The sequence below is a fragment of the Eumetopias jubatus genome, unplaced genomic scaffold, assembly GCF_037043125.1.
Source record: "Eumetopias jubatus isolate StellerSeaLion01/CBP00866 unplaced genomic scaffold, mEumJub1_p1.0 scaffold_9, whole genome shotgun sequence".
Taxonomy (NCBI): domain Eukaryota; kingdom Metazoa; phylum Chordata; class Mammalia; order Carnivora; family Otariidae; genus Eumetopias; species Eumetopias jubatus.
Genome location: NW_028274815.1, coordinates 65726920 through 65942948, shown reverse-complemented (window position 1 = coordinate 65942948; position 216029 = coordinate 65726920). Strand labels below are relative to the sequence as shown.

General features: G+C 36.8%; 5 protein-coding genes, 1 long non-coding RNA gene and 3 pseudogenes across 20 annotated transcripts; 4 read left to right on the top strand and 5 right to left on the bottom strand.

Moving 5' to 3' along the window:
• Nucleotides 1-19589: 19589 nt before the first annotated feature.
• CLHC1 (clathrin heavy chain linker domain containing 1) lies at nucleotides 19590-56727 on the bottom strand. Of its 3 annotated transcripts, none has more exons than XM_028104059.2 (12): nucleotides 56645-56727; nucleotides 50036-50295; nucleotides 45748-45935; nucleotides 43551-43684; nucleotides 41416-41617; nucleotides 41192-41304; nucleotides 40718-40811; nucleotides 39236-39342; nucleotides 32124-32298; nucleotides 25607-25809; nucleotides 21293-21472; nucleotides 19590-19893 (listed from the first exon to the last, which is right to left on the bottom strand). In XM_028104059.2, exons 2-12 carry the CDS (start codon nucleotides 50210-50212, stop codon nucleotides 19742-19744), a joined length of 1725 nt encoding a protein of 574 aa, XP_027959860.1. In that variant the 5' UTR covers nucleotides 50213-50295; nucleotides 56645-56727; the 3' UTR covers nucleotides 19590-19741. The 3 variants fall into 3 exon arrangements, with proteins under 3 accessions (XP_027959860.1, XP_027959859.1, XP_027959861.1); XM_028104058.2 differs by having other exon boundaries at nucleotides 19591-19938; XM_028104060.2 differs by lacking the exons at nucleotides 45748-45935; nucleotides 50036-50295; nucleotides 56645-56727 and adding an exon at nucleotides 45195-45275 and having other exon boundaries at nucleotides 19592-19938.
• Nucleotides 56728-57065: 338 nt separating this feature from the next.
• On the top strand, nucleotides 57066-60309 carry RPS27A (ribosomal protein S27a). Its single transcript, XM_028103960.2, has 6 exons — nucleotides 57066-57120; nucleotides 57219-57283; nucleotides 57801-57855; nucleotides 58058-58143; nucleotides 58512-58643; nucleotides 59223-60309. The coding sequence occupies exons 2-6, from the start codon at nucleotides 57236-57238 to the stop codon at nucleotides 59370-59372; spliced, it is 471 nt and encodes a 156-aa protein (XP_027959761.1). The 5' UTR covers nucleotides 57066-57120; nucleotides 57219-57235; the 3' UTR covers nucleotides 59373-60309.
• Nucleotides 60310-60312: 3 nt separating this feature from the next.
• Nucleotides 60313-82244, bottom strand: MTIF2 (mitochondrial translational initiation factor 2). 7 transcript variants are annotated; one of them, XM_028103955.2, is made up of 14 exons: nucleotides 82179-82244; nucleotides 80125-80350; nucleotides 79638-79749; nucleotides 74418-74589; nucleotides 73810-73970; nucleotides 72733-72909; nucleotides 70357-70496; nucleotides 68196-68320; nucleotides 66778-66982; nucleotides 66153-66405; nucleotides 65151-65291; nucleotides 62692-62856; nucleotides 61222-61362; nucleotides 60313-60608 (listed from the first exon to the last, which is right to left on the bottom strand). In XM_028103955.2, the coding sequence occupies exons 2-14, from the start codon at nucleotides 80341-80343 to the stop codon at nucleotides 60436-60438; spliced, it is 2184 nt and encodes a 727-aa protein (XP_027959756.1). In that variant the 5' UTR covers nucleotides 80344-80350; nucleotides 82179-82244; the 3' UTR covers nucleotides 60313-60435. The 7 variants fall into 7 exon arrangements, with proteins under 7 accessions (XP_027959756.1, XP_027959755.1, XP_027959758.1 ...); XM_028103954.2 differs by having other exon boundaries at nucleotides 82125-82217; XM_028103957.2 differs by lacking the exon at nucleotides 82179-82244 and adding an exon at nucleotides 81687-82063.
• On the bottom strand, nucleotides 82204-88189 carry LOC114209705 (high mobility group protein B1 pseudogene; annotated as a pseudogene).
• Nucleotides 88190-95624: 7435 nt separating this feature from the next.
• On the top strand, nucleotides 95625-97309 carry LOC114209773 (prolyl-tRNA synthetase associated domain-containing protein 1). 3 transcript variants are annotated; one of them, XM_028103949.2, is made up of 2 exons: nucleotides 95625-95737; nucleotides 96785-97309. In XM_028103949.2, exons 1-2 carry the CDS (start codon nucleotides 95654-95656, stop codon nucleotides 97217-97219), a joined length of 519 nt encoding a protein of 172 aa, XP_027959750.1. In that variant the 5' UTR covers nucleotides 95625-95653; the 3' UTR covers nucleotides 97220-97309. The 3 variants fall into 3 exon arrangements, 2 of the variants coding, with proteins under 2 accessions (XP_027959750.1, XP_087882655.1); XM_088026529.1 differs by having other exon boundaries at nucleotides 95625-95773; XR_003609399.2 differs by having other exon boundaries at nucleotides 95650-95829; nucleotides 96785-96862.
• A 1458-nt stretch (nucleotides 97310-98767) lies between these two features.
• CCDC88A (coiled-coil and HOOK domain protein 88A) lies at nucleotides 98768-215784 on the bottom strand. 5 transcript variants are annotated; one of them, XM_028103946.2, is made up of 33 exons: nucleotides 214869-215784; nucleotides 214647-214747; nucleotides 184434-184542; nucleotides 177907-177976; nucleotides 175939-175997; nucleotides 169615-169698; nucleotides 167460-167600; nucleotides 158654-158826; nucleotides 154207-154288; nucleotides 151638-151796; nucleotides 150080-150226; nucleotides 148858-149002; nucleotides 145764-145948; nucleotides 142531-142668; nucleotides 140277-141347; nucleotides 138751-138878; nucleotides 135872-136013; nucleotides 132601-132765; nucleotides 127747-127908; nucleotides 126205-126482; nucleotides 125845-125988; nucleotides 123041-123227; nucleotides 118709-118854; nucleotides 116255-116347; nucleotides 115917-116131; nucleotides 112447-112530; nucleotides 111260-111463; nucleotides 110597-110668; nucleotides 109344-109424; nucleotides 107079-107347; nucleotides 106435-106897; nucleotides 102678-102777; nucleotides 98768-102355 (listed from the first exon to the last, which is right to left on the bottom strand). In XM_028103946.2, exons 1-32 carry the CDS (start codon nucleotides 214929-214931, stop codon nucleotides 102713-102715), a joined length of 5625 nt encoding a protein of 1874 aa, XP_027959747.1. In that variant the 5' UTR covers nucleotides 214932-215784; the 3' UTR covers nucleotides 98768-102355; nucleotides 102678-102712. The 5 variants fall into 5 exon arrangements, with proteins under 5 accessions (XP_027959747.1, XP_027959746.1, XP_027959748.1 ...); XM_028103945.2 differs by having other exon boundaries at nucleotides 98768-102116; XM_028103947.2 differs by lacking the exon at nucleotides 112447-112530 and having other exon boundaries at nucleotides 98768-102116.
• Nucleotides 115893-149482, top strand: LOC148163551 (uncharacterized). The gene is made up of 3 exons (XR_015768956.1): nucleotides 115893-116035; nucleotides 145803-145975; nucleotides 149236-149482. It is a non-coding gene; the product is annotated as an uncharacterized LOC148163551 (long non-coding RNA).
• On the top strand, nucleotides 162951-165259 carry LOC114209816 (sushi repeat-containing protein SRPX pseudogene; annotated as a pseudogene).
• LOC114209772 (T-complex protein 1 subunit eta pseudogene) lies at nucleotides 203205-204824 on the bottom strand (annotated as a pseudogene).
• Nucleotides 215785-216029: the final 245 nt, after the last annotated feature.

Here is a 216029-nt window from a genome sequence, read left to right as displayed (position 1 = left end):
CAGTGAGTGGTATACAAAGAACAGGTTTTCCATTGGAAGGAAGGGAAGTAATGAGGGAAGAAGAGAGCCAAGTGGAGTGTTGATCCACTCCTCTCTGCCAGTTCAGAAGGCCAAACTGAGCCCAGGTAAACTGCAATCCCCACACCCACCCACACACCCAGTTGTTTTGTAATAATCACATCTTTCATGATTTGAGGATTGCTTTTTTTTTTAACGTATTGTTTAACATCTCTGTGCCCAATGTGGGGCTCGAACTCACAACCCCAAGATCAAGAGGCTCATGCTCTACTGACTGAGCCAGCCAGGTGCCCCGATTTGGAGATTGCTTTAATCACTGTGGTAGGTCTTGAGTTCCTCAAGCACAAGGACTTTATCTGCTCTTTTTTGTATCTACCACTGAGGAACAGGCGCTGGTTCCAGGCTCCGAGGTGGGCATGGAGGGTCTCAACGCACAGCTCACAAGAGGCTCTGGGCAAGACTCTGCCTCCAGTTAAGCAAGGGTGGTTGGGACACCTCTGTGGGTTCTACCGTTCTGTCATTGTGTAGTTTCCCGCAGTTATCTCTTGCCCCACTCCCATCCCCAACACCCGAAGCCAACCTTGCCAAGAGAGAAGCAGAATTCCCCACTCCAATAAGCCCTCCCTCCACCTCTGTCTATTCAGAGGTAGTGGGTAGGTGTGCAACCGTGCCCCGAGGATCCTTCCCATTACCCCAGTTCCGTGTTTATGGCCCCACCTGGGTCCTGGCCAAGGGCACCAAGAATGCACTCAGCAAGAGCATCACCTGGACTTGACATGGATCTGCCCTGTTTCCCTCTTTACTATTTTTCCAGGCAGAATCACACCCAGGGGAAGGGAAAGTTACTCTCCTACTGTTATTCATACAGTGGCCTCTCCCTCTAATCACATGCAAAATTGGAAAACTAAGTGTATCAGGGGAATTCCGAGCAGTAAAAACAAAACAAGGTTTAAAAAAAAAACAAAACCCACACTCCTCATCAACAAAAGAATGAGAAATTCTGCTCCATTAGGTGAAATCTGATTTCAGATCAATGAGTGTAGATAGAGAAAAAAGCCCATGTGACCCAAGAGAGAATTAAAGCTGCCAAGCAAAATCCAAAGAGCAAAATGGAGGAGGCGTGTGCTTATTTTTATGATCAATGTGAAAGAGAGGCTAGGGGAGAGAGAGGGGCTGACCCAGTCAGAGCCACAAGGAAGCAAGCTCTCTGCCCAGGCAGACAGACAGGCCTCGGCTCACCTCTCCTGTTCCAGGCCTCTGGTTGTTATCTCTGAGCAATCAAAAGCCTGTCTCTTATCAGGTGTAGCACACCGACAGTGTTGACCCAGAACTTGACCCACACAGAGTCTCCCCCTCTGGACCTGAACTACAACCCCATGGGTAGGCAGCACAGGGACTGCTCCATCCATTATACAGATGAGAAAACCAAGTCCCAGAAAGATTTGCTCCAGGTCTTCTAATTAGAAAACGAATATAACCAGAACTTGAATCTGGCGGTTCTAATGCCAAGCTCAGAGCTCCCTGCACTGGCCCCGGGGACACTGGGCCTCTACAGGAAGGGAAGGAACTCAGCTGGGTAGTCAGTGAGGTCCCTTGGGCTTCTTTCATCCCTTTTAAACAGGAAGTGAGAGCACAGACTCCTGTCCAACCCCCAACCTGCCCTATTATTTCCGTTAACCCCCAGGGCTCAACAGACTTTTAATGGCTACAACCTGGCCCGTGAACCAAAGGCACTCTTTCATGCCAAAGCTTTCTCTGGTAAAACAAATCTATAAAGAGAGATTTTGACCAAGGAGGCCCCACCCAGCCCAGCCAAAGAGAGATAATGGGTGGGTGACAAGGCTTCCTATTTTAGGAAATCTGTCAGTTCTTTATCAGCAGAGCCTGGGCCTTTGGCCAACGAGGCCCTGGGGAGAGGAAGAGTGCGGAGTCAGGGCAGCTGTCCTGAACTAGGCTCCCTACCAAGGAGGCTGGCCAGCTGGGTGCGTGGAGGGGGGGGGGTGTTCAGCCCCTCTGAGCTTCTGCTAGAACACAGCCACTGTGGCCTGGTTCCCTGTCCACCTCCGCGGGGCAGAGATGCCCTTCTCACAGCCTGGCCCCAGCCTCCCGCGGTGAGGGTGGGGGGCGGGGGCGGTGTTAAGAGTCTACCCCGCCCCCTACCAAGTAGCCACAGAACAGGCCGAAACTGGTCCTCTACTCCTATTTTCTCCTCAGAGAGGAAGAGGTGGCCCCCTACAACAGCCATGTGCCCCTGGGCAATTTCCTCTTCTGTAAAAAAGTGACAGCGACACCTTCTTCATGGAATTCTGTGGTGACTAAATGAGAAAATGTGTGTGAAGCACCCAACATATGGTGGGACTCAAGTAAAGGTCATTTGCCCCTTCCTCCCAGAAGCAGGTCTGATTGTGGGCCCCTCAGAGGTCAGTCTATATCACCAACTACAACTTTCCCTAATCCCCAAAGACATGACTCTCCACCCCAGCTGTGTACTCCCATCCCCTTCGCGCCCATTGTGGCCCGCAGTTCTGGTGTGTATCTTACTCATCAAGCACAGATAGCATTCGCTCTCTACCCAGCACTCTTCTATGGCCCTTACAGATCCCTGGGGGAGGAGGACAAAGGGGAGAGTCCCACAGCATTTCAGGGCGGGAGGGACACCACCCCGGGGTTCAGGCCCTCTCCTTTGCTGTCCAATGCTCTCAACAGCATGCACGAGGTATGAATTTTGCAGGGTACTAACCCTTATTTCAATTTCCAAGTATAGTATCTTTCTTTTTATAGGAGATTTTCGGTATTATTCTGCAGATTTCTGATGTTAATGCATTGTCTTTCTTTGAGAACTTTCCTTGAGTTGGCCCTTCCCACCCAACGTTCCAAGACTCAAGCAACCTCAAGAGCTGAAGCCAAACTACTGTGCCTAGCCAGTTAGGAGTGTGGACACCCTCATTTCTCAGACCTTTTCAAACTCAACGTAAGAAGGATGTCAGTGGTAGGCTGAGGGCCCCAGCAGAGCTACGGCGGCAGCCAAAGGAGAAAGTGTCAATAGCTTCCAGAGAATGAACCAAGACATTTCAGGTTCAAATCTCTGCACAGGCCCTGGGCCAGTGCAGCATAGTGCAGTGTGATGACAGGAAGCAATGTAACAGTCAATACTGAACAGGCAGCCAGCACAGCACCTATGAAAACAGATGAGCCCTGGGTCCTCTCCTCTGAGGACCTGGTGGCCACAACCAGGTGCAGCTCGAAAAAGTAAACTTTCTAAATCAAACTAGTATCCTGGGTCTGAGAAATAAGACAAACCACCAGAGCTCAGGGAGGGATTTTAACAAAGTCCTAAAGCACCTGAGCAAAGAAAAGCTAAAAATAAGACATATCCCCTGAAGGGTTGTCAACCGTCATCATCATAATGGCTCCTGTTACCTAATGACAGGAGCCAGGAGGTGGCAGCAAGGAGGTGGCGGCTGCCATGCCTCATCATCACCCTCATCACCGAACAATGGCTCCCCTTTTCCACGGGGCACGGCTCCTGCTCTGGGCCTGCCTACTGGTCGATGAGGTAAATAAGGAGGCTAGAGTTGTCTGGAGATGAGAGCAAGATGGAAGCGATGCAGAAGCACAAGGTCCCAGCAGACAAGGCCTCCTACCAGGTATTGGAGACTCCACTGATGGCACCGGGAAACAGGAGGTGGTGGGGTGGCCCGAGGCAACGTGTTCGCTGCTGTCTGCTCCCCTACGGGCACCCCCCTCCCTGGGATCCTGGAGTTGGAGCACATTTTTTAAAGTACCCGGGGACACCCAAGTTCCCCAGACCCTGTCATACATCTTTTCCTTTCCTAATTCAGCAAGGGAACCTTTGTTGCTTATTTAATGATACTTCACAGATAATTTTCTTCTGGACCAGGGCTGGTTTTATCAGATAATCCAGGCATCTCCCGGGTGTCCACCAACATGTCCTATTAAAAAATGAATGCTGGGGACACTTGGGAGGCACAGTCGGTTAAGCATCCAACTCTTGGTACTGGCTCAGGTCATGCGTGATCTCAGGGTGGTGAGATGGAGCCCCGCATCAGGCTCCACACTCAGCGCGGAATCTGCTTAAGACTCTCTCTCCCTCTACCTCTACCCCTCCCCCTCCCCTACCCCTGCATGCTCTCTCTCTAAAATAAATAAATAAATCTTTAAAAAATATATGAATGCTCTAGGAGGGTTGATTTACTAACTAAAGAAAGGAACAACAACAACAACAAAAATTACACACCCAAAGACAACAGGTCTGGGACATAGGGGCAATATGTGGTTTATCTCGGACCAACTCAAGAGGGTTCCCCTTCAGGACAAGCAAGGAACCCTAAACTGCCCAACCATGTGGGAGCCCCTCTACTCCTATGCTTCTTGCTCTGAGACTACTTTCCCAAGAGGAACTGCTCCCAGCCGTCAGAGGTCCTGCTGCAAGTGAAAAGCCCAGCCTGATGAATGGGGCCTTGTGGACAGTGCCCGGCCGGCTGAGCTACACTGGGCACACCTGCCTCTCTTCCCCTTTCCTCCACCTCACAAAACGGGAAAGCGTTTCTTTTCTGTTGAGCCCACAGCTGATGAGCTGCCAGGTGCCACCTGAAGTGAACTCCCTGGTCACGGTCCTGTGTGGTTGCCATGGCGCCCCACAGGGCCACTCAGCTCCCCGCACAGCCCCGGCCTGCAGCTCCATAGGCAAAAAGGCAGACCGTCAATAAGACAAGGTAATGAGCAGGGGTACTGAAATCTCATTTCAGCCAATATATTCCTCATCAATCCCAACAAGCATTTGACTTGCTTTTATACTCGCTGTCAACCCTAGAGAGCAGAAGTTAAAATAAAACCTTAAAGAACAGGACTGGTGAATGAAGGATATACAGAGAACCCTGCCAATCCATAAGGCAGAAAATAAGGCCCTGGCACAGGGCAGGGGCTCAATAAAGAGCTGTTAAATTGTTAAATGAAGACTTGAATAAAAGCAACTCAACTGTGATTTAGGCCTCTTGAGAAATATTTTCTGAAAAGGCACAGTCGGCATTAATAACTGGTACATTTGGTGTATCATTTTCTGCCTTCGTGCGCTATCGCTTTTGATCTTTGCAACAAGAAAGGGCACTAGAGCTAGGCCGGGCCATCATTTCCATCTTGCAGCTGAGAAAACTAAGATGGGGAGGTGGCCTGACCAAGGGACTCAGCACATTGGTGGAGGCTGCAGGAGGGGCACCCAGGGCCCTGGCCTCTGACCCACCCCTCTCCCACCTCCTGTAACAGCTCGGCCACAGGCTCTCCCCCTCCTCCCCCCTTTCCTGGGCATCGGACATCTGAGAAGGGGCAGGGGACTCAAACGAGCACTGAAGTCCTGTCCATGCCTCAGCTCACCGGGGGCAAATGATGAAATATTTATTTGATGATAAGACCTTGCCCTTCAGATCAAATGGCCACTCCTGCCTGGTTACCTTACAATAAAGTAGACCCAATGTCAGCGTCTGCTGCCTGCTGGCCCAAGCCGCTGAAGGGTCACTCACTCCAGCTTGCATGTGACCCGTGGCGAACAGCTCCCCCCCTCCGACCCCCGCCAGCAGGGAAGCAGAAGGACCAGGAGGAAAGTCTGAGTGCCCCTCAGCCCCAACCACAACCCCTCCCTGGGACTGTCTGTCTTCTGGCCTTTCTACTTCCCTTTCCTCCCCCAGTGATGTCACCAGGGAGCCAGCCTCCTCTTTCCTCAGAGCACTGCCACTGCCCACAGCAACCCACAGGGTTCTCTCCCCTCAGGACTGCCTATGGAGTGGAAGACAACCTTCCTACTTTTGGGAACCATTCAGGATAAAATGCACAAATGTGGGGAAACTACAAAGGCTGAAGAAAGCAGAGACAGACTTTCTACAGTCACTGTCCCAGTGACTTCCTTTCTACTTGGTGTTTTAGAGTCCCTGCGGCCTTGAGCTCCATATGATGGAGCATACTTGCAGACTTGCCCTCTCCTCAGCTCAGCCAGAACATGCCCACAGGCATGAGTATGCACTGTGCCCACTAGCCTCTGGTATTCTCAAGAGCCCCTGGCTCAGACTTGCTTGAATGTGGAGGATTAAATGAGGTAACACATGAGAAGCTATATTGTTTTAAAATATATGTGCTATATGATAATAAGGTTAGTTTTCTGTGTTTTCTCCATTTCACTCACCCCCATGTGTTCTCAGCCCCAAGAGGCTGACCCCTGAGAAAGGCATCCTCCTGGGCACCCTTGCTGGTGACTTCCAGTTTGGCCAATGGGAGGCATCCAGCAGGAGAGGGGGTTCAGGCACCAAAATTCCCTTCTTCTCTTTGCCCTTTAGCCTCAGGAGGTAATGGCTCCCAGCTGATGGAACTCTCTGGGAGCCTCCCTATTTGTTCCCTTAACCCTGCCTGCATCTCTGTTCACCTCTTAATCAGTCTTTCATTTGAGCCACCTGGGATAAATTCTGTTCTCCTGTTGGCCCCTGACTGATAAACTCAGAAACATCCACATTTGTGTCCAATCAGCCAAAAGGGCCACCCCTGTGTTCCTTCATCGTTGGGAACAGAGAAACCACAGTGTCCACTGATGGTTAACTCGTCTTCAACACAGAGCCTCCAAATTCCAGGCAAAGCGACCTTGCCCTTCCTTCCTCCTCCCATCTTTCTAGCTGCACATTCTTATAAAGCAGCTCGGCGTGGGCTGCCAGCAGTCTGACATCAGGATGGAAGAATACAGAGGCCTCAGAGGTTCTGCATTTTCTGGAATCTAATGATTCTGCTGATCCTCTGGTGTTTGGCAATAGCTATTTCAATGTTGAGATGCTTAAATCACTTCTTTGTTCTTTCTGCTGTGTAACTAGGGCACCACTAGGAGTCTGGAGGAATTGCTGCTTGAGGTAGGTGTTTTGGGGTGGAGAGGGTTGTTTTTTCCCTTGTTCTGGAGGAGTTAAGCCATACACTTGGAAGAAGGTCAAATTTGTTTGGGCTTTTCTCTTGCAGTAGGTCCACAGCTGACCCCTCCTCCAAATGGTGCTCCTTCTGTCCCTCCGTCTCTAACATTACTTCCTCCTCTCCCTTCAGGGTGGCTGTCTACTTTGGGAAATACAAGTCCTGCCTTCTTTTGTATTTATCTCCAACTTCCAAGGAGCTGCGAGCTTCACTGCTAAGTGCCATTCACTACACATTTATTGAAGGCCTGCCATGTGCCCGGTGAGACTCGGGACACGGGTAACATTAGTGACCAAACGCAGGAGGTCCTGCCCTCCAGGACCTCACAGTCTAGCAAGCAGGGAAGGCAAGAAAAAACTCAGGGAATTAACAGAACCCCCCCGGGAAGAGAGAGAACTTGGGGATGGGGGCTCTGGCTGGGCTCCACCTCCTGACCATGAGCGTTCTAGGGCAGGGATCAGGTTCCCAGCTAGCCTATTTTCCACACCTCAGAGAGCATGTGCTTCATAAATAAGTAACCACACCTGAGTTACTATGCAAATAAGCTCAGCTCTGCTCTCTGAACAGCCAGGTTCACTTTTCCACCAGCCTTTTCTCTCCAGCTTCCACCCTCTGTGCTATCTGGACTCTATGCCACTCATTTATCATGGTCTGTCATTACTAAATGAGACAACAAGCCTGAAAAAGAAAGGACAATTTGAAGGGTCTTTATCTGGTCTCCCTCAGCCTGAGTTCCTTTCGAGGGCCAGTGTTTACCCTGACCCAATCTCCTGCAAAACAAAACAAAACAAAACACCGTGAGGCAACTGCGAGGGAAAGGAGCGGTAGCAAGAGCTAAATCCTTTTAGATTAGGAATAAGGGAGGGAGGCGGGAGGAAAGAGCCAGCGGGAAGCTGCTCGTGCCGCAGTCAACTCCCCCGCGCGTCCCACACGCGGCTCCGCGCTAGGCTCTAGTCCCGCTTCACCGTCGCTTCCCTCACAGCCCCCGGCAAAGTACGGCTGCTGGGAACTTCGGGATTTCGGGTCCGATTTCCAAAATGTTCTGGGCGTTCTAAACCTTCACCCCCCCCCCCCCCCCCGCAAACCCTTCGGTCTAGGCTGTGAGCAATCCTGCGTCTTCCATTTATCTGGGAGAGGAGGTTCCAGGGGGTCTATGCAGGTGAGACCGGAAGCGAAAACTAAATAGGAACTCTGCCCCCCCCTTTTTGTTCCCATTTCCTTCTGTGAAAACACTTCAAATCCCAAAGTCACTGAATGTCAGAGTGAAGAGAGATGATGGGGGTCGCTCGGGCCCGCGGCCCCTCCTCAGTTGAGAGAGCTCCTGGAGAACACAGGCCGTGATCGAAGTCCCACGAGCCAGCGGCTGAACTGACCCCGGGCCCCAGGCCCGCGTTCTGGCGGCCGCGCGGCTGCCCGGGGAATTCCTGCACCACGCACGGGCAGAGTGGGGATATGGCCACCCAGGGAATAATGGAGAAACTCGGAAGAGTAGGAAATCAGCTGGTATTTAGTTGGCCATCCAGGCTGGCTGTCACGAGGCTCAAATTGGAAGCAGGTGAATCTGCCTGATGTGAGCTGAAGGAGGGCTGTGAGGAAGAGGGAGGGAGGGAGGGAAGAGAATACATTTCAGAACAAACAGAATCTGTGACTGCACTTACTCCATGCTCTAGCAAGGGTTGGCTCGGAATGAGGTAAGGGAAACGCGTCCCTGCAAAAGGGAAAATGCTTCTAGAATAAGTAAAGCTCAAGGCAAGTACCAGATGTGAGTAGAAGACAGGGAAAGCTGCTTGCAGGAAATGCAGTGATCCCCCCCCCCCAGATTCCCTTTTCCTGAATGAAGGATGTATTCCCCCCTCCCCACATGTTGAGTGCTGCTGGAAGACTCTTGGCTGTCAGCCCTCTTTGGGAGTGCAGGGCTAAAGGAAGCTGCCCCGCTTAAGGTCGTGTCTTCGTCCAGGGGCAGCCCCCATCCAGTGACCCATCCACGGAAGTACAGAGGCCTGGCCCTCTAGCCCCAACTGGGGACAGTTGCCCAGCTTCAGAGCTTTCCTGGTCAGCTGACTTCTTTGTTGGGGTTGCTTCAGGCCTTAACTCCTCCTCCTGCCCATCCTACTTTCTTCCCTCCCTTCCGCAGCGTCTTAGCGAGAGCACACTCCCTACTGAACAGCCTGCACAGAGATCCTCATCTTAGTCAGCTTCTGGGGGAACCCAAATGGCAACACTGCTGATTAAGTAAACATATGGAGCCCCACTGAAGACAGATAGAAAACCTCCATCCATTGAATCTGGTCAAGTAACGCGTCCCTGTGAAAGAATGTTGCCCACGTCCTGATTTAGAGAACTAAAGTCGAGGCTCTGTCTAGGTTACAGGTTGCCACCTCACTGCCAACTACAACATGTATTGAGCTGTTCAGGGGCCAGAGCAGTGAGACTGAAATGGCCATTCCTTCCCTTGTAGGACCACACCCTCTCTGAGCCAGTCAGCCAGAAACAAGTCCAGGCAATTCTTAAAGCCCTTTAAAGAAGATTCCCAAACCACCCCTGGTGCTGGCACCCCTTGTAAAGTTGATAACCCTTCACTATCAGAAGTGTTCTCCTGAAAGAAATTTAAATTCCTCACACCCTGTATTAATTTTTTTGTTATCTTAAGCAGAGGTAGAAAACATATATAAGCTGCTCTGTTTATGATTCCTCTCCAATCTTTTCATCAAGGTGAATGATTCCATTTCCACTAGTTTTTCCACAAAAGGTACTGCTTTCAATCCTATCGTTACCTCTGTGGCTTTCTGTGGAGGCTACAAAACACCCTCTTTCAAATCTTGGTTTGAATGTTGGTCAATTTCAGGGCCATGCCAGTTTCTCACCTACTAGAGTCCATTTGGTCAGCCTGTGTGAAATACGGCACTCCAGTACACAAGTCACCATTCACAAGCCAGCAAGGGCACTCTTCCCCAGTTACCACTCTTCAAAGCAGTTATTCCCACAGCCTGGAGATCCTAACAGGGCTTCTCACCAAAGAAGTAGGAAGGCATCAAGAGGTAGGAAGAAGAAGGTTAAACCTGAGGCCACATGGTTCCCAGCAACAGAGAAGCCACTGTGCCCCAGACAAGAGGAGGGAAGAGGGACTCAGCAGAACTTAGCCAGAGGCAGGCAGCTCATGTTTGGGAGTAATGAGCTTCAGCCTATGTGAGGAATCGAAGCGCATTAGTTACATTTTTCTTGCCAAGAATCCTTGAGATATTTAGATTTCTGAGTTATGAATTGAAAGTGAGATCAGCCCTTTTTTATTTGTTTGTTTCCCTGTGCTTACTTCAGGATGTTTTCCAGATCTGCATGGTAAATAACAATTTACAAAGGACTACATGCACTTATCTTGCTTGCTATATCTTTGATCCTCTTTGCAGGAAAACCACCCAGTAATTATTATGTTTTAACTGTGGATTGGTAGAATTTCTGTACTCATTAGGAAAACTCACACGAGTGATTTTCAACCATTGTTGAGGCCTGTAGACATTTCTGCTAATCATCGCTGGTTGCGGGGGAGCGGGGAACGCTACCGACATCTAGTGGATAGAGGTCAGAATGCCACTAACCATCCTAGGGCGCACAGGACAGCCTCACACAACAAAGAATTATTTGGTCCAAAATGTTGATAGAACTGAGATTGAGAAACCCTGACTTACAAATAACTCCAAGTCCTCCTAAATGTACTCACCTCTTCAGAAAGCTTCAGGCATTGTTCTTTCTCCTCCTCTGGCCTGGAGAAATTACAAGTTGCTTGACCAACAAGCTCAAAGGCTTTCCTTTTTTTTTCTTTCTTTTTTCTTGTTTTTCTTGATGGAGTCAGAGCTAAGGAATAAAGACAAGTAAAACCCCAACTGCAAAGTGAAAACAAGCTTGATTTTAGCCCAGGGACTCCCTTCAAAAGCTATGTGTTATGTGGGCATCTGTGAACAGGCAGGCCAAGTCAGAAAATAACAAGAAATTCTCACCAAAAACCATCAGATACCTAGGAATAAAAACAAAGAGGTAAAAGATCTGTACTCTGAAAACTATAAAACACCGATGAAAGAAATTGAAGATGACACAAAGAAATTGAAGATGACACAAAGAAATGGAAAAACATTCCATGCTCATGGATCGGAAGAACAAATGTTAAAATGTCTATATTACCCAAACCAATCTACACATTTAATGCAATCCCTATCAAAATACCAACAGCAGTTTTCATACAAGAACAAACAATCCTAAAATTTATATGGAACCACAAAGGACCCCAAATAGCCAAAGCAACATTGAAAAAGAAGAGCAAAGCTGGAGGCATCACAATTCCAGACTTCAGAATTATGATCAAAACAGTATGGTACTGGAACAAAAACAGACACATAGATCAATAGAACAGGATAGAAAACCCGGAAGTGAACCCCCAACTATATGGTCAACTAATCTTCGAAAAAGCAGGAAGGAATGTCCAATGGAAAAAAGACAGTCTCTTCAACAAATGGTGTTGGGAAAACTGGACAGCAACATGCAGAAGAATGAAACTGGACCACTGTCTTACACCACACAAATAAATTCAAAATGGATGAAAAGACATAAATGTGAGAAAGGAAACCATCAAGATCCTGAAGAACACAGGCAGCAACTTCTTTGACATCAGCCATAGCAACTTCTTACTAGATATGTCTCCTGAGGCAACGGAAACAAAAGCAAAAATCAACTATTGGGACATCATCAAAATAAAAAGCTTTTGCACAGGGAAGGAAACAATCAACAAAACTAAAAGGCAACCTACAGAATGGGAGAAGATTTTTGCAAATGACATATCTGATAAAGGGTTAATATCCAAAATCTATAAAGAACTTATCAAACTCAATACCCAAAAAACAAATAATCCAATTAAAAAATGGGCAGAAGACATGAATAAGCATTTTTCCAAAGAAGACATCTAGATGGCCAACAGATACATGAAAAGATACTCAAAATCACTCATCATCAGGGAAATACAAATCAAAACTACAATGAGATATCACCTCACACCTGTCAGAATAGCTAAAATCAAAAGCACAAGAAACAACAGGTGTTAGCAAGGATGTGGAGAAAGGGGAACCCTCTTGCACTGCTGGTGAGAATGGAAACTGGTGTGGCCACTCAGGAAAACAGCGTGGAGGTTCCTCAAAAAGTCAAAAATAGAACTACCCTACAACTCAGCAATTGCACTCCTAGGTATTTATCCAAGGGATACAAACACAGTGATTCAAAGGGGCACATGCACCCCCACCCCAATGTTTATAGCAACATTATTGACAAGAGCCAAAATATGGAAAAAGCCCAAATATCCATTGATTGATGAATGGATAAAGATGTGTATATGTACAATGGAATATTACTCAGCCATAAAAAGAATGAAATCTTGCCATTTGTAGTGACATGAATGAAGTTAGAGAGTATAATGCTAAGCAAAATAAGTCAGAGAAAGACAAACACCATATGACTTCACTCATATGTGGAATTTGAGAAACAAACAATGAACATGGTGGGGGGAAGAGAGAGGAAAACCAAGAAACAGATTCTTAAGAATAAACTGATGGTTACCAGAAGGCAGGTGTGTGGGGGATGGGTTAAATAGGTGATGGGTTTTAAGGAGAGCACTTGTGATGAGTACTGGGTGCCTAATATAAGTGATGAATCACTATATTGTACACCTGAAAATGATATTACACTGTATGTTAACTAACTAGAATTTAAATAAAAACAATAAAAAACAACAAGGAATTCTCAGAATTACTTCCCAGGTCAGGTCTTATTCTGAGGCACAAAGAGATGCCTCTTGCTCTCAACTGTGTAATAATTTCATCTCCTACACTTTGAGTCAAGGATTGAACACAATGTATGCAAAATAACCAGGTACACTCTTCAGCTGGTTTTGAAACCATCCCAGTGATTTTAAGAAAATAGACTTCCCGCAATCTGGCTGTAAATTGATCAGCCTGGGCTATTTTCGTGTAGACATTTCTTAACTTTTCTGAAGAATAGACTGAATGAGTGTCAAAATTTTTTGAAGCTAAAATTATGATATAAACAACAGCTTTGCAGCCAGCCTATGCTTTAACCTAGAGTAGCATAAACAGAAAAGTCAGCTAGGTCATGAGGGCCCACTCAAGCATATAACAGTGTGGGATCACTGCATAACAGGCAGGATCCTACTACAATATGGCCTTTGAAATGTCTTGAAAAGAAATCCTATGTCTAGAAAACAAAGCCCTCATTTCCAGGCCCCAACTCACCCCACTCATCCCACCCTTATCCCTGCTTCAACTGAATGAAAAGCTCAAAAAAAGAAAGTGCTAGAATTTTAAAACATTTTAATATAGAGTAACTATTTTTTCCCTAAAGGACCATCTTCCTAAGAATGCAAATTCCCCCAAGAATGGTTCTCAAGGATTCTGGGAAGGGTGAGGAGCACCAGGAATCTGTTTTTCCATCTCAACCACAATTGCTTTGGCAGAATCTGTCTGATAGTCTAAGTATTTGGGGACTCTAGAGTCTACTGAAGTTTTGTAACTTCCAGGGGAAGGCTTGGGCAGTAAACTGTGGTTAATTCAGGTCAATTTCAGCCATCATTACAGGAGCAGCTCCCCCTCCCACATCCCCAGTCCTATAGCAGGCAGCTGTGCACCTGTTCCTGGATCAGCGTGCAGAGATTGCAGGAGCCTGGGTGGGGAAAAAAGGACCCTGTCTTCCAAATATAGGGTATGTGAGCTCTGATCACTGATTGCTGTTTCTGATCTCAGAGATACCAGCAAAGAGGAAGTTGGCTGTTGTTGTTGTACCTCTCTCCATTCTTGCAAGTTTCTCCCCCTTCCAGCTGAAGTGACTTCCAGGGGATTTAAAAGGCCAGTGTTTTCTTTTTCCCTCCTTCCATTTTTCTGGTTTTCCCTTTTTGGGAACTGAACATGAAAGAGTAGAACATTCAAAAGCAACTCCATATACAGGGAAAATTAGAAAGTCATCATGCACACCCAGGGAAAGGTGCAGGCTCAGAAAAGATTTAGGAAGACCTTAAGTTTACACCTCAGGCAGATCCTTGGCACAGAGACAGCCTATGACAGTCCAAAATCCAAAAACTAGAAAACCCTAAGGAAGGGAGAGAATCTGATTTCCAGAGTTACCACATCAATAGATTCAAATATCCAGTTTTCATCAAAAATGTCACAAAGCACATAAAGAAATAGCAATGTGTGGCCCATTCAAAGGAAGAAACAAATCAACAGAAATGCCCCTGCAAAATAACTGATAACAGATCTACTAGACAAGGACTTTAAAATCACTGTCTTAAAGACACTCAATGAACTAAAGAAAGACATGAAAAAGGTCAATGAGGTCTGAACAAAATAGAAATAAATAAAGAGATAGAAAAACTAAAAAGAAACCAAAAAGAAATTCTGGAACTGATAAGTGAATAATTGGAATGAAAAATTCACTAGAGGGATTCAGCTTTCAGCAGAAGAAAGAACTGGCAAACTTGAAAATAGGACAATAGAAATTATCAAGTCTGAGGAACAGAAAGGGGTAAAAAATGAAGAAAAATGAACAGAACCTAAGGGACCTATGGAACACCACCAAGTGGACCAACGTATGCATCAGGGAAGTCCCAGAAGAAGAAGAGATAGAGAAAGAAGCCGAGAGAATATTTGAAGAAATAATGGCTGAAAACTTCCCAAATGTGATGAAAGACATGCAATAAACATCTAAGAAGATCAAGGAACTCCAAGTAAGATGAACTCAAAGAGACCCACACGGAAAAATATAATCAGACTTTCAAAAAACAAAAACAAAGAAAGAGTCTTGAAAGCCACAAGAGAAAACAGACATCATACACCAGGGGTCTTCAATAAGATTATCAGCAAATTTTTCATCAGAAATTTTGGAGGCCAGAAGGCAGTGCTATTTAAAGTGCTAAAAGAAAACTGTCAACCAAGAATCCTACATCTAGCAAAACTGTCCTTCAAGAATGAGGGAGAAATTAAGATTTTCCCAGATAAACAAAAGCTGAGGGAGTTCATCACCACTAAACCTACCTCGAAAGAAATGCTCGAGACTACTGCAGGGTAAAATGAAAGAACACTAGACAGTAACTTGAAGCCATATGACAAAATCAAGATCTCAATAAAGGTAAATACTTAGGCAATTAGAAGGACTATTATTACTGTAAGAAAGGTTTGTAACTCTACCTTTTGTTACCTGCGTGACTTGAGAGAATAATACATTTTTAAAAAATTACTAGTCTAAAAGCTAATATTATTATAACTTTGGTTATAACTAATTTTGTTTTCTACCTACTTTAAGAGACTAATGCATTTACAAGAATTAGTTGATGGTTTCAGGTACACAGAGTTCAAAAATGTAATTTTGTGACATCAACTACATGGGGTTGGGGACAGAGCTGTTATAGGAGCAGAGTTTTTTTTTTTTTTAATTTAGTAAAATACACGTAACAAAATTTACCATCTTAACCATCTTTAAGTGTCCAGTTCAGTGGTATTAAATACATTCATAATGTGCTACCATTACCACCATCCATCCCTATAACTCTCTCCTCCTGTAAAACTGAAACTCTGTACCCGTTAAACAATAACTCCTCCCCTTAGTCCCTGGAAACTACCATTACACTTTGTTTTTATGACTTTTTTTCTTTTAAGTAATCTCTACACCCAACATGGGGCTCAAACTCAACCCTGAGATCAAGAATCATATACTCCACTGACTGAGCCAGCCAGGCACCCCGTTTTTATGATTTTTTACTAAGTACCTCATATAAATGGAATCATATAATACTTATCTTTTTGTGACTGTGATGTTGTGTTCAGGAACTGATCAATCTAAGTCCTCACGCCAGAGAAGTTGGGCAAAAATAAAATAGCATGCAGATTTTACAAGCAGACTGTTTGCTCTCTGGACTGGTGGAGGCTTGCAATTCAAAACTCATGACTGCTAACCCATAAATGCCTAGATCTTTAAGCAACTTGGGAGAGATCTTTGATAATTCAGTCCCATTGGTGGGAGCTGCTTCCAAAATATACCTTCTCACATTGATTCTGTGCTTTCAAACTGTGAGCATATGTGTATGGTAAGGAATTGGATGAGACATGTTGATCTGTGTATAACCAGGGAGTTCAAGGCTGACATGCACATCATGTTAAGCACAAATCCAGCTAAAGCCAGCCCTGCATGATCTAATGCAAGAAAACAAAATAACGATATAACCCATGCAACTGTTTGTTCCTTAGATGAAAAAGGTAGATCCTCCTCAGTGGCTTTAACACATCAATCCACTTGGGAACTTGACGGGAAAGTACAAACTCAATGAAGGACTGAAGACATATAGTGGTAATTATTCCTGTAGGCAGTTTGAAAATACATGGTAATGGCAGCTCTCCACAGCCATAATGGAATTTCTACTAAATAGAAACAAGGATCAATTTAGGAAAATCTTCAAAACGTATTTTAATAACCTCTTTTTAAAAACTATAATACTGCTTTTTTACTATCCTATGGCAATACAATTGAGGAAGGATACTGACAAACTAATTAGCATGAGAGAAAGGGGCATTAAAATTACTTAAAGAGAATTTATCTTTCCCTCCTTTTACATGCAAATTGCATCTGTGCTACTTTCCAAGTTCCACGGCATTAGACATCGAAATGGCCTCCATTCTAGACCAGCAATACACATAATAGCTCTAACTTTTAAAGAACCCTGCCTTCTATTACCAGGGCATCAGTAAATTGGGCATTCTGCAGCAGCTTTTCCTAAGAAAACATGGTGGCTCTTTACTTCCTTTATCCACTCAAAAAGCTTCATTTAAAATTAATGGAAACAATTGGGTGCCTGGATGTTTCAGTTGGTTAAGCATCCAACTCTTGATTTAGGCTCAGGTCATGTTCTCAGGACTGTGAGATCTACCCCTGCATGGGGCTCCGCGCTCAGTGGGGAGTCTGCTTGAGATTCTCTCTCTCCCTCTCCCTCTGCCTCATTCTCTCAAATAAATTAATAAGTCTTTAACAAATGTTTTAATAAAATTTTTTTAATAATAAAATTAATGGAAACAAGAAATTCAATTTGGCCTCCTGAGTTTAGGAAAGATTTCAAATTGGAGGCCTACAGGTCAAGTTTAATCTGTAGATGTGTTTTGTTCAGCGTACATAGTACTCTGACAATCAGGACTGCTCACATCAAATCAACATTTCCAGCTTCTGATAGGGTAATTATGAGTCCATAATCCTGCATGACAAAAATTGACTGGAACTTACTATAGTTGTCCCTTTTGAAAAGTCCCCAGATCCCCCCATCCCTGATTCTCAGACACCTCACTAATTTTTTTTTAAGATTTTATTTATTTATTTGAGAGAGAGCATGAGCAGAGGGAGCAGCAGAGAGAGAGGGACAAGCAGGTTCCCCACTGAGCAGGGAGCCCAGTGCAGGATTTGATCCCAGGACCCTGAAATCATGACCCGAGCAAAAGGCAGACGCCTAAACAACTGAGCCACCCAGCTGCCCCTAAACACCTCACTAATTTACAGTAGTACCAGCTTCTATAGATAACTTGAGTGACCTTCAGTTTGGAGTTTAAGAAAAGAACGTCAAGGAGAGATTGACACAGATTCCAAGACATGTAGGCTACCTGTAGATAACTAACAATAAAAAAAGAAACAAAAGGAGATTGCTACATAAATAATAGTACCTTTATTCAGTACCTTTCAAAATACAAATTATAACTACTAGCAAATTGACAACTTCATATGTTCAGTAGTGCTACGCTGGTTCAACTTTGTTAAAATGCTGTTTTTTTCCACCCGGAACTAAGATTACACTGTATGTTAACTAACTGGAATTTAAATAAAAACTTGAAGAAAAAAAATTGTTTTTTTTCGGAGAAGGAATGGAAGAAATTTCCATGAAATGGAGAAAGTTAAAAAAAAATAACCAATGAGGCCTGACTTTGATTTTTAACTTAACTTATGCTTTAGCAGTCTAACAGAATTGAAGGCAATTAAAAAGTAACATTTTCATCTGTTAAGTTTAAAAAAGTGATTGAATATAATGGTTATTTCTTAACTAATCCAGGATTTAGAAAAAGTCCTAAATGTTAAAACTTTTCATTAGATTAAATTTTTGTTTCAGAAAACCTCTAAGCCTTTCCAAATAGATGAAATTAATGGAAATTCATTTTGATAAATGATAAACGTGTAAGTACAAGTAAATCTTTCTGACGTCAGTCTGGAAGAAACGTTTTTCCTCTCTTTCGCTGGCATAGTAGAAAGAACACCTAATCAGAAATTTAGTTTATCATGACCTCTGCTATGTGATCTTCGGCCATGGGGAATGAATAGGTAGAGCACAGAGGGTTTTTAGGACAGTGAAACTATTCTGATGCTGTAATAGTGGATACTTGTCATTATAAATTTGTCCAAACCCATAGAATGTACAAGACCAGGATTTGTAAAATAAGCCAAGCAATCCTAATATAAGCGTGGACAGATAGCTCAATAAAGCTATGTCAACATATCAAATACTCCAAAGAAGGATAATTACATAAATACAAATGGATAGATATGTGGGATTTAGTAAGTATAAGCCAAGAACAGGAATATGTATTTCTGGGACTTACATACAAATAAGTTATCTTCTACGAAATTCATCCATTATGTTATATACTTTTATTACACACATATATCACTAATCCTCATGACAAAGCTTTAGAGGAAGTATTACTGCCCACATTTTGCAAAGAGGAAGAGGTAAGACCAAAATTTGAATACAAGGCTGTCTGATTCCAAGTTCATATTCTGTCCGCTATAAAGTAAAAAACAGACACTCTAGTAGGGGAAAAGGTGACTTTTTACTCTGACTCCATCTAATAGCAGCTCCATTGTTACCATGTTCCGTGATCAAGGCTGACATTCAGCTGGTATGGCATAAGGGCTGAAAGTTGTTATGATTATCTGTTCTGTTTGACTGGGGGTGCCCGTGACAAACTGATCACTCAATATTTTGAATATCCTACCTGACCATGACACAGAACTCTTAGTATTCCATCACATACTTATTCAGACATTTGAAATCATCCAAAACCACTTCTCATGACATATTTTCCATACCTACAGGCATCTCAGTTCTACTTCATGCAAAATTTGGCTGGTCTTCTCTCTAGGTAAGAACATGCTAAGATTCCTAACTTTTAGAAGTCTAGCATTTGCCATTTACATATACCAAAGCAAGGGACACATCTTTAAATCAGTAGTATAAAATTACTATACTGTAGGTTTTCACCAGCGAGTCCAACCTTGAAATTACATCCTGCCTTTCTTGTTAAAAATCAGTCTCAAAGCATTTGTTATTTGGGAAATTAGTCTGACAGGATACTGTTCACACCTTCCTCAGTTCTTACTATAAAACTAGATCCCCAGAAAGGAATATATCTAGACATTAGCTTATGCCCTTAGATAGAACTGCCTAAACTGAGTTTTATACAAAATTATATTCTTGGATTTTATCAAGATTCAATATCAGAAATGATCATATGGAAAAAAGAAAGCAACGGTATAAATGTTTCAAGGACAAATCATCATAACAAAAACAGCATGATTTATTTCTGAGAGCTTCATACTTTAGATTTATTTATAAGTTAGTTATGCCAAAACCAGCTTGCCCAACCAATACACATAAAATGTTATATAAGCTCCCTCAACTGGTTGAGACATGGAACTACCAAAAAACATGTTCCATTAAGTTGACTGTATCATCCTCTTCAGAAATTTCTGTTACGCCAGCCTGAGATCGAAGGATGGACATGATGTCGTGAGATAACTTGTCAAAGCCATTCTGTAAACATATATTTGCCACTTCTTGCCAGTTTTCTAATGAGAAAAATGGATCATTTATCATAAGATGTTCAACTATACCTGAGGAAAAAAATTATAATATTATAGTATGGCACTTATTCTTATTTGAAAACTCATACTTAGCAATTCTTCCAAAATAGAAAGGGATATCATTTCAACTATTAAAGTTACTATTAAACTTGATCCATATAAGTTTAATCTGGAGTGTTTCAGCCAGTTCATGGTAAGTAATCAAGTGTTAGTTTCTTCCTCCCTTTCATTAACCTTTTCATGTCTCACTTCAACCCTCTACTATCTCTCACATTCCCACACTTCTACTCATCTCCCATCTCCTTCTTGGTTGAAGGCTACACGGAAGGGGTCTCAAAAAATGAAGAATGAGGGCTCAGCCTTATTCAGAGTCTCTAAGGTACCACTAGACACTATCACATAACTGGGGGCCTACAAGTCTAGTTTTCATGATCCTTCAAATTCTTTTATAAATTCCCTAGTTGTACTGACCCAAGGGCTTGAAAACCTCTTTGGCAAACCCTTCCTATCTCTGGATAGAGAGAGACCTCTTAATGATGGGACTTCTATAATAAATATTTTTCTAAAGGAAATAAAAGAATGATTTTGTTTATTAAAGAAAACTAATGATATTACTTATTTTTGAAAATCAATTATGGTGACCCTCTTTGGAATATATTTATTTAGGGAACTCATTTCTTAGCTATTACCTGCATTACTGATGATACTTAATGAAAGAGGATCTCTTTTTAAAATATTGTCAGCACTATTATTTTATTTCTACCATGATTATTTTTCTGTCAAATATTTTATTTGATATCTGTAATAATTTCAAAATTATCTTCCCAAATATGTTTTCATGTAATTTGCTTATTCATTCTTTAACCCCATATAACAATTTAAAATCAAGCTATCTACTCAAGTTCCTATATTAAATTAGAGAAAGGAAAGAAAAAAGTGAGATGTAATTAGTTATTCTTAATCCCACTCCAGAGTTACATTCAGAGTAAACATCATATGGAAGTGTCATTTACCTATGTGTTTGGTTTAAGAATAAAAATATAGAGAGATTATGTCTAAATAACATTTTAAATACATATAAAATTACTAAATATACACATCTGTTAATATATGTACAGTTTTTAGAGTAGTGTTTGCCAGTATAATTATTAAGATGTTCCCCTAAAGCTACATAAAGATTCTTTTTTGTAATTCCCTCAAGAAATACATACTATTGTCGACAGACTACCACTGACATGGTAAGCTTTACATTTATAAACTCCTAAAGTCAATTCCTGCCAAGAAGGAACTCTTAGGAAAAATTAGTTAACTCAGACATAATAATCTTGAACCTTTCCCTAAATAACCCACTACTTTCTCTTCTATAACATTTTACTATACTTACCTTTCCCACCTTTACTTATTTCTTGAAGTAGCTTAATGCCAACTTTTTCCATGTCTACAGAAAACAGATGAAGTATAACAAGACCGAAAGATAAAGATGGTGGTTTCCCGTTCCATTCTCTAGTGAGACACTGAATTAATTCAGTGTGAGGACATAACTTTATTAACTGCATCAGGTCATCTGAAAGCAAAAAATGAAAAAACTATGTCTCAACATCCTAATATGATACAGCAACTACAAACTGGGACCAGCTAATGTCTACACCTGCCAATCAACACTTCTTTTTCCAATCCTTCCAAAGTCCTCAATGAACTCAACAGTAATCTCTCCAATCAGGAAAAAAAAAAAAATCAATGCTCAGCATAGCAAAAAAATGAAAGAAAACTACTTAAAACACACACTACCTGAAAAACAAATTATCAAAGAACTGTGGTAGAATAGAAAGGACTAGACTGGCAATCAGGAAACCTGAGCTCTGATCACAGTTCCATCAATCACTTATTCTTTTGGATTTCAGTTTATGCACCTTAAAAGTGCTAGAATTGGTAGCTCCAATTTCTAAAGTTCCATCTAATAACTACATTATGTTTGTCTACATCCTGTTGCTCATATTTGGACCAGTTCCTAGTAAGTATAATTTCTTTCTTTCTGTGTCTTGCACAGAAAAAGGGTCTCAGCAATTTTTTCCCCTAAAAATATCAAGTATTTAGAAACTCAAACATGAAGACTTGAAGAAGCTATCAGCCAGTTCAAGTAGCTAGAGGTTGAGCCATATGAAGTTGCCTGTATTTGACCATTTTTGACTCCAAAAAAAGCAAATTCATATGGTTTAATATACTAGCTAACTATTGAGTTCATCTAGTACTGCAATCATGATTTACATTCTTAAATTTATTAACTTTGTGTTAACTTACTAAAGTTTTTCAAGTAAAAATATTCTTCTTGGGTCACAACAGAGGTAGTTTTCAGAATAATTTCTGAGAGCCTTTCAAGAACTACCATAAATGTAATTTGCACTTTGACAGGCACAAATTTCTGTACTGGGAACTTAAATCTATTAAATCATTGCATTTAATATTCAATATAAGTGAGATATTATTATTCTCATATTGATAGTGAGGAAACAGGCTTAGAGAAGTTAATTTTCCCAAAATTATACACATGATATAAAGTAGAACAGTTCATCTGAGCCCCCCACAGAGTCTATGACCTTCCAACCTATAGTAATGCTCCTCCAAAATAATAAATAAATGTGTGTGCACTGTATGTATGTATGTATGTATGTATACACACAGGCATGCACACACACACATAAATATATAGAGAGAAATGGTAAAAGAAGAAACAAGGAATAACAGAATATAATTCTATTATCAATAAAGTCAAACAATTTTTTAAAAATTTCCCTAGAGAACAGGTAGAAGTTTATGATTTGGGTCACTTAAATTGGCCTCCACTAAGGTGAAGCTATTTTTATAGCACCCCCAGCCTCCAACATTTCATAACTCACACATCTTACTCTGCTTCATTCAATCAGGTATTCAAATCGCCTTCTCCCTGAATTGATTAATTAACCAATATTTACTCAACTATATGCAAGATATGGTCTCTGCCTGATTAGAAAGAACACAAATTCAAATCTCATGACCTTTCCCCTCTGCTTACCACATTTTGGAATCCATTTCGTTATTCCTTGGTTTGACATATTATTAATCATTTTTTTATCTCATGGATGTTCTGTTTTAATAAGATTATAAAGGCCTATATACCAAGTATGATATCTGTTTAACACAAATATCTAGAGCACTGGTTCTCAAAATATGGTCTAGGGTCTACAAAGTCAAAACTATTTTCATAAAAATACTAAGTTGTTATTGTTATTTTAAATGAATAAATATTTTTAAATTTTCTGCTTTAATGTCTAATAGGATAAATATCAATAGACATAACCCATGTAAGTAAAAGCCCTTTGGGATGTTCAGTGCTTTTTAAAAATGTAAAAGAGACCTGAGACCACAAAGTTTGAAAGCCTCACATCCAGAATAACCCAATTTCCAGATAGGTATATTCACTTGTTTAATGATAATGGGAAGGTGAACAAACAAATTATTTCAGGCTTTATTCTAAAAATTATTAGGGGGAAGAAATAATTTTTACTTTTATTTATTTTTATTTTTTTTAAAAGATTTTATTTATTTATTTATTTATTTGAGAGAGAGACACAACGAGAGAGGAAACACAAGCAGGGGGAGTGGGAGAGGGAGAAGCAGACTTCCCACCGAGCAGGGAGCCTGATGTGGAGCTCAATCCCAGGACCCCGGGATCATGACCTGAGCTGAAGGCTGACACTTAACAACTGAGCCACCCACCCCAGGTGCCCCTAATTTTTGCTTTTAAAACATGCTCTTTTAGTCACACTTATGCTTTTGGAACAAATTTCTTAGAACTTTTCTGTTTTTGTTTGGTTTTGGTTTGGGTTTTTTAATTTGTAAGTGTGTAACTGATAGTCTAAATCTAAGAGAGAACATTTTTTTCTGAAACCAGAAAGTCTTAACAAAATGAATCTGTCCCCCAAGGCCAATATGATACCATGGAAAGCTGTGGTTGTTTCTCATTAAAAAGTAAAATAAGGAAAGTAATTTTTCAAACAATGTTTCCATTTTGTAAGCTTAATTTTTCTTGTTATTATTTTCATCTTATGATGTGCTAAATAAATTCTGAGGATAAACATCAAGGCTCTAATTACATAAGAGTGTTATTACTTTGTAAATTATTACAATATATATCTAATTATTTTAGATTGTAATGTACTACTAGAAGAACAGAACAATATAATAGTGAGTCAATCATATTTCTATGCACTTATGCAAGGCAAATTTTGCAAGCAAAACAGAAACTTAACATTTCAGTCAATAAAAATTCTAAGTGTAATTAAACCTATATTCCTTCCATGTCTAAACTGACTAAAATAATCTCTTATCTATGGAAAAATAATACTTAAAACAGAAACTGAATCTGTATACTTAGATAGTAAAAATGAAATACGTAATTCATTCAACAAATATTAATTGAGTAGTACCTACTATACCAGATTCTGTTTTGTTGCTATGTGTGTGTAGGTAAATTACTTATCTCTTTGAGCCTTAGCTTCTCTGTGGAAACACAGTTTTTTTTAATCTATAAAATAGGGATAATAACAAAACCTGCTTTATAGTTAACATAAGGATTAAGTAAGATCATGCATGTAAAAAGCCAAACTATAGTATCAAGTGTGCTGTTACATAACAAATAAAAAAATTCAAGTTATTGTCTGAAAATGATCAGATTCAATAGCCATCAATGATCCTCTTTCCTGGAAAAATATGCCCTAAAAGTGCTATGTTTTATTTCATTTGCAACTTCTTAGAATTGGGGGTACAAAGCCTGCAAATCAGAATTGAGACATAGGCCTAGAATGTGGGAGATGTCAGGATGCCTATATATTTAGGTTACTCATGAACTAGGCTCAAAATAAGGGATCAGCTCATTCAATAAGGTTACCCTAAGGTTGACAGTGCTCTCAGATCATTGCCCAAATGCAACCTAGGTGTTTCAAAATTTTGAAATGAACATTATTTTACTAATTCTTCATTTCTAATGCTTATTATCATAGTCTAGAACATTTATGTAACAAATAAGTTCAGCTATTTAAAAAATAAATCCTTTAAATAGCATGGTCTAAAATATCTGCAAAATAAACTGTGTCCTTCAGAGGGAGACAAGCAGTGACACCCAAACATCCACCTTCTCCAAGGCTGTGAGACCCTCTGTCCCAGGACAGCCCCAAGCTCAGTCCCCAGTGCCTTTGCCAGACATGCGAGACAAACAAGATCTCCTCAGGAACAACTGGCCTTAAGGCAAAGACCACCCTGATAGGGCTGGCCACGGCTACCCAGGACCCTCAATCAGCACCACAGACTGGATGAACTTCACTCTCTTGTTTCACTGTTCCCTCTGTGCAAGCCTTGGCTCATTTCCCTCTCTGGGCCTCAGTATCTCAACTTGTATGATGGGCCTAACAGTGCCTACCTGATGGAACTGTTGTGCGGATTGGCCGGAAGGATGTGAGGATACTCCACCCAGAGTCTGGCACAAAGTAGGTACCCAATAAAAATTAGATAGGTTTTACTAAAAACAAACAGACAAACCTACTTACCAGTGTATGCAGAAGAGACTTTATAATGTAAATCCAAAATATTGCCTACTATCATGGGTGATCTTACAATTAAAGTCTAGAAGTCAAATGTATACAATTAAGTAGACTGTTTCACTCACCGTAAGTAAAGTCCTTGAATTGTTGTATGTATTCCATGGCCCCATGAATCTGACCCTGTTGACATAGGCAAAGAAGAGCTTTCTTGGGCAGGCCACAGTCACTGTAGATCATCTGAGCTAAAGCCAGGCACTTGGCCTTGTTGTAAGTATCCTGTTCCCCAAAATCACAAATCACATCCCCCAACTCTTCAGAAAATGTGAGCCTAGAGCAAGCAGATCAATAGGTATACTTTAGAGAGTTCTTGATGAGTGGATGAGATTCAAATATTTAAAAATTCAGCACAGTGGAACTGGATTTTCTATGGTCTATAAGAATTCCAAGTTAATAGGCAATTGATATAGAAGAAATTAAACATATCTAAGATTTAACACCAACAAGAACAAAAACAATCAGCATGTATTCTTTTGGGGGAAGACATTTTAGCAAAACTGAGCTCAAGTTTTTAAAAAATCTACAAACACGGTTAAAACTCTCCTAAAAAGATTGGCGGGATTTAAAATGACAAGGTAAACAAAACTTCTCTTATAATTGGGAATCTCAATGTTCTCAGCAGTTATCTAGATTCTAAACCCTACTGAATGTAAGAATTCATTAAATGTTGGTTAACGACAGTGACAACAAATTTTAGCTCAAAATTAGTAAGAGATCTTGCAAGTGTTTGCAAGAAACGTGTGACACCAGTGTTATTTTTTTAAATTGATATAGATATATATACAAAACAACAGGGGGAAAAAAGGATATAAGATGTCCCTACTAGGAGAGACTGAAGAAGTAGTTCTTTTGAGATGGCTCACTTGAATAGGTTTCACTTGTCATCACATTTTATTTTTTTATTTTTTTACTTGTCATCACATTTTAATGCGCCATCTTCAAACAAAATTGAAGCGAACCATCTGCACTAGCCCATTACCTCCACCTAGAAACGATCAGCATAAGCCAAAATACATTTGGGTGTGATTAAAGATATTACTTCTAATCACTGGTGGTATGGAAATTTTATTTTAGTTATATTTTTAATAGCTACAGAATGTTGGTGCCTGGAAATCCAGAAACCCCTACAAAATGTCTGTTTACTGAAAATTCAGGAAATAAAGCCTACTGTGTTTATTGGAGTGGCCAGAGAGAGGTGGGTCTAAAATCAAAAGGCAGCTTCTGATTATAAATCAATTATTTACTAAGGAATTACCTGACTTCTACATTTTAGTACCAAAATACAGGTTTTGGTAGCTACAGTCACAGTGTTTTCTAAGGCTGAACAAGGAATTATTTCAGTCTTTATAGTGACTGTATTCCCAGAGCAAGATGATACCAGTATTTTCTTTTAAAGATTTTTTATTTATTTATTCATGAGAGACAGAGAGAGAGGCAGAGAGAGAGAAAGGCAGAGGCAGAAGCAGGCTCCCAAGGAGCAGGGAGCCCGATGCGGGACTCGATCCCAGGACTCCAGGATCATGACCTGAGCCGAAGGCAGACGCCCAACCATCTGAGCCACCCAGGCGCCCGATAATACCAGTATTTTAGTTATTACTTCTCTTATTAATACCATAGTTTTATTTTTTTAAGAAGTCACCACCATTATGTGTTCCACCTGAAAGAAGGCCAGAGCTGAGGACTGAGGTTGCTGTGTCTCTGTTTGTCACTTTCCAAAAGGACGATGAGGAAAGAAGAGTATGATTAAAAAGAAAAAATTTTAAAAATAAATAAAAAGAAAAAGAAAAATTATTGAAAGGGGGGAAATGGGCCAAGCCCCAAAAGAATGGAATTGACCCTGAAGGAAAAAAGGGGAAAGATAAACAGGGATTCTAACCCTGGGGGAAAGAGACATAATCAAGCACCCTACACCTGGCTGGAAATGAGCCTGGGCACCTCTGCCCACATTTCCCCCGCCCCCAATCACCTCATCCTACCTTCTTTCTGTTTCCCAAAAGTCCCCTTCTTGGTTTGACCACCCCTACTTCCAATTCTAAGAAGACTTTCAGGGACTTCTGAAAGTTGATCTCCAGCCTGACTCTGGAGAATACAAATGACTAATAAAAGAAAATATGCTTAACTCCACTAGTAAACTAAGGCATATTTGATTATAAACCAGATTGTAGACATTTAAGTCAAAATAAAGGTAATATATAATCACTAAATCTATGCATATTTACTTACTGTTATTTTGTAGGGTTCAGTTTGTAAAGTTAATATGTCAGAGGATATTTTTCCTCTTCTAGGAGCAGTGTCTGCAATTTAGAGACCTAATGCTAGTAAAGCATCATTTCTTAAGTTTAGGCTTTATGTGTCAAGTGATCAGACTTTCCTCAGGTAAGAATGACTAAGAGAGTCAAGATTAGTCTATAACCCAGGCTGTTTTAGGGCTGGCTCTGTACAGGGCTTCAGGGAAAGAACTGTAGAACTTTTTAAGGTAGCCATGTAGTAGAGGCCAGGTCATCGGAGTCAGAGACCAGAGGACAGAGGCTAAGAATAAAGAATGTGAATTACCTTCAGTATTCTGTTAGACCATCTCAGGATCCTTCAAAGTGGTGGTATTGTCCAAATTTATGCAGTCAAGGAATTGCATAAGAACTTAAATTCTGACAACTAAGAGGTAGAATCAGCCAAGAATCATCAGTATATGTAGGGAAATTAATCTTGTCTGAAGTGTCTCTGCATTGATAACAGGTGTTAATGAACATGCACTTTCTAATGGTGTTCTCACATCTGAACCATTTCCAGGGCTCCCTGACAAGTACATTTTGTGGAGGGTGTAGGTGTGACCAGGCAGAAAAAGAAAGAGGCAAAGCAGGGAGAGCAAGGTATATGTATGAAGAAGTTTCCTAAAACATAATTAACTATTATGTGAACAATAAGTGAAGCTGTAACAAGAGGGGTGGGAAAGAGATACTCTGCACTGGTAAACAATAGTGCCATCAATCCAGGACAGACTGGGACTACCCAGTGTCGTGCAGGGGAAATGGTGAATTTGGAACGGGCAGCAGTAGGCAGTAGTACACAAACTGACTACTCTATAATATGTATCCTATGTCAATATACATCCAGAGCCAAGAAAGCACAGCCCTTAGGCTGCAAAATAAGCAGGCCATGGCAACAAGACAGATGACGGGAAGGCCTTTCCTCACTCTGCCTTCCAATACTCAGAGCCCAACATATGTCCGCATAGACCCAGCAAGAACAGCTTGATCTTCGTAAGCAGGCACACACTGTTTTAGTCCTCTTTACTGGACCAGTGACTCTTCCCCAGCTGACTGCTAACGGCTCCCAATCTCTCCTTCCCCAAAGAATTGCCCTCAGCTGACTGGAGCTGCCTCATCCAGAAAATCATGCCTATCTTTCAACCCCCAGTAGTCTAGAGCAGATGACTGACTAATAAAGAATACAAAAGGCCAGTCTTATAATTCAAAAAGAAACAACTCTGGTACAGTTTATGCTCCGTAGTCCTCTCCCTGTAATGCTAGCTAACACTAGACTTTACCTGAGTTCACATTCCTGCTCGGCTGTTTGCCCTTCTCCATCCCATCTCACTTCTTCCCTTACAATATTACTCGAGGAGGAGTCTATCAGTAAATGACATGCACTCAGGTGCAACTACCATGCTCTCTTTATGGGAAGAGGGAAATGGAGTGCCAAACATATTCCTCTCTTCCGTGTTAGGTAACAATAACCTTACCTTCTCATGATAATCAAAGTCGACCAGGATTCACAGAACCTCAAGTTGCAGGAGTGGAAAGCACAGACTCCCTGTGATGGTTAATTGTATGTGTCATCCTGACTGGCTCATAGAGCACCCAGATATTTAGTCAAATATTATTCTGGGAGTCCATGAGGATGTACTTGAAAGAGAGTGGATTGGTAGACTGAATAAAGCAGATTTTTGTGAATGTGGATGGCTCTCATCTAATCAGTTGAAGGCCTGAATGGTACAAAAAGGCTGACCCTCTTCCAAATAAGGGGGAACTCCTCCTGCTTGACTGCTTAGCTGGGACATCAGTCTTTTCCTACTTTTGGACTCAAACAGAAAACATTGGCTTTTCTCAAGTCTTGAGCAGCCTGAAACTCACACCACTGAGAGCTCTCTTGCTTGCTGGTCTCTAGCTTGCTGAGTGCAGATCTTGGGACTTACCAGCCTCCATAATCACATGAGCCAATTTCTTTCTTTATATATATATATATTATATACACATACATATATACATATACACACATAATTTGATATATGGAAATATATGTATATTTGTATTATATATATTAAAATAATATATTAAATATATTATTGATTCTATTTCTCTAGAGAAGCCTAATTAATATACTCCCCATGTAGGCTACTAGGAATGATACCTGAGCAGAGACACTCTTTTATCTCCCAGACCCAAGTATTCTACCTACTGGGGATACACCATGTAATTGTCACTGGTTTAAAGAGTGCATTTCATCCTGAAGGATGTTACTCCATCTTCAAAGGATGGAGTGACAAGCTGGCATCACCTGGACACAACCTGAACCATCCATGAGCCAAGTTTGGGTTTTTTCTTCCTTGTCTGCTGGTCTTAGGTCACCCCACCCGTGCATGAGGCCATAGGTGTGACATTACTGTGGAAGTAGTGTCAGTCAGTTGGTGGTAGTTGACATGGGTTCTGGGCCACCTATTTCTGAAGCTAACCTGTATTCTCTGGATCTGCTTGAGCATGATCTTGATTTTATCTGATTTTAGATGGACTCTCTGAGCCCACTTGACCTCATGACTTGGTAAGCCTGTCAGAATCCAGTTCATGATAAGCAGCTCTCTAGTTTAACAGTCATTGGTGTTCCCTGGATAGACACTCCAACTTTAATAAGACCCAGTAGGTGTTTTTTAATAGTATATAGTTGCTTGTTACAGGTGGCAGATAATCTACTGGGATAGCTCTTGGTAGTCCCAAGCCAAATGAAAACTGTTAATGGGTATCAATAATCATGGTTTGATAAAGGCATGGCAACCACAGTCATCCTACCAGACAAGCCATCAAGACCAACAGAAGTGTAAGAGTGAGAATATAAAATGGATACAGAAGAAAGATGAGTAATAATTAATATGGAAGAATCTCAAAATAACTATAAGTGAAAGAGCCAGACCAAGAAGAAAAAATAATATATAATATATAATTCCATTTTTATAAAATTCTAGAAAACAAAACCTCATCTATTATGACAGGAAGTAGATGAGTGGTTACTGGAGATGGAATGGGGGTTGAATGAGGTTGATTATCTCAGCTGTGGTGATGATTTCATGGGTGTATACATATGTCAAAACTTGTCAAACTGTACACTACAAATACGTGTGGTTTATTATATGTCAATTATATCTCCACAATGCTGTTTTCCAAAAACTCATCAAATTGTACATTTGAAATATGTATCGCTTATTGTATATAAATTATATCTCAATAAAGTTTTAAAAAACAAGTAACAGCCATAGGATCCATTGTCGTGACAAGGGCTGTCCCACTAACCCTCCTCTTGTAAGATCCCCCCAGAATTATACCCACAAAATCCTGGACTAGACGGAGTGAAATTAAGGTGAAAAGCAAATACATAGGTGTTGTGCAAATGGTTGACTATAATAGATGCTGTTTTAATGTCCTGCCCAGATCCTCCTTCCCCAGCTGCTCTGGGTATTGGCTGCCAATGGCTTACAGGTCCCCTTCTTCTACATCCAATTGCCCTTCGCTGGTGGGAGCCACCATGCCTAGGAAGTTATGCCCATCCAGGCAGCCCATAGCCCTATTAGAATCTAACAGAGAGGTACAAAAGGCTGGCCCCTTGCCTCAAGGGGGACAGCTCTGTGGTGTGGTTTATGCTCCAGAGCCTCTATAAGGTTAGAACTTGCCTGAGATTACATCCTTTCTTGGCTTCCCAAACACACACACGCTCTTTTCTATTCTGTTTCACTCACTCCCGTATATGGTTTTCTGGAGAAGCCCTCCCTCTATCAATCATGTACACTCAAATTCCTGTCTGAGGCTTTGGTTCTAGGGAATCTAACCTAAGGGGGCTCTAGTACAAATCTCCCAATCTGTATTGAAACCTAACTCCAAGAAGCCATCTCCTGTCTATCCTTAATGGTTTGTATGTTCTAAATGTTACCTTGGTCCACATCCATCCTGCTTATAAGTTTTCTCCTAGATTTATTCTTTACATGCACCCATAACTTATCTGGATCCAGGTTCCTGCCTTATCCCTCTGAGTAGCAATGATACTGGTTAATCCTTTTCTACCCTTACCAATCAACTTCTATCCACCATTAAGTGGTTATGAATCATCCATGAACTGCCATTACTCAACTCTTGATCTGGGCTCATTGTGACTAGGCCCCATTACTGCATGAATGCTTAGTAAATCTTTTTGACCAATTAATTTCAATAGAGACTGGAGATAAATGTTCAAATAATGTACTAATAAAAAACTACTGAAATCTTGAGAATAAACAACTTTATTAACCAACTATCAAAATTAAGTTAAAAGCTTTACTTTGCTTACCTTTCCTGGGTGACCCAATTGATAACTAAATCTAAACGTTTTTCAGATAATCCACATTTGATTCCTTCCAGGGTTAGTTCTGCATCAATAGGACGTCTACATGCATGACTTGTGCTAAAGATGGTCTCAAAAAATAAGAGTAATGGAAAAGGCTTGCCTCTAATCTTTCCAACAGCTATAGAGAGAAGAAAAGTTTTTGAGTTGAACACTTTAAGTAATTAATAGTTTGGTTTTTCTTACTTCATATTATTTTCATCTTTGCATCTTCAAAAATTTCAATCTAGGGGCACCTGGGTGGCTCAGTCATTTAAGCAGCTGCCTACGGCTCAGGTCATGATCCCAGGGTCTTGGGATCGAGTCCCGCATCGGGCTCCCTGTTCAGCGAAGAGCCTGCTTCTCCCTCTCCCTCTGCCTGCCGCTCTGCTTACTTGTGCTCTCTCTCTATCCCTGTTAAATAAATAAATAATAATCTTTAAAAATTAAAAAAAATTTTTTTAATTTCAATCCAAAATTACATACTTATAATTTTTAACTAATGTTTATGGATTAAACATTACATTTTGGACAATGACTAAACAATATCACATGTTATGTGAAAACAGAGGCAGACACTGGAGTGATATGTCTACAAGCCAAAGAATGCCAAAAATTGCTGACAGCCAGCCAGAAGCTAGGAGAGAAATATGGAATGTAATCTCCCTCAGAGCCTTCACGTGGAAATTTTAAAAGCTGAAAGAATATACCACCAGCAGACCTGCACTATAAAAAATGTTAAAGGTAGTCTTTCAAGCAATAGGAAAATAATACCAGATGGAAATATGAATCTACATGAATAAATGAAAACCAGAAATGGAATATGCTATGAATATAAGTATTTAGAAGTATACTGTTTTTATATAATACATCAAGCGGTATAAAATCACCTGAGGGTAGAATGTGATAAGTTAAAGATATAATCTACAAACACTAAAACAACAACGAAAATAAGACAACAATTATAGCTCATAATCAGCAAAGGAGAAAAATGGAATCATGAAAAAATTCAACTAATCCAAAAAGAAGGCAGAAAAAGAGGGGGAAAATAGTAAAAAGAAGAGGTAAGAAAAATAGAAAACGAAACTCAACCATATCAACAATCACATTAAATGTAAGTGACCTAAACACTCCAATTGAAAGGCAAAGATTGTCAGAGTGAATAAAAAAGTAGGATGTCAAATAAATAAAATCTTTAAAAAAAAGTAGAATCCAAGTATATGTTTCCTAGAAGACACTGACTTTATTTTTTATTTTTTTATTTTTTTTAATTATTTTTTATTTTTTAATTTCAAGTTTTTATTTAAATTCTAGTTAGTTAACATATACGGTAAAATTGGTTTCAGGTATAGAATTTAGTGATTAATCACATATAATAACACCCAGTGCTCATCACAATAAGTGTCCTCCTTAATACCCATCACCCATTTAGCCCATGCCCCCTGCCTACCTCCCCTCCATCAACCCCCAGTTTGTTCTCTATAGTTAAGAGTCTCTTATGGTTTGCTTCCCTCTCGTTTTTTTTTTTCCCTTTCCCCTATGTTTATCTGTTTTGTTTCTTAAATTCTACATGAGTGAAATCATATGGTATTTGTCTTTCTCTGACTGACTTATCTCACTTAGCATAATACACTCTAGCTCTATCCATGTCATTGCAAATAGCAAGATTTCATTCTTTTTGATGGCTGAGTAATATTCCATTGTGTGTGTGTGTGTGTGTGTGTGTGTGTGTGTGTGTGTGTGTGTGTAGAGATATATAGATATAGATATACATATACGTTTATATATACACACATATATAGATAGATGTAGATATTTTCTTTATCCATTCATCAGTCGATGGACACTTGGGCTCTTTCCATAGTTCGGCTATTGTTGATAATGCTGCTATAAACATTGGACGTAGGGGTGTATGTAAAAGACAGTGACTTTAAATACAAACACACAAATAGATCAAAAGTAAGAATATGTGAAAAGATATACAATGCTAATACTAATAAAAAGAAAAATGGAGTCACGCTTCTAATTTCAAAGCTTACTACAAAGCTACAGTAATCAAAATTGTATGATACTGACATAGGATATCTAGAGAAATATAATAGAATTAAGAGTTCAGAAATAAACTCTAAACATTTATAATCAATTGATTTTTGACAAAGGGGCCAAAATAATTCAATGGATAAAGAACAGTCTTTTCAACAAATGGTGCCGGGATAACTAGATATCTACATACAAAAGAATGAATCTGGATCACTATCTTACACCATACATAAAAACTAACTCAAAGTAGATCACAGACCTATGTACAAAACTCTTAGAAGAAAACACAGGATCTTAAGTTAGGCAAAGACTTCTTAGATACAATATCAAAAGCACAGCTATAAAAGAAAAGATGGGTAAATTAGTCTTCAACAAAATTAAAACTTTTGTGCTTTAAAAACCAGCATCAAGGGGCCCTTGGGTGGCTCAGTCAGTTAAGTGTCCAACTCTTGATTTTGGCTCAGGTCTTGATCTCATGGTCATGAGTTCGAGTCCTGCACTGGGCTCCATGCTGGGCATGGAGCCTCCTTAAAAAAAAAAAAAACCAAAAACCAAAAAACCCACCTTTAAGAAAGTGAAAAGAGGGGCACCTGGCTTACTAAATTGGAAGAACATGTGACTCTTGATCTTGGGATTATGAGTTTGAGCCCCACCTTGGATGTATAGATTACTAAAAAAAAAAAAAAGAAAGAAAGAAAGAAAAAAAAGAAAAGAAACTTTAAAAAAAAAGGGAAAGTGAAAAGAAAATCCACAGATTAAAAGAAAATATTTGCATATCATCTGTCTGATACGAGATTTTTATCCAGGATATAAAAAGAACTGTCACAACTCAATAATAAAAACACAAATAACATAATTTTAAAATGGGCAAACAATAGACATTTCTCCAAAGATATATAAATGGCCAATAGGCACATGAAAAGATGCTAAACACTGTTAGTCATTAGGGATACACAAATCAAAACCACAATGAGAGAACACTTAGCTTTATGAGCACTAAGTAATATATAGAATTGTTGAATCATTATATTGTACACCTGAAATCAATATATAACACTGTATGTTAACTATAGTGGAATTAAAATTTTTAAAAAATAATAAACAAATCAATTGATCCACAATGAGATTACCACCTCACATGGATTAGAAAGGCTACAACAAAAAGACAGACATTAACAAGGGCTGGTACGGATGTGAGGAAATTGGAATCCTCATATATTGCTGGTGGGAATGAAAAATAGTGCAAACAGTTTAGCAGTTCCTCAAAGTGTTAACACAGAGTTACCATATAACCCAGCAATTCCACTCCTAGGGATCTACCCAAGAGAAATAAAAACGTATGTCCACATAAAAACTTGTACACAAATGTCCACAGCTGCATTATTCATAATAGCCAAAAAGTAAAAACAACCCAAATTACTAACAACTGACAAATGGATGAACAAAATGCATTATATATCCATACGATGGAATATTCATGTTACAACATGAATGAACCTCAAAAAGATCATGCTAAGTGAAAGAAGCCAGTCACAAAAAACACTTATTATATGATCCCATTTATATGAAAAGTCCAGAATAAGCAAATCCATACAGATGGCAAGTAGATTAGTGGTTACCCAGGGTTTAGAGAGGGAGCAGGGGGTAGAGAATGAGGAATTAATGGGTACAAGGTTTACTTCTGGAATGATGAAGATGTTCTAAAATTAAGTTATGGAAATGGTTATACAACTCTGTAACTATAGTAAAATTAATATAAAAATTGTGGAATTTTCCCCAGGGAGGCAATAAATTATATTAATAGGCTAAAAGGACAAAAACCACATGGTCATCTCAATAAACGCAGAAAAAGTATTTGACAAATCTAACATTCATCCCTGATAAAATTCTCACCAACTATGGAGGGCAATTTCATCAACCTCATAAAGGGCATCCATGAAAAATCTACAGTTAATATCATTCTTAATAATGAAAAATAAGGTCAAAAACAAGGCAATGATATCTGCTCTCATCATTTCTATTCAACACTGTAATGGAAGATCTAGCCACTGCAATAAGGCAAGAAAAAGAAATAATAGGCATCCATATTGGAAAGGAAGAAGTGGAACCCTTTTTTAGCAGATGACATGATTAGCTATGTAGAAATTCTAGGAATACACAATAAAAGTATTAGAACTAATAAACAAGTTTAAAGAGGTCACAGAATACAAGATCAATATATAATAGTTAATTATATTTCTATATATTACCAACAAATAATTTTGGAAATCAAAATAAAAATGATAATAATATAAATATAAAATATTTAAAAATAAATCTGACAAAAGATGTACAAGACCTAAACACAGATTAAAAATCATTTAATTCTCTTTGCTCTGTGTCCCTTATGAAACTATAAATGCTCTCTGGTAGAAACCTCTTCTGTCATCATTCTTTAGGCTTTGGCTACTTTTATATATACCAATTTAAATCTCAGACTTATAAAAGTTAACAGTTTTAACACTCAAAATGTACAGTGTCATTACTCATGATGTATGTATACAGGGTAACATGACCTGATAGTCAGCTATCCAATTGTAAATAATTGTTGGAATGGTTTCTTGACTTTGAGTCCACCAAATAAAAGCTACAAGAATATACTCAGCATTACATCCACTAGGATAGAATGCTGAAAATTGTGCATGCAAAAATATGTAATGGGCCATTTACACACAATTCACAATCTCTATAAATATATATGTTCATATGCATTATGTATATGGCAACAAGTTTTTCATGCTCAAATAAATGTAAAAGAACATTTTTTTCAAACTGTTGAATTTAAAGGGTTTTTTGAAGAAAAATTAATGAAAAACAGGCTGTATATATTTGACATCAAAAATTTCCAATTAGAATGAAAATAATAAGAAAAATTATCTGTATCTGTAAGCTCCACTGAGTATATCCCTTCTTTATTTATACCTATTTATTTCTGAGCTTCTTATCCTTTAAAAATACAGTCAAGTTTTAAAATAAAAGAACTTTTTTTATTCTAGGAAACAAGTAAGTATCATCTGTCTAATATTGGTGAATTTCTCAGCATAAGATCCACATACCTAGAAAAGTAATAAAAGTTGGCTGTTTTCCAATTTTGCTGATAATTATACCTATTTAAGCATTCCTTAATTGTAAGCTTTGACTTTTATTAAAACTTGTAATCCATACTTTAAGCAGATCCAGTCAAGGAAAGAAGAAAAAAAAACCATAGGGATAAACTAATATCACTTTTAACTTCACCAATTTCAGAACACATCCAAAGGAAGAGTTCCTGGATATTTGTAAGATGTCTGAAAATTTTTAAGTAAAATACTAAATTTTTCAGTGTTAAAGAAAAGAACTGAAAACTGAGAACTACAAAACACTGCTGAAATAAATTTTTAAAGACCCAAATAAATGTAGAGATATACCATGTTTATGGGTTCACTGGACCAAATATCCAATATTGTTCAGTGTCTATTCTCCTGAAATTTATCTATAGATTTAATGCAATCCCCAGAATTTTTTATAGAAATTTACAATCAGATTCTAAAATTTTAAACAGAAATATGAAAGACTCAGAAGAGTCTTGATAAAGACTTTTTATCAAAATTTGATAAAGAAAAACAGAGTTTGAAGTCTTAACACTCTGATTTCAACACTTACTATAAAGCAACAATAATCAAGACAGTGTAGTATTAGCATCAAGATAAACAAATAGATCAGTGAAACAGATTAGACCTAAAAGTATAAGGACAACTGATTTTTTTTTAAAGATTTTATTTATTTATTTGAGAGAGAGAATGAGAGATAGAGAGCATGAGAGGGAAGAGGGTCAGTGGGAGAAGCAGACTCCCTGCTGAGCAGGGAGCCCGATGTGGGACTCGAACCCGGGACTCCAGGATCATGACCTGAGCCGAAGGCAGTCGCTTAACCAACTGAGCCACCCAGGTGCCCAGGACAACTGATTTTCAACAAAGGCAATTATGTGGAGAAAGTCCTTTTAGTAAATTATCATGGAACAATTGGATAGTTACTGGCAAAAAAAATGCCTTAACCCATAGCTCACACCACATAGCAAAATTAACTCAAACTGAATCACAGACCTAACTGTAAACTTAAAACTATAAAATTCTTACCAAAAAACAATAATCATAAGTTAAAAATCTGCAGATTAGACACAGATTTTTTTTATGTATAACATTAAAGTCATGATCCATAAAAGAAAAAAAAAATTCACAAATTGGACTTCAACAAAATTTAAAACTTCTCCTAGAATGATACTTCAAAGAGAATGAACAGACAGGCCACAGACCAGGAGAAAATATTTTTAAATCATATATCTGATAAAGGATTTGTGTTCATACCATGGAATACTACTCAACAATAAAAAAGAATGAACTATTGATAGATGCAACACATGGATGAACTGCAAAATAATAATACTGAATGCAAGAAGTCAGTCAAAAAAGATTACTTACTATGTAATTCCATTTATGTAAAATTCTAGGAAATGCAAACTAATCTACAGTGACTGCAAACAGACTAGCAGTTACCCCTGAGAGGAAGCTGTGGGAGAGAGGGAGATGGGAGGGGTGAGGAGGAGTCAGAGAGAAGGATCACTGAGGGCAATGACGGAACTTTTGGGTGATACAAATGTCAAAACTTACCAAATTGTGTAAATACATACACTGTGTTGCATGTGTGTCAACTTAAAACAACAAAGCTTTTTTAAAAGGAAGTGGAGCAAATTTGACAAAATGTTAACATTTACTAAATCTTGACAGTGAGTATATGGCCGTTGTACATTTCTCCACACTTTTCTGTATACTTGAAATATTTCCTCGTTTAATGTAGAAAACCTAATCAAATTCCTCAATGTGACAGCTAAAAGAAACTGAGTAAATAGCAGAGATAGGGCTGGAGCCTAGATCTTTAGTCTCCTATTTCAATACTCTTTCCACTCTATCAGGGAAAAAAGTACAATTTGCATACATACATGAGGTTCAGAGAAAAATGCTTACCCTTAAATTTGTTCACTGTCCCAATGTTTTGAAGAATTCTTCTAGGACTGTTTGCTGCAAAACAAGCTGCCTTTTCATATTCACCAAGCGACATTAAGTCATTGAACCTACAGCCATTCCATTTCATTATACATTATAATAGTACACATAAAAAAGAAAGGAAAACTGATTAGAAATGTCTAAAACAGACTAACCACAGTAATATAGAAAAACTATATCTAGATTCATTCACTCAGTAAGATGTTTTTTTACTCTTTCTGTAATGTTCTGTCATTTTTTGTATCCTCAGAATAAAACTCTCACCTGACAGAAGACTTTGAACCTTACCCTGTACTTTATTCCTATAGTACTTACTGCAAGACACAGAAAATGGAAAGAACTTGAACTGAATTCACAATGAGCTCAGATTTTTTCTCTCATATCGTCTGCAGATGAAAAGGGATATCAGGGGAAAGAAGAGCAATCTGCTTAGAGACTCAGCCTAGGGGAAATAGTAATCGAAACACCAAGAATGGGGAATTAGAGATCAAGAGGTGTCCTTGGTATTCAGAAGCCTATGTTGCTCTGCCAGGCATCAGACTCCTGATTAATTATGAGACTAACACAAGAAGAAAAAATAATAACTTAAGCCTCTACTCCTTTTCCTAGGGCAAAATGTCTTCAAACCAGCCCTTATCCCACAATTAATAAAACTATGGCAAACAGGATTTAAGGATTTACAGTGTTGCAAATGAATTTGAAACCCCAGAGGAGAAAAACACCAAAATAATACTAAAAAGCAAAATATATAAAACTTTTAATTTCAACAAGGGTTTTGCTCTCATATCTAACGCTGATAAACGTGGGAATGCCTACAGTGTAAGGAAATAGCACAGGCTTTGGCACTGCCCCAAAATGACCTTTGCCCCTCTTTGTACCATATCAGTAAGACAATCCACAATTAAAAATTGTTTAACATATGACTAGGAATATTACATATGTTCCTTACATATTGGACTCAGAGCCTATAAATTAATGTCTTAAAGAATAGTCTGAGGTCTCTGTAAGCCTCTATTATACACTACATATAGTAACTTAAACATTAGGAAGAAATGAGAAAAAAAATGCCTGAATTAGGATAATCTGACTCAAGAAGGCATTCTCAAAAACATTTCATAACATCAGGCTAATGGCTAGGAAATGCAAATATATATATAAATAAAACTTAAATCAACACTATGAGCCACCTATATCCTCTGAAAAATCTCCTAGACTACCCATCTAATATTTTTCACACAAAGAATCTATTTTCTTAAAATTCTAGTTTATTTTCCAATTTGTTAGGGTAAAATTGTAAAAATACAAAATCTAGAGACCATAGCTCATCAAGATGTTAAATAAATGCTAAACATTTATAAGTATTAAATATTTACTTAATATTTAAATAAAAAATAAATGTGGTAACATTTTAACAAGGAAAATCAAAGCTTTTAAAATATTTGCCTTTCAATGTAGCAAAGCAAAATTTCAGCTTCTTTTGCCTTGCCTGGATCGTCTTCAAGCAGTTCTTCAACAATGCCTTCGTCACCTATAATTACTGAAAGCACCACAGGATATTTAAGATTATCAATCATTTGGAAATAATAAATATATATATGTTTAATTAATCAGCAACTTAATGCTATGGTTTCTAACAGCACCAACCTCTTCCTAAACTGACTGGCCTCCCTGTTCATGTCTCCCGTATTTGCAGGTACATTTTTAGGTATTCTCTCTTAGGCTTACCACATCTACTATTTACCAATTGTCTGTTAGCTGTTGAAGGAAGAAGCTCATCGGGTAATAGAGACATAACAAAAGTAAGTACATTTTTTATTTCTTTAAGCTCAGGCTAGGAAAATTCTCACTCTTTAGATTCCTGGGGGGAAAATGATGTTTTCCATTATTTGTGCTAATTAAAAAATAAAGATAAATTACCAGGTAAACTTTTAGTTTTCTGAATTTGCTCCACAAAGTCTTCAAATGAGCTGCTCATATCAGATTTTACCCATGAAGTAAGTGCATTTGAAATAATCTGCAGTCTTTGATGACTACAAAGAAAAAAAAAATCAATATACTGAAGCTAAAATCAAATAGTGGAGTAATAGAATAAACACAAATAAAAGCTTCAAACTTAAAAAGTATATAATCAACTTTCATACCGAAACTGTAATTCTTTGTTCAGATTTTCAGCTAAATCTCTCCGTTTTAATGTTACAATCATTTCCTCATCTAACTCTGCCTTTCTCTGAACTGGTACATATTTTTTCAACATAGCCTGTTTAATTTCAGCATATTTATCTTCAAGATGTTTCAGGTATTTAGTGAGAGCAACTAAATTGACAGATTCTTGGAGAGTCATGCCTACAGGGAAAAGGGAACAGGTCAAAAGTGAAACCATGTTGGGGACTCTTGTGCTCAAATGGCAAGTCTTAGCAAAATAGATCATAGTTTGCTATGTTAAGAAATAATTAAGAATTGGTAGCATGAACTTATAACTTACTGAACATAAAAAGAATTGGCACACAATTTTAAATGTGTAGCAGTTTTAAACATATCATCAATGAAAGCTGATTGTCCAAAACTTAGTATCTTAAAAAGTTTTTTTAAGCTTTTTATTTTGTTTTTTATATTTGAGAGAGAGAGACGGAGGGGGGTGCACAAGCTGGGGAAGGGAAAGGGGAGATAGAATCTTAAGCAGGCTCCATGCTCAGCATGGAGCCCAAGAGGGGGCTTGATCTCACGACCCTGAGATCAGGACCTGAGATGAAATCAAGAGTTGAAGGCCACCTAGGTGGCTCAGTAGGTTAAGCACCTGCCTTTGGCTCAGGTCATGATTTGATCCCAGGGTCCTGGGATCGACCCCCACATTGGGCTCCCTGCTCTGCGGGGAGCCTGCTTCTCCCTCTCCCTCTGCTGCCCCCACGCCCGCTTGTGTTCTCTCTCTGTCAAATTAAGTAAGTAAGTAAGTAAAATCTTGAAAGCATCTTAAAAAGTTTTAATGACCTCACCATCACACCTTGCAAACATTTAAATATCACTGTTAATACCACTAAGAGCTTCTGCCTAACAATTCAGGATTTTTGTCCCAAGATTTCTAACCAAAGATTCCATTAATCTACTACAACAAACTCCAGGGTAATCTGTTTATTCTCTCCAGTGTGAAGTTTATAAAACATGCCAAGCCCTCAGTCCTCTCTCCCTCCTTGCCCCTGTATTCATTATTCATAACAACCCATTTACACCCACTTGAAATGATTCCCTTATTCAGGCCAATTGTTGGCTTTAATGGCATACATCAAAATTCTCTCCCAGAAACCCGCCTGGATTAATCCTACTCAACTTTTAATCATTCTCTTACCCTGAATCCTCTCAGCATTTAATCAATTTGACTTATTCTCTACTTATTCATATGTACCTTATTTGTAGTTTTATTATCGTATTTTTATATTTGAAATGAATCTAGTCCCTGCTTCCACCAAATGCAGGATGATCATCCAACCTCAGGTGAAATCCTCTGGTATGGAGCAGTTCGTTATTTTCAAGACGTAGTTTCTTCTATTGAAACCAAATCTGACTTCCTAAAATTTCCACCTATTGATTCTGCCTCTGGATAAAAACTGGTGGAAATCCTTAAAAGTTTTGAATACAGTTGGCTATTTTCAAAGTCTCCCTTTTCTCCAAGATGAATATTTGCAATTCTTCTATCCATGCATCATACAAACCTCTCAACATCCCGACGAATTCTACGATATACTCCAATTTCTTAAAATGTGGCTTAGCTGAAGATAAAGAACCAGTGAATGCTGACATCAGTGTGAATCAACAATATTCACTAGAACTTAATACATTATAGTTTTTTCATATATTATGCCAGGGATTCTCAAACTTTAGAACTACCTGAAGGCCTTGCTAAAAGACTGTTGAGCTCCACCCCACCCCCACCCCAACTCCCATCCCTGGAGTTTGACACAATAAGTGTGCAGTGGGCCAGAATTTGCATTTCTAACAGGTTTGCAGGTAACATGACACTGATGCAGGAACCAAATTTTAATAGTCACTCCCTTATACTTTATATAATCCAGCCAGTCTGGAACTCTCTCAGTCTTTCAGGGTTGTTGAAGTTGTCTCATTCCCTTGTATCGACCTGGAGCCCGAGCTAAAGTTGTTTGTGAAGTCTGCTTAAAGTCCTCGTACACTTGCACACATGCATACTGCAGCATATATATACTAATTTGTATGATTGGTAATAACTGAAAACAGTTGGATTTTCAAACATTTTAAAAAAATACAGTACCTGGAATAGGTTTTGAAGGATCTTTGGAGAAAGTATGATATCTTACTTCTTTTGCATCATATTCTGCCCTAAGTTGTTTCATTTTGTCTATTTGCAATTGAATCTTTGAGGAATTATTTTCAATAACCCTCATTCTGAAAAACAGAAAGTCTTTCTTATATTTCTTTCAACTAGTTAATTATTTAATCATAAGATTTAAAGTAAAACAGGTTAAATCATTACTTTATTTTGGAAAATTATCATTTTGAACCATTATGGACTTAGGTGTTAAGTTTACAAAACAATGCCCATAAAAAGTTAACTAACCTCAAAAGTGAGGAACAGTTTTCTTTCAGAGCATCATTAAAATCTTACACTACGATTCACAACCTTACTGAAAATTTGTACGTGTTAAACATAATAATCTGGCCACAAAGTACTATGTCTATTCCCTATAGTTGAAAATTACCTTTGCAAATAAAATTATTTTTGTAGTTCTTTCAGCTTCCTGTGGCTGCTATAACAAATTGCCAAAAACTTATTGGTAGCTTAAAACAACAGAAATTTATTCTCCTATAGTTCCAGAGATCAAAAATCCACAATCGGTATCACTGGGCCAAAATCAAAGGGCTATGCTTCCTCTTAGAAGCTCTTGGGAAGAATCTATTCCTTGCCTCCTCCAGCTTCTGGGGGCTGCAGGCCTTCTGGGGCTACATCACTTCAATCTCTGCCTCCATGACTACATTGCCTTCCCCCCGCTTCTGCCTGTCAAGTCTCCTTCTACCTCTTTAAAAGAACACTTGTGATTGTATTTAAAGCCCACCTAGATAATACAGGATAATCTCCTTATTTGGGAAGATCCTTAACATAGTAGCATCTGTAAAGATCCTTTTTCCAAATAAAGTAACAATTCCAGGTTCCCAGGATTAGGACCTGGTATCTTTGAGGCCATTATTCAGCCTCCAATAGTAATTTTGATCCTAGAGCTGGAAGAAGGATAGCACCTCTTTGAGATAAAACTGTCTTATTCCAGAAATGGGGATCTTAAAGACCAAGAGGTAGATATAAATTTCTTTTAAGCATTATTTGAAGTTCACTGCCTAGTTTATCACTGATATGTTGGCCCTGGGAGGAAAATAACAGATTAAAATAAATTAGATATATAAATGTCAGTTTCTGGTAAATTAAAAACAAGTTTGGGGCGCCTGGGTGGCTCAGTTGGTTAAGCGACTGCCTTCGGCTCAGGTCATGATCCTGGAGTCCCGGGATCGAGTCCCGCATCAGGCTCCCTGCTCGGCAGGGAGTCTGCTTCGCCCTCTGACCCTCCCCCTTCTCATGTTCTCTCTCTCTCTCTCATTCTCTCTCTCTCAAATAAATAAATAAAATCTTTAAAAAAAATAAAAATAAAAATAAAAACAAGTTTGTCAGTAGACAACGGCTACCCACATCTGATTACTATACAGAGTTCCTGGCACCTACAGATGGCTGAGTAAGAGCCTGCAGTATTTATGAAAGGGGGACTGTGGAAATAAAATACCCTTTGGCTTTCATCCAAAAAACTTATGCTTGTGGAAGAAGAGCATGTTAAAAGTAAACAGACTTTTGGTGCGCCTGCATGGCTCAGTTGGTTAAGTGCTCGATTCTTGATTTTGGCTCAGGTCATACCTCAGGGTCAATGGATGGAGCCCATATCAGGCTCTGCAGTCAGCAGAGTCTGTTTGAGATTCATTCTCTCCCTCTCCCCTTGCTCACGTTCTCTCTAAATAAATAAATAAATAAAATCTTAAAAAAAAAAAAAGTAAATGGACTTTCAAAAGAATTGAAAGCAGGGACTCAGATACTTATGCATGAATGTTCACAGTGGCATTATTCACAATAGCCAGAGGTAGAAACAACCCAAGTATCCATCAACAGATAATTAGATAAAAATGTAGTATATTCATAAAATGGAATATTATTCAACCACAAAAAGGAAAGAAATTCTGATATATGCTACAACACCGAATGAAGGGTATTGAATTGTTGCTTCTTTCTATAACTACTTTTAGGACCTCCTTATCTTTGACAATTTCACTATGATAAATCTAGTTGAGAATCTCTTAATATTTACAATGCTTGGGATTTGTGGGGCTAAGAGCCACTGTTTATAGTTACACTAACTAGGTAATATAACCAAGTAACAATTATCACCTTTTGGGCTACTTACTAATATACTTACTTTGTTTCAAGTTGGATTTTTCTTTTCCTGTGATACACCAAAGCTGTGGGCTCTGCTGCCAAAGCTTTAAGTTTTCCATGAAGACAAAATGCAGTTCTTTGTCCTTCCTTCCTTGTCTCAATAAAGGCATCATATTCTTTTTTGATTGAAGTAAGAATGGATTTGTATGCAGTGACATACTCTATTACCTGAAACATGATTTTTCTGCCTATGGTACTGAATTTTTTTTCTAGAAGACTATGGAACAAAAGCCTTGCAAACAGCATTGTAGATTATCTCTTAAATGAAACATGATGAGCAGTTAGAAGTCTTAAACTTTAATACCCAGGGTATTAAAGACAACTAATATTTACTGAATACGCACTTCGTGAATCATTACAATACTATGAGCTTCGATATTTTTGCTCTACTTAGTATGAACACGTACATCATATGATGTCAGTTAAAACCAATACCAGGTCTAATTATCTCAATCATAGATCTTTGAAATATAATTGCCTATCATCCCTTACCGTTTCCAAATTTAGTCTCTGGCTTCATTCAGACCTTAAAATCCTGGATTCCTCTCACCTCTCTATTTTTCTAACCTATCAGCTCCTACTGGCTAATCAATACTCTTAATTCCCCAATTGCATTTCCATTGCTAAGATATCAAGTGCAACTATAGAAAACCTCTACATATTCATGGTTTCCAATGGTGTGTATAAGTACAGAATATCTCTAGAAGGATAATATAAAGAAATGGAAACAGTGGGTGCCTGTAGAGAAGCAAAGAGGAAGCAGGGTCTGAGGTGAAAAAGGCCTGACTTTCCATTGTATATTCTTCTTTATTGGCTTTTTCTTTTTTTCTTTTTCTTTCTTTCCTCCCTTCCTTCCTTCTTTCCTTCCTCCCTTCCTTCCTTCTCGCCTATCTTGTGTATGCATTACCCATGCAAAAATAATTAGCAAGCATTTTAAGTAAATTAAAAAACAAAAAATTATAAATAATTTATGGTTTCCAAATTCTGCACGAGGCTTTTAGAAGGGATCAATATGTATAGGGAATAGATATGATCAATCCATAATTTTCTCCAAGAGCTATAATTATGCTGTCTATCCCAGCTACATCTCTAGTCTCTGGTATCCCCCATTGGTTTTCTGTTAGCTAAACAGTATCTAGAAAAAATTATCCGGTCTGGAAGAGATCTGGTCTATCAAGAACGAGTGCAAGCAGATTACAGATCAGTGGTAAATACCAGTAGAGGATATGTGAGTGGGAGATACTGGTTGTCTTTTTGACACGACCATATTACCCATCTACCCAAACCAGGAGGACGGCCACCCAGGAACCTTTAATGAAACAGAGGTCATTCGTCTGCAGTCTTCCAAATCAATACCCCACTGTTCCTGGCCATCCTCCACTTCACATGCCTCTGGGATACGCCACAACAATCCAATATAGTTTGGAAACGTAACGGAGAGAAAACAGACTTGTCGTGCCACCACAATCAGCCCCCATACCTGCTAGAAGACACAGATTTCAGAACACGAATGGGAACCGCTGAGAATGCACAGGAGATGCGTAGAAGTAAAGGAAGCACCCTGGCATGCTACAGGCAGAATCCAGTTTTGCTTGACTCACAAAAATATTTTAAAATGTAGGCAATGTCACCAAAAACTGTATTTCCATTTCTCTTGAAAACTGAAAAATCTACCAACACGAACCCCCATTCCTTAATGGCAGTAATCAGCTGGAGCTTTGGACCGAACGGGTCCTTTATCTGGCCACAGTCCTCGTGACCCCTGATTCTCCGACAGCCAACCCACTTAACTCTTTCACACGGGCTTCCTGGCTCTACGTCGTTCAAGTCTGAGGGTCAGGTTTGCATTAAACTCAAGAGACTTGGTAAGGACAGGGGTCTGGGGGAGAAGAGGAAGGGCAGTCATTCCACCTCAGCTCCTATATATGGGCATAGGCTCTTTGTACATGCTACCAAAAGCACAAAAACCAGCCATTTCCAGAGGACAGCTGCCTCCATAATTCACCCATCTCTGTAGAAGCTCACTCTTCCTAGCTTTGGTCTGCCTTGCTTACTAAGTCTTTGGCTCTTTCTATAACCTACCCTCAATTCTTGTTACAGGAGTCTCAGGTCCTCTTTGCTTTGATTCAGGCATGGTTCACTAGGTAAAATCCTCTATGTGTGTTTCTAAGGAGAATTTGGTATTTGTTCTCTGATTCCAAGTATTCAGAGATGCAAGTTAATACTTTCATCTTTGCCTAATTAGATCCTTCCAAGGAAAGAAGGAAGATTAGAGAAAGCAGTCATTAATAGTTTATTAACAAGCAAATATGCTAGCATAACATGAAAATGGAAAGATCAGGGATGCCTGGGCAGCTCAGTGGGTTAAGAGTCTGCCTTCGGCTCAGGTCATGATCCCAGGTTCTAGGATCAAGTCCCACATCGGGCTTCTTGCTCAGCAGGGAGCCTGCTTCTGCCTCTACCTGCCGCTCCCCCTGCTTGTTCTCTCCCCCTCTCTCTCTCCCACGCTTTCTCTCTGGCAAATAAATAAATAAAATCTTAAAAAAAAAAAAGAAAATGGAAAGACCAATCATCTTGAGAAACTAGAAAAGTTTCTCTAAGTGCCAAATAATTTCTATTTCAGATACCCTCTCAGTCCTGAAGAACAGGATTCTTTACAAGGCACAAATGTACAATGGACAGAAAGTGCACATGGAAATCTTGGGAGGTAGGGAGAAAAGGAATATAGATGTAAATATTATCTGTTATTTATTCCCATGTCTTTTCTTTAAGAATTAAATTAACCAACACCACCTCCAAAATGACTTTACTAGAACTCTACTAATTTAAAGCAGACGACTCTTCATGTAAGAAAACTTCTGTCAAGTGTCAGCATTTGGGCATGCAAAGATAAGCATGTCACTGTTATGATAACTTTCCTTTGCTAGTTTCAGGTAAGTAGAGTCTCAGCATAATTCTTGATATTGATGAAATCATTCAAAACACTGCCTTTAAACATTCATCCAATACATTCCTTAATGACTCAAAAGCAATTATCACTGATCATAATGACATATAAAATGAAGCTAACCTGCCAATGTACCAATTCTAAAAGATGGTGTTTCTAGATGACTTAAAAGAAAAGACTGTTGGGGCGCCTGGGTGGCTCAGTCGGTTAGGCAGGGGCCTTTGGCTCAGGTCATGATCCCAGGGTCCTGGGATTGAGCCCCGCATCGGGCTCCCTGCTCTGCGGGGAAGCCTGCTTCTCCCTCTCCCACTCTACCTGCTTGTGTTCCCTCTCTCACTGTGTCTCTCTCTGTCAAATAAATAAAATCTTTAAAAAAAAAATAAAAGACTGTTTCTTTATTTTATACTCTTATGAATACTCATCCATTTTCTTAATTCCACTTGTAGGTATAGATCACTACTTTGTGTTCATTTTTCCTTAGAGCGATGCACTGTGTTTTTAATTAGAGAAGAAATAAGATTCATAGTGTATACTGTTTAAAAATTAAACAAAAGACTGTGTTCCTATTTTGCCTGTGGCTGTTTTACTCAGAAACCAAGAGTGTACAGAATTCTTAAGATAATTATTTCTTCTGGGTAAGGAGGAAATGATGCTGATTTCACTTATTTAACTGCCAGGGCATCTTCCAAGGGGGTTAAAAAAAGTAAGGATTAAAAAAAATATATATATATAGAACCAAAGGGGAAACTGCAATTGTTTGTAAGGAAAACAAGTGTTTCTAAAACCTTAAAAAGCAAAATCAAATGTTATATAAAGCCATAACATTTTCTAAACTCATTTATTTCCAGTGTTCAGTCCAGTCAAACCTCTTGTTTACTGGACCTGTGGAGACCTCTAACTCACCAAAGTTTCCAACTTAATACGCTAGATCAAATCTCAGCCAACACTTTAATGATATCATAAACAAACCCAAAACAACAACTACCAGGTTCCTGCTTGGCAGCCCAACTCCTAACAAATCAGATATTTTTAGATAGAAGGCCAAAATGATGTTAGAAGGCACAACTAAGTTGTTGCTCAAAAACTGACAGCCTGCACTCAAACTAAAACAATTGAAACACTCGTTAACTATCTAGTGATAGAAATCCAGCACTCTATTTTCCCCATTCATCCCTTCCCAATACACTGGATGAACTTCTCAAAATTGACAAGTGAAGTGTGCTCAAACAAGCAGTGATGTTACTAAGGCAGGAATATTAGTTGTCAAGATAGACCATTTCTACCCCATCAAAATTCCCTCATCTTAAGAGCGTTTTGATACCTTATCAAAAACGTTTCGGTATATGATGTAATATTCATCAGCAGGTCCTTCCTCAGTACAGCCCACTCTTTCAGTTTCTGTGATTATGTATTTTTGCATACTTTCCAAAAATTCCTTGTCACTTCTACTAATGATAGGAGGGAGAACTGCATGTTTATTCATTTCTTGGATGGACATCTGTCACAATCTGCACACTTGTTCACCAGAGAAGAGTTAAGTCTTGACTTAACTTTTGCAACAAAGCCAAAACTTTGGTAAGCCTGAAAGAAAAAAAGACCATCAATTGATCTGAAGCTTAAGATAAATTAAGTCATTTCTAATAAATTTATAATAAATTAAAACCGGTCTAAAATGTGTATTTGTCATGGGAAAAAAATTTTCCATGAATCTCGGAGATAAATATTTCAACCTATGAATTAAAAGGTCTAACCTACTGTCAAGTGCTATACCTCTGGGATAGAAATACCAAACACCAGTCAATAAAGAGCACTTTTCTTAGTAACCAAGCCTATGTGTCATGTGATTGGATGGTTTCTTATGTTTAATTCAATACTTTCTAACGGAATTTACCAAGTTTGGAAGCCTCCTCATGATACAAACAAGGTCAGATACTTCTCTACCCATGAGCTTACTTGGCCCAGGCATAGTCAAGAGAGCTACAAACAACTCATGAATTTATTTTATGATAAACTTTATTATAATTCTTATCATTAAAATAAACATACTAACTAAAAATACGTCAGAACTTTTGCTAAAATCCATCCATCAGTGATATCAAAGATAACAGCCCTTTTCTAGCACCCTGTCAAGCAGCTACATTCCATTGCTCTTTAAGTAAAGAATCATTATCCAATTAGAGTTGGATACAGAAATGGATTCCTGAAAACTATTCACATTAACATCAAACAGAACCCATGGCTTGCTGAAAAATGTCTGGCAAGGCAAAACATTTGAACTCTGCCCAACTTCTCCCCCACCCATGCATATTCAGGTATAAAATTTGGAAAATATAAACCAAAGAAAATTAATGAAAAACTAAAAATCATCCACAATCCTCCATCCAAACATAATGATTATTTAATATTTTGGTATATTTCCTTCCAGTTTTATAATTATAAAAATTAGGATCACACTCTATATTCAGCTTTGTATCTTCATGTTTTCCACTTAATATTAAAAGCACTTTTCCTTATGGTGAGCGCTGTGAATTGTGTAAGACTGATGAATCACAGACCTGTACCTCTGAAACAAATAATACATTATATGTTTTAAAAAAGAAGAAGATAGCAGGAAGGGAAAAATGAAGGGGGGGGAAATCGGAGAGGGAGACGAACCATGAGAGACTATGGATGCTGAGAAACAGAGGGTTCTGGGTGGGGGGGATGGGTTAGCCTGGTGATGGGTACTGAAGAGGGCACGTACTGAATGGAGCGCTGGGTGTTATACGCAAACAATGAATCATGGAACACTACATCAAAAACTAATGATGTAATGTATGGTGACTAACACAATAAAATAAAATTAATTTATTTTAAAAAAAGCACTTTTCTATGTTGTTGAATGGTTTTCAAAATCATGACTTCTAGGGATGCCTGAGTGGCTCACTCAGTTAAGCGTCTGCCTTCCACTCAGGTCATGACCCCAGGGTCCTGGGATAAGAGTCCCTTGTCAGGCTCCCTGCTCCGAGGGGAGCCTGCTTCTCCCTCTGTCTGCTGCTCCCCCTGCTTGTGCTCTCTCTCTCTCTGACAAACAAATAAATAAAAATCTTAAAAAAAAAAAAGACTTCTAATGATTGTGTAGTATTTCATGGTATGATACACCATATTTTTTTTTTTTCTGAGAGAGGTGGGGCTCACACACAAGCAGGGGGTTGGGTGGTGGAGGAGAGAGAGGGGCAGTGGGAGGAGAAGCAGACTCCCCGCCGAGCAGGGAGCGAGCAGGGAGCCTGACGCGAGGACACTAAGATCATGACCTGCGCAGAAGGCAGGCAGCTGCTTAACCGACTGAGCCACCCAGGAGCCCATACTTTATCATTCCCCCACTGTTGGACATTTCCACTATAATAAATAATGCTGTGATGAATAAATGTCTAAATCAATTTTACCATGTTTTAGCAATATAATTAATATCTGGTTATTTAAAATTACATATATGGCCTATAAATCCTGCCCACAGGTCACAGGCAGGAGAGAGACACCAAAATAGTTATCAAAGTTTAAAAGACCTAATTTACTTTATGTTGATGAACTGGATAATGAAAAACCAATTTATAAATGAACATAAGTAGTTCCAATAAGGTAAAAACCCATAAATGGATCAACAGTTTTCCCAAGTGAGAAATCAATTTCCTTATTCATTCATTCAACTAATATTTATTGTTTACTAAATGCCAGCATTATTTTATAGCTAGAGATTCAGTAATAAATAAGATCAAGTTCTTGGTTCCTTGGAACTTATAATCTGGTAGGAGAAACAGACTATAAATAATGTAATTTCAGATAGTAAAAGATAATGGTCAAAGGAGGAAGGAATGGGTGTGACCACTGGAGACTTAGTGGTTACACCTGAATGCCAGTGGCCTCCTATTAACCTTAGGATAATATCCAAGTTCCTTTACTTAGCCTATGAATGCCCTATAGGAACCAGGTAGTCCCTTTCTCTGTCCAAATCTAGCCTTTTCATGCCCCTGCCCTTCTCATAACTCCCATCCCTACTCCCATGAATTTGCTGAGAGTCCTGCATAATTCTCTCCCGTCTCTGTATTCCCTCCCTCCATCCTCAGCACTCCCTGCCCCGACCAAGATAACACTCATATCACCACTCTCATTCACTTGGCTTCTACTCCTTTTTCAGATTTCAGTTTATACAGCTCCAGGAAAGCTGCCCTGAATTCCCTTAAACTTGGTCAACTTCTATATTCTCCCATGGTACTGTGCACTTCCTCCATCATGGTATTATCACTCAGCCACTCTATAATAGTGACTTTCTGTTTACATTCTCTATCTATCTCCATAGGCAGGAACCAATATGTTCTCACTCCCCATTATCCTTCCCTACCTATACACATTCCAGTGAATAGTACAGTTTCTAGCAGAATATGTACTTTAAAAAAATGCTTAATAATTAATAATCAATAAGCAATAATGTGGTCTGCTCATAAGACATGACTTGTGGTGCCTCAAACCGGAACACAGCTAAAGTGACCGTTTCTCAGCATCTACAAAATGCCTGAGTCACATAAACCAGCTCAGATGACCTTTCACTCACTCATTCATATTAGACACAAAGGATACAGAGAAAACAAGTCACAGAGATTCCCAGTCAAGTCTACTGGGCTAGTTAAACAAGCCATTGCTACAGAGCAGAGAGGGCAGTGTGACAGAGGTGGGCACAATGGGCTCCAAAAGCCCAGAGGGGCACCTCACTAGTTTGTGGGAGAGGGCAGGGAAACATCAGGAAAAACATCTAATGGAAAAACACCTAGGGCAATACTTATGTTGTGCTGCATTTATTTATTCAATAAATTGGGGGAGGGGGGAGGCACGCACCTACTGTGTCTGCCACTATTCTAGACACTAGAGATACAGCATCAAACAAAACAAAGTCCAGAACCTCTCAGAGGTTACATTCAAACAGCAAGACAGACAACACCCATAAATACAGATGACACAGGGGGCTAAGTTGTATAAACAAACAAAACAAGGAATGGGGGACTAGAAAGAAGGTGGGAGGGTGCTATTTTATGCAAGGCATTAAGTTGGGAAAGAGGAAAGCCCTCACAATAAGGTGACATTTTATTTACTTTTAAATCTTTAAACTTTTTTTTTTTTAAGATTTTCTTTATTTGTCAGACAGACAGAGACAGAGAGAGCCCAAGCAGAGTGAGCGGCAGGCAGAGGGAGAAGCAGAACGCCGCCGAGCAAGGAGCCTGACGTAGGACTTGATCCCAGGACTCCAGGATCATGACCTGAGCTGAAGGCAAATGCTTAACCGACTGAGCCACCCAGGCGTCCCAACAAGGTGACATTTTAAAAAGTAGTTTAAAGATTCCTGGGAGCAGTGGTGGATGCAGACAGAGCAGCAAGTGCAAAAGCCTCAAAGCAGGAGGGTACGTCTGACAAACAGCAGGAAGGCCAGTGGGGCTAGAAGAGAAAGGGACAAAGGAGATAAGGTCAGAGAGGTAGCTGCCAGATCATGTAGGATATGAGGCCTTGAAGGCAGGACCACGACCAGCTCCCCCATGGGGCATCTTTGTACAGGTTAGAAAAAGGCAGACTTGGCAAGAGGAACAATGGGTTGGAACATGGCCATGTTGTTCCAGTACTGGAGCAACAGCCTCACTTATAGGAATTTATGCTTCACTCTCAGTGACACAGGAAGTCATTGGAGGGCTATGGGCAGAAGAGTGACAGCTGACATACATCTTCAAAGAACCTTTCTTGCTGCTCTGTGAAGACAAGGGTCAAACCTGGAAGAACTGTTAGGAAGTTACTGCAATAATCTGGGCAAAAGATAATGGTGGCTTGAATCAGGGTGGTTACAGTAGAGGTCGTGAGAAGTGTTCTGCATACTGAGAATAAAGCCAAGAAGAATTCACTGTGCATAAGAAAGTACGTGGATAAGAGAGAGCAGTCAAGGATGACCATAAAGTTTTTGGCCTTAGCAATGAGAAGATGGGAATTGCCATTTACAGAGATGGGAAGAGCAATTTCGTGAGATCAGGACTTCAGGCTTGCCTATGAGAGGTGTTGAGTAGTCAGATGGATATGTGAGGGTGGAGTTCTAGTGAGTGGTCTGAGTGAGAGATAAGTTTATACGTCATGTGCATATAAATGGTATTTAAAAGTTGAGACAGATGGGGCACCTGGGTGGCTCAGTTTATTAAGTGTCCAACTCTTAATCTCGGCTCAGGTCTTGATCTCAGGGTCATGAGTTCAAGCCCCACATCAGGCTCCACACTGGGCATGGAGCCCACTTAAAATAAAATTTAAAAATAAATAAAGTAGGGGCGCCTGGGTGGCTCAGTCAGTTAAGCATCTGACTCTTGATGCTCAGGTCATGATCTCAGGGTCCTGGGATGGAGTCCTGCATCAGGCTCCCTGCTCAGTGGGAAGTCTGCTTCTCCCTTTCCCTCTGCTCCTCCCTCTCAAATAAATAAATAAAATCTTTAAAAATTAATAATTAATTAAATAGAGTTATGAGACAGAATGAAAATGACCTAGGAAATGTCAAAAAGCAGAGGTCCGAGGACTGGGCCTTGGGTGGCACTCCAAAGTTTAGAGGTCTGGTAGATCAAGAGAAAGCAGCAAAAACAGCCTGGAAAAAGTGTTCAGGAAAGTAGAAGTGAGAGAGATATCCTGGAAGTCAGGTGAAAAAAAAGTGTTTCAAAGAGGGCGGGAGTAATCCACTGTGTCAAATGCTGACAGATCAAATAAGATTAAATGACCAGTGAATTTAGCAACATGGTGGTGATTAGGGACCCACAGGAGCTATTCCACTGTAATGGTAGGGGCAAAAACCTAATAGGAGTACGTACAATCAATGGAAGGGGACAACTGGAGACAATGAGTAAAGAAAACTCTTTGAAGGAGTTTTGTTGTAAAGATAGAAACAAGTTGGCAGAATATGGGATGAACAATATTCCAGGAAGAAATGGATTTTTAGGAGTGCCAAAGTATGAGAGAGGTAAGCTAGGAACTTCAATTAGCTCAGTCATTAAAGTGTAAACTGAGTAATGGGTTTGACAGAATAGGCTGTAAGGGAGGCAGAGGCAGAATATCATACTAAAGAATTTGGCTTTTATCCCGAAGGTGAAGTAAACCAACGACATAATCATCTTCACTTTTTAGAATGTTTTGGAGGCAAAGTGAGGATGGGTTAGAAAAGGAGAAAGACTGAAGACAGGTGAGAAGTTAGACAATTAAATCTTCGAAGAGAAAATTAAGGAGGGCCTGAATTTGGGGTTGGGGATGCAGAGAGGAGAGGGCATAGAGAGATAAACAGAGAAGACATTAGGAAGGCACATTAGAAAAGATTCTGTGGTTTGTGCAGTGGAGAAAGGCCAAAAGAAGGGGCCTTTTGCTTCTAACTGGCCCACCTTGCTAGGCGAGAACCCTGCACATACTCCCAAATTCTTCCCCTTGGAAGACTTCCTTCACAACCACTCCCAAGGTCCCGACTTGGAAATTTTACAACTAACTAGTCGTTCCGCGGGTTTCTTACCCATATTTTAAAATTTGAAAACTCCTGAGATTTTCAACATATTAAACGGTTTCACACTAAGGAGTCCTACACGAGGCCCAGAACTTTCCTCAGACTAGGACAGATTTGGGGGTTGAAGACGGGGAGGAGCTACAGGATAGAAAAAGATGAACCCAAGGTTTTGAATACTACCTATCTTTGGCTGGAGCTGGCCACAGGAATTCCTTCTCTTGGAGGCCAAAGCATCCGCTGGCACATCGCTGATCCTCCGCCCCTCACCCCCTGTGTATGTGAGTGAACGACACCTTCGTTCCCCGACCCTTCTCCTGCTTAACCTTTCCTCTTAGTCATTTCCGACCCGTTTCCACCTCAAACCATTACTCCGCCTCTCCCATCCTCCCTCCTCACCTGAACCCCTTTCTCCAAACACTGACTCCAAGGCTTGGAGACAGTTACTAGGGAACCGGAGGTGTGGAACTGCATCCTGGGACGAGTAGTCCTAACTAAAAGAAAACAATGAAGAACTACAATTCCCAGAAGACAGTTCTTTTTCCTCCTTTTTCCTCAATAAGGACCCCCCTCAACCGCACCCCCTTTTAAAGACCCTCCTAGCCACGTGGCTTGTATGGGAAAAACCTTTTAAAGCCATTTTTCATTTGTTTAAATCTACTATTTCGAGAGCATTCTGAGGGTTAAAATGAGAAACAAGTTCAGGCCAGGGAGGAGGAATGAGTTTCATGCCCCAGTCCGGCATGTGGTTAGACAGCCTCTGTGACAGCAGTCCGGCATTTGACGTGGTCGGCTAAGACGTGGGGCCTCTGGCGGGGGCGCGGGGAAACCCCGTGAGCCGGCGCGTTGCTTTCTTTTCCGATCCGCCATCTGTGGTGAGTGTGTGTTCTTGGCCTCTCTCCGGCCAGTGGCCTACCGGGCGCCCCCTTATGTTCCCACTTTTGACCCCTCTCTTCCTTTTCCTCAACTTCAGGTGGAACCGCCGCCAAGATGCAGATTTTCGTGAAAACCCTTACGGGGAAGACCATCACTCTCGAGGTACGGGCTAGGTGGCGTGAGGAAGTCAAGGCCGGAATAAGGGCCTGAAGTGGAGTCAGGGACCCGTGCCGCTTTCTGCCGCAGAATATGTTTATGAGTCTGGGTTCTGAAAACTGGCTCTGAATTAGTTGTTGGCTGAGTAGGGGCCTAGGGCTGGCTTTCGATGCCTGAAGTGTGAGCTATCACCTCTTCAGTAGTTCTGTCCAGGTGGCCAAGGCAGGAGGCCTGCGCTGGCGGGGGGGGGGGGGGGGGGGCGGGGAGGAAGGAGGCGCTCTCATCGCTGGGCGCGAGCGCGTGTGGCGCAGCCGCCGCCGTCCGCCCTTGGTTGGGCTCAGGAAGTGTGCTCGGCGGCGGCAGTCCTGGGGCGGTTGCCTGCCCTCCGGGTGAGTGGTCAGCTCTGCTGGGTAGGCTCCAGCCCTTCCACCGGCTTGGTTCTGTGCTAACTTGCAAATTGAATTAGGCGTTTATTCTAGTTTCTTACTGTGTTATCGATACATTTTCATTTTTAAACTCATAGGTTGAACCCTCGGATACAATAGAAAATGTAAAGGCCAAGATTCAGGATAAGGAAGGCAAGTAATACTTTCTAGTTCAGAGAAATTGACCTGTACTGGAGCCAGCCTAACTACTGGACATACCTGCTTTTGGTGGGGTGGGAAGAGGTCGGATTGACAAAGTGAAATGCTTTTAAAATAGTAACAAATGTTTGTGAGCATGGGGCCATCCAGGGGTGCTCTTCACATGTGTGGAATAATTTTCTACGCCTGCTTTTAGGAATTCCTCCTGATCAGCAGAGACTGATCTTTGCTGGCAAGCAACTGGAAGATGGACGCACTTTGTCTGACTACAACATTCAAAAGGTCTGTTTGGAGGAAAGAGCAGTCCTTTAAATGTAAATCTTATTTTGTAAGTTTTGATCAACACACAAAAGTGGGGAAGAATAACAGATTAGCAGCAGATTCCTAGATGACTCCAGCATTAACATTTCAGAAACACTGCTATAGTTTCTCACATTCTGGATTGTGTAGATTGCATCCCATGGTGTGACTTAGTATGTTCTTAAATCTTCCTATAAACAAGTAGTTAACCCCCCCAAAACTTCCTTATCTGTGGTATTGTGTACTTAGCACATCCAGTTAGAAAGTGCATGAAGCCAGTTGCCCCTTAATGGAATATGAGCATTAAATGTAATTATTTTAAAGCCTGTTTCATCCTCTTCCTTTAACAGGAGTCCACTCTTCATCTTGTGTTGAGACTTCGTGGTGGTGCTAAGAAAAGGAAGAAGAAGTCTTACACCACTCCCAAGAAGAATAAGCATAAGAGAAAGAAGGTTAAACTGGCCGTCCTGAAATACTATAAGGTGAGCCAACTTAATAAAAATGTTTTTATCTGTTGATTAATAAATTTTGTTTGCATCTCTGGTGTCAAACGTTCTTTTTTTTTTTTTAAGATTTTATTTATTTATTTGAGAGAATGAGAGAAAGCATGAGAGGGAAGAGGGTCAGAGGGAGAAGCAGACTCCCTGCTGAGCAGGGAGCCCGATGCAGGACTCGATCTGAGCCAAAGGCAGTTGCTTAACCAACTGAGCCACCCAGGCGCTCTCAAATGTTCTTTTAAAGTTTTCTTTTCTTTTTGGTATTGGATCAAGCTTCATATGATGAGGTTCACTTTTAGCTGCTTATTCCAAACTGAGTTCTGATTTTGAAGTCAGATCTGGGTTTAGGTCTTAACTTTGTCACCACTTGCAGGGCTAGACTTTTGTGGGCTCTGAACTATTTTGTTGTACTAATTACTAGTGAGGATTTGGGAGTGCTTTGGTTTTTAAATACAAAAAACTACACTGTTTTGTGATTTTAAAGTAGTTAAATATTTTTGAGTCCCTTAACTTAGACTTGAGTATGTTGTAAAATTATCTTAACAGCAGGTTTGTACTTTATAGGTGGATGAGAATGGCAAAATCAGTCGCCTTCGTCGGGAGTGCCCTTCAGATGAGTGTGGTGCTGGAGTTTTCATGGCTAGCCACTTCGACAGACATTATTGTGGCAAATGTTGTCTGACTTACTGCTTCAACAAACCAGAAGACAAGTAATTGTATATGGGTTAATAATAAAAGACATGAACTAACATTTTGTTGCATTTTATTCCAGTGACTTAGAGTGGTTTTAAGTATCCATTGGTCACAGCATTTTGATAAACTACATATACTTTGGCAGAAAAATTAAGATTGTATTTAATATCAACTAGATATAAGCCAGTTTGTTTCTGTTAGTTTTTTATGTCCGCACTATTGAAATTTTGGACTAGATAATTCTTTGTTGTGGGGGCTATCATGTGCATCATGGTCTCTACACACCTGATGCCAGTAGCACACCACCCATTCTCACCACTAGGTATATCCAGACTTGCCAAATGATCCCTGGGATGGTATGGAAGGGGGGACCTGCCCCTTGACCCCCATTTAGAGAAACACTGATTTGTATGAACTGGTGTTACAGCTTGCCTAAACAAAGTCTGTGACCCATTTGTTTCATGCATAATAAATGTAAAAGCCAAGCTTTCAGTAGTCAATTAAATATTATTCTGAGTCCCTGGGTGGTTTGGCTGGGGATATATGCTGTCTATAGTACAAGGGAACATTCTTCAATGTTGAGCATGAAATCTTGGAATTTTAAACACTTTGTTCACTAGTGCTGTCAACATTGAGAAATAGTTTTGAGCAGTATTTGGCACCATATTTTGCCTGTGAGCTAAATTCAGGGAGGTTTGCTTATCTTGATGTCACTCAATTAAAACATGAAGTTTACCATGAACTGATTATTACATTCAGTGGCATGCCAATACCCTTTTACCATATTCTTTCGAGGATTTCTACTTGGAGGCACGCTTAAATAAGGTTTCCTATTTTTGGAGCATTTTGACAAGTTACCCATGTTAACACTTGGAATAACTACTAGGGTCTTTTTTGACCAGATGTGGTGAATTCTTACCTTCAATAAAGCAAAACTAGTTGCTCTGTAATAAAGCAAGACTTTGTTTATAGTTTTTAATTTATTTTTTAAATCTCTGCCCAGCGTGTGGTTTGAACTCTTGAGATCAAGAGTTGCATGCTCTTATCAGGCACCCCATTAATTGTTTACATTTTTAATATAATTTTAAAATCCTGGATCCCAAGAAGTCTTGGCTGGAACTTCTTTTTCTTCATAACAAACAATTTCATCTCCCACTTTAAATTCTATCTTTTCTTCACTTAAACTGAGGCCACAATCCATTCCAGTTTTGATGACTGAAACGTCATCTTTATGGTGTTTCAATGAGGTTAATGAACCTTAAGAAAATACAAAAAAAAAAGGTACATATATTGAACAAATAATAAATATTACTAAGTGCTATATAGTCTGGTAGAAAGGAAGTTTTAAACACAAATTCTTAAGTTTTACAGTCCTATCATGTTAAATGATAGAACTAAATACTAGGGAAACCAAAGGAAAATGGTTTGCTGTAAACAAGATTTGGCTTATAGCGAAAGATAACTATATCTCCCATTTCAAAGGCAGACTAACTGCAGAGGATTGGCATTATACTTGGGATTTAATGAGATAAACCTAGTAAAAGACTGCAGGTAAAAGGTCAAAAGGAGGTAAGCAAATACAATGCTGCAGAAAAGTACAGAACACAGCTGGAAAGGTAGTTTGGGGCCAATTTGTAGAAGCTTAGAAAACTAGATTACTGATTTATTGGGATTATTGCTATAGGTTATTATAGATTATCAGAATTTAGAATTTGTAAGGGAGGGAGCCAATCAATGAGACCAGGTTTGAGTTCCCAAGAAGGAATGGCCTGAACCAGGACAGGGGAGTGAAAGATTTCAGACAGTTATACAGAATCAGGTTTTGGTGACTGGATTTGAGGTCTATTAGAAACATTGTGATGTTGCTTACCCTTCCAAATAACATCTCCATTACGGATTAATTTAAATTTTTTTTGTTTTTCTAACTGTCCCTTTTGGACTCTGCAGCCAGCCACAGGAACTTTTTTCTTCCCTTCTGTTACAGAGAAGGTAGCTAGTATAGAAGCCTCACCTTAAGAAAGAAAAGAACATTAAGTGCACAGAGAACAAAAGATTCTGAGAAACACATAATTTCACATATTCTGCATGGCAAGAATTAAAAGTGACAAAAACAACTCATGCAGAGAAAGAAGTCCAGGTTTTCTTTGACTCTGCCAACTTTATTTTCCTGACCACTATTAGAAACATAAACATGAGGGGCGCCTGGGTGGCTCAGTTGGTTAAGTGTCTGCCTTCAGCTCAGGTCATGATCCCAGGGTCCTGGGACCGAGCCCGGCATCACCCCACTCCATCCCCAGTAATCAGGGAGCCTGCTTCTCCCTCTGCCCCTCCCCCTGCTCCTGCTCGCTCTCTCATGCACACTCTATCTCAAATAAATAAAATCTTTAAAAAAAATAAACATGAAATCCCTGGGTTTTCATGGAAAAGAAAACCACAAAAATACATGTTTGCCAAAAGAATGACAAGGGAAAAGTGGAATTCATTTTTTTAGCTAAATAAAATGCACTAGAAGATAATAGTTTTCTGTCTGCTCCATAAAAACCTAGTTTTCAGCTGTCCCTCAATATATTTTCTCGAAGAGATCTGTTGTTACCTGACTTTTTAATCTCCCCATTGGTAATTTATATCCACTTAAGAGCACTAATTCTGACTCAGCTTAATTTTTTTCACGGCAAATTAAATTATAATGACATACTATCACACACTATAATATACCAATTTACTGAGGTTAGTGTTACTTGGCTCCTAAAAACCCTCATATGACTCAAAAGTTTTCCAAATCGCACTTAGCATAAGAACATACAAATCTCTGTATGGTCACATTTAGCAGGTCAGAAAAAATCTAAAATCTCTGGACCATAAGAACAGATAAAATGGTTTAATCAGTCTTGGATAAATTTAGGTTTCCATCTGGCCAAGGGATATGCTAGAAAGAAAATTTTTAAATATGTGATACTTAAATGTAAACTTTCTTCTCATGGTGGATTTCCCTGCCAGTTTCCAGGACAAAAATCAATGGCTTCCTCCACAACACTGTTATATAATCTTTATCCCCTCCCATCCCAGTCTAATTTGTACTACAATTAGTTGTTGATGTCTAAACTTCAGGACCTTTGTATCCTCAGGGCAGAAGCACAACATGTTGCAGACAGCAGGTGTTTATAATACATATATGAAGTTACACTGAATAGATCTATAGTAATTTTTTTCTAGAACAAAAGCTACATATTGGAACAGTGAAGGTATTTCAACAGTGATTTACATTTTCCCCTAAACTCTGCTTTCAAAGTGTTACTTAAGCACCTAAGATATGAATGTTTAACATTCAGTGAACACTCACCTATTGGGTACTCTTGCACAGTGCAGGGCAATCTGCTGCTCAATTCCTCCTGCAAATCCTCAATCAGATGGTAAATGATTTTGTGAAGTTTAATTTTTACTCCCTTTTTTGCAGCAGACTTCTGGATAACATTGCCTGCATTCACATTGAAGCCATATATAACACCTGGCAAGCAGAAAGACAATAAAGTAGCACAAATGTTGCATTAAACACTTTCCTTTCAAGCAGAAACTCAAATCTAAATTTATTTCCTTCTATGTAAATTAAAAGCAAGTAGGGGAGATGAGAAATTCTATCATTTTTTCTCATAAAACTTAGTTTTCAAATTAATGAAAGGATTTTATAAGTTCTATTGTGGCTTGTTTAATAAGGAAAATTTCTTTATGATTTTTATTTATTTTTTTATTTTTTAAAGATTTTATTTATTTGTCAGAGAGAGCGTGCGTGCACAAACGGGAAGGGGCAGGCAGAGCAGGCAGAGGGAGAAGCAGGCTCCCCGCTGAGCAGGGAGCCCGATGCGGGACTCAATCCCAGGACCCTGGGATCATGACCTGAGCCAAAGGCAGATGCTTAACTGACTGAGCCACCCAGGCGTCCCTCTTTTTGATTTTTAAATCCATTTAAGAGACAAAAGTGCCCACAGTGTGCAAGGCAGTATGCTAAACAAAACTTTTATTTTTATACTAGAGAAATAAGAAAACAAAAATTGATTAGGGCTAAAATATTATATTATTTTAATAACTGTATTAGTAAATTATAATCTTATTGTCTACAACTTTTTGCGGTTTACTCGTAAGTATTCAGTTGGCCAAAAGATGCTCAATAATAGTTACTTAATTGGTAAAGTTCAAGAATTATTTTAGAAATGAAAGAAGTTCCATAGAGCTGACCATTTTACCAAAGAATAATACATTTAGGGGCACCTGGGTGGCTCAGTAGGTTGACTCTCTGACTCTTAATTTTGACTCTGGTCATTATCTCAGGGTGGTGGGATGGAGCTCCGCCCTCAGCAGGGATTCTGCCTCTCTCCTTCTCCCTCTGCCATCCCCCCTGCTCACATACTCTCTTTTTCTCTCTCAAATAAATACATCTTTTTTTTGTTAAAGATTTTATTTATTTATATTTAATTGAGAGAGAGAGACAGCGAGAGAGGGAACACAAGCAGAGGGAGAGGGAGAGGGAGAAGCAGGCTTCCCCACTGAGCAGGGAGCCTAATGTGGGGCTCAATCCCAGGACCCCAGGATCACGACCCAAGCCAAAGGCAGATGTTTAATGACTGAGCCACCCAGTGCCCCTAAATAAATCAATCTTCAGAAAAAAAGGCGGGGGAGAATGTATTTAACTGCAAATACTTTGGAGGGAATAAAAAAGCAAAACACTGTTGGGACTCCTGCGTGGCTCATACAGTTAAGTGCTGCCTTTGGCTCAGGTCATGATCCCAGGGTCCTGGGATCAAGTCCCACATCAGTCTCCTTGCTCGGCGGGGAGCTGCCTTCTCCCTCTGCCTGCCACTCCCCCTGCTTGTGCACTCTCTGACACATAAATAAATAAAACCTTAAAAAAAAAGCAAAACACTCTTCCCTTAAGTGAAAAAAAGTAATGCAAACAATTTAAGAGAAAAACACAACCATGTTGAAAGTCTTATCATTAAGAATTCATTCAACACACTATCAACATTTCAGAGTATAATGTAGGCCAACCAATGCCTAGAAAATACTTCGAATTAACCAGCATTACTAAAAATACCTTTTCAGGAGTAGAGGTAACATCTAATTCTAATCAAGTCCAGTCATGAAGTAGCTCCTTCCTAAGTGAGTCATTAATCACTCAATAAAATGTTGGTGCTTTGCTAGGTGTTAGACTTGAAGTGACAGTCATGAGTCACCTTTTTGTACTTTTTGTATATCATAAGTTCAACTAATAAACAGCTCCCCTGCCTTCTAGGCATTTAAAACTAAAAATAGTGCTCGCTTTGGAAGCGCACACACTAAAGCTAAAAACAGCTTTTAATCTAAGAGACATAATTTGTAAAATTACCAATAAACAAGAAATAGGTAGACAAAAGTAAAAGATGAAGTACTGAAGAGGCTGATTACAGTATTAGGAGCATTCAGAAGTCTAAATAAAAGATAACCAACCTTCGATTGGGTGGGGAACTGGGAGGGGGTAGAGGACACTAATCTTCAAAAAAACACAAAACAAAACAAAACAAAAAAATAAGAAACACTACTGGGGCTCAAAAGTTTCCCAACGTTGCAGTACAGGGACAATGAGTGGAGCTATGGCTGCAATACTGCACATCCCATTCAGCTCCATGGCTGGAGCTTGACTACAGCAGGAGGGGTATGCTCATAAGGGTAAATGGCAGACTGACTAGCCAACCAACAAAAGACAGAAGCAAATGGTTCACAGTGTCTTCTAGGGAACACAGTTAAACAAATAGGAAAGAGAATCCTTACCACAAAATGTTTCAGCAAGGTTAACATCATTTTCACTGACATCACCCACACCAAAATGTACTAATTCAAGTTTACACTCATGTGAAGCGTCATAGGTATCCATAATGTTCACAATAGCCTCGACGGAACCATCAACATCACCTAAATGCAGAAGTTTAAAATTACCGGTGTTAAGAGGCATTAACAGACACAAAAACGACAAAAATCTATTTAAAGCCATAACAGAAATGCCATTTACCACTAAATCCACTTTTATTTAGGTTTAGCATTATAAATGTCTATTTAACTTTAAATAAAGTATAATGAACCAAATGTACAGTACATTTACAACAAAATCAGCAAAAAAAATGTTTATTAAAATCTCCCCCAGTAAGGGATGGGCAAAAAGGGTGAAGGAGGGCAAGGGTACAAACTTCCAGTTACAAAATAAGTAAGTCATGGGATATAACGTACAGTATAGCGACTATATTAATAATACTGTATTACATATTGGAAAGTTGCTAAGAGAGTAGATCTTAAAAGTTCTTATCACAAGAAAAAAAATTTTGTAACTATGTATGATGACGGATGTTAGCTAGACAAACTGTGGTGGTCATTTTGCAATATTTACTAATATCAAATCATTATGTTGTACACCTGACACTAACATAATGTTATATGTCAATTATACCTCAATTAAAAAAAAAAAATCTCCCCCTGGGGCACCTGGGTGACACAGTTGGTTAAGCATCAGACTCTTGGTTTTAGCTCGGGTCATGGGATCCAGGCATATGTTGGGCTCTGAGCTCAGCGCAGAACCTGCTTTAGTTTCTCTCTGCCTCTCCCCTGCTTTCTGTTTCTCTCTCAAATAAATAATCTTAAAAAAAAAAAAAAACCTCTCCCTAAATGCCAAAATAATTTTAGCTTAAATTTAATGGCCCAAATTAATTGTGAGAATGAAGAAACACATATATTACATATATTCCAGATATGAGTTGTAAAGTACAATCTTTCCAAAGTCACCTTTAATAATTATAGGAAGTATGTGTGAATCCCCTTCTTCTTTCTCTTTTGACTTTAAGTGTTTTTGTTCTTTTTTTTCTTGGTACTTTAGAAATGATCTCTCCTTCCAGTGCATATTGCCATACTTCTCACGGGCTTTCTGATGTGCTTCTTGGTGTTCCTTTCGCTTTTCTTCTATTATTTTCAGATCCTCTTTATTTTTCTCCTGTTCTCGCTCATACTTCCTCCAGTCAACAACTGCGCGTGCCCTTGGCTTTACAGGGAAAAAACAGGCATTATTTAACTAAAGAGAAACCAGTAACTTATAGGTTAAAAGCTTTGTGTTTTTCCTCCACTTAGCTTAGCTTAACTCATACATGAAACCACTAATTTTATAAATTTCAAGAAACTTATAAAACTTTAATCTGGGGGGCTTTGTGTATAACAGATGATTTAATTTAAAAATATTAGCTCAAATTTTTAAAATTCTATAGCCAAATTCTAAAATGGCACTACTGGCCCCCTCACAAGCCCTTACAATCTACAATTATTTGTTAACACAAATATACTTATTTGGTATAACATTATAGATTAATATTAAAATCACTGTATCATATCTAATATATAGGAATTAAACTTGATGTACCTCAGATTCTACTTCAAGAATTTCATCTCCTGCAGAAGGGAGGTCTCTCCAGCCTACAATTCCCACTGGCATGCTGGGACAGGCCTCATGGATTGTTTTTCCATTCTCATCAAACATTAAGCGTACTTTTGCCCAACTCTTTCCAGCAACCAGAATTGAGCCTTTCCTCAAAGTTCCTCTTTGAATTATAGCTGTAGTAACAGGACTAAAAGGAAAACAAATGTATATATTCTTAATGCCATAATCAGGATGTAAGAACACTTTCTTAAGTAGAGCAAAGATATCTTTATGAAACTTAACTATATAGAATATGAACACACAGGGTTAATCCCACTTCTCAAGCAGGTTTACACACTATAAAAACATTTCTACTTAATTGCCAAAAGGTGGAAGCAAACCAAATGTCCATCAACTGAAGAATAAAGAAAATGCAGTATACACACACACACACACACATATACATACACACACACACACGCACACACACACACAATGGAAAATTATGCCAGCTTAAAAAGAAGGAAAGCCCTGTCATATGCTCCAACATGAGTGAACCTACCTAAAGGACATTATGCTAAGTGAAATAAGCCAGTCAAAAAGGACAAACACCTTATGATTCTATTCATATGAAGTATTTAAAGTAGTCAAAATCAGAGAAACAGAGAACTGAAAGATAGTTCTAAGGGTTGGGGAAGGAAGGAGGGATAAATTAGTGTTTCATGTATATACGATTTCAGTTTTACAGAATTAAAAAGTTCTAGAGATCTGTTGTACAACAATGTGAATATACTTAATACTACTGAACTATACACTTAAAATGGTTAAGATGGTAAATATAATGTTATGCTTTTATCACAATTTTTTTTAATGGAAAAACAAAAACCATTTCTATAAGCTTATGGTAGTGGAGGGTGCAGATAGCTGAGTATTCCGACAGAATCCTAATCCTCTTTCTGTAACTAATTTGTTAAGCAGTGAAACTTCTTGCTGATAGGAAGAAAAATTAAAGAAGAGAAGAGCAATCCAAAGACCTTCCCATATATTATATTAATGGGGAAGGACATAAAGAATTTAGGAACCCTAAAATGTAACAACTGCTATTTCATTCCAATTTTTTGGTCCATGAGGCTTTATTTACCAATTCACTTAAGTCAGTGGGGAAAAAAAAATTCAAACTGAACTACTTACATCATCTAAATGTGACTAGTAGATATATACAGAGAGTTGCTATGGTCTACTGATAAATGCATTTTTTGTTCTGTGTGCTAGTGCAATAAAATGTTTTCAAAACAAATGCTTTGAAAATACTGTTCATGTCTAACAATAATATACAATAAAAATAATACACTGTTATATAATCAAGTCATTAAAAACAATGAAACAAAATTATTAAAAAGCAAGCATTTTAACAGTCCTACCCTCTTCCTTTGTCTGTGAAAGATTCTATTACTGTTCCTTCTACTGGACCAGTGGGGTCTGCTTTCAATTCTAACATTTCTGCCAAAGCAATCGTTGCCTCTGCCAAAGCCATCAGATTATCACCCTTTAATAAAAAAAAGGTGTTAATATACAATAATAAAATATTATCTGTAAATTTATAAATCAGGGTCAGAAAGCAAAATAATCCTTTACAGTTATACTATACTTTTCTCTTTAAGCATTAAAAGCATGAATCAATCATCCAATTAGAAAGGAAACAAGGAAAGGAAGGAGGGAGGGAGGAAAGAACAAAGGAAGGAAAAGCAAGAAGACCTGATCGAGGGACAGATCTTTCAAGGAAGAATGGCTATTTTATTAAAAGGATGGCCACTAGTGGTGCTCCTTACTACCCTTTCATAAACACATGCTTCATTCATTCTCTCTCCTCCATCTGTCTCTATAATTGTGTCTTCTTCCTCTCACTTTCTTAAAATGCTACTCTGCATTTGAAGTTTATCCAACTGAGCAAGCTTTCACATCTATTATTTCATTTGATCAACTTAAGAGTGCTATAAAATAAATAAATCAAACATTACTTACTTATTAAATAAATAAGGAGAAAAAGTATGGACCAGACCCAGGCTTTAAGACATGCTCTGTAATCACCAAGCTGTGCAACCTTGAAGAAATCACTTCTCCCTGGATCTTCTTTCCTCAATTGTAAAATGAGGAAGCTAGATTAGATGATTTGTTTCATGTTTAATGATCTATGTTTACTATGCTTTCTAGGGCTCCAAGATCACACAGCTAATTAAGTGGTGATGGAGCTGGAACTGATGGGCAAGGGATTTTTCCATTCTCTGTGCCAGCGAAGAGATTGCTCAGTTGTCAGAGTATAAGACAACGGGGACAAGTGTAAACAAAGCCGATGAAATAACTTGCTCACCTATCCACTTGTTACTAGTTATTTATTACAATTTACAAAATGTTGCCCTGAAAAGCAGAGCTGGGGTGTTTCTTTGCATGAAGCGTCCTCTATTTCTACTTGGAAAAAAAGGCCTCATCTTACTTCCTGCCACTCCCTCCCAATTCCCTCCACTTCCCAGGAATCGTCTCTGCCACGCCTCCAAGTTTGCCTAAGCAGCTTTACATTTATCTACTCATCTCTGTTACCTGGGCAGAAAAGGTGACCATGTCTTCAAATGTTTTAATCTTGCCATGTGGCTTTCAGAGTACAAGAGCAATTGGGGTATAGTGGAAAGATAAAGCAAGGTGGCCTTTTATGAGTTTCAGAAAAAAAGAGGCAAGGCTTTACTATTAGTGGAGGAATGATTGCTAAGCATCTTAGAGGTAACAAATTTAGGAAAACTAAAGATAAAATGAGACCTAACTAGAGGAAGGTGGCCAAATATAGTACCATCCCTTCAGTGAATGATGAGGGAAAAAAAAAAGTTTTATATATTATGTATAAACCATGGAATATGGTAAGAATGGACAAAAAAGGAAACTGTTACTTAGCAGCAACCTGTATAGGCTAAGAGAATTGGAAAATGCTGTCACAAAGCAGGTATTTAGCTTCCTTGGTGTTTTTCAATCAGAAAATAATAACTGGTCATTTAAAAGAAAATGGAATTCATTATAAATAACATAAAACTTATAGCAATTTAATTCATAGAAACATTGAATCAATCAGTAACAAATTGAACCTAAATGTTTTATCTTTGTATTAGTGAAGTTTTTGTTTAAATCTCCCTTAAATGCCCTAAGACCTATTCTGCATTTTTTCACTATAAAAACAAGTACTTTTTATTACAAATTGGATTTCGTTTCTGCTTAAAACAGTCTTTAGCAGCTTACTGTTACCCTATCCTCACATCGTTTACCATTTGTTCTCATTCTAAGTATCCCATAATAAGAAAAGCATTACGTCTGTACTTCATCCCCCACTGTCCAGCTGTGGAATCCTAGACGGGTGACTAACCTTTCTGAGCCTGCTTTCTAATCTGCCAAACCAAGATAATGATACCAGCTTTGCCTAATACTACAGAAGACTTTTAAACAACAGAAACACTATGTGTCAAGATGTTGTTTCTGTGCACTACGTGCGTTAGGGACAGTAGGCCCATCTGAACACATCATCTCTGAGGTGTCTGCATTTACCGTGAGTGCAGAGATGTGCACTGCTTGGACGTCGCCTCCATAATCCTCACAGACCACATCATAAGCTAGCAGTTCTTTTTTCACTTTTTCAGGATCAGCCTCAGCTTTGTCACATTTGTTTATGGCAAGGACGACAGGAACTGAAAGAGTTAAAAAGAGTGCAGATGAGGAAATCTTCGATACCAGGTAGTGAAAGACACCAACCTTTTCTGGCTTTCTCTTTACCCAGTAGATGTACTAAACTAAAAGACAGACCTGAAAAAAACCTGCTTTAGCCCCCCTCTACACTGCTTTCTGCACATAAAGGATTCTGGATGAGATGTCAAAACTATCATTATAAGCAGATTCTGAATTAAGAACAGATACCTAAGATGATAAAAACCAAACAAACAAAAAACAGCATTTTGGGTAGAGAAAGGCCTACCTTTAAACCTGAATGTAAGATCAGCAACTACATTGAAGATAATCTCCGGGGGGGGGGGGGGGAATCAAGAGAAGATTCTAATCCAATTCTAAACCACTAGATCATCTGTGTCTTCTTTCCAGGAGCTATTAAGTCATTGTCAAAACCCAACATCTCATCCTGGGGTGAAACTAAGTAGCATTATTGTAAACTTTCTTTTAGGATTTACAGTAACTCTCTACTCATACATACTCAGTGACTGACACATAGTAGATTCACAATAAATGTTTGCTTAATGAATGAACCAAATAATCTTATAATCTACCTGTCAATATCAAACATACCCTCCCATTAGAGAAATCACATAAAATGCTATGAGATAATTCTCTGGTTGGGTTTTATCAACTTTGCAATTTTCTCAGGTATCAAACGAGAAATTCACAATAGACACAAAAAAGTTATGCAATCCACAACCTACTATTATGAAAAAGTACATTCCATATGGATGAGCTGGAACTTAACAGGGACGTGAGAACAGGTATAGAAAGAAAGCATGATTAAGAAATTTATCCTATCTCAACTACCTGCTTTGTAATGCAAATCCCTGGCAAATTTATCACTCTCTTCTTTTTGTTATATTCCCTAGAATCATGATGAACATAGCCCATTCCAGTAAGGCAGTTTTGAGGAATTAAAAGGAAAAAGATTAACAATGGAAAGAAGACCAGATTCCAAATGTGGACGTGATACAAATTAACTGTAATTGGAGGCAGTTCCTGCCATTCTCTGGTTCTCAGTTTTCATGTTGTAAGAAAAGAAATGGCCTAGATAGTGACTGTCAACCTTTTTTTTTCTCTTGCCAACAAACCTAGGGGAATATGATGTACTCTCCATCAGGTACACTTTCTCAAGACAGCAATATTTTCTCAATGGGTGTAGGATCATATCGGAATAAGAATGAATATACAAAGTATGTGTGTGGAAGAAGCAAGGGAGAAGATAGCTAAATGATTTTCTAAAAGTTTCAATTTTACACCTTTGATCAAATAAGAACTTATTTAAAGCATATAAAGGAAAAGTTTCTCTTTATTTTTTAAGATTTTATTTATTTGAGAGAGAGAGCAAGCATGAGCAGGGGGAGGAACAGAGGGAGAGGGAGAAGCAGACTCCCCACTGAGCAGGGAGCCAGACTCAGGGCTTGATCCCCGGACTCAGGATCATGACCTGAGTCAAAGGCAGACACTTAACCAACAGCCACTCAGGTGCCTGGAAAAGTTCCTCTTTAGAGAATTCCAGATAATAAATGAACAAGGAATAATAGAATTAGAGTATCAATACTTTGCAACTCCTAATGTATTGAGTTGGTGGATACATGGAAGTTCATTATTCTAGTCTTACTTTTGTAACTGTTTAAAATTTTCATGATAAAAAGTTTATTTTTTATTTATTTTAAAGATTTTATTTATTTGACAGAGAGATAGCGAGAGCAGGAACACAAACAGAGGGAGTGAGAGAGGGAGGACTTCTGGCCAAGCAGGGAGCCCGACGTGGTGCTCAATCCCAGGAGCTTGGGATCAGGACCCGAGCCGAAGGCAGAAGCTTAACGACTGAGCCACTCAGGTGCCCCTAAAAAGGTTTTTTAAAAATTCATTGGAAACCATTAAATTCTCACACCATGCCAAGTAAGTAAACAGTATTGGAACGACTATATTTGTGATCCCACATCCCCAGCTGAATCCTACTACACTCTGCTTAGTAGTTATGTCTGTGGGAAAACAATTCAACTGTCTTTGAGCCTTATCTGTAAATAGGTATAATAATCCTGGGATTGCCAGGAAGATTAAATGAGCTATGTGTAAAGGGCCCCAGAATAGCGACTTTAAGTAGTAGAACCTGTTGTTTTTTTGTTTTTTGTTTTTTTTTTCAAAAAAAGCAACTTCTTTCCTGATACACGTAAGTCAGCCACATGGTACCTTGAGCATCTTTGGCATGCTGAATAGATTCTACAGTTTGTTTCATCACTCCGTCATCTGCAGCTACAACCAATACAACAATGTCAGTGACCTGAGCACCTCTGGCTCTCATTGCTGAGAAAGCAGCATGGCCTGGAGTATCAAGAAAGGTTATCTTTTCCCCAGAAGGCAGAGAGACTGTGGAAACAGAAATCCAAGAACACTAAGGACTCAAATATGTACTTTCTTAATACAAAGGAATATATGTGAAATTATCAAGCAGAATCAACAATTCTTTAAAATGACTTATTCTTTCCCTTAATCTTAATGAGGAACAATACGGATCATCATTTCACACTGAAATATAACAAAGCAGTGAAACCCTTAGGGTTTTCTTTTCATGTAATAATTTCAAACTAAAACTCTATTTCTAGAATATACTTTTCATAAATATACCAACTGGTATCCATTCTGAAGAGAGAACAGACCAAGAGTTATATAGGCAGTCTCCCCTTCATTAGCAAACATCAGTTGCACAACTGCCTTCAACAACAAAGGCAATTTAGTATATGGTTAGGAGCTCAGGATTTAAGCCCAAACCCAGCCTTGAGTGTAAATCCTGGCTTTGCCACTTACTAGCTGTGTACCCTGAACAAGTAATTTAATTTACACAAGCCTCAGCTTCTTTATCTGTAAGTAGGAATATTAATACCCACCTCATGATGTTGTTGTGAAGATAAAAAATATAAAGCATATAAATAAGGTGCTCACCACAGTGCTGAGCACATACTAGGTGCTCAGTAAATGGTAGCTGTTATTTATTATTAGGAACATTATCACAACCTAGCATTGAAGAATTGTAGGTTCATTAAACCAAACTAAGAATGAGCCAGAATAAAAAGGTAATAGAATTTTCTTCTTAAAGAATGTACAAAATAAGCTTTGTTAACCACCTGCTCTATATTTCATCAGACCAATGGCTTTAAGCTTTAGGCTTCCCTTTTACTTTGAATTTGTCTACCTCATACTATGACACTTGGTTTAAGAAAATAGTATGTAGGGTTCCCAGGCACACTGTAAGGTAATATGTGTCCATACCAAGAAAGGCACCAATGTGCTGAGTGATGCCTCCAGCTTCCATTGCTGCCACTTGAGTTTTTCGCAGTTTGTCAAGTAACGTCGTTTTCCCATGATCAACATGGCCCATTATAGTAACAACTGGGGACCTTGGGGTTAATAAAGCTGGATCTGCCTGAGGCCTACAATTAACAGCAAAGGAGTTTCATTTCTTAAATATCTTTATAGCCAGTGAATTGGTTTGCAGTCATCTCTGTGAACTACCATTACAATAAAACCCAACATTCAGCTTTGATTAGATGTAACTATCTTCCTCTTTCGTAAGTACAATGACCTATGGCAAAGTATATAATGACTGCCCACGTACAGTTGGCATCTTCGTAACAATAAGCAGACAGGGTAAGATTTTTAAGTTCAGGATCAATATACATACTCGGCAAACTAAGAAAAATAACCCTCAGAGTTCTATAACCTGAATATACTTACTGATGTTTTAAACATTTTGAAGAAAAGTTTAATCTACACTCCCACGTCATTTTAACGGCAAAAAAATTTTAAGGTATATTTTTCCATTATAAAGTGTGAATGAAACTATGTGGTTTCCTCCAATATACATGGTTAAGTTTTACCTTCTTACAGCATCTTTATTTTCTCTGACTTTGTCCTGTTTTAATTTGCTCCATTTTAACTTCATCCCCGCCTTCTTTACCACTTCTTTGATCCAGACTTCACCTAAATGTGAGTGTGCTTCTAGTGAATCTATGTCAATAGCAGTGTTCATTAAAGCTCCATATACATGATCTGGGTGGAACAGATAAGACCTTTTAGGATCATGAATTAAATGTTCACAGAAGTAACCTCTACTAATAAATATCAATATATGAACAGTACATTCAATGAAGAGAATAACTTTATAAGCTGTTCCTCTAATGTTAACAAATCACAAACAAGCTGAAAGAAAATAATCTTTAAAATATGATTCATTTATATTAACGACATTACTTCATTTATAAATATTTGAATATTTAGGTACCATAAGAATCATCTGAGCTACCAATAAAACATTACATGTTGTATACATTTATACTGAGCAGTTTATCACAGCCTAGTTCTTTGAAAACTTGTAGTTACATATGTCATGCATATACAGATGTGTACACATAGATAATCGATTCTCATTATTCGTGGTGGGTATGTTCTATAATCCCACCACAAATACTGAATTAATAACTACTAAAACATCACTCTAAGGGGAAATACAAGGTTAGGTTCCTAGAGTTCCTGATCACATCTTCATTAGCCAATCAATACATATTACGTGTTTCCGTTTCAAGACATCTTATTTAATATATATTGTCAATTCGGTAACGTTGACCTTACAGCCAAAAGCACTAAACCCAGTACATGAACAAAGTTTATCTAACACATGTATTTTCTCTGTAAAGCACATTACGGCCTTCTTGCAAGTTAGTAACACTAAACATTACTTCATTCAGCACTATGCTTAGGCTAATCAGCAAAATCAACAAAAAGAACAAAAATGTGAAAACATGACACTTAAATAAGCCACAAAATAACGACTGTCATTTTGTCATAAGAGCTAAAGCAAGAAGGCTAAATGTTGCCTTGTTGAACCTCAGCTGGGAATGTGTGATTGGGCAACTCAAATTTTTCACTGCTCCAGGCATGTCCAGGAATGACTGCAAAAGTATTCTGAATATTGATTTGGGGGCTATAAACACATTTTAGAGAATTCGGCAATACAAAATCCCCAAATAACAAGTATCAATTGTATGTATACACGCACACATACACATACACAGTGTTTCAGAATAAACATACATATAATTTATTTATGTACCTATTTAGGGTGTCCAAAAAGTCTTGAAATATAGGAAAAATATTTACTTGGTATTCTTTTTTGCATTTTATTTAATGTACTTTGTTTTCATTTCAGTCATATTTCCCTGTAGATGATAAATGAATGTATCTGTGATGATAATGAAATAAAGTAGATTTATGTTTCTAAACTTTCACTCTTTAAACACGTATTTCGAGAAACAGATGTGAAACAAAGGGATCCCCAAATAAGCAGAATACTATATGAAAAGAATATCCTATTCACTAGTGTGCAGGTAAATGTTTACTCACAAGACTCTCCAAAAAAAAAAATCCCTGATTGTTATAGCATTTCTCAATTTCCATAGTGCAAATACTCCCACCATGGTTGATTACAGCTACCAACATGAAGTCACTGAACACAGAGATGGAAAGAGATGGGCAGTAGCACACCATTTACTCCCACCATTTAGGTACATGGCATAAGTAACCTCAAGAACACAGAAAATAGCAAAACACAGTAAAAATAATTAGGAGTGAGGGGTTTGATGAGTATTTATTACCTTTGTTTATGATTTAATTTTTGTAATGGTTGTTTTTACCAGCTCACATACTTCCTCAGAAGTTAGCAATTGGCCCAAAAGCTGGTGCAAGCCAGGCCCACATATCACTGATCCTACTCTGTAAAGCCTAAACCCTTTCCTATGTATAGCCCCACCACAACCTTTCCCAAGAAAGCACATTTTAAAAGAATGATACAGTGCAAATTTTCTATATGGATATGCACTCAGAGAACAATAAAACTCTAAACATTTAAATTATAATGAGTACAATTCTGTTTCTACTAATGCTAAAATCCCTAATAATGCAGTAACTACAGTTTTCCCTCGTTATCCTAAACTTTTTAAAGTAGCTTATACAGGGCGCCTGGGTGGCCCAGTTGGGTAAACAACTGCCTTCAGCTTGGGTCACGATCCTGGAGTCCCGGGCTCGAGTCTGGCATCGGGCTCCCTGCTCGGCCGGGAGTCTGCTTCTCCCTCTGACCCTCCCCCTTCTCATGTGCTCTCTCTCTCTCATTCTTTCTCTCAAATAAATAAAATCTTTAAAAAAAAAAAAGTAGCTTATACAGAGAATCTCTTTCCCTCTATATTAAATGCATTTAGTATTAACATATTATTTTATCTTTATCCAAGACTTAAACGTTTACAAATAGAAAAGTGCCCAAAGCAATTCAACCAGAAATATTACATCTTATTTTAATTGACCCAGGGGAGGAAAAAAATCTACTCACATTGCTAATATAGTAGTTAAAAATATTTACCATCTTTTTTTTTTTAAGTAGGCTCCATGCCCAGCATGGAGTCTAACACAGGGCTTGAATTTACGACCCTGAAATTGAGACCCGAGTTGAGATCAAGGGTCGGATGCATAACCGACTAAGCCACCCATGTGCCCCCAAAATATTCGCCATCTTTAATTCAAATGAGATGCAAATATAATATTAAATAAGCTTCAAATAGATAACTTTTATTTAAATTATGTATCAATTTTGGGGCTAGAGCACCAATCCATAGGATTAAACTTATATTTTAATTATACTATTTATTTGGCAATACAAAAGGATTATTACAGTTATGGGGGGAGAGGCAATGTTTAAAAAAAATCCTCAGGGAGCCTGCATGCCTCAGTTGGTTGAGCAGCTGCCTTGGGATTTCAGCTCAGGTCACGATCTCATGGGTCCTGGGATAGAGCCGCCTCAGGCTCCCCGCTCAGCAGGGAGTCTGCTTGGGATTCTCTCTTTCCCTCTCCCTCTGCCCCCTCCCCCCGACTTGTGCAGCTCTCTCGCTCTCTCTCTCTCTAAAATAAATAAACAGATAAAAAAAAGAAAGAATCCTCATCTTTAAGTGATAAATGCAGAAATAATTATGGGTTGAGAGATTAATAATTGTCACTGGCTTATGCATATATTATACTTATTATTCCATTCTTTCTGCTTTCATATATGGATGAAAACTGCCCATAATAAAAGTCTTAAAAGTCACATCTATTATCAATATTATTTATAAAATTATATCAATACAGTTTTCTTTGGAAAAATTATCAATGATACAGCCATATGTACTTGTTCTCTTAAAGTTTTTTTAATAAAATGATTACATAATCCCCTGCAAAGTTATAAAAATGCAAGACTAGGTGAATTTTCTATTCTTTGCAAGGATGCATATGTACAAAGAGTGGTAACACTTTCAGGCAGGAAACACATTAAAATCCTAGCTCTGCTGTAATTTATAAAATAACAATTCTTGAGAGATAATTTGGTCTGTGAATAAGAGCATGGCCTCTGTAGCCATACTCCCTGAGTTCAAATCCTCACTCTACCACATACTGTGGCAATTATTTATCCTCTCCATGCCTCAGTTTCTCAACCTATAAATAGGGGTAATAATTACATCTACCTGTAGTGCATTGTGAGAATTACATGAGTTAATATATATAAAGTACTGGTACATAGTAACAGCTCAATAATATGAGTTATTATTTTTTTTTCCAACAGTCTGCCTTGTCACTTTATTTTGCTACAATGATAGGCTATTTCTTATTTACTGAATTTTATTTTATTTTTTTTTTAAAGATTTTATTTATTTATTTGAGAGAGAGAATGAGAGATAGAGAGCACGAGAGGGAAGAGGGTCAGAGGGGACAGACTCCCTGCTGAGCAGGGAGCCCGATGTGGGACTCAATCCTGGGACTCCAGGATCATGACCTGAGCCTAAGGCAGTTGCTTAACCAACTGAGCCACCCAGGCGCCCTGAATTTTATTTTTTTTTAAGATTTTATTTATTTATCTGAGAGGGAGAGAGTGCTCACACAAGCTGGGGGAGAGAGGGTAAAGGCAGAGGGAAAAGCAGACTCCCCACTGAGCAGGGAGCCTGATGTAGGGCTCGATCCCAGAACCCTGGGATCTTGATCTGAGCCGAAGGCAGATGCTTAACCGACTGAGCCACCCAGGCACCCCATTTACTGAATTGTAATGTCACTTTATAATGAGAACTCAAATTTTGTTCCAATAATCCTAAATTGGTAATAAATACACCAAGAATGCAATGAAGGAATTTAAAAAAAAAAAAAAAGGACAATGATGCTATACATTTATAAATAAAAATAGTGGGTGCCTGGGTGGCTCAGTTGGTTAAATGACTGCCTTCAGCTCAGGTCATGATCCCGGAGTCCTGGGATTGAGTCCTGCATCAGGCTCCCTGCTTGGCGGGGAGTCTGCTTCTCCCTCTGACCCTATTCCCTCTTGTGCTCTCTTTCAGTCTCTTTCTCAAACAAATAAATAAAATCTTTAAATAATAATAATAATAAATAAAAATAGTATTATTAAAAGTTACTACTAAAAATATTTTTCTGCTGGCACTACAGATATTGTTACGAGTGAAAAAGAAAATCAGAAATCACAGACAACAAAGGGAAAGTAAGTAAATATAAATACGGTCCTTCAGTCCAAAAACATTCTTTGGACTTACTCTAAAAGCCTATAGAATTTCTGAGAAACAGGTGCCTGGGTGGCTCAGTCGTTAAGCGTCTGCCTTCGGCACAGGTCACGATCCCAGGGTCCTGGGATCGAGTCCCACATTGGGCTCCCTGCTCAGCGGGAAGCCTGCTTCTCCCTCTCCCACTCCCCCTGCTTGTGTTCCCTCTCTTGCTGTGTCTCTGTCAAATAAATAAATAAAATCTTAAAAAAAATTTTTTTTCTGAGAAACAAGGGTTAGTGCAGTTAAGAAAATATTTTCCACTTTTATTAAAAGCAAAATCTTAGAGAACTATATTTGGCAAAGAGGTAAGAAACTAATAAGAGTTTGTGACCTAGAGTGAAAAATACTGGAATGATTTAACATCTTTTTAAACCATCAGTCTAATTTTCATCTTTGAATGTCTTGGTCTCATTGCAAATAAAAATGCCAGGTATTCCATTTCCCATATTTTCCTCATAAAATTATCTGACCCACCTACGTCTTTTTTCATTGCTCTGGCCAGTTCCTCAATAGTCATTCCAATCCATACCTCCACCTCCTTTTTGGATTTTGTTGAAAATAACTGAGATTTCTGTGATCTTTCTTCCTATTAAAAATTCAGGACGCATACAGAAGGAAAAAAAAAACTTTAAGTGACTGTAGATTTATTCTGGAATATCTTACCATAATAATGGCTATTTCTACCAACACTCCCACAAGTAGTTAAACCTCAGACTAAAATTTACAGTCCTGCACCCCTAATTCACTAGTATATGCTAATTTCCAAGTAATCAAATTCATCAGCATTACTGAACAACAAATTAGAACTTCCCTTCTTCACAAAGATTTACTGCCTGGAGTGCAGCATTAAGGAATAAAGATTCTGGAAATTACAAAATACCCAAAATGGATTTCTACTCATGGCTATAGGCACTTTCATCTCAGGCCAAATAATTAGTAACTGATAGAAATCTATACCTACCTTCTTGGTTACTAGAAGCCTATATTGAGATAAAGCCGCCCCAATGAGCCGGTCTGTTTGCCAGGGCCGGATGCAGAGCTGAGCTGTCCACACCGGGTAAGCAGATGAAAACACATGATTCCATTGTGCTAACATTCTTCTTTGACCTAGGCTGTGCAGCTGCCTAAAGACAGTGTGAAATCGTAGCAAGTTCTCCAATTTCAATATCTTCTGGTTCATGTTTCCCCTGGAGAAAGTTTTAAAATAGTATCTTGGTTAATATGAAAATCAAGTTAGCAAATATTAAGTGGATATCTACTCCATGAAAAACACTGTGCTGGAGTTAAAACAATAAGTAGAGCTAGAATCCTGCCCTGAAAGAACTCACAGCCTAATCAGGGAGATGGAATTCCATACTAACTACTCTCTAGATGTTAACTATCATTATTGTTAATGTTCCTACCACAATAGAACTGAAATACAACTTACAAAGGGATTTTTTTTTTCATTCTTGAAACATCAACTAACCAGATCACAACTAGAGAGATTTCTCTAAAATGCAAATTTGAGCTCATCAGCTCTTTGCTAAACACCCTCCAGTGGCTGGCCACTATCCCGTTTCAAAAAAATATGCTATATATATAAGGACTCATTATCTGCCCTCTGCTAACCTCTCACTTCATGTCTTACACTCTTACAGTTCCCTCTCTCCTATCTCCAAACTTTTGTTCTTCTGACCCCCTGTAATCTCCAATGGCTTGTCATCTCATTTTTGAACCTTTGCATATGCTATCTCTTCTTGGAATTGTCTTTCAAGCCTCAATATTTTTCCCTCTTCCCACCTCCCCCTCCCCCCAAAAAGATGCTTTAGAGAGGGAAGAAGGCACCTAATAAATATCTATTGAATAATGCCTTCTGAATATTATTCTTGGAATGAAAGAAGAGTTACCTAAGAGAAAACTGCAACAGAACTCAATGGTGTAGTTCAGAACTCAAGAGTATAGTTATTTTTCTCCTTGAGTCTTCTTTCTGCTTTCAGTACTGCATTTCTACAGCTCTGCTTTTCAGTTTTTAAAGAGCAACTAAAATAATGTGAGATGTACGTTTTTTCTCCTCAACAAACATTTCCTGAGTACCATCTTCGAGACATTACATTTGAGGATGTTGATTCAAAGTTTAATGAGCTAGAGTCCCTTCCTTCAGAACTTCCTGTCTTTAAAGAGCTCCAATATAAGATTTTCAGGCACAGGAAACACCTAAAGAATGGCACATTTTAAAAAATCTTATTTAGGTACATGTCCCTGGCTTAAGAAGTGAAGGGATTCTTTTAGGGAAAAAATTTTAATGAGTCTAAAACCAGACCTGACAAGGCCATAAATTAACGGAATGGAAAGAAAAGCACTACATGGAGACTAACCAAAGCACAGATAACTGAGGCAGGAATCAGAAAAACACATTGGGGGCAATAATCCAGCTGTGAAAACTGAAAGGAACCTTACTCGCTACTTCTATTCCAAGCTCCTCATTTCACAGAAAAGGAAAATGAATCCAGAGAGGTCAAAAATATTTCTCCAATGTCATACCACCAATTAATGACAGGCCTAGAAGACAGGCTGTCTTGCTCCCAATTCGGTGTTCTTTCGCAGCTAGGATATTCTTATCATGGAATCTGAAAAGAGATGCTGGAAAGACGTGGCTGCGTTGGTGGAAACGGCCGAATGTAGGAGGTGTCAGCCTTGGAATTTATCCGAAAGGTAAAAAGAAGTCATTGTAGAAAAATGACGGCCCTGGTGTGGCTTCGCCTCGAACCCGAGCCGGGCAGCCAGGTCGCGCGGGGAGTGGAAGCCAGCCCGCCGCTTCGGCGAATAACGCTTTCGCTACGCCTGAGGCGGGGTCATGCAGGGATTAAACGCCCCGCAGAAAGGCTTCCGGTCGCTCAGTGTTTACAGCCGGTGCCACTGCCACTTCAGGCCAAACAACACACGCTCCCCGGGACGACGCGGCAAAGGAACCCCACTCACTTCGCTCCTACATTAGGCCTGGGCGTCCGGATTCTGAAGCAAAGTTGAGCTCACCTTGCGGACCCGGTACTGCCTTCGGTCAGTCCGGCAGTCCGTCCCCGAAAGGGTCCCCGCCGGACTTCCGGTACCGCCGGAAGGGGTCCTTCCCGGAATTCGGAAGCCCGAATCTGAAATAGCTGCGGCGGCCAGGAGTAGGGTTGTTGGAGGTGCCCCAGTGAGCCCCCAGAGGATAGGAGGGGATAGACGCTACTTCAGCCTGTGGCCGCCTCCCAGGGTCAGCCTCATGTCGGCAGTCGCTTCTGCAAGTCCCTTCACTTTTCTGGGAAGTCCCTAACTGCCACCCTGGGGCTTGAGCGGCCTTGGTGCTGAAATGTGGGAGAAATGACACATACCTAAGAAGGAGGGAAAAATGCAAGGGAACGTGGTGATGGAACCAGCTAGTACTGGGCGAGAGGCGCCTTCCCTTTTAAAAGTCGCCTCATTCGTTAGCCAGAGTTCCAGTCTCAGTTCATTCCCCGTTGTGCAGGCTTGGGCACGTTATGTAAACTCTGTGCCTCGGTTCTGCACGATGGTAATGATAGCAGCTGCTTCATAGAAGAGCAGTAAGGTTTTTAAGAACATCTGGTTCATAATAAGGGTTTGCTGTTGCGACTATTACAGCCTCCTCCCAGAGCACTCCCACTAATTGATCGGACATGATGTCTTTTGGCCTGTCCCTTTGACCACAACCTGCACCAGTTCTCAAGAGTATAAGTATTGTTTTAACTCTGTCCTTCAGGTCTAACACTACACTCGGGTAATGATACAGTACAGAAGAGTTTCTTACTCAAAAGCATACTTACCATTACCTCCCTCCCTTAATCTGGCCTCCTAACTCATGCCTCCTCCCCTTGATTTTTTTTTATTATTATTTTAAGATTTTATTTATTGGGCGCCTGGGTGGCTCAGTTGGTTAAGCGACTGCCTTCGGCTCAGGTCATGATCCTGGAGTCCCGGGATCGAGTCCCGCATCGGGCTCCCTGCTCAGCGGGGAGCCTGCTTCTCCCTCTGACCCTCCTCCCCTCTCATGTACTCTCTCTCTCACTCTCGCTCTCTCAAATAAATAAATCTTTTTAAAAAAAGATTTTATTTATTTGTCAGAGAGAGAGCAGAAGCAGGGGGAGCCGCAGGCAAAGGGAGAAGCAGGCTGTCTGCTGAGCAAAGAGCTTGATGCTAGACTCTATCCCAGGACCCTGGGATCATGACCTGAGTGGAAGGCAGACACTTAACCGACTGAGCCACCCAGGTGTCCCTCCTCCCCCTTGATTTTTTGTCTTCCCACTGCCTGCCACAGGTGTGCAATCGGCGTTGCTGAATGATTAATGGAAACCTCTGTCCTGGAAGTTTTTTTTAACAAACCTAACACCCAAACACTTGAAAACTATTAAAGTTCATTCCATTTGCTATCATTTTACTTACCATTTACAGACACCCACTGAAGTACAATTTCTACAAGAAATTGTTCTTTGCTTTATTTGCTTTACCAAGCCCTTGAGAAACAAGCAGGAATTGGTTGGTAGAATATCAAAGTAGTGGTCATATCTCCCCCACCCCCGAATTTTAAGTGAAAATAACTGATACTTTTCTAATCATGAAGATATACTAGTGGAAAATTCAAGCAATATTTCCACTCCTCCAAATATATAAAGAAAGTGGCTAAAAATCAAACAAAAGGATGAGGGCAGTTAAAAAACAGAGGAGCCAAGCTATAAGACCACCTAGTGGCCAAAGCTGGCAACAGTTGAGCAACAAAATAACACCGTGTTGGGTTACAACCCCAAGTATCAAATAAGTATACATGCATTCATGCTGATATAAAGAAATGACTGAATGAATAAATAGAGGAGAAGGGACAAATTCTTCCTACAGAAGAATTCTATATAATACATGTATATAACTGCCACTAGGAGGTAAATCTTAATTCATCTCCACTTGAGTGAGGGCTTACTTAGTGATTTGCTTCCAGAGAATAGAGTATGGAAAGGGAAAAACAGTAACTGGCAGACACCATCTTAACCAACTGACCCAGGTAAACATCATCAGTGATGTCATGTTGGTATCACATGCCCCCTAAAATGTGTGATGAGGACATTTTATCTCTGTAGCATCCTTCCAAAAACCCACAACTCTACTGTAATCATGGGGAAAACATCAGACAAACCCAAATTGAAGAGCACTTTACAAAATATCTGTCAAGGTCATGAAAAACAAGAAAAGACTGTCACAGGTCAGAAGAGGAGACATGAGGACTATATGTAATATGGAATCTTGGATACAATCCTGGAACAGAAAAAGCACCTTAGTGGAAAAACTAGTGAAATCTGAATGAAGTCTGTAGTTTAGTTAATTGTAATACCCCAGTGTTAACTTCTTAATTTTCATAATTGTATCATAGTTAATATAACATGTAAACATTAGAAAAAACGGGGTGGAGGACATTTGAGAATTCTCCACTGTCTTTGTAACTTTTCTATAATCTAAATTTATTCCAAAATTTAAAGTTTCTTCTTTAAAATAGAAAGTGAATCAAATCCTAAATCCCACCTATCCAGAGGTAACCAATTTTATTATTTTGGTGAACATCATTCATTTATCTCTATGTATAAACACATGTACACATGCAATTGTATATAAATAATATTCATACTATAAATGCTGTTTTTGATCTTTGCAAAAATATATAATGGAAACCTTCCATGCTGATGAACATAGATCCATATCCTTCTTTTTAAATAACTGTGAAGGATCCCATTGTCTATAAGTGCCATACTTACATAGCCACGTATATAGGTTGTTTCCAGTATTTAACTTATAAACAATATTGCATTGAATATTCTTTTTTTTTAAGATTTTATTTTTAAGTAATCTCTACACCCAACGTGGAACTCGAACTTACAACCCGAGGTCAAGATTGCATGCTCTACCGACTGAGACAGCCAGGCACCTCACAGTGAATATTCTTGAGTATATACCTCTGCATGCCAGTTCAGTTCTTTCTCTAGAATAATGCCTAAAACTGGAAGCTCTATTTCCTTTCACTGGAAAATGGTATTTACTATCTAAGCTCTGGGTGTTAGGTGTCTTCATTGTTATTAGAGTTTCACTGCTCTCAAGCTCTCTGTGGACAAAACTAGGGAATATATCAAAACTAGGGAATATATATATACACACACACGCACACATTTCATCCATATACATTGAAAATCATGAGTTCTTACTAGTATCACCAATTCCGATCTAAGACCACAGGTTCACTCTAGTCTTTTCCTTTTCTAGGTTTGTACCTTCCTTCTCTGGCAGTGAGAAACTTGACTTTCATCAACCTTGACGTATTTAATTATTTGAGCAATTCCCTTGTATGAAACTAATCTTCAACTTGGCCACCATCCCCTTCCTTGAGCTTTTTTCTCCCCACCTCTTTTCAGCTTGGACTCCCCAGGCCAATCCACCCCTTGAAGTAGATATCCTCCACACCCTGATTGGAGTAAAATGTTAAAATTAGGGGAAACAGAATGAAGGACATTGGGGAACTCTCTCCTCTGTCTTTGCAACTTGTCTGTAAATTTACATTTATGCAGAGGGAGCAAGTTGAAAGGCAGAACTAGTAAAAGTTCAAGCCATTTGCTAGAAAGGGAAGGGCTTCAATACAGTTGCTTCTTTTTTTTTTTAAGATTTTATTTATTTATTTATTTACTTGATAGAGAGAGCGGGAGAGCACAAGCAGGGGGGAGGGGCAGAGGGAGAAGCAGGACTAGATCCCAGGACCCTGGGATCATGACCTAAGCCGAAGGCAGATGCTTAACTGATTGAGCCACCCAGGCCTGGCCCCTGTTTTGGTTTTTTTGTTTGTTGTTTTTACTGTTCTTTCGATTCAAGTTTGCTCATCAAGTGTATTTTATGTGAAGTACCAGACCCCCCGGCACACCCCATTCCTGCCCTACATCTATGGATGCCTATCTTACTCTCACCTCTAATGGCTTTAGGACTAAATTGTTGAGAAAGGGGAGGGATACAGAAGGCGTCTTATTCCCACCTCATCTCATGTCCTTTGCTGGCCTTCTAAAAGTCTGATCATGGGGCAACTGGGTGGCTCAGTCATTGCGTGTCTACCTTCGGCTCAGGTCATGGTCCCAGGGTCCTGGGATCAAGCCCCACATTGGGCTCCCTGCTCAGTGGGAAGCCTGCTTCTCCCTCTCCCACTCCCCCTGCTTCTGTTCCCTCTCTCGCTGTGTCTCTGTCAAATAAATAAATAAAATCTTAAAATAAAATAAAAACAAAAGTCTGATGATATTAACCATGAAACAAAACATGTTTGGACACAGGAGGAGCCAACTTAACTACAAATAATATTTCATATTGCCATCTTCTTGTTGCCATCTGCGAGTCATTTCTCAGAACTATTAAATGATAGGCCATAAAATACACTTGATGAGCAAACTTGAATCGAAAGAACAGTAAAAACAACAAACAAAAAACCAAAACAGGGGCCAGGCCTGGGTGGCTCAATCAGTTAAGCATCTGCCTTCGGCTTAGGTCATGATCCCAGGGTCCTGGGATCTAGTCCTGCTTCTCCCTCTGCCCCTCCCCCCTGCTTGTGCTCTCCCGCTCTCTCTATCAAGTAAATAGATAGATAAATAAATAAATAAATAAATAAATAAAATCTTAAAAAAGAACCAGAAGCAACTGTATTGCAGCCCTTCCCTTTCTAGCAAATGGCTTGAACTTTTACTAGTTCTGCCTTTCAACTTGCTCCCTCTACCAACCTTTTTCTTGCCTTTCAAAATCTTGATTGAAAGCTCCCCTTAGGGGCTAGGTCACTTCAATATCCAGACCGACTATAGTTCTTGGTGATAATTAGGGCTAGACTGCCTTCTGAAAAGGGGCAAGGCGATTGCTGCCAACCTGGAAAGACAGTGCTACAAGGAGCTACATTCATTTCACAGGGCCTCTTCTAGCAGGAGGACATCACAAGGAACAACATAAGAACAAGCGTCTTCCAAGGAGCAACTGGTCAGGGCTGCAGGAAAGCAGACCAAAATGACAAGATTTAAATCTGTTTTGTTTTCTGTCTCAAGTGTCATTTGTTGGCTTCATAAAGCAAAGAAACCCTGCAGTAAAAAATTGCTAGAGAAATGGTGCCAGGAATTTTTAAACTAGAAAAGACTTGAGAACCTGAATCATGGCAGCCTAAGATTATCCGTAATAGTTTTAATCCTCACTTATCTCTTCATTGCCAATTTTACCAGTCACGTAAATATTATATTTAATATTTTATACAGCAGTTGTTCTTGGTGCATTAGCAGATTTGAGGCCCACTGATGATTCAGTTTTTCTTTTTCTTTCTTTTTTCTCTTTTCTTTTTATATTTCAGTTTTTTTCTTTAAAAGGAGCGAGTTGTGTACAGGGGGATTAAATGCTTTATAGACAAGAAAAAAAAAACTACGCTAGCACCAACTTACTCACCATCCTCCTCGTCTTGCTCCTCTTCCTCCTTTTTCTTGCTTTTTTCGGCCTTGCTGACTCCCTTTTTTGCCGCCTCAGGTGTCCCATTGGCTCAGTGTGCAGTGATGTCTTTTTCACATTTTCCCTGCAGCCTGGCAGCCTTCTTTTCACGAGGCTGCTCGTTAGCCGCAGCAGCATTACTCCACATCCCTTCCAGTTTCTTTGCAATGTCACCAGCGGATGGACCAGGACGTTCTCCTTCGATTTTAGGGCAACACTCAGAACAAAATGAGATAAAGGCCACAGAAGTCCTATTGGGTGCATTGGGATCCTTGAACTTCTTTGTTTCTCCTTTGGGGGGGCATAAGTTTTCATTTCTCTTTCACAACCGGCCTTGTCCGCCTTTGCCACATCTTCGAATTTTCCTTTCTCTTCCACCCCTCTGAGTGTCTCTTAGAAAACGCTGAGAAGTTGACTGAAGCATCTGGGTGCTTCTTCTTGAGCTCCTGTCGGCAAGTTTGTGCAAAGAATGCGTACGATGACATTTTGCCTCTTGGCTTCTTAGGATCGCCTTTGCCCACGTTTTATTATTTTCCTCAGTGAGGCACAGAGTCGTCCAGTGCCCATCTGGCTCTCACTTGCCCTGGCGCTGTCTCTGTGGAGCTCACTGTAGTCCAGTGGCTGTGACAGCAGGAGCTGGATGCGGCCTCCTTATTCTCTCTGCTCTGGAACCTCTGTTTTTCTTGACTCTGATTTGACAACCTTTCCCAGTGAAAAATTGGCAATCTAGAGGTCAATTTTTGGTAAAGTCAATTTATTGTAGATGTGTGGCTTTTGGGAAAATCACTAAACCTAAATAAAAATGATAGGTATCTCTCATCTGATGTACTAAGGATAAGGCATTGTTCTCTTTTTTAAAAAAATATTTTATTTACTTACGTGTTAGAGAGAGAGAGAGGCAGGCAGAGGGAGAAGCAGGCTCCCTGCTAAGCAGGGAGCCTGATGTGGGACTCGATCCCTCAGAACCCTGGGATCATGACCTGAGCCCAAAGGCAGACGCTTAACTGACTGAGCCACCCAGGTGCCCCTGTTCTTCCCCCCCCCTCTCTTTTTTAAGATTTATTTTATTTATTTTAGAGAGAGAGCACAGCAGGGAGGGGCAGAGGGAGAGGGAGAAAGAAACACAAGCAGAGTCTGTGCTGAGCACGGAGCCCGACTCAAGGTTCGATCCCCCAACCCTGAGATCAGACCTGAGCCAAAACCAAGAGTCAGTCACTCAACCGACTGTGCCACCCAGGCACCCCTATTCTTTTTTTTTTTCTTTTTTAAGATTTATTTATTTATTTGCGAGAAAGAGCACATGAGCAAGGGGTGGGGCAGAGGGAGGGGGAAGAGAGAGAGAGAAGTAGACTCCCTACTGAGCATGGAGCCTGACTCAGGGCTCAATCCCACAACCCTGAGATCATGACCTGAGCCAAAATCAGGAGTTGGAGGCTTAACCAACTGAGCCATCCAGGTGCCCCAAGGCACTGTTCTTAATGCTTTATAGTCATCATCTATTTCAGTCCTGCAAGATTGAATGTCTTAGTTTTGCACATCAATTTTAACAAACCAGAGGGGCTGCATTATCACTGTGAATGTTAAGTAACTTGTCCAGGTCACATCCTTTGTGATCGGTGAGAGGGACCTAAATTCAAGTCTGTTTGATTCCAATGCCGTTTCTTAACCATTTCCATATTTGAAGAAGCTGAACTGAAGATCTTTAGGGTCCTATTCAGCTTTGAAATGTTACCTTTTGAACATATGAATGTAAGCATTTTTTTCATTTAATTTGGTATCAACCTGTAGTCCATGCTATGTAGTAAATCTTTGTGTTTCCATTAATATGACCACTGCTATTAAAGCTCTTTATGGAAAACAGTAAGAGTAATAACTTTGTATATTTCTAGTCAAGAACATGATATTAATCTCCAGTAACCTCTAATATGAGCCAAACGAATACTCATTAAAGATATCTGCTGTGGGGGACGCCTGGGTGGCTCAGTTGGTTGGGCAGCTGCCTTTGGCTCGAGTCATGATCCCCGGGTCCTGGGATTGAGCCCTGCGTTGGGCTCCTTCCTCAGTGGGGAGCCTGCTTCTCCCTCTCCCTCTGCCTGCTGCTCCACCTGCTTGTGCTCTCTCTCGCCCTCTTGCGCGCTCTCTCTCTGGCAAATAAATAAATACAATCTTAAAAAAAAAAAGATATCCACAATGACTTTTCATCAACGAGACAGTTCTCTCTTTATCACTAGCAACCAAATTACACAAAGCTTTCTATGGGTTTCCTCTTGAGTCTCCTCAACTTCACTGATTTCTTCATACACAATCACATCTCTTTAAAAATGTCTTTTTGCTGTAAAGTCTTTAATTTCATTCTTTCCACTGAGGTATAACTGACAAAACTGTAAGATATTTAAAGTGTACAATGTGATGATTTGGTATACATACACATTGTGAAAGTATTCCCCTTCCATTGAGTTAATTAACAGATCCATCACCTCACAAATTTACTTATACTTATTTAATTTTTGTTGGGAACTTTTAAGTTCCACTCTCTTAGCAAATTTCAGTTATACAATACAGCATTATAAACTAGAACCACATTGTTACACATTAGGTCCTCAGACCTTGCTCATCTTAGAACGTTTGTACCCCCTTACCAACCTACACTTCTTATTCCTACATTCTTGTCCTATCTCTTTCCCAGTGAGTACGAAGACTTTGAATAAGACACTTAACTTATCTGGTGATCAGTATCTTCATTACAAAATTAAGAAGGTTAAATTCTTAGAGTTTTTATTTTTGAAGAGTTTAAAAATGTTAAATATGAAGCGATCATGTGTCTAAAGATGTATTTCACTCATTAACAAGAGAACAAGATGGTAAGCCTAGTTCAAAGAGAATTGAGGAGTGCCAAGTTTTTACAGTGGCTGAAAGAATGAATGCTTGAACAAGATTACTAATATAGATACGAAATTGGTTAATATCTTACAGCACGATAAAGCTGTAACTTTTGGGTTTATCTTTTCGATGGGACAAAACTCATTTATATTACTATCAGTTTTCCACACATTAAGATCTACCCTTACAGAGTTGTATAATACCTGTACACTAAAAAATAATATAACTATATTTTAAATAATTAGTACATTATTTTAAATAATTAAATATTCAAATAAATAATTTAAATAAATAATAAAAAGATACCAAGTCAAAAAAGCTGGCCATTCCTAGAGACTCAGGGAATCCCCAGGAAGGTGTGCTAAACAAATCCCAGCAGGACACTGGAAGGGCAAGCAGTAATCCCTTCACTATTTCCAGGTTTTGGATAATTTTTAACGGAACTGAGAGTCCTCTGAGTTTTAAAACAAAGCTTCCTTAGACCCATCCAATTTTAAATGAGTGTTTAAAGGGAACAAAAGGGAAACATGCTACTTCTCTGCTTAATCAACTGTCATCTACTCCACGCATTTTATGTTGTATGAAACCAATATTTCTCCAGGCAAGAAAACTGAATGTTTTCACCTATTTCATATTTTAATTAGGAGGTAATTAAATTCAGTCTGCCCACTTATTAATTTTTTTTACATTTTAACTTTCTTTTCTTTTGAAGTCTTTGTTAAAAATACTCTCATGTGATCTTACTTGTGGAGACATGGTTTATATTTTTTTATTTTTAGTAACTTATTGATTCCCTCCATTATAAAAATACATAGAAACATAGAAATTTTCAGAAGATAGAAAATACAAATAAAATTTTTTTACAATACCATAGTTCCATTAGCCAGAGATAACCACTTTACTTTTTTTTTTTTTAAGATTTTATTTACTTATTTGTCAGAGAGAGAGAGCACACAAGCAGGGAGAGTGGCAGGCAGAGGGAGAAGCAAGCTCTCCACTGAGCAAGGAGCCTGATGTGGGATTTCATCCCAGGACCTTGGGATCATGATCTGAGCGGAAGGCAGACGCTTAACGACTGAGCCACCCAAGCATCCGCAGAGATAACCACTTTAAGAAATGTATTTTTAGCAGGTGAGAATTTTAGTTCCCAGCTCTAGTGTGTGGGAACTGGAGCCATGACCCCACTCCCCTCCCCTTGCTTGTTGGATGCCAATCACGCTGACCGTCTTTCAATGCCTCTTCCTTGATTTGCTTCCTCCCACCCTTGCACACAGTGTCACACTGTTTCCTCTGCCTGGTTCACTCTTCTCTCCTCTCTCTGCCCTCTTCATTCCTACTCATCTTTCAGATTTCAGTTTGCTTCACTTCCTCAGAGAGGCCTTCCTTGACCCACTCCTTCCCCCAGACGAGGTGAGATTCTATTATGGACTTTCCTAGCATTGCATATGTGTCCTTCTTAGCACTTGCTACCCATGCAATTTAACATTTGTTTCTGTGATTATTTGACTAATTAATATCTGTCTCCTGCAATATACTGTGTGCTGCACAAGGGCAGGGTCTCTGTGTGGTTTTGCTTACCACTTTCCCTTTAGCCCATAACTGATCTTCAATCATATTTTGAGTTGAATATAATATGGCCCATGTCCCCACATGTTGGAGCTGCAAGGAACGTTAAACCTGAGGCTATCACTAAGATTTCCTCCCTTCCCCACGGAATCATCCAGGAACCTAAGACTTGGCAGGAGCCAGGGAACTGGACTGTGGGGTTATTGCCTTTTTTGTCATGGCTCCTCATTGAGCAATGATGCTCAGATGTACTTGTGTCTCATCTGCCTAGGCAGCGATGCCCCAGGTAGACTGCCTTCCACTGACAGCAGGTTCCCATCTTGCTACCCACTGGAGGGACAAAGTGCCAAGAAAGGGACTCTTCTCTATCCTCTCATCCTTCCCACTCCAGTCCTCACCTTCTTTTCTCTGATGAAACTTAAATTTCCTCCTAGATCCAGCTGCTTTCTCCTCTCTTATTCTAGGAACCAACCTCCATCTTCTTCTGACGTGGGAAAAATCCTCTTCCATAGGCCTTTAGAAGCCAATTTTTGTGGAGTAGGATTAGGGAAAGATGCAAATATTAATTAGTTTTTTGAGTTACTGTTATACAGCTATGTATATTTTGAAGCAAAATTGGGGCCGTGTTGTCTACCCTCTAATTGGTTTTCTCCATTTACTGAATTGTGTTTTCCTAGATTTTCAAATATTGAGATCATGATTGAGAATACAGAATTCCCTAGGAAGATGTCACCTTATTTAACATGGCCCTTGATGGTGGGACATTCCTCGTTCCTTAGTGTAGCAGGTACAATTCTTTGTGCCTACTTCTAGCCTTGTCTTCTGCTGACAGGCCTCTCATTCTGCTCTACTGTCACACCAAATCATACTGCCCTGGGACATACTGTGCTTTTTCACTGCCAACTCTCATCTCCTGGGGTTTCCTCAGCTGAAGCACTTTTTTTTTTTTTTCCTGGCAGAGTCCTACTTATTCTTCAAACTGGTGCCATCTTCCCCTAATGCTTTCCTTGATGCACCAACCCAGTCTTAAGCGCCCTTTCTCTGGGCTCCTAAAGCATCCACATCATGCCACTAGTCACATTTTCTTGGGTTTATTCTGTGAACGTTTCAGTCTTCTCTGCTAGATTTTAACATCTTTGAGGGCAGAAAGCATGGCACATAGAGATGTTCAAAAAGATATGTTGAAGAGACATAGATTACAGCAAGCACTTTTCCCTATTGTTTCACTTATTTGGGGTATGTACAGCTTCCTAGGATGGCTTTCAATTTACCTGTTCTGGAATTGCCGTTTCACTCAATAACAGGAATTTCCAACATTCTTTATCTAACAAATGCCATGATGCCCAATCCCCATGGTGATGATAAATATTCTGGCCTTTATATTTCCTTTGCTAGGTAGGCTACAGTTGTCACTGTTTCTTTTACTTTGAGAAGACTTAGATGAGGGTCCCTGGTTTCATGGATCCTAGCATAACTCCATTTTCCAGCTCTTTTTTCCCAGATTCTGTCCTTTTCTGCCCAATATCCGTACTCTTCCTAATGATAATAAGATTCTTTCCCTCAACACATTCTTGTATAAATGCCACAAAACTTTATTGTCTTTTCCTATTGTAAAATAATTCAGTAAACTATTTATCAGATGCTATTCCTCTCCTAGAATTGTGAGGTTTCTATAATTTTTTTAAAATTCAAGTTCTGCAACTAAATATCTAGTTCCTCAAGCTCATGCTGATCACTTTGAATTTCATGTTTCATGTTGTTGTTTCCAGTGTAAGTTTGAGATTGTGTTCGCCTTGAAGACAAAGGACTATGCCAGGGTTAGATAGCATTTCTTTTGTATTTAATACAATGTTGACAAATATTGCATTAATTCTGGGCTAGGATAGTTTTTAAACAGCGATATGAAGTTCTTTTATCATAGACAGATGTAGTTCCATTTTATAATAAATATCTTTGGTTCTAAGACTTGCTTGGAGCAGGATACTTGGGTCATTCCACCACAGGTGGACTAAAATTAAGAGATCATTAATGTCAGCCAAGTGGGGAAATGATAGTAGTTTGGACTGGGGTGATGGAGGTGGTGAGAAGTGGAATGATTTGAGAAACTGAACTGTGATGGATTAGCTATAGGGGTGTGCATGTGTGTGGTGTGCTGGGCGGGAGAATTCATAGTTTGAATAACTGATAGATGGCAGCTCATTTCCAAAGAGACTTCTAGGTCAGAAAACTCAACTGCCTAGACAATATGGGGGATGCCACGGCCAATTTTGGCTCTTTGAATTCCTCTTTTGTAGCTGTCATGGAGATCCTACCCTGGGTTAGTTTCCTACTTTTGGACATACTCACCTTTCTTGGTTACAATCAGATTCCAATTCTTCTTTCCCCTGATCACTCTCAGTTCACCATCATTGGATTTGGGTTTTCCTGAACATCTTCAAATATTTAAGTACAATTATTTGGGATGTGCCATACCTTCAAATGGGTGATCTTTCCTATTCTAATGCTTTCTAATTTCATTTTTAGAAAGAAACCTAGTGAAAAAAAGTGCTGACTGAGGGTTTCACAGGATAATGGAAAACCCCCACCATGAGGAAGGCAAACTGCCTCCAAAAAAGTTGAGTTGTGGTTGCCACCACGAATTACTTGTTCATGAATAGTAACAAAAGATAACTTTCAGGAAAGGTCAAATGAAATTGTAATTTATAAATTAAAAGTTGAAAAGTCGTAAAAGAGTAAGCATTTTGGCACCCTCCTCTCTCCCTGTTGATTCAAAAACCTCTAAGTTCCTCAGGTAAAATCTTTAACTGCCCCGCTTCCTAAGCAAGGTAAAGGCAAGGAGAGACTGGAAGAGGCAGACCACTCTATAATGACTAGTGGCAAGTTTAATAAGCAACAGAACTTAACAGAAGGCTTGTCTCGGGCAGCCACAAAACAGCCATCTCTGCACCCACCTGCTAGAATCTTTTGAGTTTATGCAGAGGCCTTAAGGGGATTTAAGGCACAAAACTGTCCCGTTGGTTTCAGTAACACATTACTCAGTCAAGGCAATGTCCTTCAAGTGGCTCCCCGTACAGGATCAGTGGGCAGAAGGTACTTTTCAAGGTCAGGGGAAAGGGTCTTGCCCGTGGTCACATCCTCTCCATGACCTTCTCCCACACTCCCTACGCTTAACTTCGTTAGGTGACTCTGATTCTGGTTTAAATGGAAGTTATGCTGAGCCTAGGGAACCTGAAGCGGGATTAGAGAAGGCTATGAAAAACCACGTGTCTTCCTACTGTAGAACGCGGGATAAGGAACGCCTTCGGGTCTTCGAGCCAGGTCTCTGCAGACGACTTCCAGAGAGGCGGAGGGGGTCGGGGACGAGAGGGAAGAGCACGCGCGACTGCAAAGGCCCGCCTCCGGAAGGTGCCGCACTGGACTTCCGGGGCCCCCTGGTCTTCCGGGTACTTCCGCCCTAGCCTCCAGTCAGCCAGTCACGCGGGAAGCCACGCCCATTTCACCGCTTCTCCGCCCAGTCGCTCTCCTCTGGCTACGACGGCAGCATGGCGGGCGCGGAATTGCGGGCAGCGCTGGAGCAGCGGCTCGGCGCCCTAGCCATCCATACGGAGGTCGTGGAGCACCCGGAGGTGAGGCGCTTCTGCCGGGACAGCCCTGCGGGAGAGGTGGGCTCCGCTGCGGCGTCTCTCGGGCGGGGCCGTGAAGACCAGATACCCCAGCGGTAAGGTGCCGCAGAAACGTACGTTCTAGGACATTTCCCAGGTTCCAGAGCACAAAAGGGGCCCGACAGAAACATCAAAGGCCTTTCGGGACTTTGATGTTATTGTGAGAAAACAGGGTTTTCCTCTTGGAGCGATTTGGTCACATTTCATTTTGAGAACTTCTGCATGTAAAAGTTGGGTCAGTGTGTCTTTATGGTGTAGATAACCTACCAGGCAGTAAACTGTCTCTGTAGTATCAACGATGTATCAGGCATCATGCATATAGCAGAACACCAAGCTTAGAGAGTTTGGTATGAACATGATTTCATGTATTGATGTGAGGATTTGCAAACATTTCACGGAACCAGTGTTAACTTGAATGGTGCAGAGGCATAGTAACATAGCTTGAGTAACAGTTAATGGTAATAGCCAAATATGGTGCTCTTCAAAGGGTAGACAAATACGTTAAAAATCTTCAACTTTACAAATTTAACATCAAAACTGGATCATTTTCTCTGACCTTCTTCCCTCCTGTATAGTAAACCTAACTCTCCCCCTTCTTTACCTGTGCATATTGCCAGCTCTTCTGATGTTACTAGTCCGGGTCTCGTTCCTTGCCCGTGATCTCACTCTCATTGTTATATATTTGTAAAGTGGAGGCTGTCACGTGGTCTGGATGTAATGGAATGCTAAGGATTAGGAATCTGGGCTGCTGTAGATTTTCAGTACCAAAAGTTTAAAGAAAAAAACAAAAAACACTTTAGGAGGAGTGCTTGGCCAGCACATTGGAAAAGAGAACTGGCCTAAGAGGTCTCGAGATGAGGGATTGAAACGGCAAGGTGTATTATTTCGTAATGGGCTGGGAATGGGTCCCTACCAATGACATCCGGGCATTGAGTACTCCCTAACGTTCACCCAGCAAGCAGAGTATGCGTACATGCATATTTTTTGAAGTTTTCATGTGATATTTTACAGGTGTTTACAGTTGAAGAAATGATGCCTCATATCCAACATTTGAAAGGCGCACATAGTAAGAACTTATTTCTTAAAGACAAGAAGAAAAAAGGCTATTGGCTGGTGACAGTTCTTCATGATAGACAAATTAATTTAAATGATCTTGCCAAGCAGTTAGGTGTTGGGAGTGGAAATCTTCGGTTTGCTGATGAAACAGCCATGCTAGAAAAACTAAAAGTTGGCCAAGGCTGTGCCACACCTTTGGCTCTCTTCTGTGATGATGGAGATGTGAAATTTGTTCTGGATTCAGCTTTTTTGGAAGGTGGGCATGAAAAGGTGTACTTTCATCCAATGACCAATGCTGCAACCATGGGATTGAGCCCTGAAGACTTTCTCACATTTGTGAAGAAGACTGGACATGATCCCATAATACTTAATTTTGATAAAAACAACTAATTGGGCTGATACTTAGAATACATTTATTTCTGAAAGCTGTTTTTCTTATTTGTAATTTATAAAAAGCATTAAAAGTGGTAAGAATATTTAGCACCTTGGTTTGGTGATTAAATCATTCTAGGAGGAACGTTTCATCTAAAAGGAGCTGGGTTTTTTTTTTTTTAATTATTTATTTTTTAACTATTCTCTACACCCAAGGTAGGGCTCAAATTTACAACCTTGAGATCCAGAGTCACATGCTCTACTGACTGAGCCGGCCAGGTGCCCTATAAAAAGCAGCTGCTTTTAAAAAGATATACTGAGGTAGTTTTAGTCAGTTCAGAGTCCACCTCCCATCCCCCATGAGCACTACTCATTACAGGAATGCCTTCAACAATTAATTAAGAGTAGATTAACAACAAAACTAAGGCTAGCTAAGATTATCTTACATTTTAGGGTGTTTACTGTACTTGAAAAAAGCAACTTGCAAAAACAGCATATATAAAACTATACATATATTGTACATACAGGGAAAAAATAAAAAGCAATATAGGAATATATTACATTGTTGATGGTGGTTATCTTTGGGGAATGAGGATTAAGGAAAGATTTGTTTAATCTTTTTGAGAGGTTAGAAATGTGACCATACTTGGAAAAATTTTTTCTGTCCTGTAGGCTGTATTAAATTTTACTTATCCCCTGCCCAATTATGGCATCTGAAACAGTGTAAGAACTCAGGATTATATATTGTCAGTTATATAGAAGCTAGTTCAGAATTGTGGAGTAACATACTTTTTCGCTTAAAACAAAACCATTAGTTGAAGGTCTGAGGTAGACTATACTACAGAAATAGTCTAGAGATCTCATCATGAAAATTCTCTTACAAGCAAAAGGGATAGTCGTGAGGTAACCATATTTTACTAAGTTTGGTCACTCAAAAGTAACTTCCATCTGGTAGTGATAGTGTAACCAATTTGTGTTACTAAAAGGCAAAATAAGTAAAAACGTTATTTCTTGATACATAGGATTAGAAGTTATAAGTCTACTCACAGCAGATTTTCTATAAAGAATGAATTTAAGAGCTGTGGAGTTAGTAAATATTGTCCATAAATGATAACTTATTCTAAGGCGCCATGTTACTTTTTGCCTGCTGTTTACGACATCTCTAAGAGAAAATTTTAGGTTGCTTTGCACATAAAATGAAGGTTTCATGAATAGAATCAAAGATTGAGGACAGTAGACAGTGCCTTTCCCATCTTATAACGAAAACAGTCTCAGAAAGACTAACCTGCCCCAGAATACACAACTGGTTGCCTCCTCTAACGTTCTGCCTCCCCAAAGTCTATAAATGAAAATGAAAGACACTGCTTTGTGCAATATATTATTGTATTTAAACCTATGTGGGGATTGACAGAACTGGTAAGATTCCATTCTGTTCCCAAACCAATACTCATCCCTAAAAGATTTAGAAAGAATCATCTAAACAAGGCTATGGGTTAGGTCTGAAAAAAGGTTTTCCAGGGCAAAGGCAAAGGAAAGATAATACTTAGCTAGATTATATGTTACAGTTTTTAAATGATTTTAACCACTTGTTATAAAAATCACCTCTTTGTTTTATTTTTATATTAGTTGAAGTGAATGTTAAACCAACTTAATTTTTTAGGAGTAATAAAGTTAAAAACTAAAATGAAAAATAATGAAATGTTTTTAAAAGCAAATCAAACCAATGATGGTTTGTTTTGAACTGGCTTCCTGTGGCTGATAATAGGTATTACCAAGTAATAATCACTGCCATTCAACTCCAGATCCCTCAGTAGCATTATTTTTAAAGGAAATGTTACAGATTTATATTATTTGATTTGGTATTTAATAACAATTATAAGTACAATGGCAAACATTGAAAGAGAACCCTTAGTAGAAAAAAAGACAATTTAAAATCAGGTTTTGTTAAAGGGTGTTATAAGTGCAACTTTATCCATAAGCATTCCTTTTAAGGCATTTTCATTGTTGTCCAAATATCTCAACATGTACATCAAGGTTTACTTCACAAAATGGGCTCCTTTTGTATTACTCATTCAAGGCTTAAAGAAAAAATACATCTCAGGACGAAGTGTAGCAGAAAAGAAAAACACAAAAATTCACTTTTCTCGTAAAAGTAACTTAAAATACAAAGTCATGTAGCATACATTATTACTCCTCATTGTAATTCCAGGTTTGGTACAGTATCTTTTTCACTTCCTGACATAAACTGTTAAGACAGTGCAGGCTGTAATACTTCATTTGTGAGGTGGCTGCAATTCTGTAATATGCACAGTGATTTTTTAATAGGCTCTTACCATGCCTTGCATGAAAGGTGCTACATACAAACCTGTTACATGAACTCTTTGGTAACCACCAGTTCAAAAATGTGGACCAAACCTTTCCACATTGCCAGATCTGAAAGCACTTTATTGGAGCTCTTTGTGGAAGCTATTACCCTGTATATTAATTCTGCAGTTTCCTAGTGGGGGGTTGGGTATTGATTTAGAACACAGCCAGATAAAAGCATGGCAGACCCCAGTCAGGAAAGTGGCCCCAGTAAGTTTCTAGGTAGCCATACTATTTTGTTTGGCAGAAGCAATTTATCAGGGAAAGGAGTGACTTCCTACTAAGTTTGCTTCTGAATCTTTTGGAGAAAGTAAAATATTCATGAGGTTATTATCTAGTCCTTTCTTGAAATGGTATGAAAAAGGTGATGAATATAATTGAGAATATTCCTACTTTCGTGGTTTTAAGTGTTCCCCCTTTGTCTCTAACTGCACTTTCTCAGGGTCAGCCTCCTTAGACTCAGTACTATATAGGCTGCCCCTAAGCATGTTGTACGTGAAGCAATAATGTGCTGGTTAAGTCAACAGGTTCTCTATTTTAGGACATTAGGGTTCTGGAGAGGTCAAGTTGTGGTATGATTCACTGTCACCGGGCCACTTCCTACTCATTAAATTCCAACTTGCAGTAAATGTCCTGGGATGTGTCCTAGTTGTGCAAATTAGATGCTAGTTAATATAAATCTAAGTTACCCACTTACTGTATTTGGCTAAAACATAACTTCTATATTTACTTTCAATTTATCCACCTAAAAATGAATTTACATTTTTTACATGCAAGTATCTCTAGACTGCCATGATGCCCATTATCAATTTGATACTTGAATCTAGGGGGTCACGATGGAGAGATGTTTCAAAATCTAGAGAGTAAGTTTTAAATATGTCTGTTGTGCAATAGTTGTATTTTAGTAAGAATCCTTTGTATTTACATTTACATAGCACCTTTCATCCAAGAGTTTAAAAGTGATTTAATTTTACAGCATTATTTGGCGGTAAAATCTAAGTTAATGGTGGCATTAAGTTACGTAAGTCCAAGTTCTCTAAATTGCTTTTTAATTTCTGGTCAACTATACATGCTGTCTTTCTTTTCATTAAATCTTTCTGAAAGTAGACTATGAACACAATACTGCTAACTGGCCTACCAAAAAGAGAGAGGGAGAGGGAGAGAGAGAGAGAGGGAAGGGGGGTGGGAGAGACACACACAGTCTCATGGCTACTAGGTTAGTGATGAAACATAGTTCCTAAACCACACACTATGAATATGGAATTATTCCAAAAAGATTTTTAGAGCTGGTAATGAGAGCCTAAGAAGTATACTGTTTAAATAAAAAAGTCATTATCTTTCTCATTTCAGACCTTTAAGATTATTCTGATATTTATGTTAAATAATGAATTTGCATTAATATCAATGCATTTTTTGATTTCATAAGAAAATAAAACTGTGATATAAAATTGGAGCTACAAAAAAACTGATGTTTCCCTGGGTTAACTAAATCTACTTTTTTTGTGCTTCTTTCAGATGTTTAAGGTAACAAATGCATACAAATATTTCAAAAGTACCAATAACAGTTACCAATTTTAATGTAATATTATAAAGGACAAAAACAGAAAAGTTCTTATTAATACGTGATAACCTTAAAAATAAATGAGTTCCTGGCAAAATGCAGATCATAGTAAATTATTTACATTTTTTTTTTGCCATAAGGAAACTTCTTAAGCAACAGTCAGCTCTCATGTTAAAAAAACAAACACACATACATAACCCAATACTAAAGAAGGGAAATGAATTTAAAACACAACAGCATTATCTTGGGAATGCAATTTGCTGGAAAACCACCTTACTAAAAAAGTTTCAGAAAAACACTCTTTTTAATTACCTTGGATCCAGGTGTGAATGCTTAGTGTTGCTTAAAGGGGAATACGGGAAGATTAATATTACTGTAAATTTTTTATAGCTCCTATTTTTCAGATTTATCTTCATAAACTGAATTTCTTTTGCAGTGCATCAAAATAATTGGTTAAAAAAAAGGAAAGGATACCAACACATGCAGTCTGCTAACCAAATAAGGCTCTGACATGCCAAAACAATGTTCTCTGTATCATGATATATAGTACATTCCACAACATACTACAGCATTTAATTTAGATTTACACAACTAAATATAAATGGCTAGATTTTGGCTAATACTTAGCAGAAGCATTAAGCAAACATGGATAAATTCATAAACAAATGACGAAAGAAGTAGATTGTTCTTGGAGTACTTCTTGGAATCTTAAAACACTTGGTCCTTAGTGAGAGAACATCCTTTATTCAGTAGATCTTATCAATACAATGTATAGTAAGTCCTAAAACCTTCTAAAAATTTTGGCAGTTGACTCCAGTAGTGCTCCTTGATTCAAGGAAGGAATGAAGGTTTTGTATTTCTTGCCTGCTCTAGTCACGAAGGATTGTTTAAAGTCTCCTTAAAGATTTTTAAAATGATTCCTATAGTTGGGTGTCTTGTTACTTCAGAAATAAAGGCTTCACACTGAGAAACTGAAGGACACTTTTCTCTCTGTATTTAGTTGGAAGGTAGAAAGAAGAAAGAAAATATAAGAAAAGCTTGAAGATAAGAGAGAGATAAAATACAGAGTAGCCACTATAAGAACAACATGCACCAGATATTTCTTCTATAGGAACGAGAGAGTGACAGAAAGTCAGAGACAATTTTTCTTTGAGTGGCTCTTCATACAAAAGGTATTTAATTTATTGTTTGTTCTCAATTATCAAAAACATTGTGGGAAAGTTGTATTCCTACCAAAAAAAAGAAAAAGACTTCAGATTAAAAAAGGAATTCCTAAAACATAATTCACAAGTAAAATTAAGTTCTCCCTCTCAAAAAAAAAAATTAAGTTTAAGAAAAAAAGAAAAATAATATTTAAAGGTTTGTTTCCTGCACTGACAGGCAAAAACTTATAGCAATCAATCTTGCTTGACTAGTAAGTAGGACAGAAAGTCATGAATAAGCAAGCAATATTTACATCTGTTAATGCAATGTGCACTTGTTCTTATAAGTAACTCGGTTAGTTTGTATAAATGAGACTAATCTCATTTACATTTTAAGCAAGAAACTCACCACTTGGCCCACATGTCATGTAGTGGGTAATAGAATTAGGAGCTTTGTTGCTCCCTAGACCTGCTTTTTGAATTTCTGCTTTCTTGTACTTTGTCCACATCTGCAGGAGAAAAGCATTTCAAGTTATTTAATCAAAGGATAAGCATAATATAATTCATGAAGTTAAGAAACTAATGAGCTCTTGTTGAGTAGGGCAAGGAGAAAGAATCTAACTGGGAAATTTACTAATCTGATAGGTATCTTATTACTTAAAGACTGACTGTTGTATTTTAAAAGCCAGAAATAATATACTTATGTCCTTTTAGTAGCATCAGATAGGTTTACTATGTTTATTTACTAAATAGTCACAAATAGTTTTAAAGTACAAAATAATCTTGCATGCAGCCACAGAAACATCCACAATGAAATATTTGTTTTATTAACTGAGAAAAATTATGCCTGCTTTCACTGTTAAACCTAAAACTGCTTTGGTCAAAGGGGACCCAATGCCTAACAATGTCAGTTTACAATGTCACACAAATAATGAGGGTATGATTTCTAAAAACCCAGGGGAGGAATGTGAATGCTACTCAGTTTCATCTAAAATCAGGGTACTGAATCTCCAAATAGTTTTCCAAATATTCCTTTATGAAATCGTAGGATATTTATAGAGGTGTCTTAAAGGAAAAAAGTGCAGCTGCTCAATTGAGTCAGAGTTGGTTAATTTTATCTTTAAAAACAATAACAAAAATGTTAAAATACTGGGGCATCTTTTTAAGACTTGTTTAGCAAGTAGATGCTGATTTTTGAAGTTTGGGAAGCACTGGCTGTAGATGATTTCTATGGTTTTTCCCATGCTAAAAATTTGATTCCAAGTGTTATGAACTGGTATTTTGAGAAAATTTTATGACTCCACAGCTGGGGTGATAGTCTCTGGAGGAAGTCTAGCCTGTATTCTCACAGACAATCCACTCCACGGCTGGTGATAGTCTCTGGAGGAAGTCTAGCCTGTATTCTCACAGACAATCCTCAAGACACATGGACATGGTATGGATCTGTCTTACATGCACAGTGTATATGTTCCTTGTGAAAACATGTTATACTATAAACTACAGCCATTTGTAATGGAAATACTGTTTTCCTGTAAGTCTAATTCTGTAAAATAACCACACAGTTTTAACATAATAGGACATGATTTCTCAATATAGTTTGCATAAATAAATTTTTTAAATTTAAAGTGTACGGCCAGATTTGTAATCTCTAAAGAGTTGAAATGGTTATAAAATAATTCTTGACTCAAAGTGGAAAAGAAGTAACACTAATTATTACATTTTAATCATATGTGGCCCCCATCTAATCTCACTTATATTTACCAATAAGTTTTATTATTAGGTTATAAAAAAAGAAGAGAAGCCAAAAAACATTTTTAATGTTAGGGCTGACAGTGAAACAACTGACAATAAAATAGATGTATTCATGGACAAAATATATTAGGTGGTACTAAAAAAATATGAAAATTTTCTGATTGTGCTTATGTGATTATCTGCAGTAGAACTGTTTTTAGTAATAGCTGGCTGTGAGAAAAGAAGCACAGTCAAAGATAAAAATGGAGAGGGCCTAGCCCCCACAACGATCTTGTTTAAGTACTAGAGAATGGCTTAATTTAAAGGATAGAAATTGCGTTAAGCAAAGATTCTCTATGGATTCTATTTCCTTTGGTCCAGTTAATAAGAATAATAATTTAATGTAACAACATGTATAAAATAGTGATTTCCTCCCCATTTAGAAAGTTACATTTCAAAGCATTCCTTTCCAGATGCCAGACTAAGTTATTAGCAGTAATATTTAGGCTGAATCAAAATGGCAAAAACATTCCAGAAAAAGAGCTAAGATCTACTCCTCCAGAAGTAAGTGAATCAGGGTTATGGCTTTGTTTTGTTTTGTTTTGTTTGTTTGTTTGTTTTTTTAATTCTGGGAGTCAGAGATTCAAGTTTAGCTGATTCTGCTTTAAAAGTGCTATAACCACAGCAAGACAATTTTAAAAGTTTATGACACTGCAGTTAGAGTTCGAAAATATTTTCTTTATCTTATATGGTTATTTTTTTAGCTAAAAGTTTGTATTAATTTGTAGTTCTAAAATTTGTTCCACTAAAAACACACTTGTTCATTTAAATTCTGATGTTAATTTTATTTTAGCACAGTATACTCATTTAAAAAGCTGTTTTAAGGACAAACACATAAAATTTAATAAATAGATTATAGAAGCAACAGTCTTCACTACTTTGTAAACTTACTACCTTTTTTGAACAGAGGTAAAAATGCAAATTTCCAACACATTGAGTATGATTTATTATCTTTGACTCTATATAAAAAAAGAACTGGCAAAACTAATGTACTAACTGATTCCAAGTAAAAAAGTCATCTTAAAGGAAAGATGGTCCTTGAGTTCTTACATTTATCAGATAAAGAAAAGTGAAGAAACAGAATTAATACAAATGCTCCTAGTCACTTTATAAGTAACATGTAAATCTGGCGGGGTTTTTAAAGAATTATGTGTTACTATAAATTTATGAGTGTTAACAATGTTTTAAATCTGAACAGTTTTGTAAATATGGGCAATAGTTAATATTTGCTACAGGAAGTGTTAATGGAGTTATTGACTATTTCCTTGAAAATAAAACAGCAGGACAGAAGACATAGTTAAATGGCGAAAGAAAATGACATCTTTTTAACATAGTTTCCTTAACACTGTACATGTGCAATAGGAAGTGCACATTCTGGGTGAGGGAAGGAATGAAGAGTGAAGGACAAGGAGAGGGAGGGAAGGGGAGCAAAGAGGAGGGAGGGAGAAAATGAGCATTCTTTTTTGGGAGCAACAAAGTAAATATGACTTGGAAATGCCTTCTTGGTAATTATAGCATGCAACTATTTTAATATGCTTCCAGGTATCAAAGTAACAATCTTGTATCAGGTGACAAGAAATGTGAAAGAAGAGCATGTATTGTTAAGGTTTTTAAAGTCATGCAGAAAATGTACAATGCAATTAATATTTCATGCAGGCTTTGGTATGGTTACACATTCATATTTATACACATGCCATCATGTACAAGTGAATACTATGCCACAATTTAAAAATAAAAATATAAGCCTAGCCAAATTATACTTTTCAACAGCAGCTTTTCAAATCAGATTAGAGAAGCACGGTGCATATCAAGTAACATCAGTATTATATTGTGCAGTTTTGATCAAACACAACCATATTCATACCAAACAGTCTGATTATCCTCAGAAACCAACAATGCAGCTTCTGTGTCATCAGGATGGAAGCATGCAGGAGTGATAAGATTATTGCTATCTGCAGAAGACTGTGGGTTACTGTTACTAGGGTTCTGATTATCAGAAAACTGTTCGTTATCTTTCTTTGCAGCTTTATCTAAAGAGGCAGAAGCCTGGTCAGTTACTCTTGTGATTGGCCTGGGAGGTAACCCACTTATGTTACTAACTAGTTCTGTATTCAGGGATAAAAATGGCTGAGATGGATGAGCCACAGTAAATGACTCTCCACTATCTTCAGCTGATATTCCAAGTGCATCATTAGACATATTAATAATGGCAAAAGTTTGGTTTAGAAATTGTGACTTTTCTGTTCTTGACTTTCTAGCCTGGGCATAGAGAGACTTGGATTTACGTGTAGCTAAATCATTTTGCACATGAGATCCTACAGCATGGGTTGGACTGTGAAGTGTGTAAGAGGACCACTGGTGTAAAAGGTACTCACTAGATGCTGCAGTGATGCTGCTATCAGCAGTAGCTGGTGGTGAATCAACTGACATAGGTAGTCTACTGTCCTTGGTCAAAAAATCATGGATGCTTGTCCTTCGAGTAGTTCCTTCGGCAGTAGAGATCACACTGCTTGCACGAGGTAAAGTGGCGTAAGGATTACTATCTTTTGATTGTCGTGACAGAGAAGTTTCTTTTACTAATTTTATCTTTCCTTGAGTGCCTAGTGTAGGTTTTCCTGGAGAGCTAATGAAGTAGGCATCTTCAGTCTTTCGAGGACTGGGTCTCACAAATTGTTCAGGCTTACTTGTCCGTCTATCGTAGAAGTCTCCTGGGGTTTTTCCACTTACTGACCTGGCCAGACCACAGCTAACTGGTTTGTTTTTTCCCAGAAAGTCAGAAGAAACAGACAAACTTTTCATTACTTCATCTAAAAGATTCTCTTGACTTGAGGACTTTATCTGTTAAAAAAGATATCACAACAGATTAGTGAATGCAGCCAAGCTTTTACTTTCCTGATATATTAGATTGTATGATATAAAACTAAGCACCCCTTAACTTAAAAAGAAGCTCTATAGTTCAGTCACAGAAATTTAACTTGCAGTGTCGATCTAAATTAAGGTCCTACCAGGTAAAACTAACCTGTATTGAGGTAAGCTTGTTGCTTTCTTCCAAAAACTGTTGTAGAGTAACAACTTCACTTCCAGGGGAACCAGTTTTGATCTTGTGATGTGCTCGACTCTCTAATGAATCAGGCATTTTGTGCTGGAGCATTGGACTTGATCTGGTCTGTCTTTTCAAGTACTGGATTGGACTGCTACCACTGCTGGACCAAGTCTCATGATCATGAAGCAGGCTAAATTCTCCACTGCTGTGGCTTTGTGGCCTGCTTTGGATATTAACTGCACCTGCTTTTGGAGTAAATGGTGTGTTAAGAGTTCGGTAACAGAAATGAGACTAAAACTAAGTAATAACTTTTGTTGACTGGATTCTTATGAATAGCTAAACTAACTTTCAAGCTTTATTTAGAAATGCTTAGTAGACTGTGTTCATCTTTCATCAGTCTAACATTGTCTATCCTAGTCTCATTTTGACAAATATTTTGAGTTCTACAAGGGCAAATACTTGCTTTCACCACTACACTCAGAGCCAAACTACAAAGCAGGCACTCAGTACATTCGATGAATGAGTGAATAAAAAAATAAGTAATACATTTTTAAAAATTCAGGTTCAAGTAACTGTAACACACCTCAATTTAGAACAAAATATGATTATATAAATTTTAAATTATTTCAGAATGTTAAAACCAGAATACAAATTCAGAAGTTAAAGATTCTAATTCTTTGCCTCTCTATGAAATCTTCATTCCTTACTTGAAGGTTTCTCTGTTCATCCTGAATGAATAAACGTAAAGAAATTTTCCTAAAATTTAAATAGCAGGCATATAAAAGAAAATCAATGGAGATATGATATACTTAGCTAGCTGTAGTAAAAACACAAAATCAAATATGTTGTGTATTTTATTCTTTAATGTCTGAATCATCTGATTGTTCCTGCTTTCCACTGTTGGCATATGGCTATATAACCTTATTTAATTTTTTTTTAAAGATTTTATTTATTTATTTGACAGAGAGAGATACAGCAAGAGAGGGAACACTAGCAGGGGGAGTGGGAGAGAGAAAGAAGCAAGGCTTCTCGCTGAGCAGGGAGCTCGATGTGGGGCTCAATCCCAGGACCCTGCGATCATGACCTGAGCTGAAGGCAGATGCTTAACGACTGAGCCACCCAGGCACCCCATATATAGCCTTAAAAGACTCAAATGAGGTTGAGCAACTGTACAGGATGCACATTACTAGTTCTGGATAAAAGCTCCCTAATGTTTAATGCTATTCCTTATGTGGATTCTAATTGATACCAAACTGCAAAGAAATAGTATCAAGATGGAAAATACAACTTTCCATGGTTTCCTAATCATAGGGTCATGAAAGAATTTGGCTCAAGTTATATAACATTTTATTAAAAAGATTTTCTTAAATTTTCAAATCAGGAAAGAAATACTTCATATTTTTAAACTAAACTTTTCTACTGGGTATAAGAACATGATTATAAAAATAAAAAAAAAATCCCTTCTTGAGATCAGATTTTTCAGACCACTGCAACAGAGTCATAGCATTAATGACAAAATTACAATTGAGACAAAATGATTTTATAATACAAAAAGCAACAGAACAAATTATAATTTGACAATTCTGGACTATAGAGAATAACTATTTTCACCAACTTTTATAATCTATTAAACAATTCCAGAATCCGAGTAGGCAGTAAACCTTTAAGGGAAAAAGTACTAGTCAAGGCCTCTAGACATTTACATAAAAACCTTACCTTAGAATGCATAGTAAAAAATTAAGAAAAAATCCTGAAGTAATTCTTTATATAAGCTGTGTGCATCCATTTGTCTGTTATACACAAACATAACTGTCTTCTTAAATTTAAAAAGTTATTTCCCCTTATTTCATCAATAAATTAAGCTAAAAGTATTTCTAAAACACTTCTATAATGGGAGTTCAATGTACATGCCTCATGAGAAAATTAAGGACAACCCATTTTCATGACAAAGACAAAATGTAAGAAAAATAAGGACCTACAGATATTTTTGAGTTAAAAATTACATAAAAATATTTTATCTGTGAAGATGAAAAATGGCAACCAAAGTAACTGCTCCTGTTTTTACATTTATACACATTGTATACACTGTATTACAATGTAAGAAGTATAAAATGTTCCAAGGAACTATGTTCAAACATAGATGATTTGGATTTCATACTTTACCCCAGAAACTTCATCAATCTTCGAATTATAAAATCTGGAAATGGACGGACATTATTAATAAATTTACCTACAGCATACCTTTGACTTCATGGAGTGAAGCATTATTATTACTATTGCTAGTGGATGTTCTGCCACTATCAAGGCTGGCTGGTCTTGAAGCTAAATGAAAAAATCAGGAGACAGTGTGATAAAACTTCTAGCTACTGACATTGAACTTTTACATTCTGATCACAGAATGCTTTGAGGAAGCAATCATGCATACTTTCACAGGCTGAGCATGCCCAGAGTTCAATCTTACAGAGCAAAAGCATCTCCAGATAGTTCAGTTAGACACTTTAGAATAAGACACTTCTGAAACACTAGTTGAGATCCAAAGAAAAGGAAATAAAGTGCATATTTAGATTTGGAAATGATTTCTAGATGGATACCAGAACTGTTTTGGCTGAGTAGAGTGACATGCCAAAAGAAAAAAGAAAAAAAAGTGCTAGTATTAGGTCACTTAAAACAGATCAGACAAGGAACCCTGCACACTGCAGATGCCACGAACAGGAGGAACACGAGCATCTGCACAATGTCCTGCCTTCCTATCCGTACAAGGGAAAAAACTGCACAGTTAACATGATCCTACCCTGTTTCTTTTTTTTTTTAAAAGATTTTATTTATTTATTCATGAGAGACAGACAGAGAGAGAGAGAGAAAGAGAGGCACAGGGAGAAGCAGGCTCGCAAGGAACAGGGAGCCCGATGCAGGACTCGGTCCCAGGACTCTGGGATCATGACCTGAGCTGAAGGCAGACGCTTAACCATCTGACCCACCCAGGCACCCAACCCTACCCTGTTTCTTAAAATCCTGCTTATGTATGAAATTCCCTCAACATACTATCCATTTATTATTAATATTTTAGTTTGGCAAGATATGGTTTTGCAGATCTCTCCAGAAACTTAAAAATCTGAAATGCTCACCACTGCAGAAAATGTGTTTCTCAGAATTCATCCTTTATCGAACTAAATATTTTTTAAACCAATGGTAAAATGTGTTTCTCATAACTTTAACCTTATACACCAAAATGGCAACAAAATTACCTTTGAGCATTGTGCAGGCATACTTTATAAATAACCTTGACCAAGAGAGAGACTACTTAGGATGAAGCAATAACCTTAAAAGGGGCAAAAGGAAGTATTAGGTTTGAAGAAATGGCAGAAGTAGCTATGAGATGCAGGTTAGAGAAAACATGCTTGCTGGCAATGCCACATTCACCAAACCAATGCCAGAGCCTCAGCATTCCCATTCTGTATGGAATATGTACTCTCTAAATAAAGTTCATATCTTACCATGAACTCTTGATCCCGTACTAGAATCATCACTAATACCTTGTGGACTTATGTCTTCAAAGGATGTAGTATCTACATAAAATAGCAAAATGGATATAAAAATATTTTAAACAAAAAAAACATTTTAAAATTTCATTTATGCAAATATGGATATTCTTTTTCAATCACATGTAACACATCTTGATTTAAAATATTTCATAGACTTAATCAGAAACTGGAACTAGGAATAAGAAACAGAATAGCTGTGATGAGAGTTGACTCGCTTAACACCAGAAGCAGTGAAACAATCTCCCCAAGGACCCTGCAAAGCAAAGCAAGAGCCGGGGTTGTTCTACGTGGTTCTCTTTATATTGTTTTTAGTTTTTTTTTTTTTTTTTAAAGCTTCTATCATCACTTTTTCCCTTTCTCACTCTTTACTTGGCTTACTTTTCCTTTTCTTGTTAGTTCATTAGCTGTTTATTATGGAAGGCCTAGGAAAGATTTTAATTATTTGTATGATGTTTTAAATTTTTGAAATGATTTGAAAATTCTCTTAAATCGAATCTAGACTGTTTTAGTAAATTATTTCAGGTTGTTGCTGTCAAAAAGTACACATGGAAAAGTCAAATTAAAATTCCTGTTGCCAACAGTTACACCACAGTGCAAAGAGCAGACGGCCTATACCTTTATTATTAACCAACTGCTTGGATCTGAAGCCTGTAGAAGAGTTGACAGTTGAAAAGTTGATGGCTGTAGTAGAGAAGGCCATAGCTCCCAATTCTTTTCTCCTTTTACCCGTTGAAATATCATCAGGAACCTCCAAATTCTCAGTACTACCTGTCCACTGTCCTCCTGCTAGGACCATGGACTGCACCAGGTCATTCATGGCTGGGATGCAAATGAAAGCAAATGAATCAGCATGGTTAATGTATCTGCTCTTATTTCTATCTTGTATTATAAATGATCTGGTTTTTGTTTATGGATTAATGCAAATGAACATCAAAGACTATAACCACAAGGTCATTCGAATTATGACATGCATTCAGCTGAATGAAATGAGTAGGCCAAAGGCTGATAAATTTCAGAAAATATTTTTATCCCACCTCCACCCCCTTTAAAGATAGGAAAAGGAATTTTACTCTGTACAACTGCCATGCTTTTGCGCAGTGATGTGCAATATAATTAGAAGCCTTCATAATGTGGTTTTGTGATGACAGAAATGGAATGAATAAAGGTAAGATGGAGAGTTCTTATACAGCATCATTATTGAAAATGACAAAGAGTCCTTGGTCAGAGCAGGTTACTGAAGAAATCATTCATTTTATGTATCAAATTGTATACCATTCAATAAAAACCTGAAAGAGATGATATCCAAAGTGACATTTAATCTGATTATGTAATTACCCATACCACTTAAAAAAAAGACAGAGTTTTAATATATAAAGAATGACAAACGTTTTCAAGGGTTACAGGCCATTTTATTTATTTGTTTGTTTAATTTAGTTCATTAAGAAAATAAATTCCTAATGCTAAAGGTTTTGTTATATTTTAAGTAAATTTATTTGGGAAAAAATTCTCTATGGCATAGAAAATTAGGTTTTTTTTTCTGCCAACTTTTAGAAGGCACTGGAAATTTATAAGTATATTACATGTATGACTAAACATATATGCATGTATATGTATCAGTGAACATATAATGCGACTTCAGTGCCAGTTTTGAAAAAAAAAATTCTTCCAGCTCCTTGAATTAGAGGAAGACTGCACTTTGCAAAATAAGAAAATTGGCACAGTCCAGAGAAAGGTTAGTGAAAAATTAGTAATGGAAGCCAGTGTAGTCATTTGAAAGAAGCTGAACTGTCATAAAGTCTTACACATAGAACGACGGTAGCAGGCCTTCATTTTGTCTTTATCCTTCGGTCTGTTCCTCAAAAAGGGCAGTCTTTTCAGTGCAACCACTTTAATGTCAGAGCATGAGGAAAAACAGAAACAGAAAAATGAAAGAAAAAAGGGAGAAGAACAGATGGGAGTTAAATGTTGAAATTAAGGACAGAAATGAATGTCTGAGTTTCAGCTATGTATGCTATACTAAAGCTATTATTCTCATGCTGCTGAGTGATAATGAAATATGAATTATGTACTTTGACACTTTAAAATACTTGGAAAGCACTGAAGACAATGATGAGGAACATATACTTTGAAAGCTTGGATTGGCTAAGTCCTACAAATACAGGAACTGATTAAAGTACTTACTGAAGGAACAATTTTCCTAGTTAAGTTGTAAAGGTATACCTTTAAAATTAGGGCTATTACTGGGCCACAGTATCCATGATGAAAATGTACAAGGCTTTTCAATCCTCTATTTTAACCTTTTAAAGAAAAAGACTTCATCTTGGAAAAAAGTTACTTAGGAAAATGAAAATTTTACAGGAGTAGTCTAGTAATATATATCAACAAAAACTTGGGTGCCCAGGGAATGTTTAAAACAATCTAAAGAAACTTTAAAAACTTTCATTATTTTCTTAAACTTTAACAAAGGAAATAGGGAATAATTTTTTTGGGTTAATTTGAATTCTGGTGCATTACTTAACAGCACCATGAAAATATTTATTCTTCTGAGCAAAGTCTTTCAAAAAATGACATGAGCAATTACATTCATTTCATTTTGCAAGAGGTTGGCTAGGGAAAAGAGAAAAGCTAGCACTAAGCTCTGTTCAGGCTAAACGATAAGAGGCACCCTTATGTAAGCAAAAACAACAGAGAAATACATATTTATAACATTTTTAGGTATTTTGAAGGGCTTTTTGGGTGAGTTTATTAAGAAAAACAAAGGTAGCACTGTGCAGAAAAATTCTGTAAATGAAAATGAGAATTATAATTATAGTAGGTGTCATTAGCATAAAAATTAAAATGCTCACTAGAGTCACTAACATTCTTGAGTCATATTTTAATAAGATTCAAATACAGAAAACTGTTACAGCTTTTTGGAACTGCAATTTAGGAGTTAGGGAGATGATGTGAATAAAGACTTCACAGCATACTGTATACAGCCTTAATGACGAGACTGCTTCTGAAGGTTTGCCGTCATCTTGTAAATAATCAAAGTTTTTCTCCATTAAGAAGAATGCAATGGACATACAGCTTTTTAACTTATTTGACTGCTATTAGGTACAGTCATGATTCATTTAGGCTTTTAATTTGACCTATTTCTTTTCTGGCTTGGTAAACACAGCTGTTTTTAATGATTAAAAAGAAATGAACTGAAAGCAATGTAAAAATGGACACTTGGCTAAAACAAAGCTGAGTGGTTGTAGCATGCACATGTTGTCTTGTTTGGATACTTCTGTTTCAACTGTTTTCCAAAGACTGCTTTACTGACAGACAGGATAAAAGGATTAAATTTGCCAGTGGTGGAATGTGATCCTTCTATGTCAACTAGTTTGTATATATACAGTATTCTTTTTCCAACATACTGAAATTCAGGGAACATTAGCATTGCTGGGTTTTTGTTTATTTAAAAAATTCTAAAACTGAACAACTACAGGAAAGGAGAATATTACTGCCTTCTGATCCTTATTCTGGATGTGCCAGCAGAGGGACTATGAAAGAATGTCAGCTTTATATTAAAAACAGACAAGTTGACCTCAACAAAGACTGTTGTGCCTTTCTTGTGTTACATTATCATATCTGAATTGAAATCTTTCTTTAGGGGGCCCAGCTGGCCCAGTCGGTAGAGCATGCGACTCTTGATCTCAGAGTTGTGAGTTCAAGCCCCACGATGGTGTAGAGCTTACTTAAAAATAAAAGAAAAAAGAAAGAAATCAATCCCTTATGAAATATCTTCCTTTAATTGGAAAAAAATTAAGTAGACCTATTACCATTTCTCATTTAATAAGATGTCAGATATTTTAAATCTAAAGGTAACATAAAATTGAATTATCTGACATCTTTTTAAGATAAACCTGATGATTTCTCTACAAGAATACTCAGAAATTTCATGTAGATTTGACTGATAAGACTAGATAGCAAAAGACCCAGGTAATGGTAATCTTGTGTGGGGATACAGAATTTAAACACTTTCTTGAGACTAATACACACAACACACATACATAAGTATGTATGTATGCATGAATACTTATGGATTCTAGTTTTTAGTGTGCTATAGTTGTATTCTGAAATATACCCTATAATGAATGCCTCAGCTACACCCTAAAATACTGTTTTTTCAGAGATAATTCCCCTGAGGCTAAAACACTATATAGTTTTTTGAGTGTTTTGAGAGTTGCCAGAAGGAGAGTCTATCCCTGGGCGAAGTAGTAGCTGTTTTTGCCTATTTACTTCAAAAGAATAGCAGTGAAATGATATAGATCTATTTCATACACACACACACACACACACACACACACACACACACACACACACACACACAAATACGTATTTTTTAATTTAGTGACTCTGGTGATAGTATGAATGGATTCAAAGTATCTTGTTTACATATTCTATAAGAACACTGTTAGTAGTCAACTTGTTGGACATCTTAAAAGGGCCTAGCACTGGATTCTTTTCTCTTCTCTTAAAATATACTTCTTTAGGCTTTTACTTTGCTCTTGTTTAGTTAAGCACACTAGTAATGAAATAAAAATACTATGAATTGTACAGGGCATGTTATGATGTGATACTGCTATATTTGTAATTTAAAAAATTAAATCACAATTTTATACACAAGCTTATACACATCAATTTTAATTGATCCTTTACCAAGCAATCCCTCAACAATTTTTACAATCTTCGGTTACTTCTAAATCATTGAATAACATTCTCTTCGAATTCACATCTATTTTTCTTTGCTTCTCACCAATGTAACTTTGCTCCAATTTGACACCAAAGTATATGAATAAAACCCCATTATAAAAATGCCTTATTATTCTATTTAGTTACAAAAAATTATCAAGATGAGCTCATAAACATTTCTCACTTACTCTTCATAATCACCCTGTGCAGTATGACACAAAGGTGAAAGGTGTACCTGTATTAATACAACTAGCAAGTGGCAGGGATACTCTGGCTCTTATCTCAATGTTCTTTGGACAGTGTTTTACCTCCCTGGCTAAATGATGGTATCTCTGTGTTTGGTATATTTCTAAACACATAATACAGAAAATCATGTGGTTATGTAGTACTGCAGTACACAATGAATTTTATAATCATATAGAGTTAAAAAGAAATGCATTCATCAGACTATTACCCCAAAGGACTGCTGAAGTTACAAGTTAAAAGAAATCTTTTGAAAGGATTCTAAATCAATACTAGAGATCACAAATGTTTAAAGAGTTTAAGCACTCACTGCTGCTTTTCTTGGTCCCCAAAGTTTGGCCATCTTCTAAAGAGTTTGAACCTACTGAAGAACTATCTTGACTATCTTGATGGGGGAGCTGAAGAAATCCTTCACTGGAGTCTGAGCGGGTAGGTGTTAATGTTAGAGATTTCTGACGTTCCCGATTAATATCTTTCTTAGACTTTATCAATTTTCTCATTTTTAGAGTAATCCAGTTGCCTCTCCTAATAGAATAATTTAAAAAACTCTTATCAGTCTAAAATTCAACATATAAATCCTTCACAAAATTAAAAGTCTTAGCTTTTTTTTTTACAAAATAAAAATGAATAAAATTTGGTTAACAGTACCTTCTAGGAGGAGATGGGTCATAAAATTTGTACTGATCCATTATCTTCTCTTCTAATTTCTCCTTTTGTCGTCTTAATTCATTTAATTTATCACTATAAAAATAAAAATTGCACTTTAGGACATGTATCATATTTTGTACAGTTATGAGTATTAAATTATTTTGTGACTACAATCTAACTTCTGTCCAAAACATAAACAAATATACCTATTAGAGCTGACAACTATTAGGTATTAACAATGGGATATTTTTCCAAGGTTCTCCTTTTCTTCATATTTACAAACTTAATAAAAGGATACAGAATTTAAAATTCAATTCTTTAATACAATTTATTTGAAGAAAATTTTCCATATTATATTCTCATCCTGACAAAGGAATTCTCTCAACATCTTTTAATAGCTGTTAAGGGACATTAAATTAACAGTGACTACTCTATTCTTGGATCTTTTAGTATCTCACATTGTTTTTGGAATGAAAGGTGATTTAATATAATTTATGTAAGTAAAAAACTGAAATTTTCAATAGTCTGCTTACAATTGTAGATATAATAAATAATCTTGCAACCACATCTTCACGCAAACAGACTTTTTTCCTTTATGGCAGAATTATTTAGGCTTAATTTACCTTTAGAGAACTATTTCCTGCCTCCAGCAATACATGAATACACTAGTTTCACCACATCTTAGTCTCATTTATGTCCTTGATGGTATATATTACATAGGGAAACATCAAAGATCATAGACTAAATGATCTAAAAAAAATGTGATCCCAAACTGTGATGTTGTTTACTCAACAAATATTTAGTGATCATTTTAAATGAGGAAGACACAAAGAGTATATAAAGACAAGAGCAGCCCAACTCTGCTTATAATACAGTAGGAGAGAGAACAAATATACATAAATGACGATTACAATCCAAGGCAGGAGTGGTGCCAAAATAAAAGCACTGTATTAAGTACAAGAGAAACTTATAAAGAGGAAAGTATTTCTATCTTGGATGACCGAAGAAAGCCTCATGGAGAGAATGGCCATATTAGATGACTGAAAAGATAAGAATGCTAAATTAAGCAGTTTATAGTCGATGGGAAGCAGGGAGGGATTTTCAGGTTTAGATTTTGCTGAACAGGAAATCAGAAGCTTGAAGGTTTCATTAGAAAGTGACATTATGAAACCTTTGCTGTAGGTACCTTAACTCCATAATGAAATAGTATCTATCAGAAAGGATGGTAGTAAAGAAAGCATCTAGGAGGCTAATGAGATAGTCTAACTGAGTGGTTAGGCTGAATTAGGGAAGTGGGAACCAGAACAAATGGATTTGAGAGATTTTTTTGAAGAAGATGCTTTGTGAACACAGGTTCCCAAGAGTTACACCACAGCACAATGGCAGATGGTCTATACCTCCCAAATGTTTTTTTTTTACCTTTTGAAATATCATCAGGAATCTCTAAATTCTCAGTACTACCTGTTCACTGTCACTCCTGCTAGGACCATGTGACAGAGGCACTCAACTAGAACTGACATGTAAGATGGATTTTTTAATTTAAATTCAAAAAGTCAAAATGGATAATATTTCTAAGTCAACTATACAAATACAATTACGGAAACTTTGGAAATGGATTATTTACCAAGGGCCAGAATATTAAGATAATCTAAAGATATCCAAAGATAAAGCTTTGGATAATGCCTTTGCTTGAAGGACAGAAAACTTAAATGTCAAGAGCTTTACATATACTTACTGCTTCTTAAGCAGAAACACCTTTTAAGGCACAGAATAAAGGAATACATGCTCCTGAAAGGGTTGAAAGCGTAGTCCAAAGTGGCCAGCCACAAATGTGAAATTTCTTTGAAGTTTTGCAATCTGATCATTTTACTCCCCTGCTCAAAGTTTTCAGCAACTCCTTGGTATGGCATAGAAAAACCTTTGTGGATCCTAAGTTTTTAGCCACTTCTCTCTTGCTCCTTCTTCCTCAATTTTGCTCCAGCAAGAACTATTAATTTTTAGGTCCTATACCCTACCATAACACACCTTCATCACACCTTCATGTTATTGCATTTGTGCTCCCTTGGTCTGATATGTCTCCTCAGGCAAACTCCCATGAGTCTTTTAAGTCTCAGCTTGAGCAACCATCTGTGGAAAGCCCACCCTGCCCCTTCCAGACTAAGATACTCCTTCCACTGTATTTGCTGTATTTCTATGGCCTCCTACACATACTTCCATTGTAGCAATTATTTGTATTTCTTGCTTTATGTTACTAGTTCCTTAAGAGCAGAATCTATGTGTTTTCATGTTAGTATTTCTGCTTACTAGCATAGTGCCTAGAACATAAGCATTCAAAAAAATGTATGGAGAAATAATAATGTTGAAAATTAAAAAAAAATTAGCAGTGAGTTTTCTCTGTCACCAGTTGGCAATGATAAAATCATGAGTATTATTTCAACATTATTTGGTACCTACATGTACTGTCTTTGTTCAACATGAAAGAGATCCTTGCTTTCCATATTCTGCTCCAATAGTGTTCTGTTCTGTAGCATTAATGTCTGAATTTGATCTAGTAGATGTCGATTTTCCTCTTCTAAATTTCCTTTAAGTTGGCTTAGCAACTGTTTAAACACAAACATTTTTTTAAAAATCAACATTTACATTTAACATAAATCAACCAAAACATCTGAAAAATATAGTCTTGGGGTGCCTGGGTAGCTCAGTTGGTTGAGTGTCCGACTCTTAGTTTCGGCTCAGGTCATGATTTCAGGGTCAGGAAATCGAGCCGGTGTCAGGCTCCACGCTTTGCAGGGAGTCTGCTTGAGATTCTCTCTCTCCCTCTCCCTCTGATCCTCCTCCTGCTCCCACACACTCTCTAAAATCAATCAATCAATCTTAAAAAAGAAAAAGACTTAGGTCTTCTGCTACTTGAGCAATTAGGTGGTTGCACTTTGATCAGAACATGAGTGATTACTTTAGTTATAATGAAAGCTAAAATACTGAGTTATGTGCTGTACACATTTTTAAAAATTCTTACAAACACCGGGTTTAACATATAATAAATTATCTAGTTCCAAAAACACTTGCTTTCTTATTTAACTTATAGCCCGAAAGCTACCTGGCCTTCTACTTAAGGAACTATGAAACACTGGACAAGTAAATTAACTGGGCTTCAGTGAGCTCATCTATAAAATGAGAATAATAACTCACACCCCTGACTATTGTAAGGATTAAATAATATATGTAAAGTATCTTGTGTCATGCCTTTAACACATAGTAGGTACCTCATTTTTTCCTCAACCACTGTTTTTTAGGAACCTTAAAGGTTTGTACATAGTTTTTATGACTTGGTCAAAGGGACTCAGTCTTGTCAATGGTTGGTATTACTAGTTGATACTACTGGTAGTTGGGTTGCCAGCAGCATTGGGCTGCTTCTTTGTAGTTAGAGGAAACTAGAAATATGCCTTAGTTAGGCCGGAGATTCCAGTAGAAGTCAGAAATTCCAAAGTAGTGATTTTCAAAATTCAGCATCACTTGTAGAGACTAGTAAAAAATGTAGATTTCCAGGGGCACCTGGGTGGCTCAGTCGGTTGAGCTTCCAACTTTTGGTTTCGCCTCAGGTCATGATCTCAGGGTTGTGAGATCGAGTCCCACCTGGGGCTCCATGCTCAGCTTGGAGTCTCCTTGAGATTCTTTCCTCCTTCCCCTCCCTCCCCCGCCCCGCTCCTCCCCCTGCTTGCACCTGTGTGCATACACGCTCTCTCTCTCAAATAAAAAAATAAATCTATCTCTTAAAAAAATGTGGATTTCTGGGTCCTAGCATTCAAATTCAACCAGTGTGGAGAACAGCCCAGAGAGCTATACTTTAAAAAAAAAAAAGTGCCAACAAGACCTTCTGCAAAAAAAAAAAAAAAGAAACAAACACGTTTTGTAAACTCCTAAGATACAGAAAAGCAGACAGTATAATACTATGAATATCCATAAATAGCCATTTAGATTGAACCACCATCACTACTGTGCTGTATTTGTTTTATCTATATATTGTTAAATTGAAACACAACATATGGTAGATTCATTGCAAAACTAAATGCAGTTTTTCTCCTCCCTGTATCTATATCCTCTGGTGCTGTGACTTCTTGCTCTTACCATCAAGAAGTAGAATTTATTTTCCCTCTTTTTGATTTTGGAATGCCCTTGGCCACGAGAAAAAGGGGAAGTGATGGAAGTTCCAAGCCTAGTCCTCAAGAAGCCTTATGTGCTTCCACTTGTAATCCTGCTGGAGGATGAGAGACCACAGGGCACAGAGTTATCTGGGGCCACCCTAGGCCAGCCAGCCTTCGGAATATGTGCCAGTTGACTGCAGATGTAGGACAAGTCCTACGAGGATCAAATGAGCTTGGTCACATTAATACATGCCATCAGCACATCTGTGCTTAGGCAATCCATAGATTCATAAGCAAAAATAAATGTTTACTGTCTATTACCAAAGGTTCCATGTTGTTATACAGCATTAATTACTGTGTCAAAAGACAATTAATAAAACATATATATAGAAAAGAGAACAAACTTTATGTAGCTACAGCTCAATGAATTAGTGCAAAGTGAACACGTATGAAACCAGCACTCTGATCAAGAAACAGCTCATTAACTACATTCCAGAAACACCTTGTGCTCTCTTCTAAGCACCATCCCTTCCCACAAAGATTAACTGCTATCCTGGCCTCTTACACTCTGGACTCATTTTCCCACTCCCTCTAAATCATGTTATTATATGACTTAGCTCCTAGCCAAGGGTTAACATTTGACTTGAGTTGGGACTACCAGCCTGAGATAAGTAGGTAGCTAGGGCCTTTCTGGTGTCTCCAGAACAGCTTTCCAGGCCACCAGTGTCAGGCAGGACCTTATCAAGACTCACTATAGCTAGATGTCTCATTCCTGGATCTCCCAGTTAAATTTTTAACTAATTTGCCCCAACCAATATTTCAACCTCAGAGGATCTGAGAGTGGACCTGTGACAACTGTCCTGGGTATGGGGACTTTTTCGTACTCTGCTCAAATCAAGTCAGCCTGCTCTGGTAGCAAAGTTGCTGATTTTCACAGGATGCCCCTCACCTGAACTACCAGGTATTGGAACTGGAGAATGGAAGAAATCACAAGATAAAATGCCTCAGACAACCATAGTTCCTACACAACGTCGAGTAGCTTTTCTTTAATGAATGCTTCTCAATTTGTTGTACACCTTTCCTTCAGTTCCAGAGTACTACAATGGTTGTTTTTAATAATTTTGCCCAATTTTATTGTTTCTTGGGGAGATGATTTGTCCTCTTCTTCCTTCTGTAAGCCCATGACTCCAATTATATTTTATTTAGATAAATATAAATAAATATTTATTATATATATAAATATTTTATATCATAGGCATAATGAATGTTCTACACTTTCTGAGCCTTGATGGGTAATTAAATGTATATGATTTTAAACTACTTTTTCTTTCTATTGGTTTATCATTTCAGACAAAATGCTTTCAAGTATTACTTTTCTGATAATCTATTCCTATTTCCCTTTAAAGGTTAGCTTAAGTGCTTGTTTCTTAAAAGTGCCATGAAATTCGGGTGTTAAACTATATTCAAACTTCAATGATTTTGGGGCCAACCAATGAAATTTAAGGATTTTCTAAGGCTTTCGGCACCCTTTTATACTTTAAAACTCATGTTTTATCAAACCATCACAAAGAGCGGCATGGAATTATGTTAACCTAACTGTATACATAAGGCCAACATCATTTCTGTTCAAAACACTGAAATGGCTCCCCTGTTTTACTCAGAATAAAGTTATCTTTGCTCAAGGATGCCTATTAAAATTTCAATCCATATTCCTTTGTCCATCCTGGAAGTCCTCCTTACCCCCCCTCTGCCCTACTTCACTTTTACTTGCACATAACTTATCTACCTTGTAACATACCATATGTTGCAGACCAATTTTCAAGAGTACTATTTCCAGTCCACATGCTCTTTTAAAAATCTTGCCATTCTCCACCAAAAGACTGAATCTATTTTCTGTTTCCCTTGAGCCTGAATGTGACTTTGACTGACTCAAATGAATAGAATGCAGGGGAAATGATGTTGCATGACTTCTGAGGTTTGATCCTTAAAGCAGAGATGGCTTCTGTCTGGTTATCACCATGTTGTGAGAAAGCCCAAACCAGCCCTGGGGGAGAAAGACATCATGTGGAGAGAAAACTGATGCCTCCAGCTGGTAGCCAGCATCAACCACCAAACATGCATGTAGCCTTTCAGTCTTCAGGCTGGGGGCCCAGTTGCTAGTGGACCAGAAACAACTCTGCTCCACTGTCCCTGTCCAATTCTGATCCACAGATCTGGGAGCCTAATAAATGGTTGTTTTACAGCAAGTGTTGGGGTAAAGTGCAATACAGCCATGTTACAAAATGCTGAAATACTATATATTTCACTTACTCGTTGTGTTTATTCTACTTCCTTCCACCAGAATATAAGCTCCACAAAGGGAGAGATTTTACCTTTTTGGTTTACTAGTACAAGCCAGGTGGTAAGTAAACATTTTTTTCATTAAACAAGGGCACAGTTCTACATCTTCAAAGTATGTGGACACTTAAACAATGTTGAAATTCATAATAAAATAAGTTTTTATGAATTATTTGGAATTTCAATTACCCCCGACCAATTCTTTTTAAGAAATACCCAAATACATACCGCTATTCTCGTTTTAATGTGATTGTTTATTTTTTAGGCATGTCTTGATTCCTAAAAGAAGAAACTTGTCAAAGCTCACCTCACACTGGTTATTTAGCTTGGTGGATGTGATGTCCAACTGTTGGTATTGTTCCTTTAGCTTTGAAAACTCAGCTTCTAATCTTGTTTGTTCCAGTTTGGAATTATTTAGAAGACTTTTCAAGTTTTTATGGTCAGTTTGTAAAACTTCAGTTTCTTTTACAAGCTGATTATATGTATGATTCAACCTGTAATTAGAAATCATGATAGAAACAGAATTAGATTCCCTTAATAGCTTTCATTGTAATTTATACAATGTGAAAATGCTGTGGATCTCAGACATACTTAGAGAATATAAAAGACTCTTTAGCCAGTGACTAAACTCATCAAAAATTAATTTCTATTCTGTAAAACTAGATTAAAAAAATTCAGACTACTCTCCCCTTGAATCTTCTAGCATGTTGTACATTGTATGTGGCTCATAAAGCTATTTTTCCTTCAATGTACCCCCCAACCTTTTACAATGCAAGTTTGGGAGCTGAACCAAAACAGGATGAAGTGTTAAATTACTATACTGTACTACTGAAACTAATGTAACACTAAATGTTAACTAACTGGAATTAAAATAAAAACTTAAAAAAGTAAAAATAAAAAAATGGTAGAAGAGCTATATAATAAAATCTGTTTTTAAATTTGAAAAACAAAAAACAAAAACAGGATACAGCTTGGATTTGGCCTGCTGTGCTGGCTCTAGTTTAATGATCTTATCTAATGGAATTAAGAACAGGATGGTACTTGTTCAGAACGTCTAATAATCTACTTCAACTCAATATCCAAAAAATGCAGTCAGCTTACAAGAATTTATAAAACAAATAACAAAATTTTTTTTTTAAAGATTATTTATTTATTTGTCAGAGAGAGAGAGAGCACAAGCAGGGGGAGCAGGAGAGGGAGAGGGAGAAGCAGGCTCCTCACTGAGCAAGGAGCCCGATGTGGGACTCGATCCCAGGACCCTGGGATCATGACCTGAGCCGAAGGCAGACACTTAACGACTGAGCTAGCCAGGCATCCCAACAAAATAATATGTTTAAAAAATCAAGGCTTGGTAAAAAATAAAATGGCAAGACCAGAAACATTCAGAAAATGTTCCATAAATATGTTGAATCCATGAATGAATGTATGCCATGAGTTATAACAGCTGGTTAGACCTCACTGAGACACACAGACAGTTACACAGTATATATCAATACCTATGGAGATCAAAGATTTACCTACTGATGCTTCACGGGGGCAAGATATGAAGACATACCATATACAACGTCCTCAACATCATCTCTAAGGCCAATACTAAAATGAGCTCTTTAAGACAGTTTTTTATACTGTCCCTTAAAGCTGAGAACATTAACACCAAAATGTAATTCAGTGAACACAATTCTAAAGAGGCCAAGACAAACTAGTCCGTTTAAGAAACTTTCTTGGTTTGGCATTATCAAAGATTAAGACTTAGGTTATTTAGAGGAATGGGTAAACAAACTATTGTTCTTGAGACAAGTCTTCATAAATACCTCTTTTTTTTTTGTGAAAGAGTTCTTTCAGATTTTACTTAAAGCCTTTTCATGCCTTAACAATATAGACATGAGTGCATAAAAGCTGGGATAGAATAGCTTTGAGAGACAGAAAATACTCAGAACTACCCCTTCCCTTCCAAGCCTGCAGAATCTCTTGATTCAAGATCATCATGCTCAATTTCATCTTATCATGTAGGCTGAGTTCTTTCTCAGAAGGCTCCTCAGTAATGAACACAATTAGAGTCCTAGAAGGCCTACCCAAGCTCACAAACCGTCCCATTTGTTGTGAATCCCAACAATGAAAAAAGGTTAGGTTCAAGATGGGACTTCAACAGTAAATGCCTTCCCCAATGTTATGTGTGTAATAAAAATGCCCCTATGCTTGTATTCTATAACTTGTCACAACCTGGTCTTCTACTGCACATACCGTAAAGATACATCCTTCTTGATTCTAGCTTGGTGTAGAGCTTATTGAAAGTTCAAATCCCCAATACACTATTTCTAGCTATAACAATTACTAAGTTATAAACTACTGAGCATGGAAATGAAAATAGCTCTAGAAGCATGGGGATTTTTTTGTTGTTGTTGTTAAGGGAAAGAAATACAATTTTAAAAATGGATTATATTAAGTTCATAAAAGGACACACAGTCAATGAATGGCCCCCATTTGAATTCTGTGTGCTGCCTTTCAGCTCTTCAGCTATGGTTAAGTGTAAGTGTAATGCGAATGTTCAGGATGCTTAAACTTTTCAAAGGTTTCTAAAAACCTTTTGATATGTACCCTTATGAAGAGACTGATTACGGGTTGGCAAGTTTTGATCTTCCTAGGGTAACAAATTAAAAAATAACTGCCTCATGGCAATATGAGACCATTAATAACTAAGACAGTTAAAAATAAGAGTACAAATTAGTCAGCTAGGAAACTGGAAGCTGCTCACTTGTAAAAACTTTGAAAGATAAGAACTGAGATACCAGACTAGCAAAGACAGACATAAAGAATCAGACTTCATTACATTCTGTCACAATAAAGCATATAAATGCTATCAAGGTACAGAAATTTCATTATAAAATGGCTTAAAAACTTAGTTGAATAAATCGAGAGAGAGACAATAAGTGGAAACAAGGGATCTAGGTTTTCAAGCCATTTTATAACTAGCTGCATGATTTTGTTGGATAATTTACTTATTGCTCTGGGTCTTTTTTAAAAAGTCTAAGTTACAGATGGTATTGCAAAGGAGCAGTATACACTTTGGAGGTAATGAATAATACAAAACTAAAATATATAAATATTTATTACCTATCATTTTCACCACAAAGTTTCTTGTATTCTGCAGCCATAGTCTCATGGTTTTTGTTTTCAAGCAGCATTTTTTCCTGTTCTACTTTCAGTGTTTTTTCCAAATCTTCCAATTGTCCTTTCCGTTTTAGTAACTGATTGTAACTGGAAAAAATATTAGGTATTTGTTTTATAATATGTCCTTAGAAAAAAGAAATACTTTAGAAATGAAGAAAACAAGATTAATTTATTAGTAAGTATCACATAAACATGATATATAAATTTCCTATATAAATTGTCTTAGATCTGTTTAACATAAAATTTATTATATTATCTAAAGAAAACTGGTTTAAATTAACACAAGAGAAGATAGTAAATTACCGATCTTCAAGGTCTTTATGTTCCACCTCAAGATTTTTGTGGGCAGACTTTAGAGTTCCATGTTTAGCAATGAGAGACTCATACTCTGAAGCCTGACGTTCATGAAGAAGTTCCAGCTTTTCATGATCTTTGATCAGAGAATCATAAAGAGATTTCAGGTCTTCTCGCTCTTTGATTACAGCTTCATTTTCATTTTCTAAGGAAGACTGCTGGATTAGGAGTTGTGCATTCTGGTTCATAAGTGACGTACTCTGGGAATTAAGGGTAGAATTTTCAACCTGTAAGAAAGTATATTGTTATGAGACATAAGAAAAATAGTTATCTTGTTCTTCTAGGAGATGCAGATATGTGGTATGTGTTTATTACAGATAAAATAATTGTCCCATGTTAAAAATTATTCAAAAATAAAATTCTAATGGCAACATAAAAAATATAAAAGATAACATTAACTTTAGGAAGCTCTACATAAATCACAGAAGATATAGTCATATTATACTGAGATAATTTGGTTTTTAGTGTCCTGAAAGAACAAGGCTACAATTTAATATTATTCATTTGTATTAATTTAATATCAATATTAAATTTATATTAATTTAATATTATTTATGTTATTTAATTTAATATTATTATGAGATACATATCATATATGTTTTGGGTTGAATTATTTTAAATGAAGGTGATTAGAAACAATCTGTGTTCCACTCATGAAAAAGTACAGAATTTAAAATGCTAATTTATCACTTTCTAAAACTTGAGGTGACAGAACTGAAAAATTACTTGTGAAAATTCAAATGGAAATTTTCTCAAGGTCTACATTATATTAGTATATGTTTTACCATTTGGAAAAGAGTTATAGAAAGAACTTTCATACTCAGAGATGGAATTTTTTTCTTTGGTTCTTTAAGAGGTCTGAAAGAGTTGTACTTTCCCCAACCTGATCATTCTATGTGAAAAGACACTGCAGCATTAAGTGCAAGATGGATCCTCTGAACTAAGGAAAAGTCTGAAGACAAAATTTTCAGGCTGTGTTGTTTTTTAAGAACTGATATGAAAGTTGTAAAAATGAAATAAGCAATAGTATCTTGCAATCATACTCTAAAGCAAGGGTTTCTGCTCGATTAATCACAATCAACTTGCTGAAAGAGGTGAAAGGCCATAAAGTAAATATAAATAAAGATAAAATTATATTTTAAATAAATAAGTATTTCATTTTGTTTACTTATTTTTTTCTTACGCCAGGCCTTACTGGCCGGTGCTGCTGCAGCTGCCCTGGCTCCACCACAGCCCTGGGCACTCCCGTAAATATTTTAAATAAAGATAAAGTTAGTTTTATTTTATTTACATCGTTGAGTGAATTTATTAGTTAATATTTAGAGGTTCTCATTTAAAAAATGCTGATATCTGAAAGCCTGGCATAGCACTAAGTAGATATATTTAATTAAATTCACTCACTAAGAAACAATGTTACCATGTCTAGTTACCCTTATTTTAAGAGCATAATTCAAAAATTTGGCTGCATATCCCAAAATATTACATTACAACCTGAAGCTTTGCATTCTGGGTTTGAAGAGTAGTATTCTGCTCCTGTAACGACACTGTCTGCCTCTGAAGTGCAAGAATCTGAGCCTGCAAATTATTGTTCTGTGTCTCCAATTGTTTCAGTTGAGTTTTCAGTGCTTGTTTCTCTGCTTGCAGGGTAGCATTCTTAATAAAGAAAACACATATTTTAAAAAGTAACAAACATATTTCCGCTTAACAGATACAGAATTTTGTAACAACTATTACCATGAAAATAAAAAAAAAATCCCAACAATCTTAAAAGACTTAAACAGTTCCCCTCTATCCCAAATTGTAAAAAGAGATGTAATCTAAGAGAAAGCAAGTGCTAAAACTAAAACCTTACTAGTGTGTCTCTATACTGTCTGCTTTATAATTTCCAAAAAAACAAAATATTCCATTTTCAATATATTAACACAAGAAACTAGAATGGGGTTGTTAGTTATATGGTTTTCGTTCTGTTCAAAAGTATGTGGGACTGTGTCTAGCTAATGAAGTGCACATTTTCTAACTGCCCAAAGGCAAATATATATATATAGGTGAGTGCTGGTCCCAGGGGTAGCAGCAAAACTAATTATTTTAATAAACACAAATTTGGAAGAGAAGCAGGAACAATTTTAACCATGTGTTTAAAAAATTTAGTCCATAATTGACCTAACAGATGTTACATATTTTCTTTAGTGATTTTTTTCCCCCATGGTATAAAACACTCACTAAAATTCTATTTTATCTATAGGACTTCTGGAGCAAATCCAAACAAAACATACAATTTTCAATTCTTCCAGTATATTTGACCATATTTCAATTTTATAGTTAAACAGTGAATTACTATGCAAATCACAGATCATTATTAATTTGACAGATATTAAAATGTTTGTCATGGATATTATATTTTCAGGATTATTTCTAAATAACATTTCATAAAAAATTAGCATAAAAAAGTATAAACAAAGAACCCTCTAGAAAACTGAAATAAAATGTTATATACCAAAAGGCCAGAATCTGTTGCATGTAATTGCAATATTCATAAAAAGTTACAACTGAATCACAACATATCACCTTTATCATATCTACATAGGGGACAAAGAAATCATTCATTTTATAGGCTTTCAAAGTTACATATACTACATGGTCACTGTATAAAAGTAATTAAACCCATATATTTTATCACAAAATCAAGTTAGGAAGCAAAATGCTTTAAGACGTGTTTTGATATTTTAGTTCTCTTGTGTTCATTTATTCAAATAAAAAGGATGAAAAAATTTATACTGGAAAAATAATATGGAGCACTGATATTTTTATATACCATCTTGATACACCAAAAAGTGAACCATTTTTCACTTCATACATTAAGTGCTACTGTAGTTCAGCTCTTAAGAAACCAAAATGTACAAAGCTCTAATGACAAGTCTGGGTATGCCTACAGTAATAAGAAAAATTCCTATAGTCTATAAAGAATAAGAGAGTAGAAAGGGTATCTCACAGCAGGAAAAGGTCTACAATGGAAAAGTTAGGAGGTCAGTAAATATACTGGCAAATGCACCAAAATTATCAGTCTAATATAAGACTAGCCATCTTTACAAACCATTATCCAAAATAAAATGGCTAAAAAATGACAACCAAGTAACTTTTTTCCAATAGAAATTTATAAAGGAAGTCAATGGGAAAAGAGATTTACCTTACAGAACTTTTACATGTCAGCCAAATTTTCTGAAATACAATTACTAATCCAAGTGATGGAGGTTTGTATCTATGTGCGCATATATATAAATATATATATGTAAATCACTGAATAATTAAAAATAGGTATTCATATATGGCTGATAAATAGATAAGAAGATGTAAAATAGCTCGCTTATTAATAATTTAAAACATAAAAATTAAAATACTTATTGCTTTAACAAAAATTAAAAGGCTGATAACACCAAGTGTTTACCTAAAAAAATAGGTAATCTATTAATGGAACTGAAAACTGATGTGAACTTCAAAGGCTAACATGATGATACCAGTTAAAATTACACACGTACACACACACACACACACACACACACACATACACACCCTTTGGCCTATCAATTCTGCCATCAGGAATTTATTACCCCATGAACATATTATACATGGATTTTCACTGCAGCAAAATCTGATAATAACCTAAATGTTCATCAATTGGGATTTATTTAAATAAATTATGGTAATATCCACACTACAGAATATGTGGTTATTAAACAAAATGATATGATCTATAACTGCCTAAAATAGAGAGATCTCTAAGATAACATAATTGAAACATGCAAATAAGAATATTGTATAGCATGATTCAACAGATGTAAATTTGTAAAAGAAATATACTCCTAGACATACAAATGTCTAACAGACACATAAAAAGATGCTCAACATCACTCATCATCAGGGAAATACAAATCAAAACTACAATGAGATACTATTTCACACCTGTCAGAATGGCTAAAATTAACAACTCAGGAAACAACAGATGTTGGCAAGGATGCGGAGAAAGGGGAACCCTCTTACACTGTTGATGGGAATGCAAACTGGTGCAGCCACTCTGGAAAACAGTATGGAGGTTCCTCAAAAAGTTATAGAACTACCCTATAATCCAGCAATTATATTACTAGGTATTTACCCAAAGCAACACAAAAATACTGATTCGAAGGGATACATGCACTCTAATGTTTATAGCAGCATTATCCACAATAGCCAAATTATGGAAAGAGCCCAAATGTCCACCAAATGATGAATAAGGAAGTTGTGCTACATATGTATACAATGGAATATTTTTCAGCCATAAAAAGAATGAAATCTTGCCATTTGCAACAACGAGGATGGAGCAAGACAGTATTATGCTAAGCAAAATAAGTCAGTCAGAGAAAGACAAATACCGTATGATTTTACTCACATGTGGAATTTAAGAAACGTTAACAGATGGACACAGGGGGTAAAAAAAAGAGGCAAACCAGAAAGGTACTCTTAATTATACAGAACAAACTGAGGGTTACTGGAGGGGAGGTGGATGGAGGGATGGGTGATATGTGTGATGGGTATTAAGGAGGGCACTTGTGATGAGCACTGGGTGTTGTATGTAAGTGATGTAAATCCTACACCTGAAACTAATATTTCACTATATGTTAACTATCTGAAATTTAAATCTTGGAAGGAAAAAAAAGAAATATACTACTACATCTTCTTTTTTTTTTTTTAATAAGTAGGCTCCAAGCCCAGAGTAGAGCCTAACATGGAGTCTGAACTCACAACCCTGAAATCAAGACCTGAGCTGAGATCAAGAGTCAGATGCTTAACCAACTGAGCCATCCAGGTGCCACAAAAGAAATATACTTCTATACACGGATAAGTCACAAACATTTTTCTGGGAAGACTGTTTACAGTGATTACTTCCGGATGAGAAAGTAGGAACCAACAGTGTAGGAGATTAATTTTTGGCATTATGGCTAAGTTCTCAATTCATGCTACATTAAAACATAATAACAACGACCACAACTATTTTACTTGTTAGTATATAAATTCCTTAAGCTAATTCATTTTTAAAGGATAAATGTTTGGTGAATTAGTTTGATTACCTTTTTTTGACAAATATTTCTCTAACTTACTCAGCGAATATTTACTGTATCTGCTATCTACCAGGCTTATTTCTACATACTGAAGGCACAGTGGTTAAAAAAAAAAAAAAAAAAGATAAGCTCCTGCTGTCAAGGAGCTTTTTTCCAGTAGACAACCAATAAATAAGTAATATAATTTCACTAGTGAGAAGTGCTAGGAAGAAACTAAGGCAGTGGCATGACAGTGAATGGTTTAGGTTGAGAATAGCTACTCTACTGGGGGAAGGGGTCAGGAAAGACCTCTTGCAGGAGATATGTGATACGAAGCCTGAATGCCAGCCATGTGTTCCAGGTAGAAGATCCCAAAATAAATCTCTGGAAACAGGAACAAACAGAAAAGGCCGCTATGACTACAATTGATTTACTTATATATGCCAGGCACTGTTTTGTGTTTCCCAGGTATCAACAGATAGTAATAATATCTCGAGATTATAAACAGAAGGGATGGAAGAGTGGTATGGTATAAGGCCAACAATATAGGCAGGGCAAAGTCAGGAATGATCTTATAGGACACTGAAAAATTTGGATTTTATTCTAACTGGAAGGGGAAGCCATTGAATATTTTAAGTAGAAAAATTACATGACTAGGATTATGTTTTATTTTATTTTATTTTATTTTTTTTAAAGATTTTATTTATTTATTTGAGAGAGAGAGAATGAGAGATAGAGAGCACGAGAGGGAAGAGGGTCAGAGGGAGAAGCAGACTCCCTGCTGAGCAGGGAGCCCGATGCGGGTCTCGATCCCAGGACTCCAGGATCATGACCTGAGTCGAAGGCAGTCGCTTAACCAACTGAGCCACCCAGGCGCCCTAGGATTATGTTTTAAAAAATAACTCTGGCTACTGTAGTAAGAATGGGTTAGACTGGGCCAGGAGTAGAAGGGGGGAAGCCAGCCAGTCAGAGGCTATTCTAATAATCCAAATGAGAGATAATGGTACCTTAAATGGTAGCAGCAACGATGGGACAGAAGTAGAAGGGCGTGGGTTACATTTTCACAACAGAGTTGACAAAGTTGGCTGATGGACTTATATGAGGGTGATGGAGAAAAGTAAATTAAATTATTAGTTCTTCACTCTTTTATTATAAAATAAATCAGTCAAGAAAGTATAAAACCAGATTAGATAAACTTTCTAAGTTATATATACAATGATACTTTACTTTAAAAAAAAATAAAACCTTTTCCTACTAAAAATTTAAAAATACTTACATTTCTTTCTACTTCAATTAATCTGTCTTTAACTTTCAGAAGCTCTCTAGTTGTTTCTTGACTTTCTCGCTCCCATTTATTATCTTCACCAGAAGTTGGAGGAGAGCTCTGTACCATCCTTTCTTCATCTTGTCTCTGTTTAAGAGCTTCATAATTCTTTTTCACCTAAAATTTTATTTAAAATATGTTAATGGAGAGAAAAAGAATCACCAAAGTTATCACTTCTCACAATCAGACTCTGCAATGGTCTGGTGGATGTGAAAGACACTATTTAAAAATGTGATAAATAGTATGTATAATTATCATTACTATCATGATCACAATTTATGCTTTGTAAACTACAAATCCTTTTCTCCTAGAAAATATTAAATATACTCTGCTTATGTGCCATTCTCCAGTAATATATTCTGTAATTTCAGATCCTGTTGTTTATAATCTAAGGAATAGATTAACTGGACATAGACATGTTGCTAAATATTAATAATTATTTTTTGACCCATCTATAGCTGCATTTAGAAATTTCAGAAATCCCCATGTAAAGGACAAATGAAGACCTGACATACATAATAATTCCTTCTAAAAAGATACCTAAAGCTGAGGAATATCTATATATGTCTACCCTTTTAAGAAGGATATGTTGCCCAGAATGAGCTATATTAATAGATAAATTGATGACTTCTTTATTCAGATCCTAACCCATATATTATCACTGTAATTTATTTTATAAAAAGTGGGCAATCCAAGGATTTATCTTACCCAGGGTTTTCTGGTGTGATTACAACCAAATCCTACTTTAAGAGAGTCAACTCAAAACTAAGAACTTGGTCATCCTACATTACCAAAATTACTGATTAACTTAACAGCTCTCTTCAATTTAAGCTGATTATTATTATACTTCTCTTAAATCATTAGTTTATATTAGGAGACATTTATCACAAATTTCTAAATTAAAACCCAAACTTACATTAAGGCAAAAATATAAATGTCTAAAATAATTCAGTATCTAAAGCAAACCTTAAGAAAGCTTATGACTCAACAATAAGCTTTGCTACTACTGAGTTAGAAAATGATGTGAGACTAAAGAAAAAAGAAGCCCAAAATAGAATATAATTTAAAGCTTGGCTGAGTGATCTAACAGGTGGTCTGGGATCCTAATTTTCCAGGTTTTTTAAAATTTTAATACCCTAATAACAGATGAGTGACATCATTTCCAGTCTCCTATTTTACATTAATTTCCCACAGGGTCTTTTCTCTAGGCTTATAAAGACTATAGACATATGCCATTATTAAAGAAGGGGAGTTGAGAATAAAACTCAAAGCTTCTTATTTTTAGCCCATTGTTCTTACAACTGAGTTTCAAAAATGGTCCCTTTACCTTATGTATCCACAGAATCTCTAATTTATGTTCACATAAAAAATGACATATTTTCCATCGAGGTTTCTTAGAGGCAGCATATAGGTGGGTTTTGCCTTTTAATCTAATTTATTAATCCCTGCCTTTCAAATGAGATGTTTAGAACTTTTATATTTAATGTGATTATTGATCTGGTTTGTTTTAAAACTGCCATTTTGCTATTTGTCCAATCTGTACTTTTGTTCCTCATTTTTTTCTTTTTTTGTTTTTTGGATTTTTTTGTAATTCTATTTTATCTCCTTTGCTGGCATATTAGCTATACCTTTTTGTCATGCTATTTTAGCAATTACTTCAGGCCTTCAACTCATATTTAACTTTCATAGTCCTCAAGTGATATACCTCTTCACATATGGTATTAAAAGCACAGTCTAATTTCGGTTTTATGGCAGCCTAATTTCCTGTTTATGGCAGGGAGCTAGTCTAATAGTTATGCCAAAATGGCTGGAAATGGGAAACAATGATGAAATTTTAAATCTCTGCAGACTTGAAATGCATATATACCAACCCATACCCAAACTGGCTGAGTAGCTTCATGAAGTTGACTTTCTTTGCAACCTAGATACTGCAGATTAATTAAATCTGGCACCAAATTTTACTTTATTTTTTGGATAATCCTTCATGTTAACTAAGCAAAATTCTAGAATTTCTTCTGTAACAATATACGTTTCATGGTTACAAATACAAAAATGATGGTGTGGGCAAATGGGGAACAAAACCTTTTTCCTTTTCTGTATGAGAAATTCATCTTTGGTAATTGTGTTCTTAGAAACCTGAAAAAATTGGAATGTTCTGTGTTACCAGGCAAGATTGCATATGAGAAAAATGACCCAACTGGTAAATTATATTTAGACTGTAAAAATTATAAATACCTAATAGGAAGCCATATCTTTAAACTTCTCTGAGCGCAGCAACTCTTAAAACTAGTGTATCCACTGTGGAGATCTTCTGTCTATGCCTTCAGAGTTTTGTAAGAGATGATGACTACTATGGAGCATGGAGTCTCAAAAGACAGGGCAGCTCCTGCACGCTCAATGTGAATCTCATCGTCTTGCACCTGAATTGTCATCTGGTGGGAATATGACTTTCAGGCAAATATAAGAGGAACCCATGACAGTGCCCTGCTATATACTGTATTTCCAACAGTGTTCTGAATCAAATGGTTCTAAATGAGACCCAAAGTAATCTTCTCAATCCAAATGTTTAGTTGATTGTAAAACCACTCCTGGTGGTACTATAGAGATGATAAAAGGGGGAAAAAAAACCCAGAACATGATTTTACCTATATCTACCATATACTAATCCTAGGGAAGGGACAAGCCCCTTTGATTTAAATCTATTTATGTAAGGGAAAACAGACAGTTGCTCCTGCCTTGCTTATTTCACAGAATAATTCCAAATATCACAAGACAGTGGATCTAGGAGAAAACCTCAAATTAATGAGATCAAGTGCTTTCATATACCACACATACTATTTCCCTCTACTTGGTATCCTCATACCCATATCTTTGCCCATCAAACTTATACCTGGATTTTCAATCAAAGTGTGTTAAAGTGAAGTGTCAGTATCACATTGAGAGCTTTTCTACATAGAGTAAGACTGCCTCTTCCCCATCCCATTCCCACCAAACTGATAGGTCTCTAACTGCATGGAGGACATATGCACAGGAAATAGAATTAAATAAATTACAGTGTATAAACAAAATATAGTTTGTCATAAAATGACCAAGATCTGTTACTCTCAAATTTAAGAAAAAGGAATAGACAGAATATCAATGATGTTGCTTTTTTGTTTTCTTACTTTAGACTTTTCTGCCCAAATATTTGACAATTAAAATTCTTTCCAGGGAAATCACTTACTGTTTTAAGTTCTTGGCGCAACTGCTGGTTATAATTTGTGGATTCTTCTAATCGAGCTTCTAAAGCAGCAATTTTTTCTTCTTTTATTTCAAGGGACTTCTTTAGAGTGGATTCTAATTTTGATTCCAAAAGTTTGTACCTACTATCCAAGTACAAAAATAACATAGTTCATCATTGGAGGCAGATGTGAATGTCAATATTTTAGTTAGCTTTTTGAATGGTGGGTTCATAAATACATTTATAAATTAAATATTTTTTACAGAAAGGACAGTGCATGAATACAGTTTGAGAGTCAATCACAGACTATGGATTATGATGAATTCTTACACCTGAGAACCTTGATAATTAAACCAAATAAAAAAGTAAAGTACATACATGAGAAATTTTATCACATTCTGCCTTTTACTCTAATTAATTTGTATATATATGTTTTCTGCTCAACCAATTTTTAAGTTCATTAAGAACAGAGAACAAATGTCATTCATTTTGGTATTGGCTTGAGTAAAGAGACATTTTTAAAGCATTTAATGAATCTAACTTTGAATATGTTGAATGTGTGATGCCTGAGTTGCTTCTAGACTGTCTAGACAGAGATGTCCACTAAGCGGAGAATAATGTGGCTATCAGGTAAGATGATGGATGGCAATGCAGAGCACTCAGAATAAATGATTAAGAGGCCTAAGAACATAACCCTAGGAAACTATATTTAGAGAAGTTATAGGAAAAGAGCTGTTAAAAGAAAAAGACAAGAGTGACTGCTTAGCACTCTATTTGTAACTCTACCACTAAATTTACTTTGTTGCGTTTTATCTATTTATACATGCAAACCCACAACTTAGACTATCTATTCCTTGATGGCAAGAATATCTTAATTGTATCTTAAAAGGGTCAGAGGGAATGACATCAATGAGAAAGATGAAAAGGTTATACTAATAATTAGGGACATAATCTAAGATTAGAGGTAAAGACAGATGCAGATACACATAAATTCCAAGATGGAGGGGATGGAATGTTAAAGGAATTTATGTCTGTGAGCTTTTATTTTCCTTGTGACACTAAGGCTAACTTAATGGTTGAGAAAGAAGCCAGTGTAGTGGCTTAAGACACTTCTTTTACTGATCTACCAAATTTGATTATGGATGATCTCAATTCCAGTTCTTAAAAAAACTTAGTTCAATATATACCCTTAGCTCCATTTCTAATGCTTTCATTAGATACATAAATGTGTAGATTAATGAATGCATCATATCTTGCCTAGATTATTTCAATAGCTTCCTAACCGGTCTCTGTGCCTCCAATTTGCCCCTTTTTTGTTTGTTTTAAAGATTTATTTATTTGAGAGAGGGGGCAGAGAAGGACAGAGGGAGAGAGAGAATCTCAAGCAGACTCCCCACTGAGCTTGGAGCCGGATGCAGGGCTCTGAGATCATGACAACAGCCAAAATCAAGAGTTGGAAGCTTAAACGACTGAGCCACCCAGGCATCCCTGCCCTTTTTCTAATCCATCTTTCATGTCACTCTAAGAATTACTCAGCATATCTCTGTGCTTTATTTCCATGGAATGCCCTTCTCCATCATTTCTACCTTGCAAATTTCAGTCATTCTTTAAGGTTCAGCTGAAGCATTATCATTTCCTTCATGCTGGATGATCAGGAGATGATAAGAGCTCAATTAACACCGACAAGCTGTTTGAATTAAGGTTTGGGAAGGGGTACCAAATAATATGAAGTACTCATCTACAGCTGGGTTCTAAGAGGGTCAGTTAGGGTAGCTACATGGTGTACTGTTTTTTTCTCCCCTCTACTAAATGTCTTACACATGACAGGTAATAAATCTGTGTGAATAAAGAAGTGATGCATATTTAGTATCTATATTAAGAGGTAGTCAACTCAATTGGCCCTTAACTATTTAACTCAAATAAAAATAGTTTCTCATGAAATAGCTGTATGATTAATCCAATTATGGTTGCTTGAATCCATTGTTAGAATGAATGCCTCAAATTATTTCTATTTGTTATTACAGAATTATTAATCTATTCTATTAACTGAATATTTTCAAAATTACATAAACAAAACCCATATAATCAGCATTAATTTTTCCTATATACATTTATTTAATATAGAATATAAATACTAGAACATTAATAGTGAGTAGACAATAAGATACAAATTATATTACAAAAATTTCAATGAATTAAGATCTAGTCTACATAAAACAATATTTTTAACAATACATACTTCTAGTCTAGCTGGAATCACATGGCTGACTGGATGCTAAACAGTAGACTACTTGAAATCTGTCTGACAGACTGTAATTACCATGGAGAATAAAAATTTTTAAGCTTGTATTGATCATTCTCAAAATTAAAGGGTGTATAATTTTTTGTTTGTCAAGCCTTATTTTTCCATGTTATTTTTATACCTTAATTACCTCAGTGTATTTTCCTTTGTTTCATACTTCTCCTCCACCTCTCTTTAAGTCTACTTTAGCACACAAAATAAATGAAAGAACTAAGGCATTTAAGCACTTGATTCGAATAAAAACTAACTTTATATTTCAAGAGGGAAGGGTTTGTTTGTTGTTAATGTCTCATTCTACTTTCATAGGTAATTACAGCCTCTGGTCTTCTGCTACCTGGGTGGCATCCTGTTTTCCTATTATGTAACTATTTATAGTAATATTTTAGCATTTTTTCTTTTATCAATATTAGGTTGTATTTATCTGGGTTTTTACTTTTTTTTTCTTATAGAACTTTCTCTATGGGAAGAAAGGAACCAGAAACAGGGTGAAATACATAAATATTCTGTAGTTAGTACAGGAAAGAATGAGCAAAAAGATAACAATAATTTCAACTTTTTGCCAAATAGACTTAATACTTACCTGTCATCAGTACTTTGCTCATCATGTAAGAGTCGCTCTTTATTTAATCCTATCTTCTCAAGCTCATGAGTTAATTTTTCAAGATCATTATTCATTTGTTGAGTCTTCAATTTTTCACTTACCAAATCCTTATTTTAAAAGGAATGCAAAACTCACATAAGTGTCATGACCATGAACATCTAACAAACTAAGCTAAGACTGTAACTACCACTATCCAGGAATACATATTAATTCAAACCAGGAATACAGAAACGTTGTTGTTGAATTTTTCCTTCATCAATAAAAAGTAGTTAAGCAACAAAATAACCTAGTTCAAACAATATGGTTTTCCTTTTTTGTTTTTTTGCTAATATTTAACTTTTTGTGTTAAAAACTAAAAGGAAAAACTCTTTACTTGTGAACACTTTAGGTTTGAAAACTGTGAGAAAAAAGATACATATCCATTAACTTTTTAATAATGAGCTAGAACTTTAGTGCATATTTCTTCCTATGAAAATATGCTGGATGCAGCACCCTTCTTACACCACAAGCACCCATCTGCCAGCGGAAGAGCCCTAAGATACTGATATGAAGAAATAGGGCACATTCTTAGAAGTTCAGACACAAGGAACCTGTCATTCATGACTGTAGGACTGTACAACAGAGAAGAAAGCCAAAAAGTTAATAATGGGTCCCTCTCAATGTCTCTTTAGCAGAAATGCAGACTTCCCAATATGACTTTCTGCCAGAAGGCTAACAAACTTTTTAACTCAACTTAAAGGGTTACCATGTATAGTATAGCATAGGGATAGCAAAAAACAGCCAAGCATGCTGTCTTCTAATCTACACCGTTTCACAGGACCTACTGCCAATCAACTTCTGAAAGTTTCACAACTCTTCTCAACACACAAATCCAAGCAACTAAAAATTGTTCAGTGTTGACCTGATTTGCATTCTCAGGCTTAGAGGTCAAAATTCATTGGGTTTTGGAGTCTGAAAGATCTGGACTTGATTCCAGTAATCCAATTTTGCCATTTATTAGCTGTGTGATCCTGAGTAAGTTACTTAATGTCTCTAACGCTTTCTTATCTAATGGAAATAGTATCTATAGAGGATTAGTTGTAAAAATTATAGAAATATACATAAATACAACTTATGAAGCCCTTAGCCCAGTACTTGGCACATAGTTAGCATTCAGTAAATAGTAGCTATCATGCTTCCTATTATATGTTAGCATTTAGTAACAGTCTTGATCAAATATTTTAATATTATTTTGAAACAAAATATAAAATTACAATGTAGTAAGTGAGATACCGCATGGAAATCTTATTACTATACTATAATATCTTAAAAAATAAAATTTACATGTACTTCTTGGTGTAACAAAAGTAGGAAACTTAGGAACTGTTTCTAGTTCTAATTCCAAATTTCTACTTTGAACCATAAACAGATGATGCAAATTTCTGATGGGTTCCAATAAAACTTAACAAAGCCCTCAATTAAAAATATAAAAAGAATTTGCCTTAAATTTAGGTAACTATATTTACCTCTCGTAATGTAACCAAAGTTTTTATATCAATAGTTGCTCTTTTCACAAGCTCCTTATTTTCTTTCTCTAATTCTTTCAGACGAATACAGGATTCTTTATAAATACTGATCTCTTTGAAAAGAGTTTTGTTTTCTTTTTCTAAATTTCCAATTTTCACATTATTTTCTTCTAATGTGGTATCTTTTATTTCTGCTTGTTGTCGGAGTCTTTTATTTTCCTTCTCCAGTTGTTTCTTATCCTTTTCCAGTTGAGAAGTCTCTTGCTCTAATGATTTATTTTCTTTTTCTAGCTGTTCTAGTCTTTTGCTAGATATTTTTAACTCTTCTAGGTTTTTCTGCAATGTTTGATTTTCCACCTCTAAGTCTTGTAGTTCACTCTCTAATTGCTGAATCTTTTTATTGCTGTTTTCTAGAGCTTTCTGTAGCCTTTGGTTTTCTGTATCTAAACCCTGGTAGCTAACTTCTAAGCGTTCTGTCTTCTTGAAAGATGCTTTCATGAGTTCCAAACCCTTCTTAAGTTGCTCTTTTTCACTTTCTAGTTCTTTATTTTCTAGTTGTAGCTGAGCCATTTTCATGCTTGCACACTTCAAAGATTCCACATTCCTTCGCAGTTCTAAGTTTTCCTCATCTAGTTGGGAATTCTCTTTTTCTAGGGATTCTAACTGAAAAGTAAGGTTTTTAAAGCTATCCAATGTTTTTTTTAATTTCCTATTTTCTCTTTCTAGCTCTGAATTTTCTTGTTCTAAGGCCTCAATTTTTTCACAAGTAATTTTTAAGTTGGTTATCTTTTTCTGTAACAATTCATTTTCTTTCTCAAGATGATGCAACTCATTTTCAAGTTCTTCTGCTCGTTCTCCTTTTTCTTTATAATGTTCCAATTCTTTTCTAATTTGTCTTTTTTCAAACTCAATCTTGCTTAGCTTGCTACTTGTTTCCTTGATCGATTCATGGAGAATTTTATTTTCTTTTTCAATATCTTTCACCCTTGCTTCAGCACTTATCTGGGAGCGCTGCCTTAAGGAAGACACAGTTTGATTCAGATGTTCATTTTCCTGTTCCAATATTTTAATCTAATTAACAAAGAACAAAAGAGAAAATTAAAAACTTATTTGAGCATAAACTAAATATTTTAAATTACAGTTTTCCTTTCTAAAAAATAACAAGGAAATTGGAACATAAAAGGGTGCTAATTTCTATCTTACTTTTAATTCTGACAAATATTTACCGAGAGACCCCTGTGTACATGTACTGCCAGGTCATTAAAGTTCTTCCTTTAGGGAGTTCATAATGTAAAGAAATGGTTGGGAGAGATGTATCTAATATTAATCAAAGTGATCTTCAGATTATTCACAGTTACAGGTTTCAAATTCAAATAAGAACACAGGTGAAATGTACACACATATCTCTTTGCGAATATAGCTTTTATTTTCTTTAAATAAATTTTGCAATGCATATACACAGTGGGTTCTTAATAAATATTGCTATATTTAAATGTGTATATGTGGGTGTGTACTCATTCCCCTAAGAATTCTAATTTGGAAACATCAAAATAACAAAATCCTCTGGTATGCTTGAAAACTAATCCATCCAATTTATATCATGGCGTAATTCTGTGGTTCTCAAAAGTCAGTGTTAAATAGCCCCTGAGAACCTTGTAAAAATACAGATTCATGCTTAGCTCTAGAATTTTTATTCTGTAGCTCTATAGAAACCTCTATTTTTACAGGTAGCCTGAGGACTATACCTGGATAATATAAAAAAAAAATCATTTTACTTCTAAAAAAGTAACAGAACTTTAACATAGCAAGTCAATCAATATATCCAGTTCTCAGTTTCCTAGAACATAAAATGAGAAAGATGAATAAACACTGGAAAGCAAATGAGAATGCATCCTAGAGGTAGCAACCACATCTTCCTCTTAAGCAGGGTTGGAGTACAGCTGCATTTTCCCCCAACTCCACTCAGGAACTTTATAATCTTCAGTCCTATTCTACAGACACTTGGAAAGCACAGGTAACTGCAAAATTTTATACCAGATAATTATTAAGCATATTGGCCATTTAAAAAATTCTAAGCTTTCCCTCAACTTTCCTAAAATACATAAGATATAAAATGAAGTAAAACCATAGTTACTCTAAAATTTAAGCAATTCTAAAATATTTTCCTTTTATGAACATTTTTGTTTGCCTAAACTTTAAAATAACTTTTGTTAATGCATTTTAAAGTATACTGCTTAATAGGAAATTTATGAACCTGTCTCTCTGAATTTTCTCTAAGTGTTTCAATTGTTTTTTCAAGCTGAGCTTTCTCCTTCATTAGATCCTTGCTTAAATTCTGACAGTTCTGAAGACTTTGCTTTTCTTGAATAATTTCATTTTCAAGAATTTCAACCTAGAGAAATTAAATAAAAAAACAATGTGTCATTCAATATTTTACAACAGTGCAAACATTATTTTCAAATAAAAAATTAAATACAGTTTTAACACTCAAATGGTGAAATTTAAGAACTGAGTAGAGAAATTCAAGTAATAGTCCATGCTACTTTTAGCAGCTGTATAAAAAATGCAGACATGACTGTCTTTCTTAACCTGTGCATCTTTGAAGGGTACATTTGTACTTCTAAACACAAAGATAAATCCAAATGAATATATGATAATTATGTGCTTTATGAAGACCGTACAAATCTTATTGAAAGACTCTTCTGGCTTGAGGAGATTTATAAAGTAAAATTTTAATTACAGTCAAGTAATTTCAGTGAAGAAGGAAGAAGAGAATATAAAAGCATGAATGAAAGATAAGAAATAGTGATTTAAGTTTAATGAGGAAACAGAAAGGGATTAGGTTTAAAATAAAAAGGAGAGAGGGAGAAAAAAGGAGAATAATACTAGAGAAAAAAGGGCTGAACAAAACTCCAGCAAATGTTTATACTCTAGGTTTAAATTTCTTGTCAGTTACACATTTTAAAGATATGATCAAGTATGTGGTTAATAAGGATAAAATAGCAAATTCCAGTTTAAATTATGCCAAATTGATTTTCCCATTAGTATACAACGTATTCAAACCAGGCAATAAAAGAAAATAAAGATTTAGCTATATAAAATATTCCACTTCAAGTTAAATATTAATTAAACCCTTATGTCAATAGTGAAGAAGTCTAAGAATCTGAATAGTCTTACATAAAGCAAGTTGAATTTTCCTGTTTTATTATCAATGGAAGATAACCATATATGGAAGACCATCTTCCAGTAATATCTCAAAAGCATCAAGTCACAAATCTTATCCAGTTACTCAGTTCAACATATATATGTTTAGGAAGGTTTTAGTTATTAATTATGAATCCAGTTCTCCCATTAAAGATTGAAATATATGGGTAACAGTTATTTAATTAAACTCATTTGTTGTTTTATATGAATGGAATTCAAGTGAAACATTCAGTTTACAAAAGACATCTTTCATACAATGAATTTATAAAAAATTGCTAGAATCACTAAAAATTTATTAGAATTCAAAGCTAACTTTAAAATCAAATTATAATTTCCAGACCCAATTATAATGATAACCAAAATAAAAATGTTCCAAGTTCTAAATAACCACTCCTACTTTTATACTATATTGGTTGTCAAATGCTTATTAAGATTATTTGGTTAATGGATTAAAAATGATGCAAAAATGTCTTAAAAGAGTAAAAATCTGGCAAGATAATCAAGGAATCTATTTGCATTATCTAAGGCAGTGGTTCTCAAGGCATGGTTCCAAAAAACCAGGAAGACCATCACTTAGGAATTTCTTAGAAATGAGAATTCTTCACCCCTACCCTAGGCAAGACTACCAAATCAGAAACGCTGGGCATGGGACTCGGCAATCTGTGTTTTAACAAGTCCTGAAGGTGACCGTGATGCATACTATAGTTCAAAAACCAATGGTCTAAAGGTTAGGGAGATTTTCATAAATGTCTAAAGGTTAGGGAGATTTTCATAAATGAGTCTAGATACCCAGAATCTAAAGAAAAAACTAGACATGGCTGACTAGATATAGAAATAAAAAGGAATACATAAGGACATATGTATAAGAATATTTATTATAGTATTGTTCACTGTGACCAAGACCCAGAAACAAAAGTGAAAGCACATATTGGGGAGCAGATGTGATAAATTCTCTAGATGATAAAAATACCATGTATGTTGTCATGATACAATTCTATTTATCTACAATATGTGAATGTGTGTATGCAGAAAGATACTCAAAAATAAATTACTTGGTCTGTTGCACAACTGGAATATTTCTGTTGAACCAAAACCTAGTTAAAATTCAGGTTTCATAGTGCCTAAATTGTGGTCCTTAAATACCATTTCCCACTAAAAGGAACAAGGGCTTTCTGGAGAAATGGCTATCTCCAGATTTGGGGCAGGAAATGTTTAAGAGAAGTATATTATGGCAAAAGCACAGAGGTTCACAACGGGTGCTAATGTGTGTCACAGGAATTCAGAAAGAGGTAGGATATAAGAAAAACAAATGCAGTAGATTGAAACACTTCAAATATTTTTAAATCCATGAATTCATAAAGACACTAAAACAAAAAACTCATTAATTATCTCAGGAGGATATGAGAGAACCAATTCTTTACCAGGAAACTGGTAGATAAAGGGAAAGAATCAAACATTCATCCTGCTTTTCCCATGAGAGTTCCTTATCAGGATTTTGCAACCTCTGTTGAATTAAGGGATCAAAGCAAACCTTTTCCATGACAACTAACATGACAAAAAGAAAGACAACTAGACATGTACCTCCTGACTGAAAAAGACTCCTTACAAATGTTCTTACTAAAACCTCGATTTGAACCTGATTAAGCCTACAGATAAAATAAGACCTATTGGGAACAAAAGAACTTGCGAAGTGACACAAAAAGGATGCAGTGAGCAAAATCTAGACTGTAGGAAAACTAGATTAAACCACCTGGTTTCTTTAACAGAAAAACTACTAGGTAAAAAGAGTAAACTTTACATTAAAAAAGACAACAGACATCAGTTGATTGAATGTATTGATCTTATTCTAATTCAGACTTGAACAAAATGCAAAAAAAAAAAATCCCAATAGATTTGGAGAAACTGAAATGATAACCAAATTCTATTAAATTTTTAAGTGTGATAATGTCATTGTTCTTGTTTTTTTAAAAAATTCCTTACTTTTAAGAGATATATAAGAAGATATTTATTGGTGAAACGATACCATGTTGAGGATTTACTTCAAAATCATCTAGTGGTTATGGGGAGAGCAAACAAGGGTAGAAATAAGATTGCTATAAGTTAATTGTTGAAGCTGAATGAGTATAGAAGTTCGTTCACTTCACATTGATGTATGTTTGAAAATTTCCATAAGTTAAAATAATGAGAGTACATTAAAAACTGGAAAATAAACATTCAACCACAGGGCTATTTATACTTTTACATATATTCTTTAACTTACATTAAACATTAGTTTTTATTTACCTTTTTACTTAGTCTTTGATTTTCTTTTTCAATTTTCAGGATCTTGGAAGTGTTGCCTTCTGCAGAATCCATAGTACTCCGAAGTTCTTCGACAGTTTTTGTCAGACTCTGGTTTTCCATCTCCAATTTCAATAACCTGCTTGATGTTAACTCATTCACCTCATGGCCCAAGGATTTTTGTGGTGCTATAATAATGAAAAATACCGTCACTGGTAAAACTATTCTCATTATTATTTAAAATAATGAGTGTAAATGTACTACATCACCTGGTCCTTAACTTGATAAAAAATTTATAGTTATACAAGATAGACAAATGAAAAAAAAACAAAAGATAAAAGATGGGTAAACCTTGAATTTTTAATGCACCCATGAGCATTCTAGAGAAAAAAAAATACAAAATTTAGACTGAGTGGACTACAGAGTTTCAGTTCTAGTTTCATGAGAAACTACCTGACAATGCCCAAGCCACTTTAACCTCAGTGAATCTTATGTTACTTGTACAAAATATAGTTATTCCTCTGTGTGTCTCACAGAGCTATCGTGTGATTCACATAAGAATTATAAAGCATATCCTATGCCACATCTTCAAAAATTAAAGGAAGACAGTCTAAGGGAAAAAAAGAATCCCAATTTCCTAATCCTGATTCTGAGAAACACAAGACAATATACATTGGTCACCTCGAAAAAGTCTTTCTCTAAATGAAGAATTGCTGCTAAACTTGAGTATAAAAAGCAACATGTATACCATTTTGCCAAAAAATTCTATTTCTAAGTAGATTTTAGCTTATTACATTTTTAAAAATAAGAAAATTCAGTTTCTAGTTCTATATATGATGCAAACCAAAAATATTATTTTTAATAACCCTACAGCAGATTCATTAAATATTTTGATGATATAAAAATTCGGATTTAAAGTGAAATATGATACCTAGATTCATTTTGAAATCTTAGATTTCAGGAAGGGAAATGGAGACGTATGGGAAGGCACTCTAGGTCTATCTTTGTGTATGTTTGAAATTCTCCATCATTAAGTAGAGAGAAACACACACACACACACACACACACACACACACACAAAACAAGATATCTCCAACAAGTATATAAGCATACATTCTTTTCAAAATTAGGTAGACTGAAGTAAAGAAAGCCTCAAATCTTAGTTCTAGTTTTTGTTCTAGTAAGCATATTATTCTTTAATTGAAAGCTGGTACAACTGATAGTCACTGACTTTTTAAATTCCATTAGTTGTCCAAGTCTTGAAGTAAAACTACTTCATGATCTGTAGTCATGCATTTCAATTAAACAAGATTAGACTACAATACTCAATATACCTTACGAATACTTTCAATACTATGACTGCATTTCAAAGTTGCTTCAGGTCAGACTATAAAGAATTAAAAAGGATGCTTACAACACATTTTTAAAAAGTAATCTCTATGTACAACATGGGGTTTGAACTGAAGACTCCAAGATCAAGAGCTGCATGTTCTGCTGACTGATCCAGTCAAGTGCCCCCTTACAACACATTTTTAACAAAATATTGTTTTGTTAAATAGGGAGGCTGTCTACATGATAATCTTAGGTGAAAAAAAGAACCTGCACTGTATATAGACATTGACCTGATGATGTCTAAAATATCTATTTGTGTGTAGAAACATTTTGGAAGCAAATTTTTTGAAATGTCAAAAGTCACTGCAGAAATTATTAGTGACCTTCATTTCTTCCTTTATATTTTTCCACATCTTGCAAATTTTCTAGAAAGCAATTCCCTTGTATAGTTAAAAAAACAACAATAACACACCACATTAAAACAAGTATTCAGGTCTATGATCCTAATATGAATTGCAAAACAACTGTGATGATGATGATGATGACAAAAATAATAATAATAAGCACTCAAGTGCCTACCATTTACCAGGTATTCTACTAACAGCTTCATAAGTAGTAACGAATTCAGTCCTTGCAATATCCCTAACAAGGCACATACTATTATTGTTTCCACATTAACAGATGAAACTCTTAACTGTGTAATTTTAACTAGTAGTAGAAAACAATTAAGTCTGAATTGTTTTCTTTTTAACTCAATTCACAAAAAAATACAGTAAAAAAGTTCCACAAGTCCTTAAAGTAACACATCTCAGCAAGTTCACTGGCTGGATATCATCATTACTGTGCAGTGAATTTACATGGGGTCCCAGAATTTGGAATTAGGTTATCATGTGTAAAATTAGGAAAAGCCTAATGGTAATAAATATGAGCCATCTTGTAGACGTAATTATCCTGTAAGCATCAGACTATAAGCTCTCTCAGACCTATGTCTACCTCACCACTATATCCTCAGGGCCTGGTATAATATTTTACACATGGTAGATCCTTAATAAATATCTGGAAGGAAGGAAAGCAGGTGAAATAATCTAACACTGGGTAACTGAGGAATTATGGAACTAATCTAATTCAAATAAATGTGACATGGGCATAATTTCAATAAAGTAAATCAGTATTAGCATAATCAAACCTATAACCCAAATAATTATCTGGGGGTCTTTCATTATCTCTAGGGTAAAATTGGGCTGGACTGGTTGGTAGGCACAGTGCTAAAATGGAGTACATATATTGATGAAAGTAGCCATGAAGATCCTTAACTTGCTTTACACTGGCTACATACTCACCTAAGAATCTTCCCACTATGTTACAACTTCCTATTTAAGTCTGTCTATAGTTAAAGAACAGGTTAACCAGGTAATATGACTTTTCTGTTCTACTGAGTAGATGGCTTTCTTTCCTAAAATAAATTAATAAACTGGTATCCCAGCTTCCTGTGATACTAATAAGAAACAGTGCGCCTAAATGACTATCAAATCTGTTACTGTGCTCATAAAGTTGAGTTGTAAGATGTGCAAAGATAAGGACCAGACCCAGGAACATGGAAATGAACATATCACTCTGTGAAATCATACCTAGAGAGACATCTGGCCTCCTAGATATCTCCAGCAGGGGAAAATAAAGAATTGTAAAAAAAAAATCAAAAAATGTAAGCATAAATACAACTTCACATATTCATTTATCCATTTAAATAAAAAAATACTGGGAATACCTTCGGAAAGTTCGCTAGTTCTGGATATTTGTTCCAACTCCCAGCCAAGATGTAATGATTCATCCATACTTTGTTTCTGTGCCATTTCCAAGGTCATATTTTCTTCCATTAATTCTTCGATTTTTTTTCTATCCATATCACGTTCCTTTTTTATTGTGAGGGAGTAGGAAGAGAAATGAAAGCTAACAAACTGTGCAATTTCAAGCTAAATACTCTATTACTTATAATTTTTATTTATCAGAAACTGAATAATATAAGGATAAATTTTGAGTTCCTTAAAATTTTCAGTTTGAAGGTGATAATCAGTTATAATTATTCATACTGGTCACTATATTGATCAGGTATCTGATATCCTTTTTATTTTATTTTATTTTTAAGTAATCTCTACACCCAACGTGGGACTCAACTCACAAACCAAAGATCAAGAGTCACTGACTGAGCCTACCAGGCACCCCGTCTGATATCCTTTTAAAGTGGCCCTTGGGGACCCTGAAAACTCCTTCATATATTTCAATATATATAGTAAATGATTTCTGACCCAATACTAAATTTTAGCAAATAGTTTTTTTTTAATTTTTAAAAAAAGATTGTATTTATTTATAGGAGGGAGAGAGAAAGAGAGAGAGAGAGCAGAAGCAGGAGGAGGGTAGTGGGAGAGGGAAGCGGGAGCCTGACGAGGGGCTCAATCCCAGGACCCAGGGAGCATGACCTTAACCAACTGAGCCACCCAGGCATTCCTAGCGAATAGTTTTATTTCTACATTTTTTTATTTAACAAGAATTTTTTTAAGATTTTATTTTATTTGTTTGTCAGAGAGAGAGAGAATGAGCATAAGCAGGGGGAGCAGCAGGCAGAGGGAGAAGCAGGCTCCCTGCCAAGCAAGGAGCCCTGTCCCAGGACCCTGGGATCATGACCTGAGCAGAAGGCAGATGCTTAACCGACTGAGCCACCCAGGCCTCTCTATTTCTGTATTTTAAAGGCATACTTGCATAATAGCTTATTAGGGTTTTTCAAAGCAGAAGACAAAATTAATCATTAATACCACTCTGTAACAAAAGCAGAAATTTATATACTCCTGTTTTTATAAAGAGTTGGAAGCATCTAATTTATTTAGCCACCTCTTCTCTGTTAAAGCCACAGGAGTTAGTCGTCATTGTCATTATGGGGAAATCAGATGAATCTGAGAGATTTCCTAAGAAGCCAAGCAACTGTTCAACCTTACCATTTCCATATCATGCAGTTTAGCCTTTAGTTGTAAATTCTCTTTTTCTAATTCATGTAATTTATCAGAACGAGCTCTAGTTCCTTCTAATTGATCTTCCAACATGGTTTTTGTTTCTAATAAAACTTGATTGTCTTCTTTTAATTCCTATGAAAATTTCAAATAGGCTTTATCACAAATATGTTAATATCTGTTAATTTTTCAAAGCTCTGAAACATAAAAAATCTTTACTGTAAAATAAGACATTAAGCTGTCTTTATCAAAAGTTCTTTATGCAAGAGTAAAAGCAACTGAGTAACAGAGATACAGTTGATGTTTTCCTGGTTTCATTTTTTTTCCCCTCAGAACTTAAGCTATTATGCAAACATAATACTCAGTACTTATGCTAGGATGAGTAACACTACTACAGTTTCACATAAAATTGTCAGGGTGTATTTAAATTTCTTAGTCACAAGGATAAGGAACTAAGTATAACTAGTCTTTCTGATATTTAAGATACAATCTCCACAGAATCAAGGCTAATATATATATATATTTTTTTTGCTGCAATAGATCTCTCTACTTAAACTATAACTTGAAAGTGAAGCATTGGGTTTTTGAGTAAAATACCAATACTTGAGCTAAGACTCACACAGATCATAAACTAAGACTCCTATCAATAGATATTTTATATCAGCATCTTGAGAAAATGCTTAAAATCCATACGTTTTGAAGACATGTGCTCACAAATCTGTCTTGCTAAACTACATGTCTGTGGTTTATAAAGTCAAAAGAAAGTATATTAAAACAGTGGCATTTATAAGGATCTCTTAACAGTGCCATGCATATACCGTTTAAACAAATGGCAAAGAATTAATAAGCACCTTGTCTTTGCTATCTACTGGGTCTATTTTTGGGTAACTTTCAGGCTAAAATGTTCTAACTATCTTTTTATAATGTTTTCACTTCTTGATTTTGCATACTCCTTCCTTCTTATCACCATACTGAAACTGATAAAACTTTCCTCTGTTTGGAGAAATGAAGAAATTAACTGAGAAAGAAAAACAGAATGTAGAAGCAAGGATCGTCAAATTCTTGCTGTCAAACAAATTCATATAACACTGACTGCAACCATTAAGTAAGAAAAGCTGTCTTTTCTACACACACACACACACACACACAAGGGGAGACGGAGAGAGAGTGCCTTCTTAATCCTAGTTTAGTATTCTGAGTTGAGACCAATGATCAGAAACATGCTTTGCTTTCACTTCTAGAAACAAGTCTGAAATTAGTAGAAGTATATATTTTGACAATGTGGGAAGGACTTCAAGTCTTCCTTACCTAAATAAAAGAATGAAAGAACTCCAAACAGCTCAATAAAATTAATAATGTCCAGAGATCCCTTTTTACAAGTATAAGCAATATGCTGATCTACCATAAAATAAGCACTTAAGAGTATTTATAATTTGTTCAACATTTTAAAAGTTTCTTAAATTTATTATGTGCATTTTAAGTGCATTTTGAAAAACCTAACTTTTTAAATAAAATAATTATGAAGAGCTTAAATTATGCAACATACCTCAACTCTTGCCTTATAAAATTCAATATCATGTAGTCTCTCTTTGTATCTGCTGACTTCACTTTCAAGCTTATCCACTCTGATAGCTTTTTCTCGAAGTGCATCTAATTCATCTCGGTACATTCTAGCAGAACGAGCATCCGAAAGCAAGTTCATGTTCTAAATATAAATACATATTAATATTTTCAGTATTATTTTCTATTTACAAATTGATAACCTCTGGTTGCACAACTCAATGAATTTTCTAAAAAAACCCCAATGAATTGTATCCTTTAAATGTGAATTTCACAGTATGTAAACTATACCTCAATTAAGCTGTTTTTTTTAAGATGGAGAGATATAAGGAAGCTACTGATGACGGCCGGTACTGACGACTGCTACACCTTGACCAGCAGCTGCACTGCCACCCTGGGCAACTTCTGAGGCCATTTCCAAGACCTACAGCTATCTCACCCCTGACCTCTGGAAAGAGACTGTGTTCACCAAGTCTCCCTATCAGGAATTCACTGGCCATTCTGTAAAGACCCACACCAGAGTCTCTGGGCAGAGGACCCAGGCTCCAGCTGTGTGGCTACCACATATTAAAAACATTAAGTGGATTAAAGCCTGTTAAAAAAATAAAAAAATAAAATGGGGAGATATATGAAGTCTTTTTTTAAAAAATCAAGAATACAAATTATTTTAAAATAGGTTTATATGCAAATACTAACATGCTTACATACAAATTTTTAAATAATGATCACTACTGAGGAATGTAAAACCTACTCAGGATATTTTTAAATAAGTTAACCTCTAGTTAACATAACCATCTGAAATTAATTAAAGGTGCAAAACTTTAAAATACAGGATAGTGAAAACACAGAAGAAGCAAACTGTATTACTAAAGTTGATCATTAGTTACTTTAGAGAAATTATGCATTTATCCAGATATGTTTTAACATACCAAAATCCTGCTGAGTTTTTCTAAACTTCCAAGTGAATATTAGTTGCAAGTGATTAGTGCTTATCTTAATAACATTTTAAACAAATATCAAAAATTAAATCTTTAAAAGCTCTCTTGTAATCCTTTAGAACAAGTGATCAAAGTATGACCCAGGGACATCGGTGGGTCCCTGAAACCCTTTCAGGGAATTCATGAGGTCAAAACCATTTTCATAATAACACTAAAACATTATTTGTTTTTTTCATTCTCATATCTCATGAGGGTGCAGTGGAGTTTTCCAGAGGCTACATGGCATGTGGTATCTTAACAGACTGAATGCAGAAACAGATATGAGAATTCAGTAGTCTTTAATTAAGCCAGGCATTGAAGACATTTGCAAAAATGATTTAAAAAAAAGATTTACAAAAATGTGGAAGAGTAGCATTCTTCTAATTTTTTTGGAAAATAATGGTAATAAGCATATAATTTTTATGTTAACATGGAATAGGCTGAGTATTATTTTTAGATAAATATTTTTTAAATTCTAAGTTTTAATTTCTTTTTTTTTAAAGATTTTATTTATTTATTTGACAGAGAGCGAGTGGCAGCAGAGGGAGAGTGAGAAGCAGGCTCCCCACTGAGCAGGGAGCCCGACGTGGGGCTTGATCCCAGGACCCTGGGATCATGACCTGAGCCGAAGGCAGACGCTTAACTGACTGAGCCACCCAGGCGCCCCTCTAAGTTTTAATTTCAAATACAGAAAATACCAGTAGGTATAATCCTCATTAATTTTTAAATAGTAGAAAAGAGCCTTGACACCAAAGAGATTGAGAACCACTGTTTTACAGGGAGCACACATACAAAAAAACCATGCTCCCAAGAAGAAGCAGAATAGCAGTCACAACGTATCTAGAAATGAAGATTATGATTCCCAGTATCATTCATATGAAAAGGTCCCAGTTTAGGATTCCACAAGTGGCGTATTCCCTGAATTTAAAATAGCAAGTTAGGGAAAGTAAGGAGAAGAAATAATTGTCTAGCCTTATCACAATCCTTACCATTTATGGGTAAAAGAAGACTTCATGCCTACCTCCAAATAAAAATGAAACATTACAAACGTTAAAAGAAGTGAATTCTTAAACAATCTTGGCTCAAGATGAGAAAAAACCACAAAACCTTAGTAAAATAAAAGTAACTTTTAAAAGATAAAAAGTTTTGATCTTAATACTTAAAAGAAAAAGAGTAAAAAATTAAAAAGCATTCTGTCATCTGTAAGTTAACATAAAGCATTACCAGAGACTAAAGACTTAGGGAGATACACATAAAGCAGCACAGTTTACAGTAGAGGTATTCCAGCTCCCCAGCCCACGGAAGCCAAATACATAAAAAGAGAAACTTGGAACTACCCCAGTTCTAAAAGGCTCCTTTGAATTCTAGGAAAGTTTGATATCACTGATATAGAAAAGTAAAGTCCAAAGACTTTGATTTCCAGGGCTCTGGCATTTTTGAACAGAAAAACACTGAAGAAGTCATCTTTAAGCTTCAGTAACCTTATAAAACATTAAGGTAAATGTTATAAATTTTAAGCAGAAAAATCAATTTCCAATTACTTACTGGTCCCATATAATAAAAGTTTCAGGTACAAACCTCTTGTTGCAGCCTTTTTAGTTCTATTTCCATCTGCTCAAGTTCTTGTTTACAGTCCAACAACTGTTCAGTCTTTTCCTCCCTTAAATGAAAATTTATTAAATAATCAGTTTACTGTTTTTGAAAACCATGATCATCATCTGCATTAATACAAATGTATTATCATTACTGAATATCTAGTTGAAAATCCTATTAGCCATATGCTAACCCAGGGGAAAAAGACAAAGAAATGGATATTAGGAATGTATATGATTACATGTCATCAATCAGATTCCTCAAAATTCCCCAAAGGCTAATAACCTCAATGACTGACATCCTCTAAGTTCATAAAGTAGTTTCTCTCTCTTCATTTTTCTTGCCATCACCCGTTCTCACTCTCCTTTTTGTCTTTCTCCCTCTCAAAGACAAATAAACTGGAAGCGTTTTTAAGCAAGGCACTACTATCTGGGTCTAAGTCTTAAAGGATCCCCAACTATTTTCAACATTTACAGTGGCCTAAAGGAAAGTATACACTGCTATACAGATACACAAAATCTTTATATCCTTATTGGTTTCTTCCCTGTTGTCTATAAACATCTTCAAATTTTCTCCTATTATTTTTTTTCTTCTTACACTCACTACTTTACTTCTCCCATTTTCTAACTCCCTTTCAGAGCCAAGCTGCTCAAACTCAAGTTTCCATTCACTAATTCTACTTTTCCACCTTCTGTTCTTTAATAAAAAATGGTAAGTGTTCATTGTATAAAACAATCCATTGCTGACATTTCATCATACCTGTACTTTCTTTTTGAGGACCATAATTTTTAATGAAGAAATAGTCCCTTTCTGAACTCCATTTTTCAGGGCAATGAATAATGTTTTGGTAAATAAACCTCAGTATACATAAAACACGGTATGTTTAGGGGCACTTGGCTGGCTGAGTTGAAAGAGCATGTGATGCTTGAACTCAGGGTCAGCATGAGTTCAAGTCCCGTTCTGGGTGTATTTTACTTAAAAAAAAACACACACAAAAAACCCACCCCATCCTCTCCCCAAAAACCCTGTTTCAGGCCAGATTTATAAAAGTACATTACATGTTTAAAGGTTCTAAATATAAACTGTCAAACAGCCCTCCAGAAAGGTCATTACCAATTTATAATGCAAACAGCAGATCTAAGTGCCTATATGAAAAACAATTTAATAACTGAAAAATGCTGTGTTACTATTCTAATTTGCATTTGTTCGAATACTAAGACAACCTGGAAGAAATGGGTAAATTCCTAGAAATACACAAACTACCAAAACTGAAACAGGAAGAAATAGAAAACTTGAACAGACTGATAACCAGCAAAGAAACTGAATCAGTAATCAAAAAACTCCCAACAAAGTCCAGGGCCAAATGGCTTCATAGGCAAATCTACCAAACATTTACAGAAGAGTTAATACCCATTCTTCTCAAACTATGGGGTTTCTTTTTGGGGTGATGAAAATGTCTTGAAATTAGATAGTATGTGATGGTTTCACAACTTTATGAATATACTAAGTCACTGAATTACATTTTTAAAGGATGAGTTTTCTTTTTTCTTAACATATAATGTATTATTTGTTTCAGGGGTACAGTTCTGTGATTCATCAGTCTTACACAATTCACAGCACTCACCATAGTACATACCCTCCCCAATATCCATCACCCAGCCACCGCATCCCTCCCAACCCCTCTCCACTCCAGCAACCCTCAGTTTGTTTCCTGAGATTAAGAGTCTCTTATGGCTTGTCTCCCTCTCGGGTTTCATCTTGTTTAAAGGATGAATTTTCTTATACATAAATGATCTCAACAAAGCTGTTATTAAAAAAAAGAATTTATAATTTGTATGAAAGAAAAACTTTGAAAATATAGGATCCATGGGGCAGAGAGAATTATTAAAGGAAATCTTTGATAGTGTACTAACTACTGCATAAAAGTGAAATTTATAAGAAACTAATTATTCCATCCACATTGCAAATTAGGTGAGAATGTAAACTGGTACAGCCACTCTGGAAAACAGTTTGGAGGTTCCTCAGAAAGTTAAAAACCCAGCAATTACACTACTAGGTATTTACCCAAAGTATACAAAAATACAATTTGAAGGGATACATGTACCCTGATGTTTACAGCAGCATTATCAACCAAACTATGGGGGCGCTTGGTGGCTCAGTTGGTTAAGCATCTGCCTTTGGCTCAGATCATGACCACAGGGTCCTAGAATCAAGCCCTGAATTGGGTTCCCTGCTCAGGGGGGAGCCTACTTCTCCCTCTTCCTCTGCCCCTCCACCTGCTTGTACATACACGCGTTCTCTCTCCATCAAATAAATAAAATCTTTAAAAAAACAACAACAACAATAGCCAAACTATGGAAAGAGCCCAAATGTCCATTCATGATGAATGGATAAAGAAGATGTGGTATGTATATACACAATGGAGTACTACTTAGCCATCAAAAAGAATGAAATCTTGCCATTTGCAGTGACGTGCTAGAGTGTATTATGCTAAGCGAAATAAGTCAGTCAGAGAAAGAAAAATACCATATGATTTCACTCATATGTGGAAGAAACAAAACAGATGAACACATGGGAAAGAAAAAAATAAGAAAAAAAGAGAGGGAAGCAAACCATAAAAGACTCTTGAAAATAGAGAACAAACTGAGGGTTGATGGAGGGGAGGTGGGTGAGGGACGGGCTAAACGGTGATGGGTATTAAGGAGGGCACTTGCTATGATGAGCAGTGGGTGTTGTATGTAAGTGATGAATCACTAAATTCTACTCCTGAAACCAATGCTAAACTATATGTTAACTAACTAGAATTTAAATAAAAATTTGAAAAGAAAAAAACCAAATTGCAAGTTATATTTTTACTCTGCATGTCAATAAACTAAAAGCAATTATAATGCACCATCTGTAAGTAAGTATGCTACTAGTTAATCTGCATGTTCTCATTACAATTATTTATTTCCATTACATATAAGGCAACCTGAACTATTTTTAACCACCATGATTTCCATACTTCATTATTTTAGAAAGATCTGTCCCAACAAAAAGACTTAGAGCAAATGTTAATAAAAGAAATCTGTGAAGAAACATATTTTCAAAGGACAAAAAGACGGTATTTGATGAAATGTTAGTTATTGGGAATACTTACTATATCTGGTATATTTACTTATTCATTAATAATATTCACTTATATTTTCCAGTCAGCATATGAGAAACCAAATTTTATCAATATCTCTAAGTTGTTTGGGATTTTAATACACTCCATGGCCAAGTAAATTTCATTTAAAAATCAAATTCTAATATAGTGCAAAGTGTTAAATGAATTCACAACCATCATTACAGTTCTAATTGCATGCTTTATCTAAAGACTGGAGAAGATTGTGCTAAATTATATGGCACGAACTAGTGTTCACTGTTTAGGCTATCCATTAACTGCCAGTCAAACTAATAACAGCAATCTCTTCCCTAATTTTCCTGGTGCAGCTGTTTATAGAATATCCTGGGCGTGTTCACTTCGATAGATACATAATAGTGCAGACATCCACAATGAAAGCTGTATTTTTTTTTGTTTTCAAATTTTCCTATAGACTGTATATTTTTTCTACCTTGCATATTCAATCACTTTCTTAAACTAACTGCTTTAAATAATCAGTAAATAAACTTAATTGTTATATTGTGGCTTTAAATTTTAAATCTATACTCTGAAGCCCAAATTCCAGGAAAACAAACCAAACAGAAAAAAAAAAAAAGAAAAGAAAAAAGGCCCAAACATAAAAATCCTTTGTTCTTTTTAAAGTACAAAATAAAAAATCTCCAGCAGAGACTGGTTATGTCTTTACATGTGATTCACCAAAGAATGCCTATGTGACATTTACACTGACATTTCTCAAATGATCTTTGAAAGTTAAATAAATATAATTTCATCAGCACTAACCAATCTGAATATTTACCATGTCTAAGTATATGACTCAGGCATTTCAAATACTCAACACAGAAGATACACACAAAATTATTTTCTGTAATACTGTATGCCAACAATTCGGTGTTTTATAACATTAATTTTTAAAGAGTTAAACTTATTGACCAAATCAGTGGTTGCCAGTATTTTAGATTTCAAAGAATATAAAATTTAAAAAAATTAAGAAGACCCCAATTTGCCAAGGAAGAAAAATATTTTATAAGAGAAAGATCATTGTAATATAAGAAAGGTAGGAAGGACATAAACTCAGAATAAAGGACAATCTTTAAATTGATAAGATCTAGGATTAGGAAAACTTTATGCCAGTCTCCTTATTTTTCTCATTTTGACAAATACTAGTGAAAACTCTGACACAAGCTAGCAGTTGGAACAACTGATCTATATTCCATAAGCTGAAAAAACATTTTTAGGTCACCTTTGCGACCATGTAAACTCAATAAGCCTTGGAAATCACCAACTTACAATTCCTGCCTAAGCCTTCTTATTTTTGCCTTAGCATCTGCCAGTTCCACTGACAGATGCTGTCGACTTTCTGTTCGCTTCATGCCTGGAGAACCACAGGGTGACTGTGCAGATGAAGAGGCATGCGGTAAAAAATGAAGACCATCCCGTTCTTCAGAGAGTTCTATGATAGTCTAAGGAAATATAGAAATAAACACAGATTCACTGTTAGTATTCTACATATCACAGAACTAAACACATCAACACTATTCACTGTCTAAGTACTATCCTATAATATCAAAAACAATTCACTGGTCAAATGGATTTTAACTTTGTGATAGCTCTCTTTTTAAAAAGTTTCATGCAACAGTTCATGGATTAGCTATTTACTAGATAACACTAGAATAAGACTTAATACTTTTTTCCCTTTCTAATTCTTTAATAAAGGAAATCAATTCTGCTAAAATAACTACACTAGAAAGCAACTGTTAGAAAGGCGTAAAAGACCTGTTGACATAGAAAAGAAATCAACCCAAGAGCAATATGTCTGCAACTATGCTGTCCAATATGGTAGCCAGTAGCACAAGTGGCTATTTAATTACAAATTTTTTTAAAGATTTTATTTATCTATCTATCTATTTAGGAGAGAGAGAGAGAGAGAGAGAGAGAGAGAGAGAGAGAGAGAAAACACGAGCAGGGCAAAGGGGCAGAGGCAGAGGCAGAGGCAGACTCCCTGCTAAGCAAAGAGCCCGATGTGGGGCTCGATCCCAGAACCCTGGGATTAGGACCTGAGATGAAGGCAGACACTTAACTGACAGCCACCCAGGTGTCCCTAATTACACATTAAAAAGGTTAAAAATACAGTTCCTTAGTCACACTAGCCATATTTTAAGTATGTAACAGCCACATGTAGCTAGTGGTTACTGTATTGGACAGCGCAGAAATACAATCTTGCCATCATTGCAGAATTCCACAATACTGCTCTAGAATTGTAGACAAGGATCTCAGAGGAACCTAAGAGAACTTCAGGGATTTAGTTTAATCTCTTCGTTCTGCAGGTAATATAACTGAGGCACAGAGACTGATTTGTCCATGATCACAAAACTTGTAGTAGCGATGCCAAGATTCCAGGGCCAGTCTCTTGACTCCATATCCTATGTTCTCTTTCTTGCAACAGTAGTTGTAATCTGCCATCTCAACATTTCCTTTATTCCTGTCTCTCCATGGGACACAAATCTCATTCTACTTTCCCCAGGAGTTCTGAACTTTAAGGGCTACTTAACCTATATTTACCTCACTCAATCATATTCCTCCATTCCTCCAATTTTCCTCTTATTGGAAAATTCTCTTATTCTAAACAATACCTCAGCTTTTCTTTCAAACTTCTCAGGCAAACAAATTGTCTTGACTAGTAATTCCAACTGTCTTACTCCAGGTAGAATAGGTGGGTAACCACCTCAGCACCATGAAATCACCATTTTTGCTTTCTTATCACCAAGTCTTATGACGCCCTCACTAAATCATTACTTTTATCCTTCCCTTTTGTTTTTTCTTTAAACCACCCATCAGAATTCATTTCTTCAACCTTGGGATATATTTCAGCACCTAATCAAGGTCTGCCCAACTAATGCTTTCACAAATTCCAGTATCACTACTGATAAACCATAGAACACGACTTCTTAGTCCCTTTTCTGTTTACAACTCTACATTCGCTCCATATTCAATACATACAGACTTTTCCAGTGAAGGAACCATTCCTCTCGTGCCATGCCTCCTTTACTAGCATTACTCCCATGGCACCATAACTACACCTGAATCTTTTATCACTCAACTCTTCCTTTCTGCCCAGATTATTCCTGCTACTCTAGAGTTCTTACTCAGCTTGAAACTACAGTTAAGTGCCTGTCATCCTTACCTTCTAATGTAACACTACCATGCCACTCTTTGACTACAGCCCACTCTTTGGGAAAAAATAAAAGGGAATGAATATTTATAGAATTCCACATAGGGGATTTTCCAACAAGATCTCATGCAATACTATAATCTACAATAGAGGCATTATGTCTATTGTAAAACAATAAGGAAACTGAGGCTCATAAAGATTAACTTAACAAAGTCACACATTTCATGACAGGTATAACAGGAACTCAAATTCAAGTTTGACTCAAACACTACATCATTTTCCCTACCTAACATCATCTTTTTTATTCCTTCTCCAAGGTTATAAAGAACTCTAAAACAAAAAATACGCAATCCTACGACACATCTTGCCATCTATTTTCAGTTAAGCTCTTTTCAATGCCCATCAATCCTTTAGTTGAAAATCTTGATTTCTTGACAAATTTCTCTACAATGACTGTTTTAAACATACTTCTTTTCTCTACTTAAGCCTCCACCTGTAAACTGCTATTATCACTTCTGATGAATGACCTCTCCTCCAACTTGTCAAAGAAACAAAACCACCTGAGATTAAATCCTCCATTTTTATGCATCTTTTGTTCCCAATACATATTCCTTATTTCTGGAACATTTTCAACTTCTCTCTTCCTACTGGCTTTTTTCTCCTTGATCTTCAAATATACACAAGTGTCTTCTATCTAAGAAAAAAAAAAAAGACATTTCCCTCTTGTTACCCTTCTACTTCTCTTTCATTGCTACTTTTTGAAGGGTAGTTTATATGTTCATTGACACTATTCATCTTAACCACCTACCCAGTATGACCAGCCCAAGTAAGTGCCTGTCTCTGTGAATAATGTTACTAGTAATCTCCATCATAGTCCAGGCTCAGTCTTCATGAAGTTTTATTTATTTTCTTACTGTCTCCATTATCTTTAATCTTGCCTTCTAACATCTCCTGACTCCAATAATAGTTCCTGTGCACAGTACTTAATAAATATTTGTTTCATGCACAAATAAATTAGAATTTAATTATACGCTATCTTATGTTTTTCATTTACAATGTGGTTTTTTTCCCCCATAAACCGGATACAATCTTTCTTATACCTCCTCTGTATCTCTGATCTCATTTAGCATAGTACTGAGCCCAAAAACAGCTGCTCAAAATTAGTTAACTGAATGATTCACAAAATGGAAAACTCGAAAGTAGGAAGACACACTACATTTGAACTTAGTAGGTGGTATTATGGAGATATTGAGAGGTTCCAGATGCCAGTGTATAAAGAACTATGGGCTGAGAAATATTTTCTAAAAAGAAAAAAGAAAGAAACCTTGTACTAAAAGATAAGAGTACCCAGAGGCATTTTCCGTTAAAGATTATGTAGACAATTTGGCTTTACTCTAATGGTAGTAGCTTCTTTAGCTCAAGGCCTCCAAACATTTTTTTTTAAACCTGACAAAAAATGTTATGAAAGCATAATTTAATTTCATGAACCTTCTGATACTTCTGATCCTAGACATTCCACTAGCAGTTGTAAGCAATGTCTTCCTTCTCTAAATTCCTATAGTATTTAGATATATGATTTTTTGGGGGGTACTTATTGCTTTCAAAATTTTATTAGAGTAAAGCAAAGCTGGAGGCATCACAATTCCAGACTTCAAGTTACAGTACAAAGGTCTAGTGATCAAAACAGTATGGTACTGGCACAAAAACTGATACGTAGGTCAGTGGAACAGAATAGAAAACCCAGAAATGAACCCACAACTATACGGTCAATTAATCTTCAACAAAGCAGGAAAGAATATCCAATGGAAAAAAGACAGTCTCTTCAACAAATGGTGTTAAGAAACTGGACAGTGACATGCAAGAGAATGAAACCGGACCACTTTCTCATACAAAAATCCATTCAAAATGGATTAAAGACCTAAGTGTGAGACCTGAAACCATAAAAATCCTAGAGGAGAACACAGGCAGTAACCTCTTTGACACTGGCTGTAGCAACTTCTTTCTAGGTATGTCTCCTGAGGCAAGGGAGACAAAAGCAAAAATCAACTATTGGGACTTCATCAAAATAAAAAGCTTCTGCACAGTGAAGGAAATAGTCAACAAAACTAAAAGGCAACCTACAGAATGGGAGAAGATATTTGCAACTGACATATCTGATAAAGGGTTAGTATCCAAAATCTATAAAGAACTTATAAAACTCAACACCCCAAAAATGAATAATCTAATTTATAAATGTGCAGAAGACATGAACAGACATTTTTCCAAAGACATACAGATGGCCAACAGACACAGGAAAAGATGCTCAACATCACTCATCATCAGGGAAAACAAATCAAAACTACAAGGAGATTATCACCTCACACCGGTCACAATGGCTAAAATCAAAAGCACAAGAAACAACAGGTGTTGGCAAGGATGTGGAGAAAGGGGGACCCTCTTGCGCTGCTGGTGAGAATGGAAAGTGGTGTGGCCACTCAAGAAAACAGCATGGAGGTTCCTCAAAAAAGTTAAAAATAGAACCACCCTCCAATCCAGCAATTAGAGTACTAGGTTATTTACCCAAAGAATATAAAAATACTAATTCAAAGAGATACATGCACCCCGGTGTTTATGGGAGCCTTATCTACAATAGCCAAACTATGGAAACAGTCTAGATGTCCACTGACTGACAAATGGATAAAAATGATGTGGTGTCTGTGTGGTGTGTGTGTGTGTATACATACATATACATTTATATGTATATATAATGGAGCATTATTCAGCCATAAAAAGAATGAAATCTTGTCATTTGCAACAGCATGGATAGAGCTAGACAGTATTGTACTATGTGAAATAAGTCATTTATATGTGGAATTTAAGAAACAAAACAAATGAGCAAAGGGTGGAAAAAAGAGAGAGGGGCAAACCAAGAAACAGATTCTTAACTATAGAGAACAAAGTGTTACCAGAGGGGAGGTGGGTGAGGCAATGGGTGAAATAGGTGATGGGGATTAAGGAGAGCACTTCTTGTGATGAGCACAAGGTGTTGTATGAAGTGTTGAATTACTAAATTCTACACCTGAAACTAATATTACACTTTATGTCAACTAACTGGAATCTAAATAAAAACTTAATTAAAAAACCCAATTATTTCATTAAAGTAACTTCTCCCCCCTAGATTATAATGATCTTTGGTCCTTCTTTGCAAGTTTGCCAGTTTGTTGCTCCCAAGCACTCTTAGCACAAGATCTTGCAAAAAAGCAGTTATTTATTAATATACACTGAAGAACAAATATAACATAAAAAGATATACCAAAGCTAAGAAAAAAATTCAAGTGACTTAATAATTCTATTTACAGAACTCCCAATTAAGGAAAAGAATCAGAGATGTGCTCAGCACAATCATGGATTTGGGCAAAGATTTTAAACAGGAACACAGGGGTTGGAATTAGATTTGGCAAATTGTTTAACTTCTCTGAGTTCAAGTATCTTCATTTTTAAGATGGGGTTATTGTACAGACTTATGAAGATAGTATATTATACAAACACAATGCTTGGCATAAAATAAATAGTGATAATAAAGAGATCTTAAATTCATTAAAATCTATTTGGTTTTTAGTAAAGGAAGAGGATTTAAGAAATACATGCTACATAAAATTAATACAAAGTGAAGAGTAATTAAAAAGAGTGACAAATTATACTTTCTAGATTGAAATAAAAGAATTATAACAAAAGATGAATCAAAACAGAAAAAAAGGACTCTGTTTTGACAAGGAAGGGTATCCCCTATGAGCAGCCTGAAGCTTCCTAATACTGACTGAAAAGTGATGTCCTATCCTTGCCATGCCAGCAAATAGAGGATATTTAAGTGCATAGATGGTGCCTACTTTAACTCCCAGAGTATTACTGCTCACCAGGATATACAACATGTATGGACAAAAAGGCCTGGAGCAGCCAACTAGCCTCCTTTGTTGATATGAATCTTCTAGGATGAAGTAGCCAAGTAAGAAGAAATGCACTGCTTAACTTAATAAGCTGACGTCTGGGTTCCTTGGAGACCCCCAAGGAAAGAAACAAAGCAGAAAGAATTCTAAGTCATGTTATTCTAAAAGGCATCCCCCAAAGGTCAAATTTTCTAGGAGGTCACAAAGCCAGTACAAGTATATGACAGAGCTGAGAATAAGGACATTTGCAAATTTCAAGTTAAAATAAGAGTCAGACAAAAAAGTAAACTCAACACCCTAGGGAACGCTTACATGATGTGTTCCAGCAGCAGCAATAAGTAGAGCCACCTGTTAGTTCTCTTGCATCAGTGGCTACAAGCTACAGGGTAGCCCTGCCCGAGTCTGTCAATCCAACCTAGCTCGGATGGGCACAGAGTCAATGAACATCAATGTGGGTGTCAGAAGAGCAGTTTTATGAGAAAAGGAGACTCCTCACTGTGTCCATATCCAAAGCCCTCCTCTACTGGCTGCAGATGGGAATGCTTCCACAAGCACAGTATGGCCTGGATCTTTGACATATCACCATGGTGGACCTGATAGGCATGTTTCTGAGCCCCATCAGCAGGATAGGAGCGAAGATTATGCCTCCAGCACTAGCTCTGCAGGTCAGGCTGTTTACTGCAAACCCTACTCTATCCCTCCAGCATGGTGCTTGTGGATAAGCATGGCATGAACAAGGAGCACTACATCTCCATGATGACACCTATGGCCCTCTTTAAACTGAGTGACACCTCCCCCTAAAGAGAGATAGGGCTGTAAGCTGGAAAGGCCCAGATGTATGCGTAACACCTGATGTGATGGTTCCTCTCTTGAAGTTCCATTTTTCTTTCTACATAATGCTACACACATGGAAGGGCCTTAAAAATATCCTAATGTACAGATTTTTATTGGTAATTTTTGAAGTCTTTTATTGTAAGTTTTCTTTGCACTTAAAAATGAGCATGCTGCTTTTGTACCCTGAAGTGTTCCAAAAAATGTTAGGAATATGTGTTATTCAGTGTGACATATAACTTTCTTCTATTTTATTTTTTATATAAAATTTTTATATAAAATATTTTGGAGGGAAAAATATAATAAAATAATAAAATATTCTGGAGAAAAAACAGAAGAGCTAAAGGGAAAATCGAACTAAGAACTTGTTTCAATCCAATTGATTAATACAAAATTATTGCATTTATAAATTGTATTTACATTTGTCTAATACTTTTCACAATTATTTTTAAGGATCTTTTCTAATTAGTCCACTGGTGACCCAAATTAACAAAATTTCCCCTAGAAAACTGGGTTTAAACCAGCCAGCAACATGTTTCCAAATACCTTTAGACAAGAGAACGCCACCACTTTTTTCTTGTTAAAAAAACAAGTTCACCTAAAATGCTTAATTAGGCAGGATAATACATTTTAAAAGGTTTTTCAATCAATCAGTATAGTGTTTCATATTCCTTAGTTTTGACATAGATCATATAATGACATTTTGTTCTCATTTCTCCAAAATAATATCCTTCTCTTCACCCATGTGAGATCAAACAATTCATACATGCCCTCAGAAGCTGGAGGACACCTTATCAAAATACAAATAGAAGAAATAAAAATAGAAGAATGTTGTAGAAAATTAATAAAGCAGTAAAAAGGTGCTAATATAAAAAGAAGATAAAGCACATGGTCAAAACTCAGATTGAAAATGAAATAATCTAAGTATCTCAGGATAAGTTTGATATATATTAGGGACATTTTTTCAATTCACTCTTCCTTTGGTCTTACAGTTTTGGGCTTTTTAAAAATTAGTTGTTGCTCTAAACACTTCTTTATTTCCTATCTTTTCTTCTCTTTTAATGCCTAAAGAAAAACTGATAATCCTCATCTATAGCAACATGAAAGTTTTGTTCAGGAAAAAAGAAAAAACAATCTTTAGGAATTTCTTCTACACAAGTCTTTCATTAGCCCAAAGAGTAATCAAATTCTCTGTAAATAACCTCAAAACTGTCTCTTCCAGGGGTGCCTTGGTGGTGTAGTCGGTTAAGTGTCCAACTCTTGGTTTCGGCTCAGGTCATGAACTCAGGGTCCTGAGATTAAGGCCTACGTTGGGCTCTGTGCTCAGTGTGGAAAATGCTTGAGATGCTCTCTCCCATTCCCTCTGCCCCTCCTGCTCATGTGCTCTCTCTCTCTCTCTCAAATAAATAAATCTTTAAACACACACACACACACACACACACACACACACACACACACACACACACGTCTCTCCCATGTAAATGGAACAAGTGATCACAGCTACACATTCTTCCGAATGGCAGAGTACTTTGGTCTGCTATTAACAAAATATTACTCACCATCACATGTGCTGAAGTCTAGACTCCTATAAAATTATTAGCTGTTTTCAGAGAGTACAGGCAAAAAACCTGGTGCAATTTTACTCTTTTAAAAAAGCAAAGTACTTTCTTACAGGAGCCTATAATAATTCTTTTTTAAAATCACACCTCATTTACGGACTACAAAAATTTGAGACCTTTTGTGAGACATTTTATTCAGAACACCTGTTATTCTCCTTTTATTGAACTTATTTTTCCAACCTCAAAATGTGGCAATAAAACTAAGAAATTAACCTTAAGCAAATTCTCATGCTTCAAGACAATGATTTTTCCATTTACATCAATAATATTTTGTTTCACACTTCTGTACTGTTGCCAGAGCTGTGGGGATGACTTAAAAACACACAGGAACAAAATCAGAATAATAATTTAAAAGAAAATCTAACTGCAATCTCTTTACTAGCAATTTGGGGCTCTTATCTACCCTTTTTGGTTCCTGTGTTGCACAAAAAACAGACATAAAGTACTTTATTACCTGTCCCTAAGAAACACAGTATCAATTTTGAAGATCCTCTGAAATCACTGTTTTTGGAAAGCAAACTTTCACAATATGCTGAAAGAAATTTACAAACCTCTGAATGTTCATCTCTCTCATCTATAAGTCTTTTTAGGTGTAATGCCATATTTTTCAAGAGTGGTTCTATTTCCTCTTGAGACATATCAGTCACTTCCATCCATTGCAGATCAAACACATTTTCCTGATTATGGGTTACCTTTAGCAAAGCAACCAAAATAAACAATTTTTTAGAATGGCTATTACTTAAAAACTGATTTCATTTTAGTACATTAGCTCAAATATCATATATCCCTTATCACAAAAATATGAGAAGTAAATATGATGCCTCAAGAACACTTGAAACTTCAGATCACTACATCAAAAACTAATGATGTGGGGCAACTGGGTGGCTCAGTCATTAAGCGTCTGCGTTCGGCTCAGGTCATGATCCCGGGGTCCTGGGATCGAGCGCCGCATTGGGCTTTCTGCTCAGTGGAAAACCTGCTTCTCCCTCACCCACTCCCCGTTTGTGTTCCCTCTCTTACGGTGTCTCTCTCTGTCAAATAAAGAAATAAAATCTTAAAAAGAAAAAAAAACAAAACTAAGGATGTATTGTATGGTGACTAACATAATAAAATAAAATTAAATAAAAAAAACACTTGAAACTAATGATGGAAAGGCAAATAATAATTATTTTTACTAAATATAAACTATAAATAAATTTCTATTTGTTTTCCTGTCAACTAAAAAGTAAAACATTTAATTCAGGCATTACTAGGGGAAGGTAATATTGATATGTTTGACAACTGTTTTAACAAAATCAGGTGAACTTGAACTTTTCTTTAGGTAAGACTAAATTTATTGTGCTTGATTCAAAAGCAAAAGTTTTTATATCTTGTAGGATATGTTATTGCACTTTTATATTTGAAAAGCTACATCTTTATAGAGTCTGAAGATGACACTGTCACAGAACCTTAGGAGAAATGGACTACTAACATAAAGATTTTAAAAGAATGGAAAAGTTACATAAATGAAATACTTATTTCTTGCTTTCCTTTTCTCGCTGTGATTCTGATATTCTGCTTTAACTTTCACAAGAAACCACAAAATAACACTTTGAAGAATGATGGCAAATTTAGTAACTTGCAATACTTAGCATTTATTCAAAATAAAATACAAACCACAAAGCTAGCATAAACAAACAAACGTATATAAGGGGAAACTACCAAAACCCCTGCCCTGTATCTTGTGGAGTACTAATATGCCTACTGTTGACGACAGTATTACAGACAAGAAGGCTGGACTCTAAGAATACTAACGAAGAGGAAAGATGATATACACAACACAGGTTATTCAAATAGAGAATATTTTAAACACTACCAATTTTTACTATTTAAAAATTCCCTCCCTTAGTTCTCTTTCTAATCAACATGTAAAGTTTAACATGATCTAGTTCTAAAAAGTCTTGTTAAGTGTATAAGATTAAAAAGCTCAAGACTAGATAGATGCAGAAATAGCAGCTTTTAAAATCCATCTGTTAATTATTTTAATTACTTAATATTGCACAATATGTCCTAGACTTAAGTTTTTATATGGATGTTACAAATGTGTTATAATTCAAGTAATATCTTCAATAAAAATTATACTGTGTCCATTCATTCAAAAGGAAGTCACTGGAATGACTTAGTACTTAGGTTATCATCTTACCTCTCATTTTAGTTTTGAATTACAGGCAGTGATCCACTTTCTGCTGCTTCCATTTACAATACTGTTCATTCTGTGCTAACAAAGACAGACACTTCATTCCTTAAACACTTTCTACCTAACGTCCCTATGGATGAAGGCAACAGTACACGGTAGTTAGTTAGCACTGTGCCATGAGGATTCGTTTAAGAAGTTATCTCTAGGGGGGTGGGGGATGAGTTAGCCTGGTGATGGGTATTAAAGAGGGCACGTTCTGCGTGAAGCACTGGGTGTTATACGCAAACAATGAATCATGGAGCACTACATCAAAAACTAATGATGTAATGTACGGTGATTAACATAACATAATAATTTTAAAAAAAAGTTATCTCTACAGAGAAGACGATAATTTGTCTAACAGCAGGGTTCATCTGTACCTGACCTTGATTTGTTCTTGCTTGTCCTAGGACTTCAAGTATGTGGGGAGATATAAACACACCACAAGCTTCATAAAAATTAGTATATAAAAACTGTGTATAGGTTATTACCTCTTGAATATGTGCTGCAACTGCTGCTTTTGTATCAAAATCTAAACCTTGAATTCTTTCAATAAATTCTTCTTTTTTCTGACACTAAAAGAAATAATAAAATGATCATTCACGTTTTATGGGCTATAGTCCTTAATATGTTGTAAATAACCAAAAACTCATCAAGCCAAAAAACTTGGTTATGTTTTGAACAGTACAATGAGGGTTTTGTTTGTTTTGCATTTAATTGGCCTAATATACTTACCTACTGAAAAGATAACAATTTAGGAATATTTATTTAAAAAGCATAGCACAGAAAACCCATGCTATTTTTATGCTGTAAAGTTCTAAAGTGGGAAACCATTACACAACCCATCTGAGGTCAGTACAATATTATTATGCTAACTTTACAAACAGAAAAGTAAAGAATCAAGAACTTGTTTCAGGGAGGATAAGTTACTTGCCAAAAAACACAGTGAGTCAGTGGCAGAATTCGGAATACAGCCAAAAAGCTCAGCCAGTCTTTGGCTATCATCAAACAAAACAGCCTTTCTTCTTGGGGGGAAAAAAAAATTGTAAGCAATTTTTACTTCAAGCTTACAATCCATTCTCACATCTTCATCCTATCAATCTTAATAAAAGAAATCTACTTTTGAGGCCCAGTGCAACATTTATAAGGTAGTGCAATAAATATTTGTTTCTACCATAACATAAAGTTACCAGGGACCAAATTTAAGAGTATATATACAAGTATACATGTACTGAGTGGAATAAAGGCAGCAATTCTTTATTGTATAACTTTTAAAAAATATTTATATAAATTAAAAATATTATGATGTAAACCTAATCTTTTTCTTTCTGGTCAGTACTGAGTAACAGTTTAACGTGCATCTCAATATCTCTGCCTCCCGTCTACATCTCTTTAACTGCCATCCAACTGCTGGTGTAACTGTATTCTTGCAGCTACCAAATGAGAAGTGCATACAAAACAGACAGCACTGCCTTGTCTAGCTTAGTTGCATCTCCTGGCCCAATTATCCAACTACTAGTGAAGAGAATATACTCACAAAAAGAAAAAATTGGTTCTTTGATCATTAAGAAACTTAGCAAGGTTCTGCTTTATACTCTATGTATTTATTATATCAAATTGTAACATTCTACTTCTATTGCCTACAATTTAATTTAACACATTCCCATTGGCGCAAATAGTTCTGTGTCCTGTAAAGAGAAAATTATTAGAATGATATAATAATATTTAAAATTAAATTACTAAGAATGTACAATTTCTAGCTGTGACTAAGAAATCGAGTTTTGGGGGGATGGGATGAAAATTAGTCAATTTAAAAACAAGAATTTTTTTTATCTAGTAAATAATTTTAGACAGGCCTAGTGAGAACAATTAAGAATGACCTTCTGATAGTACATTTGTAACATAATTAGCTTGTTAGGTATGGTATGCCCAATTTTTAAATTTAATGCTTCCAAAGATGTTGACCTATGTATAGTTTTCAAGCCAATGAACACAAAAAATAGCAGGGTTATGATGCCTATGACTCAGTGGAAGGGTCTCCCAATTCAACTGCCATATTTTTGTCTGCCTTCAGTTTAAACTTAACAAATATACTTCCCTTTTCTAAGCCCTATAGTCACTGTTTCTTCACTGATACTATCTTTAGGAGCTCATCCTTTAACATAGTCTCAACACAAATCAATGAGAATTCTTCTTTTACTCTTAAAATACCCACAATTTCTACTAAATCTCATCTTTATTCAAACTCCGGAAGTTTTTAAGAATTCCAAATATGCTTTATAAATAGGTTAGGCTTTCTTAAAGAATACACAATGAAGGTTATAGGATCTTGAGGGATAGAAAAGAGAAAAACTATCAAGATGGAAAAGAGAGTGAGAGAAGATACAACTCCGAAGTTGAATAATTGGACCAAACTTTTTATATCAATGTTGTCTAATATAGTAATCACTAGCTCTATGTAGCTACTGAATACCAAAATGTAGCTAGTGCAACTGAGAAATTGAAATTTTCATTTTATTTAATAGTAATAATTTTAATTTAAATAGCCACATTGGCTATTTAAAAAATAGCCATAAAAAGCTCACACTGGCTACTGTATTGACAGCCTCATTCTAGAGCATAAAGTCTGGTGTTAAAAATAGACATATAAATAGCTTTACTTCCATCTGTGAAGACTCTTGTGAAGAAGACTAGATAATCATCAGCAAATTGTTTTTTCCACTTAAAATTAAGCTCTCTTTTATCTTTATATAAAGTTCTTCATGTGTTATGGCCACTAAAGTTATTTCTAACTCTATTATAGCAACTGATATCTAAGTCAGCAGATTACCATGATATCCAAGAAAAATGCAGGAAAGTTATTGTGGGGGGGAGCGCCTAGGTGACTCAATTGGTTAAGCATCTGACTCTTGATTTCAGCTCAGGTCATGATCTTGGGGTCGAGCCCTGAGCTGGGCTCCTTGCTCAGCATGGAATCTGCTTAAGAGTCTCTCCCCTTCTTCTTCTGCCCTTCCACCTGCTCTCTCTCTCTCTCTCATAAATTAATTAAAAAAAAGAAATGTTATTTGAGTAGGAAGTTGGGGACTGGAGGAAGAATTGCATTAACCCTGAAGTCCTACATCTTTCACCAGCATGTTTAAGCTCTTTAATTCCTCAAATTCCTCACATTTTCACTTGGTACTTTCAGTGCTTTCTCTTATTAAAAAAGACAGGATTATGAGGAAAAACTATACTAAAATAGAGGAAAGAGTACCCAAAACAACTACTGAACAAGAAAACAATAAAATGGAGAACACATCACAGTGTTTTCAATAAGAACACTGAATAGATCATAGTTCTACCAAAAGTAAAACCAGAACATGCCACATGAAAAAATAAATAAAAATAGAAAAACTAAAATTCCCTCTTTAAAGAATGGCTCTTCCCTCGCTCCCAAAACAGAAAGTGATAAATGCTGGGAAGGATGTGGAGAAATTGGAACTCTGTGTACTGTTGGCAGGAATGTAAAATGGTACAGAAACTATGGAAAACAGTATGGCAGGTCCTAAGAAAGTTGAAAACAGAACTACCATATATGATCCAGCAGTTCCTCTCCTGTATAGACAGCAAAAGAACTGAAAGCAGGGACTCAAACAGCTATTTGTATTACCTATGTTTACAATAGCATTATTCACAAGAGGCAAAAAGTGGAAGCAACCCAAGTGTCCATCAATAAACAAAATGTAGTACATACATACAATGGAATATTATTTAGTCTTAAAATTTAGGACACTCTGACACATGCTAAAACATGGATGAACCTTAAAGACATTATGCTAAGTGAAATAAGTCAGTTATAAAAGGACAAATACTGAATGATTCCACTTATGTCCTAGAGTAGTCAAATTCATAAAGACAGAAAGTGGAGAATGGTGGTTGCCAGGGGCTGGGAGTAAAAGAGATACAGGGAGTTACTGTTGAACAGGTGTAAAATTTCAGTTTTGGAAGATGAGAAAAGTTCTGAGATGGGTAGTGGTGATGGTTGCACAACAATGTGAATGTATTTAATGCTAACGAACTGTACACTTAAAAATGTAGTAAAATGGTGAATTTTATTTATAAATTTTCCCGACTAAAAAAAATAAAAAAACAGTATCAGCAAAAAATTCCCTCTTTATATTAAGCTACATTTGCTATTTTCATGTATTCTCAGAAAAAAAAAATGCCTCAGCTAGAAGCTATGTATTGTTTTATTTCCCCAAAATGTAATGGGATGATTAATGTTCTAAAATGCTAATTTTTAGGATGCTTTACAGATAACTGGTAGGAAAACAACAGGCTATAGTCCTCAAGCTGACCAAGTTCAAAAATAGTTTTCTGAATCAAATACTAGTGTCAGAATTGCTTGTGAGGGCACACATAAAGGTCAAAATTTTAATTCCAGTCACACTTGACACTCAGTTGCTTTCAACACTATGCAACCTTGCGAAAGCCCAAAATAAATAATATTTTTGGGATACTGAATAGCCAGTACTAATATAAAACTAAGGTCTGCTGAATTTTACATTGTCTTTGAAGAAAAATATTTGTAAATAACATACACTACAAACATTTTTCCTTCTGTGTAGGATGATTTAGCTTGAGAATCTCTCAACTATCTCATGGCTGGGATGCAGAACTATGTGTCCATAAAAATTTTAGCTGATGCTCAGAACTGGTTCAGAAGATGTGTTACCCACTTGAAAAGATTCTGGTGGAACTGGACTGGTTTAATTAGTCAATAATGGAAATATCTAAGCCCTTGCCTTGAACAGTCTTCTTTGTATTCAAAGTTATTCCTGTGGATTTATGTATAATCAAGGATAAAAAAGTCTTAATTATAAATTTATTCTGTAAGATCTTTTGACAGTGACTAATTTACTGTTTTTGAATGCTACTTCCCCTTAAGAATTTCATACTTTCTTCTTCGAAAGAAACAATTTGTTCCCAATTTCCTTATGCCTCCTTCCATTTCTATTTCTTTTCATGAATATAGTATCTTTTAAAACTTGCGGCCCACTGAATTCTTGGACTTTAGTATCATACCAGCAAACTTTAACTTACTATTTCTACCTACGAATCACAAAGTATAACAGATAAAACTAATCCTGATGTGGAAAAACATATTTATGCTAAACTTACATATTATATTAAACATTAGACTTTTAACCTACTGAATTACACAAGGACAGATTTTCTGTAATAGAGATTACATTCTAGAAAGTGTTCAAACAATACTTGTTAGCTGATTGGTTTTGTCCTGAAGTACATTTTAGCTCTTCAGTATCAACAAAGATTCCTAATTGTTCATATAGACAGTTAAAGGCTGACAGGAGATTCTGACTGTTACACATTTTATGTCATTAGCGTCAGTGGCTCCCAAATGCCGACAGGATGAAATCTAAATTCTTTTTTTTTTTATTAACATATAATGTATTGTTTGTTTCAGGGCTACAGGTCTGTGATTCATCAGTCTTACACAATTCACAGCTCATGATGGTTTCTTTAATATTTTAGGCTTTCCCTAAACTGTTCAGAGAAAGTCCTTAGTTCTGCTCCACTCCCACTGTCAATTTTAGTAACCAGAAATAACAACCAAATAGTAACCAGAAGTTACAAACAAATTTATGCTGTCACTATGTTATTTAAATTTACATAACATCCATCAATAGAGGGTATTTTTAAAAGCAAATACAGTATTCAAGACTGTAAATAATTAAGGACTGTGTTTCTAATTTAGGATCTGATGACCAAATTATAATAGCAATGACCACAAACACTATTTTTACTGAATATTTAATCAATTATGAAGTAAGCACCTGCATATTACAGAGCATGAAACTTTAATAACATGCACCGTGTAAGTCTATACCTCCCACGCAGTTAGCTCTAAAAGCCACACTCTCTTGGAATTATAATTTCTGGCATATGTATGTAAAAAATTACTTGTGGTCACAGTATTTGTTTACAAATAAAATCATTCCAAAAATAACTGAGATAGTTTAACACTGTAATCATTTATCCAAAATTGGCCAATTAAAGGAAAAATCAACACAGAGAAGTAGGTTTTGAAGTCAGACCAGAGTTTAAATTTAACTCTTTGGCCTGTTGGCAATATGAATCTCGAGCAACCATCTTGGTTTGTCAGGGACAGTCTCAGTTTACACATGCAGTTCCACTGTAATTGTTAACAGTACCCTTTCCAACTCTCACAAGTGTCTTAATTTGGGTAACTTAAATATCATCCTACCTAAACACCAATCTCCTTATGTGAGAAAAGATATAAGAAAACCTACATAAGAATCATACCTGACACAAAGTAGGTATTCAATATATCACAGCTGCTATTATTATTATAATCACTCATCAAAAGGGCAATATAATAATAATCCAGACTCCAAAATAACATATTTCATAATTTCTGCCTCTCTTTGTTGTTAATTATCCCTTCTGTAACATACAAACATGCACACATAAATCATAAGGATGTTTTGGGAGTTTTTAAGAGTACCTCTAAGGAAATCTGAAAAACTTGGGGCCAGTAAAAACCTCAAAAATAAAAAAAAAATACATGTTTTTAAATAATACAATTATCTGATAATATAAGAATAGTTTGAAATAAAATAAGAGAATAAGTGTTTTCCTTCAAAATCTCCTTAGAAGGTTATAGTTATTTAAAAGTTCCTAACATAGACTTTGAAAAAGCAATAGCCCATCTTTAAGTCTTTCAGAAACTAGAGCCTGAAAAAACATACAAAGTTATTAAAATGAAAATACAAAGAAATATTTTAACTTACCTGAACTGCACAACCCAGTAAAAGTAAAAGCAACTTTTTAACTTCTTCTGTGCCTTGTTCTGCAATAAAAACGATTGCTAAGTACTACATTTTACTTTAGTTCAACTCTCTTTCTTACATTGGTAGAATCCCTTCTAAAGGTTAACATCCACAACAACTTGACCCAAGGATTAAGTCTGCAAGTACAGCGAGGAAGTCAAGAAAGCAGCTGTGTGTGCACAGTGTGGTGACAGCAGAAGAAATGGGCAAGGATGTCAACTTTGAAGGGCTGCGGCACAGATAAGATGACCTTCAAGGCTTTATGCGATAAAGTATGCTAATTATGTAAATCCACTAGTTTTCCATAAATGATTATACCACAGCCGTGTACCAAATGAACCGCTGATATAGGGACATGCCACACACTCAACCAAATGGTTCCTAATAGGTCTGGCTTCTCTTAGGCCTATTAGCGTTTTCTTTCTAAAACACCTATCTTATATGATTCATCTACCTACAAAATTTAAATGGCTTTCCACTGTGTAGGCATACGAGGATCAAAACCTTAAATGTTACAGCAAAGCTGATAAAATGAATGTATATAATAAGCTGGATAAAGTTAATGATTTGTAACAGAAGTGGACGGTATATTTGCTGGTGAACAATACTCAATTCAGATTTTCTCAAAACATACAGCAGCTGTCCCCAAAAAAACGTCACTTCTTTGGGCTAAATTTCAACATCAGGGCAATCGTCTATGACAAAGTCCAAATCTTCTTTTCAAACATTTCCTCTTACTCTCCAGCAAACAACCTACTTTCTTAGCCACACTAATCACCCTTCCCCAAATATATATACATCCACACTCGTCTGCCTTCACTTCTGTCACTCTCTTTGCTTGTCTTTCTTCCCTACACTCATCCCTCTAGGGAACTACTTACTAATCACAATCCTAGGCACAGCTCCAACATCCCAGTGTAGTCTTCCCTGGCAACCGCCCAACCATGGTCCCCAACCCTCACTAATCTGCCAACTTTTAGAATAATGTATCTCTCACCAAAACATAAGATCCTCCAGAGTACAGACCATTTTCTTTATATTCCTGGTCTCTATAATTTGGTAGGTAATTACTAAATGCATGTAAAACTGAAAATAATTCCATTCTACATATAAAAAGGTTTTTTCATTTTTTAATTTATATAATCAAATATCCCAGAATATCTCTAAAGACTATCTAAACTCTTAATTCACCTCATCTAAGTGGTAATTTCCTCAGGAAAAATAAGTGCTTGATTTTAGTTTTTATTTTGACTTAATTTTTGTTTGTTTAGAATGAGAATGGGGGGTGGGGTATGGAGGAGATATACTCGGATTTGGGTTACGGGTAGCCTAAAAGAATAAGCCTGTTGTTGAATTGGTTAGTAGCTACTAATTTCCCTAATTGTTTAAAAATCAAATCTCTGAACAGGTCACAATTAAAATCTGGCAAAAGGCAGAAACTTCTGAAGAAAATAATTTAAATGATCTAAGAAAACTGCTTCTCATCTTTCCATTTAGAAGTAGTTTAATATAAGCTAAACATCAATCAGTAAAATCTTAGATTCAAACAGCTCTGGCAATGAAAGATAGCAGATATATGAATACAAACCTAGAAATTACTTCAAAATCACTTTTTTCCTTTAATCTTATACCCATATTATCTTCTATACTTGTTTATAATGAGACACTAAATATCATTACAGAAACATATCAACTTCGTAGAGTTGAAAAAAACACTGGACTTGACATAAAATGTATGTCTGTAATATATAGACCTCATCTACACATCACAAATATTGTTTATTTTCTCTCTGCAAAATGGAGTATCACCTCTGACTTTCCCTACAGTCATGAAAAACCTACTGTGTTCATATAAATAGGCAAGATCTTGATAAGCATTATAGTATTACACAAAGACTATTATCACATTACGCCAATTTTAATACTTACCAGAAAAAGGATTTTTGCCAATGATTAAGACATTTGGCAAGGACATCATGATCAATTGCTGCAAAGTCTCCTGTAAAAAGATATCCCAAAGGTTGTTATATGGGTAATGTTGACTAGATAATTATCAACAAGCTATAACTTACCATTTGTGCACTTCTCTGTAGATATGCTATACTGCAATTAAAAAACTTTTAAAAAGGTGAAAAAAGTTATCCAAGGTCTTAAAAAGACTTATGGTTTCACTCATATGTGGAACATGAGGAATAGCACAGAGGACCACAGGGGAAGGGAGGGAAACCTGAATGGGAAGAAATCGGAGAGGGAGACAAACCATGAGGGACTCTGGACTCCGGGAACCAAACTGAGGGTTACAGAAGGGAGGGGGATGTGGAGATGGGACAGCCAGATGGTGGGTATTAAGGACGGCATGTAATGTGATAAGCCCTGGTGTTATACACAACTAAACAGTCGTTGAACACTACATCAAAAACTAATGATGTAGTATATGTTGGCTAACTGAACATAATAAAAATAAATAAAAAATTAAAAAATGCAAAAAAAAGACACTAAGATCTTAAACTTTTTGTAACTTTAAGTTAATAAATTAAGTAACAAAAATTAAAATGTCAGCTAGACTTAATAACACATCTATTACTTACAAAATAGTGGCGCCTGGGTAGCTCAGTTGGTTAAGCGTCTGCCCTCAGCTCAGGTCATGATTCCAGAGTTCTGGGATCAAGCCCCACATTGGGCTCCCTGCTCAGTGGGGAGTCTGCTTCTCCCTCTCCCTCTGCCCCTGCTTATGCTCGTGCTCGCTCTCTCTCAATCACTGTCTCTCAAATAAAATCTTAAAAAAAATAATACCTACAAAATAAGTGTCCAAGTAGAACAGGTCTAATATTTATTTGGAAATCTGAGTTTTAGGTGTTAGATACTTAAACATCATTCCTCAATAAAAGATCAAGCATGTGTACGTTTTTGACCTTTTGTTACCTCCCTTTAAGGGAATAAAAACCTCTATTAAAATTAAGGAAGCTAGTTACTTCATTAAAAATTGTGTCTTCTGATCATTTCATGCCTGTGAACTCTTCCTCAATCATTATTTCTCCCTTCTATCTACAACAGATGTTTTACTTAGATTTCTGTCAAACTTTCAGTGACAAGAATATATATACATTCTGATAGTACAGGGTGATTCAGAAAGAATGGAATGCTTTCATATTACTCATTTTAGGTAATAACTATGCATCCTCCATTTATCCTACCCCTTTTTTGAGGAAATGAAGGAACACAATGTGTCTATCATTACTAATAATGGCATGCTACAAAGGGTCTGAGATGAAGTAGACTACAGGACTGATTGGTGTCCTGTGATACTACCAAAATCTTTGCAAGATTATAGAAATAACAGTGAATGTCCTTACAATTTGGCTTTCACTACATATTCAGACATAACTAGTTACTAAGAAGTTTTTAAAATTATTTCTTTCTGAGTCACTCTTTACTTAATACTATGATGAGGGAGCAAATACCATGAAAAGTTAACTTGTATTGCTTTTTAAGCTGTGTAATTCTAGATCACATAAAGCATTTTCCCACAGCCAGTATGTGACATGTACCAAAGGCTCATTAGAATTAACCTTTTATCTTTAATTCCTTATAGGTATGCATGAGAAAGTTTCAAAACATTTTCTTCAGCATTATATTTACTAGCCCTTTGAAAACTATTACCAAAAACATGCATACATTTAAAGAAAAAGTATATACTCTGTATGTGTATCTGATTAGATAAGTAATTAAGAGTAAGTGTCAAACCTGCTAAAATCATTTACTCCAAAGACTGAGACCGAGGCTGGTTATTTAATAAATGAATTTTCCAATTCAAAGCAAGTTACCTCAAGATGGAATATGCTGTTAGCTAAGTAGGTAACAGCTAAATGGACTTAAGGGAATAAATTTCTAATTTTTCTTATTTTTAGTTTCCTTGCCTTGAAGCAAAATTATCAGTACTATCATTGTACATATGTAAGAGAAATCATAAATAAGAGCTATATAAAAAAAGCAATCACTATTTTGTCTCTATCCCATTTAGTGGATAGTCTAAGTCTGAACAAAGAACATTCAAATTCAGTATCATAAAAGGAGGCATTAAATTCTAAGAGATCCTGAATTATTAGAAAAAAGCTTTATTTCAAGATAAAAGATTAATTCTCATTTACACCTTTTATTTTGGGGTAACATGAGTGAAAATTGATAAATCATACTAGAAAACATCAACTTTTCAAGGCAATTTATTATATTGATTTACCATGTAATATCCTATGTTGGTACATGGTTATAACGAAACTGTCCAGATGAAAAATCTTCAATATGGTCGTTACCTTGTTCCTCCACCCTCTTCCTCAGTTGGCTCCCTACTCTCTGCCTACTCTGTTACCCCATGCCTCATGCTAATTCAGTCTCTTCACAAAGACGAAAGCCAATCTCATAGATTTTTTTCACCATATGGTCTCATCAATGACCTCATGTGTTTCACTTTTACACTGTGAAATTCTATTATATTTGGATGATACACTTGCTACAGGACACTGCTAAATTTAAAATTATCTCCATGTATCTAAAAATGTACTTTAGTATAGTAGAATCTGATACCTAGCATAACATGCTGGTGGAGTACAGTCCGAATGCCTAGGCTTAAATGAAAGTTCCATGACTATGTATGTGACTTTTCTTGGGAAGGGTAGGAAATAAAATGAAAGTATAAAGGTATTTTTTAAATGATAAAGGTTACAAAATATTAGTTAATAGGAGAAAATCTACTTTTCTACTCTACTTTTACTTTACTTCTAAGTATTAAGTTTGTTATGTCTGAAAGTTCTAATATTAGGCAAGGCAGCTAAAAAGTACACAAATTAAAAAAAAAACTAAATTATTCTAAAAGTCTCCATTTGGTTCTATGGGTTCTTCACAGGATTCTGGTTACATTTTTGTAAAAATTCCTATTTCCCTATTCTAATCTTACAAGTAACATCAAAAATATAGAAGACATAAAAGATATTAGAGGCTTAAAAAACCTGATTGCTACTGTTAAAGCTCTATTATATATCCTCAGACTTCACCTAGTTCTAAAGATGCTCATCATTAAGGTGCTAAAGAAAAGGAAAAATAGGGGCACCTGGGTGGCTCAGTCGTTATGCGTCAGGTCATGATCCCAGGGTCCTGGGATCGAGTCATGCATTGGGCTCCCTGCGGGAAGCCTGCTTCTCCCTCTCCCTCTGCCCCTCCTTGTGTTCCCTCTCTCGCTGTGTCTCTGTCAAATAAATAAAATCTTAAAAAAGAAAAAAAAGAAAAGAAATGGAAAATAATACATAAATGAGCCCAAGATAAATATGACTTTCAGCAGGAGGAACAAATTAATTGAAGGGTTAAGGATGATAATATATATGCATATGAACTAGTAAACATACTTCAGTTTGTTAGAAAAGTGATTAGAGGGCGCCTGGGTGGCTCAGATGGTTAAGCATCTGCCTTCGGCTCAGGTCATGATCCCAGGGTCCTGGGATCAAGTCCCGCATCGGGCTCCCTGCTCCTTGGGAGCCTGCTTCTCCCTCTGCTTCTCTCTCCCTCTGTCTCTCATGAATAAATAAATAAAATATTTAAAAAATTTTTAAAAAATAAATAAATAAAACCAAAAATCTAGCATTGTTTTAATAAGAACGAAACTGATGACTGTCAAATCACTGTATCACTTAATTTACTCATTTGTTTCAAATCTAAAAATACTGATGAAACATTAAAAGACAAAATAGAGGTTTTATTTACTCAAATCAACTTGAGGAAGACGATAGCTGGAATACTGGCAAATAATACAAAAAGTTTATAAAAAATCTAGCACAGACTTATTTCTGGCAACAAGGAGTACTAGATATTAGAAAGGAAGGAAGGAATCCAAAAATGCTGGATAATTTTTAAAAAATTCTTTTCAAATGACTGAACTAAAAAAATAAAAAAGATAATCCTCAGTTAAAAGATAAAACAGAAAAAAAATTGAACCCTACAAAGGAAGACCAGAAATAAGATGTTTTTCTTGGCCTTTAGTAGAGACTGAGGAGGGTTATTTCCCTAAGGATTTGCAATAATGTAGTACCAGCTTAAAAAAAAAACACAAACACATACATACATAATTTACATACCCATAAATGCAGAGAAAGAGATCCAGAAATACATATACTCAGATGCTAATACTGGTAATCTCCAGGCACTGGAACTATGTTTGTATTTTCTCATTTTTTCTACTTTTCTATAGTATGTAAGTATTGCTTCTAAAATAATATAGAGCTACTTAAAATAAATTAAAGTGGTTCTGGGTTGGTTGCACAAATGAAACAAATCCTCTCTGGAGCAATACATCCTTGGCCCAGACACAGAAGTATTCCCACAGATAAATCCCCTTCCACCCTAAATAAGGTCACAGTTAACACACACACACCCCCACCACTGTCACTGCTGCCACCACTACCATAAGAAACAGCAAGCTGAAAACAAAAGGTGTATTCAGATGCCCACAGATCTGACTTCAGATTTTGGAATTATCAGGCATAAAATCTAAAATAGAAAAGTGTTTTAATTTCTAAAGAAATAAAGGAATTAAAAGATGATAAAACGAAAAAGCAAAGATAAAAAGACTCAAACAGACCTTCTCCAAAGGAAAGATATAATTACTGAGTCAAAAGTTAATCAGTGGGTTAAACAGAAGATCTGACACATATTAGAGGCAAATTAGCAAACTGGAGAGACAGTCCTGAAAAAAATACTCAGAATGCAGCACAAGTTTGATAAGGTAAAAAGTGAGTTTAACAAACATGGGGGATAGAATAAGAAAGTCTAATAAACATGTAACAGTAATATCTGAAGAACAGAATAGGAAAGAGATTTCAGAAGAGAATATTAGCAGCCAAAAGAGAAAAAAGACAGTTTAACCTAAGAACAAAAATTAGACTGATAGCTCACTTCTCCAGAACAAAAAGGAATCCCAAAATAGAAGAATAAAATATGCAAAAGACGGAGATAAAACTAATTGTTAACAAAGAACTTCATACCCAATAAAACTATCTTTCAAGAACAAGGGTAAAATAAAGGCATTCTCAGACAAATAAACACTGAGAAACTTTACCATCAAAAAGCCCTCTCTAAATAAACATTTAAAGGATATACTTCAGTAAAAAAATGATACCAAAGACACAAAAGAAAATCATGAGTGGGGGGGGAAACACATAGCTTGATCTAACGGAACACGGATTCTATTTCTTTAACAGTACTTTTAATATCTTATTTATGGGGTTTTAAAAAAAAGAACTAAATTACAAGACAAGAGCTTAAAAAAATCATAAAGGGGAATAATGAGTTAAAGTATTCTAAGATCATAGTACTATTCCATAAAAGAGTAAAGATATTAATTTTGGCCTTTGCTAGGGTAAGAATGGAAGGTGTAATTCCGAGTGGCCTTTAAAAAAAACAGAAGGAAGGTGAAAAAGATTTAAACCAGTAGAAAAAAATATGTGGAAACAATTACTTATAAATGGTATAATTCTCCATAATAATTAAAAAATTTAAAACTCATTTGCATTTAGTCACATAGCTTTCAAGTGGATAAAGGCAAACTGGACAAAACTATCATCATAATGGGAGACTTCAACTTCCCCTTCTCAATAACTGATAGATCAAGAGACAAAATTAATCAGGCCACAAAAGTTTGAAAAATGCAATTAATAAACAAGCTTGCTCTGACTCTGCACCCAAACAACTGGACAATCCCTATCTTTCTGAAGCACACATCAAACCTTAATAAAAACTGACAACATAATAGGCCAAGACAAGTTATTAACAAATGTCAAAGAATCAGTATCATACAAACCATATTCTTTAATCAAAAATAAAAACCAAAAAAAGACTGCTTGAAAAATACTTTATGTTCAGAAATCTAAAGGCATACTTCTAAATAACTCAAGTGGAATAAGAAACCACAACAAAAATGAGAAAATGTACAAAAATAAACATTTAAAAAAAATACAACATACCAAAATTTGTGTGATGCAGCTATAGTGATTCTTAGAGGTATAGTGATAGCCTGGAGAATGCTCATATTTAAACTCTGAAATATGCATCCAATTTAAGTTTTAAAAAGGGCAACAAAAAGTATACTTTTCAAAGGTATAATTCAAGTAGCTTAACAAAGTGTTGCATTATTCAAGCCCTCAGAAACTGGGAACTGGTTTTAAAAATTCATAAAATACAATAATTATTTTTAAAATTAGATAATTATGAAGTGCTTGCTTGTATCTTTAATATTGCATAAGAAATAAATTATATCAATACTGCTTTATCTCTAGCGAATAAACCAGTATCTGGCACATCATAAGCATTTAGTATATGTTAGGTGAGTGATACTCACCTTTTGTTATCACACAAAAATGTGAATACACAAGCATTTATTAAAATACTAAATGAAAAAAAAAAGGATCACTTACCTGGTAATAAAATTTTATCTGTCTCACCAAAATGGAAAGATTATGAATTCTAAGTGAGGCATCATTGTTGACTTTTTTATTTACTCTCTGACTCTCCGATTTAGGATTACTGTAAGAAATTAAAAAAAGATGCTTTAAACTAAAATTATATTAAAATATACCTATCAACCAACAGATGACCGAAAATAAACATAAAAATGTTTTTTATACATTTTTTCTTTAAGAAAATTATATATCCATATGAATTGACAGAGACAATCCAAAAGGAAGATGATTTTTTTGACATGTGTTCTATGCTTCTAATTAATATAAATGCATTTGATATTTCTAAGACAATGGCAAAGTACATCTGAAACTAAGTCAGATATTGCCCTTCATTCTCATTTTGTTTCTCTACCTTCCTGGGATGAATAACCTCTTAGTTCCTTTGAATATATATATTTCCATCACCCAAAATAAATCTATTTTAACCAAAAATATAAAAATATGAGCTAATAACCAAGAAATGCTGTATCTCCTCACTGAATAATGGGGACTATATTTGAGCGGGCACTGTCCCACAGGAATTAAGGAATGCAGTCATGACACAGGTTAATACTCTAATCTTGGGTAAACCTTACAGATTCAATGAAAGCAAATGGTTGAATGATTCTGAGGCAGCAGAAACTGAGGAAAAACAGACCATGGTTAAGAATGTAAAATTCAATGACACCAAAAGCAAAGGCAATATAAGCAAAAATAAACGAGTGTGACTACATAAAACTAAAAAGCTTCTGCACAGCAAAGGAAACCATCAACAAAATAAAAAGGCAACCTAGGGAATGGGAGAAAATATTTTCAAATCATATATCTGATAAGGGGTTAATATACAAAATATATAAAAAACTCATGCAACTCAACAGCAAAAACCAAACACTCTGATTTTAAAATGGGCAGAGGAACTGAACAGACATTTTTCTAAAAAAGACCTACAAAGGGCCAATAGGTACATTAAAAGGTACTTAACATCACTAATCAAAAAAACGCTAATCAAATGTATCACCTCACATCTGTTAAAAGAGCTACATCAAAAACATAAGAGATAACAAGTGTTGGCAAGGATGTGGAGAAAAGGGAACTCTTCTGCACTGTTGTTAGGAATGTAAATTGTTGCAACCACTGTGGAGATTCATCAAAAAATTAAAAACAGAACTACCATATGATCCAGCAACCCCATTTCTCAATATATAAACCAAAGGAAATGAAAACAGAATTTCGAAAAGATACCTGCATATTCACTGCAGTATTATTTACATAGCCAACACAGGGAAACAACCTAACTGTCCATCAACAGATAAATGCACAAAAAAGATGCGAGACACACATACCATATATACATATATATACACACAAACACATATACATATATATACATATATATATATTAGAATTATTATTCAGCCATGAGAAAGGAGATCTTGCCATTTTCAACATACAAATGGACGTTGAAGACATTTGATAATAAGCCAAACAGAGACAAATACTCACTTATGTTCTTTTTAAGAAGAATAGGAAATCCAAGTACAAGTTAGTGGCACTAGAACAGAAGGAAGTTGATGCCAGAACATAAGCAGGTATGAGCTAGTTCCTCATTAGGGGAAAGCAGTCAGGCTGGAGAAGGACATGGCCAAGTGAAATGGCAGACATTAAATCAGGATTCCCTATGCAAGGGCTGAACGCATAGTATCATAAAGCAAGAACCTAAGCAGTTGTTGGGACACAGTACTGCCCTAGGATTATGACTTTAACTGCCACACCTCCACACAAGAATGCAGAGAAGTAAAGAAACTGATATTTATACAATGGAGAAGAGGAACTGAATAGAACCTCTCATTCCTTAATCCTTCCCTTTTTTACCTAGTCCATTACACTCCTAATGCCTTCAGTTCCTTCCCCAGACAGATTAGACTGGTGCTTTATTTTAATAATTCTCGAACTTTTAGGCTCCAAACAACTTTTGGTTTTGTGGCTATATTTACTGTAATGGAAATTAAAACTGAGAAGATTTCATGGCTATTTACTTATTAACTCATTTTAAAAATGATAAATTACATGTTTAAAAGTATCAAAGTAAAAAAATTAGTGAGAAGAGTAGCATTGTTTTACCATTTTTACACATCTATTTAATATCTAGTTTAAACTTGAAAAACAGGCTTGCTCATCTTTGTTTCTGCATTCATCTATTGTTTGTGGTATTCTGGTTCATGTACATTAAGAAAATTTAGCCTTACCCAGATATGTACTTCGAAGTAGAAAGACCCTATGGAACCCCTGAGAGGATCCTCAAACCATACTCTGAGAATTATTGCTTTACTTCAACTATTCTCTTGCCAGCACTCCCAACATATTGATCCTTTGTCATGTGACCAAACTCACAGTCAACCCCCAACACTGGATCAGTTCAACCATATTCAGTGAGATTGTTCACAACATTAGATGAGAAAATAATACAACCAAAGTAAGCTAAAATATCAAATAGGATGGAACAGCTAGTATCAAATTCGCCCTCTTGCCATAAAGAGCTAGAAAACTGTACAAAACATGAAATAATAGTTTCAGACTTTGGACAGTGGGTAATGCAATGTTATAATCCCTCACGAGGTTCTCTTTAGTGAAGCAGTGAGGCACTTTACAGAATGAGATCTTGGGAGGGGTATCCCAAGTCTCACTGAACTTAAGGACCCAAAACTTAGAGTTCAAGGAAACTGAAGTAACTAAAATTTTCAGAGAAGAATACTAGAGACAGGGAACTATCCTAATATATAAGAGCGCTCCAAATATATGCTGTGAAGATTTTGGCTAAATACTAAGTTGTGCATGTATACCCTAAATTCTATAAGGCTGAGTAGAGGACAACCACAGGAATGCTATAAGCTAAATAACAACTAAAGCTCACAAACTGCAGAGAGAAATTCAAGTTCTAACCAGCCAGAGTGAAAAAGAGACCTTTATAAATACCCAGAGCATTTAGTAGAGAAACCTCAGAAAAGTATCTTAGAAGTAGAAATAATCTAGCAGTTGAGTAAAAACTATTCCAGAACCTCCCCAACAAAGGTTAAAAAACAAGCCTTTAAAGGATCAAGCTAATTACAAGCAACTTGACAACATGCCAAAACAAAATTCATCACTCCTTAGAGGATAAGATCTAGACACTCCACAATGTAATAATCAAAATGTCCACTATACAATCAAAAATTACTAGACATTAAAAGAAAGGGGGAAAAAAAAAGTGATTCATGACCAAGAAAAAAAAATGCAAAGTCAATAGAAACAGACCCAGAAATGAAAGAGATCATGGTAAAAGCAGACAAGAACTTTTATTTTTTTTTCAAAAGATTTTATTTATTTATTTGACAGAGAGAGTGAAAGAGCACAAGCAGAGGGAGCAGCAGAAGGAGAGGAAGAAGCAGGCCCCTTTCTGAGCAGGGAGCCTGATGCGGGACTCGATCCCAGGACCCTGGGATCATGACCTGAGCCGAAGGCAGATGCTTAACCATCTGAGCCACCCAGGCACCCAGACAAGAACTTTTAAAAAGCCATTATAAATATAGTGGCCCCTTGAATGACATGGGATTAGAAGTGCTGATCCCTTGCACAACCAAAATCCACATAAAAGTTTTGATTTTCCCAAAACTTAACTACTAATAGCTTACTGTTGCTCAGAGTCTTATCAATAACATAAAGTCAACTGACACATATTTTGCATATGTATATAAACTGGATTTTTATAACAAAGTAAACTAGAGAGAAAAAATTAAGAAAATTATGAGAAAAATATATTTATAGTACTGTACTGTATTTATTACAAATATCTGTGTATAAGTGGACCCATGCAGTTCAAACCTGTTATTCAAGGGTCAACTGTACAGTAAAGAACTTAAAAGAAAACATGAACATCATGTGAAGAGAAATGGAAACTGTTAGGAAAAAAAACCCAAATCGAACTTCTAAAGCTAAAAATTACCTATCTGAAATGATAAATTCACTGCATGTGCTTAACAGTAGATAAGAAACTGAGTAACAAAAGATTAGTGAACTTAAAGATACAACAATAAGAAAATCCAAAAAATAAACAAGCTTAAAAGAATGGAGTTTAAGGGGGCGCCTGGGTGGCTCAGGAGTTAAGCATCTGCCTTCAGCTCAGGTCATGATCTCAGGGTCCTGGGATCGAGCCCCGCGTCGGGCTCCCTGCTCCATGGGTAGCCTGCTTCTCCCTCTCCCACTCCCCCTGCTTGTGTTCCTGTTCTCGCTGTCTCTGTCAAATAAATAAATAAAAAATCTTAAAAAAAAAAAAAAGAATGGAGTTTAAGTGATTTATGGGGCAATATCAAACTCACAGAAAAGTTGCATGGACAAGCAGTCTTTTTCCCAAACCTCTTGAGAATAGGTTGCTGACCTGATATCAAATAATCCCCAAATATTTTACCACTTATTTTCTACAAACACATATAATTATTAAAATCAGTAAATTAACAATAATATCTTCCTATCATCCAATCTTTAGAATCCATTCAAGTTTGTTATTCCCAAATAATGAATGGATATACTTTATAGGAAAAGGATCTAATTCAGAATCACACTTTTCATTCAATAGTCTGAATTTTCATCTTTAGTTTCTTTCAGCTTGGAACAGCTTGTCTTTCCTTGAATTTCATGACCTAGGCATTTTAAAAGGTTAAAGCCAGTTATTCATAGAATGTCCTTCAAATGGGTTTAACTGGTTAGACTGTGTCTGACTCATAATGAAGTTCAGGTTATGTATCTTTAACAGCAAAAACACAGAAGAGATGCTGTGCTCTTCTCAATGCATCCTAAGAGATGGTGCATGATTTCAATTTGTCTCATTACTGATGACATTCCCTTTTATCACTTGGTTAAACTAGTAACTGTGAGTTTTCTCCATGACAGTTATTATTTTTATTTGGTCATTATTAAGTATTTTGTGAAGACATACTTTGTAACTATGTTAATAATCTGATCATCAATTTATTTATTTATATCAATATGCACTCATGGTTCCCTACAATATTCAATGGATCATAATCTATTACTATAATTACTTTGATAAAAAATTGTAGATTGCCTTTTCATTTTGTTGTTTCTTTTATTGTGCATAAATTTTCAGTTTGATGCAATCACATTTGTCTAATTTTGCTTTTGTTGCCTGTGCTTTTGGAGTCATATCCATCATTGACCTCTTCAAAACCAATTTATAATTTTCCCTGGGAAGATTATATATATGTTTAAATGCCTCCTAGTTTTTGCTGTTAGAGTGAATGTAATATTTTATTTTTTTTTAAGATTTATTTATTTGAGAGAGAGAGAGAGAATGAGAGAGAGAGAGCACGAGAGGGAAGAGGGTCAGAGGAAGAAGCAGACTCCCTGCTGAGCAGGGAGCCCGATGCAGGACTCGATCCTGGGACTCCAGGATCATGACCTGAGCCGAAGGCAGTCCCTTAACCAACTGAGCCACCCAGGGCCTGTGAATGTAATATTTTAAAAATATTTTTGCTAATAGGTTATTACTAATATATGATGCTATCAACTTTTGTGGATTGCTCTTATCTTTGGAAATCTTGCTGAACTTTATTATTCTCATAGGTTGTCTGTTGGTGCTTTTGGAGGTTGTTTTGAATATGATTTGTAGTTTTTCCATATTGATAATCAGTTTTCCCAACACCAATTACCAAAGAGCCTATTTCTCACTGATCTCTATGATATATTAGATCCCGTGAAGTGTGGGCCTACTTTTGGAGTCTGTTTTGTTCCATTAGCCCATTTCTCTATTCCTGTCTTTAAAAACTTTTTAATGTTACTATAGGTTTATTATTATCATGATTCTATTAGAGCAAGCCCCTCTCTTTTGTTTTTAAAGTGTCCTGATTACTGCTCTTTTCTCTGAATTTTAGGATATTTATAGGGTTCTAGGAAAAACCTGGTTTAGAATTATTAGGATCTTATTATTTATAATTATTTGAAAAGACTGACATTTGCATCCATAAAATTTTTTAATTTCCCCACAAAGATCTCAGACATTTAAATATTTTTTTTCTTATTTAGGTTTTTGTTTGTAAAATGAATTTTTCTATTATATTATTTATTTGGTCATTGCTAGGCTATAACAGGAAAACTGCAGCTATTGTAGATTGCATTTCTGATTAATCACCTTTCAAAATTTAGTTTATTTAGTTCATTTTCTTGGGTTTTCTAACAGAAAAAATTTTATCATCAGCAAATAACAATTATCTCCTCTTCTCCAATCTGACACCTCATTTCTCTTTCTTTACTTATTGCATCAACAAATAATGAAGAATTATCCTTATCTTGTTCTCTAATTTAATAAAACAGCTTTTAATGTTTCACCATTTATGTATAATGTTTGCTGTAATGTTTTTATATATACCTCCCTTCAAGTTAAGTTCCCTCCTATTCTTTACTCAATATCTGAATGGGTGCTGACTTACCCAATTTTTCCTACATCTATTCTTCTTCTTTAATATGTTAATGTAGTTAGTTACATTGCCACATCTTCTAATACTGAGTCGTCCTCACAATAAACAGTATAGACTGATTAAATAGTAAAACAACCATTCCCCCTTTTCGGTACATACTCTATAATAGGCCTTCTAATATTTAATTATCTTTATACCTCTCACTTTCTCACTTGACTTAAGTACCCTGACAGCAGAAATCATATCGTAGTCACATTTTTATCTCTAAAAATTAGCATATATTCTAACAAAGTTGTTTGAATAAATAAAAATAATAAATAATCTGAGACTAAGCATAGTATTTCAAAAACGGTTGCTTCCTAATAAGAGTTATGAGATGACATTCTCCAAGCTAACAACTCATTTGGCAGCCTGGAATAGATACTACCTAGGAAGGTTTGTGCCCCCGAGATCAGTTGAATAAGAGTTCTAATCTACAATTTGAGATCTACAGAACAAGGAAGAATAGTAGTAAGGCAGGCCAAATCTGACCTGTGATTGATTTATGCTTAGTGCAAGGGAATTAATGAGTAGCCCAAGGTAAATGAGTATAACTGGAAAAGTAGGCCTCCGAGGTAAAGGCACCAACCAGAACTAGCTACTTAGAAAAACAAGGACACTGTATTGCAGAAGTCAGATTATGTGTGATGGCAAACAAAGACAAACAGCAGCACGGTCAGGTAGTCATGTTTAAAAACTCAGAATGCTGAAGGGAAAATCTTGTTTTTTTAATCAACTCTGATACATTTAGTAAGTTAAACAAATACTCATTGAATACCTACTGTGGCCGTATTACTTAATGTATAAAAGCATAGTTTAGTCAATCTATCATTGTGGAGAAAAGTATACAGATAATTGTAATTGGGAGAGGTGAGTAAGAACAACCCTAGCAACAAAAATGTTAGGTAGGGCGCCTGGGTGGCTCAGATGGTTAAGCGTCTGCCTTTGGCTCAGGTCATGGTCCCAGGGTCCTGGGATTGAGTCCCGCATCGGGCTCCCTGCTCAGCGGAGAGCCTGCTTCTCCCTCTGCTTCTCTCTCTCTGTCTCTCATGAATAAATAAAATCTTTTAAAAAAAATGTTAGGTAAACCTACAATTATGTAAATTTCACTTGCAATCATAAGAGATTCAGTAAATATCTCTCTAGCCTTCTTTTTGTTTTTATTTTCCTTACTCTATATTTGAATCCCTTTACCTACCTCTCACCTGTGACTGCCTCCTAGTCATACCCTGATAACAGACCTAAAAAACACTTTGATATTTTAATAAACCCAGACATTTAATTCTGACAACAAATGTTTAAGAAAGATTTCAATATTGGGATGCCCGGGTGGCTCAGTTGGTTAAGTGTCTGCTTTCGGCTCAGGTGATGTTCCCAGGGTCTTAGGATTGAGTCCCACATCAGGCTCTTTGCTTGGCAGGGAGCCTGCTTTTCCTTCTGCCTGCTCTGCCTGCCGCCCCCCCTTCTTGTGCTCTCTGACAAATAAATACAATCTTTTAAAAAAGAAAAAAGAAAAATTTCAATATTACTACTAAAAGTATATATAAACTGGGGTGCTGGGTGGCTCAGATGGTTCAGCATCTGCCTTCAGCTCAGGTCGCGATCCCCAGGTCCTGGGATTGAGCCCTGCGTGAGGGGAGTCTGCCTCTCCCTCCCCCTTTGCCTCTCCCCTGCTTATGCTCTCTCTCTCTCAAATGAGTAAGTAAAATTTTTTTAAAAAATAAGAAGTATTTTTAGATTAAGTAACTGTACAAATTTATAGTGCAAGCCCATTATTACATGATAATATATAATTTGGATTATACTTTGAAATGGATGCATGATATTCTAATAAACACAAGTGATTTCATTCCCACTTTAACAAATTTTATAATGTAAATATTACCTTTGTCCCTGACAGTTATTACCACATTTCTCTGCATTCTTTAAGTTGATATATTTCTTAAAGTTTTAAAGGTTCTTCAAAAAATTTTTATGCTCAGCATTCCGCACATGGTATTTCAAAATGTATTCAGTTGCCAGAAAAGCCTTTGGCCTCCTTTGTATAAAGCTGTTCTAAGAATTAGCAAGTTTTAAGAATTTAGAATTCTGGTTTGCTCAAAATCTTTTAAGACCTTTGTGTAAAGAAAATTTTATTTACAAGTTTAATATTAAGTTTTTCAGCCTTTGAGAAAGATTCCTTGAAACAATTAAGACAGTCCTGAATATAAAAAGAGAGAACAGTTTAGTTTTTATACACTAAGGATATCAGATGAAATTATTTCAGCAATCTGGGAAAAACTAAAAAATGCAACTTAGAAAAGCAAGAGAAAGTTTTTTTTTAATTTTGTTATTGTTATGTTAATCACCATACATTACATCATTAGGTTTTGATGTAGTGATCCGATTCATTGTTTGTGCATAACACCCAGTGCTCCACGCAGAATGTGCCCTCTTTAATACCCATCACCAGGCTAACCCATCCCCCCACCCTCCTCCCCTCTAGAACCCTCAGTTTGTTTTTCAGAGTCCATCGTCTCTCATGGTTCGTCTTCCCCTCCGACTTACTCCCCTTCATTCTTCCCCTCCTGCTATCTTTTTTTTTCCTTAACATATATTGCATTATTTGTTTCAGAAGTACAGATCTGTGATTCAACAGTCTTGCACAATTCACAGCGCTCACCATAGCACATACCCTCCCCAATGTCTATCACCCAGCCACCCCATCCCTCCCGCCCCCCCACCACTCCAGCAACACTGAGTTTGTTTCCTGAGATTAAGAATTCCTCCTATCAGTGAGGTCATGTGATACATTTCTAAGAGAAAGTATTTTGAAAAATTGCAGAAAAGTACTTCAACACCTAAAATCAACCTCATATTCAACAGAGATTATTAAAGATAGGGGAATGAAATATTCAACAGAGATTATTAAAGATAGGGGAATGAAAGTTTCCTGCATCTTTTTATAAAACTGTGGTGCTTTGTGTTTACAAATCTTTGCTGTGAGTACATGGGGTTTGAGGGGATTTCTATGATCTAGTAGACTCATTTGGAAATCCAACAGAATAGTGCAGTTCTTTGGTAGAACAGGCTGATACTAGGTACTTGAAGTCTCAGTTTCAGTTTCTAATCCACACTGTACCTACTGAGAGTTATTTTAGTATGCGAACAAAACTGGAAAGTTCTTACTAGTTTAGAATCTGAATAATATATCACAGCCTATCCATAAACTTTCTGGACTTGGGACAGCAGAATAACTGCTAAGCACTTTAAGCATGGACATAGAGAGCAATAAACTTTCAATTACAAGTCTTGGGTTTCCCATTTGATTCATGCCTAATTTGAGTTAGGGTTATACTGACATATGTTAGGATCGCGGAAAACAGGCCCTTTCACCCCAAGAATGCAATCTCTTTATGTGAGAGGGATGGACTACCCTCAGGTGAAACTGCCTGAAAAGTCCTAATCTCTGCTTCGATGAAAGATAGCTGATTATTTAAGGATAGACTTACTGAAAATTATGTACATCAAGGAAATTAGTAACTTCAGAAAAAATAGGTTTTTTTTAAAAGAAAAATGTAGGTTCTGCAGAAAACATTATACAGTTATACTAATGTGAATACTGATGATTTGACTAAACTTGTAATAAATATATTAAAAGGACAGGATAAGAAGACATAGAAATGGCCAAAAAAAAAAAAAAAAGTTCAAATCTCATCTACCATTATCCAAAAGTCAACATACAATGTCTCTAAAAGGGATAAATCAAGAAATACGAGGGTGGGGACATTATCACTATAAATGGGACTAAATGACATCAGAAATTGCTTTTTAAAAGTTAAGTTTTTACTCTAAGAAACAGAACTGAGAGGTAAGTTAGGGCAGGGATTACCATTTTTCACTATTAACCTTTGATTTATTTATTATTCTTTTTAAAGATTTTATTTATTTGAGAGACCGCAAGTGAGAACTGCATGCACTAGTTGGGTCAGGGAGGGCAGAGGGAGAGGGAGAAGCCGACTCATTGCTGAGCAGGGAGCCGAAGAGTCCATCCCCGGACCCTGAGATCAGGACCTGAGCCAAAGGCAGATGCCTAACCAACAGAGCCAACCAGGCGCCCCCACTATGAATCTTTTAGTATTAACTAATTCTTTTAACTACGTAAAGCATTTTTTAAAGAGTAAAGATACTCATAAAAAAATCGTTTCATGAAGGCTGTCCAATTTATTTACTTCTAGGAAAAAAGTAATTGTATCTGTTACTTAGCTGAAGCACTTAATGAGGCTATACATGTAGGATTCAGGGCAAGAGATTCAGAGTCCTAAGACATTTGTCAGACTATGAATAAACATAAGAAAATAAAACAAAATAAAAAATTTCATCTGTAAAAGGTATGCATTCCATGTAAAGTCAGAAAGCACTACATTCCTGCTTGTATTTTAATGTTCTTTTTTTTTTTTTTACAATAAAAGTCACAGTCCAGTAATTTAAACAAACTGGGTATAGTATGAACCTGGAATTCTCTAAAAAGAAATTAGTCTATTAAATATTTTAAATACTCTGTCTTTCCTTCATGTTTACTACTTAAAATGCTAAACAAAGATTAATTCAGAATATAGAGTCATGATTAATGCAGTTTTGATTAAACTTTTTGAAAGCATTTTTTTTTTTTTTAGAATTTATCTTTGGAAAGACCTTTTTCTAAAATAAGAGCTACTGAATGATACACATATGAAATGTGAGCAAGTAACTTTCTAATCATACATAACTATTTCCAAGCCAACATAATCACAAATCAACCATTTGCTTTTATAAGATGAAAACTGAGAAATGCTTTAGAGGCAAATAGCCTAGCAATATAGTTCAAATCTGTCCAGCCAGAAGTTAAAAGCAACACGGCAGTAAAAGAGGGCCTCAAGCAATTTCACATTTATAAATGACCTACTTATGACAAGATGCATTAATTTCAATAAGCAGGCAATAGTATCTACCACTGTATACAGTAATTTTAAAATTAGGGTAAAAGATGAAGAGAAAGTTGGCAATTCTGCAACACTAACGTTCTAAGACTTTTGGTCCTTGTATAACCAAGGACCATGTCTTTACTTATTCATTGACTAATATCTATGAGAAACAGAAACCTGATAGTTTTAATGGCTTTATGCTCTTCTACCCAGACTGCAAGCTTGTTATGCACCCTCCTGGACCATCTGTTTAGTGTTGGTGCTTAACAACTACATGTGCTCTTGTTTTTGATCATGCCATTCTAATATAAAACTGGTTGTAACAGATTTTTTTTTAATTTTTGAGATATTTTATATGGTAACATATAACTGCATAACATTTGCATGTCACTATGAAACATTTGAAATAAGTATTTGCATATCTAACTTCAAATGTGCATATACCAGAATGATTGCTTTATGAAAAATAATTAACTGGGTAAGCATCATCACCATATAGGGTTATCCAAATAGTAAGATATCTCTACCTTGAGAGTATCAGGGAAATGAGTGGTTTTTAAAAAAGTATCCCTTCACCTTAATTTCTCTCCCTTCTCACATCAGTCACTGCACATGATGGCAAACAATAAAACCTAGTATTATATAATCTTGTATGTATCTATAGGATATTTTCATATATATTAACATGACATTTTATTATGCAACAGAAGTGTTTTATGCACACTTCCCATTTTGTCCTACAGAATATTAAAAACAAATATATGCGAGGGTCAAGATTCAATACAGTAACTTTTACTGCTTCACCAAGAACATTTTAAAGTGAAACTCGACTTCTTTTTCTTCTAAGTACACAGTGTGAAGAATACAATGACTATCAGTACAACTTGGTACCACTCCTCAATTTGTGCTAAGGTGTCAGCAGTTTCACCCATCTTTGCTTTTGCACCATCATTTTTTTTCCAACACAGGCAAAAAAGGCAGATGACATCTTAATATTATATAAAAATAATTTTGACCTCGCAGACTGGCAGGGGTCTGTTAGGTCTCACTTTGAGATCCACTGTATTAGGCAAACCAATTCCTGTTCTTGGTATAGAGACCTGAGAATTTGGTATTATGGCTAATCAGTGTCTTCATAAAGTAAGAGAACCTTCTTTTATATGGTGGTCAACCACATGGCCAGTAACTAAAATAAAGTTTATAGCACTAACAAGGATCACTGATCTGTGATAGAACCTTCACCCATTGTCCTTAAACCTTATCATAGCGTCAGAGAGGTATGTTTAAATTTGTTTTATTTGGTATTTTGGGGTAGTATTTGCTCCAAATCCAATCAGTTCTAGAGACTCAAGAAATCTCAAACTGAGCTGATACATAATTAGCTATTTTACTTAATCAGTGATAGATTTGACTAGTACAGCTTTCAGTCACATACTATCAATTCAATAGAGAAAGGATCCCTAATCTGAAATCCATAAACCCTCCTAGAATAATTTCAATAGTTCACTTGATTAATCACCAGTGACAGGTATAATGGTCATTTCTGAGATGCAAGAAAGCCCTCTAAAATTAAAAAAAAAAAATTCAAAAAGTATTTTCCAAAGTACAATCTCTTCTAATTAACAAACTAAAATACACAGTCATAGAAACTTACCTTAAGTAAGAAGTTTTAAAATTCAGTAAGAAAATCTTTTTCTTAAAAAGACTTATTTATTTGTCAGAGAGAAAGAGGGCACAAGCAGGGGGAGTTGCAGGCAGAGGGAGAAGCAGACTCCCTGCTGAGCAGGGAGCCTGATGCAGGACTCCATCCCAGGACCCTGGGATCATGACCTGAGCCGAAGGCAGAGGCTTAACTGACTGAGCTACCCAGGCGTCCCTTAAATATATGCTTTTAATGCTATAAATTTCTCCTGAGCACTACTAACAGACTGAGCCACCCAGGCGTCCCAAGAAAATCTTTTTGCATCATCAGTTTCTCTAATATTAAAAATAAAGTCCCTATACAGAATTACTCTAAGAATAAGAATTCTATTAGGAGCAGAATAAAATTACCACAATATTGGTTTAATTTGTCCATTTCAGTGTATCATAAAAGTGCTCCAAAGGGATCACAAACTCCATTATAAGCTGATCAATTAAAGGGGGGGGAAAAACATAACCCAATAAAAAAGCATTGCTAAAAACAGATAGAAATGAAAGAATACAATAAAAAAGCAGTAGTAAAATAGAAAAGAAAAAAAAAACACATATACAAACCAAGTACTATATTGGAAAAGCTGTGATGAACTGAAAACCAAGGTAGAGGAGAGGTACACAAGTAGGGAAGTAAAGAATTATTAATAGACAAGTTAAAGACTTTGCAGCATGGTCTACAAATGGCTCAAGAGAAATAAACTGTTTTAGGGACCTCCAACTTAATAAAATAGGTCCCTGGTTTTTAGAAGACAGAGGAATAAATGAAGTAAGACTTTAGAATATTTTGAAAGCAGCCGCGAATGCAAAGTTGATGGATAATGGGATATTTAAAAGAAAACTGTGCAACACTCAATAAATACTGGACTTAACTTATGCACTGCAGAATTAAAACAAAAATAAAAACAAAACTTCTGGAGGACTATATAAAGACCAAAATTCTCTTCCAGAATAAATAACTCAGTAACACTATTTTTCAGAATAAAGTCTAAAACAGAGCAATTATATGAATACTCTCAGATAACAGAAAAATTTATTGAGAACAGCACTGCCCAAAAACACTGGCCTGAGCTCTTTCTATAAGCAAAGACAAAAACTTTGAATTGTTATAGTTAATAGAAGTATAACACAAAGATGGCTAAATTCTAATAACTGAGTAGTTAAAAATGCAACTTAATTTTTTGGGAATTGTTAAATCTCCTAGATAAGTTAGATCCTATAAATGCAAACTTTAAAGCATTCTGATAGTCCAAAAGAACTATAATAACACATCCTCAAAACTATTTCAATAAATAAAAAAATGAAATATGTATTAACAGTATGAAAATGTAAACAAGAGTACAAATACATAGCTATTGAAATGCTTCCCATATAAAATTAGGCATCACTGTCAAAACACATTGCTATATTACACATTTAAATGTTTTCAGTTGCAAGTTAAATAAAATAAATGTCCTTATTTTCTCACGCCAAATTAAGTATCCAAACTTAACATCCTCTTTCCTAGAAATACATAATTTTAATTCTGTCTGCTCAGGTGTCTGCTCAGCTAATTTAACCTTGGCATATCACCTTTCATTCTTCCCTTTCAAGCACTATTATCTAGAATTCCATCAATTCCTTGGCAAGTTCTTGAATTTGCTCCTTCTTCTCCACTCATACATCCTACCCTGACTAGAACCTCACCACCATAGGACAGAATGCTATCCATCACTACCCATCTATCTTCTACTAACACCTACTTGTTCCTGCCTATTCCTCATCTTTGTTCCAAGCACTAACACAATATAAGTTTCACTGATTTGCTGATGTAGTCTCAGTACTGCAATAGTATATATAGCGTATGCTTAATAAATATTGGATGAACAAATAAAGTCCATATTCAATTTATTCTCCAAACTAATGGCAAGGTGATTTTCCTAATATTTTTAATTCCCTAATAAGTACTTTTAAATGGCTCTACAATGCCTGCCATGTGCAGCCTAAATTATACTGGTTATTTTTCAAGTTTCCCATAATCTAGTCTACTCTGTCTATGCAAATTTATATTCTATTTCCCAACTTGGATGGATCCTCTACCAAGGCTAGTCTCCTCACCACCTCCCAAATCATAAATATAATATGCTTTTTCCTCATGTTGATTCCCCAGCTTAAAATACCCTCCTCTCCTCATTTATGGCTGCCCAAGTCCAATCATTCTTCAAGGTTTGAATTAAATCTAATTTCCTGGGGCGCCTGGTGGCTCAGTGGGTTAAGTGTCTGACTCTTGATTTCAGTTCAGGTCATGATCTCAGGGTCCTGGGACTGAACCCTGCACCAAGACCCGCACTGGGCACCACACTCAGTGTAGAGTTGTCCCTCTCCCTCTCCCGCCTTGCTCTCCTGCGCATGCACCTGTTCTCTCCCTCTCAACCAAATAAATAAAATCTTAAAAGAAAAAATCTAACTTCCTCCCCCTTGATTTCCCTATCTATATCTCTAGAGACCAAGCCTGACTTCTTTTTTTTTTTAATAAAGATTATTTATTTATTTGAGAGAGTGAAACAAGAGTACATGAGCAGGGGGAGGGGCAGAGGGAGAAGCAGGTGACCTGCTGAGCAAGGAGCCCAGTGAGGTACTCCATCCCAGGACCCTGGGATCATGACCTGAGCCGAAGGCAGATGTTTAACCAACTGAGCCACCCAGGTGCCCCCAAACCTAACTACTAACTTTCAATTAGTAGGGCTCCCTAATCTACTCTCACTAACATACACATTCTCTCTCTCACTCAAAAAAAAAAAAAATACAAAATACAAAATTCGTACAAATTAAAAAAGAAAAAAAAACCCTAGGTAATAACAACAGATTTGTTTTTAAATACATACTTGGGATCATTCACCATTCATTATAGATTCATCTTAATTATATATATTCAATACTTAACACAAAGACCTAAGTTTAAAATAAATGACATGTATATTGTACTTACAAAAGTGGAAATACAGTTTAATTCATTTGCAAAGATTTAAAATATAGAGTTGGAAAAAAATAGCTTTCAATTATGAGGAAACTCAACTCTCCATTTTCCCTCAACATTCAAGTTAATGGAGAATTTACTGTGGTTTACCCTTTTTTAACCAGTCTTGGCAAAAACAGATTAGAGTATTGCCTCCACTGGTTTTTCTCCACAATTTCTCATCCTCCACAACTCCGTAGTTATCCAGTTCTTAAACAGTAAGTCGGACCCAACACTTAAAACTAAACTATCTTCCTTGGTCCTTTAGCACCCAAGGAAAGGAAATAGTCATGTTGTCAATAATAACATTAAGCTCACCTTTTTCTAGCCTTCACTAGGAAAGTAAATTACATTAAGAATACACAATTGTTTTAAATTTCCTGAAAGACTATGGAGATATTCCACAAAGTTTGATATTTAAAACAAGCAATATACTAATATAAAATTTTAAAATTGCTAGTCTTCTTCCTCTATTAAATTTTTCTTTCATTATAACACCAGTAAAATTAGCTGTTTATTTCCCAGCTTTCAAAATACTCCTTTCTACCTCTAGTCTTAATCAAGAGATCATTAACCTTACAAAGAATAAGGAAATAAATTCTTTCTCAACTTTAGTTATGTTCACTCTATTCCATTTTATCCACCCATTAGCAAGGTCTAACCTTGGCCCTAAATCATCATTCAGAATTGCAACCTTCAAAATCTCAAATTCTGAAAGTCCCCTCTGACTTCAACTTCCTATTCCACCCTTTCTCAACTTCTTCTAATCCTACTCTTCCTTCATCCTACTGTGACCTCCAGTCCATCAGCCTTCTCCTGATGACACCTGCTTTCCTCCTCATTTTAATGCTCACACTCTATTCATTTCAACTGTTCACGTGGATAGCCCTATGTCTATCCCCAATTCTGAGTAAAGTCTACAGATCTTTTTGTCAGTTTCTGAGCAGCTAGGCATCATTGGGTAAGTTATTCAACTATGCTGACTGGCTCCACTACAAATACGTGCTTTCCAAATCTCAAATTAGCCATCAACCTTACATGACAATACTTGCATTCATCTTTAACTGACTCCCTTTGTGATTTCCTCCCAGCAGCCTTGTGAATTTTCCTACTTTCCTCAAATTTCCAGCCTTTTAATGTTGCTGTATTGCTGTTTCCTACGATCTATCACTGGCCCCTTCTGTACTTTTTTTCTGACACCCATGCCTTTTTCTATCACAAACTTAAAAGCAAATTCCTGTATCTCTCTCTATTCTAGACTTTTCCCTGAGCACCAGGCCTATGTATATCCACCTGCCCACAAGTTATTTCTCACCGTTCACCAGACACACCAAAACTAACTCAGAACTTATTTTCTACACTTACCCTCCCCTCCAAGTTTCATCCTCCTATAATGTCTTACTTACCAAGGGCACTACCATCTGCTCCTTACCCAAGTAAAAAGTAGTCATCCCAGTAATCCCTTTCTCATTCTTCATAACAAACTGGTAACCAAATCCCATTATTTCCATGCTATCTCTCTTCCATATCACTTCAACATCAGTGTTGTTTCTATCTCTATTCTGGCCCCCCTAAACACCAAATTCAATCCTTCTAAAATGCAAATGCTATCTGTTTCAATTCCTTTTATGATTTGGGTAGCCTATATTACTGTTTTTCAAGCTGGAGTAAGGTAGTGACACCTTTTTAAAAAACAAAATTATCAAGAATCTGAAGATTTGGGACGCCTGGGTGGCTCAGTCAGTTAAGTGTCTGCCTTCGGCTCAGGTCATGTCCCAGGGTCCTGGGATCGAGTCCCCACATCAGGCTCCTTGCTCAGCGGGGAGCCTGCTTTTCCCTCTGCCTGCCGCTCCCCCTGCTTGTGCTCTCCCTGACAAATAAATAAAATCTTTAAAAAAAAAGAAAAAAAGAATCTCTGAGGATTATTCTACAGATATCCTAAGAGCCCAAAGACCCAGTATGAGAAAGTGACTTAAGAAACTAGTCTTATTCTATGAAAAAAAAAAAAAAAAATCAGTTGTGAATGATCATTGCAAAAGAATTTTATTAGCACCTCTCGAAAAAGAATTTAAATTACTGAAATGAAAACACAAAATTAAAATTCCTAAATTACCACAGACCCCCCCCCCAAATATCTGTAGACCATCATAGCATCACTAGTTATGATGTTTAATTTTATGTGTCAACTTTGATGGACCACAGTGCATAGATATTTGGTCAAATATTATTCTGGATGTTCTATGAAGGTGTTTCTTTGGATAAGATGAACACATAAATCAAAAGACTTTGAGTAAAGCAGATTACCCTCCATAATGTCAGGTGGCTTCATCCAATCATTTGAAGGTGTTATTGGAACAAAGGCTGACCTCCTAGCAAGCTGCTTTTGAACTCAATGCAATTCCCTGAGTCTTCAGCCTGCCAGCCTGCTACCCTGCTCCATCAATTTGTTTTTTTTTTTTCCTAAGTCTTACATTTATTTAAATAACCTCCAGTGAGAACAGAGTGGGCCAACTACTACCCTTTCCTCGTAATACCAATGGACCAATACAGGGAGAGTAAGCATACCCTGCAGCCAGCCTGCCAGCCACTCGAGTGAGGGGCAGGGTACCTCTCAATGAGGGCGGCCCCAGCCACGGCCTGTAGCTGGGGGAGCGTCCACTGTTGAGCGAGGGTTTTTGATGGTTTCATCTACCGACACGATAAGGCAGGTGGCCTCAGAGGCTGTGGTCAGGGCACTGATGCGCACCATGGCTGGCTCCCACACGAAGGCCTCAAAGTTGTCAGCAATGTCCTCATTGTTGATGTCCACTCCGTACCACATGCCCTCCTGCGCATGCCGAACCTGCAGCTTGTTGAGGATGTTTGTGGCATCAAAGCCAGCATTGTCACACAGCTGGCGTGGGATAATTTCCAAGGCCTTGGCATATGCCCCAATCAACAGCTGCTGTTTTCCTGGAATGGTCCTTGAGTAATCCCACAGGTACTTGGAGAGCTCCATCTTAACGGTCCCGCCACCAGCCACCACGGAATCATTCTTGATGGCCCTCCTGGCAATCATGATGGCGTCATGCAGGGACCGCTCTGTCTCCTCCATAAACTGCTCAGCACCACCAGGAAGGATGATAGTGCAGGTCTTGGCCTTGGGGCAGCTAGTGAAGAAATTGTACCTCTCGCCTCCAATCTGGGTCTCTTCAAAGACCTGGCAGCGGCCCAGCACATCTGATGATAGAGCATTCACATTCATTTGGATGGAGCCTCTGCAGGCCATCATCGTCCTCTTCAGATCCTCCTCCAGCACTCGGCCAGCACAGAACATGTCCCTGTCGGCAAAGTACTGGGTGGCCACATCCCTGATGGGGAGTTTCGACAAGACGACTTTGGCTCCAGAATGATGGATCCTCTCTAACTTGTCATAATGTTCCATTCAGTATCAACAATTGCCCGATAATCCTCAACCATGTGGACTCTGATTTCAGCATTATCTTTCTCAGCTTTCAGCTCAAGCTCAACATTTAAATGGCCAATCACTGGATTATTGTACTTTTTGGGTTGCATTTCAAACCCAGCATAAGAGAAAGTCTTCTTGAATGTGATGCCTGCTACCAGCTGGGACTCCTCTAGGACATCACCTTGCACCTTCTTGATTCCAATTATTTTAAGCTGCAACAAATCATTGAGCATTATCACCGAATCCACCACCATCTTTGCGAAGAAGGCTTTCTGCTGGGAAATCAGCTTGGCGCTCAGAGCAGTCATGGCACACTTCTCCAGCAGCTTCCTCTGCTCCACTTTATCTTCCTTCTTCACGGTCATAGCAACCTCTTTGATCTTGTTAACTGCGAACTGGGTGGCAGTGCGGAAAGCTCAGATGGTGATCTGTGGGTGCAAACCTTCCACCACATAGGGTTTCACTTGCTTCAGAAACTGCAGCCAGGAAGGTCACTGAGGTGGTACCATCACCAACCTCAGCATCTTGGGATTTGGCAATGTCCACTAAAGTCTTTGCTGCAGGATGGACAACATCAAGGAGTTTCAGAATTGTGGTCCCATCTTTAGAAATTATTGCTTTGCCTCGGCCATCTACAATCAGCTTGTCCATGCCACGAGGGCCCAGGGTGGTTCCTACAGCCTCCGCAATCACCTGGCAGGCACTGATGTTACTTACAAGCTGGGGGATGCCTTGGGAGCTATTGGTCCCCTCTTTCCACAGGATAACTGGTGTGGGCATCATTTTGGAAGCTTATTCAGTGGCTCACTACTCCTCCTGTCTTTTCTGCGTCTGGGCGGCCAAGCCCCCATCAGTTTTTAAACTAGCCAATCCTCCACAATCTCATGAGCCAATTCCTTAAAATAAATCTCTCTCTCTCTGTATACACACACACACGCACACGCACACACACCCCTTGGTAGTTCTGTTTCTCCAGAGAGAATATGAAGTAACACATGTCTCTATAGGAAAAAAATCCAATCTTCTTAACATGGTATCTAAGGACAGTCTCCCAATCCCCACCTCTTCAAACTCATCTCCTACGTGCAAGAAGCATATAATCTCGGGGCACCTGGGTGGCTCAGTCAGTTGGGCGGCTGCCTTCAGCTCCGGTCATGATCCCGGGGTCCCGGGGTCGAGCCCCGCATCGGGCTCCCCCCGCTCGGTGGGGAGTCTGCTTCTCCCTCTCCCTCTGCCTGCAGCTCTGCCTACTTGCATGTTCTCTCTCTATGTCTCTGTCAAATAAATAAGTAAAATCTTTAAAAAAAAAGAAAAAAAGAAGCATATGATCTCTGCTTCGGCCATACAAAATAACCTATAGTTATTTTTGTCACATATTTATGCCCCTTTTCACGCCATTTTCCTCCGACTCCCACGTTCCTGGCTCCAACTTACCAGATCGGTCCTACTCGAGGGTCACGTCCTGGTTCACATCTCCCCCCTTCCTCTTGGTGCATTATTTCAAGAACACAATCCCACTATATAGCACATTTACCACACTGCAGTGTATCTGCATGTTGTCCCCCTCACTAGTGAGCAAAGATCACACCTTATTCAGCATCATATCCCCAGCTTCCAGCAGATAGCTTGTGATACAGTGAGCACTCAGAAATTACTCAACGACTAAGCTGATCTCCGATGGAACCATCCCTTCAGCCTTCTCACCGAGTACTGTATTTAGATCCTGGCAACACGGATCTCAACCCCTAGACCCACTCTGGCGCTCCTCAGGCCACGCCCTTCACCACTGGGCAAAGAATCCATGGAAACTACAGGATATACCCATACACTTCCCCTCTTAGATTCCATTGCAGTCACCTGGAACTCTGGAATTTCTTGCCCAAATATCTCTAACCCAATTACAAGGCTTGCACAGGAATCTTTCCTAGGTCTGTCCTGAGGATGGACTATGCTACAGACGTATATACCCCTGTGCCAAGGACTACTGTTTGGAAGAGCTTGGATCTTGGGCATGCATGCAGGGTGTCCACAGGCATGCACATGAGACCTGTCTGTGGTGTTAGAGCTAGGGATGTGGGGAGGAGGTTGGGCTCCACGACATTCTGATGTGAAACCGAATACTTGAATTCTCAATTCTATAAATTCTAAATTTGAATCTTTCCTTTTAAGTCACTCTGAAGGTATATTTTTCAAGATAAAAGATCAGAACATAGCCAACAGTTTATTAGCCTGGTTTATAATCTTTAAATATTTAGGCCTATTGTGGTAAATGAATGCTTGCCCTGAGTCTCACAAATGTCAGAATAAAGTTGATGGTTTCATCAACCTAGTTTTATTAAATATTGAACTAGCAAAACAGAGCTAAGATAGCACAGGAATAAAATCAGACGTTACCTCTTTTTATTGCACTTCACTTTACTGAACGTTGTAGATAATTACATTTTTTACAAATGGAAGGTTTATGAAAATCTGTTAATCAAGTCTATTGGCACTATTTCTCCAACAGTATTTGCTCACTTTTTTTTTTTAAAGATTTTATTTATTTATTTGACAGAGAGAGACACAGCGAGAGGGAATACAAGCAGGGGGAGTGGGAGAGGGAGAAGCAGGCTTCCTGCTGAGCAGGGAGCCCAATGCAGGGCTCGATCCCAGGACCCTGGGATTATGACCTGAGCTGGAGGCAGATGCTTAACAACTAAGCCACCCAGGCGCCCCAGCATTTGCTCACTTTCTGTCTCTGTGTCACATTTTGGTAATTCTTGCAGTATTTCAAACTTTTCATTACTATAGTATTTACGGTGATCTGTGATCAGTGATCTTTGATCTTGCTATTGTAAATGTTTTGGGGGTGCCACAAACCACATCCATGTAATACAGTAAACTAACCAACAAATGTTGTGTGTGTTTTGACTGCTCCATCAACCATCCTGATCCAGGAATTAAATTTATAACTTTCGAGGTAGTTTCTTCCTCTATACCACAGCAACTCTCTAAAAGTAGCTAGCTTGGTAATGACTAAATTATTAGACAGACATCTCTTAATATCAGCTAAAATCTCAAATATCATTTTTAAATGTTGAAACATTATGCTTAGAGTGGGACCAATCTGTTTCATAAATCCTAAACGAAGGTCAATTGGTGTTCTGAAAGAGTGTAGTTAAGAACTGATGTTCCTTGGGGCACCTGGCTGGCTCAGTTGGTAGAGTGTGCCACTTGATCTTGGGATTGAGTTCAAGCCCCACATTGGGTGGAGAAATTACTTAAAAAAATAAGTAAATAAAATAAAAAAATAAAAAAATAAAAATAAAGAATTGCTGTTCCTTTGAGTTTCCCATATTAATACATGTGATAGAGAAAATTTTCAGTTAAAAAATTAAAAAATACTCCCATATGTAGCAACTACTTTTTGTTCTCTTATCACTTTTTATAGCTTAATTAGATATGAATCAGAGAATTAGACAATCACAATGGACTGCTCTTAAAGACATCAGTCCAACATAAGGCTGTGGAAAAAAAATCTCAACATGTTCGACATCATCAGTAACATTATTGGAAACCAAACCAAAGTCACTGTATATTCTTTTTTTTTTTTGTATATTCTTTTTTTAAAGCTTTTATTTATTTATTTGAGAGAGAGAATGAGCACAAGTGGGGTAGGCAGAAGGAGAAGCAGACTCCCCACTGAGCAGGGAGCCCAATGGAGGGCTCAATCCCAGGCCTCGGGATCATGACCTGAGCCGAAGGCAGACGCTTAACCAACTGAGCCACCCAGGCACCCCAGTTACTGTATATTCTAATACCATACAAAAGCATGGACTATGACTTGTTCTTATAACCTCAACTCAGGCTAGACATAACATAGGTGGGGAAAATATTCAATAAAGGTAATTAAATAATGAGACAGAGAAAGAACAAAAGAAGAGAAATAGAAGACAAGCTAGGGGAGCCTGGGTGGCTCAGTTGGTGAAGCGCCTGACTCTTGGTTTCAGCTCCAGTCATGATCTCAGGGTCATGGGATTGGGGATCGAGCCAGCTCCTTTCTCAGGGAGGGTCTGCTGGAGATTCTCTCCCTTTTCCTCTGTCCTTCCCCACCACAGTCATGCTAACTTACACTTGCTCATGCTCTCTCTCATTCTCTCTTAAAAAAAAAAAAAAAAGGTAAAACAAACTAAATTCTACAATACTAAAACTGGAGTTCTCAAAATTTTAAAAGTTAATAAAATTATAAAATGTTTCATTCACTCCTTTGACATTTAATAAAAACTTGTGACATACCAAATCTATGCTAGGTGCTGGTGATACGTAACAAAAATCTCTAGCCTCTAAATGCTAACTATCTAGTAGCTGCAGCACTTTAACACAATTTGGTAAAGACAGATATGGGATGATAGGGGAGAGAGCAACTAACTATGCCAAGAGACTTCAGAGGTTGTTAAAGAATGAGCAAAAACTTGCTAGGCAAAAAAAAGGGGAAAGGGCACTGTATGGAAAAATGATTATAATAATAGAAATAAAACAAAGATCAATAGCTAACAATATTTAATCTTGCCTTTTGCTAAGCACTGTGCACAAATTATCCTATTTGATTCTCATAACCCTGTGATTCCTTTTATCCTAATTATAAATGAAGAAATTGAGAAGTAACTTGCTAACGATCATACAGCTATATAGAGGTGACACCAACAGAGATTATGCAAAACTAAGCTGTGAATGATCATGATTTGTTTGAAGGAACAGAAATAGGTAGGTATGGCCTAGCAAATGATAATACTAATGATAGCAACCAACACTGGGGATACAGTGGTCAACAAAACAGAAAATAGATACTATCTGTGCCTTAATAGAGATTAAGTCTACTCCAGGAAGGAAACATTATCCTTCATCCCATAGATGTAGGAACTGAGATTTCGAAATACTAAGTAAATTGTTTAAGGTCATATGCTAATAAGTAGCATAGTGAGAATTAAACCCTGTCTGACTTAAAGTCTGTCTGACTCAAAGCCCAAATTTATTCTACTTTACCACATTATCTCTCCATTATTCATATATTCAACAGAAGTATATCAAGTACCTACTGTATGTCAAGCACTATGCTAGGAATAAAGATGAAAGCTACAGTCCATGACTTCAGGTTAGTCAGTGGAATCAGACATACCAAGAGCTGCAATCCAGTGAGATAAATGCTATTACCAAAACACATTTAGAGTCTTAGAGAAGCACATATGATCACAGATGAGAAGAAACTTGAAGAGAGGCAAGCCCAAAAGTAAGACCAGTCAGGGCTACCACATTAATTCAAAAGTCAGGGATGCATCTAAGAAATATTTAGAAGATAAATCACAAAACTTGGTAATAAGACAGCAACTATGACTATATCCTAAGTGTGTTTTTAAAGAAGCAAAAAACAAAAACAGTAAACTCAACAAAAAATATGAGGTCCAATGAGAAAACCTGAGATGCCCATAACAAAATTCAGAGTCAATGCCATACTTGGGTAAGAAACCCATATATTTTATAAGTCATTTTAAGGTCGTTATAGTCATAAAGTTAACACAATCTACTTTTGAATCTTTTTTTTAATTGAAGTATAATTAACATACAGTGTTATATTAGTTTCAGGTGTACAATATATGATTCAACAATCCTATACATTACTCAGTGCTCATCAAGGTAAATGTACTCTTGATCTCCTTTATCTATTTTATCCCTCTTCCATCCACCTCCCCTTAGTTTTGAATCTTAAACATTCATAGAACTAAGGAACACTTCTCAGTTTACTTCCTCTATTAGACAAATGGCTTCTTTTAGATATACTTTTACGAAGCTGCTTCTCAGAAAATACTTAAGGAGAATCTACATGACCATGCATCATTTAATTTTTGTCCCTGTTAATTTTTTAAGTTAAAAAATGATTTTCATAATAGAGGACTTCTAAAGTTCCTTCCAACTCAAGATTCTAAAACAAGAAAAGCCATAACAAGTATATCGTAACGGTCAGTAGAGATCTCTATAGTTATCTAATGCGGTTGAATCATATCATTGTTCTGATACCATTAACAATGTTCTCAATATTTAAAACCCTAATATATCCATATTTTCAACTGCTTAGGTAATATGAATACACACTTTTTAAACTTTAGGATTATGAAATTCACAATGGTATAAACTTGCTAAAATTTCATAGAAAGTAATATTCAAAATGGGTTACAGAACTGCATGACATCTCAAATAGAGAAATGATTATTTCTACTGTCACCAAGCCCAAGTCTGATAACTTGCACTGAGAAAGAAAGATTTCATTTGGTTGAAGTACAAAAATGCCCTGTGGCATGCAGAAGAGCTGGCCCATCACTCCCAATCTCTAAAGAGCTTCCCCTTCCCATTAAAGAGGACTGATGCCATGTCACAAGCTCTTACAGAAATTCTTTGATTCAAAGAGCTACTCAATGAAATCCAGGATTCATCTCAAAATGCAGTGAATCGCAAGTGAACAGATTTCAAAATTATAAGGCAGAGCTGGTAAACTGGCATGAAGAAGTCAATGCACACAAGGTCCAAAATGGCAAATCCAAAGACACTAATCAATATTATTACTTTTAGTAAACACTGTAGATAAAAAAAAATTCTACCATAAGCCTTCTATAACAAAATTCTATGTCACAACTGAAAACAGGAGTACAAGAGTGGCAGGCCAAAGGTGTAATTGTAAGTATATGAACAGATTTCTACTTTGGCCAAGATGGAATATCAGGAACCAAATTTACCCTCTTGCCTGAAACAACTGGAAAAAAAGGACAAAATATATTAAGTGTTTTTCAAGGCAATGGACATCAGGCAACAAAGGACAGTAGATCCTTGATAGGTGGGAAACGTACAAGATGAATCCTCAATTGCCCCAACTTATTACTTTGAAAGAGTTCCTAGGCCATACAACAGATGGAGAACCCAGGTAGAGCAATGACCTCCCTGAGGTGAGGTGGAACTTAATCTAGAAACAGCAAGGTGACTGTCATATACAAAGTAGAGAACCTAAGAATAAAGAGGTTCACAAAAAAATCCAGAGATCTGCAGAGGGTATCCCTCAAGTCTTCCACTGAGTACTTTTAGTATATACACATGTGGAAACTACCCAAGAACAGTGAAAAAAACCACCAAAAAGGATTAGAGGGAACACCACCCAAGCCTCACACACATCCAGGAATACCTCGTTTTCACCACCCAAAGTACTCAGAGGGTTTTGCCAATAGAGTGACAAAGCGGTACTACCTGATACAACTTAAAAGCAGGATCCAAAAAGATCAAACTGTTTCCAAGTAATTTAACTATATCCCAGAACAAAGCTCAAGAATACCTAATGAAATACAAAAATACCCAGTACCCAACAAGGTAAAATACCAAATGTCTAACATCCAATCAAAAATTACCAGGTATGCAAAAGCAAGAAAACGCAATCCTTTATGAGGAGAAAAATCAATCAAAACCAATCTAGAAATGATACAGACAGAATTAGTAGAAATAAACCTTAATTTAGTTATAACTATATTCCATATGCTCAAGAAGCTACAGAAAAGACAAAGCATCAAAGCTATAGAAATGGGAGATATAAAAAAGGACCGAATTTCTAGAATAAAACTGTAATGTCTGAAATGAAAAATATGCTGGACACAATTAACAGCAAATTAAACATTACAGAAAAAAAGATTAATGAAGTTGGAGACATAGCAAGATAATCTAAAATGAAACAGAGAAGACTGAAAAAAACTGAAAAGAACATCAGTGAACATCAAGCAGTCTGATTTACATGTAATTGGACTTCCAAAAAGGGAAGTGGGGGCAGGAAAAATACACACACACACACACACACACACACACACACACACACACACACTTAAATATTCTTTATAAATATGTATTTTTTAAAATAATGGCCAAAATTTTTCTGAATTTGTTAAAAACCACAAACTCACAGATCCAAGAAGCTCAACGAACTCCAAGCAAAACAAACATGAAGAAAAGTATATAGTTTTATTTAGAAAGGGTTCTCACTCACAAATTCTGTAAACAAATCAGAACAAAGTCAGAAATGACTTAGATTAAGTCTAACTTTTAATTTAACTTACTGGGTACAGTCAAGTGACAATTTAATAGAGTACATTAACTTGAGTAAAGTACTCAACAGAAATCTTAATGATTTTTTTTATTTGAAGATTTTATTTATTTATTTGACAGAGAGAGAGAGACAGCGAGAGCAGAAACACAAGCAGGGGGAGTGGGAGAGGGAGAAGCAGGCTTCCCGCTGAGCAGGGAGCCCGATCCCAGGACCCTGGGATCATGACCTGAGCCAAAGGCAGACGCCCAACGACTAAGCCACCTAGGCGCCCCAGAAATCTTAATGATTTTAAAGTTAGCAAAATATAGCTTTAAAAACAATGTATATTTTGTAGCTCTATTAGGCAAATAATTCATTAAAATAAATTTATCTTATTTTAGCAAATTATTTTTTAAAAAACTAATGCCTACTTCTTCCTTCTTTTATTAATTTTCTTTCCTTTTAATTTATATAGGTCATTCAGAACAAAATTAGGACATTGAAAAAACTTTTAAAAGAAACTGAGAGGTGGAACTGAAAACAGAAGCAGATTTGAGGTTTGGAATGGAGCTCATCCTCCAAAAAAAAAAAAAAAAAAACCTGGCAACCACTATTTTGAAACACCATTACTTTCAAAATATACATAATGTATTTTTAAATATAAAACTGCACTCAAAATGGAAACAAGCTAAAGTGTCTGTTTTTAGCACCTCCGCTAACTATTCAGGACTCAAAAAAATCTAAGTATTTTTTGGAAAAAGAATCATTCAAATAAAAAACATTAAAGTGGAAAACAAGGGGTGCCTGGCTGGCTCAGTCAGTAGAGCATGAGACTCTCAATCTCAGGGTCATGAGTTCAAGACTCACACCTTGGGCATGAAACCCACTTTAAAAATAAATAAATGAAGTGGAAAACTAAAGTAATGTATTTTCCTATTTTGTAAAAACACCTTTTTTTTTAGGGTTCAGAATACAATTTCAAAATTTTCTGTCTAAAAACAAGAGAGGGGAACAAATTCTGAGTATCTACTGTAATAGCTACCCTTCCTGTCATGTGTGTTCCCTAAAATAGAAGTCAATTTAATTATTCTACCATTTTGCTTAGAGAATAATGGGATAGCTCAAAGACAAAAAATAGTTCCAGGGGAAAGCTGCCAAAAATATATTTACTAACCCTGGAAATAAGTAATGTCTACATTCCTTTTTCCTTTCTTAAAGAAAAAAATGTATACACACATTTAGATAATATATATATACTTCTTTGGGTGCCTATACAAATAAAACACCTTCAGAAAGTATATAGTAGTATAATACTTCCCTGTAGGATCAACACATACATCAAAACAGCACACAGACTACAAATATCTCTGAGCACACAGACTGAGAAGTTACCACTGGAACATTTATGAATGTGACTTCTACATTTTTTAAATAAAAAATCTAAAAAGAAACATAATTTCATACAAAATACAGAAATGACACTTTATTAGCCTATTCACAGTAGGCTTATTCCTTAGTAACAATTATTTATTAATAATGCACCAAATTCCCACATATATAAAAGGTAAGAATGCCTTGAAATTTAAAGTTCCAAACTACTCTTGTAATCAGATTCTATTCAAGAGACAGAAGGCTAAATACACATTATTTTGAGCACAACTATAACATTCAGAGTTTGTACTTAGAAAACCTACACAGATGTACTTAGAATGCATGTATGCTACAATACCTATAATGATAAAAATGGTTTTTATTTCACTGATCTACCTACCCTTATGATTTTGATATCAATTCCCATCCTAAAAAAACTTTCCTACTTATTACAAACCCAGTATCACAAACATAAAAGACAAAGATTTTCCTACTAAATCATTAGTTGTCATCAAGATGTCAGTTACTGGCATTTCACAACTCCCTTAAAAATACTTTAAAATGATCTCCTAAATATTAATCTGTTAATTCACATAATAATCTCAACAGACTTGAGTTACTGTACCCACTTAAATTACTTGCTACAGCAAGAGTTCTCACCAATCAGAACTGTTATTTGAAATTCTCTCTTCTGAAATCTGTTATTATTTCACCAGTTTCAAAATTTGAGCCACTTATTTTTAGACACAGAGGTTAATAAGAAACATTTCTGCATCAAATACACATAACTTCACAGTAGAGCCTTTATTCCCCCTCAGGAAACTATTCTCATATTCTATTTTTACCAAATTATTGGAGGACAATATGGTTTGGATTTCAGCACTGAAGACAATAAGTGACAATACACGGTTTGCAGAATAAAAATTAAAGTTTCACAATTTTAACAGGTATAATTATTAGGTTGTGATAAATGGGCTGGTGGGCACGTAAGACTATCACCCCTTTCAAGGTCCAATTCTTAAACCACCTGAATTCTTTTGGCCAAAGAACCAAATTAGGAGCCTCAAACATAAAGTCTCTAAGTTCTCAGTATACCCTTTTTCAAAGAAAACAAGTTACCTAGAAAAGAGGAAAAGGACACTTACATTTGGAGCATGACCTGGTTCAAGAATACCCCATCCACCAAAGCCACATATTCATCCAAGTTGGTCCCATTTCCTGCAGCGAGAGGTCCAAACGTTTTAACCTAGAACAGAATGATCATTTAGGACACGAACGCCCATCTCCATCTCCGCGGCGACAAATAATGCAGCAAAATGTAAAATAATGCAGCAAAATGTAAAATAAATATCCAAAACCCTACTTACCCAAGTGACCAAAGGGCTGGTCATAAACTGCTCCAGAAGGGGAGTAAAAATCTCGTTCTCCATTTTACAGATAATGTATTTGAAAAAGGGAACTACCACAAAAATACGCCTAGGGAAGGGATCACTAAACGTAGAAGTAAGTAGAAATCAATGAAAGTCCATTTTGGCACAGGAAGAAAATCCCATCGTGGAGGGGAGAAAAACTCTCCCTCCTCAAAAAACACCCCAGAGGGGAATGAGCCGAAAATCCGAGAAGCGGCTTCGACAGCAGCCACGAGCGGCAGCTTGCGCTGGAAATGTCTGTACCGGGCGAGGAGGGGCAGAGAAAAGGCATCTGGAGGAGGAGGAAGGGAAAGGGGGCTGGAGCAGCAAGACAAAAAGCCCGTCAAGGTTGCCCAGCTTCTAAAGGAGCCAGACCAGCGCAGCTGCCCGCAACGAATTAATCCCAACGTGGGCTAAATTAAATACCACGTTAGATACCACGTTAGGGGTTCCGAGCAGCAGCCAGGCTCGACCTCCGCGTTCCGCTCAACACGTTCCACCCACCAGTGGGCATGGAGCCGCTTCGATCCGCGGAGCCTCCCCTGCCAGCAGCCCCTCACCAACGACAGGCAGGGCTCGCCTCTTCCCCCCGAGCAGACACCATCCCTCCGCCGCCCTCAAGCCTCGCCTCCAGCCCCCTTCCCCTCCCGGGGGGTGGGGGCTTGAATGGGTGTCCCTAACCCCCCAGTTTCCTGAGCCCCGCAGGCTTTTCAGCGCGCCTCTGGGAAGCCCTGGCACAAAATCACCGCCGCGCTCCAGCCTCCTCCTCCGCCCTCTCTGGAGGAGCCGGAGTAACGGCCCCCGAGCCGCAGTGCCGCATCACACCCCGCTCCTCGCCGCCCAACCAGAGCCACGAGCCCTCCGTCAAAGGGAGCGCGCTTCTCCCTCCGCGCCCATATCCTTCCGCCGACTCACCGCCCCTCCCGCGCCGCAGCCTCTGGATTGTGGGAGAAGAAAACCGCTGCATGAGCGCGCTCCCGAGCGCGCGCGCCCCCCGGGTCGGCCCCGCCGCCGCCCAGATTTTGGCGGCGGGCGCGGGCGTGGACGCGCTCGCTGCAGCTGCTGCGGTGACCCGCGCCTCGCTCGAGCCCAGGACTGTTGCCAGGGCGTGGGGGGCGG

Coding starts and splice junctions, on each gene's coding strand:
- MTIF2 (XM_028103955.2), bottom strand. CDS start 80,343: ATGAACCAGAAGATATTGAAATTGGAGAACTTGCTACGATTTCACACT. Junction 68,321..70,356: donor TGCACATCTCTGCACTCACG/GTAAATGCAGAC, acceptor TTTTTATTAAAG/GGTGATAATCTGATGGCTTT. Junction 62,857..65,150: donor CCTTGCTGAAACATTTTGTG/GTAAGGATTCTC, acceptor TCTGCTTGCCAG/GTGTTATATATGGCTTCAAT.
- CLHC1 (XM_028104058.2), bottom strand. CDS start 50,212: ATGTCCATCCAAGAAATGAATAAACATGCAGTTCTCCCTCCTATCATT. Junction 32,299..39,235: donor GACAGTGAACAAATTTAAGG/GTAAGCATTTTT, acceptor TTCTCTCTATAG/CTGTTGGAAAGATTAGAGGC. Junction 19,939..21,292: donor AATAAGTAAAGGTGGGAAAG/GTAAGTATAGTA, acceptor TTTTTTCCTCAG/GTATAGTTGAACATCTTATG.
- RPS27A (XM_028103960.2), top strand. CDS start 57,236: ATGCAGATTTTCGTGAAAACCCTTACGGGGAAGACCATCACTCTCGAG. Junction 57,284..57,800: donor GGAAGACCATCACTCTCGAG/GTACGGGCTAGG, acceptor TTAAACTCATAG/GTTGAACCCTCGGATACAAT. Junction 58,644..59,222: donor CCGTCCTGAAATACTATAAG/GTGAGCCAACTT, acceptor TGTACTTTATAG/GTGGATGAGAATGGCAAAAT.
- CCDC88A (XM_028103943.2), bottom strand. CDS start 214,931: ATGGAGAACGAGATTTTTACTCCCCTTCTGGAGCAGTTTATGACCAGC. Junction 145,949..148,857: donor AACTAGCGAACTTTCCGAAG/GTATTCCCAGTA, acceptor TCATTATTATAG/CACCACAAAAATCCTTGGGC. Junction 109,425..110,596: donor TACGGGATCAAGAGTTCATG/GTAAGATATGAA, acceptor TTTTTCATTTAG/CTTCAAGACCAGCCAGCCTT.
- LOC114209773 (XM_088026529.1), top strand. CDS start 95,654: ATGGCGGGCGCGGAATTGCGGGCAGCGCTGGAGCAGCGGCTCGGCGCC. Junction 95,774..96,784: donor GGGACAGCCCTGCGGGAGAG/GTGGGCTCCGCT, acceptor GATATTTTACAG/GTGTTTACAGTTGAAGAAAT.